The sequence below is a fragment of the Jaculus jaculus genome, chromosome 9, assembly GCF_020740685.1.
Source record: "Jaculus jaculus isolate mJacJac1 chromosome 9, mJacJac1.mat.Y.cur, whole genome shotgun sequence".
Lineage (NCBI taxonomy): Eukaryota > Metazoa > Chordata > Mammalia > Rodentia > Dipodidae > Jaculus > Jaculus jaculus.
The window spans coordinates 95,243,727-95,471,420 of record NC_059110.1 but is presented as its reverse complement, the minus strand read 5'-3'; the positions used below and the strand labels follow the sequence as shown (position 1 = coordinate 95,471,420).

The window sequence follows — 227,694 nt, the reverse complement described above, 5'->3', positions numbered from 1 at the left end:
AAGGGCACAAGAAGCGTACAAGGATACTGGCGGCCTAACCTGTGTCCGGCCGAATCAGGCGCCTAGGAACTAAACAAGGCTAGGGGATCCTTGAGCACGGTGGTAGTTTAAATAGACGCCCCCAATATATTTAGTGCTTTAGTAGTTTGATTTGTAGATTGGGTCTGTAGCCACCTGGCTGGAGGCAGTGTCACTGGGTGGATTTTGGGGTCCAGCCCTAAAGTGTGATGGTGGATTTAAAACTTCGATCTAAAAATATAGAAAGTGTCTAGTTCTACCTGGACTTCTTGAAGTGTGTTGCGTGGTTTTTGGGTTGGCTTATGGCTTCTCTCTCTCTGTTTGGGTCTGTGAAAGCAGGCCGGGTTTTTTATTTTTGTTTTGTCATTGTAAAACATCTTTGGATCTAGAAGCTTTAATAAATATCTCTTTCTCTATGACTGTCTGGTCTGAAAGTTCATCTCAGCAAACCTAAATCTGTCTGCTACAGACACATATAGTAAAACAGCTCAGGCTGACCTGGAATTCACTGTGTATTCTCAGGACGGCCTCAAACTCACGGTGATCCTCCTACCGCTGCGTCCTGAGTGCTGGGATTAAAGGCGTGCGCCACCACGCCCAGCAAGCCTCTCACTTCTTGATGGGGTCGGCCTATATGCAGCCCTGACCAGTGGGCAGAAAGCTCTGTTTATGAAATCCAAGGCATCCAGGCCTGTCAAAAAGGGCTACAAGGCCAAGGCCTGACCCTCACTGTCTGGCAAGACACAGATCTCATCTAAGCACACAGGTTGTGAGCACCTCGTCATCTTTAGCTACTCTCAAAATAGTTCTCAAAAAATGCCTGGTTCTTTTTCCTGCATTGTTATTGGCTATTTACTGAAGTTGTCCACTTAATAGAACTTGATTTAAATTCCTATTTTTTTTCTTTTTGTCACAATGTTTTAATTTGGGCTTCGCGTGCTCTAAAAATATCTTGTCAGGGTATCAAAATACCACTGAAGAATGACAACCTCAGAACTCCAGAGCACGTTTCTAAATAATCTGATAATATGCAAGTGTCTGTGATCATGTCACATTGCTGAGCCTAATAATTTTTTTTAATAAATTTTATTTTAATTTTGTTTTTATTTATTTATTTATTTATTTATTTGACAGCCACAGATGAGAGAGACAGAGGCAGATAGATAGATAGAGAATGTGCACACCAGAGCCTCTAGCCACAAAGGACCTCCAGACACGTGCGCCCCTTGTGCATCTGGCTAATGTGGGTCCTGGGGAATCGAGCCTCGAACTGGGGTCCTTAGGCTTCACAGGCAAGCGCTTAACCGCTAAGCCATCTCTCCAGCCCAGCCTAATAATTTTTAAGAAAGATTTATTTATATTTATTTATTAGAGATGACGGTGTGGGGGGAGACAGAGAGTGAGAATGGGCGCATCAGGGCCTGTCGCCACTGCAAACAAATTCCAGATGCATGTGCCACCATGTGCACCTGGCTTACGTGGGACCTGGAGAATTGTCCTTTTGCTCTGCAGGCAGGTAAGCATCTTAATTAACCATTAAGCCATCTCTCCAGCCTGAGCCTAATGATTTTTTGTTTTTTTGAGGTAGGGTCTCACTCTAGCCCAGGCTGACCTGGAATTCACTATGGTGTCTCAGGCTGGCCTTGAACTCATGGCGATCCTCCTACCTCTGCCTCCCGAGTGCTGGGATTAAAGGCATGTGCCACCATGTCCAGGAGCCTAATGATTTTTTAAAAATATTTTAGGGCTGGAGAGATGGCTTAGTGGTTAAGGTGCTTGCCTGCAAAGCCAAAGGACTCAGGTTCAATTTTCTAGGATCCACACAAGCCAGATGCACAGGGTAGCGCATATGTCTGGAGTTCATTTGCAATGGCTGGAGGCCCTGGCATGCCCATTCATTCTCTCGCCCTCTCTCTCAAGTAAATAAATGAAAATAAATATTTTATTTATGGAAGAGAGAGAAAGAATAGCTTACTAGGGTCTCCTGCAACTGCAAACAAACTCCAGATGCATGTGCTACAACACTGTGCATCTGGCTCCATGTGGGTTCTACAGAATCAAGCCTGGGCCGTAGGCTTTGGAAGCAAGCACCTTTACTGCTGAGCCATCTCTCCAGAGCCTAATATTTTGTTGTTGTTGTTTTTTGTTTTTGAGGTAAGGTTTCACTCTAGTCCCAACTGACCTGGAATTCACTATGTAGTCTTAGGGTGGCCTTGAACTCATGGCGATCCTCCTACCTCTGCCTCCCAAGTGCTGGGATTAAAGATGTGTGCCGCCATACCTGGCCAGAGCCTAATAAGTTTTACTTGGCTCTTTCTGGGAGGTTTTCTTTTCTGAGATAGGATTTAGGGAGATGAGTAGGAAGAGCTGCAGTGAATAAATACTTGAGTAAAAAAAAAAAAAAAGTTAAAAAAGTTTTAAAATTTTAATTAATTTATTTGACAGAAAGAGGGAGAGAGAGAAAATGGGCGTGCCAGGGCCTTCAGCCACTGCAGACGAACTCCAGACACATGCACCGTCTTGTGCACCTGGCTAACATGGGTCCTGGGGAATCAAACCAAGGTCCTTTGGCTTTGCAGGCAAATACCTTAAGCACACATCTTTAAATCCCAGCACTCTGGAGGCAGAGGTAGGAGGACTGCTATGAGTTCAAGCCATCCTAAGACTACATAGTGAATTCCAGGTCAGCCTGGGCTAGAGTGAGACCCTACCTTGAAAAACCAAAAAAAAATTAAGTAAATAAATAAATAGACAAATTTTTCCGGGTGTGGAGGCCAGACATACAAGCCTTTAATCCCAGCACTGGGGAGGCAGAGGTAGGAGGATCGCCATGAGTTCGAGGCCACCCTGAAACTACATACTGCATTCCAGGTCAACCTGAGCTAGAGTGAAACCCTACCTCAAAAAACCAAAACAAAACAAGGTGGTGTGCATGGTGGTTGCTCATCTGTAATCCAAGACATGAGACAGGAGAATCAAGAGTTCAAGGCCAAATAGGGCTACATGGCAAAACCCTATTTCTAACTAACTAAATGCAATAAATACTGAAAAGTCAGCAAGGTAGTATTTTTTTTTCTATATTTTACAATACCTTTTAGGCTTTGTCTGCTGTTTCTCTGTGGTAGAAATACTATTCAATGGTGTCCTGCCAGACTTTATTCCCAACCCTATGTTTAGTCACGTCACCTTGGTAACTAGATATGGGCTATGTAGAGTATTTGAACAACAGAAACCCAAAGCAGTACAGGGCAGGGTTGCCCCCTCCTCGCCAAACTTGTTGAGTATTTACCATCACACTACTGACCCATCCACAATTTCCTCAATCGCAAAACAATGCAATTACCTGCTTGGCAGAGTTTCTCTAGGGATTAAATAGAGACCCTTAACCACTAAGCCATCTCCTAGCCTCCTCACCTCCTTTTATTAGCAAAAAAAAAAAAAATTTTTTTTGCATGGAGAGAGAGAGAATGAACAGGTGTATTAGGACCTCTTGCCATTATAAACAAACTGCCAAAACATGCGCCACTTTGTGAAACTGGCTTTACATGGATATTAGAGAATTGAAGTCAGGCTGCCAGGCTTTGTAAGCCAGCACCTTTAACCACTGAGCAATCTCTCCAGTCCTGTTTTTGTTTTTTTTTTGTTTTTTTTTTTTGACATAGTCTATGTAGTCTCAGGGTAGCATGTGCCACTGCAGCCAGCTTGAACTTTGTTTTTATTTTTTATTAATTTTTATTCATTTATTTGAGAGAGAAAGAGAGAGAGGGAGAATGGGTGCACCAGGGCTTCCAGCCAACAGATGCATGAACCACCTTGTGCATCTGGCTTATGTGGGTCCTGGGGAGTTGAACTGAGGTCCTTTGGCTTTGCAGGCAAGTGCCTTAACTGCTAAGCCATCTCTCCAGCCCCAACTTTTTTTTTTTTTTAAGTATCCTCTTAGCTGCTAAATCACAAGATCAACTGGTACTTGCTTGAAGGCAGTAGGCTTTCAGGGATCCTGCCTATGCTCTGTAAAAAGATTTCATTATATAATGTTGGTCCTTGAGAATCTTACAAATTTGGAAGAGCAGTGAAAACCAGTACTTAGACTTTGAAAGAAGGCACCTTGCTTGGGTGGAAAACGAGTCTCAGAAGATGTAATGTTGTTGAATAAAATCCCAGGGCAAAGGGCCTGCTACCTCTCTGTGAATTGTTAGCCAGAGAAACCCAGAGATCCTCAAAACAACACAGTCACTGCCATTCCTTGCGTGCCACAACTAGATGATTAGATCCTGAAGATATCACACCATATAATTTTCATTACAAGAACTAGCAAAATCAAGCTGATCTCTACTCTTCTTACTGGCTAGCTTTCAGTGACTGAAGGTGCTAGGTGAGCCACTAGAGAATTGTCACCATCAATTCTGCTCAGTTATGGACTCGGCACACTATGCTACCAACATGCCAGACGAGATATGCTATGGGTTTATTAGTGGCACATGTATCATGAGCACCAACAACTCCTTTCCAATTGAATTTAGGGGCTACTTAAAATTTTTTTTGTTTATTTTATTTATTTATTTGAGAGCTACAGAGAGAGAGAGAGAGAATGGGCATGCCAGGGCTTCCAGCCACTGCAAATGAATTCCAGATACGTGCGCCCCCTTGTGCATTTGGCTAATGTGGGTCCTGGGGAATCAAGCCTCGAACCGGGGTCCTTAGGCTTCACAGGCAAGTGCTTAGCCACTAAGCCATCTCTCCAGTCCTAAGGGCTACTTTACTGGAAGAAATTCATGTTTGCTACTGTAAGCCAAGGCCAAAACTTTTGGGTGGGGAGGTCATAGGCCCCAGTGGGGAAGCAACTGTGTCTCCAGCCCTCACATTTCTTTTTCTTTCTTTCTTTTTTTTGTAATTTGTTTTATGAGAGAAAGTGAATTGGTGTGCCAGGGCCTCCAGCCACACAATAGAACTACAGACGTGTGTGCTACCTTGTATGCAGGTGTGACCTTGTGTACTGGTATCACCTTGTGCGTCTGGCTTATGTGGGACCTGGAGAGTCACACATGGGTCCTCAGGCTTCACAGGCAAGTGCTTTAACTGCTAAGCCATTTCTCCAGCCTTCACATTTCATTTTTTAAAAAATATTTTATTTATTTATTTTAGAGAGAGAGCAAGAGGAAGGCATATAGAGAAAGAACAAGTGTGCCAGGGCCTCTAACCACCTCAAACAAACCTCAGGCACGTGTCACCTTGTGCATTTGGCTTATGTGGGAACTGGGGAACTTACATTTCTTTTTTTTTGTTTTTGTTTTTGTTTTTCAAGGTAGGGTCTCATTCTAGCCCAGGCTGACCTGGAATTCACTCTGTATTCTCAGGGTGGCCTCAAACTCATGGTGATCCTCCTACCTCTGCCTCCTGAATGCTGGGATTAAAGGTGTACGCCGCCACGCCCGGCTCACATTTCATTTTTGAAGCGAGGAACCTAACCAACTCATGAAGATTCTGATCTTGAAGCTTCCAACGATCTGATGGGCTCAGGCGTCCCATTCTGGGTCAGAATGTCATGGCATACTTTCCACAGCCATTCTGCTATCAGGTGATGTCAGGTATAGAGTGAGACTTTTTTTTTAACAGACAAAGAGAGAGAGAGAGAGAATGGGTTACCAGTGCCTCTAGTCACTGCAAACAAACTCCAGACCCATGCTCCCCCTTGTACATCTGGCTAACGTGGGTCCTGGGGAATTGAACCTGGGTCCTTAGGCTTCACAGGCAAGCCATCTCTCCAGTCCTAGAGTGGGTCTTTTCATTAGAGAATTAAAACCATTTAGGATTACATTGAGAGAAGCTTGCTAATTCTTTTAATTTTTCATTAATATTTCTGATTAGTTGGATTATTTATTTCTGCTATTTGCACTAAGGGTTAGTTGCTTTTCTTTGTTGATTTACCATCTCCTTTGTCTATTTGTTTCATTCGCGAAATTTATGCTTATACATGCTCTCCTGACTGACATCCTTCTTCCACCTCTCCACTTAAAGGTTCTGTGGTGGGGTGAGTGTAAAGGGTCCCCCACAGACTCATGCGTTTGAATACCTCATCCCCACCAGAAGCTGTTTGAGGAGGTTGTGGAATCTTTAGGATGCAGAGCCTTGTTTGAGGAATGTGTGTCACTGGGGGCTGGGCCTTGAGGTATTACAGCCCAGTGCTGCTTGCTGTCTCCCTGTCTGTTCCCTCCCGGTGGATGAGAGGATGTGACCCTGGCTTCCTACTTCTGCTAGGCTCTCCTCATCATGATGGAATTCCCCTTGTAACGGTAAGCCAAGTAAACCCTTTTCTTCTGTAAGCTGCTCCTGGTCAGGTCGTTTGTTCCAGCAATAAAACAGTAACTGATACAACCTGAGCACGGTGGCGCACGCCTTTAATCCCAGCGCGCAGGAGGCAGGGGCAGGAGGATCGCCGTCAGTTCGAGGCCAGCCTGAGACTACATAGTGAATTCCAGGTCAGCCTGAGCTAGTGAAACCCTACCTCAAAAGACCAAAAAAGAAAAACAAAAAGCAAGCAAGAAAAAAAAGCCCCAAATACCCCCCACAAAAAAAAAAAAAACCAAACAAACAAACAAAAAAACTGATACAGGTTACAGGTGGCTGTAGGTATATTCTGTAATGCTGGCTTGTTTTACATGAATTATCTGGCTTACATGGGTACTGGGGAATTGAGCCTGAGTCCTTAGGCTTCATAGGCAAGAGCCTTAACCTCTAAGCCATCTATCTCTCCAGCCCATTGTAGTTTATTCTTGTCTTAAATTGTTTGATCCCTAGCACCCATTCAAAAAGTCAAGCATGGCAACATATGCCTATAACTCTAGTCTTGAGGGCATAGGAGACAGTAGAATTACTGGTTTGACAGAAAAATGGCAGCGCCAGTTTCAGTAAGAGACTCTATATCAAGAAATAAAGAGGATGAGGAATGGAGAGATGGCATAGTGATTAAAGCACTTGCCTGCAAAGCCTATTTCAAAAAACAACAAAAAGTGAATTCCAGGTCAGCCTGGGCTGGAGTGAGACCCTACCTTGAAAAACAAAACAAAACAACAACAACAAAAAAAGGAGCTGGAGATATGGCTTAGCAGTTAAGTGTTTGCCTGTGAAGCCTAAGGATCCTGGTACAAGGCTTGATTTCCCAGTGCCCACATAAGCCAGATGCACAAGGTGGCACATGCATCTGAAGTTCGTTGCAGTGGCTGGAGATCCTGGTGCACCCATTCTCTCTCTCTCTCTCAACCTCTCTGTCTGTCGCTCTCAAATAAATAAATAATAATAAACAAAAATTTAAAAAGATTTGTTTATGGGCTGGAGACATGGCTTAGTGGTTAAGGTGCTTGATGTGAAGACTAAGGACTCAGGTTCAATTCTCAGAACTCACATAAACCAGATGAACATAATGGCACACACATCTGGAGTTTGCAGGGGCTAGAGGCCCTGGTGTCCCTATTCTCTCTCTCTAATAAATAAATACCACTGCAAACGAACCCCAAACACATGTACCACTTTGTGCATCTGCCTTAGGTGGGGCCTGGGGAATCAAACCTGGGTCTTTTGGTTTTGCAGACACATGCCTTAACCACTAAGCAATTCCTCCAGCCCTGCTTTTTATTTTTTTAAATATATATTTTTAAAAATATATTTTGTTTATTTATTTATTTGATACAGAGGCAGAGAGAGAGAGAGAGAGAGAGAGAGAGAGAGGGAGAGAGAGAGAGAAAGGGGAGAATATGGGCACACCAGAGCCTTTAGCCACTGTAAACAAACTCCAGATGCATGTGCCTCTTTGTGGGTCCTGGAGAATTGAACCAGTATCCTTTGGCTTTACTGACAAATGCCTTAACTGCTAAGCCATTGTTCCAGGCCCCCTGCTTTTTATTATTTTTTTTGAGGTAGGGTCTTGATCTAGCCCAGGCTGACCTGAAATTCACTATGTGAACTCATGGTAATCCTCTTACCTCTGCCTCCCAAGTACCAGGATTAAAGGCATGCACCATCACGCCTGGCTAAAAATAAAATATTTTTAAAATGTTATCTGGGAGTTGGAGAGATGGCTTAGTGGCTAAGTGCTTGCCTGTGAAGCCTAAGGACCCCAGTTCAAGGCTTGATTCCTCAGTACCCATGTAAGCCAGATGCACAGGGTGGCACATGCATCTGGAGTTTGTTTGCAATGGCTGGAAGCCCTGGTGCGCCCATTCTCTCTCTCTGCCTCTTTCTCTCTCTGTCACTCTCAAATAAATAAATAAATTTTTAATGTTAACTTTTTCTTTTTCTGTTTTTATTTATTTGCAGGCAGAGAGAGATAGAAGAGAGACAGAGAAAATGGGCAGACTAGATCCTCCAGCTGTGGCAAAATGAACTCCTGATGTATGCACCACCTTGTGCATCTGGCTTATGTGGGTACTGGGGAGTCAAACCTGGGTCAGGAGGCTTCTCAGGCAAGCATTTTAGCCACTAAGCCATCTCTCCAGCACTGGGTAGGGGCTTTCTACAGTCCAGACTGGCCTTGCAATAACCATGTAGCTCAGAATCCAGCTGCTGGGATTAAAGATGTGTAATTCCACACGTGGCTTTAGGCTTGTTTTCTTTTTTTTTTGGTTTTTCAAGGTAGTGTCTCACTCTAGCCCAGGCTGACCTGGAATTCACTATGTAGTCTCAGGGTGGCCTTGAACTCACAACCATCTTCTTGCATCTGTCTCCCAAGTGCTGGGATTAAAGGCGTGTGCCACCATGTCTGGCCAGATTTTGTGTGTGTGTGTGTGTGTGTGTGTGTGTGTGTGTGTGTGTGTGTGTGTTGTATACATGTGCATGTGCCCTTTCAGTGCCCTATGTGCTGAGGACTTGCCTGTAGTGGTCAGAGCAGGATGTCAAGGTATGTGGCTCCATCACTCCTCCATCCCATTCTTATTTAGGCCAGAGTCTCTTACTTATCTTGCCTTTTTATATTTTTTGTTTAATTTAATTTATTTATTTGAGAGCGACACAGAAAGAGGCAGAGAGGGGGGCAGGGAGAGAGAAAGAGAGAATGGGTGCACCAGGGCTTTCAGCCACTGCAAATGAACTTCAGATGCATGCGCTACCTTGTGCATCTGGCTTACATGGGTACTGGGGAATTGAGCCTCGAAACAGGGTCCTTAGGCTTCTTAACCATTAAGCCATCTCTCCATCCCTATCTTGCCTTTAAATCTTTTTAATTTTTTTTAAATTTGAGAGGGGGGGTGGAGGAGGAGAGAGAGAGAGGCAGATAGAGAGAATGGGAATGCCAGGGCGTCCAGCCACTGCAAACTCCAGATGCATGTGCCACCTTGTGCATATGGTTTTATGTGGGTACTGGGGAGTCAAACCTGGGACTTTTGGCTATGCAGGCAAGTGCCTTAACTGCTAAGCCATCTCTCCAGATCCTTAAAAAAATTTGTTTTTATTTACTTATTTGCAAGAAATGACAGAGAGGAGACAGATAGAATGGATGCATCAGGGCTTCCAGCTGGTGCAAATGAACTCCAGACACATGCATCAGTTTGTGCATCTGGCTTTACATGGTTACTGGGGAAATTAACCCCAGTTCTTAGGCTTTGCATGCAAGCACCTTTGCCACAGAGCCATCTCTCCAGCTCTTTTTAATTTTTATTTATTTATTGTTGTTTTTCGAGGTAGGCTTTCGTGCTAGCTAGGAGTTCACTATGTAGTCTCAAGTTGGCCTTGAACTCACAGTGATCCTCCTTCCTCGACTCTGGAAGTACTGGGATTAAAGTTGTGAGCCACCACACCCAGCTTGTAAGGGAACTTTTATTTTACTTTGCTCAATTCTAGAAAATAGTAGGCACTTTGGATTTGTTGGCATAAATCAATGGCTAATTTCTTATTTGCCCTTTAACATAAATAACATAAATATCTCCCTCTCGCATCTCACTTCTTTGGTTTTGACTAATACCTATCCCAATGGTAGGTTCTCATACTATTCTATGTTTATCTTGGTTGTAGTACTACCAGAATTTTTTTTTAAATATACTCCTAACTTCTATACTAAATGTTAGGGCAGAGGAACGTGTGAAGTAGGCACCAGAGAAAGACTTGCAATTTTTGTTTTTCTTTTTATTTATTTATTTATTTGAGAGCGACAGAGAGAAGGAGGGAGAGAGAGAGAGGGAGAGAGAATGGGCGCGCCAGGACTTCCAGCCACTGCAAACGAACTCCAGACATGTGCGCCCCCTTTGTGCATCTGGCTAACTTGGGTCCTGGGGAATCCAACCTCGAACTGGGGTCCTTAGGCTTCACAGGCAAGTGCTTAACTGCTAAGTCATCTCTCCAGCCCTTTTTTTTTTTTTTTTTTTTTGAGGTAGGGTCTCACTCTAGCCCAGGCTGACCTGGGATTCACTCTGTAATATCAGGTTGGCCTCGAACTCACATAATCCTCCTACCTTTGCCTCCTGAGTGAGAACTTGAAAATTTTGATTCATACATAGCAGGGTTTCCTTTCCTATTCCTCTTCTTCCTCCCCTCCCACCTCCTCCTCTTTTTTGTTCTCCCTCCTTATTCCTCTCCTCCTTTTTTGAGGCAGTCTCACTCTAGCCCAGGGTGATCTGGAACTCTGTAGTCTAGGCTGGCTTGGAATTCACAGTAATCCTCCTACCTCAGCTTCTCACATGTTGAGATTAAGCATGAGCTACCCTACTGGGTTTACTCCTTTTTTAATATATATTTTTATATATATTTATGAATTTTCTTCCTCTTTCTAAGAAACCTGCATTTGAGTCTTTTCCCCAACTCCCAACAGGTATGAGTAACTGAGCAGAGTTGTAAAACTAAAATCAGGAGCCTAGCATGAGCTTTAATCCCAGCACTGGAGAGGTAAGAGGTTCTCTGTGAGTTCAAGGCCAGCCTGAGGCTACACAGTAAATTCCAGGCCAGTCTGGGCTGGAGTGAGACCCTATCTCGAAAAATCAAAATACAAAACAAAAAATAAAATAAAATAATGAAACCAGTTTGTAGCTGGGGGAGTGGCTGTCAGTAAAGTGCTTGTTGTACAAGTCTGCGAACCCACATTTGGATCCCAGCACTCATGTAAAAGCCAGGCATGGTGACATGTGCCTGTGATCCCAGGGCTGGGGACTTGGGGAACAGTGTTCCCCATAGCCTGTTGACTAACCTATTTACCCAATGAGTTGTGGGTTCAGTGACAGACCCTGCCTCAATAAATAAGGTGGAGCACAATAGAGGGAGACATGTCACACCAACCTTTGGCTTCCACATACACACACTTGTGCATGCACATGCACATGCACACACATGTGCCCCCCCACCAGAAACATATATGCACATGCCCGCATACTTGTGCCCATAGGAACACACATGCATATACATGTATGTGTATGTGTGCATGAACATATACAAATACCACAAATACATACACACAGGCAAAAACAAAACATACAAAATCTCCTTAATTTGGGGACTACCCAGTCAGCATCCCTCTTGATTTTGAGAGCAATTGTCCTTTGACAAAAAAAACAAAAACAAAAAAACCAAGCTGGGCGTGGTGGTGCATGCCTTTAATCCCAGCGCTTGGGAGGCAAAGGTAGGTGGATCATCGTGAGTTCGTGAGTTTGAGGACACCCTGAGACTACATAGTGAATTCCAGGTCAGTCTGAGCTAGACTGAGACCCTACCTTGAAAAACCAAAAAAAAAAAAAAAAAAAAAGCAACAACAAAAGAATCCAAACTTCACTTAAAATACTTTTTATTTACTTATTTGACAGAGAAAGAGAGGGAGAGAGAGAGAATGGGCAAAACAGGGCCTCCAGCCACTCACTGCAAATGAACTCCAGATACGTGCCCCCAACCCTTGTGCATCTAGCTAATGTGGGTCCTCGGGAATCAAACCTGTATCCTTTGGCTTTGTAGGCAAATGCCTTAACTGCTAAGCCATCCCTCCAGCCCAAGTACTCGATTTTTGTTATTGTTGTTTTTGCTTGATTACAGGGTCTTCTCACACAGCCAAGACTGCTCTTGAACTCCTGATTTTCCTGTCACCACTTCTCAAGTGATGTGATTGGAAGTATGGGACACCACTGCCTGGGCACTAGAATAGTTATTATTTCTTTTTTAAGATTTATTTTAAATTTATTTAATAGAGATAGAGGGAAAGAGAGAAATAGAGAGTGAGAATGAGTATGGCAGGGCAGGGCCTCTAGCCACTGCAAACAAACTCCAGGTGCATGTGTGATCATTTTTTTTGGAATGGCATTAGGCCCAGATAATTTTATGAGGAAGTAATTTTTACATATTTTACCTGTTTATTTGACAGAAAGAAAGAGGTAGAGAGAAAGGAAATGGGCCAGGGCCTCCAGCCACCGCAAACGAACTCCAGATACATATTCCACCTTGTGCATCTGGCTTATGTGGGTCCTGAGGAATCGAATCTGGGTCCTGGCTTTATAGGCAAGTGCCTTAACTACTAAGCCATTCCTCCAGCCTTTATTAATTTATTTGAGAAAGAAAGAGGCAAATAGAGAGACAGAGAGAAGGAGAGAATGGGTGTGCCAGGGCCTTTAGCAGCTGCAAACAAACTCCAGACACATGTCCCACCTTGTGTATCTGGCTTACATGGGTCCTGGAGAATTTTTTTGGGGGGTAGGGCTTAGGCTGACCTGGAATTCACTCTGTAGTCCTCAGTCTGGCCTCAAACTCACAGAGATCCTCCTACATCTGTCTGGGATTAAAGGTGTGTGTTGCCACGCCTGGCTAAAATCATAAAAACATCTTTGGTGTGCATGATGGTGCACACCTTTAATTACAGCACTTGGGAGACAGAGGTAGGAGAACAGCTGAGAGTTTGAGGCCATCCTGAGACTTCACAGTGAATTCCAGGTCAGCCTGGGCTAAGGTGAGACTCTATCTCAAAACAAAATAAAACACAAAAAAGAAGAAAATGAGGGCTAGGGAGATTGCTTAGTGGTTAAGGCACATTCCTACAAAGCCAAAGGATTCAGGTTTGATTTCCCAGTACCCATGTAAAGCCAGATACACAAGGTTGCACATATGCCTGGAGTTCGTCTGTAGTGGCTAAAGGTCCTGGGTCGCCCATTCCATCTACCTCTGTCTCAAATAAGTATTTTATTATTTATTTATTTATTTTGGTTTTCTGAGGTAGTGTCTTGCTCTAGCTGAGGGTGACCTGAAATTCATTATGTAGTCTCAGGATAGCCTCAAACTCACAAATATCCTCCTTTCTCTGCCTCCCTAGTGCTGTGATTAAAGGCGTGCGCCACCATGCCTGGCTTGAATAAATATTTAAAAAAAAGAAGAAAACAAGGCCAGGTATGGTGGCGCACACCTTTAATCCCAGCACCCAGGAGGCAGAAGTAGGAGGATTTGCTGAGTTTGAGGCCGGGAGCTAGAGAGATGGTTCAGCGGTTAAGGCACATAGCCTGCAAAGCCTAATGTTCCAGGTTTGTTCCCCAGTACCCAGGTTAAAGCCAGATGCACAAAGTGAGTTTGAGGCCAGCCTTGACTACACAGTGAGTGTCAGGTCAGCCTGTGCTAGACTGAGACCTACCTTGAAAAAAAAAAATAAAAAGAAAATATGTGCATGGTAAATATGGTATGTGTTGTAGATAGTGATTGGGTGAAAGTATCTTTTTTTTTATTCTTTTCCTCAGGCTGGCCTTGAACTTATGGCGATCCTCCTACCTCTGCCTCCCGAGTGCTGGGATTAAACCAGTGTGCCACCATGCCCAGCTCTTTTAAAAAATCTTTTAAATGTGCATACATATTTTGTTATGCATTTTACAACATTCATAGTATTTTTATTTCTTTATTTATGAGCGACAGACAGACAAAGAGGTGGGGTGTGGGGAGGGAGAGAATGGGTGCGCCAGAGCCTCCAGCCACTGCAAATGAACTCCAGATGCATGCACCCCCTTCTGTATCTGGCTTACGTGGGTCTTGGGGAATCGAGCCTCGAACCGGGGTCCTTAGGCTTCACAGGCAAGTGCTTAACCACTAAGCCATTTCTCCAGCCCTGGGTGAAAGCATCTTTAACTGTTGAACCATCTCCCTAGCTCTAGAAAATCAATTCTTACTGGATAATTACATGTCAAGAGTGCTGGTTGGCTTCTTTCAAGTTACACATGGGTCAGATGCTGTTCCACCCCCTTTTATTCTATGGACCTGTCTCTCGTTTAGCTAAGCTTCTTTGGCAAGTACTAAAATGACTGTCCTCATCTTGTGTCATTTCTTCTGGAATACAAACTAAGGAACACTGTCATTTAAGTTGCACAACTGGAAGTAGAAATTACATACCAATCTGTCATAGTTTAAGTCTCTGTATGGACAAACCTTTCACAGGCATGTTTATAGTTAGAGCAAGACTTTTCTAAGTATAGCCAGATACTTAAAGAGAAGTGGCTGGCCAACTCTTCAATGGACTAAGTGAAACTGAACAAAATGATTAATAGACTTGCCTTCAGCATGACAAGTAGACTTGAGATTTTCTACATCATCAAATTCAAGTATCAAATCAATTTTATGTTATAGAAAGATAGTTTAATATTTGACTGCCTGATGACTTGTAATATAAACCAGAAAGGAGGTTTTGATTCTAGCTTAGCATTTAAAATTCTCAGAAGACATAACTATCTTTCTCACTACCTTCAATAATATGCTTAATTTAACTCCGACAAGGGAGAAACAGTATTTCTTTGCTGCCTCAGCTCACAATTTTTAGAAGGGTTTAATACATGATAAACTCTGTGATGGAATGAAAATTTTTATGGTTTGAGGGAGAAGCAAGGCCTGAAAGTTAAGGAAATTTTTTATGAATTATTAAGTTTATATAAGGAGAAAACATGAATTATGAGGTTTATTGTAGGAGGGATTAAGTTCCAGGGAGGAGAGTAGCTGGAAGTCTCAAGACAGAGGAGAATTCTCCTTGGTGGGATGGAAAGGGAGAGGGGAGATGGAGAGAATCTCCATTACGGAGGCATTACAGAGTACACCTATGCAGAAGGCAAAGCATAAAAACCAACAGATCAGCCAGGCATGGTGGCACACGTCTTTAAACCCAGCACTTGGGAAGCAGAGGTACGTGGATCGCCATGAGTTCAAGGCCACCCTGAGACTACATAGTGAATTCCAGGTTAGCCTGAGCTAGCATGAAACTACCTCAAAAGACAAACAACAACAACAACAAAACAAAACAACAAAAAAACCAAAAGAGCCCCTTCACAGAAAGACCAGAGAGGATGCAGAAATAGTGAAGGACTCAGAGATCAAAGAAAGATGACACAGACAATCAAAGTGAGAAAGTACCCCAAAGCATGACAGAGGTGGAAGGCAAGCAGGAAAATGCCAGGCCAAAAGAAGTGCTCTTCCCTGGCTCCTCTGGCAAGAAAGGGAAAGACTTACATCCCTCTTCAGGTGAGGCTACAGGAAAAAGCTGTTTTGCTTTTTGAAACAGGGTCTCACTATGTAGACCAGACTGGCCTTGAATTTGTGGTGATCTTTTTGCCTCTACATACCTGGGATCACAGGTCTGTCTAATTGCACTGCTCAACTCTTATAATGTTTGTATGATTTTCTACCCTGATTATTTTGTGATAAGTGACTAGTTCATGAAGCAGGTTCCAACATTACTCCCATCTTTCTAGTGGGATAAGTGCCACAAAGGTAGAAAATAAGTTTTCTTCCAAATCCATTATAAATCAATTGGGTTGTCAAACATCTGGGGCTATTCTTTGCCTAGCAAGGTCATCTTTACGGAATGTTTGGGAAAGTAAGAATGCTGATTATCTTGTAACTAAACTCTTAAGGGTCTTTGCCCCTCACAGCTGAGCCCTTGCTTTAGGTTCATTTCTGATTATGATAATCGAATGCAGAGCTCATACTGTGCAGCATGAAGAAGATTGAATTGTTTTGTCTGAAGACAGCCAGCCGTCTACATGGAACTAATGATGTGGAAATTAATGGCTTTGAAATACATTCCCAACCCCCTGATTCATGGCCTTTTAGCAATGCAACTAATCTGAGGTCTTAAATTAACTGCCTCACAGTGAACTGGAAAGAGCAGCGCTGTGACTAATGCCACGCTGCTAATCTGGTCTGCCAGGAAAGGTAAGTTAAGAAACACCTTCTTTCTCCAGCAGGGCACACAAGAGTCAGGTGGCTTTAGTAACTGAAGTCCTTCTGTTGGCCTTAGATTACCTAACTGGCAGCTCGAGTCTAATCTAATCCAAATGGTTATTTTTTCAGTTTTGTTTCCTTATCCAGACACTTTATACTGTGACCTTCAGGGTAAAGACTAAAGAAAACAAACCAGAGTTGAAATGCACGGAAATAGAGAAAAAAAAAAGAAAAAGCTGGGCTTGGTGGCCCATGCCTTTAATCCCAGCACTTGGGAGGCAGAGGTAGGAAGATCACCATGAGTTCAAGGCCACCCTAATATTACATAGTGAATTCCAGATCAGCCAGGGATAGAGTGAAACCCTACCTGGAAAAACAAAAACCAGCCAACCAAAAGAAAAAAAGGTAATGGCTACATATCGATGTAAATGTATCTGGATGGTACTGAATTTACACTGAAATGTTGTTCTTTTGCTACAAGTACAATTTTAAAAAGTTCAACACGTGGGAGATTGAGACAGGAGGATGGCAAGATGGAAGCGAGCCTGGCCTACATGGTGAGACCTTGTATCAAAATCAAAACCAAAAAACCTCCACAAATGCCTAAAAGCAGCAAACCAACCCATAACACAACCAATGGGAGAAGGGAGAAAGGGCAGGCTATGAGCAGAGGAGAGCTAGAGGCGTGGCAGGGCCTGAAACTGTGAAAGGAAAGCTATAGGTGGCTGAGAGCTGGGGAGGGCAGAACCATCTGGGTACAGGTTTCAGTGTCCTAAAGGATTTGCCTACTAGGAAAAATAATACCACTGGCACCGGAAAGCCTTGGGGTTCTCATCTTTCCCAAGTTCTGTCAGTCACAAAGCCCCTGAGTGGGGCTGCAGCGGTTGAGGGGCTTGCCTGCAAAGTCAAAGGACCCAGGCTCGATTCCCAGGGCCCACGTAAGCCAGATACACAAGGTGGGCGCATGCATCTGGAGGTTGCAGCGGCTGGAAGTCCTGGCACGCCCATTTTCACTCTCTCTCTCTCCCCGACCATAATGAATAAATAAAAATAAAATCTTTAAAAAAACGGGTGGTGACAGAAAAAAAAAATTAGGGCTGGAGAGATGACTTAGCGGTTAAGGCACATGCCATATGCCTGCGAAGCCTAAGGACACAGGTTTGATTCTCCAGGTCCCACGTAAGCCAGATGCAGATGGTGGCATATGCATCTGAAGTTCGTCTGCAGTGGCTTAGAGGCCCTATCTAATAAATTTTAAAAAATCTTAAAAGCCTCCCTGAGTTACAGGAGTTCCCCGCCTGCCCGCTCTTTTCTCACGAACCGCTTCCCTAACATCCCCGAGCCGTCAACCGAGAGTGGGTGGGAAGGTCTTTGGCCACTACGCAGCGCTGACCACAACCCGCCGGCCCCGCCCGTCGCACGTCAGAACGCGGGGGCGGGAAGGACGGTCCTCGGGCGTCACGGAAGTCCCCGCCCTCTTCGCCCGCGGAGGCCACGCCCCCTGCCGTGTCTCGCCGCCTGGGATTGGCAGGAAGGTGAGCGTGACGCGCCACGCGGCCCCGCCCCTCCGTCCCTGCGCGCAGTTAGCGTGGGGCGGGGCGGAGTGTGTCCTCGGGCGGCCATTACCCGGAAGTCCGCCCCCCCTCCTCCACCTCTCGGTTCCCACCCAGGCCTCGGGTCAGGTGACCCTCGGCGGGGCCTGGCGGGAGGAGGGAGGCCGTGGGGGGGTGGGGCGGGGGTGGTAGGGAGGGAAGAAGGCGTGGGGAGAGAAGGGAAGGGAGGAGAGAGGAGGAGAAAAGGGCGGAGTAGGAGGGAGGGGAAGGGGACGGGGGCGGGGTGGGAGCGGGTCACGTGATCCGGCATGGAGGCGGTGGCGGCGGTCGGGAGGAGTCGCCGGGGCCGTCGCCGCACTTGTTAGTGTTGGGGGAGGCGGGGTGTTGGTGGTGGTGGAGGAGAGAGAGAGAGAGGCCAGGGAACGCCGACACCGTCAGCCGGGACGCCGCGGAGCAAGGCGTAAAGGGGGGGAGGGCGTGGGGGAGGGGGCGAGACGGAGGCTCCGACCCCCCGGCCGAGGGGATGAGGGGAGCATGGGCGCCAAGGAGTCACGGATCGGATTCCTCAGCTACGAGGAGGCGCTGAGGAGAGGTGAGGGGGGAGGGGCCGGGCGAGGGGGTGCCCGGGTGGGTGGGTGGGTGGGTGGGTGACCCGGCTGGGGGGGCGGGGGAGGGCGGTGGCGCGTCGCTGGCGGAGGCCGGCCGTGTGTGCATGGATGCTGTGTGGGAGAGGAGAGGGCTCGGGTGGGCAGGAGCCGTGTTTGGGAATTGGGGCGCCAGGGGAAAGGGAGATAAGGGGGTATCGGGCGCTGGCAGGGATGGCCCGTGCCCTCGGCTGGCGGTGTTATCGTGTCGTTGTCCAAGGAAGTCCTGTCCACCGTTTCTTGCTGGTTTCAGCCCTTCCAGCCCCTTCCCCCTTCATCCTCCACTGCCATTTTTCTCATAGCACTCCTTCATTAGAAAGAAAAACACTCAGAAAACCCACCGACCACATCCCAAGCTCGCTCCGAATCGCTTTGGCTGGAAAAGAGAGAGGAGGCCCTTGCTCCGAGAAATCCTTTCCTATTGGGGAGCCTAGGATTTCCCCCTCCCCAATCCACCACCTCCCCTGTCAGGGCCTTTGCCACTCTCTTGAGGGCAATGACCATCCATTTACTCCTGCCACCCCCTCACCCTTGGAGAAGCTGACTTTGATAAGAACGACTTGAAGTTGTGCTTAAGGTGACATGAGCCTGGACAGCTGGTGTGGCTACAAGACCTTAGCTTAGGTTTCATCACCAGAGGCTGTTACTGCACTCGATTCCCGGTTCTTACCACCCCCCCCCCCCCATAAGATGGCATTCGGAAATCCAGCATTGTGGTAGTGTGTTATAGCTGCTCCCCTTAGAGACTGGCCTTGCTGCCAGTCCTGGCCTGCTGCTGCCATGCCGAGTGTTGTTAACAGCTCCAACCCCCTACCACTTACTCTCTCGGTTCCGTTGTCCGCGATCACTGAAAACACACGCTAACTGGAAGTGTCTATTGCACAGTTTATGGCCGGGATGTGACTTAATTTTTCATGACTGGGATTTGAGTGTGTATGTGTGCGGTGCTTGTATTTCTTTTCGACATTTAATGGATTTTCTTGGTAAGAAGTGAAAAGCATTAAGCAGATTAGGGGTTAGGCATTATTTTTAACAGCTTTCTAAGTGAAAACACTAGCCATGCTCCAGGTGGTTTTAGCAGCCAAGGGGCAGAAAATGAAAATTAAAGGAAAGGGCATTCAAAATGAGGCTTTAGGAGTGAACGTTTTTATATATAGGATCCACTACCTAATATCTAGATGCATTGATTTGTGCACTTAACAGAATAACAAAAATATGCCTTTTATGTAGTGTCTTCCCCTCCCCCTCCCCCTCCCCTTCCAGAACAGTATAATGATTGTTTTTAAGCACAATTTCACTAGAACTTTTTCTTCCTGATTCAATAAGAGAAATATTCCAAATTCTTGATCTATTTCCAGCCCTAGTGGACCAGTCATTTCCGGGATGCTGTTGAGCCTGACAGGTCTGTCCTCAATTAGGCAATGGCTAACATTGGCATGAAAGAGGGCATCAGTCAAATTGACTTACAGCTTCAAGCTTCAGAAGTATTTCTCAAGTTTGAGAGTGTGAATGCCAGTGATAGACCTGGCATTTAGAAATTCTGAAATTAAACCTTTATTCAAACTCTTTAATTTTTTTGCCTGTTTAATCCAAAGCAAACTTAGATTGTATGTTTTGAAATATAAATTAATGATGCATTTAAGCTGATCTGATGAAGGACTTTTGTTTTTTTAATGAATTATGTGCCTCTTGAATTTTAAAATGTGTGTTTGAAGAGGTAGTAAAATATTTGTTAAAGTCTTAATAAAGGTTGTTTGAATACATTTGTTTTTATTAGTTTTGCTACAGAGGAAAATTAAAGCAAAAGAGGAGCAAGTTGATAAAGTGGCATTTCTAAATGTAAACCAGGAACCCTTTTTTTTTAAGGTGGGTAACTTTTAAACATTTACTCAAGTAAATGTCAGACTTCAATATAGAATTCAGTAAAGGCTACAGAAGAATTTTATAGAGCTTTTGCTGGAGCTTAGAAATAGTTTGAGAGGACTGGAGAGATGGCTTAGCGGTTAAGCGCTTGCCTGTGAAGCCTAAGGACTCCGGTTCGAGGCTCGATTCCCCAGGACCCAACACGCGTCTGGAGTTCGTTTGCAGTGGCTGGAGGCCCTGGCGCGCCCATTCTCTCTATCTCTGCCTCTTTTTCTCTGTTTGTCGCTCTAAAATAAATAAAATAACAACAAAAATTTTTTTTTTAATTAAAAAAAAAAAAAGAAATAGTTTGAGAACCTGGTTGGAGCACTTAAATAACCAAAGTACGTACTAATGTCTGTATCAGTTTTGTTTGCTTGTTTATATTGTATAAACTTAATAGGGGAATATAGGATTTTTAAACATTTTATTCCTATGTGTGTTCATGAATTGTTGTACAAGGAAAAAAAAAGCTTGATAAAACTACTGAACTATTTGACCCTTTGGCTTTCATTAAAATTCTTGAGCCCTATCTACTGCCTGTCCATATTACACAGCATTAAAAAGTCCAATATGTTACCACAAACAAGAAATTGCAGGCAGTTTATCTTGCAAAGTGGGGCCTTAGCAATGAAGTATTATGTTAATGACAGATAACACTGGACCTGAGTGAAAAAGGGCAGTCTAGTGACTCATTTACATTTCAGAAGCTTTACAAATTAGTATATTTGGCTAGACTGTATGTTAGTTATATAAACCTTAATGCTTTTCTTTTTTTATTTTTTAAATTTATTTATTTTTTATGATAGAAAAAACATAGCTACTATATTCCTTAATATCAAATATTTAACGCTTTTCTTTCTGAAAGTGAATAGCATTAGTGGTAGCTTTTATTTTTTGGCTTATGTCTTAAATATCTTGAGTAGAATGTAAGAGAAGGTTTGGCTTTTTTTTTTTTTTAACATTTTAAAGTTTTATTTATTTTTTTTCCAAGGTAGGGTCTCACTGTAGATCAGGTTGACCTGGAATTCACTATGTAGTCTCAGGGTGGCCTCGAACTCATGGTGATTCTCCTACCTCTGCCTCCTGAGTGCTGGGATTAAAGGCGTGCGCCACCATGCCCAGCAAATAATTTCCTCCCTCATCCCCATCCTCCCCTTCTCAAATGACCCTCCACTGACTCCCTTCTTTCCAGTTAGTCTCTTTTATACTAATGTCATCATCTTTTCCTCCTATTATGAAGGTCTTGTGGAGGTAGTGTTAGTGAGGTCATGAATATCAAGGCCATTTTTTGCATTTTTTGTCTGGAAGATTGCATTATAAGCAGTCCTACTCTTTGTTCATTCTTCCTGCCGTCTCTTCTGCAATGGACCCTGAGCCTTGGAGGGTGTGATAGAGATGTCTCAATGCTGAACATTTCACTGTCACTTCAGAGCACTATGGTGACTTTTGAGTCATCCTAGTGGACATCGTCATCTGAAAAGTGAAGCTTCTCTAACCAAAAGTGAGAGTTGCTGGGTGTGGTGGCACATGCCTTTAATCCCAGCAGAAGTAGGAGGATCACTTTGAGTTTGAGGACAGTTTGAGACTACATAATGAATTCCAGGTTAGGCTGGGCCAGAGTGAGACCCTAATTTGTAAAGCCAAGGGGTGGGGGAGAAAGAGAGTGCAGCACTAATATATGGTTATAAATATAAAAAAGTGTTTAGAGGGCAGTTTGGTGCACATAATATATACATTTAGCCAGTCAACAGCAGGTGTTACTCTCCCAGGGCTCATGACCTTCTCATCCATAGGCTTTTGACTAGATTTTCAGTATCAGACATGTATTTCCTTTAGTGGAGTGGGCCTCCAGTCCAGTTAGAGAGCTGTTGGTTTCCCTATAACAGTCATGTCATTATTACACCAGTTGGCACACTTGGCCTTGCTGGCCAGTCTTAAGGCTTGCAGGATACACTGCTGCTCAACACTGCTGCATGCAATGTAGCACTTTCCAGCATTTTAACAACTAGTCAACAGGGAGGAGGATTGCAGCTCAGCTCCAGCTTGATTTCTCAGTGACCTGCAGCCCAAGCATGTATAAAGCTGGGTGTAGCCATGGATATCTGTAACCTCTGAGGAGTACAGACCCAGAGAATGAATGGGGCTTACTGACCAAAAATGGCAAGTTCCGAGTTCAGGGAGAGAATCTGTCTTAAGGAAGTACCCTTGAAGAGTGATAGCAGAGGACCATTACACCACATGCACCTGTGCAGGATGCATGAATATATACACTCATGTGCATGTGCCACACACACCACATCACATACATTGTATGCACATGCAGTAGTATATGTGTATTTCATAGATTATGGTATATTAAGTACCACAGTTGCTATAGAAATTCAGAGTGTGTATGATGACTTGGAAGTCCTTTGGCATTATACTCATTTCATAGTATGTGCTCAATAATTGTCAGTTAAAGAATTTAATTTTCAGAAAAAAGTAAAAAGAGTTACAGAGATTTGTTTGTTTGTTTGTTTTTGTTTTATGAGGTAGGGTCTCACTCTAGTTCAGGCTGACCTGGAATTCACTATGGAGTCTCCGGGTGGTCTTGAACTCACAGCGATCCTCCTACCTCTGCCTCCCAAGTGCTGGGATTAAATGCGTGCGCCCACCATGCCCAGCTCTTAAAGATTTTTGTGTTTGCTGATAGAAAGATTTAGCATGTAATAGCTGAAGTTTCTAGTACTTTACATTTTGCTTATCAACCTATCTTAAGATGTCCTAAAACATTGACTACTCCAACCAAGATTTTGTTCATTTAAGTTCATCGGATGGCTCTTTTTAAGGCTCTTGCCTGCAAAACCTAACAACCCAAGTTCAGTTCCCCAGTACCCATGTAAAGCCAAATGCACAAAAGGGACTCCTGCATCTGGAGTTGGTTTGCAGTGGCTAGAGGCCCTGGCATGCCCATATTTTCTCTCTCTTTCTCTCTCTCTCTCTCTCTCTCTCTCTCTCTCTGTGTGTGTGTGTGCGTGTGTGTGTGTGTGTGTCTTGTCTCTCTGTTTTCAAATAAAAAATATTTTAAGAAATTTTAGTAGACTTGATACTCCCTATGTTATGTTAACTAGTTTAGTATAAGTTCTATAAGTGAAAACTGGATTTCACTATTGTTACCTTCTGTGGGGCCCTTTGTTTATTTGTCCCAGAATGAGTCTTGCTAAGTGGTCCAGGCTATGCTGGAGTTTGCTCTGTAGCTCAGACTGGCCTTGAACTTGAAGCAATCCTCCTGCTTCTGCGTCCTAGTGCTGAGATTATAATTATGTGCCACCTTGCCCTGCAGTGAAGTTCATTCTTTCTTATTAAAGCACTGATTTTTTTTTCTTGAGATATGGTCTCACTCTAGCCCAGGCTAACCCGAAATTCACTATGCAGTCTCAGGGTAGCCTCGATCTCATGGCAATTCTCTTATCTCTGCTTCCATGCCTGCCCTCAAACCACCGATTTATTTGTTTATTTAAATTTTTATTAGCATTTTCCATGATTATAAAAAAAAATCCCATGTTAATTCCCTCCCTCCCCCCAACTTTCTCCTTTGAAATTCCATTCTCTATCATATTACCTCCCCATAACAATCATTGTAATTACATATATACAATATCAACCTATTAAGTACCCTCCTCCCTTCCTTTCTCTTCCCTTTATGTCTCCTTTTTAACTTACTGGCCTCTGCTACTAAGTATTTTCATTGTCACGCAGAAGCCCAGTCATCTGTAGCTAGGATCCACATATGAGAGAGAACATGTGGCGCTTGGCTTTCTGGGCCTGGGTTACCTCACTTAGTATAATACTTTCCAGGTCCATCCATTTTTCTGCAAATTTCATAACTTCATTTTTCTTTACCGCTGAGTAGAACTCCATTGTATAAATTTGCCACATCTTCATTATCCACTCATCAGTTGAGGGACATCTAGGCTGGTTCCATTTCCCAGCTATTATAGATTGAGCAGCAATAAACATGGTTGAGCATGTACTTCTAAGGCAATGAGATGATTCCTTCAGATATATGCCTAGGAGTGCTATAGCTGGGTCATATCAAACCACTGATTTTTATTTACGTCAGTTTGTTAAATTCTTCAATTAAACTCTCTGAAATTAGCATGGTCTTACTACTTGTTAAGGGAAAAAATGGAGCAGTTTTAAATTAGTGTGCTCATATGCCATTATCTAAGTAGTTGGCAGATATTTCTTCACAATCTCTATACATTTGAAAGATGAGTGACAAAGAGGAGATAAATACCCTGATGGGCCCTTGGTTTTAGGGGGTGAGAATGGCATCACTTGCTGATCAGTAACCTTCCGTTTATCAAACTGGACAGCTGTTGCTTTTTGTTGTTGTTGTTCATTGTTTATGTGAGAGAGAAAGAGAAAGAATGGGCATAGCAGGGCCTCTAGCCACTGCAAACGAACTTTAGACACATATGCCACCTTGTGCATCTGGTTTATGTGGAACTGGAGAATAGAACCTGGGACCTTAGACCTCACAGGCAACTGCCTTAACTGCTAAACCATCTTTCCAGCCCATTTGCCTTACGTTTAGTATCACTTAAAGTTTTTAGTAATAGAACTCAGGGTTGCTTTCCAAAATGGTGGGCAATGTAGAGTTGGGATTGTGAAGACCATCCAATAGCTAGCTCTTTCTCACGAGGAGAAAACAAAGGTGTTAGGCACTTGATTATACCTAGAGCACAGGAAAAGTTAGGAATTATTACTCCTGTGACTGTAGAAAACCTGCAGTTATTTGAGCACTGAGATTAAGACTGACAGTTTGGATTAGAAGATTTAATTATTAAGTAACTGCAGTGGTGGAGAGATTTTTATTTATGAATTAAAAATTGGTGGCTCATGCCTTTAATCCTAGCACTTGTGAGGCCAAGGTAGGAGGATCACCGTGAGTTCAAGGCCTCTCTGAAACTACAGAGTTAATTCCAGGTCAGTCTGGGCTAGAATGAGACCCTACCTTGAAAAACAACAAACAAACAAACAAAAAGTAGGGGTTTGAAAGCCAGACGTGATGGCACATGCCTGTAATCCTGGTATTCTGAAGACTGAAGCAGGCAGTATCCAGTTTGAGGCCAACCAGGGCTACAAAAGCCAGACTGTCACAAAGAACAAACAATAACAGAAGTTGGAGGTTTGATGAGGTACTGAAAAGACATGGGACTCAGAGTTGACTTCTCTTTTCAGGACTTGTTTATGCTTCTGCTTTTGACATTTGGGCCTTATGGTATTGTGTTTAAATTGAGTTATTTCATCTCTTTTCTGCATGCCAATGAGGAGGTTTTATTTATTTATTTATTATTATTATTATTATTATTATTACTTTTTTTTTTTTTTTGGTTTTTCAAGGTAGGGTCTCACTCTAGCCCAGGCTGACCAGGAGTTCATCATGGAGTCTCAGGGTGGCCTCAAATTTACATCAATCTTCCTACCTCTGCCTCCCGAGTGCTGGTATTAGAGGCATGCACCACCATGCCCAGCAATGAGGAGGTTTTAGAAGTTAATGGTAGGTAGTTATTGATACAAAAAGCTGACAAAACTAGCTTTTATTTGTTTTTCTTTTTTAGTTTTATATTTATTTTGTTTGAAAGGGAGAGAAGAGAGAGAATGGACATGCCAGGGCCTCCAGCCACTGCAAATGAATGAACTCCAGATATATGTGCCACTATGTTCATCTGGCTTACAAGGAGAGTTCTGGGGAATCGAACCTAGGTCCTTAGGCTTCACAGGCAATGCCTTAACCACTAAGCCATCCCTATAGCCCCATCTTTGTTTCTTTCTTTCTTTCTCTGTGTCTCTATTTCTTCCTTCCTTTCCTTTTTTCTTTCCTCATTTCCTTCCAAGTCCTCCTCTTTCTCAAGTTCACTCCCTCATGAACGAGATTTAGGAACGTTGCTATTTTCAAACCTTGTTGTAATGTTTCTTGGGTACCTTGGTAGTGGACTGCTTTTACAGCAAAAATATGCTAAAATGAGGTTTTCCAGAGGAACTTTCAGTTCCATTTCTGTAAAGAAGTTAGGTTGACAAGTTACTTTACACACATGGAAAAGATCACTTATTTCATTTTTTTGCTGTACTAGGGATCAAAGTTGGCCTTGTGCATCTAGAGAAGCACTCTACTTGAGCTACATATCCAGACCTTGAATTTTGAGGCATGCTCTCACTAAGTTGCCCAGGCTGGTTTTGAACTTGTGATCCTCTTGCCTGAATCTTCAGTACTCTGGTATTACAGGTGTTCTTCATGATGTCTGGCCTGAAATCAATTGTTTGTATATGTATCTGCACTCAAGGGCAAGTACACATGTATGAGCATGCGTATGGGTCATAGGAGAACTTTGGTTGTCATCTTTAGGAATTCCATCCACCTCTCTCATTGCCCAGGAAGCTTGCCAGTTAGGATAGATTCACTGGCTAGTGAACCCTGTGGATTCTCCTGTCTCTCCAGTCCTGGGGGAGACAGCCGCACCACCATGCCTAATATTTTACATGGGGTTCTGGGGATCAAACTCAGCTCCTCATGCTTACATAGCAAGTACTTTACTGCTTGAGCTATCTCTTCAGCCCATGGAATAAGCCTTTTAATATTTACTATGGTTGTCTTTTGGTAATGATTCATAAAAGGTTCTGGAGAAATTCATTTGTGAAATAATTCTTCCCCCATCCCTCTTTGTCTCTCTCTAGCCTAGGCTGACCTTAAACTCACAGCTATCCTTCTATTTCTGCCTCCTCTGAGTGCCTGGATGATTTTTTTTTTTTTGAGGTAAGGTCTTGCTGTAGCCCAAGATGACCTGAAATTCACTATTTAGTCTCAGGCTAGCCTTGAACTTAAAGTGGTCCTCCTACATCTGCCTCCCCAGTGCTGGGATTAAAGGCCTGTGCCACCACACCCGGTGGGTTTAAAATTTTTTTTTTATTTGCTACCCTTCCCCATTCACCCCCCCCCCCGTGCTGATCCTCCAACTTCTCTTCCTTCCCGTTAGACTCCTCTTCTGCTTTTATAACACATAGATTCCATTATTCTATTTCCTACCTCCCTTAAGATCTCTCCCTTCTCTCTCATTATTCCCTTTCCAGCTTTATGACCTGCACATGCACATACACAAACATACACACACCACACAAATATACACATGTATATAATTTGAAATCTATGTTCTGCAAATAAGAGAAAACATGCCATTTTAATCTTTTTGAATTGCCTCTTGGTTCCAAATCAAAAGTGTCTGAATCTATGATGTTCTCAGTAAATCTGAAAGAAGAAGGAAACACAATGATAGGTAAGGACCAGTAAATCTTTTCTTGTTCTTAACTCTTGATGTTCTGGGGATTTGGCCAAAGTAAGCTGGGCACAGTGGCACATGCTATTAATCCCAGCACTCGAGAGTTTGAGGCCACCCTGAGACTACATAATGAATTCTAGGTCAGCCTGGGCTAGAGTGAGACCCTACCTAGAAAAACCAGAAACAATCAGTGGTTGCACATGCCATGAGTATGTGTTGTAACATTGAGCTACATCCCAGCCTCAAGATTAGTGGAGATATAATTAGAACCTATGATTAAAACTGTCTTAATTTTGTAGGTGGGCTTTGACTTGAGTGGTTCTTAGACATTTCTCTTAAGTTGTGAATATTTAATATGAATAGAGGACCCAGGAAAGCTATATTACAATTCTATACAATTTTTGTCAGCTTTTTTCTATGTTATCTAATTAAAAATTTTTTGTTTATTTTTATTTATTTATTTGAGAGCGACAGACAGAGAGAAAGAGGCAGATATATATATAGAGAGAGAGAATGGGCATGCTGGGGCCTACAGCCACTGCAAACGAACTCCAGATGCGTGTGCCCCCTTGTGCATTTGGCTAACGTGGATCCTGAGGAATCTAGCCTCGAACCGGGGTCCTTAGGCTCCACAGGCAAGTGCTTAACCACTAAGCCATCTCTCCAGCCTCATGTTATCTAATTTGATACATATTTATACTTAATTTTCTTTTTCTTTTTTGGCACTAGGTTTCTGTGTTGCTCAGACTGGCCTCAAACTCTCAGTCTTCTGCCTCAGCTTCTTAAGTAATTGGGACTGTGTGCATTTGCCACCACTCTGGTCCCTACTTAAAAATTTTAATCTCGCCAGGCATGGTGGCACACACTTTTAATCCCAGTGCTTGGGAGACAGAGGTAGGAGGATTGCTGTGAGTTTGAAGCCAGCCTGGCACTGCATAGTGAGTTTCAAGTCAGTATGGGCTATAGAAAGAGCCTGTCTCAAAAAGCTTTTCTTTTTTCTGTTCTCTACACTAAGAATCCTCTAGGTTAATTGGTTTGTTATTTCTTTCATATATGTATGTGCGTGTATGTATAATATATACATGTATATATGTTATAATAATTGTTATTATTATTATCTTGGTTTTTCATGGTAGGGTCTCACTCTAGAACAGGCTGACTTGAATTCACTATGTAGTCTCAGGGTGACCTTGAACTCATGGCAGTCCTCCTACCTCTGCCTCCCGAGTGCTGGGATTAAAGGCATGCGCCACCACACCTGGCTGCCTGATTTTTTTTCTGTCTGTCTGTTTTCATGATAGGGTCTCACTCTAGCCCAGGCTGACTAGGAACTCTCTCTGTAATACCAGCCTGGCCTCAAACAGCAATCCTGTTACCTCTGCCTCCCAAGTGCTAGGTGTTAAAAGCATGCACCACCATGTCTGGGTATGCCCAGTTTTAATTTTTATTTTGTTGTTGTTTTATTTTGTTTTGTTGAAGAGTGCTAGGGATTAGAATTAGGGCCTTGTACATACTAGGCAAGTGCTTTATCATTGAGTTACATTCCCAGCCTTAGCTTTCATTTTAGCTTCTGTCTACTTTCTGTTTCTGTATTTGTCTATTTTAGTGCCTCACTTAAGTTAATGTTTTTAAGGTCCATCCATGTAGATTGAATTCCTTTTATAAATTTCTCTATTTTGTTTACCTTTTTATCCATTGATACACTACATGGGTTGTTTCCACCTTTTGGCTATTGTGAACATTGATTGCTGTGAATGGTCATGTATCTCTTTGGGTTCCTGCTTTTAGTTTTTTTTTGGCACGATAGCTATATACCCATGAGTGGAATTACTGGGTTATCTATTAGTTCTTTTTTTTTTTTTTTGAGGTAGGGTCTCACTCTGGCTCAGGCTGACCTGGAATTCACTATGTAGTCTCAGGGTGGCCTCGAACTCACGGCGTTCCTCCTACCTCTGCCTCCCGTGTGCTGGGATTAAAGGCATGCGCCACCACGCCTGGCTTCTATTAGTTCTTTATGTGTGTGTTTGGGCATGCATGTGTAAGGTATGTGTGAGTGTGAAGGCCAGATGACAACCTTGGGTATTCTTCCTCAGTCAGTATCTGCCTTTTTTTGAAATGGGGTCTTACACTGGCTTGAAACTCATTCAGCAGGCTGGACTGGTTAGCCAGCAAGCCTCATGGGTCGACCAGTCTTCACCTCGCTAGTGCTTGCCACCACTCATGGCTCTTTTTATCTTTTGGTTTTTTTTTTCTTTTTTAAAATTTTATTTATTTATTTTTCAAGCAGAGAGAGAGAGAAAATGAGAGAGAGAAGTGAGACAGACAGAAAGAGAATGGTCATGCCAGGGCCTCTAGCCACTGCAGACAAACTCCAGATACATGTAATCCTTTTGCATCTGGCTTATGTGGGTCCTGGGGAATTGAACCTGGGTCCTTTGGCTTCGTAGGCACATGCCTTAACCGCTAAGCCATCTTTCTATATCTTTTGGTTTTTCAAAGTAGGGTGTTACTCTATCCCAGGCTGGCCTGGAATTTACGTTGTAGTCTCAAGCTGATTTCTAACTCAGAGCAGTCCTCCTACCTCTGCCTCCTGAGTCCTGGGATTAAAGGCATGTGCCATCATTCCCAGGAATGAAACTCAGATCTTTGTGCTTGCAAGTACTACTGACTGAACCATTTTCCCAACCTGTACGTATGGCAGTTAGTTAACTTTAAAAAAAAAATTATTTGTTTATTTTAGAGAGAGAGAAAGAGGCAGAGAGAAAATGTGCATCAGGGCCTGTAGCCACTGCAGACAAACTCCAGACACATGCACCACCTTGTGCATCTGGCTTTACTTGGGTACTAAGGAATTGATCCTGGGTCCTTTGGCTTTTCAGGCAAGTGCCTTAAACACTAAGCTATCTCTCCAGCCCTTTGCTTTTTTGAGGTAGGGTCTCAAGCTTAGGCTGACATGAAATTCACTATGTAGTATCAGCGTGGCTCAAACCCACAGCTTTCTTCCTACCTCTGCTTCCCCAGTACTGGGATTAAAGGTGTGCAACACCACACCTGGCTGGCTTGTATCTTTTAAGAACTCTGAAATTGGACTGGAGAGATGACTTAACATTTAAGTGCTTGCCTGCAAAGCCAAAGGACTCAGGATATATATATTTTTAAAGAACTCTGAAATTTTATCTTTATTAACTCATTGGCTTTGGGGCCTAGTGTTTATATGTATTACTGGTGTTGAAACCATTTGAAAGTTAAGAGGGGTACTTAGTGATGCAAATGACATTTCTCTCCTTTGAAGTTTTTTTTTTCCTTGCTTTTATAGGCACCCTTGTAATGAAAGGCCTGGTGTATTTGAGACAATATCAGTAGCTTGGGCTGTCCTGGAAAGTGCTGTATAGCTAAGGATGACCTGGAACTTCTGTTCCTCCTGCCTTCATCTTTCAAGGGCTAGAATTACAGGTTTGAGCCACCATGCCCTGTTAATACTCTTGTTGAGGTTTGAACCCAGGGCTTTTTGCGTGGTAGGCAAACATACTTTAACAACTGAGTAGATAACCTATTTATTTATTTATTTGCAAGCAGAGAGAGATAGAAGAAAGACAGAGGGAATGGGCATGCCAGGGCCTCTGACCACTGCAAACAAACTCTAGATGCATGTGCCCCCTGTGTATCTGGCTTATGTGGGTTCTGGGGAATTGAACCTGGGTCCTTTGGCTTCACAGGCAAATGCCTTAACCACTAAGCCATCTCTCCAGCCCAAGATAACCTATTTAAGTGGGTAAATCTATGGATTAATACATCACTTTATGGTAGATGATAAAATACTGGCTATTAGGGTTTTTTTTTTTTTTTTTTTGTTTAAGTAGTCTTTGCCCAGGTTGACCTTAGACTCATGTAGCTGAGACTAGCCTTCACCTCCCAAGTGTGAGGATTGTCTCACTACAGTAGGCTTAAATACCAGCTCTTTTCTTTTTGTGATACTGGGAATTGAAGTAGGCCTTTGTGCCTACTAGGCCAGAACTGACCTCTATGCCCATGTGAAGGAGATATTTTTAAGATATATAGTCTCTCAAATGTAGTCCTTTATATATTAAAATTTTGCTATACTCATGTTCCTTGTGCATGTTTTTTTGCATGTGTGTTTGTGGGGGGGGGGTGCATGTCAGGCCAGAGGCTAATGTTGGGTACCTTCTCATTAGCTTTCTACCTTATTTTTATTTATTTATTTATTTATTTGGTTTTTTAAGGTAGGGTTTCACTGTAGCCCAGGCTGACTTGGAATTTACTATGTAGTCTCAGGGTGGCCTCAAACTCACAGCAATCCTCCTACCTCTGACTCCCGAGTGCTGGGATTAAAGGCATGCGCCACCATGCTTGGCTCCACCTTATTTATTGAGACAGGGTTTTTCACTTGAACACAGAGTTCATGGGCTACTCTAGCTAACCAGCTTGCTCTGGGGGTCTGCTTATGTCAGCCTCTTAAATTCTGGGATGGCAGACATATACCACCATGCCCAGCATTTACATGGTGCTAGGGATCTGAATTCTAGTCTTCACCCTTGCATAGTAAGTGTTTTGTAAGACTGAGCTATCTCTTTAGACCTGCTTTTGTGCAGTTTCATCCAAGATTGTCAACTATTCATATAGTAACTCTTCCAGAAGTCTTATCTCTTAGTAGTGCTTTGCCACTTCATGTAGTAGAGGAAACTTTTTCTAGGTTGTACGCTGTTATGCCACTGGATTAGTATACATTTGAACATTGGCTTTACTTGATAATGCATTAATATTGTGTATTAAGCATTAATTTGTGTGTTTGTGGTTTGAGGTAGGATCTCACTTTAGTCCAGGCCTACCTGGAATTCACTATGTAGTCTCGGGAGTGGCCTTGAACTCATGGCAATCCTTCCACCTCTGCCTCCTGAATGTTGGGATTAAAGGTGTGTGTCATCATGCCTGGCTGGCATTAATTTTTTTAAAGCATTAATGTTAAGCTATTGTGGTATAGGACAAATGCAGAAAAATCTTCTAAGAAAGAAGTTAGGTTTTCTTCACCTTTTAGAATATCTTAGAGAAACTAGGTGTAACTGATGATTGATTTTTTTCATTTTATGTACTCAAATTAGTGGGGGCTGGAGAGATATCTCAGTGGTTACGGTGCTTGCCTGCAAAACCTAATGACCCAAGTTCAGTTCCCTAAGGGCCCACGTAAAGCCAGATCCATGAAAGGGGCATCTGTATCTAGAGTTCGTTTGTAGTGGCTAGAGGCCCTTACTCAACCATTCTTTCTCTCTTTCTGCTTGCAAATAAATAAATAAATAAAAATATTAAAGAAACTTTTTTTTTGGAGGGATGGTTTAGCAGTTAAGGCACTTGCCTAGGAAGCCTAAGGACCCTGGTTTGATTCCCTGGTACCCATGTAAGCCAGATGCACAAGGTGGCGCATGCATCTGGAGTTCGTTTGCAGTGGCTAGAGGTCCTGCCGTGCCCATTCTCTCTATATATCTGCCTCTTTTTATCTTGTCTCTCTCTCTCTCTCCGATAATTTTTTTTTTTCCTAGGTAGGGTTTCACTCTAGCTTAGGCTGACCTGGAATTCACTATGGAGTTTCAGGGTGGCCTTGAACTCATGGCGATCCTCCTACCTCTGCCTCCTGAGTGCTGGGATTAAAGGTGTGTGCCACCATGCTTGGCCGATAAATAAAGTATTTTAAAAAGCTGTAGACAGGGCTGGAGAGATGGCTTAGCGGTTAAGGTACTTGCTTGCAAACCCAAAGGACCCAGGTTCGACTCCCCAGGACTCACATAAGCCAGATGCACAAGGGGACACACTCATCTGGAGTACGTTTACAGTGGCTGGAGGCCCTGGCATGCCCATTCTCTCTCTCTCTCTCTCTCTCTCTCTCTCTCTCTCTCTCTCTCTACCTGCCTATTTTTGTATCTTTCTCTCACTCTCAAATAAATAGAAATAAAGTATTAAAAAAGTTTTAGACAATCATAATAGATCAAAAATAATACTTTTTTTTCTTTTCTCAAGTCTAGAAATTGAACCTCCCAGGGGTTTGTACATACTAGACAGCACTCTACCAGTGAATTACATCCCTGGCCCTTCGATTTTCTTTTTCTGCTTTTGTTTATATTTCATATGTCATTCTAATTGACATGTTAGATTTGTTCTGACATCTTTTTTGTTTGTTTGTTTGTTTTTTTGAGGTAGGATCTCATTCTAGCCCAGGCTGACCTGGAATTCATTCATTAGTCTCAGGGTAGCCTTGAACTCATGGCAATCCTCCTATTTCTGCCTCCCAAGTGCTGGGATTAAAGGTGTGTGCCACCACGCCCGGCTGTGATCTGACATCTTTCTGATTTGTTCTACAAAGTTAATGGGATAAAATTAATTATAAGTTTGACCTTATTCATAGAATTTACTTGGCTCTTTTACACTTAAAGTAGGAAAAGGGCCAAAGGAGATAGCTTAGCAGTTAAAGACACTTGCAAACCCTGGTGGTCTGGGTGCAGTTCCCCAGTACCTTTGTAAAGTCAGAATCACAAAGTGGCACATCTGCACTTGATTTACAGGGGCAACAGGCCCTGGTGTGTACATACTCTTTTTTTTTTTTTTCTCTTAAATAAATAAAAATACTTTGAAAATATGAAAAGAAAGAACAGTATTACCAGAGATAGTTGGTATGTATACTTCATGGGTATGCATGTATTTACTCCTATAATAAAATTCCAACACTGCCTGGCAGAGAAAGAGAATGGGTGTACCATGGCCTATAGCTACTGCAAATGAACTCCAGACACATGTGCCACCTTGTGCATCATCAGGCTTTAGTTGGGTACTAGGAAATCGAGCCTTGGTCCTTTGGCTTTGCAGGCAAGTGTCTTAGCCGCTGAGCCATCTCTCCAGCCCATCAAAGGTCTTTTAACTGAGGTATAATGCCAAAAACCACAATAATGACACAATAAAAATTCACACTGCAAAACATGGCCTTGGCATAAAGAAATAAAAGATTTAAGACTGGAGAGATGGCTTAACAGTTAAGGAGCTTGCTTGCAAAGCCTAATGACCTGGATATGATTTCCTGGTACCCACATATAGCCAGATGCACAAAGTGATGCATGCATTTGGAGTTTGTTCACAGTGGCTGGAGGCCCTGGCACACCCATTCTGTCTGTCTCCTCTCATTTCTCTCTATTTGCTAATAAGTTACAATATATATATACACACACACACATACACACACACACAAGATTTAAAACAAACAGGAAAAACATAAAAAACTGTAGCTCCAAGTCTGACAACTCCAACCAGTGACAAATCTCTAAGTCTGATAAATCTAACTAGTGACAAGTCTGTGGAGTTCCAATTCCACCCCTCCAGCTAGACTACTCAGAGTCCTAGAAAACTTCATCTAATACTGGCAGCTGTCCTTGGCACCCATCCCATAGTCCTGGCATCTCCATTAGGTCTGTGCTGTAGCCCATGGTTCATCCTTATGGCACCATTGGGTCTCCGTGCAGGTAGTCCAACAAGCCTACTTTATACTGCCCATGGCCATTTCCAAAACACAAAACTGTGTTGCAAAGTCAATGCCCCTCTCTTTCCTGCATTTGTTATGCTCCCTAGTACCAGGCGGGCTGCCAGTTGGTTAATCCAGGGGGGAATAAAGCAGACTATGAAGAACAGGACACTACTTTAACATTCAGACCCCCTTTACAAGAGTGCATTTTTTTCCTTTTGTCTCAGTGTGGATCAGCTGGCCCAGTCAGTGGTTGTAATCTCTCAGTTGCAACTGAATGGGCAGCAGTTTGAGCCCAAAGATTTCACTTCATTTCTTTTTTTAAAAAATACTTTATTTATTTATTTATTTATTTATTTATTTATTTATTTATTTATTTATGCATGTGTGGGTGCGTGTGAGAGAGAGAGGAAGAGGCACAGAGAATGGACACACTAGGGCCTCCAGCCACTGCAGAAGATCTCCAAATGCGTGCGCCTCCTTGTGCATCTGGCTTATGTGGGTCCTAGGGAATTGAACTGGGGTCCTTAGGCTTCACAGGCAAATGCCTTAACCGCTAAGCCATTTCCCCAGCTCCCAAATATTTCATTTCTTTCTGTGCCATTTCTCTGTGTTTATGAACAATAAGGGGGTTCCTGAAAGGATTTCTAGTTTCTTTTTCTCAGATTTGTCATGTTATGTTTTGCTGTTAGTTTGAAATTTTCATTATTTATTTATTTATTTATTGTGGGGTTAGAGAGAGAGTGTGTGCACACCAGGGCCTCCAGCCACTGCAAAACACCAGACACATGCGCCACCATGTACATCTCGCTCATGTGGCATCTGGGGAGTTGAACCTGGATCCTTAGGCTTTGCAGGCAAGTGCCTTGACTGCTAAGCCATCTCTTCAGCCTGTGGCTGATAGTTTTTTAGAACTTGTTTTTATTTGTATGTGTGTCTGTGTTTGCTTTACAAAGGAACATGAGACTTTTTGTGTCCAGCTTTACCTGGGTGGCTATGGTATTGAACCCAAGTTGGCAGGCTTTGTAAATAGTTAAAAACTTTTTTTTGAGGTAGGATCTCATTCTAGCCCAGGCTGACCTGGGGACTCACTCTGTAGTCCCAGGCTGGTCACGAACTCACAGTAATTCCCTACCTTCGCCTCCTGAGTGCTGGGATTAAAGGTGTGCGCCACTATGCCTGGCAAAAAATTAAAATTTAATTTATTTACTTACAAAGGGAGGGGAAATATGAGTGTTCTAGGACTTCCTGCCAGACACATGTGCCACTTGTGCATCTGGCTTTATGTGGGTACTGGGAAATCAAACTTGGACCATGAGGATTTCAAGTGCCTTAAACAAATGAGCCATCTTTCCAGCCCATTTTTTTTGTTTGTTTGTTTTTTGAGGTAGGGTCTCACTCTAACCCAGGCTGACCTGGAATTCACTATGGAGTCTCAGGGTGGCCTCGGCAATCCTCCTACCTCTGCCTCCCAAGTGCGGGGATTAAAGGCGTGTGCCACTGCACCCCGCTCCAGCCCAATTTTTAGATTTTTTGAGATAGGGTCACTTGTAGCACAGGCTGGCCTCAAACTTGGTTATATGTAGCACAAGCTGGCCTTGAACTTGATCGTTCTGCCTCTACCTTCCAGGTATCGGTGTGCAATACCATGTCTGGCTATGAATTCTTTTTATATATATAGATAGCCTTGTACTAGAAACTTACTCATTTTTCTCAGAAAAACGTGAATTGCATCATCTGAAGTCTGTACTTCCTTATTTTAATGCTTTGGTTTGTAAAGTGTTTGTACACTTTTGTTTTTATGTAATAAAACTTGAGAATGTTGTAATGTTGACATTATTTGTAGAACCATGTATGGTTAGGAGGAAATTGCAGTTAAGTATAAAGTACTTACTGTGTGTAGTAAGGAAAATAAACACCTAAACTTACTATTTTGTGGTGGCAAGATTAAATCTTGGAAAACTGGGTATGGTGGTGCACACCTTTAATCCTAGCACTTGGGAGGCAGAGGTAGGAGGATTGCCATGAGTTCGAGGTCACCCTGAGATTACATAATGAATTCCAGGTCAGCCTGGGCTAGAGTGAGACCCTACCTCAAACAACCAAAAATAAATAAATAAATAAAAAGCAAAACAACAAAACCCCCCATATTTTCTCTTGGGCTGTGGAGATGGCTCAGTGGTTAATGACACTTATTTGTAAAGCCTGCTGGCCTGGGTTTGATTTCCCATTACCCCTGTCTGCAATTCTGTTTTTTTTTTTTTTCCCCAAGGTAGGGTCTCACTCTAGCCCAAACTGCCCTGGAATTTACTATGTAGTCCTAGGCTGGCCTTGAACTCACAGCAATCCTCCTACCTCTGTTGCCTAAGTGCTGGGATTAAAGGCGTGAACTACCACACCTGGCTCATGTCTGTAGTTCTTTTGCAGGAGCAAGTGGCCCTGGCAGGCCCACACTGTCTTGTCTCAAATAGATAAATAAAAATATTTAAAAAACATCATTTCTCTCTAGATTTTTAAAAAAAGATTTATTATTATTATTTTAAATATTTTATTTATTTATTTGACAGGGAAAGAAGGAAAGACAGAGAGAGACAGAGAACAAGTGGGTGCACCAGGGTCTCAGCCACTGCAAACTAACTCCAGATACATGTGGCTCCTTGTGCATCTGTCTAATGTGGGTCCTGGGGAATCGAACCTGGGTTCTTTGGCTTTGCAGGCAAATACCTTAACCACTAAGCCATTCCTCCAGCTCTCCCCCTTTTTTTTTAAGGTAGCGTCTCACTCTAGCCCAGACTGACCTGGAATTTACTATGTAGTCTCAGAGTGGCCTTGAACTCACTGTGATTCTCCTACCTCTACCTCCCGAGTGCTGGGATTAAAGGTGTGTACCACCATTCCCAGTTTAAGATTTATTTATTAGAGCCAGGGGGAGAGAGAGAGAATGGGCATGCCAGGACCTCCAGCCACTGCAAATGAACTCTATATGCATGTGCCACCTTGTGCATCTGTCTTATGTGGGGTCCTAGAGAATCCAAGCTGGGTCCCTAGGCTTCCCAGGCATGCTCCTTAACCACTAAGCCATCTCTCCAGCCCTCTCTCTAGAATTTTTAAGTTTATTTATTTTTTATGTGTATATGTTTTTTTGATTTGTTTTGTTTTGGTTTTGGTTTTTCAAGGTAGGCTCTCACTCTAGTCCAGGCTGACCTGGAATTCACTATGGAGTCTCAGGGTGGCCTAGAACTCAGGGCAATCCTCCTATCTCTGCCTCGTGAGTACAGGGATTAAAGGCATGCACCACCATGCCTGGCTTATATGTTGTTTGTGTGGGTATGTGTATGGGGTGCATGTGTATGTGGAGGCCAAAGGTTGCATCAGGACTCAAAGCTCATTAATTTGGGTGGTCTAGCTAGCCATCTCACTCCAGGTATTTTCTGCCTATGGAGTGCTGGAATTACAGGCTGCCCGACCAGCCATCTCATATTTTCCCTGTGTGCTGGAGAGTGTTAACATCTGAGTTCAAATCCTCAGACCCCATGTAAAAAGCTTGGCATTTTTGTGGGCTTCTGTACCACTGACAGGGAGCCAGGAGGCAGAGATAGAAGAATTGGCCAGAAGCTGTCAGACCAGCTATCCAGCAATGAGCAAGTAGAAACCCTGCTTCAAAACAAAGTGGAAGGTGGGGACCTATACCCCAAAGTTGTCCTTTGACCTTCCCTGGCATGTTGTGGCATATGTCGTTTGTACTCCCACACATAAATGCACACACATGTAAACACCCTCCACTCTTTTTTTCTTTTTCTTTTTCTTTTGGTTTTTCAGGGTAGGGTTTCACTCTAGCCCAGGCCGACCTGGAATTCACTATGAAGTCTTAGGGTGGCCTCTAATTCATGGTGATCCTCCTGCCTCTGCCTTCCGAGTGCTGGGATTAAAGGTGTGTGCCACCACGCCCGGCTCACACTCCTATATGTATATAGCAAATGATACATTATTCATACTGGAGTATAGTGTAAAGAGCTTTATTATATTTTATCTACTGTTTTTCTTGGAACAGGAAGGATGAAATTGTGTTTTATAAACCAGGGTGAAAGACCTAAAGTATGTAACTCAGTGGTCGAATACATTACCTAGGTTTGATCCTTAGTCTACACATACAAAGATGGTTAGATATAATAGGTGAAATTTTTACTCACTGAGAATGTTTGAATTTTTCAAAATATTTTATTCACTTATTTTCAAGGAGAGAGGGAAGGAAGGAGGGAGGGAATGAGAATGGGTGAACTCCAGATGCATGCGCCACTCTGTGCATCTGGCTTTATGTGCATACTGGAAAACCAAACTTGGTTATTAGCCTTTCAGGCCTTGCTTTACCCACTGAGCCATCTTTCCAGCCCTAATTTTTTTGTTTGTTTTTTTGAGGTAGAGTCTCACCCTAGCCCAAGCTTACCTGGAATTCACTATGTAGTTTCAGGTTGGCCTTGAATTCATGGTGATCCTCCTACCTCTGCTTCTGGAGTGCTTCAATTAAAGGTACCATGCCTGGCACTAAATTCTTTAAAACATTTTTTTGTTGTTGTTGTTCATTTTTTATTTGAGACCGACAGACACAGAGAGAAAGGCAGAGAGAGAGAAAGAGAGAGAGAATGGGCATGCCAGGGCCTCCAGCCACTGCAAACAAACTCCAGACGTGTGTGCCTCCTTGTGTATCTGGCTAATGTGGGTCCTGGGGAATCGAGCCTTGAACCGGGGTCCTTAGGCTTCACAGGCAAGTACTTAACCACCAAAGCCATCTCTCCAGCCCGAAATTCTTTTTTTAATTAATTTATTTGCATGTGTGTGTGTTGTGCTCTCTTGTGCTGCAAATGAATGACCATCTGGTTTTATGTGGGTGGCTGGGGAATTGAACCCAGGCTGCTAAGCTTTGCATATAAGCTCCTTTAAATGCTCAGCTGTCTCCCCAGCTCCAATATATGAGATTCTTTTAAGACATGGGTTTACTTTATTTTTATTATTTTTTATTTATTTTGGGAATGAATCCCATTGGTCTCTGGCATGGTAGGTAAGCATTCTGCTACTGAGTTATATCCCAGTCCCTTTTTAATTAATTTTTTTTTTTTTTTTGGTGTTCAGTTGATAGAATGCTTGCATAGCATACATTAATCCCTGAGCTCAATCTCCAGCATTACATAAAACCAGCCATTGCAGTGCATGCCTGTAATAATCCCAGCATTTGGGAGGTGGTAGCCGATGGATGAGAAGCTCAAGGATATCCTTAGCTACATAGTGAGTTCAAGGCCAGCCTGGGTTACATGAGACCCTGTCTCAAAAACAAAACAAGCCTTGGCTACACAGTAAGATCCAACATACTAAGAATCCACATATACTGGGCTTGGTGTTGTACACCTTTAGTCCCAGCACACAGGAAGCATAGGAGGAGGCTCACTGTGAGTTCCAGGCCAGCCTGAGCCTACATAGTGAATTCCAGGTCAGCCTGGGCTAAAGTGAGACCCTACCTTAAAACCAAAACCAAAAGAACAACAAAAAATCTGTTTCTTTAGGACTTTATGACCATTACCATGAGGTCACAGTGTAATGAAAAAGCAATAGAAATTTTGTATTTAACTAGGACAAAACTTCCTTCAGGAAAAACAAAGTGAATGATGACATAGAAAGTAATTCCTTACAGATTACAGGTCCGTACAGTTACAGATTAATTACCTTGAAAATTAAACTCAATTCTAAAAGTCTTTTTAAAATTTTTGTTAGTAAACTATAATGTGACATTGATTACATAATCTTAAGATTAATTTATTAAGCACCAAATTCTGTACTTATAATGAAAAGATTACTGTCACAAATTATAAACCACTGTATCATTAATCCACATAACTAAAGACTCATAAGAAGAGTTCTTTTTGCTAAATTCTCCCAATTTCAGTTGAGCTAAAATTTGGACTTGAACTTTAAATTTTCAGTTAAAAAAATTCAACTTCCATTTAAACATTTCATTGACAGATTTCCAAAATGTGCTCATTATCTGTATGTTTAGAGTTCTTTTAAAGTACAGTTTATACAAATTGAAGACTGAAAGCTTCATGCTTTTAGAAAGCTGTTAATATAATCATCAATGTCTGAGAAAGCTTTTAAGATCAGCATCTCTACACTGTTCACACAGTTCTTCACCTACTTTTAGTTACAAATGAGGTCGTCACATTAATGACTGAGCCCTCTCTCCAGCTCTTACTTACAAATCAATCAGTTAACTAGATAATTTTTTATTATAAATTTATTTATTTATTAGAGACAGAGAGAGGGAAAGATATAGAAAGAATGAGAATAGGCACACCAGGGCCTTAGGCACTGCAAATGAACTCGAGACGTGTATGCCACCTTGTACATCTGGCTTGTGTAGGACTTAGAGAATTGAACCTGGGTCCTTAGGCATCACAGGCATATGCCTTAACCATTAAGCCATCTCTCCAGCTCTGTGATGCCTAAGGATCCAGGTTCAATTTTTTGAAAAGATTTAAAACCACAGTACTACACAGAGGGTAGTACTCAGTGATAGAGTGCTGGCCTCACACACGTGAGTTTTTGGATTTGATCCCCAGCCATACCTAAAGAAACAAAAGCACTAAATTGGCATGTAGTAAAAGCAAGGTACAGATGTCCAAACTTCAGATCTGACTCTGATAGCTAGAACGTAAGTTTCCCTTCCCAGATAACGTAAAATGTAAATAATAGCTCTAAGTCCCACTGAATAGAGAATGCACAGAATTCCTGGCACAAGAAAAGTTTAGGGTTAAACGTTTTATAGTCCTGTCATTGTACAGTGGAACAGAGACTGGATTTTGTTTGTTCTCTATAACTATTTCACAGTCTTCATTTCAAAGTTAAGATTCACAAAGGAGCTGGATACTACTGGTTCTGGTTGATTTGTCTGCACAATGGACTCAGCCTGCATTGTCTTTTGTCGGTACTGTCTTTCTGCTTCTTCAGACGTCATGTTTTCTTCTTCCTCTTCCTCCTCCAACCGGTAATACTCATCAGTGGCATATGGGTATTTTGGGGTATTGATGTCCAAAACAGATGCAGTCTTCCCTCCAAGAAAGTCTCAAACCGAGAGGGTTGATGTAGCCTGAAGCATGCAAAACCATAAGTGGGGGCCCAGGTAAGTTTTGTTGAATCAGTTGTAGGTAAAATATCTTTCTTCTCTAGGCTGTCAACTTCATCTTTATCTGTGCTGTACTCTTCCATTGTTTCACCAATAACGAAGTGGATGACCCTTCTTGAGGTTTTCTTCTTTTTTCCTATGACTCCCTGTTGTGCATTTTCAAATCTTTGTTCATTACTCATCCGGCTTCCCTGGCCTGCGCGCCACCCACCTGCTCGTGGTTCATCTTTGCTGCTGGCAAGACACAGGGTCATGGCCGAGAAATACCCATTCCCATCCTCTACCCAGCGGTGGCTGGCCCGCACCCACAGCACCCGCCCTGTGTGTGGCCAAGTCACCCTAAAAGTCTTTTTTAAAACACTTAAAGGGGGCTGTAGAGATGGCTCAGCAGTTAAGGCACTGGCCCACAAAGCCTAAGGACTCATGTTCAATTACCCAGTACCCACCTAAAGCCAGACACACAATGTGCCCATGTGTCTAGAGTTTGTTTCCAGTTTCTAGAAACTTTGGTGCATCCATTCTGTCTGTCTCACTTCTTTTTATTTTATTTTATTTTATTTTATTTTATTTTATTTTATTTTATTTGTTTTGTTTTGTTTTGTTTTGTTTTGTTTTGTTTTGTTTTGTTTTGTATTCAGCAAATACAGGCAGTTTGATACCATTATTAAGCTTATCGGTGACCTACCCCCTCCACATTGGCCCCTCTTTGTTGAGGTATATGGGTCGTGCATTGTGGAGTTAGCCCACAGTTATTGGTACGATAAATGTCTCTGCATATCATGACCCAACATGTGGCTCTGACATTCTTTCTGCCCCCTCTTCCACAAAATTTCCCTGAGCCAGGTTGGGTTCATTTTTCGTCTGCTTCAGTGATGAGGTGTTGGGGGCCTCTGAGGCTCTGGCTCTCTGATTCGGTAGGAGTTGGTTTTTCTCTGTGTTGGTCTCCTTCCCCCTTGTGCTGGTATCTGGTTCATCAGGAAAACAGCATCCTTGCTTGTTTCGCCAATTCTCCTTAGTTTCAGCCGGGGCCCTTTTGAGGTATGATGGGGTGGCTCTCTCCTTAGGATCTACATCTATCTGAAAAAGAGAAGCAGATTCTCCAACGGAGAGTAAGTTAGCACCAGGACAAATGAGATAGCCCTTACTTTTTTTAATAGAGAGTTTAATAGGTGTAGGCCCTCTTGTAGCCCATGATTGATGGTAGCTTGATATTGGAGAGTGGGCTTATGTTTGGATATGGTTCTGACTTGTTTCCCAGCTCCAGCTATGCGTCCCGTACCACTGAGGGGATCAGTTAGCCAAATCAAGAGCAGTTGGTTCCCCACTGTGGCTGTGTGCCACTATTGCACTTGTGTGGGCATCACAACAGGTTATTTGTTGCTAAGTAGGTTAGACCATGAGTTGGTTGGACAGATATTGGTCATTTCCCCCAGTCGCCCATGTAGCACCTTCTGGCACTAGACACGCTGACTGTCTGGGGACTGACTCTTTCCTAGCTCCCAGCCATGCTGTTCCATTTTACATGTCTGTCTCATTTCTTTCTCTGCTTACAAATAAATAAATTTTTAAAAAATTGGTTAAAAGGGCTGGAAGGATAGCTTAGCAGTTAAGGTGCTTGCCTGCAAAGCCAAAGGACCCAGGTTCCATTCTTTAGGACCCAGGTAAGCCAGATGCACAAGGGAACGCACGCATCTGGAGTTCATTCACAGTGGCTTGGAGGCCCTGGTGCACCATTCTCTCTTTTCTCTCTCTCTCCCTACCTATTTTTCTCCCTCTTTCTCTCAAATAAATAAAATAAATATAAAAAAATTAGTTAAAGGCTGGAGAGATGGCTCAGTGGTTAAAGGCACTTACTTGCAAAGCCTAGGGGATTGGGTTCAATTCCTTAGCACTTAGGTAAAGTTGGATGCACAAAATGGTGCATGGTTCTAGAGTTCATTTGCAATGTCAGGAGACCATGGTGTGCCCATTCTCACTCTCTCAAATAACTAAATAAATAAAATATATTTTATTTTTTAAAAAATATCTATTTATTTGACAAAGAGGGAGGAAGGGAGGAGGGAGGGGAATAGGCATTCCAGGGCCTCCAGCCACTGCAAACGAACTCCAGACTTGTGCGCCCCCTTGTGCATCTGGCTAACATGGGTCCTGGGGAATCAAATCTGGGTCCTTTGGCTTTGCAGGCAAATGCCTTAACCACTAAACCATCCTTCCAGCCCATAAAATATATTTTAAAAAGTAATCTACAGCTGGAGAGATGGCTTAGTGTTTAAAGCACTTGACTGCAAAGCCTAATGACCTAGGTTCAATTCTCCTGTACCTACATAAAGCCAGATGCACAAAGAGATACAGAAAGTGGCACATACATCTGGAGTTCATTTGCAGCCACTATAGCCCTTGGTCCACCCATTCTTTCTATCTCTTTCTGCTTGCAAATAAATAAAAATAAAATAGGAGAGCTCAGGATATTATTCTAGAAGTGATTCAAATTTTATGGAAGGGTGTATGTGATTTATGTAAATATTTGCATTTTTTTATTTTGAGGGAGGGTCTCACTCTAGCCCAGGCTGACCTGGAATTCACTATGTACTCTCAGGGTGGCCTCGAACTCACTGTGATCTTCCTACCTCTGCCTCCCGAATGCTGGGATTAAAGGCTTGTATGTCATTTTACATAAGGGACCTGAGAAAATTTTAAGGGACTTAAAGGTTTTGGTATCCTTAGACCTGTCCCATAGACCTAATAATTCACAGGTCCACGGAAATGACTGTATAGTCATTCTACCCTAAACTCTCAATCATAACTTTCAGAAAAATGACTATAAAACTACTGGTACCAATGGCAACATTTTAACAGTTTGATCACATGCAGGGGTTAAATGTCATTTCTGCACTATTAGAAGAAGTTCAAGTAGATAACAGCATTACCATTACTGATTTGTGGTTTGAAGAAAAATGAAAAGAAAGTTAACTCAACAAATACAAGTTTTTTTCTTAAGTAAAGAAAATGCTCCTGGATATCCATGACCTTGCAGTGCCTGGCACTACCTATACAAGACCATCATAATAGGAGGAAAAGATCATGATATCAAAATAAAAGAGAGACTGATTGAGAGGGGGAGGGGTATGATGGAGAGTGGAGTTTCAAAGGGGAAACTGGGGGGGAGGAAGGGAATTACCATGGGTTATTGTCTACAATTATGGAAGTTGTCAATTAAAAAAAATTACTGTTTTCCAGTCTTTTTTAATCAAAAACTAAGCTTAGGCTACACAAGGTGACTCACACCTATAATCCTGTCTCTTATCTCCCAAGTGTTGGGATTATAGGCATGGGCTACTAAGCCCAGCTTGAAAGTGCTTTTAAAGAATAAAATGCAGGGGGCTGGAGAGATGGCTTAGCGGTTAAGCGCTTGCCTGTGAAGCCTAAGGACCCCGGTTCGAGGCTCAGTTCCCCAGGTCCCACGTTAGCCAGATGCACAAGGGGGCGCACGCGTCTGGAGTTCGTTTGCAGAGGCTGGAGGCCCTGGCGCGCCCATTCTCTCTCTCTCCCTCTATCTGTCTTTCTCTCTGTGTCTGTTGCTCTCAAATAAATAAATTAAAAAAAGAAAAAAAAGAATAAAATGCAGGGCTGGAGAAATGGCTTAGCGGTTAAGCGCTTGCCTGTGAAGCCTAAGGACCCCGGTTCGAGGCTCGGTTCCCCAGGTCCCACGTTAGCCAGATGCACAAGGGGGCGCACGCATCTGGAGTTCGTTTGCAGAGGCTGGAAGCCCTGGCGCACCCATTCTCTCTCTCTCCCTCTATCTGTCTTTCTCTCTGTGTCTGTCGCTCTCAAATAAATAAATAAAAAAATTAAAAAAAAATAAAATGCAAAAAAGAAAAAGAAAAAAAAAAAAAACATTAACAAGTTGGGCATGGTGGTGTACTTGGGAGGCAGAGGTAGGAGGATCACCATGAGGTCGAGGCCACACTGAGACTATAGTGAATTCCAGGTCAGCCTGGACTAGAGTGAAACTCTACCTCGAAAAAAAAAAAGAAAAGAATAAAATGTTAGGTTGGATATAAACTTTATTATTAGTTCTGTTAATAGGTTAAAGATGCTGAAGACAACCCATTGCATTTTGCTTAGATTTAGAAAGGAATTTATGTTGCTAGATGTCTTTTGACTAGAGGTACCCCTGCCCCCAGGAGAGGAGGATGTTTGGAAATGTATTGTAGTTGAACTAATGAATGCCATGTTGCTGTTAGCATTAGAAATTTATGAACCAAGAAAATGATAAATTGTGTCTGATTTGAGAAACTGCTGGAAGCAAGTGAATAAACTAAAAAACTTGCCATCAACATATGTTAAGTAGTCATTTTGTTATATTGCAGAAAATAAGAAAAGGTAATGGACATTTAAGCACGTTCAGTCAATGACAGTTCTTTTAAGAATACTGTTACAGCCAAAGCTGTATTCTTTTCTTTTCTTATTTTATTTTATTTTTGTTTGTTTGCAAGCAGAGAGAGTTAGAAGAGAGGCAGATAGAGAATGGGCACACCAGGGCCTCCAGCTCCTGCAAATGAACTTCATATGCATGCACCAGTTTTTGTATCTGGCTTTACATGGGTACTAGGGAATCTAACCTTGGTCGTTAGGCTTTGCGGGCAAGCGCCTTAACTTACTCTCGCCCCTCAATGATAATTTTATAAAACTATGTTAGCACGTAAACATTCAACAGATTTCTATGACCATAAACTACACCATGTTTTATTTTATTTTTTTTACCATGTCTTTTTTGATTTATGTTTTGTTCACCTGCAGTTTTTTTTTTTTTTTTTTTAATCAAAGACTCATTCTTCCCTAGAAATTGTTTGAAGTTAACTTTTTGGTGGCATATTTGAAAATGTTTCAGAATGGGAGCTGATACTCTTTATAGAATACTTATACAACTTCCATTGCCCTAGAGCTTATTAGTTGGTTCTGGTTCACTCTTTTATTAAGTAGCCTCGCTGTTCAAAACAAAGATTCCATTCTAGATTCTTTATATTTTTATGCATTTGCAAGAACATTAAGATAGGAAGGAGGCAGAATTTCTTAGGTTAGTTCAGTTTTTTAATGTAATGCAGGAAGCTCAGGGGATGCTCACGAACTGACGTGGTAGCAGATGGGCAACCTGATGTTCTGTAAAGATGGTGTGGTTCGTTTTGATTACGGACACTGCAGTCTGTGAAATGAAGATAGGGAGTGACAATCCATCCTACAGACTCCACTAACCATGTGTGTTGTGGAAAGGCCAAGAACAACTTTGATGGACATTGTAGTAGAGATGACTGGAACCACTTTTAGTTTTCCACACAGACCCAGGCAGAGCAACAGTCTTTGAACAATGTCTTTGAACATTGAGGCCAAATGGTATAGATACTGTTATCATAGTTTTCTACTTTGAATTACAGTTGATCTCAGGAATGTAAACTGGAATGTAATAGTAGAGAGACAGACTTAATACTCTTCAAAAACCAGAGTGGAGATTTATTTTCTTCTGTCATTTAAATAACTACCCAGATGTACTCTACAGGATTGATTCTTAAGGTTTTGTTTTTTTTTTTTTTTGAGGTAGGGTGTTGCTGTAGCCCAGGCTGACCTGGAATTCACTATGTAATGTCAGGGTAGCCTCGAACTCATAGTGATCTTCCTACCTCTGCCTCTTGAGTGCTGGTATTAAAGGCATGTGCCACTATGCCTGGCTAAATTTTTATTTGAACTGTTTTTCTTCATGCATGTGTGTGTGTGTGTGTATGTGTGTGTGTGTGTGTGTGCACGCACACACACACATTGGAGTTCGAGACAGAGTCTTGCTGTGTATCTACCCTTGACTGCCTTCAAACTCATGGAGATCCTCCTTGTCTCATCCTCCTGACTATTGGGATTATAGGTGTGTGCTACCATTCCCCTGCTCTGATAGATTACTGCTTGGGTATCTATTTTTGTTTTGTTGTTGTTTGTGATAGAGTCTTGGTCTATTGTCTGACTAGCCTAGAACTTGCTGTGTATACCAGGCCTGCCGGGACTGACACTTCCTGGACTCTGTTTCTCAGCTGCTGGGATTATAGCTGTGTGCCACTATCTTTTAACTTTTTGTTTCCCTCTCTTTCTTTCTTTTCTTTCTGAGGCCCTTGCTCACACTAGCCTAGGAAATTCACTATGTAGTCCCAGGCTGGGCTCCAACTCAGAGCAATCCTCCTACCCTTGCCTCCCAAATGCTGGGATTAAAGGCGTGTGCCACCACATCTGCCTACAGAGAATGGGCGCACCAGGGCCTCTAGCTGCTGCAAACAACACTTCAGATGCATGTGCCACTTAGTGCATCTGGCTTTATATGGGTACTAGGGAATCATACTCGGGTCGTTAGGATTTACAGGCAAGCTCCTTAACTGCTGAGCCGTCTCTCCAGCTTGTTATCTTTTATTTTCTCTCCCACTGAGAATGTGTCTGTTTTCCTTAGTAAATTGTACTTCATTTCAGAAGTCAAGTTAACTATAGGAAAAGATGTCTTTTTCATTTAACCCCTTAGAATATACCTAGAACCTTAGATATAGGAGTCATTTAAGAATGGCATTATTATTGTTATCTTACTATTTTTGCTCAAGTTACATTTGCCTCCTCCTTTTCTTGCTTTGGATAAATCTTGCTTTTGGATAAATCCTAGATATAGAAGGTTGTTTTTTGTTTTGTGGCTTTAGATAAGAAACGTAAGATTAAATGCTTTGAAGATATTTATTGCTTAAAACAAAGTTAGCTGAATTCATTTTTTCCTAGGTTTTTTTCTTTTTCTTTTTTGGCTTGTGTGTATGTAATATGTGTGTGTGTGTGTGTGTGGTATGTGCACATGTGTGCCCTTGTAGTGCCCCAGGCACTTGACTGAGGTGGTTGGAGCAAAGCATTGAGTATCCCCATTCGTTTATTTATTTGAGCCAAAGCCTTGGAACTTGCTGCTTTTCATAACCTTGGGAGATTCCTTGCTCTCTGCTCCCCTTTGTGGGACTGAGATTATTGGTGTGTGTGGTCACACCCACCTGTTAATGTAGGTTCTGGAAATTTTCCCACCTCAGGCCCTCATGCTTGTGCAGGAAGCACGCTTGACCTCTGAGCCATCTCTCCAGCCCTAGAATGAGTTTTGATAGTTCTGCTTTGTAAATTAGTAATCGGTTTTTCAAGTTAGGGTTTCACTCTGGTATTGGGATTAAAGGTGTGTGCCTCCATGCCTGGCTGAATTTTTGTTTCTGATGTGCCTGCCTTTTCCCTTTCTATAAAAACCTATGGTAAGGAGCTGGGGAGATTGCTCAGTGGTTAAGGACAGTTTTTTATAAGGGTGGTGAACTGAGTTTGATCTTCTTCAATACCCAAATAAAGCCAGACACAACGTGGCACAAATGTCTGAAATCCCAATGCACTGTGGTAAGGCAAGGCAGAGATGAAGCTTACAGCATCATTAGTAAAAAAGATTATTCAAAGGAGTAGATGGAGGGTAGAAATGCCACAGGCTGTCTTCTGACCTCACATGTCACTGTAAAAGTGTACACCCAAACACATGCACACATCTACATATACAAATAATAAAAATAGCAAAAAAAAACCAAAAAAACCCTATGGTAAAAGTGGAGTGTTGGCCCACCACCTGCAATCCTTGTCCTGTGGGAAACTGAGAGTGGAGAATCAGTAGGGCTTGCCAGTGAGCCAGTCTGACTAAAAATGGCAGCCCCAAGCTCAGGAATACTTGTCTCTTGGTGCATGCCTTTAAGCCCAGTACTCAGGAGGCCAAGATAGGAGGATCACTGAGAGTTCAAGGCCAGCCTCAGACTACATAGTGAATTTCAAGTCAGCGTGGGCTAAAGCAAGACCCTACTTCAAAAAAAAAAAGGGGGGGTTGCTGGGGAGATGGCTTAGTGATTAAGGCTTGCAAAGCCAAAGAATCCTGGTTTGATTGTCCAGGATCTACGTTAGCCAGATGCACAGGAGGTGCATGCATCTGGAGTTTGTTTGCAGTGGCTAGAGGCCCGGAGGCGCCCATTCTCTGTCTCTGTCTCTGTCTCTCTCTCTCTCTCTCTCTCTCTCCTTCTTTCTCTCAAGTAAATAAATAAAACAAAAACAAAAAACAAAACTCTTATCTCAAGGAAATAATACAGAAGAATGGTGGAGAAAAGGACACTGAAACTCTCTTCTGGCCTTGGCAGGTGTACTCATGGATATATGCTATACATGCACACATCACACACACACCACATCACATATGTGCAAAATGAACAAATGAAAAATAAACAAGTGTGGTAAAATTATGAATTCTAAGCACTCGGGAAGCAGAGGTAGGAGGATTGCTGTGAGTTTGAGGCTACCCTGAGACTACAGAGTGAATACTAGGTCAGCCTGGGATACAGTGAGACCCTACCTCAAAAAACCTAGAATTTATAGTTTTTGTTTTCCAAGGTAGGGTCTCACTCTAGCCCACACTGACTGGGAACTCACAATGTACTCTCAGGGTGGCCTTGAACTCACGACAATCATCCTACTTCTGCCTCCTGAGTGCTGAGATTAAAGGTTTGCACAACCACGCCCATCTTTTTTTTTTTTTTTCCTGGTTTTTTGAGGTAGGGTTTCACACTAGCCCAGGTGGCCTCGAACTCAGCGATCCTCCTTCCTCTGCCTCCCAAGTGCTGGGATTAAAGGTGTGCACTACCATGCCTGGTTGGTTTTATCTTTTTTTAAAAAAATACTTTTATTTGAGAGCACCAAGGGTCTTTTGCCACTGCAAATGAAATGTACTACTTTGTGCATCTGGCTTTATGTGGGTACTGGGGAAATGAACCAAGGCCATCAAGTAAGCACCTTTAACAACTGAGTTATTTCCCCAGTCCATGTGTGTGTGCTCCTTCCTTTTCCTTTTCCTTCCCTTCCCTTCTCTCTCTTTATTTTTTAAAATATTTATTTATTTGACAGAGAAAGAGGGAGAGAGAGAAAGAATGGGCATACCAGGGCCTCCAGCCACTGCAAATGAACTCCATACATGTGCACCCTCTTGTGCATCTGGCTAACGTGAGTCCCAGGGAATTGAATCAAGGTCCTATGGCTTTGCAGGCAAACACCTTAACCACTAAGCCATCCCTCCACCCCTTTCCTATCTTCCCTCTTTCCTTCCTTCCTTTCATTTTTTTCTTTCTTTCCTCCTTTTCTTCCTTCCTTTCTTTTAGTTTTCTGAGGTAGGGTCTTGCTCTAGTTCAGGCTGACCTGGAATTCACTACATAGTTTCAGGGTAGCCTTGAACTCATGGTGACCTCTTACTTCTGCTTCCCAACTGCTGAGATCAAAGGCATGTGCCACCACACCTGTCTACAGAGAGAATGGTTGCATCAGGGCCTCTAGTCACTGCAAATAAGACTCCATTATGCATGTGCCACTTAGTGCATCTGGGTTTATGTGGATTTTGGGGAATCCAACTCAGGTCATTAGGTTTTATAGGCAAGCTCCTTAACTGCTGTTATATTTTATTTTATTTTCCACTGAGAACATTTCTGTTTTCCTTAGTAAGTTGTACTTCATTGCAGGAGTCAAGTTAAGTTTAGGAAAAGATAACTTTTTCATTTAAACCCTTAGAATATACCTAGAATTTAGATCAAGGAGTCCTTTTTTTTTTTTTTTTTTTTAATTTGGCTTTCGAGGTAGAGTTTCATTCTAGCCCAGGCTGACCTGGAATTCACTATGTAGTCTCAGGGTGGCCTTGAATTCACAGCAATCCTTCTACCTCTGCCTCCCAAGTGCTGGGATTAAAGGTGTGCACCACCACACTGGGCTTTAAGGAGTCATTGTAAGATGGCATTATTATTGTTATTATTATTATTACTAGTAGTATTTTGGCTTTTCAAGGTAGGGTCTTACTCAAGCTCTGGTTGACCTGGAATTCACTCTGTAGCCTCAGGGTGGCCTTGAACTCCCAGTGATCCTTCTATCTCAGCTTCCCAAGTGTTGGGATTAAAGGCATGTGCCACCATGCCTGACTATTTTATTATTTTTGCTCATTACATTTGCCCCTTCTCTTCTTGTTTTGGATAAATCTTAGATACAGAAGGGTTTTTGTTTTGTATTTTTCTTTTCTTTTCTTTTTTTTTTTTGGCTTGGTATGGTGGCATTCATCTTTATGAGTGAGAGAACAAGGTGTGGGGGTGGAGATAGATAGATATATAGAGAGATTGACATGCTAGAGCCTCCAGACACTGCAATCAAACTCTAGATGGATGCCCCCCCTTGTGTGTCTGGCTTACGTTTGATTTGGAGAGTCCAACATGAGTCCTTAGGCTTCGCACACAAGCTCCTTAACACTAAGCCATGCCTCCAGCCCTGCTTTGTTTTTGTGAAGAAATGCGTCACAATTCTGCTGGTTTTCTATTTTCTCTAAGGCTAGATTAGTGTCAACACCTGAGGTGGTGCTCTTAGGTATGGCATAGATAGGAATTCAAGGTTAATTTTTTTACAGTATTTATTTGTGTGTGTGTATGTGTTTATGTGACTGCCACAGCATGCACGTTGAAGTCATAGGACAATTTTGGGGTCAATTTCTGTAGTTCTGCCTCTGTTTTCACTCTCTTGTTCTTTGTTGCTCTACCTGAGCTACTAGGAAATTCTCCTGTCTCCACCTACCATCTCACCACATGACAGATGCTGGGATTACAGAAGCCCAATATGGCCTCTGGCTTTTTACCTGTGTTCTGGGGATGGAATTTGGGTATTCCATCTAAAGTGCCAGCACTTTATCCACTGAGAGGCATTTCCCCAGCCCCCAGGTGGGATTTTGATCTTTCCAGATAAGACAGCAGTCTTCATGGCTTTGTTCATTGTCTTCTCTCCATTGATACTGTACCTTTTCTAAATGTTAGATTGGAAATTTAAGTATTTAGTTAAATGCTACCTTTGCGTAGACATAATCCTGTGTAATAATTTAGCATTACTGAAAGGTGGTCACATGATTTAACTGTTACAAACTGACTTCTTCAGTAGCACTCCTGTTTTGCAGAAGTAGGATTGTCTTGAATATTTGTCTAAGCTGTTTTGCAAAGGTGTGTAAAAGGGAAGCATACAATGTGGTATTCTCCTAATGTAATATGTAGTATTCACATACATGGCAGGTTATATTTTGAGAAGATGGCTATGGCAACATCTCCTAGCCCACAGGCTTCTTAAAATAGGCTTTAACATTTTCTCATTGATAAGTGTAATGTATGGTCCCTCTCCTTGAATCTGAATAGTCTTGACTTAGTATAACTGACACTATGTTTTAATTTTTTAAAATTAGGGATAATCAACATGATATATGTTGATTTTTTTTTTTCAAGTCATAGTCTCTAGCCCAGACTGATGTGGAACTCATTCTGTAGTACCAAGTTGGCCTCGAACTCACAGTGATCCTCGTCTCCTGAGTGCTGGGATTAAAGGCGTGTGTCACTATGCTCGGCTATATGTTGATTCTTTTTTTTGAGGCAAGCCCAGTAGACTTTTTTTTTTTTTTTTTTTTTAATGAGAGGGGGTGGTGAGAGAGTTGGCATGCCAGGACCTTCAGCAACTGCACTTGAACTTCAGATGTGCGTGACCTTGCGCACTTGTGTCACTGTGTGTCTGTTTTATGTGGAGCCTTAGGCTTTGCAGGCAAGCGGCTTCACCACTAGCTCTAGCCCAGGCTGACATGGAATTCACTGTGTAGTCTCAGGGTGGCCTTGAACTCACAGCACTCCTCCTACCTCTGCCTCCCGACTGCTGGGATTAAAGCATGTGCCACCATGCCTGGTTGTCTCTATGTTGGTTCTTATTCTGACTATGTTGGATCTTACTATATAGCCCAAGCTGGCGTGGAACTCACAGTCCTCCTGCCTTAGTCTCCAGAGTGGTGGGATTATAGTTTTGTGTTTTTTTCTTCTGTGCTCAGCTTCTATCACTTTTGTTTAATATTTTCTGTGAATTTGAATATTTATTTATTTATTTTGATTTTTCAAGGTAGGGTTTCACTCTAGCCCAGGCTGACCTGAGAGTCACTATGTAGTCTTAGGGTGGCCTTGAACTCACGGTGCTCCCCCTACCTCTGCCTCCTGAGTGCTGGGATTAAAGGTGTGTGCCACCATGCCTGGCTTTGAATATTTATTTTAAAATTATTCATACTTTTTTTTTTGCTGGGAGTGCATGTATGATGTGTGTTGCAGTCATGCATGTGGCACACTCATGTATGGAAATCAGAGGACCAGTCCTTGCTTTCCTCCTCATTTTGAGGCAGGGCTGCCTTGTTCACCTGGCTAGGTGGTTTTTATGTGGGGTTTGCAGCTCTGAAGTCACACAGCTAGCACTTTATCTACCGAGTCATTTCTCTAGTCCCTGCTTATTTTTTCTTTTTAAAACTTGAACTTTCTGGGCTGGAGAGATGGCTTAGCGGTTAAGCGCTTGCCTGTGAAGCCTAAGGACCCCGGTTCAAGGCTCGATTCCCCAGGACCCACATTAGCCAGATGCACAAGGGGGCGCACGCATCTGGAGTTCGTTTGCAGTGGCTGGAGGCCCTGGTGCACCCATTCTCTCTCTCTCTCTCTCTCCCTCTCTCTACCTCTTTCTGTCTGTTGCTCTCAAATAAATAAGTAAAAATAAACAACAACAACAAAACGGTTAAAAAAAAGTGTGGGCCACCAAGCCCAACAGAGTGGCCCAGCCAATTAAAAAAAAACTTGAACTTTCTTACCATTGTCCTCATTTTTCTCAATCCTGCTCACTTTTGTTCCCTGAATCTTTTCTTTGGTCCTGTACCTTATTTTTGGTGAAAGAGTTCTTAAATCGAAACCCTGTTGAACTTTCTTCCTTGTCTTCTATTACCTGAAAATGAAATTAAGTGGGGTAGCACTGGATTGTGCATCTCTAGGTTTCTTTTTCAGAATGTCAGCATTTTCATTGTGGATATATTATGTCTCTGAACACTGGACAATTTAGGACTTTTAAATCAGATTTAGGGGCTGGAGAGTTGGCTTAGCAGTTAAAGTGTTTGCCTATGAAGCCAAAGGATCCAGGTTTGATTTCCTCAGGACCCACGTAAGCCAGATACTCAAAGGACACATGCATCTGGAGTTTCTTTGCACTGGTTACAGGCTCTGGCGTGCTCATTCTGTCTCTGTCTCTCTTCTTTCTCTCTCTCTACTTGCAAATAAATAAATAAAAATAAAAATTATTTTAGTTTTCAGTAGCTTCTAGATCTGAATCAGTGGGAAAAAATTTCTACCTTCCTTCATACTTCCTTTTTTTTTTCAATTTTTTAAATTAACAACTTCCATGATTGTAAACATATCCCATGGTAATGCCCTCCCTCCTCCCACTTACCCCTTTGAAACTCTACTCTCCATCATATCCCCTCCCCCTCTCAATCAGTCTTTCTTTTATTTTGATGTTGTGATCTTTTCCTCCTATTATGATGGTCTTGTGGAAGTAGTGTCAGGCACTGTGGATATCCTGGCTATTTGTGTCTGGAGGAGCACGTTGTAAGGAGTTCTACCCTTCCTTTGGCTCTTACATTCTTTCCACCACCTCTCCAACAATAGACCCTGAACCTTGGAAGGTGTGATAGTGATATTGCAGTGTTGAGCACTCCTGTCACTTCTTTCTAGCACCATGATGCCTTCTGAGTCATCCCAAGGTCACTACCATCTGAAAAGAGAAGATTCTCTACCAAAAGTAAGGGTAGTGCCAGGCGTGGTGGTGCATGCCTTTAATCCCAGCACTTGGGAGGCAGAGGTAGGAGGATCTCGATGAGTTCAAGGCCACCCTGAGACTACAGAGTGAATTCCAGGTCAGCCTGGGCTACACTGAGACCCTACCTCTAAAAAAAAAAAAAAAAAAAGTGAGAGTAGCATTAATATATGGGTATGAGCATTAAGAGAAGTGCTTACTGGGCAGTTTGATAAGCATAGTATATGCATTTAGCCAGACAGCAGCAGACATTACATCCCTAGGGCTCATGACTACCCCGTTTTAAGTTTTCAGTATCAGGGATATATTCCCTCCCATGGAGCGGGCCTTCAGTCCAATTAGAGGGCAGTTGGTTTCTACCATGACAGATGTGCCACTATTGTACCAGTTGGCTCATTTGGGCTGGCTGGCAAAGTTTAAGGCTTTCAGTGTCCACTGTTGATTATCTTCACTGGTGATTTCTCTTTCTCCCATTGAACTGCATGAAGAATGGCTTTTTTCAGTTTTCTGTCAGTTGGTCTACATGGAGGAAGTTATCAGCTCAGTTCCAGCAGGATTTCTCAGTGGCCTTGCAGCCCAAGCATGTTTCACACTTTCTTGAGAATAATTCTAAGAGTAACTCCTTGAAAATCCAAAACTGATTACTAACATATTTTTCACTCTCCTGTATGTTCCTTCTAACTTTTTTCCCCATACTTTTCTTTCTTCCAGTTCCCACATTTTACTTTACATCCTCTCAAACTGTAGTCCAACCATTTCTGATGTTTCCTTCCCTTCCTGCTTTTGGACATGTTCTTTCTGTTTTTTCTGGTTTTTTGTTTTGTTTTGTTTTGTTTTTGCTTTTAAAACTTAGTCTTACATAGTTCAGGTAACCTTGAACTCCTGATCCTCTTGCTTTTACCTCCCAAGTGCAAGGATTGCAAATCTATAAAACCAACCAACCAATCAAACAAACAAACAAAAAAAGCACTCAATTTTTTTTTATATCTAGTTTTGTGTGGTGGCTGCATCAAACTCTACCTCCCAAGTGCAAGGATTGCAAATCTATAAAACCAACCAACCAACCAAACAAACAAGAAAGCACTCAGGTTTTTTTTTTTTTTTTTTTTTTTAAATCTAGTTTTGTGTGGTGGCTGCATCAAACTCAGGGCTTTGTGCATGCTACTGACGTGCTTCCCCAGGACGAGAGTAGGCCTTTCTGTGTGGCCCTGGCTGTCCAGGAATTTTCTGTCTAGACCTGACTGGCCTTGTACTTTATTTAGCCAATCCTCTTCCCTCTCACTTCCAAGTACTGGGATTACAGGTATGTGCCACCATGCCAGGCTCTGTTGATTTTTTGATTTTGTAGTATAAGAACTGCTACTTTCCAAGATTCTTCCCTTATAATCCCTTCATGTGTGTTCTCCCTGAACTCATTTATACCCTGTAAACTCCTTATTACTTTCTTTTTTATAAGTTTATTTTTATTTATTTGAAAAAGGAAGTAGAGAGAGGGAGAGAATGGGCACACCAGGGCCTCCTGCTGCTGCAAACAAACTCCAGATGCATTTGCCATGTTGTACATCTGGTTTATGTGGGTCCTGGGGTATCAAACTGGGTCCTTTGGCTTCACAGGCAAGTGCCTTAAGTGCTGAGCCATCTCTCTAGCCCCAAATCCTTATTTTCTGGTTTTTTTTTTTTTTTTTTTTTTTTTTTTTTTTGAGGTAGAGTTTCACTCTAGCTCAGGCTGTCCTGGAATTAACTATGTAGCCTCAGGGTGGCCTCGAAATCACTGCAATTCTCCTACTTTTGCCTCCTGAGTGCTGGGATTAAAGGTATGCACCACCATGCCTGGGCTTCATTTTGGATTTTTGAGGTAGGGTTTTGCTCTAGGCCAGGCTGACCTGGAATGCACTATCTAGTCTCAGGGTGGCCTTGAATTTACAGAGATCCTGTGACCTCTGCCTCCCAAATACTGGGGTTAAAGGCATGTGCCACTGCCGGAGCCTGCCAGCTGAAAGGGCTTGAGCCTGATGGGGAGTGAGGATTAAGGAAAGACAGAAGAAAGACTGAAAGCATGGACCCTAGTCCAGGGCTGAAGCAAGGCCTCAAGCCAGGACTGAAGACATGGTTTATTTCACAGCATTCCTTTTTATATCTTTTTACGAACAGTTTTTCCATGGACAAAGATTTTATGAGCTTTACAAATTCCTTATCAAAAAACCTTCCAGAGTTTTTGCATTTCAATCATTTCTCAGTACAAAGGACCAGCCAAATGGCTGAAGATACCTAATCTTGCTTACAGGTAGGCTGCTATGGTTATGCTGCCAGACGGCTTCCTGGCTTCCCGACACTGAAGATACACAATCTTACTTACAGGAAGGCTGCTATAGTTTTGGTAATGTCTTGCGGCCAGAAGCCCAGGGCTATGGATACAAGTCCAGCCAAAATGGCTCTGGACATGCCATGATGCCTGGTTTCCTTATTACTTTCTGTAGACTTGCATCATTATATTAACATGCATTTTAAATCCCTGTGCCCCACTCCTCTAGTGCTTGTTGTATTGGTTGGGGCTAGGGGCACTGGGCATCAGTACTCTAAATGTTCTTCAGGTGATTCCAGTTGTGTGGCAGGGTTAAAAACTGAGTAGTGGGGCTGGAGAGATGGCTTAGCGGTTAAGCGCTTGCCTGTGAAGCCTAAGGACCCCGGTTCGAGGCTCGGTTCCCCAGGTCCCACGTTAGCCAGATGCACAAGGGGGCGCACGCGTCTGGAGTTCGTTTGCAGAGGCTGGAAGCCCTGGCGCGCCCATTCCCTCTCTCTCCCTCTACCTGTCTTTCTCTCTGTGTCTGTCTCTCTCAAATAAATAAATAAAATAAAAATAAAATATTTAAAAAAAACAAAAAAACAAAAAAAACAAAAACTGAGTAGTGGTATTTATTTCACAGTGTATGCATACTTTTTTTTATTTTTAATTTTTTTTTTTTTTAATTTGAGAGCGACAGACACAGAGAGAAAGACAGATAGAGGGAGAGAGAGGGAATGGGCGCGCCAGGGCTTCCAGCCTCTGCAAACGAACTCCAGACGCGTGCGCCGTGGGACCTGGGGAACCGAGCCTCGAACCAGGGTCCTTAGGCTTCACAGGCAAGCGCTTAACCGCTAAGCCATCTCTCCAGCCCGTATGCATACTTTAAAACAAAAGGAACTAGATTAAAGATACAACAGTGCTGGGCTTGGAATAAACACTCAGGTATTATTGTCATAGTTTAAAGTTTAAAAACAGATCATTGAGTTCTGGGTGACTTTAATCCAACTTTCATTAATACAGGATAATTTGTAGATAAGTATAGTAAATATAGGAAATAAATGTACTTACACTTTGAGTAAATACCAGGTCTAGATCATCCTGTAGCTAGTAAATGCAGCAAGATGACCAGATTGAACCTTTGATCTTTTTTTAATTCCTCGTGCTAGGCCTCGTGCATGCTAAGCACAAGGTTTACCCCTGAGCTATACTCCTAGCCAGAACCTTTGATCCTCTCTCAATTAATCTCTCCCTCTGTCTCTCTCTCTCTCTCTCTCTCTCTGTGTATGTTGAGACAGAGTATTGCTATATAGCCTACTATATAAACCCCTGGTTTGCTCCTTTTGCGTAGTATTAATGGCTTTTGGCAAAACTTTTTGTTGTTTCTTATTTTGTGGTACTTAGAATGAACCCAGGGCCTTGTGTATGCCAGGCACACACTGAAGTACATCCTACAACCTCCATTTTTTTTTTTGAGACAAGGGCTGATATAAACCAGGTTGATCTAGAATTTACTACATAGCTAGCAGGAACATTGAATTTTGAATCCTCCAGCGTCCGCTCCCAGGTCTCCCTCTTACAGGTGTGCATCACCATATCAGCTTTCTTGCAGTACTTTGTGCATGCTAGGAAAGTATTGTAACAAGCAACCTACCTCCTTAACTTTCAGAACTGTTTTTCTTTGTTTTAGATATTTTATTTTTATTTATTAGAGTCAGAGAGAGAGAGACAGACAGACAGACAGACAGCAAGAGAGAGAATGGGCACACCAGGGCTTCCAGCCACTGTAAATGAACTCCAGACGAATGTAACCCCTTGTGCATCTGGCTAATGTGGGTCCTGGGGAATTGAACCTGGGTCCTTTGGCTTTGCAGGCAAGTACCTTAACTGCTAAGCCATTCCTCTAGCCCTCTTTTCCCCGCCCCCCCATTCCTCATTTTCATAGCTTCTATTTCTCTTCCTAGGAGTAAAAAGGTACAGAGTAAATTCTTATTATTGTTGGACCTTCTCAAACACTGTCTAAATTATTTATTTTTCCTGGCTGTGACAAAATACCTGACAAGCTACCTAAGGGAGGAAGGGGTTTATTTTGGTTTTTGCTTTCAAGTGATTACCTACCATTATGGTTGGAGGTGACAGGAGCAGCTCTTTTCCTGGTGGTGGGAGTGTGAGGCTGCTTATTCTTATCTGGACAGGCAGGAAGCAGTGCATGAGACAGGAAACAACCAGGAATATTGCATCCCTATTGGCTCACCAGTGATTTCATTACTTACTTATTTATTTTTGAGAGAGAGAGAGAGAATGAGAATGGGTATGCTAGGTTCTCCAAGCACTGCAGACAGACTCCAGGTTCATGCACCACTTTGTGATCTTCTTGTATATGGGTTCTGGGGAATTGAACTCCAGTCGTTAGCCTTTGTAGGCAAGCGCTTTAACCACTGGGCTATCTCTCAAGCTCTAGATCCTACCTTCTGTAGTTTCTACAACCTCTCATAAATAGTGTAAAACATTTGGGAGCCAAATTTTCAACATGAGCCTGTGTGTGTGGAGGGGGTCGCATTTCACATTCAAACCACAATAGTATCATTTATTGGTCATTCATTTTTTTTAGTCTTTATTAAGTCTTTTATCATATATTATCTCATTAAGTCCTTATACTCAGACTGGGAAGCCAATTGCATTTTACCATATTACACAAGAGTAAGTCAAAGCATAGAGATACTCTAGTGATTTGCCCATGTCCTTAGAGGTAGTAAGTGGTACAGTAAGTGGTACTCATATTGTCCTAGCTAGTAAGTGGTAGTGGCTAGATTTAGAGGTATGTATATTGTGTGTACGTATGCATGTGTGTGTGTGTATGTATATATATATAAGTATGTATATATATACTTATATATGTATATATATGCATATATATACATATATATATGTTTTTATTTATTTATTTGTACGAAGAGAAAGAATGAATGGGCACACCAGGGCCTTTAGCCACTGCAAACGACCTCCAGATGCATGAACCACCATAAGCATCTGGCTTATATGGGTTCTGGGGAATCAAACCTGGGTCCTTAGGCTTCACAGACAAGCACCGTAACCACTAAGCCATCTCTCCAGCCCTTTATGTATATTTGTTGTCCCATTAACATTTGTCCAGAGTTTGCCATCTGCAACTGATATGCCACATTGAGACTACTTTTTTTGTTTTTTTGAGGTAAGGTCTCACTCTAGCTCAGGCTGACCTGGAATTCACTATGCAGTCTCAGGGTGGCCTTGAACTCAGTGATCCTCCTACCTCTGCCTCCCAAGTGCAAAAGGCATGCTTCACCATGACCGGCCCTACATGTTATTTTTAAAGTTAGTTTTTAACATTTTTAAAATACAGAGATTGTACCAAAAATTCATATTGGGCTGGAGAGATGACTTAGCGGTTAAGCGCTTGCCTGTGAAGCTTAAGGACCCTGGTTCGAGGCTCAATTCCCCAGGACCCATGTTAGCCAGATGCACAAGGGGCCGCACGCGTGTGGAGTTTGTTTGCAGTGGCTGGAGGCCCTGGAGCGCCCATTCTCTCTATCTGCCTCTTTCTCTCTGTCTGTCGCTCTCAAATAAATAAATAAAAATGAACAAAAAAATTAAAAAAAAATTCATATTCCTCATTCACACATTGCAGTAAATTACTGAAATGTAGTAGTAGCTTAAATGTATAAGGGACATTTTCCCTTCCCCCCCTTTCCCTTCTCTTTCTCTTTATGTTCCCTTCCTTTCCCTCCCTTCCTTCTTCCTCTTTCCTTCATTCTCTTCTCTCCTCCTTTTCTTCTTTTTTGCTTTGTTTTTTTCAAGGTAGAGTCTCGCTGTAGCCCAGGCTGACCTGGAATTCACTATGTAGTCTCAAGTTGGCTTGGAACTCACAACAGTTCTCCTGAGGGCTGAGATTAAAGGCATGTGCCACAATGCCTGGTTTTTCTAATCTTTTCTTTAAAAAATATATATATATTTTTCCCTCCCTGGGAAGGAGTTCCTCTTTCCTAGAATTAGGGTTTAAATCTGATCCTGGCATTTTGATTGGTTAAGCTCAGCCCTCAAACTTGACCTCTTCTGAGCCAGCCCCCTGAGTCCACACCAGTCAACTCTCTCTCACACTCATTGAGTCTGAGAGTGAAGCCCACTGGAATAGATTATAAAGAGATGCTTATAAGTAGATGTTAATCTCTTCTGACACCTGAAGCCCCAGGTCCATGCTCTATTAAGTTTCCTTTATCTCAGCCCAGCTGGGCTGAGATGGGTGGGGGAGGGGACCCTTATTCACATGAGTATGGGCTCCCTACTCCTTCTGCCTTCCACATGGTGGGAGTGCTCTGTATTTCTTTCTTTTATGAAATCTCTCTAAACCTTAAGAATATTTATTAGGGGGGCGGTGATGGAGAGATGGTTTGGCTGTTAAAGGCCCTTCCTTGCAATGCCTGGATGGCCCAGGTTCGATTTCCCCAGTACCTACTTAAAGCCAGACGCACAAAGTGATACATGCATCTGGAGTTTGTTTGCAGGGGCTAGAGATCCTTGTGCACCCATTCTCTCTCTCTTGTCTTTCTCTTTCTCTCTCTTTTTCTCTTTGTGTTTGGAAATAAATAAATGAATAAATAAATAATTTTATTTGCAAGTATATATAGGTGGCTGCATTGGGGGCTTCTTGCTGCTGTAAAGAAGCTCTAGATGGGGGGGGAGGGTATTACCATGGGATATTTTTTTATAACCATGGAAAATGTTAATAAAAATTAAATTAAAAAAAGAAGCTCTAGATGTATGTGCTACTTTGTGCATCTGGCTTTACATGTAGGGAATTGAATCCTGGGCCAACAAGCTTTGCAAGCAAGCACCTTTAACTGCTGAACCATCTTCCCACCCTCCCTCCCTTCTGCAGTGTTTCACTCTAGCCCAGGCTGCCCTGGAACTCACTTTATAATCCAGACTGGCCTCCAACTCATGGTGATCCTCCTACCTCAGATTCTCAGATGATGGGATTAAAGTGTGAGCCACCATGTCTGCCTCCCCTCCCCTCCCCTCCCCTCCCCTCCCCCCCCTTCCCCTCCCTCCTCTCCTAGTCAACCTGAACTAGAGTGAAACCCTGCTTCAGAAAACCAAGTAAATGAATAAAATAAAACAATAACATGAGCTGGAGAAATGGCTTAGCAGTTAAGTTTCTTGCCTGCAAAACCAAAGGACCCAGGTTTGATTCCCCAGGACCCATATAAGCCAGGTGCACAAGGTGGAGCATGCTTCTAGAGTTTGTTTATAGTGGCTAAAGGCCCTGGCATGTCCATTCTCTCTCTCTCTCTTTCTCTAATAAATAAAAAGAACAATAAATCAATGTAACACCCAATGTTATTGTATCCAATAGGTCTTTGTTAGAGTTATCTTTTATTTTGACTTGTGTGTGTATATGCGTGTGTCTGTCTGTATGTCTGTCTGCATCCCTCACCTCCATGATAATACCATCCTTCCCAGGGTAGGAACTTGGATATTCTTGGCTGCTACTCTCAGTCCATCTGCAAGGCCTCTTGACTTTTCTGACTGGATAGTACCCAGATTTAGCTCCTTTTCTTCATGCAGTAACATCTAATTTTTGCTTCCACATTTGTTTTCTCCTGGGCACTATTTTTTTCTTTTCTTTTTGATTTTTTGAGGTAGGGTCTCACTCTAGCCCAGGCTGACCTGGAAGTTACTCTGTAGCTGGCCTCAGTCCCACAGCAATTTCCCTACTTCCCTTCTAAGTGCTGGGATTAAAGCAGTGTACCACTATACCTGGCTTGTGCACTATTTTCTAGTGAGTTTTCTGAACTTTATTTACTTGTTTCAATTTTGCCCAAGTTTTTGTCTGAGTTGTAGCTCATTGTATCCCTTCCTTATTATGACAGAGCAGTCATTATAACTTGGTATTCTCCACTTCTAGGCTTATTATTTACTACCCCTACCTTGGTTATTTTGCTATAGTAGTACACAGTATATTGGTATATGTGCTATACTTTGAAACAATGCATTATCTCTGCCTGGCATGTGGTTATCCCTTTTACTTGATTTAAATGTCATGGGTCAGAGGAACCATTTCTGTGCCTCTGGTTGTGACTGTTGGATTGACACATACTATTTTTAAAAATATTTTTATTTACTTGCAAGGAGGGAGAGACAGGTTATGCTAGGGCTTCTTGTTGCTGCAAACTAACTCCAGACACATGTGTCACTTAGTGCGTATGGCTTTATGTGGGTACTAGGGAGTTGAACTCAAGCCAGCAGCCTTTGTGAGCAAGTGCCTTAACTATTGGGTCATCTCTCTAGCCCAAACACCTACTGTTGAAGGGAATTCACTGCTATCTTTGTAGATACAGATTGTGTATAAAGTAAAGAGAGTTGGAAATTCCTAAACTGAAGGAACAGGTCAGTAATTGTTTATACTGGCCATCTAAAATTTTTAGATTTTTGATACATATCTACCTTTCTGTGTATATATCTATGCATATATGTGTATATATATGCATGCATGTCTATGTGTGTGCACGGTATCATCCTCAGGAATGGTTTTGAGACAGAGCCTCTCATTGCCTTGGAACTCACTAATTTGGTTAATGTAGCTGGTTGGAAGTTCCAGGGATGCTCCTGTCTCTGCCTCCCCAGTACTGGGATTATAGGTCTATGTCACCAGCCTGACATTTTACATGGATATTATGGATTGAACTTAGGTCCTTATAGTTATAAGGCAAGTACTTTACCAACTGAGCTATCTTCTCAGCTACCTTAGATCTGCTTGTAAGTTGTTTTTTTTTTTTTTCCAAGGTAGGGTCTCACTCTAGCTCAGGCTGACCTGGAATTCACTATGTAGTCTCAGGGTGGCCTTAAACTTAGGGCGATCCTCCTACATCTGCCTCCCAAGTGCTAGGATTAAAAGAATCGCCACCACACCTTGTTTTCTTTGTAAAATAATTCTTGTCGGGCATGGTAGTACATGCCTTTAATCCCAGCACACGGGAGGCAGGGGTAGGAGGATCGCTGTGAGTTCAAGGCAACCCTGAGACTACCTAGTGAATTCCAGGTCAGCTTGGGCTAGAGCAAAACCCTACCTCAAAAAACCAAAATAATAATAATAGCTATTATTATTTCTCTTCCTCTCCCTTCCTCTCCTGTTAGTCAAGAGTCTTACTGGCCTAGAACTAGCTACTTAGTTTAGGATTATGTCAAAATCCATTCTCGTGGTTCAGCTTGCCACGTACTGTGCTGCCATGCCTGTCCTAAGACTTGGGTTTTGAAAGTGTTCATTTTCTTTCTGGTTTTTTACCCATCTTCTATCTCTTGATTGTAGTTACGGATGTAGAGCTGAAACGACTCAAAGATGCCTTCAAGAGGACCTGTGGACTTTCATATTACATGGGCCAGCACTGCTTCATCAGGGAGGTGCTTGGTGACGGAGTACCTCCTAAAGTTGCTGAGGTAATCTTTATGTTCTTGATTTTCCTTTCAGATAGTTGTTTACCAGTTTAAGCTCCCCGCCCCCCTTTTTGAGGTAGGGTCTCATTCATGCCCAGATTGATGTAGTCTCAGGCTAGCCTCAAACTCACAATGATCCTCCTACCTCTGCCTCCCAAGTGCTAGAATTAAAGGCATATGTCACCAATCTGGCCCCCTTTAAGAAAATATGTATGTATGTATGTGTATGTACACACACACATACACACACACACACGTTTTATTTATTCACATACTCATGTATGTAAGGGTGTGTGTGTGTATCATACAGATCATGCTTATGCAAGCCAGAGGACAACTTTTGGGGTCAGTTCTTGTCTTCTACTTTGTTTAAGGCAAAGTCTCCCATTGTTTCTACTCTAATAGTCTAGTTGGTCAAGGAGCTTTGGGGAAATTCTCCTGTCTTCCCCTTTCATCTCACCATCTGTGAGCTGGGATTACAGAAACCTACCACCGAGTCCAGCACTGATATAAAGTCTGGGGAAATGATCTTAGGTACTCATGCTTGCATGACAAGTGCCTTATCCATAAAAGCCATCTCCTCAGCCCTAATTCTTTTGTAATATCTTATTTTTATTTATTTATTTGACAGAGGTAGAGAGAGTGGCCTCCAGCCACTGCAAATGAACTCCAGACACATGCACCCCCTTGGACATCTGGCTTACATGGATCCTGGGGAATCAAACCTGGGTCCTTTGGCTTTGCAGGGAAACGCCTTAATTGCTAAGCCATCCCTTCAGCCCCTAATTCTTTTTTTTTTTTGGGGGGGGGTAGGGTTTCACTCTAGCCCAGGCTGACCTGGAATTCACTATGTAGTCTCAGGGTGGCCTCGAACTCACAGCGATACTCCTACCTCTGCCTCCCAAGTGCTGGGATTAAAGTCGTGCACCACCAGGCCCGGCCCCTAATTCTTTTTTAAAAAATGTTTTAATTCATTTATTTGAGAGAGAGAAAAAGAGGTAGATAAGAGAGAGAATGGATGCATCAGGGCCTCTAGCCATTGCAGGGAAACTCCAGATGCATGCACTACCTTATGCATCTAGCTTATGTGAGTACTGGGAATCGAACTTAGGTCCTTAGGCTTTGCAGGCAAGAGCCTTAACCACTAAGCCATCTCAACATCCATCAGCCCTAATTCTTTTCTATTTTCTTTTTTTGGTTTTTTGAGGTAGGGTCTCACTCTGGTCCAGGCTGACCTGGAATTAACTCTGTAGTCTCAGGGTGGCCTTGAACTCACGGCGATCCTCCTACCTCTGCCTTCCGAGTGCTGGGATTAAAGGCGTGCACCACCACGCCTGGCTCTATTTTCTTAATTTATTTTTTCTTGATAACTTCTATGATTGTAAATAATATCCCATGGTAGTTCCCTCCCTCCCCCGACTTTCCCCTTTGAAATTCCATTCTGCATCATATCCCCTCCCCCTCTCAGTCAGTCTCTCGTTTATTTTGATGTCATCATTTTTTCTTCCTATCTTTACTGTTACAGTTGGGATTGCATTGCTGGTAGAAATCACCCAAGCAAGAGCAGCTTGTGGGGAAAAAAAGGTTTATTTTGTCTTACAGGCTCGAGGGTAAGCTACATGGTGGCAGGGAAAATGATGGCATGAGCAGAGGGTGGACATCACCCCCTGGCCAACATAAGGTAGACAATAGCAACAGGAGAGCATTCCATACACTGGCAAGGGGACACTAGCTATAACACCCATAAGCCCACCCCAACAATGCACTCCCACCAGGAAGCGTTAAATTCCAAATATCTTCCAAATCTCCATCAGCTGGAAACCTAGCATTCAGAACATCTTAGTTTATGGGGGACATCTGAATCAAACCACCATAGTCAGGCACTGTGAGGTCATGGATATCCAGGCTATTTTGTGTCTGGAGGAGCATGTTGTAAGGAGTCCTACTCTTCCTTTGGCTCTTACATTCTTTCTGCCACCTCTTCCGCAATGGACCCTGAGCCTTGGAAGGTATGATAGAGATATTTTAGTGCTGAACACTCTGTTACTTCTTCTCAGCACCATGGTGCCTTCTGAGTCATCCCAAGGTCACTGCCATCTGAAAAGAGAAGTTTCTGTAACCAAAAGTGAGAGTGGCATTAATATAGGGGTATGAACATTAAGAGAAGTGCTTACTGCAGCCCTAATTCTTAATAAACTTTGTGTTTGTTTTCTTTAGACTGTCTTTCTTTTTTTTTTTTTTTGTTTTTTGTTTTTATTTTTGCTTTCTTGAGGTAGGGTTTCAATGCAGCTCAGGCTGACTTGGAATTCATTATGTAGTCTTAGGGTGGCCTTGAACTCATGGTGATTCTCCTACCTCTGTCTCCCAAGTGCTGGGATTAAAGGTATGCACTACCACGCATGGCTTCTTTTTTTATTTTTATTTTTTGTTTTTTTTTGAGGTAGGGTTTCACTCTACCCCAGGCTGACCTGGAATTCACTATGTAGTCTCGAACTCATGGTAATCCTCCTACCTCTGCCTCCCAAGTGCTGGGAATAGAAGTAGTAAGAAATGATGCTAAGACTATCACTTTATTTTTTTTTATTTTTATTTTTTTTGTGTTTTGAGGTAGGGTCTCACTCTAGCTCAGGCTCACTTTGTTGTCTCAGGTTGGTCTCGAACTCTCGGTGATCCTCCTACTTCTGCCTCCCGAGTGCTGGGATTAAAAGTGTGTGTTACCATGCCTGGCTTCATTTCTTACTACTTCTATTCTCCACAAAGAAATTTAATAACACAACATTTTCATGTAGTATTAATTTCTAATTTTTCTTGTTTTCACGTTCATTTATAAGTGGTTTTCACTATTTGAGAAAAATATGGTAGGCAAGTAAATTTATGGCAGCTATCCGTTAACAGTCTCTTTAACTAGAAACTTAAATCTGTCCAAGAATTGATTTCATTTCCCTCTGACAAGTATCATAACAATATTAATCTACTTTCTTTCATTTAGCTGCTTGGATAAGTTTTATTTATTTTATTTTTTGCATATGTTTGTTTGGTATGTATGTATGTTCATATATGTGTTGGGTCATGTGTGTGGGAAGGAGTACATGTTGGGAGGCCAGAAGTCAGTGTTTTATGATTTCTTCAATCTCTGTCCACTTTATTTTTTTTAAATTAAATTAAATTTTATATATATTGTAACTGGTTATGCTCTTTTATTCCTTCACCCCTGTTCACGTTTTCCTTAGATCCCTTTTCAGTGGGGTTATGGTATTCACTGTGGGATCATCAAGGCCTCAGTCAGTCCCTGTGAGGTAGAGGTAGGATCATCATGCCTCAGGGTATTTCTGCCCATTCTGTGACTCTTAGTCTTTCTGCTCCATTTTCTGTACTGTTCCTTGAGCCATGGAAAGCCTGTTGGGAAGTCTGATATAGTCTTGAGATATCTGTGGCCTCTGGATTTCTGCTTAAAAATTTTTAAATTATTATTTGTGTGTGTGTGTGTGTGTGTGTGTGTGAGAGAGAGAGAGAGAGAGAGAGAGAGAGAGAGAATGGGTGCACCAGGGCCTCTAGCTACTGCAAACAACTCCAGATGCATGTGCCAGCTTGTGCATCTGGCTTATGTGGGTACTGGGGAATCGAACCTAGGTTCTTTGGCTTTGCAGGCAAGTACCTTAACCACTAAGCCATCTCGCCAGCCCTGGATCGCTGCTTTGATTGATCATTGTGTCTTTATCACCTTGGAACTGGTTGTCAGGCTAGCAGTAAGAGCAATGTTCATGTTGCTACTTCCCCTGCAATTTCTTCTGGGCCCTGGCAGATGTGGTAGAGTTGGCATGTCTTGTGGTGGGCACTGGCTATCTTTTTGTCTTGTCAATGGATCTTGGTTCTCCTGTTTTCTCTGTCTTCTATAAAACAAAACAGATTCTCCAACCAAGAGTGAGAGCAGCTTGAGTTAAAGGGGTCATGCAAAGTTATTTTGAGAGACCTTTTGGTGTACAAGCCCACTCTTCTCCAGAGAGCAGTAGGGTTTCTCTCTGAAGTCTGTGAGTTTCCTGACCATGGGATTTGGTCTTGGCTTCCAGTACCAGATAATGAGTTCTTTCTCACTGAGTGGCCCTCATGTCCAGTCAGAGAGCAGTTGGTTACTTGTAGAGGCTGTGGGCCACTATTGCATAAGTATATACTTGTCCAGCTGGTTGACTTCATGGTCTGCGGGGTCCCCTGCTTGCTCATGCTATTGGTGATCAGTGTCTTCCAGCAGCTCCCATTGGGCTTTCCAGCACTGTGAAGGCTAGCCAGGAGGGAGCTAGTTTTTCCTTTTGATTCCAGCATGGTATTCCTATGTACTGTGCCCGCAGCTTGCCTGTCCAACTTACTTTATTTTCAGTTTTATTTATTGGAGAGAGAGGGAAAGAATGGGCATGCCAGGCCCTCTAGCCATTGCAAACAACCCCAGATGCATGTGCCACCTTGTGCATCTGGCTTACGTGGATACTGGGGAATCGAACCTGGGTCCTTGGGCTTTGCAGGCAAGTGCCTTAACTGCTAAGCCATCTTTCTAGCCACCACCTTATTTTTTGAGTCAGTGTCTCCTACTAAACCTGGAGTTCACATATGTGGCTAGAGTAGCTAGCCAGCAATCCCCAGCAATCTTTTGTTTCCACTGTGCTGGAATTAAAGGTACATGCCACTGTGCCTGGCTTTTATGTGGATGCTGGGCATCTGAACTCAGGTTTCTTTTGATTATCTGGAAAACACTACCTACTCAGTCATCTCCATGGCTTCCTGCCACATTGTTTCATTTTTAAAAAATATTATTTATTGGGCTGGAGAGAAGGCTTAGTGGTTAAGTGCTTGCCTGTGAAGCCTAAGGACCACAGTTTGAGGCTCAATTCCCCGGGTCCCACGTTAGCCAGATGAACAAGGGGTTGCATGTGTCTGGGGTTCACATGCAGTGGCTGGAGGCCCTGGTGCACCCATCCTCTCTCTCTCTCTATCTGCCTCTTTCTTTGTCTTTCGCTCTCAAATAAATAAATGAATATTATTTATTTACCTGTTTGTGCATGCTCTCTTCATGCTACAAATGAATACCAGACATGTTTTTTTTTCTTTTTCCAAGGTGGGGTCTCACTGTAGTTCAGGCTGACCTGGAATTCACTATGTAGTCTCAGTGTGGCCTCAAACTGTTGGCAATCCTCCTACCTCTGCCTCCCGAGTGCTAGGACTAAAGGCGTGTGCCACCATGCCTGGCCCAGACGTGTATTTTTTTTAAAAGGTATTTTATTTATTTATTTGTGAGAGGGATATATTTATATATATACATACATACATATATATATATATATGTCTGTCTGTCTGTCTGTCGTGGGGGGAGGAGAATGAATATGGGTACACCAGGGCCTCTAGTTACTGCAAACAACTCCAGATGCATGCACCACCTTGTGTATCTGGCTTATGTGGGTACTGGGGAATTGAACCTGCATTCTTAGGCTTTGCAAGCAAGCCATCTCTCTAGTCCCCCCATGTGCCATTTTTATGACTGGCTTTACATAGTTGTTGGGGAATTGAACTTGGGCTGGAAGGCTTGCAAACAAAAGCCTTTAACATTAAGTTATCTTCAGAGTCCCTACATTGTTTCTTTTTCCTAAGTTCTCACAAGCATTAAGGTCTATTTTTGTAGCATGTAGCCCTGCATTTTATTTTATTTAAAAAAATTTTTTTAAATTTTTATTTGTTTATTTGAGAGCAACGGACAGAGAGAGAAAGTGACAGAGTGAGAGAGCAAGAATGGGCGCATCAGGGCCTCCAGCCACTGCCAAGGAACTCCAGATGCATGCACCCCCTTGTGTATCTGGCTTACTTGGGTCCTGGGGACTCGAGCCTCAAACCGGGGTCCTTAGACTTCTCAGGCAAGCTCTTAACCGCTAAGCCATCTCTCCAGCCCTAGCCGTGCATTTTAGATAGTAGTGTCACTAATTGTTAGGTAATTCTTGCTAAACTATGACCTTTCTCTTCATCTCTTTCTCTTTCTTGTTCTTCTTGACCTCATGTAGGCCTGGTTGGCCTTAAGCTCTATAGCCACAGTTGTCTTTGAACTCCTGATCCTCCTCTCTTCACCTTCCAAGTGCTAGGGTTACAAATGTGTACGACCATACCTGAAAATTATGAATCTTGATGGACAAACTATGATTTACAAAAAAAAAAAATGTCCCTAAGCTGGGTGTGGTGGCACACATCTTTAATCACAGTACTCAGGAGGCAGAGGTAGGAAGATCGTTATGAGTTCAAGGCCACCCTGAGACTACCTAGTGAATTCCAGGTCAGCCTGGGCTAGAGTGAGACCTTATCTCAAAAAAAAAAAAAAAAAAAAAAAATCCCAGGGCTGGAGAGATGGCTTAGCAGTTAAGCGCTTGCCTGTGAAGCCTTAGGACCCCGGTTCGAGGCTCGGTTCCCCAGGTCCCACGTTAGCCAGATGCACAAGGGGGCGCACGCATCTGGGGTTCGTTTGCAGTGGCTGGAGGCCCTGGAGCACCCATTCTCTTTCTCTCTCTGTGTCACTCTCAAATAAATAAATAAAAATGAACAAAGAAAATTAAAAAAAAAAATCCCAGAGGCTGCCTATATTACAATTTTATGGTATCTTTGTCTTGTTAGTGCTTTCATTTTAGTGCTGTGTTACTCTGCAAAGCCCTGTTGAAAGGATGACTAGTATTACTGCTGAGCTCCCGTAACGCCAGCACTTAGCATGGAGGGGGGGGTAGGAGGAGTGAGAGTGGCAGGGTATGACGAGTGAGTGCACATTGTTTCACACACAGCCAGGTTGAGTTGCATGTTGTGATCCTATCTGAAAAAAACAAGGGCAGGGGCTGGAGAGATGGCTTAGCGGTTAAGCGCTTGCCTGTGAAGCCTAAGGACCCCGGTTCGAGGCTCGGTTCCCCAGGTCCCACGTTAGCCAGATGCACAAGGGGGCGCACGCGTCTGGAGTTTGTTTGCAGAGGCTGGAAGCCCTGGCGCGCCCATTCTCTCTCTCTCCCTCTGTCTTTCTCCCTGTGTCTGTCGCTCTCAAATAAATAAATAAAAAATGAACAAAAATTATACTAAAAAAAAAAAAACAAGGGCAGGAGATTGTGGCCTATTGGTAGAGAGCATGCCTTTAGCTTGCTCCAGGCCTTGGTAAGTTTTATCTCCAGCAGCAACATCTGAACAACCAGGACAATGACTAGGAAAGTAGAGTCCTGAAGTCAGTTACCTTTTCTGATCTTGGCAATATTTCAACATTTAACCTTTTTCCAAGTTAGAGGAAATATGCATGAGCAAAGATAGTCTTAGACTTGGAGTATTTTCAGGTGTAGTGCTTAACATGTGAAAACAAACAGCTGGTTAGTAGGATATTTTTCCATTAATGTGAGGTTATGTAGATGCCCCTTGAGATTGAGTGTCTACTTTAGAAGGTATTGTAGGCTTAGGTTAACTCCCATAGACTGGTAGTTTTTCTTTGTTTTTTTCTTCTCTCCCCTTTTTAGTTGATCTGTATTATTTAAAGCCCTTTTTGCTGGACTTATATGCTTTATTAACTAATAGTTTTGTCAACTCTAGTCCTTAATGATTAGATTATCTTTTAAAATTTTTATTAATTGCGTGTGTGTGTGTGTGTGTGTGTGTGTGTATCAGGGTCTCTTGACCTTGTATACAAATGCCCATCTGGCTTTATGTGGGTGGCTGTGGAATTGAACCTGGCTTGGCAGGCTTTGTAAGCAAACGTTTTTAAACACTGAACCACCTTTCTAGCCCCCCAGTTGTTAGATCTTGATGGCATTGATCATTAGCTGTTATAGTTTACAAAAATAACAGGAATATTTATATCAACCAGAGAAAAGCAGCTAATGTTTTCATCTGTTATAAAAAATCTTGATCTTGACATTGGTGCTGACAGGATAGTCAACCACTTGCTGATTTGAAATCTTTTTTTTTTTTTTGTAATTACAATCTGTAAATCTTATCTTAGTATTTATGTTGACTGTTCCTGTTTTAGTTCCTAGTATAACATGAATGTTACAAGATTTCATTATTTTTCAATTATTTGTAAGAATATTGAGGTTTTCTGTATTTCAGCAATAAATAATTTAAGAAAATTTGAAGTGGTAGTCATCAATCAAATTTAATTTTGGCATGTACATATGTTTTAGTTTATATTTTTAGTAACCCAGTGTTGTAGTCAGGTTCACATTGCTGGTAGAAATCACCCAGTCAAGAGCAGCTTGTGGGAAAAAGAGGTTTATTTTGGCTTATAGGCTCGGGGAGAAGCTCCATGATGGCAGGGGAAAACGATGGCATGAGCAGAGGGTGAACAGCACCCCCTGGCCAACATAAGGTGGACAATAGCAACAGGAGTGTGTGCCAAGCACCGGCAGGGGAAACTGGCTATAACACCTATAAGCCCGCCCCCAACAATACACTCCCTCCAGGAGGTATTAATTCCCAAATCTCCATCAGCTGGGAACCTAGCATTTTTTTTTTTTTTTTTTTGAGGTAGGATCTCACTCTAGCCAAGGATAACCTGGAATTCACTATGTAATTCCAGGGTGGCCTCGAACTCATGGTGATCCTCCTACCTCTGCCTCCCGAGTGCTGGAACTAAAGGCATGCGCCACCACACTGAGCTGAACCTAGCATCTACAACACCTAAGTTTATGGGAGACATCTGAATCAAAGCACCACACCTAGTATGCATTTTCTTGGCTTTAAGTATAAGTCCTTTTTTTTTTTTGGTTTTTCAAGGTAGGGTCTCACTGTAGCCCAGGCTGACCTGGAATTCACTACGGAGTCTCAGGGTGGCCTCGAACTCACGGCGATCCTCCTACCTCTGCCTCCCGAGTGCTGGGATTAAAGGCGTGCGCCACCACGCCCGGCTAAGTATAAGTCTTAATAAATCCATCCAAGAACTGTACTTCCTCTCCCCCACCTCCATTCTGTTCCTTTATCCTTCTCTCCTTCCTTATTCCTACTTCCCAACCCTCCCTTTTCCTCCATTTCCTTCCCCTTTCTTGTCTTCTCCTTCCCCTCCCTCCTTAGCTGTGGTTGCAACTGTCTGGAACTTGATGTGTAGCTATGCTGTCCTTGAATTCACAACCCCGTTTCAGCTTCCCAAGTGCTGGACTTACAGGTGTGAGCCTGTATAAAAACATTATTTTAGGTTGGACGTGGTGGTGCACACCTTTAATCCCAAGACTTCTGAGGCAGAGGTAGGTGGATTGCCATGAGTTCAAGGCCACTCTCAGACTATATAGTGAATTCCAGGTCAGCCTGAGCTAGAGTGAGACCCTACCTTGGAAAAAAAACAAAAAAAACCCACATTATTTTAAACACTTAAATATTATTTAGGCTTGATGACATTTAGGCCTTGACACTTTAAAGAAGCAGGATGTTGCCAGGTGTGGTGGCACACACCTTTAATCCCAACATTTGGGATGCAAATGTAGGAGGAGTGCTGTGAGTTTGAGGCCAGCCTGAGCCTACCTAGTAAATTCCCATTCCAGGTCAGCCTGGGCTAGAGTAAGACCTACCTGAAAAACAAATGAACAAAAGAGAGAGAGAGAGAGAGAGAGAGAGAAGGAGGAGGAGGAAGACCTACCTATTAGTCACATTTTACATTTTTGTCTCAAAATGCTTTCACTACTAACCACTCTTTTCTATTCATTAGCTTTATTCCACAGTCACAGAGTGCCAGCTATAGGCAATTTGTCTTTAAATTTTTTAAAATTATGTTTGTTTATTTATTTGAGAGTGACAGAGAGAGAGAAAGAGGCAGAGAGAGAGAGGAGAGTGGTCACGCCAGGGCTTCTAGCCACTGCAAAGGAACTCCAGACGTGTGCTCCCCCTTGTGCATCTGGCTAACGTGGGTCCTGGGGTCCTTAGTCTTCACAGGCAAGCGCTTAACCACTAAGCCATCTCTTCAGTCTGGCAATTTGTCTTTAAAAAATTGACTAAAGTTACAGCCAAGTTGAAACAGAATTTTTTTCCAGCTAATATAATTGGGGCTGTGTCGGAAGTCATCTGATAAAGTAATTAACACTGATGTATTAATGATTAATGGAGTTGGTTATCACAAGGATTAGCCACTGTTAAAAGAGGAGCTTGTGGGACTGGGGAAATGTCTCAGTGCACAAAGTGCTTTCTATGTAAGCCTGACTATGTGAGTTCAGATCCTCGGGACTACATAAAAGCCAACTTGAAGCAGGTAGCAGGGCTGTACTCAGACGTCAGGGAGACAGGATAGGCTCCTGGAAGCGCACAAGCCAGCTGAGCTCAGAGTTCAGTAGGTGAACAACCACCAGAGACCCCGCCTCAAACATGGTGGGAGTGAGGGCCAGCACCTGAAGTCCTCTGATGGCCACATGTGGACCATGATATGCATACACTGTACTTAGGCACAGAGGAGCTTGTTTGCTCAGGTTTCCAATTAGTTGACTTCTGAAATCTAAGTTAGTAGATTTAAATTTTGGAAAGAGTATTGTATTTACATCATAAAATTCCCGCTTTTTCCTTTTATATCTTCTGTTTCTATCTTTCCTTTTATTTTAAGAGTATCTGGGGCTGGAGAGATGGCTTAGCAGTTAAGACGATTGCCTGCGAAACCTAAGGACTAAGGTTTCATTCTCCAGAACCCACGTAAGCCAGATGCACAAGGTGACACATGTGTCTAGAGTTTGCACTGGCTAGAGGCCTTGGTTCACCCATTCTCATTCTCTGTCTTTCTCTGTCTCTCTAGTGGAAAATAAATAAAAAAATTTAAAAATATTTTAAAATGTAGCCAGCACATGGGAAGCAGGGATAGGAGGGTTGCCACAATTTGAAGCCACTCTGAGACTGCATAGTGAATTTCAGCTTAGCCTGAGCTAGAGTGAGAAACCAAAAAAAGTATCTGCCTTCATTTCTTTGGACATTTCATAATATATTCTCTAATGTTCTTATCTAATAGCTGTATCATCTGTTTTATCAATTTGTTGATACCTGCTGATTTTTTTTTTTCTAGACTAGAAATTTTCCTAGTTCTTTATTTGCTGAGGAGTTTTGGATTGTATTTTAGACATTTGGAATACTATTAAATTCTGATTCTTGGTCTAGGCCTGTGAAGATATTAATATATTTTGTCACATTGTGATAACTATGGGCTCAGGATATAAGTTCCTCCTACTAGTCATCTGTTGGTTGTGTTCTTGTCAGTTAAATTTGCAAAGCCTGTACAGTACTGTTTTGATTATTCTCACATGCGCACCACCTAGTGGGCAGTCTTGGACTGAATTTTAGTTCAGATTGGTTTGTTCAGGGTTTACAGATAGAAAACAAACCCAAGAGTTAAAAGATAACTTTCCTACCGGTGTGGCGGTGCACGCCTTTAATCCCAACACTTGAGAGGCAGAAGTAGGAGGATCGCTGTGAGTTTGAGGCCACCCTGAGACTACATAGTGAATTCCAGGTCAGCCTGGGCTAGAGTGAGATCCTATATCAAAAACAAAACAAACACATAACTTTCCCAAACTCTTTTCTCACCTCAGTGTTCACATTACTCTCCTTTTCCCTGGAGCTTCTATTTCAGTCTTGTCAGAGAAGTGTAACCTTACCTAGCCTGCTGTGCCACTCCCTTCCTAACTTCTTTGCATCCAAAGACAAGATACAGGAGGAAGGACAGAGATGGGGTCTGGAAGCAGTGGTAGTTCCTCTTGGGAACAGCTTCTCCAATTAGTGAATGTGGTAGATTAAATAATGTCCCTCAGAGATTTCCAGGTCCTAACGTCAGGAAACTGCATGTGTCATGTTTCTAAAATTGCCAAGTTTATCACTTAGTATTGGAACCAATGTTAAGTCCTTACTCGCCAGTTTATTTGAAAGATAATAAAATACTCATTTAATATCTTTGAACTGTATGTCAGTGTATTTCTCACTATGTCTTAGCTACCCATAATTCTCACTATATTACCCATAATTCTCATCAAGTCCAAAATGGACAGTGACATAGTTAGCAAATGTTGCAGAAGGTCGAAGTAAAAGCACTTTGCTTATTTGAAAATGAACTTTGAGCCAGGTGTGGCTTGTAGTCTCAGCAGAGATAGTAGAGGTTTGAGGATCTGAAGTTGGATTCCCATCTGTGCCTGGTGTACACTATCTCTGCCTGGATTTCTTGTGTGTTACCTGACTTGTGTTCTTTTTTTTTTTTAATTTCCTTTTTACTTAAAAAGCACCCATGTTTGGGAGCTGGAGAGATCACTCGGTGGTTAAGGCACTTGCCTGCAAAGCCTAAGGATCTGAGTTTGACTTCCCAGGACCTATATAACACCAGATGTGCAAGGTGGCACATGCATCTGGAGCTCATTTGGAGTGGCTAGAGGCACTGGCGTGCCCATCATTTCTCTTTCTTTCTGTGCCTCTCCTCCTCCTCTATCTCAAATTAAAAAAAAAAAAAAAACTTTAAATTTATTTATTTATTTATTTATTTGAGAGTGATAGAGGGAGGGAGGGAGGGAGGGAGAGAATGGGTGTGCCAGAGCTTCCAGCCTCTGTAAACGAACTCAGATGCATGCGCCCCTTGTGCATCTGGCTAACGTGGGTCCTGGGGAATTGAGCCTCGAGCTGGGGTCCTTAGGCTTCACAGGCAAGCGCTTAACGGCCAAGCCATCTCTCCAGCCCATTACTTAATTTGTCCCTGTCCAGCATGGGTCTTAGAGATACCTTCTTCCCAGCCAAACATTTCTTTAAATGAATATTGGTCATTTGTATTTCCTCCTTTGAAAAATAATCTGTTCAATTTTCTGCCCCATTTTTTGAGTGGATTGTTTGATCATTTATTGCTTAGTCTTTTGAGTTCTTTGTAGATTCTAGATATTAGGTCTTCTGTCAGAGGTATAGTTGGCGAAGATTTTCTCCCATTCTGTGGATTGTCTGTTATCTCTGTTTATGGTGTGCTTGTCTGTACCAAAGCTTCTTTTTTTTTTTGGTTTTTTGAGGTAGGGTCTCACTCTGGTCCAGGCTGACCTGGAATTAACTCCAAAGCTTCTTAAAAGGCTGGAGAGATGGCCTTGTGGTTAAGGTGCTTGTCTTCAAAGCCCTAACGATCCAGTTTTGATTCCCTTTTACCCTTGTAAAGCTAGGTGCACAAGGTATTGCATGCATTTGGAGTTTGTTTGCAGTGGCTGGAGGCCCTGGTGCACCTATTCTCTCTATCTTTCCTTCTCAATATAAATGAATAAGTAAATAAATGAAATATTTTTGTTTTAGGAAAAAGCTTTTTAGCTTCACGAGATCCCACTGGTTGTTTAAAAGCTACTGGGGTACTTATTCAGGAAGTCTTTCCCCACTCCTATATCTTGGAGAGTTCTCCCTATTTTTTCTCCCAGTTGTTTGAGTTTGAAGTCTTTTTAAAAAATTTTTATTTATTTATTTGAGAGAGGGGAACACATAGAGAGACTGGACACAAAGATGAACTCCAGATGCATGTGCTACCTTGTGCAGCTGGCTTATGTGGATCCTGGAGAATCAAACCTGGGTCCTTAGGCTTTGCAGCCAAAGGCCCTTAACCACTAAGCTGTTTCTCCAGGTCTTTTTTTTTTCTTTTTTTTTGATTCGAGGTAGGGTCTCGCTTTAGCCCAGGGTGATGTGAAATTCACTATGTAATCTCAGGGTAGCCTCAAACTTGAGGCAATCCTCCTACCTCTGCCTCCTGAGTACTGATATTAAAGGTGTATGCCACCATGCCTGGCAGAGTTTCAGGTCTTCTATCGAGGTCTTTAATCCATTTGGATTGATTTTTGTGCGTGGTGAGTGTAGTGGGTCTAGTTTCATTTTTCTATATGTGGATATCCAATTTCTCCAGCACCATTTGATGAAAATTCTGTCTTTTCTCTAGTGTGCACTGGTGGCTCCTTTGTCAACGATCAGGAGGCTATAGGTGTTTGAACTAAGGCCTGGATGTTCTCTTCTGTTCCATTGATCTCTATGTCTGTTCTCGTACCAGCACTATGCTATTGTTATTAACCATCGCTTTGTAGTACCATTTGAGTCAGGTATGGTGATGCCTCCCGAAGAGTTTCATTTGCTGGGAATAGTTTTGGGTTTCTGAGGCCTTCTGTTCTTCCATATGAATTTTGAGATTATTTTTTCGATCTTTGTGAAGAAAGTTGCTGGATTTTTTTTTTTTTTTTTTTTTTCCGAGGTAGGCTCTCACTCTAGCTCAGGCTGACCTGGAATTCACTATATAGGCTCAGGGTGGCCTCAAACTCTCGATGATCCTCCTACCTCTGCCTCCCGAGTGCTGGGATTAAAGGCATGTGTCACCATGCCTAGCTGAGTTGCTGGAATTTTAGTAGGGATTGCACTGAATCTATAAATTACTTTTGGTAAAATGACCATTTTTACTATGTTCAGTCTTGCAGTCCATGAGCATGGGAGGTCTTACCATCTCCTCATATCCTCCTCAGTGTTTTTCCTTGGTGTTTTTATATATTTATTAGAAAGCAGAAGTAAAGATAGAAGAGAGGCAAACAAAGAAAATGGGTGCACCAGTGCCTCCAGCCACTGCAAGTGGACTCCAGATGCAGGTGCCGTTTTGTGCATCTGGTTTTATTTGGGTACGAGGGAAATCGAACTCAAATCCTTGGGCTTTACAGGCAAGTGCTTTAATTGCTGATCCATCTTTCCAGTCCTTTCTTCAGTGTTTTCATCTGTTGAAATGAAATGTGTGGTCCTTGTGTTTGAATTAATTTATGATTTATTGATTTCTGTATATTGAGCCACCCCTGTATCCCTGGAATGAAGTTTGCTTGATCAAGGTGAATAATGCTTTTGATGTGCTCTCAAAATTTGGTTAACAAGGATTTTATTGAGAATTTTTACGTCTAGGCTCACTAGGGATATTGGTCTATAATTTTTCTTTCTTACTGTGTTTCTGTTTAGTTATGGTATCAGAATAATGCTGGCTTTGTAGAAGGAGTTTGAGAGTACCAATTGTGTGAAATAACTTGAGAAAAAATGGTTTTAGTTCTTTGGTGGTTTAGTAGAATTCAGTTAAGAATCCATCAGGTTCTTTTTTTTGATTGGGAAGTTTTTAATTACTTATTCAATCTCATTGGTGTCAATTGTGACCTCTCCATTTTTATTAATTATCTTGTTAGTTTGAGAGTTTTCCTTTTATTCTTTTGAGCAAATTGGCCATGAGTTTATTCATCTTGTTCATTTTTTTTTTCAAAGAACCAGCTCTTCATTTCATCATTCTTTTAAATTCTTTTCTTAATTTCCAATTCATTGATTTCTGCTCCAATCTTGATTATTTACTTCTGTCTGGAGCTCTTGGGATTGGAATGTTTTTATTTTTCCCATGCCTTTAGATGGGTGGTTAAGTTATTAATTTGGGCTGGAGAGATGGCTCAGCAGTTAAGGCACTTGCCAACAAACCCTAATGACTTGAGTTCAATTCTCCAGTACCCAAGTAAAGCCAGATGCACAAAGTGATGCATGTGTCTGGGTGCGTTTGCAGTGGCTAGAGGCCCTGGTGCACCCATTCTCTTTCTCTCTGTCTCTCTTAATCTCTGTCTCTGCTTGCAAATAAAATGAAAAAAAAAACAAGTTATAAATTTGTCTTTAATATGAAGGCACTTTAGGGTTATGAATTTTCCCCTTAGGACTGCCTTCATTATGTCTTACAAATTCTGGTGATGAAAAGACATGGAAGCTGATCCTTCCTGACAGCATGTGGGATGAGGCAGACCTGCAGACACCCTGACCTTAGCCACTGATACAAATGACCTTCAGAATGTTAACATAATACATTTATGTAGCATTAAGCCACATATTTCTTTTAAAAATTTGTATTTTATTTTTGTTTATTTTATTTTGAGATACAGGGAGGGGCAGACAGAGAGAGAGAGAGAGAGAGACAGACAGACAGAATGAGAATGGGTGGGCCAGGGCTTCCAGCTGCTGCAAATGAACTCCACACACATGCGCTACCTTGTACAATCTGGCTTATATGTGAGTTCTGGGGAATGATCTTGGGGAATTGAACCATGGTTCTTTGGCTTTGCAGGCAAGCACTTTAACTGCTAAGCCCTCTCTGCAGCCCCTGAACCCAGTTATATTTGTTAATTTAGTTACAGCATAGGACCAAATGCCATATAACTCTGTACTGGCTTTCTGCTTTGGTCCACTCTTGCCACAAGAAATCCCTTGGTGTTCTCACATGGTCTTTCAAGTTCCACTCTGGTATTTTCTGAACTTTTTTCTCTCTCTCTTTTTAAAATTTATTTTATTTTATTTATTTGAGAAAGAGGGGGGGAGAGAATGGGCACACCAGGGCCTCTAACCACTGCAAAGAACTCAAGATGCATGTGTCCCCTTGTACATCTGGCTTACGTGGGTCCTGGAGAATCGAACTGGAATCCTTTGGCTTTGCAAACAAATGCCTTAACCACTAAGCCATCTCTCCAACCCTTATGTCTTTCTTTTTAAAAAATAAAAGTAGTGTGTTGGAGAGATGGCTTAACAGTTAAGGCACATAAAGTTAGATGTACAAGGTGGCACATGTGTCTGGAGTTAGTTTGCAGAGGATTGAGGCCCTGGTGCACCCATTCTCTATCTGCCTGTTCCCCCCATATCTCAAATTAATTAATTAATTAAACAATAGGGGCTGGAGAGATTGCTTAGCAGTTAAGATGCTTGCCTGTGAAGCCTAAGGACTCACGTTTGACTCTCCAGGTCCTGTGTAAGCCAGATGCACAAAGTGATACAAACATACACAGTCACATGTGCACAAAGGGGCACATGTGTCTGGAGTTTGATTGCAGTGGCTGAAGGCCCTGGAGCTCCACTTCTCTCTTTCTTGCATTAAAGAAGAAAATAAATATCTTTAAATAACAAAATAATGGCACTTTTTAGTTATAATAAATCTAAATTCATATCTGAAAGTGATTAATGTTATGCAGTTAACAAGAATTCAGACTATGAGATAATGTTTTCTCTTAGTTTAACTCACTTTGTGTTTAGGCCTCATGCTTGCTAGGTAAGCACTCTGCAGCTGAGAGCTAAATCCCCAGTCTGCAAAGCTTCATTACTACTTGTTACACACTGTCTACTCTACATGTTTTAAAACCCACAGCCTAGCACTTGGGATTTAGAAGCATGGGGAACAAAAACTTCAAGGTTGGGCTTAGCAGTCAAGGTGCTTGCGAAGCCTAAGGACCCAGGTTCAGTTCCCCAGTACCCATGAAAGCCAGATGCACAAGGTGGCACATGCATCTGGAGTTCATTCGTAGTGGTTGGAGGCCCTGGTGCACCCATTCTTTCCCTTCTCCCTCTCTCTAATAAGTAAAAATAAAAGTTTAAAAAAATCAAGGATGATTTTGAGAGGACTTCCAGGTAAGATGGCACTGTACTGGACATGCCAAAGCAGGCTATGGAGGAAATAAGCACAAAAACAGCAAAATACATTCTTCTATTGAAAAGTGAAGGTGTATAAGAAATTACTAATCTCAGCAGAGAAGTAGACCCAGAGCTTGTAGCGATCTCAGAATCAGGCAGAAGTGGCTCCAACAGTGGCGTGGGTCTGCATGGCTGCCCGGCTCAGTATGAGTCACAGGAGAAGCCAGGTAAAGGGATTTTTTCCTCACACCAGCCTCCTCACAAAGTCAAGAAACCTGAAGGAGAAGATAGGAGGGAGAAGCTTGTGAGGAAGAGGATCGTGGGGACCAGCCACAGCTCTGGTACAGCTTCAGGCACTCCACAGCCTCCCCTCCCCCAACCACCAGCACTGGCAACCACTGAAGACCTAGATAGGGAAGGGATATCAGCTATATGGCACCCAGCGCAGGCACTCAGAGTAGCAGATGCATGGATGCAGCCAGCCTAGCTGAACCCATAGCACAGTAAAGAGGGACCCAAGCAGACACACAGCATAGCTGAGACCAAAGCCATCCTAAAAGGTAACAGGGCCCACTTACACCAGGTCAGTACCTGCCAAAAAAGCCTCGTATGTAGGTCTGCATTGGAAGTGTCAATCACACCTCCCATGTCAGGGGAGGTTATGTGTTAGATCTGATTGATGGTTGGCTTTGCCATTCTTAAATACACTATTTTGGGGTTGCCATTTGTTGCTTCCTGATTTATAGTGCCTTTGTCTTTTTCTTCTGTTATTCTTGGGGGGCAGGGTCTCACTTGTCCCCAAGCTGAACTGGAACCCTTTATAGACCAGAAATCTCAGCTCCCTAGTTCATAGGATTAAGGGTGTGGGAAAACACTCCCTTAGGGACTTTGACTTTGTTAGATTATGTTTGTTTTAATACCTACTTTTAACATAAATGCTGGTTTTAATTGAAAGTGTATATTGTTCAGTTGAATTTTAGAATTTGCCAAGTTTTTGCTCCACCCAGCCTACTAGAACACTTGCATAGCAGGCAAATCCAACACCTAGGGTCACTTCACTATTACTCTGGGAGTCACTTAAGAGCCACACCTGGCAACTTAAGCTTCTACTCTGAAGATATATAACATCAGATTTATACATCTAAGAATATAGCAGATAATTAGAAAACCCAAGCATCAAATTAACCCAAGATGCAAAAATCTACATTGTAATACAAGAAACAAAAAAAATCAAGACAGTGTAATTCTATGAAAAATGATAAATCCATTGGAAATGAACTCCATTAAGACTGAAATGCCTTGAGAAAGATTTTCAAAAGAATGATTATAACTATGTTCAGTGAAATCAAAGAAAAAAACAAACTCCTGAAAGAATCCCAAGAGAACACAGGAAACCAGCTTCATGAAATAAAGAGGTCAATATAAGACATGAGTAAGGAAATAGAAATACTGAAGAAAAACCAATCAGAAATACTAGCAATTGAAAAAAACAGTAAGTCAAATAAAAAACTTTGTAGAAAATCTCACCTATAGAGTGGATGAAGGCAAGAACAGAATATCTAAACTAGAAGACCAGGTGGCAGATCTAATACAGTCCAGCAAAGAGAAAGACAATCTAATAGGAAGATAAGAATGGGAATTTCAAGATATTTGGGACAATATGAAAAGATCAAACTTAAGAATTCAAGGTATAGTAGAAGAATTTCACTCCAAAGGCATAGCAGGTGATTTCAACAAAATCATAGGAGAAAATTTCCCTCAAATTGGGAAAGAGATGCCAATGCAGGTACAGGAAACACCAAACAAACAAAACCTAAAGAACCTCTCCTTGCCATATTATAATTAAACTACTAAACACTCAAACCAAAGAAAATGCATTGAAAGCAGTTAGAAAAAGCAAGTCACTTATAAAGGCAAGCCCATCAGGATAATAGCAGATTACTCAACACAAACCTTAAAAGCCAGAGAAGATCTTGGAATGAAATATTTCAAGTTATGAAAGCTAACAACTTCCAACCAAGAATACTTTATCCACCAAAGGTATCTATCCAAATTGATGGGGAAATAAGGACATTCCACAACAAAAACAGACTAAAGGAGTATATGACCACTAAGCCAGCTCAACAGAAAATACTTGAAGGGATCCTCTACACTGGAGGGAAAGGAAAACACACACCTGAGGAAGCAGGAAACATAAGCTATATTCAAATAATACTTAATATAAGAGAGTAAAGGGAAAGCAGGAAGCTCTACAAAATAAAAAGAAAAAGAATGGCGAGGATAAATACATACTTAATTAAAATTGACCTCAATGCCCCAACCAAAAGATACGGGCTTGCAGAGTGGATTAAAAGGCAGGAACCACTGTGCATGGTGGCACACACCTTTAATCCCAGCATTTGGAAGGCAGAGGTAGGAGGATCACTGTGAGTTTGAGGCCAGCCTGAGACTACATAGTGAATTCCAGGTCAGCCTGAGCTACAGTGAAACCTTACCTCCAAAAAAAAAAAAAAAAAAAAAAAGGGCAGGATCCTTCTGTTTGTTGTCTCTAAGAAACTCACTTTCCATAAATGACAGTATCTTAGGGTGAAAGGATGGAAAATGGTATTTCAAGCAAATTGGCCTAAGAAACAAGCAGGTGTTGCTATCCTAATATCTGACAGGATAGACTTCAAACCAACATTAGTGAGGAAAGATAAAGAAGGTCACCTTATATATTTTAAAAAAAATTTTTTTTTGGTACTTTTATTTATTTGAGAGCGACAGAGCAAGAAAGAGGCAGATAGAAAGAGAGAATGGGCTCGCCAGGGCCTCCAGCCACTGCAAACGAACTCCAGAAGCGTGTGCCCCCTTGTGCATCTGATTAACGTGGGTCCTGGGGAATTGAGCCTTGAACCGGGGTCCTTAGGCTTCACAGGCAAGCAATTAACCGCTAAGCCATCTCTCCAGCCCGACCTTATATTTTAAAGGAACAATTCCAAGAGGAAGACATTACAATTCTAGACATTTATGCACCTAACCATCCTATAAGCACTTAACGTTCATACCCATAGATTAATGCTTTTCATTAGAGAAGCTTCTCTTTTCAAATGGCAGTAATCACTGGGATGACCCAAAAGGCTCCATAGTGCTAAGAAGAAGTGACAGAGGAGTAGTCTGCACTGCAGAATCTCTATGATATCTTCCAGGGCTCAGGGTCCATTGCAGAAGAGGTGGCAGAAAGAATGTAAGAGCCAAAGGAAGGGTAGGACTGCTTATAATGCAATTGCTCGGACAGAAGTTGGCTTCAGTATCCGTGACCTCTCATTGCCTAGCCCTACCATTACAAGACCCTCATAATAGGAGGTAAAGACGATGACATCAAAATAAAAAATAGACTAATGGAAAGAGGGAGGGAATATGATAGAGTGGATTTCTGAAGGGGAAAGTGGGGGAGGGAATTATCAAGGTTTATTGTCTGTAATTATGGAATTTGTCAATTAAAAAAAAAGTTAAAAAGAGCCTGGTGGGGTGATGTACACCTTTAATCCCAGCATTTGGGAGGAGAGGTAGGAGGACTGTTGTGAGTTCAAGGCCATCCTGAGAATACAGTGAATTCCAGGTCAGCCTGAGCTAGAGTGAGACCCTGCCTCGAAAAACCAAAAACTTGATAAATAAAAATAACATTAAAAAATATCCTAAAAGCTGAGATGGTGGTGCACACCTTTAATCCCAGCACTCAGGAGGCAGAAGTAGGAGGAGTGTTATGAGTTCAAGGCCACCCTAAGGCTACATAGTGAATTCCAGGGCAGCCTGGCCTAGAATGAAACCCTACCTTGGAAAACAACAGCAACAAAAAAACCCCAAAATTAAAAACATACCTGTGGTGGTTTGATTCAGGTGTCCCCCATAAATTTAGGTGTTCTGGATGCTAGATTACCCAGCTGATGTCAGTTGGAAATTAAAGCCTTCTGAAGGCAGTGTATTGTTGGGGGCGGGCTTATGGGTATTACAGCCAGTTTCCCCATGCCAGTGTTTGGCACACTCTGCTGTTGCTATTGTCCACCTTAGGTTGGCTAGGGGGTGATGTCCACCCTCTGCTCATGCCATGGTTTCCCCTGCCATCATGGAGCTTCCTCTTCAAGCCTGTTGGCCAAAATAAACCTCTTTTTTCCCCACAAGCTACTCTTGGTTGGGTGATTTCTACTAGCAATGCAAACCAGACTGCAACAACAAAGTGGTACCAAGGAGTGGGATTGCTGCTAGACACCTGACTGTGTGGCTTTGGCCTTTTGGAGCTGATTTTCAAGAGGAATGTGGAAGGATTTGAAACCTTGGCCTAAGAGATGCCTTGCAGTGCTATAAGTACAGCTTGATGGACTATTCTGGTCAGAGTTGAAAGACCTGAATACAGTAAGAACTATGGACTGTGAGGTTTGGCTTATGAGGGTGAGGAAGAGCTTTGCTTGGACTGGGCTAGCAGTTTGTGTGAGAGGCTTGTTGAAATGCCTGTGTCCTGAGAAGTTGTGCAGGGTTGCTTTGCATAGAAATGAACTGATGTGAGCAAAGGGATATGGCACAGGAAAAAAAAAATCTTTGGGTGAATTGCTGCCCATTCAGTTGCAACTGAGAGATTACAACTTTGAGACTGGGACCTGCACTGGGGCAACAGGAAGAATGCAGACTCTTTTGAAGGGACCTGAGTGCTCAAGGAGTGTCCTGTTCTTCAAAGTCTGCTTTATAATCCCCGGATTAACAAATTGGCACCCTACCTGGTATCGTGGAGTATAAGAAATGCAGGAAAGAGAGGGTCATTGAGTTTGCAACAGGGTCTTGTGTTTTGGAAATGGCCATGGGCAGTGTGAAGCAGGTTTGCTGGATGCCTGCATGGAGACCTCATGGGGCCATGAGGATGAACCGTGGATTGCAGTGGAGACCCAGTGGAGATGTCGGGATCACGAGATGGCTGCTAAAGAAAGCTGCCAGCCCCGATGAAGTTTTCCAGGACTTGGAGTATCCTAGCTGGAGGGGTGGAATTGGAATGAAAGAGACTTGTTGCTGGTTAGAATTATCGGACTTGAAGATTTGTCACTGGCTAGAGTTGCTGGACTTGAAGCTACAGAGTTTGATGTTTGCCCTGGTTGTTTTAAATCTTGTATTGGTTGAATGTTTCTTTGCTATGCCCAATGCCATTTTTTGTAGTGTGAATCTTTATTCTGTGCCATTATGGATTTTGGGGGGATGTTTTTTGTTATTATGGCTCAGTTAAAAGATCTTGGACTATGGGGATGTATGGACATCATTGGGATTGACTAAAAAATATGGAGACTTTTAAAGTTGAACTGAATGTATTACATTTTACATCATGGATGGTGCTGACTTTATGGGGGTCCAGGGGTAGAATGTGGTGGTTTGACTCAGGTGTCCCCCATAAACTTAGGTGTTCTGGATACTAGGTTCCCTAGCTGATGGAGATTTGGGGATTAACGATTCCTGGAGGAAGTATATTGTTGGGGGCAGGTTTATGGGTGTTATAGCCAGTTTTCTCATGCCAGTGTTTGGCACAGTCTCCTGTTGCTATTGTCCACCTGATGTTGGCCAGGGGGTGATGTCCACACCTCTGCTCATGCCATCATTTTCCCTGCCATCATGGAGCTTCCTCTTCAAGCCTGTTGGCCAAAATAAACCTCTTTTTCCCCACAAGCTGCTCTTGGTTGGGTGATTTCTACCAGCAATGTTGAACTGGACTGAAACAATACCCAAAAGAAAAGAAATCATGGTCATCCTTGGCCACATAGTGAGTTCCAAGCTAGTCAGAGCTACATGAGACCCTGTCTCAAAAATAAAAATAAAAGTAAAGGCAGGTCAGGCATGGTAGCTCATGCCTTTAATCCCAACACTCAGGAGGGTGAGGTAGGAAGATCACTGTGAGTTCAAGGCCAGACTGAGACTACATAGTGAATTTCAGGTCAGCCTGGACTAGAGCGAGACCCTACCTTGAAAACTAAAATAAATAAAGACGTGCACAATGTTGACCTCATCAGCATTGTTTTTTTTTTTTTGTTTTTTCTGAGGTAGGGTCTTGCACTAGGCTGACCTGGAATTCATTATGTAGTCTCATGCTGACCTCAAACTCATGACAATTGACCTACCTCTGCCTCCCAAGTACTGGGATTAAAGGCATGTGACACTGCCTGTGTCTTCATGGACATTTGATATACATGATGGCATAGGGCACACATAAAAGTGAATGAGGTATCAAAATAAAAGGGCACCTTGGATGGAGAGATGGCTTAGTGGTTAAGGCATTTGCTTGTGAATCCTGAGGACCCATGTTCTACTCCCCAGGTCCCATGTCAGCCATACGCAAAAGGTGATGCAAGTGCAAGGTTGTGTGCGCGTGCATACTAGGTGGCACACACATCTGAAGTTCAGTCTCAGTGGCTCAAAGTCCTGGTGTGCCAATTCTCTCTCTCTCTCTCTCTCTCTCTCTCTCTCTTATGTATCTGTTCTCTATTGCTCATAAAAAAATAAAAATAGGGCTGGAGAGATGGCTTAGCGGTTAAGCGCTTGCCTGTGAAGCCTAAGGACCCCGGTTTGGGGCTCAGTTCCCCAGGTCCCACGTTAGCCAGATGCACAAGGGGGCGCACGCGTCTGGAGTTCGTTTGCAGAGGCTGGAAGCCCTGGCGCGCCCATTCTCTCTCTCCCTCTATCTGTCTTTCTTTCTGTGTCTGTCGCTCTCAAATAAAATAAAAAAATTAAAAATTAAAAAAAATAATAAAAGAACTATTTGGAAAGAGGAGAGGCTTCAGTGGAATGGAGGTAGGAGAGGGTGACATAGATATTAGGGGATTATGATCAAATTATAGTATATTAATGTATTTAAATTTTTCAAAGAAAATTAAAAAATAAAAAGAATAATTGGGGCTGGAGGGATGGCTTAGCAGTTAAGGCACTTGCCTGCAAAGCCAAAGGACCCAAGTTCAATTCCCCAGGACCCATGTAAGCCAGATGCACAAGGTGGTGCATGTATCTGGAGTTTATTTGCACCAGCTGGAGGCCCCAGCACACCCATTATGTCTCTGTATCTGCCTCTCTCTCTCAAATATATAAATAAAAAAATTAAAGAATAATTGTATAAACTAATTCCATATTACAGTTGAGGAAATTAGCCTAGAAAAGTCACTTGGGGGACTAGGGAAATAGTTCAGCAGTAAAATTTGCTTACTTGTAGAAATTGTCAGCCTGGGTTTGATTTCCTTAGTACTCACATAAACCCAGATGCACATGAAGTAGTGCATGCATATTAGCGTTCATTTGCAGTGGCAAGAGGACCTGACACACCCATACTCTTCTCTCTCTCTCTCTCTCTCTCTTGCTCTACACACACACACACACACACACCACTTGGGGAATTGAACCTGGGCCAGCATTCTTTATAAACAAACACTTGAGGCATCTCCCCACCCCAGTAAGTATCTTTAACTGTTGAGCCATCTGCCTAGACTCAGAAAATATTGTATTTGATTTTGGTTAATTTTTTTCTATGTGGCACTGCCACTAGGCATTGAACCCAAAGCTCTACACATGCCAGGGAAGCACTCTTACTAGCTATAGTCCCTGGCCCAATTATGTTGCTTATTAATCAAACAGTTCAAAAGGGGTAATAAAGTTTATTCAAGAAAAATATTTTTTGAGCAAAAGTCATGAATCTAGGCCGCCCAAGTAGTTGAGATCATAGGCTTGTGCCACCAAGCTGAGTTCTGTTCTAACTTGAATCACTTATATTCTGTTGTAATTTGTTCCTCATTACTTGCTAGCATAATGTTGGAAGTAGGGAATACTGGGGAGGGCCACTTTAAGTTCTATTTCTGTCTCAGACTTAAACAGGCATTGTGTGAGAGCTAGGGAGGTGCTTCAGTGATTAAAAGCCACTTCTCTTCAAAACCTGCTGGCCCAGTTCACTTTCCCAATACCCATGTAAAGCCAGATGCATAAAATGATGCATGCATCTGGAGTTGGTTTGTAGCTGCAAGAGACCTTGACGTGCCCATTCTTTCTCTGTGGCTCTCTCTCTCTAAGAAATAAATAAATAAAACTTGGTTTTTCAAAAAATATTTTATTCATTTATTTGCAATAAAGAAGAGGCAGATATATAGAGAGAATGGGCACAGCAGGGCCTCCAGCCACTGCAAATGAACTCTAGACACATGTGCCACCTTGTGCATCTGGCTTTACATGGGTACTGGGGAATCAAACCTGGGTCCTTAGGCTTCACAGGCAAGTGCATTAATGGCTAACCATCTCTCCAGTCCCTATTGTTTTAATGTAGTTATTTATTTGAGAGAGAGAGAAAGGCAGATAGAGAGTGAGGGAATGGGCATGCCAGGGCCTCTTGCCACTGCAAACAAACTCCAGATGCATGTGTCACCTTGTGCATTTGTGGCTTACATGAGTACTGGGGAATCAAACCTGGGTCCTTAGGCTTCACAGGCAAATGCCTTAACGGCTTAGCCATCATCTTTCCAGCCCAATTTAAAAATATTTTAAAATTAGCTGGGCATTGTGGTGCATGCCTTTAACTCCAGCACTTGGGAGGCTGAGATAGAAGGAGCTCTGTGAGTTTGAGGCCAGTGTGCAGCTACAGAGTGAGTTCCAGGTCAGTCTGTGCTAGAGTGCAAATCTACCTTAACCAAACCCCCTAATTTTTGGGGGGTTGTGTGTGCGTTGTTGTTTTTCGAAGTAGGGTCTCGCTGTAGCCTAGGCTGACCTGGAATTCACTATGTAGTCTCAGGGTGGTCTTGAACTTATGGCAGTCCTTCTACCTCTGCCTCCCGAGTGCTGGAATTAAAGGCATGTGCCACCATGCCCTGCTTTTTCTCATTTTTTTAAACTAAAAAAACAGGCATTGTGACCCTGGATCTCACTTATGGGGACTTCCATATGTCTGGAGATACTATGTTCTCACATTTCAGTCCTAGGAATAAAGGTTTTCTGTTACCTTCTGTTTCGGGCTGTGGAATAAAAGTTATTCTGTAAAATGTGCTTTTATTCTGTTCTTTTTGTAATTTTTTTTTTTTTTTTTTTTTTTTTGGTTTTTCGAGGTAGGGTCTCACTCTGGCTCAGGCTGACCTGGAATTCACTATGTAGTCTCAGGGTGGCCTCGAACTCATGGCGATCCTCCTACCTCTGCCTCCCGAGTGCTGGGACTAAAGGCGTGCGCCGCCACGCAAGGCTCTTTTTGTAATTTTTATATCCTGATCTGTAATCATCTCCCTTAGCTAATTTTTTTTTAAATTTTTATTAACATTTTTCATGATTATAAAATATATCCCATGGTAATTCCCTCCCTCCCCACCCCCACACTTTCCCGTTTGAAATTCCATTCTCCATCATATTACCTCCCCATTACAATCATTGTAATTACATATATACAATATCAACCTATTAAGTACCCTCCTCCCTTCCTGTCTTTTCCCTTTATGTCTCCTTTTCAACTTACTGGCCTCTGCTACTAAGTATTTTCATTCTCACGCAGAAGCCCAGTCATCTGTAGCTAGGATCCACATATGAGAGAGAACATGTGGCGCTTGGCTTTCTGGGCCTGGGTTACCTGACTTAGTATAATACTTTCCAGGTCCATCCATTTTTCTGCAAATTTCATAACTTCATTTTTCTTTACCGCTGAGTAGAACTCCATTGTATAAATGTACCACATCTTCATTATCCACTCATCTGTTGAGGGACATCTAGAATGGTTCCATTTCCCAGCTATTATAAATTGAGCAGCAATAAACATGGTTGAGCATGTACTTCTAAGGAAATGAGATGAGTCCTTTGGATATATGCCTAGGAGCGCTATAGCTGGGTCATATGGTAAATCAATCTCTAGCTGTTTTAGGAACCTCCACACTGTTTTCCACAATGGCTGGACCAGATTGCATTCCCACCAGCAGTGCAGAAGGGTTCCTTTTTTTCCACATCCCCGCCAACATTTATGATCATTTGTTTTCATGATGGTGGCCAATCTGACAGGAGTGAGATGGAACCTCAGTGTCGTTTTAATCTGCATTTCCCTGATGACTAGTGACGTAGAACATTTTTTTAGATGCTTATATGCCATTCGTATTTCTTCCTTTGAGAACTCTCTATTTAGCTCCATAGCCCATTTTTTGATTGGCTTGTTTGATTCCTTATTATTTAACTTTTTGAGTTCTTTGTATATCCTAGATATTAATTCTCTATCAGATATATAGCTGGCGAAGATTTTTTTCCCATTCTGTAGGTTGCCTCTTTGCTTTTTTCACTGTGTCCTTTGCGGTGCAAAATCTTTGTAATTTCATTAGGTCCCAGTGGTTAATCTGTGGTTTTATTGCCTGAGCAATTGGGGTTGTATTCAGAAAGTCTTTGCCAAGACCAATATGTTGAAGGGTTTCCCCTACTTTTTCCTCTAGCAGTTTCAAAGTTTCCGGTCTGATGTTAAGGTCTTTAATCCATTTGGACTTAATTCTTGTGCATGGCGAGAGAGAAGAATCTATTTTCATCCTTCTGCAGATATTTATCCAGTTTTCAAAACACCATTTGCTGAAGAGGCTGTCTCTTCTCCAATGAGTATTTTTGGCATTTTTATCGAATATCAGGTGGCTATAGCTACTTGGGCTTACATCTGGGTCCTCTATTCTGTTCCACTGATCTACATGTCTGTTTTTGTGCCAGTACCATACTGTTTTTGTTACTATGACTCTGTAGTATAGGTTAAAATCAGGTATGGTGATACCACCAGCCTCTTTTTTGTTGCTCAGTATTATTTTAGATATTCGAGGTTTTTTGTGATTCCAAATGAATTTTTAGATTTTTTTCTCTATTTCCATGAAGAAAGCCTTTGGAATTTTGATAGGGATTGCATTAAATGTGTAGATTGCTTTAGGTAAGATTGCCATTTTCACGATATTGATTCTTCCAATCCAGGAACAAGGGATGTTTCTCCACTTTCTAGTGTCTTCCGCAATTTCTCGCTTGAGTGTTTTAAAGTTCTCATTGTATAGATTCTTTACTTCCTTGGTTAGGTTTATTCCAAGGTATTTTATTTTTTTTGATGCAATTGTGAATGGGAGTGATTCTCTGATTTCATCCTCTGTGTGTGTGTTGTTAGCATATATGAAGGCTACTGATTTCTGTGTATTTATTTTGTATCCTGCTACATTGCTGTAGGTTTTGATCAGCTCTAACAGCTTGCTAGTAGAGTCTTTAGGGTCCTTTATGTATAGAATCATGTCATCTGCAAATAATGATAACTTGATTTCTTCCTTTCCAATTTGTATCCCTTTTATGTGTGTCTCTTGCCTTATTGCTATGGCTAAGACTTCCAAAACTATATTAAATAGAAGTGGGGACAGTGGACACCCTTGTCTTGTTCCTGATTTTAGTGGAAAAGCTTCCAGTTTTTCCCCATTTAGTAATATGTTGGCTGTAGGCTTGTCATAAATAGCCTTTATTATATTGAGATATGTTCCTTCTATTCCCAGTCTCTGTAGGACTTTTATCATGAAGGGATGTTGGATTTTGTCAAATGCTTTCTCTGCATCTAATGAGATGATCATGTGATTTTTGTCCTTCAACCCGTTTATGTAATGTATTACATTTATAGATTTGCGTATGTTGAACCATGCCTGCATCTCTGGGATAAAGCCTACTTGGTCAGGGTGAATGATCTTTTTGATATACTCTTGTATTCTGTTTGCCAATATTTTGTTGAGAATTTTTGCATCTATGTTCATGAGGGAGATTGGTCTGTAATTTTCTTTTTTTGTTCTATCTTTGCCTGGTTTTGGTATCAGGGTGATGCTGGCCTCATAGAAGGAGTTTGGTAGAATTCCTTCTTTTTCTATTTCCTGGAAAAGCTTAAGAAGCAATGGTGTTAGCTCTTCCTTAAAAGTCTGGTAAAATTCAGCAGTGAATCCATCCGGGCCTGGGCTTTTTTTAGTTGGGAGATTATTGATAACTGTTTGGATCTCCATGTTTGTTATCGGTCTATTTAAGTGATTAATCTCATTTTGATTTAATTTAGGTAGGTCATATAGATCAAGGAAATCATCCATTTCTTTCAGATTTTCATACTTTGTGGAGTATATGCTTTTATAGTATGTCCCTATGTTTTTTTGAATTTCTCTGGAATCTGTTGTGATGTTACCTTGTTCATCTCTGATTTTATTAATTTGTGTCTCTTCTCTCTTTCTTTTGGTCAGATTTGCTAAGGGTTTATCAATCTTGTTTATCCTTTCAAAGAACCAACTCTTTGTTTCATTAATTCTTTGGATTGTTCTTTTTGTTCCTATTTCATTAATTTCTGCCCTAATCTTTATTATTTCTTCCCGTCTACTGATTTTTGGTTTGCCTTGTTCTTCTTTTTCCAAGGCTTTAAGGCGAAGCATTAGGTCGTTTACTTGCGACCTTTCTAATTTCTTAATATAGGCACTTAAGGCTATAAATTTACCTCTTAGAACTGCCTTCATTGTGTCCCAGAGATTTTGGTATGTTGTGTTCTCATTATCATTTGACTCTATAAATTTTTTGATTTCCTTTTTGATTTCTTCATTGACCCACTCATCATTTAGTAGTGTATTGTTTAGTTTCCATGATTTTGTGTATGCTCTATAGCCTTTCTTGCTACTGATTTGTAGTTTAATTCCATTGTGGTCAGATAGAATGCAAGGAATTATTTCAATTTTCCTGAATTTGTTAAGATTTGCTTTGTGTCCTAATATATGGTCTATTTTAGAGAATGTTCCATGTGCTGCTGAAAAGAATGTATATTCTGCAGCCTTTGGATGAAATGTCCTGTATATATCTGTTAGGTCCATTCCTTCTATGACCTCATTTAGTCCAGATGCCTCTCTGTTTATTCTTTCCCTGGATGACCTGTCAATTGATGAGAGTGGGGTGTTAAAGTCACCCACCACCACTGTGTTAGGTGTTATCTGTGACCTTAGTTCTAATAGTGTTTGTTTGACGAATTTGGGAGCCCCCATGTTAGGTGCATATATGTTTAGGATTGTAATGTCCTCCTGTTGCAGTGTGCCCTTAATCAATGTAAAGTGACCTTCCTTATCTTTCTTGACTAACGTCGGACTAAAGTCTACTCTGTCTGATATTAGGATAGCAACCCCTGCTTGTTTTCTAGGCCCATTTGCTTGAAACACTGTCTTCCAACCTTTCACCCTAAGATAATGTCTATCCTTTGTAGAAAGGTGAGTTTCTTGGAGACAACAAATTGTAGGATCCTGCTTTTTAACCCAGTCTGCAAATCTATGTCTTTTCGTTGGGGCATTGAGACCATTTATATTAAGAGATATTATTGAAAGGTGTGTATTTATGTTTGCCATTTTTGTGTGTGTGTGTGTTTCTGGTTCTACCTGTGCTCTCTTCTGTTAACTGGTATTTGAGTATAGCTTGTTTTTTCTAGGTTCCTTATATGTGTGCTTTTCCTTTTGTTCAGCATGGAGGATTCTATCAAGTATTTTCTGTAGAGCTGGTTTTGTCTTCAAATACTCCTTTAACCTGCTTTTGTCATGGAATGTCTTTATTTCTCCATCTATTTGAATGGATAACTTTGCAGGATAAAGTAACCTTGGTTGACAGTTGTTATCTTTCAGAACTTGGAATATATCACTCCAAGCCCTTCTGGCTTTAAAAGTTTGTGTTGAATAATCTGCTGTAATCCTGATGGGCTTGCTTTTGTAGGTAACTTGATTTTTCTCTCTAACTGCTTTCAATATTTTTTCTTTGGTGTGTGTGTTTGGAAGTTTGATTATAATATGGCGAGGAGAGTTTCTTTCTGGGTTTTGTCTGGCTGGGGTTCTAAAGGCTTCCTGTATCTGTATTGGCACCTCTTTCCCAATTTGGGGGAAATTTTCCTCTATGATTTTGTTGAAGATGCCTACTATGCCTCTGGAGTGGAGTTCTTCTCCTTCTACTATGCCCTGAATTCTTATATTGGATCTTTTCATAGTGTCCCGAATATCTTGAAATTCCCACTCATACTTTTCTATAAGTTTGTCTTTCTCTTTGTTGGACTGCATTAGGTCTGCCACCTGGTCTTCTAGCTTAGATATTCTGTCCTCTCCCTCATCCATCCTACTGGTGAGATTTTCTACAGAGTTTTTTATTTCATTAACTGTGTTCTTCATTGCTAGTAATTCTGACTGGTTTTTATTATTTCTATTTCCCTATTTATGTCTTGTATTGCCTTCTTTATTTCATTAAATTGGTGTCCTGCCTCTTCTTTGATTCCTTTGATTTCCTCTTTGATTGTTTTCATGTGTTCTTTGACCTCTTTGAACATATTTATAATTATTCTTTTGAACTCTTTCTCAGGCATTTCCTCTAACTCTTTCTCACTGGAGGACATTTCTGATGCATTAATACTTTTAGGTGGATTTATATCGTCTTGCTTTTTAGTGTTTCTTGTGTTATAATGTATATATTTTTGCATCTTGGATTAAGTTAATTCTTGGATTTTCTAGCTAGCTGGGTATTCTTAGCTGTGTCAATTGATTTGATGTAATATATTTTTTGGGTAGGACGTTAAGGTGTTAGGTGTGGCTCTTAAGACTCTCAGAGTATCTACAAAGATGTTCTTAGGGGTTGAGTTTCCCTGCTATAGGAGTATTCAAGCAGGCTGAGTGGAATAAAATACAGGTAGATTCTAAAATTTAACTAAACACTGTACATATTCAATCAAAAACAGCCCCGAGTATGTATGCAAGAGTAGTTATTATAATGACCAGATCTTCTATCAACAAAGAGGTTAAGATTTCTGGTCTGTTGAGGGATCCAAGTCAGCTTGTGACCAAGTGAGACCCTTCCCTGGTGCAATCCCAGTTACCTTGGGTGATTTTGGTCTCAGTCAAGTTGCTGTTCTGATTTCTGGAGCTGGGCATTTGCTTTTCCTACGGGGCAAACTGAGCCGCTGCTGCTGCCTCTCCTGCTGCTGTAGCTGCCACTGCTGGAGCCACCACTGCTGCTGAAGCTGCTGCTGCTGTGTCCACTGCCGCTGCTCCCCCTGAAGCTGCTGCTGCGGGATCTGCTGCTGCTGCCGCTCCTGGGTCTGCTGCTGCTGGGGCCGCTGTTACCGGTGCTGGAGCCGCTGATGTTGCTCCCGAACTCTGCTCCTGCTTGGGTCCCGTTGTCAGCCCAAGTTGGCGTGGCCGGGTCCCGGGCCGCTGCTCTGTTCGCTGGAGCTGGGTTCAGGCAGTGGGGGAGGGGAGGGAGCCGCGGCTGCTCTGGTTGTCTCGCTGCTCCACATGTTCTTCTACCTCGCGGTCTGCTCCTCCGTTGCCTGCTGCCGCTCTCCCCTCAGGTTTCCGAGTTGCGGAGAGCGCGGTGTGAGGGGAAAATCCCGCACCTGGCTTTTCCTGCGGCTCGAGCTGAGTCTGGTGGTTTTCTGCTGCGCTGCGGCCGCGGCGGTTGGCTGAGCTGCCGGAGCCGCTTTTCCCGCCTGTGCAGGCTCTGGATGCTCTATAACTCTTCTACTTCTCCGCTGCCGCTTTAATTTCCTATACACCTCACTTTTTAGTAAAAGTGTGTATTTTGCTGAGTTTTTTTGGTCTTTTTCCCCCTTAGGCTGCTTTGGCGTGGTACCTACGCCGCCATCTTAACCGGAAGTCTCCCCTTAGCTAATTTTTGCTAGGCTGGACTCTTGAGTGCCACTATGTACGTACGTATGTACGTACGTGTGTACGTGTGTGTGTGTGTGTGTGTGTGTGTGTGTGTGTGTGTGTGTGTGTGTTATCCAAACAAGGACTTACTACATGTTTAGTTCCGGTTGGCCTCAAAATTGCTAACTCCCTATAATTGTAAACCAAGTGTGGTGGCTCAATGCCTGTAATCCTAGTACATGCCTATAATCTCAGCACTAAGGAGGCTAAATAAGTAGAATCATGACTTTGTATCCTGTTTGGGATACAAAGCAACTTCACTTCCAGTCTAAACTACATAGTGAGACTGTCTTGAATGACAGGTCTGTATGGCTGATACTTACAACTAATCACATACATTTTGAATAAGTAAATTAACTTATAGTCATTGTTGATACTGTTCCTTTTTGAACTCTAGATTTTCTTTAATTTTAAGTGTCATAGTACTCATTCCTGAGATTCTAAATGTCTTTTTCAGTTTCTTTATTATTGTGAACATTTCACTAGAGAATGTTATTTCGTTCTACTCAGAATAACATGTTTAAGGGTAACGAATGTTCTATAACTGCATGTAAGTATTGTCACCTTATTGCAGCTATTGAAGGGAGACCTTTCCCCTTTGGATTTTGATAAGGACTCCCAAAGAGAAAGAACATTGAGTTACATAAACCTGTAGCAGATTTATGTTAGAGTAGATGGGTTATTGACTGACTGCAGTGTAAAGAAGGAGAGACTAAAATTTATGAGAACCTTGTCTAGAGATGGAAACAAGATTTGTTAAGGGTGACAACTACCTCGGATTCTTTAACTAAAATATCTAAGATTGGCTTCATCATTTTATTGTAGGTGATTTACTGTTCTTTTGGTGGAACAGCCAAAGGGTTGCACTTCAATAACTTAATAGTTGGACTTGTCCTCCTTACAAGAGGGAAAGATGAAGAGAAAACAAAATGTAAGTATTTTCATTATCTCAAAATGATAATAGCATCACGTGTGTGCACAATAATTTACCTCCAAATCTGATAGGCAAAAGATTTGGGTTGATATGTCTCCAAAGGTGTACAAGTGACCAATAAATATTTGAAATATACTCAATGTAATTAGTCATTAGAGAAAGTAAATAAAAATCACTATGAGATACAATATATTCACTAGAATGATTAAAATAAAACAGATAGGATCTCTGTGAGTTTGAGGCAAGCCTGGGACTACAGAGTGAATTTCAGGTCAGCCTGGGCAACAGTAAGACCCTACCTTGAAAAAAAATAGATGACAACTGCTGACAGGCACCTATAAAAATTGCAACATTTTTTTTTTTTTCCCCCCTGAGGTAGGGTCTCTAGCTCAGGCTGACCTGAAATTCACTCTGTAGTCTCAGGGTGGCCTTGACCTCATGGCAATCCTCCTGCATCTGCCTCCTGAGGACTGGGATTAACGTGTGCCACCATGCCCATCAGAAAATTGCAACATTTTTACATTGCTGTTGGGAGTGTAAGATGGTACAGTAGCCACTTTACTTATTTATTTATGTATTGTGCTAAAGATACAATCCTAGGTAATGTTTCTGTAAACAGAGTATTACTTTATAAGGAAAGGAAGTATTGATTTATGCTACAACATGGTTATACCTTAAAATCATCTTGCTGAGTGATGGATCCTAGTCACGACAGTCATATATTATGATCATAGTTACATGGAGTTTCTAAAATAAGCAAAGTCATAGAGTCAGAATATAGTAGATATGTGATTGTCAGGGCAATTGTTAGTAGGGAAGTAGATGGGCTACTAATAGGTATGAGAAAAAAAAATTTTTTTAACCTGTGTTATGGTACTGGGGAGCAATCCCAGGGTTTTATGCATGCTAGGCGAGCACACACCACTTAGCTGTATCAACAGAAGGTGTAAGGTTTCATTTGGGTTAATGAAAATGTCAATGTACTAACTAATCATAAAATTGTACTTTGGTTTTTAAAAAATATTTATTTATTTGATGGGGGAAGGGGAGAGAGAATGGGCATGCCACACATGGCCTTTTGCTGCTACCAATGAATTCCATATGCCTGTGCTGCTTTGTGTGTCTGGCTTTATGTGAGTACTAGGGAATCAAACTTTGGCTGTCAGGTTTTGTAAGCAAGCATCTTTAATGTCTGAACCATCTTTCTAGCTCTGCACTTTTTTTTTTTCTTTTGAGGCAGTGTCTCATGTAGCTCAGGTTGGCCTCAAACTCCTTATATAGCCAAGACTTCTGATCTTCCTACTTACACCTTTCTAGTACTAGGGTTACAGGCAGCCATCACTATGAGTGTTAAGTACTGCTCTCAACTGAGCCCAGGGCTTTGTGCATGCTAGACAAGCGCTCTACCAACTTAGTTAATATCCCCAGCCCTAAACTGCACCTTTTTTTTTCTTCATTTTTTGAGGTAGGGTCTTACTCTGGTCCAGGCTAACCTGGAATTAACCATGTAGTCTCAGGGTGGCCTCGAATTCATGGTGATCCTTCTACCTCTGCCTCCTGAGTGCTGGGATTAAAGGTGTGCGCCACCACGCACGGCCAAACTGCACATTTTTAAAAGATTAAAAAAAAATTTTTTTTTGAGGTAAGATCTCACTGTAGCCCAGGCTGTCCTGGAATTCACTATGTAGTTTCAGGGTGGCCTTGTATTTACAGCGATCCTCCTACCTCTGCCACCTGAGTGCTGGGGTTAGAGACATGTGCCATCATGCCTGGTTCTCTGATTTTTGCTATTTCAAACAATGTTTAACACGAGCATTGCGTTTTGTGCATAAGTGTTAGAAATTCCTCAAGGTTTGAAGTAGAATTGAATGGAAATGCACTTTTGGAAATACAGCTTTCCTCTTCTAGATTTTGTCAAATTATGCCGGAATTTTAGATTTATTTATACTCTCATTAATACTGTATAAGAGTTTTTTTTCCCCGTCTTTGCTAGCACTTAGTATTGTCACATGTGAACATTTTTACAAATTTGGTAAGTTTGAGAAGTTTGGGCTGGAGAGATGGCTCTGAGGTTAAAGGTTCTTGCTTACAAGGCCTGATGGCCTGGATTCAGTTCTCCAGAACCCTCATAAAACTAGATGCACAAAGTGGTACATATATCTGGAGTTTGTTTACAGTGCAAGAGGCCCTGGCACACCCATTTTTTCTCTCTCATTCTCCCCCCTTACAAATAAATAAATACAAATAAAATAAAAAAGAGAAAATTTCACATTGCTATTTTAAATTATTTCTGGGCTATTTTAAAGAATAAATTAAACAGTGAGGCATGGTGACACTTGACTATAATCTCAGCATTCAGGGGGCTGAGACAAGAAAATTGTCATGAGCTCAGAGTCAGCCTTGGCTCCATAGGGAATACCAGGCCAGTCAGGACTACATAACAACCCCCTGTCTCGATGAAGATGAAGATGATGATCATGCTATATGTATAAAGTACTTGACTAGTTATTACTGCTATTAATCTTTCTCTTCCCTTTTCTACCATAGTATACTTGATCTATGTCAAGATTAATTCAACCTGTTATAACTAATATAAAATAAAAATTAATATTTAAAAAGTTTAATTCATTTTTCTTTCTCCTAGACATCTTCAGTCTTTTTGCAAGTGAATCTGGGAGCTATGTTGTACGGGAAGAGATGGAAAGAATGCTCCATATGGTAGATGGAAAAGTCCCAGATACACTCAGGAAGTGTTTCTCAGAGGTATAGTTAAAGACTCCCTTCCTGTTGATGTACTAAATCCTAGTTGGGTAATATGTTTAGCTATGATGTGTAGATGTTTATACTTAGAGGGTTCTTGGCATTTTTATATTTAATGTTTTAGGTCTTTTTAAAATGTTTATTTACTACTCATTTGTTTTTAAGCAGAGAGAGTGTGTGTGTGAGTATGGGTGCACCAGGGTCTCTTGCCACTTTGTGTATCTGGCTTTACTTGGGTACTGGGGATTTGAACCCAGGCTGCCATGCTGTAAGCAAATGCCTTTAACCACTGTGCCATCTCTCCAGCCTATTTTGTTTCAAGTCTTTATCTGCTACACTCAAAAAGAGCACTTGCATTATCCAATAATTAATGTAGAGAAAAATAAAATAGAATAAGGGAAGTAGGTGGTGATGGGGAGGAGAAAGCTGAACATTGCTATTTTATTTAGGATGGTTGGGAAAATCTGTCAGATAAAGTGAAATTTAAGAGTCTGTCTCATTGCTGCTGTACTTGTGAACTTGAACATTCTAAGTTCTACTGTAAGGGTGATTGTGCATATTTTCATTACAATGAGACACACCCCCACACGTGCATACTGACACTGTTGCACATAGGATCCTGCAGGAATTACAGGCATGAACCACACCACACTAGCTTCATATGCATTTTATCTTGTTTCTGCTGTACTTACTGGAAGTTGCTGTGGACTATACTTTGCACGTTTGATCAATTTTATTTTTCCTAAAGATATCAAATGCATTAGTCATCTGCTCCTTTTGTTCAGGGAGAATGTATAATTTTTAATAGCCTTTATGCATACACTCCTGTTTTGTTTATGGGAACTAAATGTTGTTGGCCACTCCATTTCCTAAAATTACTGACAATAGAAGGCATTGTATTAGGTGCTAATTAGTGGTGTAAGGAAAAGTAAAATAGAATAAGAGAGATGAATGAAGATGGGGGAGGCTGTTGACTGTATTTTATATATGATGATTAGGAAAGTCTGTTAGAGAAAGTGAAATTCAAGCAAACAGTTTACTGAAAGAGATACTATCATGGTAGTATCTACCTCCCATAAAGAGATATAGCACAGTCCTGGAGGTGTGCTTTCTGTGCCCAAAAAGCATAACAAAGTTCATTTAGTTGAAATGGAATGAGCAACAGAATAGTAGGAAACAAAGTGAAATAATTGGGGTATGGAGGGTAGGTTATGATGTGTATCTTTTTATCTTTGACCCTGAGTAAGACAGAAACCCTTGAAAGGTTTGGAGTAGAGGAAGAATATATAAGATACCTTTAAAATATTTTTTTGATTTATTTACTTGAAAGAGAAAGAGAGAGGGAGGGAGGTAGATAGAGAGAACGGGCATGCCAGGGCCTCCAACCACTGGAAACAAACTCCAAACACATGCGCCACCTTGTGCATATGGCTTATGTGAGTGCTGGGGAATGGAACCTGGGTCCTTAGGCTTTGTAGGCATAAGCCTCAATCGCTAAGCCATCTCTCCAGCCCAAGATGCCCTTTTTAAAAATTTTTTTATTTTTTATTTATTTATTTTTATTTTTAAATTTTTATTAACATTTTCCATGATTATAAAATATATCCCATGGTAATTCCCTCCCTCCCCACCCCCACACTTTCCCATTTGAAATTCCATTCTCCATCATATTACCTCCCCATTACAATCATTGTAATTACATATATACAATATCAACCTATTAAGTATCCTCCTCCCTTCCTTTCTCTACCCTTTATGTCTCCTTTTTACCTTACTGGCCTCTGCTACTAAGTATTTTCATTCTCACACAGAAGCCCAATCATCTGTAGCTAGGATCCACATAGAGAACATGTGGCGCTTGGCTTTCTGGGCCTGGGTTACCTCACTTAGTATAATCCTTTCCAGGTCCATCCATTTTTCTGCAAATTTCATAACTTCATTTTTCTTTACCACTGAGTAGAACTCCATTGTATAAATGTGCCACATCTTCATTATCCACTCATCTGTTGAGGGACACCAAGGTGCCCTTTTAAAAACTTTATTTTCCTGCATGCACGTGTGTAGTAGATGTGGTGTGTGTGTGTGTGTGTGTGTGTTTATACACATATGGTGCCCTGTGCATGCATAGAAGCCAGTGAGAATGTTAGCTGTCCACTCTATTGCTCATTTCCTTGGACAGAGTCTTTTTTTACTGATTTTGGAGCTTACTGATTTCATGAGCCCCAGTTACAGTCATGCTTGGCCATGCCTAGCTATTTGTGTGGGTTCTGGGGACTTGAACTCAAGGGTCACAGACCCCCCCTAGGCCCTCATGCTTGTGCAAGCAGTATTCTTTTTTAAAAAAAAATTATTTATTTATTTATTTGAGAGCGACAGACAGAGAGAGAAAGAGGGAGACAGAGAGAAAAAATGGGCGAGTCAGGGCCTCCAGCCACTGCAAACAAACTCCAGACGCATGCACCCGCCCCCCCATGCATCTGGCTAACATGGGGCCTGGGAAATAGACCTTGAACCGGGGTCCTCAGGCTTCACAGGCAGGTGCCTAACCGCTGAGCCATCTCTCCAGCCCGCAAGCAGTATTCTTAACCACTAAGTCATCTCTCCAGCCCTTCTTTGCTGATTTTCTTTTCTTCTCTCTCTCTCTCTCCACCATCCTCTCTTTGTGATACTGGGACTTGTAGCCAGAACATTGTATATGCTAGGCAAATATTCTCCACTGAGCTACATCCTCAGTCCTTTTTATTTTGAAATGGCTTAGAACTTTTGTGTAGTTCAAGCAGGCCTTGAACTTATGATTCTCCTTCCTCCTGCCTTAGCTTCCTGAATAGCTGGGATTATAGGGAGGCCCCACACATCCATGAGATGTCTTTTTTTGTTTGTTTTAAGACAAGGTCTCATGTAGCTCAGGTTGTAGTCCTGTTAAGATGGCATTTAGAAGCCAGGTATGGTGGCACATACATTTTATCCCAGCACTTGGGAGGCAGAGGTAGGAGGATCGCCTTGAGTTTGAGGCTACCCTGAGATTACATAGTGAATTCTAGGTCAGCTTGATCTAGAGTGAGGACCCCCACCTCAAAATAACAAACAAAAAGATGATCATTTAGTAGCAGCGAGCTAGGGAACTTAACAGAATGTTTTCTTGTTTTTTTATGTGAATACAAAGAATAGAAGCAGCCTGATTTTAGTAAATGATTGGAGTTCATGTTGATTGAGATAGCTAAGACTATTGCAGAAGAGGTTTGGGGAGCTGGTTATCAAGAGAGGTTTAATTTGCCAGGTGTCATGGCTCACACATGTAATCCTAGCATTAGGGTTGCTGAGGCTAGGAGGATCACTTGGAGTTTGTGGCCAGCTTGGGCAATGTAGTGATTTCCAGGATAGCCTAGTATACAGAGTGAGACCCTGCCTTAAAAGGATGGAGACAGAGACAGAAATAGAGAGAGAGAAAGGAGAGAAAGTTAATTAAATTTGAAGATCCTAGCAGAGCTACTTTTTAAAATTTCATTTATTTATTTATTTGAGAGAGAATGGGTATGCTAGGGCCTCTAGCCACTGCAAATGAATTCCAGATCCATGTGCCACCTTATGCATTTGAGTATATTAGTTCATACTCTTCTGATGCATAATTATCATTCTTACTTATTTTTATTTATTTGAGGGAGAGAGAAAGAGAAAGAGGGAGTCAGACAGAGAAAGAATGGGTACACCAGGGCCTCTAGCCACTGAAACAGACAGACACATGCACCGCCTTTTGCATCTGGCTTACGTGGCTCCTGGGGAATCGTACCTGGGTCCTTTGGCTTTTCAGGCAAGCGCCTTAACCACTAAGCCATCTCTCCAGCCCGCAGAGCTGTTTTAAGTTTACTTTTTTTTTTTTTTTTAAAGTTTTTTGAGGTAGGGTCTCACTCTGCCCCAGGCTGACCTGGAATTCACTATGTAGTCTCAGGGTGGCCTTGAACTCATGGTGATCCTCCTGCCTCTGCCTCCTGAGTGCCAGGGTTAAAGGCGTGTGCCAACCACACCTAGCTTAAGTTTACTTTTTATGAATGTGTGTGGGTGCACATACATCTATATATGTGGAGGCCTCAGGTGTCATCTTTCTTTCTTTCTTTCTTTTTTTTTTTTGAGACAGAATCTTACTGTCTTGGAGATTACTGACTTAATTAGACTGGCCGGCCAGTGAGCTTTAGGAATTCACCTGTCTCTACCTCCCCAACACTAGGATTACAGGTATTCCACCACTCTGACATTTTTATTGGTACTGGGGATCAGACTCTGGTCCTCATGCTGGTAAGGCAAGCACTTTACTGACTTAAGCTATCTCTCTAGCCCCTCAGCTATGTTTTTAGATATTATGCATAAATCTATTGTTCACTGCAAAGGATTTATTAGCTTGTAGGTGAGGATGAGATGATCTAGAACATCTTTTTAGATCATCCAAAATAGATTAGAAATTACACCAGTACCGCAGTGTTTAGAAATTAGCGAGATAAAGAAGATTCAAAATAAACTAAGTACATGTGTTGTAAGGTAGGAGGATTGTCTGAAGAGAATGGTGTTCTGGAAGGCACATTAATGAAGGTTCAAGAAGGATGATGAACTCAGCTATATCATGTATACTGAAAGTCAAATGAGTTGACTTTTCATTACTGAGAAGTGATCATTAGATTTGGAAAATCTTTGGTATAGGCCCTGTAGAGTTCAAAAGTCACTGGGTTTAGATGCTAGAAGAAATGTGTTTCTAAAAGGAAATAGTGATGGAGAGAACAAAATGCTTAAATTTTGGCTGGGGAGATGGCTTAGCAGTTAAGGCATTTACCTGCAAAGCCTAAGGACTGTGGTTTAATTCCCCAGGACCCACACAAGCCAGATGCACAAGGGGGCACATGCATCTGGAGTTCATTTGCAGTGGCTGGAGGTCCTGGTGTGCCTATCTTCTTTCTATCTGCCTCCCTATCACTCTTAAAATAAATTAAAAATTTTTTTAAATGCTTAAACTTGGAGTTATGGGAGCAGGGCCAGTTATTGTCAGAATAAGACAGGCTGAGAGTGTAGCTCAGTGGTAGGGTACTTGTTTAGCATGCTCAAGGTTCTGGGTTAGAACCCCACCACTACATAAACAATAGAATAAAAATAAATAATAAGCCAGGCATGGTGGTGCACACCTCTAATCCCAGCTCTTGGAAGGCAGAGGAAGGAGGATCGTTGTGAGTACAGGCCCTCTGAGACTACATAGTGACTTCTAGGTCAGCCTGGGCTAGAGTGAGACCCTACCTTGGAAAAACCAAACAACAACAACAAAAAAGACTGTGATAACACATGCAGGGTATGTGAGAAGGGGCTCAGCTTCCATGCTTTCTCTCTTCTCTGCCGCTCTTCAATATTTCCATGTCTACAACTCTCAGAAAGCTCCTAGCACCCAGTTCTGCTTTGTTTTGTGAAAGGCTCTCCTTTTAAAAATTTAATTAATTTATTTATTTGAGAGAGAAATAGGCAGAGGGAGTGGGGGAAGAAAGGGCATGCCAGGGCTTTCAACCACTGCAAAAGAACTCCAGATGCATGCACCACCTTGTGCATCTGGCTTACATGAGACCTGAGGAATTGAACTGGGCTCATTTGGCTTTTCAAGCACCTTAACTGCCTAGCCATCTTTCCAGCCCTAGGGTCTCCTTCTATTGCCTAGGTTGGTGTCACAACTCATATGCCTCAACCCCTGAGTTATGTAGGACTGTGTGTTCCATTCCTTTGGGTTTATATATTGAAGTTTCATTATATAGCCAAGATTGATTGAATGATTGGTCATTGGTGATTGTAGCAATTATCATCTTACTGCTGGGATAAACACCCAACCAGAAGCTGCTTATGGAAGAAAAGGGTTTGTTTCCCCTATAGTTTTGAGGGAAAGTTTTGTCCCTTTGAGGAAAGCATGACAGAGCAGACAGCTGGGCATCATATCTTGTCATCCGTTAGCTTAAAGGAAACAGCAAGAATGAGATAGTCCTGACTTCCCTGTGGAGCTGGACTAATAAACCTCAAGGTCCATCCCACAGTGATATGCCTCCTCCAGCAAGGTTCTACCTCCCAAGGCTCCGCCAGCTAGGGATCCTGTATGAGACTTAGTCACAAATACATGAGGCCTTGGGGGACATTTTACGTTCAAACCCCCACAGTGATCAGCTCAACATTCAGTCTCTCCTATGCCCTAGTGGCTGTAGGATGGAGTTGAAAGTCCCAAACTGTGATCGCTACTTGTTCTTTTTAGCTAGTCACCTTAATTCATGCAGCTACCTGAAGACTGCCAGTCATCACTCAACTCAGTAGCATACAAAGAGACACTTATTTTGCAGATTTCAAGGGTTTTAAGAGTTGTATGCCAGGGAAAAGGAGGAAGACAAATGCAGATTTCACAAAACCATAACTATTAAGAAGAAAGGCTAATTATAATTGAAGCATCATAGGCACTAACTGTGTGAAGTATGCATGAAATTGTGGAACTTATATACTGCTACCCTTTTTACAAACATGAGCTTGAATAAGAAGGTGGATAGATAGTATCCTTCATTTCTAAGCATGTGGCAGAGTCTTATATCCTGCCACAAGCCTGAGACAAGTCTGTCGTTGTTATCATGAATGTTTGTGTTGCTCTGATATTAAGTGTTCACTAACTACCAGGCTGAGCTGGTTTTCATAACTTTATAGGATGCTACTTGTGGTGGTTGGATTCAGGTGTCCCCCATAGACTTAGGTGTTCTGAATGCTAAGTTCCCAGCTGATGAAGATTTGGGAATTAACACCTCCTGGAGGCAGTGTATTGTTGGGTGCATTATATTGTTGGGGGCATTATTGCCAGTTTCCCCTTGCCAGTGTTTGGCATACTCTCCTGCTATTATTGTCTATCTGATGTTGGCCAGGAGGTGATGTACACCCTTTGCTTATGCCATCATTTTCCTCAGCCATCACGGAGCTTCTCCCCTCAAGTCTATAAGCCAAAATCACCCCCCCCCCACAAGCTGCTCTTGGTTGGTGTTTTCTGCCAGCAATGTAAACCTGACTGCAACACTATTTTTTTTTAAAGTTTTATTTATTTATTTATTTGAGAGCGACAGACACAGAGAGAAAGACATATAGAAGAAAGACAGATAGAGGGAGAGAGAGAGAATGGGCGCGCCAGGGCTTCCAGCCTCTGCAAACGAACTCCAGACGCGTGCGCCCCCTTGTGCATCTGGCTAACGTGGGACCTGGGGAACCGAGCCTTGAACCGGGGTCCTTAGGCTTCACAGGCAAGCGCTTAACCGCTAAGCCATCTCTCCAGCCCAACACTATTGAACAATATAGAAGTTGTTTCAACCATATCTTATTTTAGCCTACTAGTTATTTGTGCTAATACCTCTGTTAGGATTAGAGTTGTTGTCCTCCTGGATGTCATTCATTGTTGTCTCTCCAATGTGAGTTTTTTCTTTTTCTCGTGGAATTTTTAGTCCTCACTAAGAGGAGGAAAGGGTTGACTTGGACAGCTAAGTAAGGCTTTTTTTTTTTTTTTCAACCTGAATAGTTTTCTCTAGAGATTTAGCAAGACAAATACTTGAAAAGAAAACAAAGAAATGGAAATGAACTTGTTTCTTTTTATATGTAGTTAGTTTCTGGGACCATGATTATCTACTCTAGAAAGGACTCCCAGATTGTTGCTTTTAATCTTCAAGTGAAATATCAGAGTTTTACCTCAGCAGATTTAGTTTAAATATGCAAGTTTAAGGTGGGCAAATTTAAGCCCGGCATGGTGGCGCATGCCTTTAATCCCAGCACTCTGGAGGCAGAGGTAGAAGGATTGCTGTGAAGTTGAGGCCACCCTGAGACTACATAGTGAATTCCAGATCAGCGAGAGCCTACCTCAACAAACAAACAAACGAAAAAAAATGGAAATTTGCAAACTTAGATTATGAAGTGCTAAAGATAAATGAGAAATTGGATTTGTTAAATATTGAATGAAATATGGTTTACTGATTGCAAAATATATCCTAAATAAATAAAATGCAACTTATTATTGGCATTGGCTGCCTGAATAAATTGATGAAATCATTAGCAATTAGCATGTAGATTTTAAAAATATTTTATTTATTTATTTATTTATTTGAGAGAGAGAGAATGAGAAAGAGGCAGATAGAGATAGAGAATGGGTATACCAGGGCCTCTAGCCATTGTAAGTGAACTTCAGTCATATGTGCCACCTTATGCAACTGGCATTACGTGGGTGCTGGGGAATCGAACCTGGGTCCTTTGGCTTTGGCTTTGCCAGTGAGCGCCTTAACTATTAAACCATCTCTATCCCTTAGCACATAGATTTCATACTTAGATTTTAACTGAAATACAGTATCTTTGAAAAGTTTGTTTTCTAACTTTATGTATTGTATGTTATTATTAATCTTTCCTTTTTAGGTAATAGAAATGTAAGGGTCAACTAATTGTACATTTGCAGGCTATTCAGGTTTTATGATCTATGCCCTAAAATTTGACTAAACTTATATTTTTTGTGTTTTGATTTTAGGGTGAAAAGGTAAACTATGAAAAATTTAGAAATTGGCTTCTCCTGAACAAAGATGCTTTTACCTTTTCTCGCTGGCTGCTATCGGGAGGTGTGTATGTTACCCTCACTGATGACAGTGATACTCCTACTTTCTACCAAACTCTGGCTGGAGTCACACATTGTAAGTAATAACATTCCATTGCTTCCTGTTCAATTTTAACATGACTGTCTGATAATATCATAATGTTCTTATACTGATGCTTTTTTTTTTTTTTTTTTTTTTTTTTTTTTTGAGGTAGGGTCTTGCTCTAGTCCATGCTGACCTGGAATTCACTATGTAGTCTCAGGCTGGCCTCCAACTCACTGCTGTCCTCCTACCTCTGCCTTTCAAGTGCTGGGATTAAAAGCATATGCTACCACATCTGGCTATGAACCATTTTTTTCAGTGTTTTTTGTTTGTTTTGTTTTGTTTCGTTTTATTTTGTTTGAGGTAAGGTCTTATTTCTAGCGCTTATTATTTTTTAAATATATTTATTTATCAGAGAGAGAGAAAAAATGGGCACACCAGGACCTCTAGCCACTGCAAACGAACTGCAGATGCATGTGCCACCATGTGGATATGGCTTATGTGGGTTCCGGGGAAGCAGACCTGGGTCCTTGGGCTTCACAGGCAAGCTTCTTAACTGTTAAACCATCTCTCTAGCCCCTTATTTTTTATTTTATTTTTTTGAGGTAGGGTTACACTAGTCTAGGTTGACCTAGAACTCACTCTGTAGTCCCAGGTAGCTTTAGACTCACAGTGATCCCCCCACCTCTGCCTCCCAAGTGCTGGGATTAAAGGTGTGTGCTACCATGCCCAGTTATCTTACCACTTTTTAATGATAGGAGAGAATAAAAAACAATGTCTTTAATATTTTTATTTTTAATAATTTTATATATGTATACAACTTATACATTATGAAATCCATATATGATCATATTCTCTCCCATTGCCCTCTCTTACCCCCTCTTACTTTTATGACTTTTGTGTGCATGTGCACAGGGAGAGAGACAGAGAGACAGAGAGAGAAAGGATAAGAAAGAGAGGTCCATTGAGTTTAATTAGGGTTATTTGCATGAATGTAGGTGTGAGAGGGGTTATTTCCTAGTACATGTGTAATTTACCAGTGGCTATATTAATTGAAGAAAGGTATTTCTCATAACCCCACACAGCCATTAACTACTAATAGCTCCTTGGGAGTACAATTTTAGGAATCTCTTCCCCATGCATGATAGAATGCTGACAGGACTAATCTTCAGGTCTTCTACAGGTAACTACAGCTGCTGTGAGTTTATGAGTGCAATGACTATTGTCATGTTGAGAAGCCCACAGCACTCCTCCATTCACTGACTCCTACATTCTTCCTTCTCTCTCCCATGATGTTTCCTGAGCTTTGGAGAAGTGATGATATAGATGAATATATAGATAGCAATATACAGGTCTTACTTTGTACCCAAGGCTGGCCTGGAACTCTGGATCCTCCTGCCTGTGCTTCCTGAGAGCTAGAATTGTAGGTTTTTGTCACCATGTCCCACTTTACATTTTAAATATATTTATTTATTTGAGAAAGAGAGAGATATAGAGTGAGAGTATGGGTACACTTGGGTCTCCTGCCACTAAAAAGGAACTCCAGACACATACTCCTCTGTGTGCATCTGGCTTTACGTGGGTACTGGGGAATCGAACTCAGGCTGTCAGTCTTTGCAAGCAAGTGTGTTTAACCACTGAACCATTTCTCTAGCTACTATACATTTTAACTAAGGTAATTCACTTGCTTTTTAAATTTTTTAAGAATATTTATTTTATTTATTTGAGAAAGAGAATGGGTGTGCCAGGCCCTTCAGCCGCTGTAAACGAACTCCAGACGCATGCACCATCTTGTGCATCTCATTTATAAATGTGAGCCATGAGTAGTCACTTGGGTCCTTTGCCTTTTCAGGCAAGTGCCTTAAGTGCTAAGCCATCTCTCCAGCCCAATTTATTTGCTTTTGCTTTACCTTAGGGTCAGTTGGAAATGACTCCCCCTCCCCATAAGTTACAAGCCCTAAAGATAAGGCTCCCATCCTATTTAGTCTGTGAGTTGCTCTTGGTATACTAGACTAAATATGAAACTGAGGAGTTGTTTGTATTCACTACAGAGTTAGAATCATTAACTTAGTGTGTTTACACACAAGTTGTTATTTTACTCTTTGTGGTGCAACAGATAGAACCCTGCATTATGTATTTCCTAGGCAAGTGCTCTGCCACTGAGCTATATATACACACAGCCCTATGGCAAGTACATTTAAATTTTTTTAAATTAATTTATTTGAGAGAGAGAGAGAATGGGCACACCAGAGCATCCAGCCACTGCAAACGAACTCCATAGTAATGCGTTACCTTGTGCATCTGGCTTATGTTGATCCTGGGGCATTGAACCTGGTCCTTTGGCTTTCCAGGCAAGTACCTTAACAACTAAGCCATCTCTTCAGCCCACAAGTACATTTTTCAGAACTGTAAATTTCAAGCTGTTATTATATTGACTTTGTTTAAATTAAGAAACTGAGTTAAGCTGGCTAATTTTTGTTTATTTCACATTTGGAAGTTTTTTTTTTAATCTTTTTGTCAGAGAGAGAGAAAGCAAGACAGAGGGAGAGAAAGAGAGAGATTTAGCATGCCAGGGCCTCCAGCCACTGCAGTCAAACTCCAGATGTGTGCACCTTCTTGTGCACATGTATGACCTTATGCCCTTGTGTCATGTTGTGCATTTGGCTTACGTGGGACCTGGAGAGTTGAACATGAGTCCTTAGGCTTTGCAGGCAAGTGCCTTAACTGCTAAGCCATCTCTTCAGCTCTGGAGATCATTTTTATTTTTATTTTTTGTGGGCAAACCCAACAGGCTGGCCTTTTATTTTTAATGAGAGAGAGAGAATTGGCTCACCAGGGCCTCTAGTCACTGTATTGAAACTCCAGATACATGTACCTCCTTATGTGTGTGTGCAACATTGTGCACTTGCATCACTGTGTGTCTGGCTTACATGGGACCTAGAGAGTTGAACATGAATCCATAGGCTTCACAGGCAAGCACCTTAACCATTTAGCCCTCTCTCCAGCCCAGAAGTTTTTTTTAAGTACTTTTATTTATTTATTTATTAGAGAGAGAGAGAGAATGAATATGGGTGTGCCAGGGCTTACAACCACTGCAAACAAACTCCAGACATAAGTGCCACCTTGTGCATCTGGCTTATGTGGTTACTGAGTAATCAAACCTGGGTCCTCCATATCTCTAGCCTCTAAATATTTTTATTTATTTATTAGAGAGAGAGAAAAAGAGAGAATGAGAATGGGCACAACAAGGCTTCTAACCACTGTAAACGAACTGCAAATGCATGCACCACCATGTGCATCTGGCTTTACAAGGGTTCTGGGGAGTCGAACCTAGGTCCTTAGGCTTCCCAGGCAAGTACCTTAACTGCTAAGTCACCTCTCCAGCTGCCCCCCCCTTTTTTTTTTTTTTTTTTTGAGGTAGGCTCACTCTAGCCCAGGCTGACCTGGAATTCACTATGGAGTCTCAGGGAAACCTCAAATTTAAGGTGATCCTCCTCCTGCTTCTGCTTCCTGAGTGCTGGCATTATAAGTGTGTGATACCACACCCAGCTTAACTCAATTTCTCTTAAAATTTTTTTGTATATGTGTGTTTTTAAAAATTTATTTAAGAGAAAGAGAAGGTAGCTGGGTGTGGTGGCATACACCTTTAATCCCAGCACTTGGGGGGCAGAGGTAGGATGATTGCCGTGAGTTTGAGGCTACCCTGAGACTCCATAGTAAATTCCAGGTCAGCCTGGACCAGAGTGAGACCCTACCTCAAAAAAAAAAAAAAAGCGGGGAGGAAGAATGGGTATGCCAGAACCTCTACCACTGCAGATGAATTCCAGATGCATGTACCAGCTTGTGCATCTGGCTTATATGGGTAGGAAATTGAACCTGGGTTGTTATGTTTTGTAGGCATGTGTCTTAACCACTGAGCAATCTCTACAGCCTTTAACTCAGTTCTTTTTCTTTCTTTCTTTCCTTTTTTTTTTTTTTTTTTGTGGTAAGCCCAACAGACTGGCCTATTGTTATTATTATTATTATTATTATTATTGTTTTTGTTTTTTTGAGGTAGGGTCTCACTGTAGCCCAGGCTGACCTGGAATTCACTAAGGAGTCTCAGGGTAGCCTCGAACTCACAGTGATCCTGCTACCTCTGCCTCCCGAGTGCTAGGATTAAAGGCGTGCGCCACCACACCTGGCTTTATTATTTTTTTTTAAAGAGAGAGAATTGATATGCCAGGGCCTCCAGCCACTATATTTGAACTCCAGATGTGCATGCTACCTTGTATGCATGTGTGACCTCACACATTTGCATCAACTTGTGCATCTGGCTTACATGGGTCCTGGAGAATCAAACATGGGTCCTTAGGCTTTGTAAGCAAGTGCCTTAACTGCTAAGCCATCTCTCTAGTATTGAACTCAGTTTCTTAATTTAAACAAAGTCAATATAATAATAGCTTGAAATTCCAGATCATCCTGGGCTTCAGTGAGACCCTACTTGGTGGTAGGGGGGACACGAAATAAAGCTGGTCATATATGGACAGAATTCTTAGTGATAAGTTGATCTTTGAAACCAGAGTCAGTCTACTGAAGATAAAGTTTGAAATAGAGTAGAAGTATTATTAAATTCTTTCCTTTCCTTCCCTTTAAAAAGTATTCAGCCAGGCACAACAGCGCATGCCTTTAATCTCAGCACTCAGGACGTAGAGGGAGGAGGGTCACTGTGAGTTTCAAGACCAACCTGGGACTACAGAGTGAGTTCCAGGTCAGCCTGGGCTAGAGTGAGACCCAACCTCAAAAACAAAACAACAACATATATGTTTGAAAGTGTCAGGTATGGGAGCACACACCTATAATCACACTCTCAGGAAACTGAGACAGGAGAATTAGTATGATTCAAGATTAGTCTGGACTGCATAGCAATTACCAGTCCATTGGGTTCCATAGTAATTGTAATAGTTTTGGTAAATTTTAGGACAATGTAATTTATTATGAATATTTCCTTTTTATCTCTAACCTAAGAAATTTATTTGTCCCTGTCTGTTTTAGCATTTATTTCAACTGAACTTGGGTGTATTATTATGTTCTTGTAGCACTTTTTACTTTTCCCTACTCAAGTCTTCTTCAGGAAAAAGGCATTTCTGTGATTCTTAGCCCATGAGCTGCCTAGTAAATCTGTGTTTCTTCTTCCTTATCCTCTTATCTCTTAGTAATCGTGTAAGGCTTACAGCCACTTTAAGTAGATCTCAGAAGGTCATTGCTTCTTAGAGCAGGTTGTTTGCTCAAAAATATTAAAGGACTGTGTTGCCATATGAAAATACTTGGGTATTGTGCCTGGTTTGTTTTGATGAGAATCTGTTTCTGTTGTTTTTGCTGGGGCTTTCTGTGAGGTGATACTTGTTTAAGATGGCTCAAAGTCTGGCTGAGAATGGTATAGAAAGTTGGGAATATGGTACGCTGTTGTGATGACCCAGAAAGAATTATACCTATAGGTGGGTGATAAATTTATTCTTATTTAGCCAGTAAGTGTAACTTTTGATACTCATTTACCAATGACAAATAGAGTACTGAAATTGCTACATCTAACTTTAATAGGTGAAATTAAGATTAGTTGAATCCTTTCAGCAGTTCAGTTGCCAGTTGTTATAAATGTTTGAAAATGATAAGGTAGTATATATAATTTACTTTAGCTTGCTTCCACAAATGTTTAAGGAATTTGTAATTTATATCCAGAAAATTAACAGTATGTAATTGTCAGCACTGAAGTGTGGTTTTTCATTGGTGAGCATTGCCAATCTGATAGTTTTTTTTATATTTTTAAAGGAAACTGATAGTTTTGAAACTAAAAAATTGGTTAATGTATCTTTGTAATTTTATTATATAAGTACTGCTTAATCATGTATCATTTATATACACCTGTTGCGGCAATTAGAAACATAGAAATTAGATTGTGGTTTCTGTTGTCAAGGCTGATATCTTCCATCTTTTGTTTTAGGGTCAAATATTTTATGTCAATTTATTACACGGAAGAAAATCTAGAATTTGCGTTAATGTTTCTCTGGATAAAAGGAAGGGCTTCCTTTTCTACCTCTACCCCCTACTGTTATAAGTGAAGTGAACAGATGTCTTACTTAGGATTAGAGGACAGAAATGCTACTCAATTTAAATATCAGATTTGAGTGATAGACGTTCTGTTGCTAAAATTTGAAAGTATTTTTCCTTTTGGTCATTTTACTTGTCATTTTCTTCTTGCCTATCTATATTTGCAGTGTGTTTTATGAAGCAAAATGTATTAGAAGTGTAATAAAAAGAACAAATCAAACAAATGAAAAATTAAACTAGTGTTATTAGTAACGAGTTTCATCAGAGTGGCAAAAGTCAAAATAATAATTGTTTTTTAGGATTGATTGTGATACAGATTTTTTTTGTACATTTACAAGAAAGAATTTCAAAAACTTTGGAAATGACTTAATGATTTGAGGTATTCATATCTTGTATATGAATAACATACACATACAAATATACTTTCATGTGTGAAGTGTGTAATGTATGTTGTATGCCCATGTGTGTGCAGATTCACATGCCCCATGTCCCTGCAAGCAGAGGCCTGAGGAGAGAATGTCAGGTGTCCTCCATTATTCATCAGATGTTTCTTCCCTTGAAACAGGGTCTCTTCCTCAACTCAGAGCTGCTGTCCCCTCAGTAAGCCCAAGCAGTTCTCTTGGCTCTGCCTACTGTGGGTTTGGGTTGTAGATGTGTGTAGCCTTACTCAACTTATGTGTGCTCTAGAGAGTCATACTTGGTGGTCTCTGGAAGGGAGACCCTCATGCTTAAGTGACAAACAGTCTAATTGCTGATCTACCTCTAAACTTCTTAATTGGACAGAGGAACAATATAAAATTGCATGTTAATAAAACTCAAGACCAATTCTAACAGCTAATTTTTAAGATGTCTTGTATATTTATATTGGCGTGTGAGTATAAAATTCCCTCCCCCCAAACTGTACATGGTCTCATTCTGTAGCCCAGGCTGGCCTTGAACTTGTGGTTATCCACTTGTTTCAGTCTCTTTTTATGAGTGACAGACAGACACAGAGAGAATGGGCACACCACGGCCTCTAGCCACTGCAAATGAACTCTAGATGCATGTGTTTCCTTGTGCATCTGGCTTACGTGGGTACTGGAGAATTGAACCTGGGTCCTTCGGCTTCGCATGCAAGTGCCTTAGCCACTAAGAGATCTCTCCAGCCCTGTTGCAGCCTCTCTATGCTGGTATTACAGGCATGAGACACCGTGCTTGGTGTGCCTAAAAGTCTTAGTTGTCATTTAAGTCTTGGGATTTAAAATTTTTTATTTTTATTTTTTGAAAGAGGGAGGGGAGGAGAGAGATTGAATATGGGCATGCCAGGGCCTCTAGCCACTACAAACGAACTCCAGATGCATACACCACCATGTGCATCTGGCTTGCATGGGTACTGGGGCATTGAACCTGGGACCTTAGGCTTCATATGCAAGTGCCTTAACTGCCAAGCCATCTTTCCAGCTCAAGTCTTAGGATTTTACCTAACTAAACATTTCTTTTTTTTTTTTTTTTTTTTGGTTTTTCAAGGTAGGATCTCACTTTAGCCCAGGCTAACCTGGAATTCACTATGTAGTCTCAAGTTGGCCTCAAACTCACAGAAGTCTACCTACCTCTGCCTCCCAAGTGCTGGGATTAAATGTGTGCGTCACCACACCTGGTTTTAAATGTTTATTTTTATTAAATTTCCAAAGTAAATTATTTCCAATACCATTTTACTGAAAAATTTTGTTTTATCTGATTACAAGTTCAATCATAAGTAATGGTTTCAAAATTATACCTAAATTGTTTTCAATATTGATTTTGCTTAAAATGAGTGAAGCTGATAAAGAATTCAACATAGTACTTCATAGTACTTGAGCTTTTGATGTCTTGAAAGTCTTATTTTTCTAATGTTGAATTTACTTAACATTTTGTCCAACACAAATGAGTATATTTGTCTCCTATGGGATATTCTGGATACATTATTTAAATACTACCACTGGGAACTGCTGCTGGTATCTAGTGGATAGAGTTTAGGATACAGCTAAGCATCCTGCAATGAATGTACTAGACAGCTTCTGGCAAAGAAGGATTTGATCTCAAATGTCAGTAATGTCAAGGCAGAGAAACTGGTCTGTTCAATGATTTCATTAAGTGCAAATAAAATAACAGGTACTGGTTTTCTTGCTTCTTTTCAAAGTTAGTGATACAAATTATTAATGTGTGTACTGAGGTTTCTCATCTGTTGTGACAGTTTGGAGGATGTGGGCATAGTCAGAAAGCAAGCAATAGGATTACCTATTACCAGTTTTATTAATCTCTGGGGTCACAGCCCTGCACTTCCTATCTCTAATTTTTAGAAATACTTCCATTTGTATGTGGGTTTTTTTTTTTTTTTGGTAGTATTTGAGTCATTTATGGCCTTTTGTTATTTTTATTTAATTTTTTACAATTTTTAAACACCATAAATTTAGCTTTCAGTATTTTGTTTTGAACATAATTATTTTTTGGTAATTGCATTGAGAAAATATTCCCCTGGAAAATATGTTATCAGGTTGAGTTACCTGCTTAGAAGAGCATTCTGAGGCTCTATAATCATGTTTGATTTGACTTTCAGTGGAGGAATCAGACATCATTGATCTGGAGAAACGCTACTGGTTATTGAAGGCTCAATCCCGGACTGGACGATTTGATTTAGAGACATTTGGCCCATTGGTTTCACCTCCTATTCGTCCTTCTCTAAGTGAAGGTAGGAAGCATTCCATTTTCTACAAATGTTCATTGACAAATAAATGTATCTGAGACCACCTCATTTCTAACTAAAACATTTTAACTATTGTTAAAGTACACCATAGGGGAGAAAAACTAAGGTAGACCCTAAATTTGTGGATTTGAGCTTCTCATTCCACCCGTGTAACCTTGCATTAATCAGTTTTGCTCTTTGGACTAAAATATCTTCATATATACAATCAGTTTAGCCAAGTTAGTGATTATGAGATTGTGCTCCAGTAAGGTGTGTTAAAGGTAATACCGATTGTGATGGTGACCACTAAATGTATAGAGCTCGTGTCTTAACTTGTCCCCTCACTCAGCTCAGGGACCTTTGCATTTGTTCATTCACATAAGAGTTCACTGGGGTGGGGAGGAGGAATCACACCCATGTTAAAGACTGTATAAGGCTGATTGATAGGTTAAACTTTGTGGTTGTGACGAGTTAGAATGCTGCTGACCCAGAGCCAAGTTTTCTTTGACTGTCTTTAGTCGCCTTATAATAGCCATTCATTGCCCATCTCCGTGTATCACCTAACATCCTTATGACTTTCAGAATGCATTAACTTATCAGAGCACTCACTTCCACCAACTCAGAAGCTATATGGATGTCATCAGATAGCCTCTCAAGCCTATAGCGAGACTTGGCTTTCCTGTAACCTTGTTACCTGACAGTTCCACTAATGTATTTATTTGGAAAATACCCTGATTTCTTTTTGTAACTATTAAAACTATATGAAAGTACTTACATGTTTGCTTATTTACAAGGAAAGAAAGACGGGAGAGAAAAAGACAGGCACTGTGGCTACACCAGGGCCTCTTGCTGCAAATGAACTCTAGGGTCATGTGTCATTTTGTGTACCTGCCTTTATGTGCATACCTAGGAAATTGAACCCAGGCCAGCAGGCTTTGTAAGCAAGCACCTTTAACTGCTGAGCCATCTCCCCAGCCCTTGAATTTTTCTTTTTTTTAAGATTTCACAGCTGCTGTTCCCACCAAAAAAATAAATTGGAACATACTGGATTAGAATATCTCTGAGCTCTACTCTAACTCTGATAAGACTTTGTTTTTAGGTTAGAGAATATAAAGAAACATTGTGGCCAGGTTTTGTGCATACCTCTAATCCCAGCACTTGGGAAGCAGAGAGAGGTAGGAGGATGGCTGTGAGTTTGAGATCACCCTGGGACTATAGAGTGAATTCCATGTCAGCCTTGGCTACAGTGAGACCCTACTCCAATAAAACCTTTAATAAAAGAAACATTGTGAATGACACCATAAATATCATATTTGGAATCTGAATACTCGTGTTCTGCTTCTGTTGTGCATTTCGAAGGGTTTTGGGCTTTTTGCAGGGCTGAGGATTAAAGATGTTAGGCAAGTGTTCTACCCTAAATTGCACCTCCAGTCTGGTTCTAAAGTTTTTAAACTTGCTCTTGGGAGCTCACTTAACTGTGCCTCCTCCTAGTTTTAGTTTTCTAACATTTATCTATTTTCTTTCTTTCTTTTTTTTTTTCTTTTTCTCTTTTTTTTTTTTTTGAGATAGGGTCAGGTAGTGACATCTTGCCTTGAACTCAATATCTAGCCAAGGATGACCTTGAAACTCCTAATTCTTATTCCTATGGCTCCTAAGTGCTGAGATTACAGGCATGTGCCTCCATGCCTGGTTTAGTGTTTTAATTTTATATTTTATTTTATTTTTTGTTTTTTGAGGTAAGGTCTCACTCTAGCTCAGGCTGACCTGGAATTCACTATGTAGTCCCAGGCTGGCCTCAAACTCATGGTGATCCTCCTCCCTCTGCCTCCTGAGTACTGGGATTTAAGGCATGCATCACCATGCCTGGCTGTTTTAATTTTTAATCTGGGACACTGAATTAGATTCTTTGAACATAAGATCTGCAATTTTTAGCTACCTAAGATATTTAAAAATTGTTCATGAGTGGAGCCAGAACAGTTTGAGTTTCTACCTATTAAGTAGTGCAGTTATGCTTTTTACCTTGTAAGAGTTGAACAACTGGTAGATAATTTTCATTTGAGAATAAAAATGTTGTGTTTTTTACAAAACAGTTTGAAAAGCATAAAATTCAATTTTAAATCTTTTCATTTCTGAAATTTTCACATGTGTGGAAAGCTAAGAGGATGTTACAGTAGAGAAGTTTTTGTCATCTTGTGCATTTTACTTTACTTCATATAAAAGCTTTATGGTTTTTTTTTTTGTTTGTTTGTTTTTTTTGAGGCAGGGTCTCACTCTGGTCCACGCTGACCTGGAATTCACTGTGTAGTCTCAGGGTGACCTCGAACTTACGACAATCCTCCTACCTCTGCCTCCCAAGGGCTGGGATTAAAGGCGTGTGCTGGGCTGGAGAGATGGCTTAGCGGTTAAGCGCTTGCCTGTGAAGCCTAAGGACCCTAGTTCAAGGCTCTATTCCCCAGGACCCACATTAGCCAGATGCACAAGGGGGCGCATGCATCTGGAGTTCGTTTGCAGTGGCTGGAGGCCCTGGCACGCCCATTCCCTCTCTCTCTCTCCCTCCCTCCTTCTCTCTCTCTCTCTCTCTCTCTCTCTCAAATAGATAAATAAAAATAAACAAAAAAATTTTTAAAAAAGGCGTGTGCTACCACGCCTTGCGGGAGCCAGGTGTTGGCACACGCCTTTAATCCCAGCACTTGGAAGGCAAAGGTAGGAGACTCCCTGTGAGTTCGAGGCCAGTCTGAGACTACAGAGTGAATTCTAGGTCAGCCTGGGCTACAGCAAGACCCTACCTCAAAGAAAACAAATAAAGCTTTATGAAAGCTTTAAATATTACCACATTATATATCTAAATATTCATTTAATTAGCAGTTCATTTTTTCCCTCTCCTTTAGTGCCTTGTCAGTATGTCTAAGAAGGACTGTAATTTATGACCTTGACTTTTGTTGTTGTTGAGGTAGGGCTTCACTCTAGTCCAGGCTGAACTGGATGTATGATAGGCATCTTTAAGCTATTACAATATATATAAGGGTGGTACAGACATAATAGAACACTAAAAGAATATATTTTCTGCTGTGATATAAGTTTTGGTTATGGTACTAAGAAAAGACAGAGCTGGGCGTGGTGGTGCATGCCTTTAATCCCAGCACTCTGGAGGCAAAGGTAGGTGGATTACTCTGAGTTCAAAGCTCCCCTGAGACTACATAGTGAATTCCAGGTCAGCCTGTGCTAGAGTGAACGTGTACCTCGAAAAACAAAACAAAACAAAACAAAAAACCCTAAAAGAATATTTCCTGAGATAATGGGGAGCTACTGGTAAATTTACTTTAAAATTCACCCAGTTTATGGGAAAGAGACATTCCCAATTTCAAAACAGGTCGGTACTAAAATTAAGAAGCTTGTTAACTGTGATTTTTGGTGTCCTTTTCTATTTTATAGGTTTATTTAATGCTTTTGATGAAAATCGTGACAATCACATAGACTTCAAGGAGATCTCCTGTGGGTTATCAGCCTGTTGCAGGGGTCCCCTGGCTGAAAGACAAAAATGTAAGTGTGACACACAGTATTTAAAACATTGCAAACTGAGCTGGGCATGGTGGCATACACCTTTAATCCTGGCATTGAAGGCAGAGGTAGGAGGATCACTGTGAGTTCCAGGCAACCCTAGAACTGCAGAGAGTGAGAGCTCCAGGACAGACTGGGCTTGAGTGAGACCCTACCTCAGGAAAAAAAAAAAAAAAATGGCAAACTGTATACATAGAAAACCAGCCTTCATTTAAGTAAGATTTTCTGTGGATAAAGACTTGGGGTTTGCAATTATCAGGTAGGTTGACAAATAATTTCCTATTTGCATTTTACTGAGGTCAGTTTAAGGAAGCAATTACCTGCATTTTTGTTGGTATCTTTTACTAGGAAATAATTTGTAATATTTTCTGTTAATAATGGGATTGATTTTCCTGAAACATTTGTACTTCATGACAAATGAGTTTTTTTTTGTTTTTTATTTGCTTATTTTTGAGACAGGATCTTACTGTGTAGCCCGTTCCACCCTTGAAACTCTTGATCCTCCTGTCTCAGCTTCCTGAGTATTGGAACTTCAGATATGAGTCACCAAGCCTGGTGGAAATTTTTAAGTATTAGAAAATATTTTCTGTTAGTGTATAGATAATTCTGTGCCTTGTATAATTTGAAATATAACTCATTTTCTATCTCTTGCACATATTAGTATTTTATTGGCAAGGTAAAGCTCATAATAGAACATAATTTTATTAAATACTAAAATAGTCTTTTTAACCTAAAATGCTATTAAAATGAATAAATATATCATTATTAAATCTTAACCACATTTGAAGAGATACAGTAGTTTACATTTAATTGTAATCTAACTCAAATATATTTACTAGTGTCATTATTGCTGACTTCTCAAAAGAGTGTCAAAAAAGTTGCCTGTCTTAGTGTTGTGTTTGATATTTATATATTATTTAGTAATGTGGACTGAAATGATTTAATACCATGGTTATTTTATAATAGAGCATATGTCTGAACATATATATTTAATCTTAAGAATTTAGTTTTTTTATTAACGGTTGATGTATTATTGTTTCAACTGGCTGCATGATAACTTTTTTTTAAATTTAATTTAATTTTTTTGGTGTTTTGAGGTAGGCTTATGCTTTAGCTCAGGCTGACCTGCAATTCACTATGTAGCCTCAGGGTGGCTTTGAATTCATGGCATTCCTCCTACCTCTGCCCCCTGAGTGCTGGGATTAAAGGTGTCTGCCACCATGCCCAGCTGCATGAGAATTTTTAAATTAAAATTTAATGTTAAATAAAGAGGCTGAAAATTCTGCTTCTCATTTGAGGCTAATTATTGCCTTTAAAATTTTGAAATTTGGGCCTGGACAGATGGCTTTAATGGTCAAAACACTGGCAAAGGCAAAGGACCCAAGTTTGAATTCCCAGTACCCACATAAAGACAAGTGCACAAGGTGGCACATGCATCTGGAGTTTGTTTCCAGTGGCTGGAGGCCCTGGTGCAACCATTCTCTCTCCCCTGCCATCAAATAAATAAATAAAATATTAAAAAGTATATAAGTTAAAAAAAACAAATAAATAAATAGAAATTTCTGCTGGGTGTGGTGCTCATGCCTTTAATCCCAGCACTCGGGTGGCTGAGGTAGGAAGATTACCATGAGTTTGAGACCAGCCTGGGCTACAGAGTGAGTTCCAGCTCATCCTGGGCTAGAGTGACACTGCTTCAAAAAACAGTTTTAGAATACTTTGCTGATGAGCTACTGGATGTTAACAAACTAAACTGATTCATTTAGAATTAATCAGCAAGGTCCCGATTTTCCAATTCTTAGCATGTTTTTAATTTTTTTTTTTGCTTATCTTTATTTATTAATTTGATAGTGACAGAGAGAGAAAGAGGCAGATAGAGAGAGAGAGAGAATGGGCACACCAGGGCCTCCAGCCACTGCAAACGAACTCCAGATGCGTGCGCCCCCTTGTGCATCTGGCTAACGTGGGTCCTGGGGAACTGAGCCTTGAACCGGGGTCCTTAGGCTTCACAGGCAAGCGCCTAACCACTAAGCCATCTCTCCAGCCCTCTTAGCATGTTGATGATGAAGTACACTGAAGAGTTGAAATTGTTTTTGACAAAAAAATTGAATGTACGCTAATTATACTGGAGAGGTAAAATGGAAGCAGACAATCTTTACATCAGTTTTTTACTAATTTTGATATAGATGGGATATTTTAAGCATTAAGAAACAGCTCTGTAATGATCAATTTCATGTATTATAAATTAATTTAAGAGCATAGGAAATGTAGCTGAGTAGGCACTTGCCTAGCTTGCCCAAGGCTCTAGGTTTGATCTAAAAGCACCACCAGAAAAACAGGGGAGACAAAGGAGGGAGGAAAAGAGAGAAGGAGAGATTGAAATTTAAGAATTTGCCTTACCTCCTCAAAACCCATAAGGTAATACTTACTGTCTGATGACCTACCCCTTCCTTTCTGCATATAAAGAAGTTAGCTCTGTATTTGGCTGATCCATAGTTCTCTCCATCCTGGATAACAGGTAGTCATGATGTCTATGCACAGGTTCTGTATATTCTAAAAAATGCAGTCATACGTAGTAAGACTAGAGATGGTGATGAGCTGATGTGGTGTACCCTTGCTTGGAAAAGTAATCATACAGATCAGCTTATCATGAAATGTATTATTTTTTAGAATCTAAAAAGAGTTCACTTTAGGGGCTGGAGAGATGGCTCTGCAGTTAAGGCACTTGCCTGCAAAGGCTACCAACCCAGGTTCACTTATTCCCCAGTACCCATATAAAGCCAGATGCATAAAGTGGCACATGTATCTACAGTTTGTTTGCAGTGGCTAGAGGCCCTGGCACTCCCGTCCTCCCTCCATCCCTCTCTGTGTGCAAATAAATAAATAAAAAGGAGTTCCCTCCATAAGAGTTTCTTTTCATTAGTTTGCTTCAAGGTGTTTGATGTTGACCGTGATGGAGTTCTCTCCAGGACTGAACTAAAAGACATGGTCGTTGCACTTTTGGAGGTCTGGAAGGATAACCGCACTGATGATATCCCTGTAAGTTCTGATTTCTTGTTCTTTTCGGGTTTTTTGTTTGTTTGTTTTGTAACCAGTAGCTTAAGTAACCCAGACTGGCTTTGAATTCACAATGTAAGGGTGGCTTTGAATTCCTGATTCTTCTGCCTCAGCCTCCCAAGTACTGGGATTACAAGGGTTTGGTAGGCCACTGTGTCCTGCTCAGTATAAATTTCCAATTGGAAGATGGAGTGAATGATTCAAAGAGTGAAAGAAAAAAAGGACTTGTTACTGCTTTTAGTTGCTATGTTTCTGCTACTCAATATATTCATACCTAGTGGTAAAAATTTGCACAAAAAAATTAATAAACAACTGATAAAAGACCAGAATGGCAAAATAGGAAATTATCTTAATTTTCAAAATGACAATCTTTTTGTAATAATTTTTTGGTTTTTTTTTTTTTTTTTTTTTTTTTTGGTTTTTCGAGGTAGGGTCTCACTGTAGCCCAGGCTGACCTGGAATTCACTATGGAGTCTCAGGGTGGCCTTGAATTCACAACAGTCCTCCTACCTCTGCCTCCCGAGTGCTGGGATTAAAGGTATGCACCACCACGCCTGACATGTACTAATTTTTAAAAAATGTTTAATCCCAGCACTTGGGAGGCAGAGGTAGGAGGATTGCTGTGAGTCCGAGGCCACCCTGAGACTACATGGTGAATTCCAGGAGAGCCTGAGCTAGAGTGAAACCCTACCTCTGGAAAAAAAAAATAATGTTGGGCTGGAGAGATGGCTTAATGGTTAAGGTGCTTGCCTGCAAAGCCAAAGACCCAGGTTTGATTCCCTAGGACCCATGTAAGCCAGATGCACAAGGTTGCACATGTACCTGGAGTTGATTGGCAGCAGCTAGAAGCCCTAGTACATCCATTCTCTCTACATATCTGCCTCTTTCTCTTTTTCTCTCTCAAATAAATAAAATAAAAATGTTTTGACCAATATAGAGTATATTGTAGCTTAGTGTAGAGGGGAAGAATTTTTACCTGGTATGTGTAAAGCCTTCGTTTAATTCTTTAGTACCACCAAGGAGAAAAAAATAAATGAAAAAATTATGGGCTGGAGATAAGGTTTAGCAGTTAAAGACACTTTTTTACAAATCCTGCTGGCCCAGGTTCAGTTCCTCAGTACTCACGTGAAGCCAGGTGCACAATATGGCACATGTGTCTGGAGTTCACTTATAGTTGCAAGAGGCCCTAATACTTCATATCTGTCTGTCTATTATCTCTCTCTCTCTCTCTCATAAATATATATAAATAAAAATTTTATAGTTTGTATCCACTTACTTTTTTTTTTTTTTTTTTTTTGATTTTTCAAGTTAGGGTCTCTCTGTAGCCCAGGCCAACCTGGGATTCATTGTGTATTCTCAGGGTGACCTCAAAATCACAGCGATCCTCCTACCTCTGCCTACTGAGTACTGGTATTAAAAGTGTGTGGCTCCATGCCCAGCTCTTTAATTTTTTTAATTAATTAATTTATTTATTTGAGAGAAAGAGATGGAGGAAGAATGAGCATGCAGGGCCTCTAGCCACTTCAAGCTCCAAACACATGCGCCATCTTGTGCATTTGGCTTATGTGGGTGCTAGCAAATCCAACCTATAATCCCTCCTTCCTTCCTTCCTTCCTTTCTTTTTTACGAGAGAGAGAGAGAGAAAGAGACAGACAGACAGACAGACACTTGGTGCCAGGGCCTCCAACCACTTGCAGGCAAACTTCAGATGTGTGTGTGAACTTGTGAGCTTGCATCACCTTGTGCATCTGGCTTACATGGGATCCAGAGTGTTGACCATGGGTCCTTTGGCTTTTTAGGCAAGAGCCATCTGTCCAGCTCCCCTTACTTTATGTCTAATTATTCTTTTTTGGGAGGGAAGGCTTAGCAGTTAAAAGTGTTTGCTTGCAAAGTCTAAAGGCCCAGGTTTGATACCTTAGTACCCACATAAAGCCAGATGCACAATGTAGTTGTACTGTATGCATCTGGAATTTACTTGCAATGGTAAGAGGCTGTGTGTACCCATTCTCTTTCTGTCTCTTCCTCCTCCCCCGTTCTCCCTTCTCAAATAAATAAATACTCTTTTGGGGTTTCTTTTTAAAGGAATTACATATGGATCTCTCTGACATTGTAGAAGGCATATTGAATGCACATGATACTACAAAGGTGAGTCTATGACTAGTTTATTTCAAATAACCCTTCTGCACTATCCTCACGTATCTGGACCTGTGCTTAAAATATGTCTACATTATTTGTCAGATAGCCCATCCGATCTTTCCACAACTCTATGAAGTAATATGATTAAAAACTCATGGCCTTATTTAAATGAATGACATCCCAGATGCTGGATTTTCAGGCATGAACCACCATATTTAGCTTATTTCCTAGGACTCACTGAAGAAAAAATTGTCAATAAGTGTTTGTATTGCATGGAGAAAATTACAAAGGGGACTTTTATGATTTGACTTATAAATTCATACTAAGTGACCTACCTTTTTTTTTGGTTTTTCAATTAGGGTCTTAACTCTAGCCCAGGATGACTTGTAGTTAGTCTCAGGCTGACCTCAAACTCACAGCAATCCTTCTACCTTGGCCTCCCAAGTGCTGGGATTAAAGGTGTGAGCTTCCATGCCCAGTTGACCTACTTTGCAAATATGAACCTAGTATCTTCTAAAAATTACTGGTTTACTTTCAGAAAACATGGCCATGTTTATTCCATGCTATAAAAATGAGGGTATATATCGAGGGTAGTGGCTTATGCCTTTAACCCAGCAGATGGAAGGCTTTATTTGAGACCAAGAGAGAGACAAACAAACAAGGACATTCTTAACCTGAGATCAATTTGAATGTTCTCTTTCAGATAGGCCATCTTACTTTGGAAGACTATCAGATCTGGAGTGTGAAAAATGTTCTTGCCAATGAATTTTTGAATCTCCTCTTCCAGGTATGTCTAAGGTAAATGACAGGAACAGAAAAATATAGTACCAATAGTTACAATAGTTAATATCTTTTCCATCATATAATAGGTGAGTTATCAGTATATAAGATACAAAACCATGTCATTTTTTTTCTTTTTATATGAGAGCCCAAACTATGTCTTATAGAAAGACACAGCTATGGACTGGAGAGATGGCTTAGCAGTTAAGCACTTGCCTGTGAAGCCTAAGGACCCCGGTTCAAGGCTTGATTTCCCAGGACCCATGTTAGCCAGGTGCACAAGCATCTGGAGTTTATTTGCAGTGGCTGTAGGCCCTGGTATACCCATTCTTTCTCTTTCTGTCTGCCTCTTTCTCTCTCTCTCTGTTGCTCTCAAATAAATAAAGATAATCAATATTTTTTAAAAAAAGAAAGACAGTTACATTATCCTGTGATCACTTTAGTTTCTTTATTTTTCTTTCCCCATAAAAGCATCCCTGTAAGATCATGATGGCATGGTATGTTCATGATTTTCCATTTAAAATAAGGTATAGGGGCTGGAGAGATGGCTTAGCTGTCAAGGTACTTGTCTGGAAAGCCAAAGGACCCAGGTCCAATTGCTCAGGACCCATGTAAGCCACATGCACAAGGTGGTGCATGTGACTGGACTTCTTTTGCAGTGGCTAGAGGCCCTGGCGCACCAATTCTCTCTCTCTCTCTCTCTCTCTCTCTCTCTCTCTCTCTCTCTCTCTCTCTCTCTGTGTCTCTCTCAAATAAATAAATAAATAATTTTAAAATAAAAGATAACTTGCATACAACATAGCTATATTTAAATAAGTAGAAATTGGTTTCTTCTTGGAAGCTTGCCTAATTGTTTTATATTTAAAGCTTATACTATCCATCTATAGCGTAATTTACAGCTAAGATTTAAGTTGATGGCTTTATCAAATATATATGAAAATAATATAGATTATCATCATAAAAAGAACTGACTTGGGCTGGAAAGATGGCTTAGTGGTTAAGGCACTTGCCTGCAAAGTCTAAGGACCCAGGTTTGATTCCTCAGTACCCACATAAGCCACCATGCACAAGGTGGTGCATGCATCTGGAGTTTGTTTGCAGTAGGTAAAGGCCCTGGTACGCCCATAGTCTCTCTCTCTCCCTGACCCCCTCTCTTAAATAAATAAATTAATGAATTTTAAAAAAAAAAGAACTAACGTGCTTCTTAACTCAAAAAATGTCAAGAGTCTTTTCTCACTTAAAACAATATCCTCAGTAGTAGGTTCTGTGGGTTCTTTTTTTTCTTCAAGATAGGGTTTCACTCTAGCCCAGGGTGTCCTGGAACTCTCTGTATACTCCCAGGCTGGCTTCGAACTCACAGTGCTCCTCCTACCTCTGCCTCCCAAGTGCTGGGATTAAAGGCATGTACCATCATGCCTGGCATTGATAAAATATGTATGTGTGTGTGTGTATATATATTTTTGTTGTTGTTATTAAAATAAGAATTGTGGGCTGGAGAGATGGCTTAGCAGTTAAGACACATGCTTGCGAAGCCTAAGGACCCAGGTCAATTCTCCAGGTCCCATGTAAGCCAGATGCACAAGGTAGCACATGTATCTGGAGTTTGTTTGCAGTGGCTGGAGACCCTGGCGTGCCCATTCTCACTCCCTGTGTGTCTCTAATAAATAAATAAACAAAATCTTTTAAAAGGGGGGAGAGGCTGGAGGGATGGCTTAGCAGTTAAGGCATTTGTCTGCAAAGCCAAAGGACCCAGGTTCTATTCCGCAGGACCCACGCTAGCCAGATGCACAAAGGGGTGCATGTGTCTGGAGTTCATTTGCAGTGGCTGGAAGCCCTGGCACACCCATATTCATTCTTGCTCTCTCTCCCCCCTCTTTCTCTGTCAAATAAACAAATAAAAATAAAATATTTTAAAAATACATTTGTGAGGAAGTCTTCTGTTTCCACCTCCCATCTAGCAGTAAGCCAGTCAGCCTGACAGCCTTCCTTCCTTCCTTCCTTCCTTCCTTCCTTCCTTCCTTCCTTCCTTCCTTCCATCCATCCATCCATCCATCCATCCATCCATCCATCCATTCATCTTTCTTCCTTCTTTCTCCCAAGGGCTTTTTGAGGCAGCTTCTTACTATAGCCCAGACTGACCTGACCTGGAGCTCACTCTGTAGCCCAAGCTTGCCTCCACCTCATAACAACCCTCCAGCCTTAGCATCTCAAATGCTAGAATTAAAAGCATGAGCCACCATGCCTATCCTAAGTTCTTCATGTATTGTAGATGTGAAGTCTTCTCTCAGATGTCTAGCTAGCGAAGATTTTTCTCTCAGTTTGCAGGATACCTCTTCACTTCATTGTTTCCTTCACTCTGCAGTTCATGCAGTTTCACTTGTCAGTTTTTGCTTTCAATTCCAGAACAACTGGAGTCCTTTCTAACAATTTTGGACTTTGGGGTTTTATATTAAGGTCTTTAGTCCATTTTGAATCATCTTTGTACAGGGTTAGAGATGTGGATAGAATTTCACTGTTCTACATGTAGATATCCAATTTTGCTAGCACAACCTATTGAAAATGCAGTGTCTTTGCATCCTCATCAGAAACTAGATTCTTCTCATCAAGGTTTATTTCTGTGTCCTCTATTCTATTCTATTCTGCTAATCTACAAGTTCACTTTTCTGCCTCTATCATACTGTTTTTGTTACTATGACCGTAGTATGGCTTGAAATCAGCTATAATGATCCTTCCACATTGTTCTTTTTGCTTAGGATTAGATTCATTGGGGTCTTTTGTGTTCCATATGAGTTTTAGAGCTTTTTTTTTTTTCCCCTTGGGGGAAGGTATAGCATCTATATATTGCTTTCAGTCATACGGCCATTTTCACAAATAGTAATTCTGGTGACTCATAATTGTGGAAGATCTTTCCATTTTCAGATAGACGTCTTCTTCAGTTTTTCTCCTTGATGTTTAAAAATTTTAATTGTAAAGGTCTGCCACTTCTTTGGTTATGTTTATTTCAATTTATTTTGTTTGTTTTCGAGGTAGCCCAGACTGACCTGGAGCTAACTATGAAGCCAAGTCTGGCCTTGAACTCACAGCAATCATCCTACCTCTGCCTCCTGAGCCATGGCATTAAGGGCATGTGCCACCATACCTGGCTTCAATTTATTTTTATTTATTTATTTATTTTTGTTCACTGACTTTACATGGGTACTGGGGAATTGAACCCAGACCATCAAGGCTTTGCAAACACCATACCCTTAACTGCTGAGCCATGTTTATAGCTCTCAATTTATTTTAAATAAATAAATTGGTGAATAGGTTTTTTTTTTAATTTCTTTCTCAGAGTGTTCAGTATTGCTACATAGGAAAACTACTAATTTTTGGGTTTAAAAATTTTTTTTTAATTTTTATTAACATTTTCCATGATTATAAAAAAAATCTCATGGTAATTCCCTCCCCCCCCCTTTCCCCTTTGAAATTCCGCTCTCCATCATATATTTTTGGATTTTTTTAAGAAATGGGTTTTTTTTCATTTTTATTTTTATTTACTTATTTGAGAACAATAGACAAGAGAGAAAGGGAAAGGGAGAGAATGGGTGCACCAGGGCCCCCAGTTACTGCAAACGAACTCCAGATTGCACGCACCACCTTGTGCATCTGGCTAATGTGGGTCCTGGGGAGTCGAGCTTTGAACTGGGATTAAAGGCGTGCACCACCACAGCTGGCTATTTAATTTTTTTTTTTTTTTTTTGAGGTAGGGTCTCACTGTGGTTCAGGCTGACCTGGAATTCACTATGTAGTCTCAGGGTGGCCTCAAACTCATGGTGATTCTCCGACCTCTGCCTCCCAAGTGCTGGGATTAAAGGTGTACGCTACCACACCTGGCTATTTAATTTTTTTTAATGAGAGAGAATTGGTATGCCTCCAGCCGTCACAATCGAACTTCAGATGCATGTTTTACTTAGTGGGCATATGTGACCTTGTGCTTAGGCCACTTTGTACGTATAGCTTACATAGGATCTGGAGAGTCAGACCTGGGTCCTTAGGCTTTACAGGCAAGTGCCTTAACCACTAAGCCATCTCTCCAGCCCCTAAACAATGTTTTAAATGAGTTTGTTTTTATATTGGGCTGCCATAGTTATCCTCAGCTATATAGGGCCCATGGTATACAAATTGGTTGTGCCTGATACTATACTTGCTTTAGATTCTCATACAAAAAGTGAATTTAATGCAGACATTGTGAACTATCATGTGATCTAGTCATTGGCACTAACCATAAAGTTTGATTTATCTTTCTGTTTTTCCTTAGGTGTGCCACATAGTTCTGGGGTTAAGACCAGCTACTCCAGAAGAAGAAGGACAAATTATTAGGTAAATTTGTAGCATGATTCTTTGTGTGTTTTCCTTGTTGAGTTTCTAACACCTGAAATTATTGACTTCTGAAGTAAAATTATCTCCCACTTTAATCATACAGTAAAGCTGTTTTTTAAAAAATAGCTACATGTAAAAATGTTTTTGTTCAAGTGTCTTCTTACTTAGCCATAGCAGTAAATATATTTAGAATTCAGCTTAGCATTAAAATTATACCTCAGTGTAGCCAGGCATGGTGGCACATGCCTTTAATCCCAGCACTCGGGAGGCAGAGGTAGGAGGATCACCATGAGTTTGAGGCTACCCTAAGACTTCGTAGTGCAGCCTGGACCAGAGCAAGACCCTACCTCAAAAAAACAAACAAAAATAATAATAATAATTATACCTCAGTGGGGCTGGAGATGTTGCTCAGTTTTAGAGTACTTACCTGGCATGCAGAAGACTCTGTTCAACTCCCAGCATCATGAGAAAGAGAACAAACAAAAAAGATATTTGGGGACTGGAGAGGTGGTTCAGTGGTTAAGATACTTGTCTGAAAAGCCTAAGGACCTTGGTTAAATTCCCCAGTACCCCCCATAAAGCCAGATGCACAAAGTGGCACATGCATCTGGAGTTTGTTTGCAGTGGCTAGAGGCCCTGATGCACCTCATTTTCTCTCTCTCTTCTTGGAAATAAATAAATAAATAAATATATTTTAAAATATATAAGTAAAGAAAGATATTTTTAACAAGGTAACCTAGCAAACACCCTTATCTGTTGAGCTATCTTTCCGGCCCTACCATTTTTCTGTATTTTATTTATTTACTTATTTATTTCTGGTTTTTCGAGGTAGGGTCTCACTATATACCAGGCTGGCCTGGGATTCACTATGTAGTCTCAGGATGGTCTCAAACTCACAGTGATCCTCTTACAAGTGCTGGGATTAAAGATGTGCACCACCGGGCTGGAGAGCTGGCTTAGCGGTTAAGCGCTTGCCTGTGAAGCCTAAGGACCCCAGTTCAAGGCTCGGTTCCCCAGTTCCCATGTTAGCCAGATGCACAAGGGGGCGCACGTGTCTGGAGTTCGTTTGCAGTGGCTGGAAGCTCTGGCACGCCCATTCTCTCCCTCTCCCTCTATCTGTCTTTCTCTCTGTGTCTGTCGCTCTCAAATAAATAAATAAAAAATGAACAAAAAATAAAAAAAAAAAGATGTGCACCACCACACCAGCTTTTTTTTTTTTTTTTCCCTGAGGTAGGGTCTCACTCTAGCCTAGCTAACCTGGAATTCACTATGCAGTCTCAGCGTGGCCTCAAACTCATGGTGGTCCTCCTACTTCTGCCTCCTAAGTGCTGGGATTAAAGGCATGTATCGCCTCTCCTGGCCCATTTTTTTTTTAAATAAATGATTCATGTTTCCTGTGCAGTAATGAGAATAATCAAGCAAGGACCTGTGGTAAGAGAAACTGGCATGTGTGCGCATATGCACACACACACATACACAATCTATAAAATGGTCAAAATACATTGAACTGCTGAGCATGGTAGCACATGCCTTTAATCCCAGCACTTGAGAGGCAGAGGTGGGAGGATCGCTGATTTGGAAGCCAGCCTGGGACTACAGAGTCAGTGCCAGGTCAGCTTGGGCTAGAGTGAGATCTGGCCTTGAAAACAGGTTATTTATATTTCACAAGACCTCAGCTAATGTATTGAATGTCTTTTGCATCTACAGAGGATGGTTAGAACGAGAAAGCAGGTATGGTCTGCAGCCAGGACACAATTGGTTTATCATCTCCATGCAGTGGTGGCAACAGTGGAAAGAATATGTCAAATATGTGAGTTGAACCTATTTTTCTACATTTTTCATAAGATTTTGAACTCTGTCAGACATTCTGTGACTAGTGGTAGTAATAAAATGTGCTGGTTTAGGTAAAGGTTTGAAGTGGGGGCTAGAGAGATGGCTCTTGCTTGCAAAGCCTGGTGGTCCAGGTTCCCCAGTACCATGTAACTAGACGCCAAAGTGGTGCATGCATCTGGAGAGCACTAGCACGTCCATGCTCACTCTTCCTTCCTCCTCGTTCTCACCCCGCCTCTCTGCTTACAAGCAAATAAAAACATTCCTTAAAGATTTTCAGTATTCTTTTATTTTATTTATTTGAGAGAGAGACTGGGCACACCAGGGCCTCCGGCCACTGCAAACGAACTCCAGATGCATGTGCCACGTTGTGCATCTGGCTTACGTGGGTCCTGGGGAATCAAACCTGGGTCTTGTTTCAAAAAAACAAGAAATGAGTGGGGCATGGTGGCGTGCACCTTTAATCCCAGCACTTGGAAGGCAGTGGTAGGCGGATTGCCATGAGTTCGAGGCCATCCTGAGACTGCCTAGTGAATTCCAGGTCAGCTTGAAACAGAGTGAGAACCTATCTTGAAAAATGAAAGCAAACAAAAAAATCACAAAAAAAAGAAAAAGAAAATATGTTGGCAGGTGACACCAGTAATCTCAACTTGGAGGCTAAGACAGGAGAATCTTGAGGTCAGGTGACATAGTGAGATTCTATCTTGAAAGATAGAAAGGAGCCCCCAGGATTGTTGGTGAATGCCTTTAATCCAGCATTCAGGAAGCAGAGATAGGAGGATTGCTGTGAGTTCAAGGCCAGCTTGGAGCTACTGAGTAAGTACCAGGTCAGCCTATAAATAAAATAAAAATAAATAAAAAAATTTTAAAAAGGAAGGAAGGAAGGGAAGGAAAGGAATTAAAATACATCAACTGTAGTTACTGCTAAATAATGGAATCTAAATACAGAGGATATTTAATTTCTTCATGATTTTTTTTCTTGCATGCATGCGTGCATGGTGTATGCACATATATATGCCTTTGTAGTGCCCCATGCGCTGGCCATGGTGGCTGGAACAGAGTATCAGGTGTCCTGCTTCATCACTGGTCCTGCCATTCTCATTTTGAATCTCTTACTGACATGGGAGCTTGCTGTTTTTTCATGAGCCCAGGCCATTCCTAGTATCTGTTCTCCTTTGCAGATCTGGGTTATAAGCACACATAGCCAAGCCATATCCAGCTTATTTACTGGGATCCAGAGATTTAAACTTGGGTAATTTCAGGCCGCCCTCAGACTCTGACGTTTACATAGAATGCTCATTTAACCACTGACCCATCTCTCCAGTCCTCTTCATACATGTATGTATGTATGTATGTATGTATGTATGTATTTATAGTTGGCCTTGAATTTAGAGTGACTCTTTCTCTCTGCCTCCTGAGTGCTGAGATTAAAGATGTCCCCATGCCTGCCTAGTTATATTTTAAAATGGCTATAACCAAGTTTGAGGCCAATCTGGGTTACATAGCAAGTGCCAGGTCAATACGTACATACATGCATGAAAAGGTGAAGTCTGTATCATAATGAAATTTGGAGGGCTGGAGAGATGGCTTAGTGGAGGAGGCGCTGCCTGTGAAGCCTAAGGACCCATGTTCATTCAGTTCCCTAGTACTCATGTAAGCCAGATGCCCAAGGTAGCAATTTGTCTGGAATTTGTTTGCAATGGCCAAAGGCCCTGGTGTGCTCATTCTCTTGCTCTGTGTCTCTCTCTCAAATAAATATTTTAAAAAAATAAAATAAAATAAAATGGCTATAACCAATCCAGGATGATAAATAATAATTGTGCCATTCACTTTCTGAATGCTACATATTTTTCATAGCATTAAATGTTTTTTTTCTTTTCTGGCTGATTTCAGGATGCCAACCCTGTTGTAATTGAGCCATCATCTGTTCTGAATGGAGGAAAATTTTCATTTGGAACAACAATACAACCTATAGAACATGGTGAAGATAGAATTGGTAGCAACTTCAGTTATATGAATAACACAGAAGAGAAATTTTCAGACAACATTTCTTCTGCATCTGAAGCCTCAGAATCTGCTGGCAGTGGTAAAAATGACTTGACTCTCAGGCTTCGTCCTGGTTATGTTTTCTTTGTTTTGCTTTGGGGACTTTTCTTTTTGTTTTAATTTACTGACAATATTTATATATGTATGTAATATATTTTGCTCATATTAACTATTATCTTCCCATGTCTACCTCCCCTTCCTGGAGAGATGGGTCAGTGGTTAAATGAGCATTCTATGTAAGCGTCAGAGTCTGAGGGTGGAACCCTTTCTTTAGGGTTTTTTGTTTGCTTGTTTTTGAGGTATGGTCTCACTGTAGCCCAGGCTGACCTGAATGCAATTCACTGTGTAGTCTCAGGCTGACCTTGAATTGAACTCACAAGGATTCTACTACCTCTACCTCCCCAGAACTGGGATTAAAAACATGCACCACCACACTCAGGGTTTTGTCTTTGTTTGTTTGTTTGTTTTTGTTTTTATTGTTATTTATTTCTTAGAGACAGAGAGAGGGAGAGAAAGAGAATGGGCGTGTCAGGTTCTCTAGCCACTGCAAACAAACTCCAGATGTATACATGAGACTTAGAGAATCAAACCTGGGTCCTTAGTCTTTGTAGGCAAGTGCCTTAACTGCTAAGCCATCTCTCCAGCCCTGTTTTTTTTTTTTTTTTTTTTTTTTTTTAAGTAGGTCTCACTCTAGCCCAGGCTAACCTGGAACTCACTCTGTAGTTCCAGGCTGACCTCAAACTCACAGTGATCCTCCTACCTCTGCCTCCCAAATGCTGGGATCAAAGCTAGGCACCAGCATGCCTAGCTGGTTTTGGCTTTTGGATGGATGGATGGATGGATGGATGGATGGATGGATGGATGGATAGATAGATAGATAAATAGATAGATATTTGCAAACAGAGAGAGAGAATGGGCATACAAGGGCCTCTAGCCACTATAAATAAACTTCAGACTCATGTGCCACTTTGTGCATCTGGCTTTACGTAGGTATTGGGAAATGGACCCAGGTAGTTAGGTTTTGCAAGCAAGTGCCTTAACTGCTGACCCATCTCTCTCCAGTCCATGGGTTTTGGGTTGTGTTTTTTTTTTTTTTTTTTTCTGAACTAGTGTTTCACTCTAGCTCAGGCTGATCTAGAGAGTTCACTATGTAGTCTCAGGGTGGCCTTGAACTCACAGCAATCCTCCTACCATTGCCTCCCAAGTACTGGGATTAAAGGTGTGCACTACCATGCCTGGCAGTTTTGGTTTTTAAGGAACAGTCTCATGCAGCTCAAGCTGTCCTTGCACTTGCTATATAGCTGAAGATGACCTTAAACTTCTGATAATCATGCCTTTACCTCAAGTACAGAATTACAAACATGTTTAATTCTTAACTTTGATTGGTTGGATAGTTGGCATCAGATTCCCATTGGGAGGAATTTTTTGTTTTGTTTTTGAGGTAGGGTCTCACTGTAGCCCAGGCTGTTCTGGAATTTACTATGTAGTCTTGGGGTGGCCTTGAACTCATGGCAATCCTTCTACCACTGGTTCCCAAATGCTGGAATTAAAGGCGTGCACCACCATACCCACCCAGAAATAACTTTTGAATGAAGTAGTTAATTATATGGCTCCTTAAATTCTGAGGAGATGGCTCAGTGCATAAAGTGCTTGCTGTGCAAGTGTGAGTATCTGACTTCAGATCCCCCCCCAAGTAAAAGCTGGATTCTGTAGTAGGCTTTGCCAATCCCGGTGTGCCTATGGCAAGGTGGGAAGCAGAGAGAGGAGAATCTACCAGAAGCTCCCAGAACATCTAGCCTTGCAAACACATTAGTGAACAATGAGAAACCCTGCCTCAAAAGAGGTGGAAAGCCAGGCATGGTGGTGCACACCTTCCATCCCAGCACTCGGGAAGCAGAGGTAGGAGGATCTCCATGAGTTCAACGACACCCTGAGACTACATATTGAATTTTAGGTCAGCCTGAGTGACAGTGAAGACCCTACCTCGAAAAACCAAAAAAGAAAAAAAAAAAAGAGGTGAAAGGCCACAATTGATACCTAATGCTGTCCTCTGGTCTTCATATTCATGTTGTGGCACATGATAACCACCACACACGCACATATTCATACATTATGCACACACGCACGCACCAAATAGATTCTTGGAGATATTAATAGCTTTTTAAATAAAAACTTAGCTAGGTGTAGTGGACACACCTTTAATCCCAGCACTTGGGAGTCAGAGATAAAGAGGGTTGCTATGAGTTCAAGGCCAGCCTAGGACTATATAGTGAAATCCAGGTCAGTATGGGCTAGAGTAGGACCCTACACCAAAAATAAAGTAAAATAATTTTTTAAAATATGAAAATAACTTCAAAATTAGACTTCATTAATCTCTCAATATGAAAATTTCACTTTACATTAGTCAAATCTTATCTCTTGATTATTATTCATTCTGTTTTACCAATATTTCAGACTTCTGAAAACAGAAAATAAAATTTTCCATTCCATAACATGCAAAAATGATGAGTAATGTCTTAAGAGTTTGAACCCGAGGGCATTTTAAGATTCTTTTTTTTAAAAGAACTTTTTTGTTTATTTTTATTTATTTATTTGAGAACAACAGACAGAGGAAGAAGCAGAAAGAAAGAGAGAGAGAATGGGTGCACCAGGGCCTCCAGCCACTGCAAATTCAAACTCCAGATGAGTGCGCCCCCTTTTGCATCTGGCTAACATGGGCCTTAGGGAATCGAGCCTCGAACCGGGGTCCTTAGGTTTCACAGGCAAGCACTTAACTGCTAAGCCATCTCTCCAGCCCTTAAGATTCTTTTTGTTTGCTTGTTTTTGTTTTTTTGAGGTCAGGTGTCTGACCTTGAACTCAGAGAGATCCTCCTGCCTCCCAAATTAAGATATTTTTAACTCTTGACTACATGTTAATCTTGGGTAAACACTCCAGTTACCAATTGCTTTGTGGACTTCTATTTGTAATACTGCTTAGCCTGTGGGCTGCACATACAACAGAACCTTAGATAAGGCTAAGAAAAAAATCTTGTTTCTTGTTTGTGCCTTACAGTATTGTTCATAGTATTCAATTCCCAGCATCAAAAGTGAGAGGAGAGAAAAAAGAAGGAGGAGGGAGAAATGGAGATGGGGGAGAGAGCAAGAAAGAAGGAGAGGGAATGAGGGTGAGAGAATGAATGGACCTGAATCCTGGTGTTAGAGCTGATTATAGCACTTCTGACTGCTAAGTGTTTTGTAGTGTCAGGCAGGAAAAATGCTAGCTCTGCCAGTTTGCCTACTCTCCTCCATGTAAAGGGAAAGAAAATGTCAAAGAGGAGATAATGACACGGTGAGATTGAGAATCTTGCATTTTATCAGCAAAGTAACAGGGATCACCTCAATGAGTTGGGTTATAGAAGTATTAAAGCATCTTTGTCATACAGAACCATTAAGTTTCAGCTGAGTAAAAAGGACTAAAGGGAACGATTGGAAGCATCATGTACAGACAATATTTTAACAAATTGATCTTCAAGCTGGGCATACTGTCACACATCTTTAGTCCCAGCACTCCATGAGCTGAGGTAGGAGGATCACCATGAGTTAAGAGGCCAGCCTGAGATTACAGAGCGATTTCCAGGTCAGTCTGGGCTAGAGAGACCTCACCTTGATCCCCCCCCCAAAAAAAGGATAAATAAATAAATTATTACAATAGTCTAGAAAGGTGGTCAGATACTCAATTGGTAACATTTTTTGAAAGCTTTTATTCTATTTAATGCTATACTATCTTTTATCCAGAAGACTACATCTATACTCTCTGTTTTCTGTATATTTATGCAAATCTAAAACTGTCCTGACATAACAACAAGATATTGGATGTACTCAGTATGTGCACATTTGAGTTCATATCTTCAAACCTATTCATGTATAATAACTAAAAATAAGAGAGTCTATCTTCTTTTTTTTCTGGTAGGCTTTCTGTATTCTGCCACACCGGGGACAGATATGTGCTTTTCTCGACAACATAATATTTCTGACAATAACAACCAGTGTTTACTAGGAACCAATGGAAATATTCTTTTACACCTTAATCCTCAGAAACCAGGAGCTATTGATAACCAACCACTGGTAACTCAAGAGCCAGTAAAGGTAGGTAGTTTGACATTGTATCTTAAAATTGGTGTCTTTCAAGTAGCTAAAAAATTCAGAGGTTTTGAGCACATAGCAAAACATTGTGATTCATCTAAATTAACCTGTTTTAGATAGAAATGTCTTTTCATAGTATATTTCCATGAGATTATGCGGTGGCTTTTATTATACTACTTGCTTTGAAATTATACAGTGATCTTTGGAAATACTATTCTTATAACATCTATTGTGAAAATGTTATGTCATATATACATAGACTTTTTTATTCCAAAATGATAATTATTGTGGGGTATAGCTCAGTGGTAGAGCATTTGACTGCAAAATGAAAATTATTGTTTAAAAGAAATCTGTAAGAACCAGTCTTATTCCCAAATGCTTCAATGATTGCTTCAAATGATTTGTTGTGAGTTCCTTTTCTTAAGTAGTTTATTGCAAAGTCAAAAAAAAGTTTCTCATAAAAAATTCCATTTTCTTGCCTGGGGATATAGCTCAGTGGTAGTAATTTGCCTGTTGAGTGCAAGACACTAGGTTTGATCCTGAGCACCACTAGAAAAAATGGAGAAAGAAAAGTTTTCAGCAGTATGAAACTGGGAAATGGCATGGATTTGTTCTGTATCTAGATTTTCTTGATGTATGAGAGGCTTTATAATACTAAAAATCAATACTGATTCTTTCTAAGGCTACATCATTAACACTAGAAGGAGGGCGCTTAAAGCGAACTCCACAGCTGATCCATGGAAGAGATTATGAAATGGTCCCAGAACCTGTATGGAGAGCACTTTATCACTGGTATGGAGCAAACCTGGCCCTCCCTAGACCAGTAAGTATAGCTAATAGTGCCTTATACAATGAGAAGTATTGAAAAGAGTCTTTTTTTTTTTTTTTTTTGAGGCAAGCCCAACAGACTGGCACACGTGTGTGTGTGTGTGTGTGTGTGTATGTGTGTGTGTGTGTGTGTATACAAGAGAGCAAGAGTAAGAGAAAGAATTGGTGTGCCAGAGCCACTGTAATCGAACTCCAAACATGTATGCTACCTTGTGTGCATGTGCATGCTTGTGTTACCTGGTGTACCTGGCTTACGTGGGACCTGGAGAGTTAAACATGGGTCCCTAGGCTACACAGGCAAGCACCTTAACTGCTAAGCCATCTCTCCAGCCCAAGAATCTTTTTTTTTGTGGGGGGGGGGGGATGGAGTTTTGAGGTAGAGTCTCACTCTAGCTCAAGCTGACCTGGAATTCACTATGTAGTCTCAGGGTGGCCTCAAACTCCCAGTGATCCTCCTACCTCTGCCCAGGAGTGCTGGGATTAAAGGTGTATGCCACCATGCCTGGCTCGCAAGAATCTTTTTTGAAAAAATAGCTTTATTCAAAAAATTTTATTTATTGGAAAGAGAGAAAGGAAGTGACAGGCAGAAAGATTAAGTGTGGATGCACTAGGACCTTCTACCACCACAGATAAGCTTCAGACACATGTGCTACTTTGTGCATCTGGCTTTACATGGGGCTAGGAAGTCAAACCTGGGCCATCAGGCTTTACAAGCAAATGCCTTTAACTACTGAGCCACCTCTCCAGCCTGAAGAGAATCTTGTATTACTTTTCTATGTGAATTTTTAAATATATTTTTAGTTATTTGCAAGGAGAGAGCAAATATGAACAGGCAGATATGCCAGAGCCTCTTGCCATTGCAAATGAACTTCAGACACATACCCTACTTGGATCATCTGTCTTTATGTGGGTACTAGGGAACCAAACCTGAGCCAACCCAAGTAGACAGGCTTTACAAGCAAGCATCTTTAATCACTTGATCATTTAAACCACTTTCTAGCCTTCCATATTTTCATGTTCATAAGTTCCTTTTTTTCTTTTTTTTTTGATTTTTCAAGGTAGGGTCTCACTCTAGCTCAGGCTGACCTAGAATTCACTATGTAGTCTCAGGGTGGCCTCGAACTCTTGGCGATCCTCCTACCTCTGCCTCCCAAGTACTGGGATTAAAGGCATGTGTCACCATGCCCATCTATAAGTTTGTTCTTTATTGTAGCAGAATTCTCAGAACCTATTCAAATCACAGAACCTGAACAAATAATTATAGGATATGGCCCCCCCACCTCCCTTTTTTGGCGTTTTAAGGTCATGTCTTGCTTGCTGTAGTCCAGGCTGACCTGGAATTCACTATGCAGTCTCAGGATGGCCTTGAACTAATGACATTTCTCCTACCTCTGCCTTCCAAGTGCTGGGATTAAAGGCATGCACCACCATGGCCAGGGCAATATGTCCCATTTTATTCTTTCTCATATAACAACCATATGTTGATATGTATATATGATATGTTGACATTAGATTGAATAGCCAACATAGAGTAAGAAAGAATAGTCACTAGACTAATATAAAGTCAAGGAATTAGGCTGGAGAGAAGGCTCAGCTATTGAAAGCTCTTGCTTGCGAGGTCTGATGGCTTGGGTTTGATTCCCCAGTACCCACGTAAAACCAGATGCACAAAGCCACACATGGTGGTGCACGCCTTTAATCCCAGCACTTGGGAGGCAGAGGTAGGAGGATCACCCTGAGTTTGAGGCTACCCTGAGACTATATAGTGAATTCCAGGTCACCCTGAGCTAGAGTGAGACCTTACCTCAAAAAACAAAAACAAAAAAAAAACATTTTAAGAAAAGAAAAGAAAACCATATGCACAGAGTGGCTGGCCTTTAACTCACTGCAGTTCTACTTCTGCCTCCCGAGTGCTGGGATTAAAGGCGTGCGCCACCACACCTGGTTAAATAAAATACTTTTTAAAAAATAGTTCTTGCCAGGCGTGGTGGCGCACGCCTTTAATCCCAGTACTTAGGAGGCAGAGGTAGGAGGATCCCAATGAGTTCAAGGGTACCCTGAGACTACAGAATGAATTCCAAGTCAGCCTGAGCTAGAGTGAGACCCTACCTCAAAACAAAACAAAACAAAACAAAAAGTTCTAAAAAGGATTGCTAGTTGAGGGCTAGAGAGATGGCTTAGCGGTTAAGCGCTTGCCTGTGAAGCCTAAGGACCCCGGTTCGAGGCTTGGTTCCCCAGGTCCCACATTAGCCAGATGCACAAGGGGGCGCACGCGTCTGGAGTTCATTTGCAGAGGCTGGAATGGGCCTGGCGCGCCCATTCTCTCTCTCTCCCTCTATCTGTCTTTCTCTCTGTGTCTGTCGCTCTCAAATAAATTAAAAAAAAAAAAAAAAAAAAAAGGATTGCTAGTTCAATGCCAAGTGATTCTACCCCCCCAAACAAAGTCCTAAAGATTTGGTTTATACTATTGTTTTTATGTTTTATTGCCCCATTTTATGAAAGAGGGGTGGGGTTTCTGTTGCTCCTTCCACTTCAGCCTTCAAAATGCTCCCAAATACTAAAATTATAAGCATGCAGCCGGGCGTGGTGGCGCACGCCTTTAATCCCAGCACTCGGGAGGCAGAGGTAGGAGGATCGCCGTGAGTTCAAGGCCACCCTGAGACTACAGAGTTAATTCCAGGTCAGCCTGGACCAGAGTGAGACCCTACCTCGAAAAACCAAAAAAAAAAAAAAAAAAAAAAAAAAGATAAAATTATAAGCATGCCCCACCTGGCCTTGTCAGGTTTTCTGTTTTAGATTTGAATATTAGCTATATTGGCCTATTAGAACATGAGGCTGGTAATAAGCTAATCTTAAAACATAGGGCAGGGTGACAGGCACTTTATGTGGAAGAGGCTGCTTGTAACCTGTACCAATAGTGTAAAACTGAGTTCACACACCCAAATTTCTTGTTTTAACCATGTACAAAAAATAAATAAAGATGGGCATGGTAACACAAGCTTGTAGTCTTAGCACTCGGGAGGTAGAAGCAAGAGGATCATGAGTTTCAGGCCAGCTTGGGCTGCATAGCAAATTCTAGCCGACCTGTACTATATGAAAAGACCCTGTCTCAAAGAGCAAACCAAGCAAGTAAGCAATAGCGCCATGTATGAATGAAAAGATCAGTTATATAAGTAGAGTACAAGTAGAGTGGTTTTTTTTTGTTGTTTTTTTTTTTTTTTTTGGTTTTTCGAGGTAGGGTCTCACTCTAGCCATGACTGACCTGGAATTCACTGTGGAGTCTCAGGGTGGCCTTGAACTCACGGCAATCCTCCTACCTCTGCCTCCCAAGTGTTGGGATTAAAGGCATGCACCACCACGTCTGGCTTAGAGTGTTTTTAATATAACAAACAGTTCTGTCATCAATACTGACACTAGAAAGAAAACTTTGGGCAAATTTACAATTTTTTCTATGTATTAACAAAATGGGGGCCTTATCTACTGATAAGGTTTTGTGACATTAGTATACTGATAATTATGGGGTGTAGCATAATATGGATAAATGTGAGTAGTTTCAAGTTGTTGACTTGTATTTTCAGTTCTATGAGTTTACCTTTAATAGTTGGTCATTTATATGCAGTATATATATAAAGTATATAAATATAATGAGGATTATTATACAAAAGAAGTAGGGCCGTAATTAATAGTTAAGGGTTTTTATTTATTTGTGTGTGTGTGTAGATGCACATGTATGCATATGCATGTGGAGGCCAGAGGACAGCCTTGGGTGTCAGTCCTCAGGAATGCCCACATTATTAGGGATAGAGTCTCATTAGGCTGGAACTCACTAAGTTAAACTAGGCTGGCTGGCTAGAGAGTCCCAGGGATCCACTAGTCTCTGCCTGGTATTTTTATGTGAATTCTGGGGATCGAAGTTATGCTTGCATAACTCATTACCCAATGAGTTATCACCAGCCCATATTTAAGGTTATTTTTTTAACCCTTAATTTTGATTTTAAATGAAAGAAGCAGAAATAACCACAATGAAGTCTAATGTTGAAAGATTATTTTAAGGTGCCTGAATATGTTCAGATCTATGTAACTTAAATATATGTGAGTCAGTAAATTACCAAATAAAAATAGAGAACTGTTGAACATTGTTGTCAGATGGAGTTAGTGGCAAATGACTATAATCCTCAACAGGAAGGTCATGAGTTCAAGGCCAGTTTAGGCAAAATAGTGAAACGCTCTAAGAACAAAATTCGGGGCTGGAGAGATGGCTTAGCAGGTAAGTTGCTGGCCTGCAAAGCTAAGGACCCAGGTTCGATTTCCCAGAACCCACATAAGCCAGATGCACATGGTAGCACACGTGCCTGGAGTTCATCTGCAGTGTCTAGAGGCCCTGGTGTTCCAATCCTCTCCCTACCTCCATCTCTCTCTCTCTAATTAATAAATAAAAATAAAATATATTAAAAAGTAAAATAAAAATAAAAACAGAACTCGAAGTTAGGTTAAAATGGTTTTGTTTCTTTTAGAGTCATCACCACTTTTTACTTTTCATAAATATAGGTGATCAAGAATAGCAAGACAGACATCCCAGAGCTGGAATTATTTCCTCGTTATCTCCTCTTTTTGCGACAGCAGCCTGCCACTCGAACACAGCAGTCTAACATCTGGGTGAATATGGGTATGATGAGCCTAAGAATGTTTCCTCAACATTTACCGAGAGGTAACTTAAGAATGCAGCAAGAATGCCATACATTTCCTTAAAAATAAAGAAAAACTGAAAATCAGGTTGCTCAAAGGCTGGTGCCATGATACTAATTCATGTGCCTATCTGCTTTCATACAGGATCAGCAGAATCAGTAAGTCATTTGTCAGGTTTAGATCTATGGTTGTGTGCAAGTCTGGATGGGAATAGAGGCAAAAATCCCTCAATTTCAGCAAACTGAAAAGGGTTATATTTCTTTTCTAGTTTTAAACTTAAAAAATAAACAGAAATAGATTTTACTTTTTTTTCTTTTGAGGTAAGCCATTATAAATCGTTGCTGTATGTAACCTACCAATTATTGATTGGTGTTTTCTACCTCACTCAAATTATTAGAGTAATACTTGTTACGCTGCAGTTTTTTTGTTTTTATTTTGGCAAAACATGATATATTTTTCATGTTATACCTAAGAATGTTTTGCAAAAGACCAGTAATACAGAGTAAATAGAAATTTCAAAATGAAAATGATATAGTTGCTTTGATTGTAGGAGCGGTGTTTCTTTCTTGATGGTGGTGGAGATTGGGCTCGGGGCCTTGTGTATAGTGTATGCAAGTGCTTTGTCACCTAATCACATGCTAACCCTGATATATTCACTTTGAGAACTGCCAAGCTCCACCCCCCAAAAAAGAAAAACTCCATGCCTATCAATATAGTATGTGAATAAGTTCCCACTTTAATATATGCAAAAGGTTTCCCTTTGATTTCTCTCTGACTTTAAATTTATTGATGGATAGTGCTTGCTGTGAACTTTCCCCTTAAAATATTTGGATTTTTTTTTTTTAGCAGAAAAAGAAGTATTAAATACATCTGTTCACGCAGTCTCCGATTTTATGTTTACTATTGTCAGGATATTACAATAAAAAATATGCCTCAGTATGCAGTTGCTATCTCTACCCTTAAACCACCAATCCTATGTAACCATTAGCTCTCCTTTAAGTTTGAGCATAGTTATTTTTATGTCATCCTTAAAGGTTATATATATTCACACAATATGTGAGGACTATTTCATATAGTGTTTGGTAAGAATTATAGCAAGACAGTGGCTCTACCTAACCACTATTGTATTTAGAGAAACCATCAAAATCAAGGAACAATGAATAGAATTTCTATTAAACTATTTTTTTAAGGTAGGGTCCTACTCTAGCCCATGCTCACCTGAAATTCACTATATAGTATCAGGTTGTTCTCAAACTCACAGCAATCCTCCTATCTCTGCTTCCTGCATGATGGGATCAAAGGCTTGTACCACAACTCCTGGTTCTATTAAACATTCCTGATTTAACTTGCCAATAAATAGAAATATTAGCCTACTGTTCATTGTACCTGTAGCATGTCTGTTTTGTTTCTCTTTGAAAGATAACAATGACGGGCAATATGCGTTGTTGGGTTTTTAGTATCTGTAACTCTTGTGCTTATCCTAGATTTTTGCTGCTTCTGCAAGTTCCTGATTTGCAGGTGCTATTCAAAAGCACAGCATTATGTATAAGTGGCTGCCTGCTTAATGAGCTCAACTGTCTAGAACTCAAATTTTTGTATTATGGCTTACAAAAACAATGATTAACTTGAACACTATACTTGCAAATACTTCTGAATCCTAGAACTGGATTGTTCTGATGCTCCAAATTTGTTCTTCATTTGAAGCTTTATTCCTAATTGATTAGTTGTGACATCAATCATTAATCATTTTAAATTTGATAAAACTGCTTTCTTGCTGTAATCTTAAAACTAATACTGTGGTGTGTAATTGGAAAAAATTGTCCTTTTAATTTTTTAAAGCATTATCCTTTGCTTGCTGATAGTAAAAGATTTGCTTTGCTGTTTGTTTAAAAATTGATCATAGTTTTGTTTTATCATGCATCTTTCTCAAATACTCAATTTATTACAACTGTTTACTAGACTTTTTTGTTGTTGTTTTGTTTTGTTTTGTTTTTTTCAAGGTAGGGTCTCACTTTGGCCCAGGCTGACCTGGAATTCACTCTGTATTCTCAGAGTGGCCTCAAACTCACGGTGATCCTCCTACCTCAGCCTCCCGAGTACTGGGATTAAAGGTGTGCGCCACTATGCCAGGTGACTTTATTTGTTTTAAAGTAACAGGTATTCAAACCTTGCCATCATTATAATAACTATAGCATTTTCTGTAGTCAAGGTTACAGAAGTCATTATTCCTTAGATGATGTCTCAGCCTAACTTAGGTAAGTGAATTCTTAGAAGCTCTGAAAAAACAAATAATGCTAAAATTGTTCTTAGGTTTAATTAATAGATAAAGACACTGAAAACACATTTAATGGCATTTAAAAAGCCAAGCTATAGTGGTTAAGCGCTTGCCTGTGAAGCCTAAGGACCCCAGTTCAAGGCTTGATTCCCCAGGACCCACGTTAGCCAGATGCACAAGGGGGCGCACGCATCTGGAGTTCGTTTGCAGTGGCTGGAGACCCTGGCGCACCCCTTCTCTCTTTTCTCTCTATCTGCCTCTTTCTCTCTCTATCACTCTCAAATAAATGAAATAAACAACAACAACAAAAAAGCCAAGCCACTACTAAATAGGTAGAAAATGCTAGACTTACTACATTGATGTTAAGTTTGTGCTTTTGTTTAGTGTGCTTAACAAAATCTAAGCTGTCATAGGCAGAGATAACCACTTACATTATAGCTTTGATTATATAGTTAACCAGGATTTAGTAAGTTTTAAAATATTTTATTTATTTATTTATTTGAGAGAGAGAATGGGTATGCCAGGGTCTCTAGCCATTGCATATGAATCCCAGGTGCATGCGCCCCCTTGTATATCTGGCTTATGTGGATCCTAGGGAGTTGAACCGGGGTCCTTAGCAAGTTTTTTTAAACAACCTGTCTTTGGTTTTCATAATTTGTCATTTGAACCCTCCTGCTTTGAAGTATGTACTCTCCTTTCTTCTTCACTTTCTCTCTATGCAATCATTCTTCCGTATTCCATGGATTACTCAGCCACAGATTCAGCTAACCTCAAATCTGAAATAATTCAGAAAAAAAAGTTGCATATGTACTGAACATATGCAGACATTTATCTTGGTATTTTTCCTTATATTCTAATAGCCTTCTACATTATTAATTATAAGTGATCTAAAGATGATTTAAAGTATATGGGTAGTAACCGGGCATGGTGGTGCACCCCTTTAATCCCAGCACTTGGGAGACAGAGGTAGGTGGATCACTGTGAGTTGGAGGCCACCTTGAGACTACATAGTGAATTCCAGGTCAGCCTGGGCTAGAACGAGACCCTATCTTGAAAAACAAAAGCCAAATAATAATAAGATAAGGTATATGGGCATCCTCCTTGCCCGAGCCTGCCTGCTTTTCTCACTTTTTCTTTCTTTTCCCTTCTCTTCTTTGTATTTCAGCGGGAATCCTAACCATGCTTGCTCTGACACTCTGGGGCTTTTATTCCTGTAGCTCCTAATCCAGCAACTTCCTCTCTTGGTCTTAGGGGAAATACTCCCACTCTTGGGAGTCTTTCTCTTTACTTTTACCCTCAAATGAATGAATAAATAAGGCTGGAGAAATGGCTCAATGGTTAAAGGCACTTGCCTAGAGAGCTTGATGACCTTAGGTTCAGTTCCCTAGGACCCACATAAAGCCAAATGCACACAGGGGCTCAGCATCTAGAGAAGCCCTGGTGCACCCATGTATTCTCTCTGTCTCTCTCACTAATAAAGGAAAAGGGGGGTGAAGGAAGGAAGGAAGAGAAGGAGAGAGAAAGAGTGGGAATATGGCTCAGCAGTTAAGAGCACTTTCCATTGCAGGCATTAAAGCCTGAGCAATCTGAGTTCCACACCCTGGTGCCCATATAAAAAGCTGTGCATAAAGATGCACAAAGTGGCACATTTGTCTGTTGTTTGTTTGCAGTGGCAGGAGCTTCTGGTGTGCTCATTTGCATTCATATGCTCTCTATCTCTCATAAGTAAACAAAGCTGGGCATGGCCATGCACATTAGTCACCCCAGTCCTGTAGGAAGGGGACCAGAGAATTACTAATGCTCACAAAAGTTGCTTCTCTGGGTTCAGAGTCTCAAGAAAACACATGAATAAGCAATAGAGGAAGAGATCTGACCTTCTGCTATGGCCTCTATACACATGCATGAGTGCATCTGCACACAGCATACATGCACCACATACATACTTCACATACACATGTAAATATTAAGTAATTAGCTGGGCGTGGTGGCGTACACCTTTAATCCCAGCACTTGGGAGGCAGAGGTAGGAGGATCGCCATGAGTTCAAGGCCACCCTGAGACTACAGAGTTAATTCCAGGTCAGCGTGGACCAGAGTGAGACCCTACCTCAACCCCCCCCCCCAAAAATTAAGTAATTAAAAGTAGAGTAAATGAGCAAGCATACATAAATACTATGTTATTTTTTCAAATTTACTTATTTATTGAGAGAGAGAGAGACTCCAGAGAGAATGGACATGCCAGGGGCTCCAGCCTCTGCAAACAAACTCCAGATACATGTGCCACCATATGCATTTGGCTTACATGGGTTCTAGAGAGTTGAACCTGGGTCCTTAGTCTTTACAGGCAGACATCTTAACCACTAAAACATCTCACCAGCCCCATAGATTATATATGAATACTGTGCTATTCTGTATACAAGATGAGGATCCATGGATTTGGTGTTCTGAAGATGAGAGTCCTCAAACCAGTTCATTGGAGTCTGAGGGAAAACTGTATGGCCAATTTTTTTGTTTTCACTTTGAACCCTTCAGCAATTCAAGATCATGTCTGCTGTCTTCTTACTGGGCAAACAATCTATATGATTTGCACCCTCCTTTTCAACCAGACAGCTATTTAGTCATGGGAAGCCTCTTGGCTTCACTTAAAAATTCTGTTTGGCCATGTATAATCCACCAACTTGACTTTCAGGCAAAATTTTCTTTCTGTCAACTGCTACCAGGTAATTGGGTCCCTTAGTGACTGAAAATGAGGGAGTAATGATTCAGAGTTTATTGTTAGATTAAGTGAATCTGTTAGATAAGTGAATCTATCTGTGGGTGTCAAATTCAGTACTGTTTCATCACTGTCACGTTTTGTTTGTTTAAGGTAGGGTCTTACTCTAGCCTAGGCTGACCTGGAATTCACTCTGTAGTCTCAAGGTAGCCTCGAACTCAAGGTGATTCTCCTACCTCTGCCGCCCAAGTGCTGGGATTAAAGGCATGTGCCACCACACCTGGCTTTTTTTTTGTTATTTTTGTTTTTGTTTTTTCAAGGTAGGGTCTCACTATAGCCCAAGATGACCTATAACTTACTATGAAGTTCCAAATTGACCTCAAACTCATGGCAATCCTCCTACCTCTGTCTCCTTAATGGTGGAATTAAAGGTGTGTGCCACCACACCTGACTTCACTTTTTTAAAAATACTTTTAAAATTTTTATTTATTTATTTGAGAGAGAGATAGAGAATGGGCACTCCAGGGCCTCCCGCCCCTGCAAACAAACTCCAGATGCATGTGCTACCAGTATTGTGCATCTGGCTTACTTGGGTCCTGGGGAATCGAACCTGGGTCCTTTGGTTTTGCAGGCAAGCACCTTAACTGCTAACCAATCTCTTCAGCCTCCACCTTTTTTGTTTGGTTCTTTTTTTTTTTTTTTTTTTTTTTTTTGAGGTAGGGTCTTGCTCTAGCCCAGGCTGACCTGGAATTCACAATGTAGTTGCAGGATGGCCTCAAACTCTTGGTGATCCTCCTACCTCTGCCTCCCAAGTGCTGGAATTAAAGGAGCGTGTCACCACACCTGGCTCCCACTTTTTAAAATGTGCATGTGTACACACATGTCCATGAGCATGCGTGTGGAGGCTAGAGGACAACCTAGTGTCATTTTTCAGGAATACTGTTCCCTCCCCACTTTTTTTTGTTGAGACAAGGTCTTTTCTTGGCCTGGAGTTCACCAGTTAGAATAGACTGGCTGGCCTTCAAGCCCCCGGGGATCCTCTCCTTTCTGCCTCTCCCGTGCAGGGCTTAAAAGTGTGAACTGCGAAATCTAGCACTGTTACATTGGTTCTGGGGATTGAACTCAGATCCTCATGCTTGTGAGGCAAGCTCGACTGCCTGAGCTATCTCCCCACCTCCCACATTCCTTATTTTGTTGGTTTTTGTTTTGTTTCTCCAAGATCTGGGCATTAAACTCAGGGGCTCCTATAGGATGGGGAAGCACTTTGCTACTGTGTTACCTCCCAGCACATTTTATTTCATCTTGCTACTGAGTCTTACCAAACTGAGGATAATTGTATATTAATGTCAGTTTTTAGCCAGCATGTTAAAATACTTAGGACCCAAAATATGCCAGTTATCTAGAATTATATGCTTTTATTTTTGTTGTTTCCAAGATTGAGGCTTTGAGACATGTGGGTTTTCTCTTTATTCTCAACCTTCCCTCCCACCTTGGCTTTTTGAGATGGTCCATTGTAGCCCATCAAACCTTAAATTATTTTTTAAAATATTTTATTTATTTATTTTATTTGAGAGAAATAGGTGGGTGGGGGATGAGAGAAGGAGAGAATGGGTGTGCCAGGGCCTCCAGCCACTGCAAACGAATTCCAGATACTTGCGCCCTCTTGTGCATCTGGCTTATGTGGGTCCTGGAGAATCGAACCTGGGTCCTTTGGCTTTGTAGGCAAGTGCCTTAACCACTAAGCCATCTTCCCAGCCCCTCACACCTTAAATTCTTGATCCTGCTGCCTCCACTTGCTAAGTGTTGGGATTACAAGCATGTGTCACTATACCTGGCCATTTTCAAGCTTCAATAGTGCTGTTCATTTATAAAATTATTAAACCTGTAATTAATTCTTATTTATCATCATTATTTCCTAAATTAATAAGTAACCATTATTGAGACAAGTGTTTTTATATCTTCCTTTTCCTTATCATGTTTACTGTAACTGTAGGAAATGTACCTTCTCCGAATGCACCTCTAAAGCGGGTGTTAGCCTATACAGGCTGTTTTAGTAGAATGCAGACTATCAAGGAAATTCACGAATACTTGTCTCAAAGGCTTCGCATCAAAGAGGAAGATATGCGCCTATGGCTATATAATAGTGAGGTAAGAGGCATCTTCAGAGTCAAGAAAACTCTGACTAAATGTTAAATTATGCTGGCGATATGGTTCAGTGGTAGAATACTTACCTAATATATGTAAGACTCTGGGTTTAATCCCCAGCACCACAAACTCACTCACAAACATCGTATTTCATGAGGATAAGAGCTTGGACTATAGCAATCATGTTGATGGTCATCACAATTGATTGTCATGGACAGTTCTGTCTTGTAAAACTTACTGTTACATTGTAAAATAATATAAAATATCTTTTTTGGGGGGAGGGAACTTTCGAGGTAGGTCTCACTCTAGCTCAGGCTGACCTGGAATTCACTATGGAGTCTCAGGGTGGCCTTGAACTCACAGCGATCCTTCTACCTCTGCCTCCCAAGTGCTGGGATTAAAGGTGTATGCCACCACACCAGGCTTAAATATCTTCTTTTATAACTGTATAGATTTTGTTGGGTTTATTTTAAAGTAACATTAAAATTCAAACCATGCACATAGTGGAAGTCCTTCCTTCCTGACCAGCTCTTAACTTCCACTCTCCTCAGAGCTTGCAGTGCTTTTATTAAATGTCTACATGTTCTTCCTGTGATAGTCAGTATTAAATTTACTCTGAAATTAGATCATAAGTGCAATTTTAACTAGTTTTTTGTTTCCTAGTGCTTTCTTATAGCCTCCTTTGGTTACCATTGAAAGGCAGAATCACATTGTCATTAAGAAAATAGCTAGTGCAGCCACATTGCGGGATTAGATACCGATTCTGCTACTTTTTAGTCATGAATCTAAGGCAAGTCACTTAACTGTGTCTCAGTTTTTACAGCAGTGAAAATGGGAAAGAAAATTTCTTTTCTGCACACTCTATAGAACACATTTAATCCCAGCACTCAGGAGGCAGAGGTAGGAGGATCACCATGGGTTTGAGACCACCCCAAGACTACATAGTGAATTCCAGATCAGCATGGGCTAGAGTGAAGCCCTACCTCAAAATAAAAATAAAAAGTAACTCCTTGCAAAGGGGAAAATAGGGGGAAAGTGAGGAAATTACCATGGCTTATTGTCTATAATTATGGAAGTGTTCAAAAAAATAAATTTTTTAAAAAAGAAAATGTAACTCTTGTCTAGGCATGGTGATACACACCAGGCCTGGGCTAGACTGAGACCCTACCTCAAAAAACTTAAAAAAAAAAAAAAAGAGAGAGAGAGAGAAAGAAAAGAAAATGTAATTCTTGGTAAACTTTGGTTTGATCTGTGAAGAATCTTCTAGTCTATACACAAATTATATTCAACTTTGCTTTAGGAACATAGAGAATATTTGTAAAATTATAGAGAATCACATTTCTTTCCTTCATTTGTCACCTAAATTATAAATATGCATGAACAACTAAATATGATATAAGTTATAGAAATGCAATAATAATTTAATTGGCATTCATGTTTCTCTGTTTCAAATTGACTAGCCAAATTAACAAAAGCATTCCATCCTCATTATGTAGAATTATCTTACTCTTCTGGATGATGAGGATCATAGGCTGGAATATTTGAAGATTCAGGATGAACAGCACCTGGTAATTGAAGGTACAGAATAGATGTGTGCATATATACTGGGATTTTGTGGAGGAATGTTGGCTTGGGCTTTTTGTTGGTTTGGTTGACTTTGCTTGGTATTTTTTAAAATATTTTTAATTATTTGAAAGAGAGACAGAGGCAGGCAGAAAGAGTGAGTATAAGCACACCAGGGTCTCCTGCCACTGCAATTGAATCCCAGATGTATGTGTCACTTTATGCATCTGGCTGTATGTGGTTACTAGAGAACTGAACCTTGGCCATCAGACTGCAAACATAGAGAGCCTTCTGTCTAGCCCTTGCTTGTTTTTTGTTTGTTTGTTTGTTTGTTTGTTTGTTTGTTTAAGAGAGAGAGAGAGCAAGAACACTGCAGTCAAACTCCAGACACTTGCACCACCTAGTGCATATGTGCAACCTTGCGCTTATATCACCTTTGTGCATCTGGCTTATGTGGGATCTGAAGAGAGATCAAACATGGGTCCTTAGGCTTCGCAGGCAAGTGCCTTAACCACTAAGCTGTTTCTCCAGCCCTTGCCCAGTATTTTTGAGATAGGGTCTCAGTGTAGCCTAGGCTGACCTTGAATTTGTTATGTAGATGGGAATATTCTTTAACTCTTGATCTTTTTGCCTCCCAATTGCTGGACTACATCATGCTTTTAGGGAAAGATTTTAAAGAATTACTGCTCATCTTATTTTATAATTTTTCCCCAGAGCTATTATTTTTTGGGTTCTATAAATAAGGAAAATCCATTAAACTCTATGTATTTTTTGAATATTTTATTTATTTATTTGCTTGTTTATTTATTTGAGAGAGAAAAGCAGGCAGATAAGAGAATGAACGTGCCAGGGTCTCCAGCCACTGCAAGTGAACTCCAGATACACATGCTACCTTGTGCATCTGGCTTGTGCCGGGGAATCTCTCTCTAGTCCAACTCTTACGCACTTTTACTTTGCTATCTAAATTGCTTTAAAAGAAAAATAGAGCTGGGGCTGGAGAGATGACATAGTAATTAAGGTGCTCACCTGCAAAACCCAGATTTGACTCCCCTTCTCTCCCTCTCTGCCTTTTTTGCTCTTAAATAAATAAATCAAATTTTTTTAAAAGAAAAAGAAAGAGCAAGACCCTACTTCAAAAGAACAACAACAACAAAAAAAAAAAGGTCAGAGAAGATCCTAAGAAAAAAATAAATAAATAAATAAATAAATAAAGAAAGAAAGAAAGAAAGAAAGAAAGAAAGAAAGAAAGAAAGAAAGAAAAAGAAAAACGGGCTGGAGAGATGTGTTAGCAGTTAAGGCACTTGTCTGTGAAGCCTAAGAACCCATATTCAACTTTTCAAACCCATATAAGCCAGATACGTAAGGTGGTGCAAGCTTCTCGAGCTTGATTGCAGTGGCTGGAGGCCCTGGTATGCCAATCCTCTCTCTCTCTCATTTAAAAAAATGCGTATAATAAATAAATAAAAATCTAGTCCGTTGGGCTTGCCTCAAAAAAGAAAAGAAAAATAGGGGTGGAGAGATGACTCAGCAGTTAAGTACTTGCCAGCAAAGCCTGAAGACCAGGTTCAATTCACCAGTACCCAAAGTGGTGCATGTATCTGGAATTTGTTTGTAGCAGCTAAAAGAATAATTTCAGAGCTAGTTACTAAACTGTGTGTGTGTGTGTGTGTGTGTGTGTGTGTGTGTGTGTGTGTGTGTGTGTGTTTTTGAGACAGGATCTCTTTATAGCCCAGGTTGGCCTTGAAATCACAGCAGTCCTCCTACCTCAGCCTCCCAAGTACCAGGAATTAAGACATAAGCCACCATGTCTGGCTCTAGAATTATTTTTTTTAAGTTCCTGGTTTAGGAATAACTTAAAAAAACATAGCAATTGATTGAAGATGAGTAGTATGGATAAGAAATTAACACATTTCTACCTATCTTTCTAGTTCGCAACAAAGATATGAGCTGGCCTGAGGAAATGTCCTTTATAGCAAACAGTAGTAAAATAGATAGACACAAAGGTAAGTCCGAATGTTATTTTTAGAGGCTTTTGCTGCTGTTGCTTTTTGAGGTGGTCTCACTATGTCTTCTGGGCCGTCCTTGAACACTTGAGCCTTCTGATTGTGTCTGGGGTATGCAGGGATTACAGGTATGTTGTTCTTATTAGGAAAGCCCAACATTAAGTTGCTTTCTCTGTAGCCCAGGGTGGATTTGAACTCAGGCAATCCTCCTAACTCAGTCTCCCAAATAATGAGCTTAAAGGCATGAACCACCATACCTCCCTCAAAATTGGTTTCTGAAGCTCTTTCTAACCTTGTAGTTAAATAATTTATATACTGGACACGGTGGTAACACTTCAGTAATCCTAGAATTTGGGATGTAGAGACAGGAAGATAGCCAGTTCCAGGCCTACTTGGTCTCATATTTAGATTGTGCCTCTAAAAGCAATCATTTTAGCTGGGCATAGTGGCACACGCCTTTAATCCCAGCACTCAGAGGCAGAGGGCTGCATTGGTGGGAGAATCTATGAATTCGAGGCCACCCTGAGGCTATGTGGTGAATTCCAGGTCAGTCTGAGGTACAGTGAGACCCGACCTTGAAAAACAAAAAACAAGCAAACAAACAAAAGAACCCATGTGGAAAGTAGGGTTAGCAGTTCTCCCCTCGATTTGGCCCAGACTGTCTGAGACTAGGGGCATCTCACCAGAAGCTGGACGTACAAGAGTGGTTAGGCAGCCAAGAGCTTTTTTTTTTTTCTAATTTTTTTTTTAATTTTTATTTATTTATTTATTTGAGAGCGACAGACACAGAGAGAAAGACTGATAGAGGGAGAGAGAGAATGGGCGTGCCAGGGCTTCCAGCCTCTGCAAACGAACTCCAGACGCATGTGCCCCCTTGTGCATCTGGCTAACATGGGACCTGGGGAACAGAGCCTCGAACCGGGGTCCTTAGGCTTCACAGGCAGGCGCTTAACCGCTAAGCCATCTCTCCAGCCCAGCCAAGAGCTTTTTAAAAAATATACATATATATATTTGAGACAGAGAAAGAGGCAGAGAGAGAGAATGGGCGCACCAGAGCCTTCAGCCACTGTAAATGAACTCCAGATGCATTTGTGCATCTGGCTAATGTGGTACTGGAGAATCGAATCTGGGTCCTTTGGCGTTGCAGGCAAATGCCTGAACCGCTAAGCCATCTCTGCAGCCCAAGAGCTTGCTTTTTGAGGTAGGGTCTCACTCTAGCTCAGGCTGACCTGGAATTTACTATGTGGTCTCATGCTGGCCTCGAGCTCACATCAATCCTCCTACCTCTGCCTCCCAAGTGCTGGGACTAAAGGCATGGATGCCCAGCTGTGGTATTTTTTTTAAGACCTACTTGGAGCACTGAATTATGTTTTGTTGTTTGTTTGTTTGAGACAAGGTCCTCCTTCCCCCACTTCCCAAGTGCTGGGATTAGAGGCATGTGCCACCACTGCCAGTATGAGAGATACCAACAAGCATAACATTTAAAAACAGTACCTTCCACTTCATGGTGCTGGGAAGAAGTAACAGAGCACTGCAACATCTCTATCATACCTTCTAAGGCTCAGGGTCCATTGCAGAAGAGGTGGCAGAAAGAATGTGCTCCTCCAGACACAAAATGGCCTGGATATCCATGACCTCACAGTGCCTGACACTACCTACACAAAATCATCATCATAGGAGGAAAAGATCATGACATCAAAATAAAAGAGACTTATTGAGAGGGGGAAGGGATATGATGGAGAATGGAGTTTCAAAAGGGAAAGTGGGGGAGGGAGGGCATTATCATGGGATATTGTTTATAATCATGGAAGTTGTTAATAAAAAAATAATTTAAAAAATTTGAGAAAAAAAGGGATAGAAAGAAGCAGATAGAGAGAGAGAGAGAATGGGCATGCCAGGGCCTCCTGCCACTGCAAATGAACTCCAGATGCATGTACCACTTTGTGCATCTGGAGAATTGAACCTGGGTCCTTAAGCTTCTCAGGCAAGTGCCTTAACTGCTAAGCCATCTCTCCAGCCCTTGGACTGCTTCTTAATCCTTCTGTGACCACTTTACCCACCCCTTAAAATGCAGATCATACTACCTGCTTTGGCAACCCCCTCAGAGCCTTTAAACATGAAGCAATGATTAAAAGCATTTGGCAAATGAAAAAAAAAAAGTACATTCCACTTCTAGATTACAGGTGAATAAAGATCATCATGCTTGCTGGGAATGGTGACTCACACCTTTAATCCTAGCACTTGGGAGGCAGAGGTAGAAGGATTGCCATGAATTCAAGGCCACCCTGAGACTACATAGTGAATTCCAGGTCAGCCTGAGCTAGAATGAGACTCTACCTCAAAAAAAAAAAAAAAAAAAAAAAAAATCATGCTGCCAAATACACTCCATGAAAAGCTTACAAAGTCATTGTGTTGAGAAGCCAGTGTATGGTGATACATGCCTATAGTGCCTGCACACTGAAGACTGAGGCATCTAGGTTCCTATTTTGAGACCACTCTGGGCTATCTGATAAGGCACTGCCACAAAGAAAAGGAAAAGAATCACTGTATTGAATACAGGTTCTATAGCATATTACCATAGTAGTTCATGTCTCATGTTGTTTATTCTAGTTCCCACCGAAAAAGGAGCCACAGGTCTGAGTAACCTGGGAAACACATGCTTCATGAATTCAAGCATCCAATGTGTTAGTAACACACAGCCACTGACACAGTATTTCATCTCAGGGAGGCATCTTTATGAGCTCAACAGGTAATCTTTTTGAGCCACTAGTAACTTAACCTTCTATGGCTTTGATCTGAATCCAGTGTCACTTCAATCTTTTTCCTTGACAAAGGGGAGAAAAATCTTACCTTATTGCTTTATTTAGTACGAAATAAGAGCCAAGGGATCCTTCCTTCTCTCCTTCTCTTTCTTTCCTTCCCTTCCTTCCCTTCCCTTCCTCCTTCTCTCTCTCTCACTCCCTCTTTCCCTTTCTCCCTCACTCCCTCCTTCCCTTCTTCCCTCCTACCTTCCCCCCTCCCTCTCTTCCTTCCTTTTTTTCTCCTTCCTCCCTTCCTCCCTCCTTCCTTTCCTTTCTCTATTTATTTGTTTACTTGCAAGCAGAGAGAGAATGAGAAAGAGGAGGAATGGGTGCTCCAGGGCCCCCTGCCACTGCAAACAAACTTCCAATGCATGGTGCCACTTTGTGTGTCTGGCTTTACATGGGTACTAGGGAATCCTTCCTGAGCCATCAGGCTTTGCAAACAAGTGTCCTAACTACTGAGCTATCTCTCCAGCCTAGGATACTATTTTGATTTGTTGCTGCTGCTACTTCTCCTAGTAGTGCTAGTAGTACTACTACTGGTAACAATAACTGATAGGTTTACTACACTGTGATAGGCATTTCTATGTCTACCTGATTATAAATTAGACTCTTTGCCAACAGATTTTTCTCTCAAACTTCTAGGACAAATCCCATTGGTATGAAAGGGCATATGGCTAAATGTTATGGTGATTTAGTACAGGAACTTTGGAGTGGAACTCAGAAGAATGTTGCCCCATTAAAGCTTCGGGTAAGCAGGCTAAGAATATATGAAAAATCTTTAGTTTTCATTTTACTGTATGTTTTCTATATTCAGATCATCAGTGTTTTTGAATCCTTCACTAGTTGTAAACTTGAGAGCTGGTATTTTTATTTGTTCAAGTCAGTGTAAAAGACTACTTACTAATATGTCATGAACAGGAAGAACAAAAGACATAGTCCCTATTTGGAATGTTGTTATTTTATGAATTTGTCAGATATCCTACTGACATGAAGAATAAACCTTTCTGGTACTCTTTTACTGCTAGCAGTATTCTAACTGCAAGGTAGTTGTATCTCTTAATATATTTTCATCATTACCAAGATAATTTGTTCTATCTGTACAATAAAACAGTAGCTAGATAAAAGAATGTAATTGAAGCCGGGCGTGGTGGCACATGCTTTTAATACCAGCACTGGGAAGGCAGAAGTAGGAGGATCGCCGTGTGTTCGAGGCCACCCTGAGACTACATAGTGAATTCCAGGTCAGCCTGAGCTAGAGTGAGACCCTACCTTGGAAAACCAAAAAAAATAAAATAAAATAAAGAATGTAATGGACTTATATAAGTCTTAGATTTATATCATGTAGTGAATGTAAGTAGTATTAGAATTATTATCCTTAAAGATAAGATAGGTTTTTAAATTAAAAATAATAAATAACAATAGGTTAAAATTTGATTGCTTAATACTTGCAAGGAACTGTTCTTTTTATTGTATCACTCATTTAATTCTGTAAATAAATTTTGTTGTTATTTTATGGCAAGGTTTTACTCTAGCCCAGGCTTGTCTCAAACTCATAGCAATCCTCCTACTTTAGCCTCCTGAGTACTGGGATTAAAAGTGTGAGCCACCACGTCCAGCATAAACAATTCTATAATAAGATACAATGTTTTAAATCCCATTTTATGGTTTAGAGTGGTTAATTTGCCCAAATTTACAAGTTTGTAAGTCTTATAGTTAAATACTATGCTATTTTGCCTCTAATAATACATTATAATACAGCAAGACAGAACAGGTAACTGGAAGAAAATACTTATCTAGACTAGAAAGTCTTTGAGTTAAAGCAAATGCCATGTTACCATTTCTATCTGAAATATCTATGTAGCTAAAGAACTGTTTGATTATATGATAGTAATCTAAATTTTTACCATTTGAGATTAAGATTAGGAAAATTAAATGGGTATCCAAAATACACTTGCTGAAATAGAGGCAGGCTGAATATTGTGCTGTTGGTTTTCTTACGGTGTCTCTGATTGGCTCGGGGAGCATAGCCATTCCAAATTTATGAAGTAGGAAATAACAGCTTTTATTCCTATTTGTAGTGGACCATAGCAAAATATGCTCCCAGGTTTAATGGTTTCCAGCAGCAAGACTCACAAGAACTTCTGGCTTTTCTCCTGGATGGTCTTCACGAAGATCTCAACCGGGTCCACGAGAAGCCGTATGTGGAGCTGAAGGACAGTGACGGCCGGCCCGACCGGGAAGTAGCTGCGGAGGTGCGTCACCTGTGCGTTTCCTGCGCGGCCTGGGCGCCGCAGTGCCCCTAAACGCAAGCCACTTTCCGCGGCTAGATGCTGCTGCACAAACAAAAGCACTTCGGTAGAAATAACTATTGCTTTTTCACACTACAAGCTTTATTGGACAAGATGTAGGAATAATTACCCAACAGAATTAAAGTCCTTAGCTGGGTGTAGTGGCACATGCCTTTAATCCCATCACTCAGGAGGCAGAGGTAGGAGGATCACCATGAGTTTGAGGCTACCCTGAGAATACAGAGTGAATTCCAGGGCAGCCTGGGCTAGAGTGAGACCCTACCTCAAACAACTAAAAAAAAAAAAAAAAAAAAGTCCTTTATAGTGGCCAGTATGAGTGCTTTATCTGCTTTTTAGTGAACAACGCATGCTTACTACTCACAACTGTTAGCACAGCAAAACCAGATGAAAACTAGGAAATTTCATCTGAATTTCTTTATTAATTTTTCAGGGGTGGTATGGAGAGAACCCAGGGCATTTTGTATGCTAAGCAAGCACTCTACCTCTCAGCTATACATCTAGACCCTAAACTTAGTATTTTGTAAAATACTCCAAAAAGGTACATTCTATTCAGTAATTGGTTACATGTGGTATTAACATTTTTTTAAACTTTTTGTTGTTTATTTATTTATTTGAGAGTAACAGGCAGAGAAAGAGAGAATGGGCGCACCAGGGCCTCCAGCCACTGCAAACGAACTCCAGATGCATTCACCCCCTTGTCCATCTGGCTAACATGGGTCCTGGGGGAACCAAGCCTCAAACTGAAGGTCCTTAGGCTTCACAGGCAAGCATTTAACCAACCACTAAGCCATCTCTCCAGTCCTACATTTTAAAATTATTATATTTATTGAGGGAAGTATAGAGACAGGGAAAGGTACCCATGTGGCTCCCACATGGAGGGCCTGGGAAGAGAGGAACATGGAAAGAAAAGAGAAAAGAAAGCTCAAGGAGCTCCTGCCATGTGGGGAGCTGCAAGGGATACAGAACTCATGCGGAGAGTAAGGGCTAGGGGTCCTTCTGGCTGGGGCTTGGCCTGGGCCTGGGCCTGGGCCTGGGCTAAGCCAGTCCAAGCCCAGCCAAGGGAGAAACTCATCCATAGCTGGAAGTTCCCAAATAGTCAGAAAACCTGCCCTTCCCTTGCAAAGGTATTTTATAACTTTATAGAGGTGGTCTGTCTTCTGGCTCAGGTGAGCCAGAGGGACAGCTGGTTGGTTAGGGCTAGGGCCTGCCTCAGGAATAGGCTAGCCCTCATACCAAATTCCAGGGGCTGAACTTGATCAACCATAATGTTTACATCTGATGAAAGACCTCTCTCCCAGGAGGGTTCTAGGTTGTTTGTGGGAAAACAGGTTTAGGAAATTAGGCAAGAGATGAGAAGTCAGATCATCTTTGATTTCTAGCAAGTGCAGACTTTCCTCCCTTTTTTACTTATAGTGGTCCAGCCATCCTAACTGTACCCACCTCTCATGAGAAGACACTTTTTAACTTCTATTAGGGGTCAGATCTCGAACTATTTCCAGCTAAACAGGGGTATAGAAATATGGCAGTTAAAGAGCCTTTCCCAAAGAGGAGAACTATTCTAAAGGACCCCAAAAATGTATTGCTATAGTGCAGGAAGATAAAATGTTGGGGAGAAAAAATAAAAGTAAGGAGTAAGCACACAGCTAACGGGTCATCTTCAGGGTTGTTCTTCCTGTGGACTTCCAGGCCTTGGGGAGCATTTGAGGGAACCCAGGCAGAAGGAGCTGGATTGTCTCAAGACCATCTGAGCATGAGCTGACTGAGGTTTTCTTCCAAAACTGCTCATTGAATGGCACAAGAGTGTCTAACATGGCCTGAATCTGTTTATGTGTGGCTTGTAAAACAGATGAGATATTTGCAGAGTTATCAGGAGCATATACACAACATTTAACCTTGATAATGGTGCATATACATGATTTTGTATAATAGCCTTCCAGAGTATACCTTTTTAATTTGTCCTGGGGGTAGCCAGGGCCAATGGTTGGTACCATAGAGCCATTGGTGCTATAAAGGGTTGTACAAATGTATTTTTGGCCTCAGGACTTATTTAATGATGTCCTGGTACAAGTTAGAAAAGATTTACCATTGTTCCCAGTATGAGGAAGTCTTCTCAATTAAACAACCCTTGGTCAGAGTCATCCATATTTATATTTTAGGTTTGAAAATAACCATTTTGAATCTATGGCTGCTTTTCCTTATTATAGAATTAGAACTACTAGAGATGGGGACAACATGTCTTAAGCCTTGTTTGTTTTCCCTCTTGGATATCCAGGCCATTTTGTGTCTGGAGGGAGCACGTTCTAAGGAGTCCTACCTGTCCTTTGGCTCTTAACATTCTTTCCACCACCTCTTCCACAATGGACCCTGAGTCTTGGAAGGTGTGATAGAGGTGTTTCAGTGCTGAGCACTCCTGTCACTTCTCACCACTATGGTACCTTCTGAGTGATCCTAGAGGTCACTGCCACTTGAAAAGAGAAGCTTCTCCAACCAAAAGTGAGAGTAGCATTAATATATGGGTATGAACATTAAGAAAAGTATTTACTGGGCAGTTTGGTGAGCATAATAATATGCATTTAGCCAGGTACCAGCAGGTGTTACACCCCTAGGGCTCATGACTTTCCCCTCTTGGAAAGTTCTTGTGTTACATAATAAGCTGTTCATATATTTGAGGTATCCCTTTATCTTTGCTTATAAATTTCTCTCTGGGTGTTTAAGACCAAGCATATAACCAAAATTTAATCAAGAATTGATTTTAGAGCCAGGTGTGGTGGTGCACGCCTTTAATCCCAGCACTCGGGAGGCAGAGGTAGGAGGATCACTGTGAGTTTGAGGCCACCCTAAGACTACAGCATGAATTCCAGGTCAGCCTGGGCTAGAGCGAGACACTACCTCAAAAAAAAAAAAAAAGAAGTGATTTTGGAGGTCACTAATGGCTCTCCAAAGGAGACTTTAGAGACCCAGGAATAACCCTACCACTTCTCCAGTACTGGTGCTGTTTGTTAGGATGAGTCAGGGCCATGCTGGCCAAGTAGTTCTCCCTTCTTTGGGAAGCCAGGAGGACTGATTTGTCTTTAGTTGTGACTCTCCTGTTGCAGATTATACACTGATTGTTGTTGTTGTTTCTGCATCTCCGTATCCTCCCTGATCAGGAAAACAGGTGACTTACCAGAGAACCAGTGTAAAAGTGTCGCATCATCTCCAGTGGTCCCATGACCTGGGAGCAGGGCCTTTTTAACTCCAGTGAATCCATTTGGCTTTGGCTTCTACATAGGTGATTAACACACTTAGACAAGTTACATCAACCTAGATGTATGTACATATAGAGCATATGTGATTACTGAAGCAGATCTAGTTAAAGAATGGCGCAACAGTTTAAAGTCATTTGGTCCAACCTTTTTAAGTTTAGTTGTCCTGTGACAGCAAAGGCCTTATCTGAAACACAGAAAGTAGGCACATCTAGCTGGGCTTGGTGGTGTATGCCTTAATCCCGGCACTTGGGAGGCAGGAGTAGGAGAATCACTGTGAATTCGAGGCCACCCTGAGACTACATAGTGAATACCAGGTCAGCCTGGGCCTAGAGTGAGACTCTACCTCCAAAAACAACAACAAAAATTTTTAAAAAGAAAGTAGGCACATCTTATCCTTTAAATATCTAGTAGCTATAAATATAGGCAGAAACTATTACCAGTCTTGAACATAATAAACATCTAAATTAATTAATGTAACCTAGAAGTTGTCAGCAAAAAGACAAGACAGTATAAAGTCTTGGTACCTGTGTTTGAAAACATCTTTGATTAGTCCAGATTCCTGTATGGGTACCAATTACCCAGGGAAGGTTGAAAACAGAACCACAGAGCTTGAAATTATTTCTCTCAGATGAGGACCATTGTTTGAACATGAGGCCAAACCCTAAAGTAGGGAATATGTCTTAAGAGTTAATTTTGTTATAAGTACTGGACTTAGAAATGAGACAGTTACTTTACATATAATAGAGCAGAATCTGGTCATTGTTGAGCCAAAACAATTAAGCTCTAATACAACCCTTGACAAATCTATTTTGAAAGAGAAAACATTTGACAACCAGTGTTTTTAGCTTAATCTTGGATAGTAATTAATCTTACCTATAATAGGTATTTTTATTAATGTAAAACAATTTTGTCTTACCCATCACTTAAAATTGATAAAGCTTAAGCAAGCTATCCCAACATATTTTACCTACAGGAGGATAAAGGTTATAGTGACTAAAATTAGATCACTTAAGCCTAAGTGATTAAACCTGGTGACGACTTGCTAGAATTAGCATCAGTAAAACAGGAACTATCTTTAAAGTCATAATGTCTTTAGGTATGAGTTCCTCATCTCTGCAAATTAAATACTTACATGTGAACCTTTATCTTAAGACTCACTTTCTTCAATAGTTAAAACTTGGGCAAATGGAGAAACCTAATTTATTTTATTGAGAGCCTTAAAGCCAGTTTTTCTAACCCTTAAACCATAACAAATTAGCCTCGGTGAGCTGTTAATGAGTAAATCCTTAACCATAAGACTTATTTTCTACACTAGTTAAAACCTTGACAAGTAGAGGAAGCTAATTTACCAAGATTCTTAAAGCCAGTTTTTTTTTTTTTAATTTATTTATTTATTTATTTGAGAGCGTCAGACTCAGAGAGAAAGACAGATAGAGGGAGAGAGAGAGAATGGGTGCGCCAGGGCTTCCAGCCACTGCAAACGAACTCCAGACACGTGCACCCCTTGTGTATCTGGCTAACGTGGGACCTGGGGAACCGAGCCTTGAACCGGGGTCCTTAGGCTTCACAGGCAAGCGCTTAACCGCTAAGCCATCTCTCCAGCCCAAAGCCAGTTTTTATATCCCTTAAACCATCAACAAATTGATGTTGTGAACTGCTGGACTCAGTTTCTTTACTGTTAAAACCTTGGACTTAAGTAAACATTTTAGATTTTATCCAGTTAAATGTTTCAGTGAGAAGCCCTTCCCTGAATAACCTTTATTACTGTTAAGATCTGGTGACATCTATCCTTTTTCTTTTATCTCCCTTTCTGGCCCCCCTTTTTTTCTTGGCTTCCTGATTATAATAGATGGAATTTGCCACCTGGAGTAACATTTGTAAGCTCTTATCTGGTTCAGCTACCAATTTTTGTAATTTTTTACAAATATCAGGTGCTGACTGAGGAAAAAATTTATCTTTAAGAAGAATTTCCTCCTCACAGGTATCTGAAGTTACATTAGCATGTCTTCTAATTGTCCCATTAAGTCTAGGTGCCTCTGGGAGGAAGGAAGGTCCAGGACAGGATTCCCGTGCCCATCCTACCCGGTCAGCCCACAAGCCCGAGTGCCCCCGGCGCTCCCCCAGCCCTGCGTGTGTCTTACACCGCGGCATATGAGCAGTGCCACTGGCAAGATGGGCCCAAGTGGGAAGACCTCACGCATTTACTCCTGTCTTAGCAGCCTAAATGCCCTTTTGGGGTTAGGCTTTTCTGGGGCTGCTTTCCCTGCTCTGTGGGAGCCTGGGATATGGGTCCCCCCATTTTTGAATATTTCAGAATTGTTTAGGGACTAAAGTATATCATTTTAAAGGTAATCTCTGGTTTGTTACCTTAAATGTAAGGATCTTAATCTGTGTTGGTAATAAAGAGAGTTAGGTGAGAGAGACCACTTACTTGGTGCCTTTTGATGCCTTTTTATCATATCTGTTTCTACCCTATTATACATTTTAGGTAAGTCTGATGCTTCTAACCTGATCAAATACCTTGACTTGGTTTATCCATATGACCTTTTTGTCTAGTGAGAAATTTCATCTGACAGGTCTTCAAAAGAAAGGAACTATAGGGCTGGAGAGATGGCTTAGCAGTTAAGGCACTTGCCTGTAAAGCCTAAGGACTTATGTTCAACTCTCCAGGTCCCACATAAGCCAGACACAAGGTAGCATATGCCCACTAGGTGGCACACGCATCTGGAGTTCTATTACACTGGCTGGAGGCCCTGGAATGCCAATCTCCTCCCTCTGTCCCCCCCCCCCACATGCACCAAAAAAGAACATGAGGGAACTATAAAGAGAACCAAAGTTACATGCTGTTTGTCGTTCTTGTTACCTTGCCAGAGACAGTTGGCCATTTTGTCTCTGGACAGGGTCTGCAGGACACATGGCTTACCTGCTCGGGGTCTGAGATAAAGGGGTGCCGTGCCTTTTCCCAGAGTCCAGACTGCCATGACTTTGAATGGCCTATAACAGTGAGCAAGAGCAAAAGGACAAAAAAACTAAGCATCCTGGCATTTCTTGTCTTATTTTGAAATTGCTTATTTGTTTTTACCTAGGGAATTTATTTTACCCAATTTAATACACAAGGTGATAGGTGTCTAACCTGGTTAGACCTCCAAAGAATGTGAATTACATTTTGACGCACCCAGGACAGGACATCACCTGTGTCTAATATAAGCTGAATTTAGATTAAGTCTGTGTCCCTATATAAAAAGTTTAGAACATCCTTAAGAGTCTGTAAACTGTTGAAAAATCATTAATTTTAGGCTTGGTGTCTGTGTTTAGCCTGAAAAAGAGCCTTTTGTTCTTTATAAAAGGAAATGAATTTTAAGACAAAATTTGGTCTTTTTAGATCTGCTATATCCTTTCTACATATACCTTCATCTACATATTTTAACATTCTGATTTAAAATCCACTCAAGAAAAGGCGTTTATTTATTTTTTGTTTTGTTTTTTCAAAGTGGGGTCTTGCTCCAGCCCAGGCTGACCTGGAACTCACTGTGTAGTCTCAGGCTAGCCTCAGACTCAATGACAATCCTCCTACCTCTGCCTCCTGAGTGCTGGGATTAAAGGTGTGCACCACCATACCCAGCTTTTTTAAAAAAAGTATTTTTAACAAGCATTCTATGTCCAGCATTGAAAGGTTACTTCCCAGTTCCTTTAGTCATCTCATCTCAGCCAATAATTAGCCATCCTTGTTATAAGACTTAAGAGAAACTGCACCAAATTGATTAATCTTATACCCACTGACAAGAGGAGAAAGCAACTCCGTTTCCCCACAAGTGGAAAGAAGCAGTAGAAATATCCCAAGTCATACAGGAAATGTAATTGTTATATTATGGGAGAAAATCTTCCCCATTTTCTTCCATAATATAATAATCATAAGTTTTCTTCTCAAGATTGTCCCATTGGAGTTGCCAACTGTAACGTGGTGCTAAGGGTCCAGAAAAGTCCTTGAATCCCAAACCCTAGGTTCGTTTGTAATAAGAAGACAGAGAAGGATAATTATTAAAATATTATATTTACTTAGGGAAGTACAGAGCCAACGAAAGGCACCTGCATGGGTAGAGATCCCACATGGAGGACCTGGAAAAATGCTCCTGCCTGGGGAGCTGGAGGGGATAAAGAACCCATGTGGAAAGTAAGGGCTGGGGGCCCTTCTGGCTGGACCTGGGTGGAGCCAGCCCAGGCCCAGTAGAGGGGAAACTCACCTACAGCTGGAAGTTCCCAAGTGGTCAGAGTAGCATTACGTCTTAAATTACATATCTGGATTACAAGTTTATAGATGAAGCTTTTATATTTTAAATGAAGATTGAGGTCACATTTGAATCGAGTATAATTAACCAACATGTTTAGATCTGTGAAAAAAATATTTTTGGAAAATAAAATTTTCTGATCTTTTTTTTTCTTGCTAGGCCTGGGATAATCATCTGAGAAGAAATAGATCAATTGTTGTGGACTTGTTCCATGGGCAGCTGCGATCCCAAGTCAAATGCAAGACATGTGGGCATATAAGTGTCCGATTTGACCCCTTCAATTTTTTATCTTTACCACTACCAATGGACAGTTACATGCATTTAGAAATAACAGGTGGGTCACAGTTCTGGAAAACTGATTCAGTTTTCTTTTACCTTACTCAGGCAGCCTCAATGTATAATTAAAGTTTATTTTTATTTTTTAATTTTTTTTAGAGACAGAGAATTGGCACACCAGGGCCTTAGCTACTAAAATCAAACCCCAGACAATTGTACCACCTACTGGGCATGTGCAACTGCTAAGCCATCTCTCTAGCCCTAAAGTTGTTTTCTGGTTTTGGCTGCTTCTTCTTCTTCTTTTTTTTTTTTTTTTTTTTTTTTTTTTTTTTTTGCCACTAACTGTAGTCTAAGACTGGCCTCAAGCTCACAGTGATTCTCCTCTACCTTTGCCTAGGATGATTAAAGGTGGGTGACACCATCTTGAAGTTATTTATTTACAGTGACTTCTAAAAGATTAGTGGTTGGACTTAGAAAGAAAGATGGTGTAGTAGTTAAAAAGCACTTGCTGTGCAAACCTGATGAGCAGAGCTTGGATCCTCAGAATCCATGTCAAGTCAGACAGTAGTAGCATACCCATCTATAATCCTAGCACAACTACCAGAGTCAGGAGAACCCCAAATCTTATGGCCAGCTGGTCCTGCATTTGCTGCAGCAAAGCAACAATAGAAACATTGTCTCAAACAAGGTAGAAAGCGAGGACTGACAAACCAGTTTTTAAAAACATAAGGATATGAAGTTAATGTGTTATTATAACCTAGCTATGCATTCAGGCATGGTTTCAGGTCTGAAAGATTTGTAACATGGGCCCATTTTTGTGCTCATTAATGCTTTTTTTTTAAAATTCCAAACATGCCAGAAACTCTTGGAAAACCTTTTAAAGATATTCACACTTCTGTACCAGATGAACATCAAAAAATCCATTTTAAGCCTGGTGTGATGGCACACGCTTTTAATCCCAGCACTCAGGGGGATCACTGTGAGTTCAAGGCCATACTGACAATATACGGTGAATTCCAGGTTATCAGCCTGAGCTAGAGGGAGACCCTGCCTTGAAGGAAAAAAAAATAGTTTTAACATTTATATATAAAATAAAATTCTAGGTTGAAATATTTACTTTTTTTTTTTTTTTTTTTTTTTGGTTTTTTGAGGTAAGGTCTTACTCTAGCTCATGCTGACCTGGAATTCACTCAGTATCAGGATGGTCTCGAACTCATGGAGATCTTCCTATCTCTGCCTCCCAAGTGCTGAGATTAAAGGCATGTGCCATCATGCCCAGCCTGAAATGTTTATGTTTTGCAAGTCAGCTACATCTGTTTTCAGTGTCTTAAGACTTTTACTTTATCCTTCTTTTTACTAATAAAATATCTTTTCTCTTCACTAGTAATTAAATTAGATGGCACTACCCCTATACGATATGGACTGAGACTGAACATGGATGAAAAATACACAGGTTTAAAACAGCAGCTAAGTGACCTCTGTGGACTTAAATCAGAACAGATCCTCCTTGCAGAAGTACATGGTTCCAACATAAAGGTAATTTTAACAGCTCTTTCTAGGAAACTGATTCAGTTCCTCAAAGATCACAGGATTTTTTTGTTTGTTCTGCTTTATTGTTTTTATTATTTTTCTTATTTGCAAGCAGCAAAAGATGGAGAGAAGCGAGGCAGACAGAGAAAATCGGTACGTCAGGGCCTCCAGCCACTGCAAATGAATTCCAGATGCATGTGCCACTATGTGCATCTGGCTATACATGGGTACTGGAGAGCCAAACCCAGGTCCTTAGGCTTTGCAGGTGAGCACTTTAACACTGAGCCATCTCGCCAGCTCCCCAAAGATCACAGCTTCCTGTTTGTTTGTTTGCTTATTTGGTTCTTTTGAGGTAGGGTCTCATTCTAGCCCAGGCTGACCTGGAGTCACTGTGTAGTCTCAAACTCACAGTGATCCTACCACCTCTGCCTCCCTAGTCCTGGGATTAAAGGCCTGTGCCACCACACCCAGCTAAAGGTCACAGTTTTTTCAGTGATTATTCATTATGTTAAATGACCAAGGGAGAAACATAACAAAGAGAGAAACACTCTTCCTCTCCCCAGTTTTTTTGCTAAGAAACTTAGAGTAGCAACAATGATGGTGGCATTTTTAAGGAAGAAAGAACAAATAATCTAACTGTGTCACAATAGTCTAAGTTTGTTCTAGCAGCTGTCATTAGAATTCTTTCTAGGTAATTTTCTATACATGTGACTAGCACACCTTCCCTATGGGAGGCTTTTGCATGAGTCTGTCTTAATCAACCACAGATTGAAAGCATTCAGAAACTAAAATATTGTATCTAGGACTGAAGAGATGAGTCAAAGGTTAAAGGTGTTTACTTGCAAAGCCTGAAAGCCTGATGGCCCAGGTTCAGTTACATCGTACTCATGTAAAGTCAGATATACAAAGTGGCACATGTATTTGGAGTTTGTTTGCAATGCAGGGAGCCCTGGAGTATTCATACTCACTGTCTTTCTGCCTGCCTTTCTCTCTCTCTCTCTCTAAAACAAATTAAACATTTTTTTCAAAACGCAGGGGCTAGAGAGAGGGCTCAGTGGTTAAGTGCTTGCCTGCAAAGCCTAACAACCCAGGTTTGATTCTCTAGTACTCCCATAAAACCATATGCACAAAGCAACATGGGTATCTGGTGTTGATTTGCAGTGGCTAGAGGCCCTGGTACACCCATTCATTCTTTCTCTTTCTCTCTTTCTTTCCTTGCAAATAAATACGCACGCACGTGTGGCCAGCATCTAAACTGAATATGTACAGACATTTTCCTTGTAATTATTCTCTAAACAGTATCTAGCAATGGTTTATATGACATTTTCATTGTATTGTGTATTATAAGTAGAGATAATATAAAGTATGATGGAAGATTGGCATAGATTATATACAAAACATAATATTCTATAAAGGACTGGCATCCACAGATGTTGCTGTCTGCAGAGAGTCCCAGAACCAGTGCTCTAAAGATACTGAAAGACGGAGCTGGGTGCTTTAATCCCAGCACTTGGTAGGCTGAGATAGGAGGATTGCTGCAAGTTCAAGGCCAGCCTGGGACTGGTCAGCCTAGGCTAGCTAGAGTAAGACATTGCCTTGAAAAAATTTAAAAAAAAAATAATGAAGGATGACTATGTTTTACCTTTCAAAAGTGCTGGGAGGGGCTGGAGAGATGGCTTAGCAGTTAAGGCACTTGCCTGTAAAGCAACTCCCCATGCCCCATGTAAGCTGGATGCACAAGGTAGCACAGGCATGTGGAATTTGTTTGCAATGGCTAGAGGCCTTGGCATGCCAATTCTATTTCTTTCCCTCCCTCTGTCTTTCTCTCTCCCTCCCTCCCTCCCTCTTTCTGTCTTACACAAATAAATAAAAATAATTTTTTAAAGTGCTGAGAAATTAGGGAATAAAATTGAACTCACCTCCCTCCTACCTCAGTCTCTCAAGTAGCTATGATGATAGGTTCCTACCATCTTTAGGCTTCTAAACAAAGCCCTACCTCATTAGCATTTTTTCATATTAAATGTAAAGAGATCTCTCTGAGGGTTTGTGGTTCAGAAGGTAGTTGGGGAAAAAAAAGACAGAACTTAAATCAGTCATCCACAGCATACTTCCTTCCTGTGCAAAGGGTTTTTTTTTTCCTCTGGGAAGGAGGTGAATTTTCAGTTATTTTATCTAGCATTCATCTTTTAGTTAGTCAAAAAAAGATTATTTGGGGCTGGCAAAATGGCTCAGAGGTTAAGGTGCTTGCTTACAAAGCCTAAAGACCCAAGTTTGATTCCCTTCCTCAGTACCCATGTAAAGCCAGATATACAAAGTGGCACCTGCATCTGGAGTTTGTAATAGCTAGAGGCCCTGTAATGCCTATTTTCTCTCTCTCTCTCTCTCTCTCTCTCTTTCTCCTTGTAAGTAAACTTACAAAAAAATTCATAAGCCTATTTTACTGATAGAAACTTCTAAAACATGTTCCTTAAATATAATGTCAAACAGATAATTTTTCCATTTTATATAAAACCAGCTTTTCCTTCTCATCTTGCTTTCTTTTTTTTTTCTGTAGAATTTCCCTCAGGACAACCAGAAAGTTCGACTCTCAGTGAGTGGATTTTTATGTGCATTTGAAGTTCCCATTCCTGCATCTCCAGATTCAGCTTCTAGTCCTACTCAGACAGGTAAGATAAAGTTGGAGCTCCTTGTCATGATCTTAGCTTGAAGGATCAGTGCAAGGGTTGTTACCTTTTTATATGTGTTGTGCTGGAAATATCAGAACACAAGAATTTTTTGGTTTTTTTCAATGTAGGGTCTTATTCTTGCCCATGCTGACCTGGAACTCACTATGTAGTCTCAGGATGGCCTGAAACTCATGGCGATCCTCCTGTGTCTGCCTCCCAAGCAAGTGCTGGGATTAAAGGTATGCGCCATTATGCCGGCCAGAACACAAGAATGTTTGAGGGCTGGGAAATCAGCTGGGTAGATAAAGCACTTGCTGCTCAAGCCTGAGTACCCAAGTTTCTACCTCTGTGTAAAAAAAGCCGGAAGCCATGTTGAGTGAGGTGGAAGGCAGAGACAGAATTTCCTGGAGACGTGCAGAGCAGCTCTCCTGGCAAGCACAGCCGTGACCAGCAGTGAGAGATCTGCCTCTAACAGATGGGGGTCCTCTGACCTCCACACACACACGGTGGCCCTTGTATGACCACCCTCACACACATAGGAATTTTTGAGCCCAGAAGAAATTGTTCTTTTAACTTGAGATTTTTGGAAGAATTCTAATAATCATTTGACTCAAAGTCTCCCTCTTGCAGGTAAAAAAGCTAGCATTCAGGGGGACAAGGTAGGAGGATCGCCATAAGTTTGAGGCCAGTCTGGGCTACACAGTGCTCAGCCTGGGCTAGAGTAGAACCCTGCCTCAGAGTGGGGGGGAGCTAAGTTGGTAGTTATTAGGTAGTATAATGCCATTGGCATTTACATCTCCTGTTTTTGTTCCTTTATTTTTTCCAAAGTAGGCTCTCACTCATAGGGATCCTCCTCCCTCTGCCTCCCAAGTGCTGGGATTAAAGGTATGCACCACTATGTTCACATACGGTCAGCTCACTTTTTTTTTCTTTCTTTCTTTTTTTGGATTTTGGTTTTTCAAGGTAGGATCTCGCTCTAGCCCAGGCTGACCTGGAATTCACTATGTAGTCCCTTAGGGTGACCTTGAACTCATGGCATTCTCCCATCTCTGCTTTCTGAGTGCTGGGATCAAAGGCATGTGCCACCACACGGGGCCTTGTTTCTTTTTTTGAGGTTGGGTCTCCTCTAGCCCAGGCTGACCTGGAATTTACTATGTAGTCTCAGGGTGGCCTCAAACTCACAGCAATCCTCCTACCTCTACCTCCCCAGTGCTAGGATTAAAGGTGTGCACCACCTTCTCTCTCTCTCTCTCTTTTTTAATGGCCACATAGCAACAAATGATACAAAAGAAACATACTACCAAACATGTAAACAATGAATATAGCTGAATAGGAATTTGTTTACCCTACTGCTTGATTCTGCATGTGGTTTAAAGTGGTCACTCAGTAAGTCCTTCTGGCTGCTTACACTGGGCTTTGTCTTTTGTTGTGCTCTACCGTTATGTCCTCAGCCCTTGGTTTTTGTTTTGTGCGTGGTGTGCATGCATGTGTATGGGTTCATGTGTTTGGGCACATGTACACTAGTTTGCACATGCATGTACAGACAAGAGTATAATCTTGGGTGTCATTTCTCAGGTACAATGTCCACCTTTTTTGAGACAGTCTGTCATTGTCATGAAGCTCATCAATTAGGCTAGACTGGCTAGCCAGAGAGTTCCAGGGATTTGCCTGTGTCTGCCTCCCCAGCCCTGGGATTACATTACAGGTGTATGCCACCCCTGCCTTCCCTTCTGCCCTCCCCACCCCAGGATCTTACACAGATACTGGGGATCCTCATGCTTATGAGGCGAGCACTTCACCAGTCGTGCTCTCTCTCTAGTGCCAGCCCTTGTTTTTTGATGTTTTTGTTTGTTTGTTTGGTTTTTGGTTTTTTGAGGTAAGGTCTCACTCTAGCCCAGGCTGACCTGGAATTCACTACGTAGTCTCAGGGTGGCCTTGAACTCATGGTGATGCTCCTGCCTCCCAAGTGCTGGGATTAACCATGTGAGCTACCACACCCAGCTACGGCCCTTGGTTTTTTGAGATAGCACCATGCAGTGTAGCTCAGGTTGGCTATGATTACTACTATGTAATACAGGCCATCCTTGAACTCATTATCCTTCTGCCTCTGCTGGCATTACAGAAGTAACACTACCATGCTCAAGGTATTTTTCCTCATACAGCTTATAATTAGGTTTAATTCTCCTGACATAAACAACTTCTTAGAAAATGAAGTTTCTCTTGGCATAATAACACCATAGTACTGTTAGGTAATTGGTAGATGATTTAATGTTGCTCTCTATTTGGAATATTTCTGTCTTGTAGAACCCTACAGTGATGAAAACTATCATGTTTGTCCTTCACTACAGGATACCTCAGTTACATAGGCTAATGAGTATTTGAAATGTGTCAAAATTTCCTTGGTTCCTTTTTATTTTCCCTTGAGGCAGTCTCATTCTAGCCCAGAATGAGTTGAAATTCATTCTGTAGCATCAGGCTGGCCTGGAACTCATGGTAATCCTCTTCCTAGCCTCTCAAGTGCTAGGATTAAAGGTGTATGCCACCACATCCACCCAGCCTTCTTTTTTTTTTTTTTTTTTTTTTTTATGTTGTTGTTTCGTTGTTTGTTGTTGTTTTTCAAGGTAGGGTCTTGCTCTAGCCAACCTAGATCTCACTCTAGTCTCAGGCTATCCTTGAACTCACAGTGATCCTCCTACCTCTGTCTAGGATTAAAGGCATGTTCCACCATGCCCAGCCTTAATTTCTTTTTTAATATTTAAGATCCTAATTTTTTTTCCAAGGTAGGGTCTTGCTCTATCCCAGGCTTTTTTGGAAATTTTTTTGGAATTTACTATGTACTCTCAGGGTATCCTTGAACTTACAGCGATCCTCCTACCTCTGCCTCCTGAGTGCAAGGATTAACGGTGTGTACCACCATACCTGGCTTTAAAATCTTTTTTGAGAGGGCAGGGAGAGGAGGAGGGAGAATATGGGCGGACTCCAGATGCATGCACCACTTTGTGCATCTGGCCTGTGGGAACTGGAATCAAACCCAGACTGGCAAGCTTTGTAAGTAAGTGCCTTTAATTGTTGTGCCATTTCCTTAGCTCTGTGTCTTGATCTTTATTTAAAAGCAACATCAGACATGGTGACACGTGCCTTTGATCACAGCATTCAGGAGGCAGAGGTAGGAGGATCACTGTGAGTTCAAGGCCAGCCAGAGAGTACATAGTAAATTCCAGGTCAGCCTGGGCTAGAGTGAGACCCTACCTTGAAAAACAACAACAAAAGCAACATATGGTTAGAGACCAAATTTGATAGAGCATTTGAGAGGAATGGGAAATTTAGAGGACAGAAAAGAGAACACAAGTGGTAGAGCTGTTTGTGTGTCACATGATGGCCATATAAATTTCTGCAAAAATCCTACTTAACAAACTCCACATTCCCTTTTTTTGCCATTGAATCACTAGTGTTAGTTATGCAAGTCAATTCTAAATTTAAAATCTTTCAGTAAATCTAAAATTGTTACTTGGTCTATGATTTTTCTCCTGCCTCGTGTTAAGAGGGAGTGTGCTATCAGTGGTCCAGATCCTCAGAATACTTGAGAAAAGCACACAGGTGAAGATAGTACAGTTTATGATATTATACATGCCTTTGGATTTGTAGATTGCTCCTCTTCTCCATCTTCAAATGGAATATTCACCCTGACTACCAATGGGGACCTGCATCGACCAATATTCATTCCCAATGGAATGCCAAACACTGTTGTACCATGTGGAACTGAGAAGAACTTCACAAATGGAATGGTGAATGGTCATACACCATCTGTTTCTGAAAAGTCCTTTATAGGCTACATCATTGCTGTCCACCGAAAAATGGTTAGTTAAATGTCAGGCAACTTCCTGTTGGTCTTGTCCCTGTTTGTGAAATGCAGTCATTTCTTGTCATTACAGTACCTTCATTATATTGTGTATGCTAATACAAATGTTTGGAGCCAAAATTTAATATCATATGTGATGGCCAGTGTATGAAATGGCATTCCTCACTTGAGTGTCAAGAGACAGCACAGCACTTGGTGGGTGAAACATGCCTGTAATCGTAGCACAGGAGGATCATGAGCGGGAAGCCAGCCTGAAACGCATAGCAAGTTCCAGCACCTGGGCTATCTAGCAAGATCCTTTTTCAAACAAAAAAGAACCAGTTGAATAGCCAGTGGTTGCAAGTACTACTTTTGAAATTTGTCTTACATGTATTAAAGGGATGTAAATCTTTGCCATAATAATGGAGGTTTGTTGGAGGTTTTGTTGATGTCCTTGGCTGTGTGTGTGTGTGTGTGTGTGTGTGTGTGTGTGTGTGTGTGTGTGTTTTGGAGGACACAAAACTGTCCTTGACAAGCTTTTTATACTTCTTCCCCTGATAGATAAATACCTTTCATTGCAGGATAACATCTTGATTTAAAAAAAAAAAAAAAAGATTTGAAAGCTAGTCTGTACGTGTTAAAGAAATACTAGTTGCGGAGCCAGGTGGGGTGTCGCACACCTGTATTCCCAGCACTCAGGAGGCTGAGGTACAAGTATCACTGTGAGTTCAAGGCTACAGAGTGACTTACAGGTCAGCGCGGACTAGAGTGAGACCCTACCTCAAAAAAAAGCTTTCCAAATAGTCAATAATCATATGAAAAAATGATTAACCACAGAAGTAGTCCAGAAAATCTGAATTAAAACCACATTATGGGGCCAGGGGTGGTAGCATAGTCCTGTAATCTCAGAACTCAGAAGGCTGAGGCAGGAGGATTGCAAGTTTGAGACCCTGTTTCAAATTCAAAATCAGGCTGGGCATGGTGGTGCATGCCTTTAATCCCAGTACTTGGGAGGCAGAGGTAGGAGGAACACCATGAGTTTGAGGCCACCCTGGAACTAGAGTGAATTCCAGGTCAGCCTGGTCTAACGCGAGACTCCATCTTGAAACCCCCCCCCAAAAAAAAAGAGAGAGAGAGAAAAACATTATGATGCTAGACATGATGGTGTATATCTGTCATCCTAACATTTGAGAGACTCTTGTAGAAAGATCATGCTTTCCATGCTGTGATAGCACTTCTGCCAACATGGTGAACGTCCCTAAAACTTGCCAGACTTTCTGCGAGAAGCACGGCAAGCACCAGCCCCGCAAAGTGACCCGGTACAAGAAGGGAAAGGACTCTCTGTATGCCCAGGGAAAGTGGAGTTAGGACAGGAAGCAGAGTGGCTACGGTGGGCAGACTGAGCCCATATTCCAGAAAAAGCTGAGAGTACGAAGAAGTCTGTGCTGAGGCTTGAGTGTGTTGAGCCTAACTGCAGATGTTAGGGAATGCTGGCTAGTCAGAGAGCAAGCACTTTGAACTGGGAAGAGATGAGAAGGGCCAGCTTGTCTAGTTCTAAGCCAGTGTTGCTACAAAGACAACAGAGTAAGATTATATTCACTTAGAAAGAAAAGGAGAGGGGAGGGGAGGGGAGGGGAGGGGAGGGGAGGGGAGGGGAGGGGAGGGGAGGAGAGGAGAGGAGAGGAGAGGAGAGGAGAGGAGAGGAGAGGAGAGGAGAGGAGAGGAGAGGAGAGGAGAGGAGAGGGAGAGAGAAAGGGAGAGGAAAGGAAGGAAAGGAAGAAAGAGGCAAGCTAGTTAAGTAAGAATAATGGGAACCAAGAACACTGAGAAGAAAGTAACACTGCTGCTTTGGAAAGTCATTTTCTAGTTCAAGCTAACTAGCTTTTGCCCCCTCCCCCCATACACACCGCTTAGTATCCACCTAGCAGATATATGTGCTAGGAAATATATATAAGACTTTTTGATAGCAACATTGCTAATTGTAGCTCAACCTGTAAACAAAGCATTAAGTGTCCATTAGTGGTAGGAAGCAACAAGACGTTAACAGTTAACATATATTCATAAAATATGATATAGGAATGAAAATTAATAGATTTTTTAAAAGTTTAATCAGCATGAATGAATCTTATAAACATTGGTGGAGAGACTAAGAGTTATTAATTCTTTTTACAAATAACCTTAAAAACAAAGTGATATTTACTGTCAATGCATAGGATATAAAACTGAAAAGAAAGGCAAGCAGTTATAAATATTCAGAATAACCACCTTTGAAGGAATGGGAGAGTTTGTGGTTTGGAAGAAGCAAAAGCCTTTGGGAGTGCAAGCAGTATTTTTCCTGAATTCAGTGGCAGGAAGACAACTGCTTATTTTGTCGTCGTTCTCTAAGATGTACTATGTTTCTTCTCAGAATTAGAAGTCTTTGACTTAAAAGTAAGTTTCTAGTCACATGGATGATGTTTTGTGGTCCTTTCTAGATAGGGTAATGTGTGGGGGCATGAAAGAATTAGGGGCGCATCTGTGACTTAGAGTTGTTAAGCATAGCTCCAACAAGTCCTGTCACCCAAGTGATTAGGTGGTTCTGCATTTCCCATCTCTTTCTCTTTTTACTAAACACCATCACATCCTATGCATATTAAGCACTGTGATCTACTTTGGTTTTTCAAGGTAGGGTCTCACTATAGCCCAGGCTGACCTGGAATTCACTCTGTAGTCTCAGGGTTGCCTCAAACTCACAGCAATCCTCCTACCTCTTTCTGCCTTCCAAATGCTGGGATTGATAGATATATATTTAGAAAGCAACTTCTTATCCTAGTATGGTGGTGTATGCCTATAATCCCAGCACTTTGGAGGTGAAAGCAGGTGACTACAGAACAAGTTGGAGGCCAGGCTAGACTCCATGACACTCTGTCTCAAGAATACCAAAGGAGGAAAAGAAAAATCTGTCTTTAGTTATTGTGCATATGTAATACCGTAAGCAGTGCTTCACAAGTGCTGAAGCACTATGTATAGGATTTTGTAACTACATTGAACCATAAACTCATTGTTTTGGCTAGTCTCATTTTCAGTTTTCTTTCATTGCCATCATTCAGACTCTTTTGATGTCATGGTACTTTGAAAGTAATTAATTTTTCTTCCATACTTTTCTGCAAAGTAGTTACAGAAGAGGAATAGACAAGGCAACATAGGTGAGGATATTGAGAGCGGTGAATGCAAAAATAGGAAGGCATATGATGAATTTAGTTTTTTCTTTTTTTCATTTGTTTGTTTGCAAGCAGAGAGAGATAGAAGAGAGACAGAGAGAATGGATGCACCAGAGTCTCCAGTCACTGTACATGAACTCCACTTTGTGCATCTAGCTTTACGTGGGTACTAGGGAATTGAACCCGGCTTGTTAGGCTTTGCAGCCAACTGCCTTAACTGTTGAGCCATCTCTCCAGCCCCAAATTTAGGTGGGGTTTTTTGTTTGTTTGTTTCGTTTTGTTTTTGCAAGCAGAGAGAGGTAGAAGAGAGACAGAGAGAATGGGTGCACCAGGACCTCCAGCACTGCAAACAAACTCCAGATACATGTGCCACTTTGTGCTTAAACGTGGGTACTGGGGAATCAAATCCTGGTCCTTAGGCTTTGCAACTAGACACCTTAAACTGCTAAACCATTTCTCCATTTCTGAATTAAGGTTTTTTTGTTGTTAATTTTATGGGGTTTGGTTGTTGGTATTTTTGTTTGTTTGTTTTTGTCTTTTCAAGAATCTCACTGGGATTCACTATGTAGTCTCAGGCTGGCCTCAAATTTACAGTGATCCTCCTACTTCTGCCTCCCAAGTGCTGGGATTAAAAGCATGTGCCACCACTCCCAACAAATTTAGTCTTTTTTTTTTTTTTTTTTGAGGTAGGGTCTCACTCTGGTCCAGGCTGACCTGGAATTAACTCTGTAGTCTCAGGGTGGCCTTGAACTCACGGCGATCCTCCTACCTCTGCCTCCCGAGTGCTGGGATTAAAGGCGTGCGCCACCACGCCCGGCTGGAAAATTTAGTCTTTTAAAAGAAGAAGGAGGAGGTCCGAGAAGTCAGAAAGACTGAAACCTGAAGAAAGGTTGGTGATGTAATCAACATGGATGTTTCTTTCTAGAACTTGAGCAAATAGTCTTTTCAGTTGAAAAAATTGTGGGCTGGAGAGAAGACTCAGCAATTAAAGGCACTTGCTTGCAAAGTCTGGTGACCTGGGTTTGATTTCCCAGTACCCATACAAAGCCAGATGTACAAAGTGGCACATGTGCCTGTAGTGGGTTTGCAGTGGCAACAGACTCTGGCCTGCCTAATCTCATTCATTCATATTCTTTTTTATATAAATTTTAAAAATTATTTATTTATTTGAGAGAATAGGCATGCCAAGGTGTCTAGCCACTGTAGACGAACTCCAGATGCATGCTCCACTCTGTGCATCTGGCTTATGTGGGTACTAGGGAATCAAACCTGGGTCCTTTAGGCTTCACAGGCAAATGCCTTAAGCACTAAGCCATCTCTACAGCCCTCATTCATGTTCTTTTCCTCCCTCCCTTCTCCCCTCATCCCCTCATATAAATAAAAGTATTTTAAGAAAACATTGTTAGGTGAGGACAAAAGAAAATCTCTGGCACTGTTTATGGGAGAAACTGAACAGGTATGAGCCCTAAAACATTGGGAAAATTTGCCTGTAAGATGAAAATTGTGTGGGCTTCACTAAGGTTTTGTTGTTGTTTGGTTTAAGTTGTTTGTCTGTTTTAGATAGTGGGTCATGTAGTCCAGTTCAGCCTCAAACTTAATAGATAGCTGAGGATGATCACAAACTCCTGATCCTCCTGTCTTCACTGTATAAGCACATGCCACCACACCTAACCTTAACTAAGTTTCTTAATTTAAGGAAAATTTGTTAGCTGGGCATGGTGGTTTACTCCTTTAATCCCAGCACCCTGAAGGCTAAGGTAGTAGGATTACCATGAGTTCCAGGCCACCCTGAGACTACGTAGTGAATTCCAGGTCAGCCTGGGCTAGCATGAAACCCTACCTCAAAAAAAAAAAAAAAAAAAGTACTGTTTTTTGGAGACAAGGCCTCCTGTATACCAGTCTGGCCTCAAACTTGCAGTGATAACCAGTGCTGGACTTGAATTCCTGATCCTCCTGTCTCCACCTCTCACCTGAAGGGATTGAAGGCATGTGCACCCTGCTACAACAGCTTTTTTATAATCTTTAACTTCTACTAATCATTCTCTTATTCTAACTTTTATTAAGCAGGCTTTTCTGGTCTAATTCTTTGTGATAGTCTTTATATTACTTTGAGGATCTGCAATCTGAAAATTTCTGCAGTAGGGAGATTATCCTGTAACATTAATGGAAATATTTCCAACTATGGGGGGAAAGTCCAAACTCTGAAATATTTTTGTCCCTTACCCTGAGCTTTTTGGAGAAATCTCATATATATAAGCATACTGTACAAATCTCTTTAGCCTACTGAAAACAGATGTTCTTAAATTTAACCTTACTTTAAAAAAATTTTAATATTTATTCATTGATTCATTTGAAGGAAGGGGAGAGAGAGAGAATTGGGCATGCCAGGGCCTCTAGTCACTTCAGATGAACTCCAGACACATGCACCACCTTATGCATCTGGCTTATTTGGATACTGAAAAATCAAACTTAGGTCCTTGGGCTTCACAGGCAAGTGCCTTAACCACTGAGCCATCTCGATAGCCCCCAACCTTACTTTTTTTTGTATTTTTAAAATTTGTTTGAGAGAATATGTGTGCACCAGGGCCTCCAGCTGCTGCAAACAAACTCCAGGCACCACCTTGTGCATCTGACTTACGTGGGTCCTGGGGGATTAAATCTGAGCTTTGGCTTTGCAGGCAAATGCCTTAACCACTAACAAACTCTAACCTTAACCTTACTTTAAAAAAATTTATTTTATCCGGGTGCACGCCTTTAATCCCAGCACTCGGGAGGCAGAGGTAGGCGGATCACCATGAGTTTGAGGCCACCCTGAGACTCCATAGTGAATTCTAGGTCAGCCTGGGCTACAGTGAGACCCTACCTTGAAAAAAAATTATTTATTTATAAGGAGAGAAGGAAAATGAGAATGTGTATGCCAAGGCCTCTGCCACTTTGTGCATCTGGCTTCTTATGTGGGTATTAAGGAATTGAACTGGGGCCCTGGGGCCAGTAGGCTTTGCAAGCAGGTGCCTTTAACCTTGGAGCTATCTCTTCAGCACCTACCCCCAACTTTTTTTTTTTTTTTTTTTTTTTGAGGTAGGGTCTCATTTTAGCCCAGGCTGATCTGAATTCACATTGTAGTTCCAGACTGGCTCTGAACTCAATGATCCTTCTACCTCAGCCTCTCAAGTGCTAGGATTAAAGGTGTGCACCACCATTCCGGGCCCCTTGCTTTTATTCTATCATGTATTTAGAAAATTAAAAGACCTACCAGTCATGGTGGTACATGCCTTTAAGCCATTTACTAAGGAGTTGAAGACAGATGGATCAGGAGATCAGGGTGATCACTGGTAACCTATTGTGTTGGAAGCCAGATGGGGCTACAAGAGATTCAGTCTCTAAAAAAGAAAATAATGCTGGGCATGGTGGCTCATGTCTTTAATCCCAGCACTTGGGAGGCAGAGGTAGGAGAATTACGGTGAGTTTGAGGCCACCTGAGACTACATAGTGAATTCCTTGTCAGCTTGAGCTAGGATACCCTAACAAAGAGAGAGCAAGAATAATAAATAAGCAAATAGACCAAGTCACTCACTTGTTTTTAGGAAGGCTGATGTATTGTTATGAAACTGAATGACTAAGTTTTACAAGTTTCTAAAATTTTGAGAAATGCTTCTGTCAATGGCTAATTCTTAGAAATTTGCATTTTGAGGATGTTTGTTTTGTTTCAAAAAAAATAACAGGATGTGAGGGCGGATCTGGTTGCGACATCTGTCACCCCATTGATTGCCAGGGTTGATTTGGCTGATCTGGCTGGCTAGGCGGGTTTCCCCTTCCTCCCTCACTGCTCCATGTGCTTCCCTCCCAAAGTTGCATGCTTGGTCGAAGAGGATGACCTTCCCCAAATAGAGGAGGACTGGTCTTTAATCAGGGGTATACGAGTAGCTGCGCTCCCCTGCTAGAGCCTCCAAACAAGCTCTCAAAAAAAAAAATTAACAGAGCTGGTCATGGTGACTTACACCTATAACTTCAGAGTTTGGAAGGCTGGGACCATAGGAGCATCATGAGTTCAAAGCCTGCCTGGCCTACAAAATGAGACTGTTTCTCAGAAAACAAAAAAGAAAGCTGAGCCTTTGACTCACACTTGCAATTCCAGCACATGGAAAGCTAAAGCAGGTGGATCACTTTGAATCCATCAGCATTATGGGCTATAGAGTATGACATTATCTTAAAAACAAAAAATTTAAAAAAAAAACTTTTACATATAAGGAAGCATTTATTTGAGGTTTAACATGTGTTGCAGTCCGGTTCGCATTGCTGGTAGAAATCACCCAACCAAGAGCAGCTTTTAGGAAAAAGAGGTTTATTTTGGCTTACAGGCTTGAGGGGAAGCTCCACAATGGCAGGGGAAAACAATGGCATGAGCAGAGGGTGGACATCACCCCCTGGCCAACAGAAAGTGGACCACAGCAACAGGAGGGTGTGCCAAACACTGGCAAAGGGAAACTGGCTATAACACCCATAAGCCCACCCCCAACAATACACTCCCTCCAGGAGGTGTTAATTCCCAAATCTCCATCAGCTATGAACCTAGCATTCAGATCACCTAAGTTTATGGGGGACACCTGAATCAAACCACCACATTCGCCTCTGTCCCCATAAACTGATAACCATACATGATGTAAAATGCAATGCATTCATCCAACGTTAAAAGTCCCATCGTTTTTTTTTTTTTTATCAATTCCAATGATGTTCATACATCCCCATAGTCCAAGATCTAACTGAGCCATAATACCAAAACATAACCTCAAAAAAACCCATAATATCACAGAATAAATATTCACACTGCAAAAGATGGCATTGGGCATAGCAAAGAAATATTCAACTAATACAAGATTTAAAACAGCCAGGGCAAACATCAAACACTGTAATTTTAAGTCCAACAACTCTAGCCAGTGACACATCTCCAAGTCCAATAATTCTAACCAGCAACAAATCTCTGGCATTCCAATTCTGCCCCTCCAGCTAGGCTACTCGCAGTCCTGGAAATCGGGGCCAGCAGCTCCTGAGCAGCCATCTCATGGTCCTGGTATCTCCATTGGGTCTCCACTGCAAGCCACGGTTCATCCTCATGGCCCCATGGGGTCTCCATGCAGGCATCCAACAAGCCTGCTTCACATTGCCAATGGCCATTTCCAAAACATAAGACCGTGTTGCAAACTCAGTGACCCTCTTTCCAGCATTTCTTATGCTCCACAATACCAGGTAGGGTGCCAGTTTGTTAATCCAGGGGGGAATAAAGCAGACTTTGAAGAACAGGACACTCCTTGAGCACTCAGTCCCCTTCAAAAGAGTCGACATTCTTCCTGTTGCCCCAGCGCAGGTCAACTAGACCAGTCTCAAAGGTTGTAATCTCTCAGTTGCAGCTGAACGGGCAACAGTTCACCCAAAGACTGCCATATCCCTCTGCACATACCAGTTCATTTCTACGCAAAGCAACCCTGCACAGCTTCTTAGGACACGGGCATAACAGCAAGCGTCCCACACAAACTGCCAGCCCAGTCCAAGCAAAGCTCTTTCTCACCCTCATAAGCCAAACTTCACAGTCCATAATAGTTCTTGCTGCATTCAGGCCTTTCAACTCTGACCAGAATAGTCCATCAAGCTGTACTTACAGCACTGCAAGGCATCTCTTAGGCCAAGGTTTCAAATCCTCCCACATTCCTCGTGAAAATCAGCTCCAAAAGGTCAAAGCCACACAGTCAGTTGTCTAGCAGCAATCCCACTCCTTGGTACTCCTTGTTGTTGCAGTCCAGTTTGCATTGCTGGTAGAAATCACCCAACCGACAGCAGCTTCTGGGAAAAAGAGATTTATTTTGGCTCACAGGCTCAAGGGGAAGCTCCATTATGGCAGGGGGAAACGATAGCATGAGCAGAGGGTGGACATCACCCCCTGGCCAACATAAGGTGGACAATAGCAACAGGAGAGTGTGCCAAACACTGGCATGGGGAAACTGGCTATAACACCCATAAGCCTGCCCCCAACAATACACTCCCTCCAGGAAGCATTAATTCCCAAATCTCCATCAGCTGGGAACCTAGCATTCAGAACACCTAATTTTATGGGGGACACCTGAACCAAACCACCACAACATGAAATCATACAAACAAAATTTGTAGGACTGAGAGTGATGTCACACTCCTATAATCCCAGCACTTGGGACATGGAGACAGGAGGATCAGAAGTTTGAGGAAAACCTAGGTTGCATAATGGACCCTGCCTTTAAAAAAAATTAAAATAAAAAGCAACCAAAATAAAATTTGTGTGAATACAGATCTACATTGAATCATCATGAAATGCCAAAGGACAAAGTCCAAACAAAACTGACTGGTAACTATGTACAGTTTGAATTATTTATGTCTTATACTCTTCATACCCTTGGGGTTTTATTTGGTTGGTTGGTTTATGGTTTGGGGATTCTTGTTTTGCTTTTTGTTTTTGAGGTAGGGTCTCACTCTAGCCCAGGCTGATCTGGAACTTACTCTGTAGTCCCAGGCTTCCCTTGAACTCAGTGATCCTCCCACCTCTGCCACCCAAGTGCTGGGATTAAAGGCATGTGTCACCACACCTTTCCAGGACCCAGATAAGCCAGATGCACAAGGGGGTGCATGCATCTGGAGTTTGTTTGCAGTGGCTAGAGACCCTGGTGGGCCCATTCTCTATCTCCCCCAAATAATCTGTATATGTATATAGTGTGTGTGTGTGTGTGTGTGTAACACACACACATATATATGAAACAAACTTGAATTTGGAAACTGAAATCTTACTTGGATAGATAATTCTGACATTGGCAATATCTTCAAACCTTTCAATGGTTCCACTTCAAACAACCATTCTCTTCCTAGTAAAAGATGGTTCCAAGCTGAAGAGATGGCTCAGCAGTTAGGAGCACTTCCTGAGCAAACATGAGGGCCTGAGGAGACCTGAAACACCACTGAGTTCAGTCACGAGTACCCACATAAACAGTTAGGTGTGGCCAGGCACATCTGTAACCCCATTCCTATAGGGAAGCAGAGATCTGAGAATTGCTGGAGCTCACTAAAAAGTTGCAAGCTTCAGGATCAGAAAGACTCCCAGTTCAAGTAAGGACCAGGTATGAAGTGATGGAGCAAAGTACCCACTCTAGCCACTGTAGATGAGAGCACCTTGCCACAAGCAAGTGCATGTGGTGCTGCATGGGCACATACATGAGCATAACACACACACACACACACACACACACACACACACACACACACAAGCAAAAGATTCCATGGATAAAGAATGGAATAAAAGCCGGGCGTGGTAGCGCATGCCTTTAATCCTAGCACTCGGGAGGCAGAGGTAGGAGGATTGCCGTGAGTTCAAGGCCACCCTGAAACTCCATAGTGAATTCCAGGTCAGCCTGGGCTAGAGTGAAACCCTACCTCGAAAAACCAAAAAAAAAAAAAGAATGGAATAAAAGCTAGGCATGGTGACTCACAAATTTAATCTTGGCACTAAGGCTGCTGAGGTTGGACTACAGAGTGGGTTTCAGGTCAGCCTGGGCTAGAGTGAAACTCTGTCTCAAAAACAAACAAACAAAAAAATGTGGTAGTAACTAATTTTAATACTTTATTTTTATTTATTTTGAAAGAGAGGGAGATGGAGAATGGGCACACCATGGCATCCAGCCACTGTAAACAAACTCCAGACTCATGCACTACCGGGTGCATCTGGCTTATGTGAGTCCTAGGGAATGGAACCTAGGTTCTTTGGCTTTGTAGGCAAACACCTTAACCACTAAGCCATCTCTCTCCAGCCCCAGTATTAACTAATTTTTTTATTTTATTTTATATTTTATTTTTTGGTGTTTCAAGGTAGGATCTCACTCTAGCCCAGACTGATCTGGAATTCACTAAGTAGTCCAGGGTGGCCTTGAACTCATGGTGATCCTACCTCTGCCTCCTAAGTGCTGGGATCAAAGGTGTGAGCCACCAATGCATGTTTGTTGGTAGTCATGGAAGCAACAGGGGCCTGACTGCTCAGCTCTCTTCTCTTGTTTGTACATATAGATGCGGACAGAACTGTATTTCCTGTCATCTCAGAAGAATCGCCCCAGCCTCTTTGGGATGCCACTGATTGTTCCATGTACTGAGCAGACCCGTAAGAAAGATCTGTATGATGCAGTATGGATCCAAGTGTCTCGATTAGCCAGCCCCCTCCCACCACAAGAAGCTAGTAACCATGCTCAGGACTGGTAAGTGCAGGGGACTAGCCAAGACTTTGTGTCTTCCATACAGGAAGTAGCTGTATGAATTATGTGTGGCCTAGAAGACCCACTCTATATGTAAGCTGCTTTTTCTCACCTAGACATCCTAGTGTCCAGTCAGTTTTTCATTCTTTGATCTCTTTCCTAAAATGCTTCAGGTAATAATATTCTATCTTCTGTTATTACAAAAGTAGAAAGTGAGACAGGTGTGGTGACACTTGCCTTTAATCCCAGCACTCAGGAGGCAGAGATAGGAGGATCACTTTGAGTTCAAGATCAGCCTGGGGCTACAGATTAGTTCCAGGTCAGTCTGGGCTCTAGTGAGACCCTACCTGGGGGCCAGGGGGAGGGGGTGGAAATACCTGTTATTCATGTGAGAAATTCGTTTTTATGTCCTTTGCTGGAGATACAGGTATCACCACCAAGAAGATATTTGAAGCCTTGAATTGAGCTGATACCAGTTTAGAGAGTAAGAATACTTAAGAGCTAATTCCTAGTGCCAGCAAACATTTAGAGGGCAATAGGAGCAAGGGGCAGGAGCAGCCAATAGTGTCTTATCAGTCAAAAATGGGCAAAGTTTCCAAGCATTATGATACACACCTTTAATCACAGCTCTTGAGAGGTAGAGGTAGGAGGATCGCCGAGAGTTTGAGGCCACCCTCAGACTGACTACATAGTGAATTCCAGGTCAGCCTAGGCTAGAGCAAGGCCCTACCTCAAAAACCATAAAAAAAGGTGGGGGGCAAATTTAACTGAAGAGGATGCTTCAAGAAAGAAGTGAGCAGTTGTTTCAACTCAAAGATCATGAGCAGGGGTTATAGCTCAGTAGTTAAAGGCACTTGCTTACAAAGCCTGCTAGCCCAGGATTGACTCCCCAGTACCCACGTAAAGCTAGATGCACAAAGTGGTGCATGCATCTGAAGTTCTTTTGTAGTAGCAGGAGGTCCTAGCATGGCCACCTCTTCCCTGACTTTCCCCTTTGCAACTCCACACTCAATGAATCTCTCTCTCTTTTTTTTTCAATTTATTTGAGAGAAAAAGAGACAGAGATACAAAAATAGCAGAGAGAGAATGGTACACCAGGGCCTCCAGTCACTGCAAACAAACTCCAGATGCATACGCCCCCTTGTGCATCTAGCTTACATGGGTACTGGGGAGTCGAACCTGGGTCCTTTGCTTTGCAGGCAAGCGCCTTCACTGCTAAGCCATCTCTCCAGCCCCTCTCTCTTACTTTGATGTCATCATCTTTTCCTATTATAATGGTCTTGTATAGTGTTGCAGTCAGGTTCACATTGCTGGTAGAAATCACCTAACCAAGAGCAGCTTGTGGGGGGTGGGGAGAGGTTTATTTAGGCTTACAGGCTGGATGGGGAAGCTCCATGATGGTAGGGGAAACAATGGCATGAGTAGAGAGTGGACATCATACCTTGGCCAACGTCAAGTGGACAATAGCAACAGGAGAGTGTGCCAAACACTGGCAAGGGGACACTGGCTATGATACCCATAATAAGCCCACCCCCAACAATATACTTCCTCCAGGAGACATTAATTTCCAAATCTTCATCAGCTGGGAACCTAGCATTCAGAACACCTAAGTTTATGGGGGACACCTGAATCAAACCACATTCCACCCTTGGCCCATAAACTGATAACCATATGTGATGTAAAATGAAATACATTCATCCAACTTTAAAAGTCCCCATAGTTTTTATCAATTGCAATTATGTTCATACATCCCATAATCTAAGGTCTTTTTGAAACATAATACAAAAAGAAAAAATTGAAAAAACCCGTAATGGCACAGAATAAACATTCACACTGCAAAAGATGGCATTGGTCATAGCAAACGAATACTCCACCAATACAAGATTTAAAAGAACCAGGGCAAACATCAAACCCTGTAGCTTCAAGTCCAACAACTCTAGCCAGTGACAAATATCCAAGTCTGATAATTCTAACCAGCAACAAGTCTCTGGCATTCCAATTTCACCCCTCCAGCTAGTCTACTCACAGTCCTGGAAAACTTCATCGGAGCCAGCAGCTTTCCTTAGCAGCCATCTTGTGGTCCCAGCATCTCCACTGGGTCTCCACTGCAATCCACGGTTCATCCTCATGGCCCCATTGGGTCTCTGTGCAGGCATCCAGAAAACCTGCTTCACACTGCCCATGGCCATTTCCAAAACACAAGACCGTGTTGCAAACTCAATGAATTTCTTATACTCCACAATACCAGGTAGGGTGCCAATTTATTAATCCAGGAGGGGAATAAAGCAGACGTTGAAGAACAGAACACTCCTTGAGCACTCAGGCCCCTTCAAAAGACTCTACATTCTTCCTATTGCCCCAGTGCAGGTCAGCTGGCCAATGGTTGTAATCTCTCAAACAATTTGCAGGTGAATAGACAGCAGTTTAGGCCCAAAGATTTCATTTTTTTCTGTGCCATATCCCTCTGCTCATACCAGTCCATTTCTATGCAATGCAACCCTGCATAACTTCTCAGGACATGGGCAGAACAGCAAGCTTCTCACACAAACTGCTAGCCCAGTCTAAACAAAACACTTTCTCACCCTCATAAGCCAAATCTCAGAGACCATAGTTCTTACTGCATTCAAGTCTTTCAACTCTGATCAGAATAAGTACAGATAAGCTATACTTACAGCACTGCAAAGTATCTCTTTAGGCCAAGGTTTCAAATCCTTCTACATTCCTCTTGAAAATCAGCTCCAAAAGGCCAAAGCCACACAGTCAGGTGTCTAGCAGCAACCCCACTCCTCAGCAACCCCACTCCTGGTACCACTTTACTGTTGCAGTCAGGTTCGCATTGTTGATAGAAATCACCCAACTAAGAGCAGCTTGTGGGGGGGGTGGTATTTTGGCTTACAGGCTTGAGGGGGAAACTCCATGATGGCAGGGAAAATGATGGCATGAGCAGAGGGTGAACATCATATCCTGGCCAATGTCAGGTGGACAATAGCAACAGGAGAGTGTGCCAAACACTGGCATGGGGAAACTGGTTATAACACCCATAAGCCTTCTCTCAACAATACACTTCTTCTAGGAGGCATTAATTCCCAAATCTCCATCAGCTGGGGAACCTAGTATCCAGAGCACCTAAGTTTATGGGGGACACCTGAATCAAACCACCACATGTAGGTAGTGCCAGGCACTGCAAGGTCATGGATATCCAGGCCATTTTGTTTCTGGAAGAGTACATTGTGAGCTGCTCACCTAGTCCATGCTATCTTCCCCTTCAGATTTCTTGACTTTGCAAGGAGGCTGATGTGAGTGGAAAATTCCTCCACCTGGTTTCTCCTCCTGCAGCTCTGCACTGGCCAGCCGGGCAGGCAGGCACGCAGACTGGAGCCGCTAGTGCCTCGGCAGGATTCTGGTTGGTTTCCTCCTCCTGGAAGATCTTAGTATCATCCTTCTTCTCTGCTGTAGTTGATAATAACCTATACATCTTCCCTTTTCAGTAGAAGAGTGTATTTTGTCGTTTTTTCTACTTATTTCCCTCCTTAGGCTGCTTTGGCATGGGTACTACCCTGCCATCTTACCCAGAAGTCTTAAATATTTATTTGTTTGCAAGCAGAGGGAGATAGAAAAGAGACACAGACAGAGAGGATGGGCATGCCAGAACCTCCAACTGCTACAAACAGACTCCAGATGCATGTGCCTCTTTGTGCATCTGGCTTTACTTAGATGCTGGGGAATCCAACCAGGGTTATCAACTTTTACAGGCAAGGGCCTTAATTGCTGAGCCTTTCCTCCACCTTATAGTGAGCCTTTATAATGGTTTAATTGCCTTTAACAACCATGTGATAGCCACTCCAAGTTACCCAAGGAGCTGTAAAATGTATTGCTTTCATGTTCTGTCCTTTGTATTGCTTCTTTTTCTCACTCTAGCTTTAATGAACTATAATTCACACGCATCAAGAATTTGAAGGGTGGAGAATGGAATGTCAAAGGGGAAACTGTTGGGGGGAGGGAGGGTATTACCATGGGATTTTTTTTTGTATAATCATGGAAAATGCTAATAAAAATTGAATTAAAAAAAAAGAAAAAAACTAAATCTGGAAGAAAAAAAAAGAATTTGAAGGGCTGGAAAGATGGCTTAGTGGGTAAGAGCACTTGCCATATAAACATGGAGACATGAGTTCAATCCCCAGCTGGTGCACACCTTTAATCCCAGCACTCGGAAGGCAGAGGTAGGAGGATCACTGGGAGTTCAAGGCCAGCCTGAGACTACATAGTGAATTCCAGGTCAGCCTGGACTAGAGTGAAACCCTACCTTGAAAAAACAAAACAAAACAAAACAAAAGTTAAAAAAGAGGCAGAAGTGGCCACACACACCTGTGACCCCAGTCCCGAGACAGATGGAGGCAGGAGAATTGTTGGCACTCACTGGTAAGCCAATCCTACCCAAAACAGCAGTCCCAGACTCAGTGAGAGACTCTTTTTTCTTTGTTGTCTTTTTGTTTTTGTTTTTCAACGTAAGATCTTGCTCCAGCCGAGGCTGACCTGGAATTCACTATGTAGTCTCAGGGTGACTTGAAACTCACAGCGATCCTCCTACCTCTGCCTCCCAAGTGCTGGGATTAAAGGCATGTGCCACCACGCCCAGCTTGAGAGAGACTATCTGAAGGAAAGAAAGCAGAAGAGTAGGTGTGTGCACATGTGCTCACACCTGCGCACACGTGCATACACTATACACACAGTTAAAAAATGGAGGAAATTCTTTCTTTTAGGGGGTGCTGGGGATTGAACCCAGGGTCTTGTACTTGCTAAACACCTGCTCTGCCTCTGAGCTCTAGACCAGGAATTGTATGTGTTTAAGATATACAAATTGACATTATGATGTGTGTATGAATTGTCATATTGTTTCTTGTTTAGGCAAAGACTAATAAATTTGAGCTGGGCGTAGTGGCACATGCCTTTAATCCCAGTACTTGGAAGACAGAATTAGGAGGACCACTGTTAGATCAAGGCCAACCTGAGACTACAGAGTGAGTTCCAGGTCAGCCTGGACTAAAGTGTGACCCTACCTTGAAGAAGCAAAACAAAACAGAAAAAAAAAAAAAGTGAAGGATAGCAACCAGCTTTGAGTTGTTAGGGTATGGAAGAGGATACCTACCACATACAACTGGGAATCTATTTACATGCTTCTGTGTGGCGCCTATGTTATTGTCATACAAAGGCCTAGTTACTGTAATTTTTTTTAATTTTTATTTGGTTACCTATTTATTTATTTGCAAGCAGAAAAAGAGAGACAGAGAAATTGGGTGAGTATAGGGATGCCAGAGCCTCTAGCCATTGCAAACAAACCTCTAGATATAGGTGCTGCTTTTGTGCATCTGGCTTACATGGATACTGGGGAATCGAACCCAGGTTGTTAGGCTTTACACACAAATGCCTTAACCACTGAGCAATCTCTTCAGCCCTGGTTATTATAATTTAATGTGAATTTAATTCTCTGTTGAAATTAAGGATAATTAATAATTGTTTGATTTTACAGCTAGCTTGTCTTGTAAAGTTTTTCACTGACACATAGACTGAAAGACATCCAGCAATGTGCTGCATGCTCCCTTCTGCTGGCAGGGTAATAGCCTAGCATGGCTGGCTCAGGGCTGCATTTCATGGGTGGGGGGAGAAGCATTGAGCTGTCAGCATGAACACACTGCTGTAGAAAGTCATCCTTCCCTAATAATTCTTAGTCCACGTCACTGCATTTGTCAGTCTGAAGTTAAAATCCCATGACCAATTATGAAGCCAAAAGGAAAGTGAAAAAGTAGGAAGAAGAATATTTCCATTTAACAGTAGATGAAAGAGTTGGATGTTGACCAGAAATGGTTCTTAGACTCTTTGGTGTGTATTTTCTTCTGTTACAGTGATGACAGCATGGGCTATCAATATCCGTTCACTCTGCGAGTTGTGCATAAAGATGGGAATTCCTGTGCTTGGTGCCCGTGGTATAGGTAAATGGACCTTCTATAAAAGAAAGCTTTAGTAGAATTGTAGCTTCAAACCTTAGGCCTAAAAGGGTTCCTGTTTGCAGCTGAGGAGATGGCTCTCTGGGTAAAGCACTTGCCATACAAACTTGAATACCTGAGTTCCGATCCCCAGAACCCACATAAAGCCAGATGCTGTAGTGGGCATCTATAATCCCAATGTGCCTGTAGCTAGAAGGGAAGCAAAACAGGAGAATCAACCAAAAGCTCACAGGTCAACTAATCCTTCCTCAGATGAGGTCGAAATGAGGACCAGTACCTGCAACTTGTCCTCTGATCTCCACATGTGTGCGCACACACACACACTCTTACTTCCTACTTTGAGATGGAATAGTGAATAATGAGAATCTTGAAATAAATTTAGGAATTGTTCACTCCTTTCTTCGTCATGAGATCAACGACCAAAATTTACTTTCCACATATCTGTGGTTTTATAGACTACACTAGAACCTAAACCCATAATTTATGACTAAAATTTACTATTCTAATATCTCACTGTGTCATCCAGGCTGGCCTCAGACTCCTGGACACAAGTGATTTTCCCCTGAGCCTCATGAGTACTGTGTCTACAGTCATGTATCCTGAGCAGGAGAACATAGTCTCCCTACAAGACCTTGCTGGTTGTCTTATTCTGCTTTTCAGAGGAGTTATGGAGATAAGTGTGTGTTAGTTACTTCTGTCACCACAGGGAAAGTATCTGACAATCGTGAAGTCAACTTTTAGAGAATTGCTGTGGACTTAACAAACTGAGTCTAAAATAAGCATGGAGGCCAGGGAAGATGGCTCAGCAGTTTAAAGGTGCTTGCTTGCAAAGCCTACTGGCTTTGTTCATTTCCCCAGCCACTCACATAAAGCTAGTGACAAGAGAGCATGGTGTGTGTGCGTGTACACACACATACAAGTAAACTGTAAAAAATAAATAAAATAGGCATTGGCACCATGACTATGTCATGTCTTCTCCTCTGCCCTCTGTACATTTTTATAATACCATTAAACAAACAAGGAGATAAGCATTGTTATACTAGATCTGTTATCTTATCTCAGATCATTATATAACTGAATTTAGAGGTATATTCAAGCCAGTTTATATCAAATAATCTAATTCAATATACTTCCTTGCCAAAAACTCATATCTTCCTATATGTTAACAAATTTTTATCAACTACTTTATAAAGCCAAAGACTTGAAGTTATAAACATGATTCCCTGAATTCTTAGTTCATACTACTCTGTTTATAAGAGTCTGAAATTAGAATTTCATGACAAATTATGAGCCAAGAAGAAAGTAGAAAAGTAGAAATGAACAATATTTCTAATTAAGAAAATGTAGATTCCTTCATTTGTTATTACTTTCTCTGTGAATCTTTCCCCCCTCTTAGATTTTGCAGAGGCTGTAAAATTGATTGTGCAGAAGACAGAGCTTTCATTGGGAATGCCTATGTTGCTGTGGATTGGGATCCCACAGCCCTTCACCTCCGCTACCAAACATCACAGGAACGAGTAAGTGTTCAGGGGTGCCATAAGGTAGTGGATTTTATGTGGGAATTTTTCCCAGTTCAAGTGTATCATAGCAGTTTAATAAAACCAGGAAAACAATCATGGACATTCTCTTTAATACTTAAGTATTGACATGGCTGCTTAGCTTTTTTTTTGTTTTGTTTTTCAACTTCTAAACTCAGTTGTATTGTGGCAGTAAATCAAAATAGGAATAACAAGCAAACTTGGAGCAAAACTTACTGTAATTAAGAAATTATAATCTCTGGCTGTGATATGCTGATAAACATCTCTATACATTTGTTAAATATCACTGAAGTTGTATGGCCTTTTGTTTTGTGTTACTTGGTTTGTCATTGTTTTGTATGGGTTTATTTGATTGATTGTAGGGTCTCACTCTAGCTCAGGCTGTCCTAGAATTCACTATGGAGTCTCAGGGTGGCCTTGAACTCACAGCGATCCTCCTACTTCTGCCTCCTGAGTGCTGGAATTAAAGGCATGTGCCGCCACGCCTGGCTTTGATTTTTGTTTTATTTTAGACAAGGACTTAGACATCCCAGGCTGGCCTCAAACTCACTGTGTAACTAAGGATAACCTTGAACTCCTGATCCTCCTGCCTTCACCTCCCAAGGGTTGGAATTATAGGCCTTAAACTCACTAAGGATCCAACTCAGAACTTCATGCATGCTAGATGAGCACTCTGCCAGTCCCAAGCCCTTTTAAGTATTTTTTATTTTAATTTTTAAATATTTTTATTTATTTACTTGAGAGAGAGAAAGACTGAGTGTACACATGCGCATGCTAGGGCCTCTTGCCACTGCATACAAACTCCAGATGCATGTGCCGCTTCGTGCATTTTACTTTACCTGAGTACTGAATAATCAAACCCAGGCTGGCAGGCTTTGTAAGCAAGCACCTTTAGCCACTGAGCCATCTCTCCATTCTACTATGCAGTTTGATGGTTTGGTTTTTCAAGGTAGGGTCTCACTTTAGCCCTGGCTGATCTGGGATTCACTGTGTAGTCTCAGGCTAGCCTCAAACTCACAGTGATCATCATACCTCTGCATTTCAAGTACTGGGATTAAAGGCTTGCACTACCACAATGGGCTCAAGCAATTTTTAATCAACCAGGTTTTATGTATGTGTTTGTTGTTGGCTTTTTTTTTTCTGGGGGGTTAGTTTTGTTTTGTTTTGTTTTGTGTTTTTTGAGGTAGGGTCTCACTCTAGCCCTGGCTGACCTGGAACTCACTTTGTAGTCCCAGGCTGGTCTCAAACTCACATCAGTCCTCCTACTTCTGCCTCCCGAGTGCTGGAATTAAAGATATATGCCATGCTAGCTGGGCGTGGTGGCACACGCCTTTAATCCCAGCACTCGGGAGGCAGAGGTAGGAGGATCGCCGTGAGTTCGAGGCCACCCTGAGACTACATAGTGAATTCCAGGTCAGCCTGAGCCAGAGTGAGACCCTACCTTGAAAAACCAAAAAAAAAATAATAATAATAATAAATATATATATATATATGCCATGCACAGTTTTTTGTTTGTTTGTTTTTTGATGTTCGGTGTGAATGTGTGGGTGTATATGTGTTCATGTAAGTTTAATGAGGACAGACATACACATACCACAGCACACATGGAGGTCAACAGACGACATCAAAACATCAGGCATTGATCCTCCACTTTGTTTCAGAGTCTTTTGTTCACCACTGCATTTGCAAGGCTATCTGGCTCACAAGCTTCTGAGAGAGTCTCCTGTCTTGTCTTCTCTTCTCACTCTATGCACACTGTTATTGCAAAGACTCACACTACAGCATCCAGCTTTTTATGTGGGTTCTGGGCATCCAAATTCAGTTGTCTATGCCTATATCACAAGCACTTTATCCACTGAACCATCTTCTGAACCTATTTTTTTAATCTTTTTTTTTTTTTTGTGTGTGTGTGTGTGTGTGTGTGTGTGTGTGTGTACATGTAGAGATGAGAGGACAGCTTTGGGTGTTCACCTTTCACCTTGTTTGAGGCAGGTCAGCTGGTCCATGAGCTTCTGGGGATTCTCCTGTTTCTGCCTCCCATCTCGCTGTAGGTACACTAGGATTACAGGCATGCACTACTACATGTTGCTTTACTGAGTTCTGGGGATCCAAAGTCAGGTCTTCATGCTTGCACAGCAAGCACTGTATACACAGCCATCTTCCAGCCCATCAACCAAATACACTTGAAAGTGGAGATATTAGAACTCTGGGGCAGGATGGCTGAGCAATTAAGGCACTTGCCTGTGAAGCCTAAGGACCCATGTTCAACTCTCCAGGTCCCATGTAAGCCAAACACACAGGTGGCTCACACATCTGGAGTTGGATTACATTGGATGGAAGCCCTGGCATTCCAGTCCTCTCTTCCTCTCTCATTAAAAACAAAAAACAAAAAACCTCTGATAGTGAGCTGAGCATGATGACACACATAGAATTCTAGCACTCCAGAGTTTAAAGGAGGATCACTGTGAATCCAAGGCCAGCCTGGGCTCCAGAGTTGTTTCTAGTCAGGGTGGGATAGAGTGAGACCCTGCCTTCAAGAAGGAAGAAAGGAGGAAGGGAAGGGGGGAAATAAGGAAATATGATGAACAACAGCCAGCATAGTAGTATACATACATCCAATCCCATCATTCATGGAAGGAGGATCACTATGATGAAACTACTAATAAAAAAAAAAAAAAATTTAAGATCTGGATGTGGTGGTGCACACCTTTAACCCCAGCATTTGGGAGATAGAGGCAGGAGGATTGCCTTGAGTTCAAGGCCAGCGTAGGACTACAGAATGTGTTCCAGGTCAACCTGGGCTACGGTGAGATCCTGCCTCAAAAAGCAACAACAACAAAAGCTTTTTTAAAAAGAATCTGGTATGCGACTGGAGAGATGGCTTAGTGGTTAAGGTGCTTGCCTGCAAAGTTTAAGGACCCAGGTTTGATTCCCCAGGACCCACTTAAGCCAGATGCACAAGGTAGTTCATGTGTCTGGAGTTTGTTTGCAGTGGCTAGACGCCCTGGTACATACACTGTCTCTCACTCTTTCTCCTCTCTTTTTGTCTCTCCCCCTCTCTCAAATGAATAAAATATTTTTTTAAAGAAATAATCTAGGGCTGGAGGGATGGCTTAGTGGTTAATGTGCTTATCTGAAAAGCCAAAGGACCTAGGTTCAATTCCCCAAGACCCACAGCCAGATGCACAAGATGGTGCATACATCTGGAGTGGCAGAAGGCCCAAGCATGCCCATTCTCTCCTCCCCTCTTTCTTCCCTCCCTCTCCTTCTTTTTCCCTCTCTCCCTCTTTCTCTCTGTCAAATAAGTAAATAAATAAAAATAACATATTTTTTAAAAATCTAATAGGTTAATAGTGCTTAACTCTTGAGTTCCTAGCATGTGGGAGGCCCTGAGTTAAATTCCCAGAATAAAAAAATTTTTAAAGTAAAAAACAAAAATTTCTATGGAGAAGTAAAAGAAACTGAATCAAAGGTGTCTCAAGCTTCTAAGGAATTATAGTGAGTTTTGTTCATTAGAAATTTTCTTTAGGCCAGACGTAATGGTGCACGCCTTTAATCCCAGCACTCAGAAGGCAGAGGTAGGAGAATCGCTGTGAGTTTGAGGCCAGCCTGAGACTACATAATAAATTTCAGGTCAGCCTGGGCCTAGAGTGAAATTCTACCTCCAAAAACAAAAACAAGATCCTACCTCGAAAAATACCCCCCCTCCAAAAATTCCTTTAGATAAGTTAATAATAGTAATTTTCTGGCTTTTTATGCTATTAAGAAATGGGGGAGCTATCAATTCCAGACCTCCTTTCCTATTTATATGCCTAAGTGTGCTAACACATAACCTGAGCAGCTCTTTGTAGTCACAAATGAGTATACTAGATCACTAGACTCATCTAGGTATGGTTATACATGCCTGTAATTCCAGCCAGGAGATCAGAAGTTCAAGATCAGTCTGTGCTACATGAGTCAGAAAGGGAGGTTGAGGGAAACAGAGATGGCTGTATGGTTACAGGTTCTTTCTTGCAAAGCCTGCTGGCCCAGGTTCAATTCCCTTCCCACCCACCCATGCAAAACTGAATGTGTGCCTGTACATTCGTGCAAACAAGTGAACAAACAGTAAGGTCACTAGGCTAAAAGCTAAGGAAAAAGCTGAAGAGAAGTTTTAGATCATGCTCAATGTATTGTAACAAGGCATTTTGGAAAGCTCAGTCATGCTACCTTTCCTTTTTACAAAAAAATATTTTTATTTATTAGTGTCGGGGGAGCCCACCAGTTCTCTTAGCCCACAAATGAATGACAGATTTTTGTATCATTTTTTTGTATATGGCTTTTCATGTGTGGAGAATTGAACCTGGGCTTAGTAGGCTTTGCAAGCAAGTGTCTTTAACTACTGAGCCATTTCCCCAACCCCAAACATCCTTTGAAGCAGGAAAATTTGGGCTGGAGAGAGATGGCTTAATGGTTAAGGTATTTGCCTGCAAAGCCTAATGACTTTGATTCCTCAGTACATCGAGCCAGATGCACAAAGTGGGACATGCATCTGGAGTTTGTTTGCAGCAGCTTGAGGTCCTGGCACACCCATTCTTTCTCATGCTTTTCTCTCTCTCTCCCTCTCTCTTTCTCTTTTTCTCTTTCTCTTGGTCTTTATGCAGGCCAATAAATAGATTAAAATATTTTTAAATGAATTTTTAAACAATTAATAGGCTTCTAAATCTTTGTCAGCGTAGAATCTGACAGAACATTATTCTGACAACACATTCCTATGAAAGATAGGAGCTGGGAAGATGGCTCAGTGGTTAAAGGTACTTGTTTGCAAATCATGCCAGCATGTGTTCAGTTCTCCAGTCACCCACATAAGCCAGATGTAAAAAGTGGTACAAGGTGTTTGACATTTGTTTGCAGTGGCAAGAAACCTTGGTGCCAGGTGTGGTGGCATAGGTCTTTAATCCCAGCACTTGGGAGGCAGAGGTAGGAGGATCGCCATGAGTTCAAGGCCCCTGAGACAACATAGTGAATTCCAGATCAGCCTGGGCTAAAGTGAGACCTTACCTTGAAGTGGGGGGGGGGGCAGCTGACAGCGTGTGCATGTGTACACACACACACACACACACACACACACACACAAAAATGATTTTTTTTAAAGGCATTTGACTCTCTAAGTCTTCCCCTTTTTACAAAATCCACTGTGTAATCTAAAACACAATGGAGTACATCCCACTTAAAGGAAGCAGGGTCTATGTGACCTGTTAATTTTTATTTCCATTGTCACTTTCAGTGGTATACTTAACGATACATGGAAACAGAGAGCTATCTTGCCTTCCTGGTTTCTGCATGTGCTTAGAGAGTCACATCCACACAAACGGAAGACTTTGGTACAAAGTTGAGATTATTACTCATAGGTTTTATAGTTTTTATTTCAGTGCTTTCTCTTCTGGGAATTTTCCTTGGGAAAGAGTATATTCTGCCCATCATAAAGTTTATTTATTTATTTGAGAGCGACAGACAGAGAGGAAGAGGCAGATAGAGCTAGAGTGAATGGGCGCACCAGGGCCTCCAGCCACTGCAAACGAACTCCAGACGCGTGCGCCCCCTTGTGCATCTGGCTAATGTGGGTCCTGGGAAATAGAGCCTCAAACCAGGGTCCTTAGGCTTCACAGGCAAGCGCTTAACCACTAAGCCATCTCTTCAGCCCATAAAGTATTTTTTTAATTTTTTTTTTTTTTTTTTTTTTTTTGAGGTAGGGTCTCACTCTAGCCCAGGCTGACCTGGAATTCACTATGTAGTCTCAGGGTGGCCTCAAACTCATGATGATCCTCCTACCTCTGCCTCCCAAGTGTTAGGATTAAAGGCATGCACCACCACACCTGGCTATTTTCTTGTTTTTTTCCAAGGTAGGGTCTTTCTCTAGCCCAGGCTGACCTCAAACTCACAGTGGTCCTCCTATCTCTGCCTCCCAACTGCTGGGATTAAAGGTGTGTACCACCACATGTGTCTTTATTTTGTTTGTTAGTTTGGTATGCTTTTGTTGTTATTTTTGAGGTATGCTCTCACTTTAGCCCAGGCTGAACTGGAATTCACTATGTTGTCCCAGATTGGCCTCAAACTCAAAGCAAGCCCTAACTTGGCTTCCTGAGTGCTGGGGTTAAAGGCATGTACCACCATGCCCAGCCCCTTTATCTTGAATTTTTTTTTTAATAGTAAATAACTGGGCTGGAGAGATGGCTTAGCAGTTAAGCGCTTGCCTGTGTAGCCTAAGGACATTGGTTTGAGGCTGGGTTCCCCAGGACCCACGTTAACCAGATGCACAAGGGGGCGCATGCATCTGGAGTTCATTTGTAGTGGCTGGAGGCCCTGGCACGCCCATTCTCTCTCTCTCTGCCTCTTTCTCTGTCTGTCGCTCTCAAATAAGTAAATAAAAATGAACAAAATAAAATTAAAAATAATGAATAATTATAAACAATTTTTGTTTGTTCCACATAAAGGTATAGTTAAGTACAGTGTAATATATATTTATTACAAAAAGTATTCTGTAGTCATTAAAAATGATGATAACCAATTTTTACTGACAGCAGAACACCAAGTTCTTTGAAAAGCAAAAAGGGGATGGGGATGAAGCTCAGCTGGTAGAGTGCTTTCCAGTACTCTACTTGAATTCCAGTCTCCAGCACCAGATTTTCTAGGTATAGGGACATATGCCTATAATTTCATCACTCAGGAAGTAGAGGCAAGAAGGATCGGAAGGTCAAGCTCATCCTCAGTTACATAGCAAGTTTGAGGCCAGCCTGAGATAAACAAGATGTAAAATCATATATTCTATGGAAAAAATACTGTTTAGGAAAAGGAAGCTGGACATGGTGGTGTGCATACCTATAATTCCAGAGGCTAGGCAAGGAAAGTTATGAGTTTAAGGTCAACATAAGCAAAAAAAAAAAAAAAGATAAAATCTGTCAGTACTTTAATAGTTTGCCTTTATATTAAGAATATAGGGGCTGGAGAGAAGGGTTACTGGTTAAGGTGCTTGCCTGAAAAGCCGAAGGACCCAGTTTGACTCTCCAGATCCCACATAAGCCAGACACACAAAGGTGAGGCAAGTGCAAGGTTTCACATGTCCACTAGGTGGCACAGGCATCTGAAGCTCCTTTGCAGTGGCTGAGGCCCTGGTGTGCTCATTTCTCTCTCTCTCTGTCTCTCTGCCTCTTTCTCTCTCAAATAAATGAATGAAATATATTTTTTAAAAAATGAAAAATTTTATTTATGAATTATTGTTAGTACACAAATGTTTTGTCATTGTTTCTACTAGTCCGCACCGACCTCTATATAGCCTGCGTTTCACAGAGGATAGTCAATAAAAACCAGCATTCTTAGAAGATGGGAATATTGTTCAGTTATAGAGCACTTGCCTTGCATGTGTGAGGCCATGGGTTCAAATTTCAGCCACACTAAAAAAAGAAAGAAACAAAATCCACATTTTATTTATTTATTTATTTATTTATTTATTTATTTATTTATTTATTTATTTATCACTATAGCCCAGGCCGACCTGGCACTCTGCAGTTCCAGGCTAGCCTCAAACTCAGGGATGCTCCTACCCTCTGCTGGAATTAAAGGTGTGTACCACCATGCCCTACTAAAATCTGTATTCTTTAGCATCCTATGAAATATCCAATAAAATTCCCCTGATAAAGAGAATAGAGGGGCTGGAGAGATGGTGTAGCAGTTAAGTGCTTGCCTGTGAAGCCTAAGGACCCTGGTTCGAGGCTCTATTTCCCAGGACCCATGTTAGCCAGATGCACAAGGGGGTGCATGCATCTGGAGTTTGTTTGCAGTGGCTGGAGGTTCTGGCGTGTCCATTCTCTCTCGGCTCTCTATCTGCCTCTTTCTCTGTTACTCTCAAATAAACAAATAAAATAAATAAATAAAAATCTTTAAAAAAAAAAAGAGAGAGAATAGAGGTTTTTCTCTGGCTGTAAGATAGAGGATATTTTATTGTTGTGTTTGCTTTGTTTTTCTTTTCATTTTTCAAGGTAAGGTCTTACTGTAGGCCAGACTACCTGGAACTCACTCTGTAGGCCCAGGCTGGCATCAGACTCATGGTGATCCTCCTACCTCAACCTCCTGAGTGCTGGAATTAAAGGCATAAGCCACCACACCTGGTTCTATTATAGTTTTGTTGATTCTTTGAGATTTGGTCTCACTATGTAGCAGGTTGGTCTCAAACTGACAATCTTCCTGCCTCATCTCCAAAGTGCTTGAAATATAGGCATACACTACTACATCCATCCACCTGACATGCTTGCTTTGGAACACATCCATTTTTCTCTTTAAAGTGACAGTATAAAAAATATTCAGAGCCGGGCATGGTGGTGTGGAGGCAGAGGTGTAGGAGGATTGCTGTGAATTTAAGGCCACCCTGAGACTATATAGTGAGTTCCAGGTCAGCCAGGCTATAGTGAAACCCTACCTCGAAAAACCAAAAAAATTTTTTAAAAATCCAGAGGGCTAGAGAGATGCCTTAATGGTTAAGGTGCATGCCTACACAGCCTAAGAACCCAGGTTTGATTCCCCAGGCCCTGGTGCATCCATTCTCTCTCCTCTCCCTCCCTCTCCACCCCCCAAATAAATACATAAAAATTTTGAAATATTCAGAGAGAGATATAGTGGCACACACCTATAATATAAATACTCAGAAAGTTGAGGCTGAAAGATTGAGAGTCTGAGACCAGTCTGAGATACATAGAAAGAGCTTGTCTCAGGGAACCTTATTTTATCTTATTTGTTTATTTAATTTATTAATTAATTCATTTATTTATTTTGTTTTTTCAAGGTAGGTTCTTGCTCTAGCCCAGGCTGTCCTGGAATTCACTCTTTACTCTCAGGCTGGCCTCGAACTCACAGCAATCCTCCTACCTCAGCCTCCCAAGGGCTGGGATTAAAGGTGTGTACCACCACACCTGGCTTCAGAGAATCTTATTAAGATTATTATTATTATTAATCTTATTAAACTTTGTTAAGTTTAATATTTTAAAAAATTAGTAACCTAAACCACCAAATCAAATTTCCTTTTTTGTTGTTTCTGTTTTTGTTTTTGGAGGTAGGGTTTCACTGCCACTCATGCTGACCAGATGATGATGCAGTGCTGAAACCTTAATTGCCTGATGAACTCCAACCTTGATAGTTTATTGTAGCATGTAACAGCCTTTATTCAGCTATCCTCTCCTGTAGGGAAAAAGTCTCTATTTAAAAACCTGTTGTACATGTCTAAACAGGTCCAAGGATGGTAAAATCTGGGCCACAGCCAACCAGTGGTGTACAAATGTAACTGCTGCTTGCTTAGCCAATCACATTAGATGATTACCTAACCTGCCTAAAATTCCCCTACTTGTGCTTAAAAGGGGCCTGGGTGCTCCTTTCTGGGTTGCCATTTTGTATGTTCTTTGCTTTAAAAAAAAAAAAAAAGAAAAGAAAAGAAAAGAAACCTATTGTAAACCTGGCGTGGTGGCACACACCTTTAATCCCAGCACTCGGGAGGCAGCAGTAGGAGGATCACTATGAATTCAAGGCCACCCTGAGACTCCATAGTGGATTCCAGGTCAGCCTGGACTAGTGTGAGACCCTACCTCGAAAAGCAAAAAAAAATTCTTTGAAAATAAAATAAAATAAAATAAATAAATTAAATAAAATAAAATAAAATATAAAATAAAATAAAAACCTCTTGTAGCCAGAATGGCCTGAACTGTGACATTTGTAATCCCAGCACCTCAGTGTTCCCAGGAATTTAAGAGAAACTGACAGGAAATTGCCTCAAGCAAAGCTTAGTTCACCTCTCTGGGAGGGACTCTGAAGTGGGATGTGAGGAGCAAAAGTAGGACGTGTGCCAGAAAGAGGGCAGGTTATTGTCGGGTTTGTAGTCCAGGCTCTGCCTCGAAGGAGTAATACCAGTATCCCTTTTGTGAGTCTCAGCAGCCTTCATGTTCTGGTACCTTCTCATACATAGTAGACACAGACCTGTCTGTGGGGGGGGGCGGGGGACAATAGGTAAGAGTGAATAAGAGGATAAATATCTAGGTAGCCATTTTATTCATCCATTCATTTATTATTTAACTATTTATTGGTGGATTATTGTTGTTTTCCAAGGCAGGGTCTCACTTCAGCCTGGGTTGGCCTGGAATTCACAGTGATTCTTCTATCTCAGCCTTCCAGGTGCTGGGACTCAAGGCATGTGCCACCATGCCTTGCTGTGTGACCTTTTCATTATTACTATCATTTTTTTTAAATCAGAGAAAGAGAGAGAATCAGTGTGCTAGGGCCTCCAGCCACTGTAACCAAACTCCAGGTGCATGTGTCATCTTGTGTGCATGTGTGACCTGGCGCACGTGCGTCACATTGTGCATCTGGCTTACATGGGACCTAGAGATTCAAACATGAGTCCTTAGGCGTCACAGGCAAGCGCCTTAACCACTTAACCATCTCTCCAACCCTAGGTGACCATGTTAATCGTACTCTGTACGACCCCTGTTCCCCCTGCTTCCTCTCGTGTAGGTTGTAGAGGAGCACGAGAGCGTGGAGCAGAGTCGGCGAGCACAGGCGGAGCCCATCAACCTGGACAGCTGTCTCCGTGCCTTCACCAGCGAGGAGGAGTTAGGGGAAAATGAGATGTACTACTGTTCCAAGTGTAAGACTCATTGCTTGGCAACCAAGAAGCTGGATCTCTGGAGGCTTCCCCCCATTCTGGTATGTTACAGCCCTGCCTCAGAGAGGGAGTAGGAATCTAATATAAATGAAAAAAGTCAAAAAGTCATTAACAGAAAATTTAGTTATTTTTGAGAACAAGATCCTTCCTGTAGTTGTGTTGAAATTACTTTTTCTAGCTGGACATGGTGGTACACACCTTTAATCCCAGCACTCTGGAGGCAGAGATAGGAGGGTCACTGTGAGTTCAAGGCCACTCAGAGACTACATAGTAAATTCCAGGTCAGCCTGGGCTAGAGTGAAACCCTACCTTTAAAAATAAAATTTTTCCATGTTTACTAGCCAGGGGTGGTGGCACACACCTGTAATCTGAGCACTTGGGAGGCCAAGGCAGCAATATCACCAGGAGTTCAAGGCCAGTTTGAGCTATAAGTGACAGCCTATCTCAAAAAGTAAACAGACTAGCCGGGCATAGTGGCGCATGCCTTGAATCCCAGCACTCAGGAGGCAGAGGTAGGAGGATCGCGATGAGTTCAAGGTCAGTCTGGACCACAGTGAGACCCTACCTCAAAAAAACAAAAAAAAAAAAACCCAGAAAACAAAAAGTAAACAGACTTTTTGTTTACAAGGCTTTTATGTCAAACAGATCCTTTTTTTTTTTTTTTAAGATTTTACTTATTTAGTTAGTTAGTTATTTGAGACAGAGAGAGGAAGAGAGAGAGAATGGGCACACCAGGACCTCTAGCCACTGCAAACTCTAGATGCATGCCCCACCATGTGCATCTAGCTTACATGGGACCTGTAGAATCACACCTGGGTCCTTAGGCTTCACAGGCAAGTGCCTTAACTGCTAAGCTGTCTCTCTAGCCCAAGAGAGATCAGTTCTAAAAATACCTGATAGCTCCTATAACTGAAGATTGTAGAACCTGCCGGGTGTGGTGGCACATGCCTTTAATCCCAGCACTCCAGAGGCTGAGGTAGGATCTATGTGAGTTCAAGGCCACCTTAGACTATATAGTGAATTAAGAGTGTAAAACCTAAGAGAGAGTTGTATAGACCAGTAACGAATTCAGTGCAACATAAGAAAACCCACATGGGTTATATAACCTAGTGAATTTGAACTTTAATAGGAGGTTTTTGAAAGCTCTATGGAGAGAGGGAATTTTAGGCTAGCCCATAGTTAGAATATATGAGAACAGGAGCTTTCAGTGCCCAGTGAACACAGTTACATGGGTGGGCACAAGGCTGTGTCCACTGCTTACTGAAAGCAATAGTACATAGGATAGAAGCAACAAGTTCATTGTTTAAGTAAATTTTTTCTCACCAGGCATAGTGGCCCATGCTTATGACCTTCTTTTTTTTTTTTAATTATTTTATTTTTGAGAGAGAGAGAGAATGGGCGTGCCAGGGCCTTTCAGCCACTGTGAACGAACTCTAGTCGCATGCAGCCCCTTGAGCACATGTGCCACATAGCGCACTTGCCTCACTGTGTGTCTGCCTACGTGGGGCCTGGAGACTCAAACATGCGTTCTTAGGCTTCCCAGGCAGGCTCCTTCACTGCTAAGCCATCTCTCCAGCCCCATGCTTACAATCGTAACACTTGGAATGTTGATGCAGGAGTATTGCTGTGGGTTTCAGGCTAGCCTGAGCTATAGAGTGAGAGTCTCTGTCTCAAGAAAGGGAAGCTGGGCGTGGTGGCGCATGCCTTTAATCCCAGCACTTGGGAGGCAGAGGTAGGAGGATTGCTGTGAGTTCGAGGCCACCCTGAGACTCCATAGTGAATTCCAGGTCAGCTTGGGTTAGAGTGAGACCCTACCTCAAAAAACCAAAAAAAAAGAAAGGGAAGGGGGAGGAGAAGAAAGGAGAAATGAAAAAGAGAAAAAACAAGAAAACAATTAAAGCCTTGTGTGGTGGCATACTTCTTTAATCCTAGCACTCAGGTGGCAGAGGTAGGAGGATCGCCAGGAGTTCAAGCAGCCTGGGACTACAGAGTGAGTGCCAGGTCAACCTGGGCTGGAGTGAAACCCGACCTTGAAGAAAACAAAACACAAACAGAAAAAGAATGGGCAAAAGAAAGCAGTTAAGAAAGCTGTTTCCAGGCTGGGGAGGGTTAGGGTTCTTGCCTGCACAGCCAAAGGACCCAGGTTCAGTTCCTCAGATGCACAAGGTGGCCTGTGTATCTGGAGTTCATTTGCACTGGTCAGAGGCCCTGGGTCATCCATTCTATTTCTCTATTTGCCTCTCTCTCAAGGAAAAAAAAAAAAAAGTTAAAAGACAATTTTTTAAAGAAAACCGTTTCCCTGTGCAGTTAAATGGAGGACCTTGTGAGTGCTAGACAAGCACTGCTCTGTCCCAGCAGTGCTAGAACATTGTAACAAGACATAGCTTAGCTGTATGTTCTTATTTATGTCTTCGTTTTACTATGTGAAACTCTGTATGGATTTTTCTTTCATTAGACTAGAAAAAGGAAGAATGCATAAGAAATTGATAACGTCAAAATATATGTACATGTATGAAAATTGTTGATAAAATTTTTTAGAAAGATGCCAGGCCAGCCGTAATGGTGCATGCCTATGATTCCAGCACTTGAGAGGCAGAAGTAGGAGGATCACTGAGTTTCAAGCCACTCAGAGATTACATAGTGAATTCCACTAGAGCAAGACCCTACCTCAAAAAAAAAAAAAAAAAAAAGGCTGGAGAGATGGCTTAGCAGTTAAGCACTTGCCTGTGAAGCCTAAGGACCCCGGTTCGAGGCTTGATTCCCCAAGACCCACGTTAGCCAGTTGCACAAGGGTGCACGCGTCTGGAGTTTGTTTGCAGTGGCTGGAGGCTCTAGCGCACCCATTCTCTCTCTCTTTCTCTCTCTCTCTCTCTGCCTCTTTCTCTCTCTGTCTGTCACTCTCAAATAAATAAACAAAAAAATTTAAAAAAGAAAAACGATAGCCAGTGTGGTGGCGCACGCTTTTATTCCCAGCACTCGGGAGGCAGAGGTAGGAGGATCGCCATGAGTTCGAGGCCACCCTGAGGCTACATAGTTAATTCCAGGTCAGCCTGAGCCAGAGTGAGACTCTACCTCGAAAAATCAAAAAAAAAAAAAAAAAGATGCCAGGTGTGATGGTGCACACCTTTAATCCCAACCCTTTAATTCCAGCACTTGGGCAGCAGAGGTAGGAGGATCACTGTGAGTTTGAGGTCAGACTGGCTTCTTCTTCTTGTTTTTTAATTGAGATATAATTAGAGCCAGACATGGTGGTGCATGCCTTTAATCCCAGCACTCGGGAGGCAAAGGTAGGTGGATCACCATGAGTTTGAGGCCACCCTGACACTACATAGTGAATTCCAGGTCAGCCTGGGCCAGAGTGAGACCCTACCTTGGGGAAAAAAAAAAAGATATAATTAATTTGCAGCTAGAAACTTAATTTTTTTTAAGATTTTATTTATTTTTTAAATTTATTATTAGAGAGAGAAAAAGTGAGAATGAGAGTGCCAGGGTCTCTAGCCACTGCAAACGAACTCCAGACATCATGATATGTGCATCTGGCTTACATGGGATCTGGAAAATCAAACTGGGGTCCTTAGGCTTTACAGGCATGCCTTAACCGCTAAATTCATTTCTCCAGCTGAAGCTTACATTTTTAAATGTACAGCTTGATGAATTTTGACTATTAGGTGTATTTACATACCTTAACGTAAATCATCATGGAACTTACTTTGTTCTTCAGAAGCCTTTAATGCAGGTGTTTCTCACCTTTTCTTCTCCAGATTATTCACCTTAAACGATTTCAATTTGTAAATGGGCGGTGGATAAAATCACAGAAAATTGTTAAATTTCCTCGTGAAAGCTTTGACCCTAGTGCTTTTTTGGTACCAAGAGACCCAGCTCTCTGCCAGCATAAACCATTCACACCCCAGGGGGATGACATCTCTGAGCCAAGGATTCCAACTGGAGAAGTGAAGAAACTGGATGGCCAGAGCTCAGCAGGGGAAGAGGATGTGCTGCTGAGCAAGAGCCCGTCTTCACTCAGCGCAAACATCAGCAGCAGCCCAAAAGGTCAGGTGGTCTGGGGAACCTGATAGGAGGGCTTTCAGTTTCTTTTTCTTCCATCCTTTTCTTTCTTTCCTCCCTTCCTCTTTTCTTTTCTTTTTCTTTTTTTTTTTTTTTTTTTTGTTTTGTTTTGTTTTGTTTTCATAGAGGGTGGAGAGACAGGGTCTCACTGTGCAGCCCAGGCTGATCTTTTTTTTCTGTTTCACATTTATTAAGCATTATATAACATACCGTAGGCTACTGTATATTAGGGATAGATGCCCCTTTTTTTCACCAATCAGGAAATGCCTCCTTAATCAATGTGATCCAAGTCCTTGGACACATAGTAAAAATTGACTTTATGCACCCCTGTCTCATTCCATCAAAAGCCCACTAATTTAGAAGACAGGCAGCTATATTTTCCTTGCCTCTACTAGAGAACGTGTGATGTGTACAATGGCCACCCTACAGATAGCCAAAAATATGCTCAGGATGCTGAGTCCAAGGAGAATCCCAAACCACCAAAACCCTACCCTAAGTTCCTCAAAGGCCTCCAGGTTGGTCTTGAACTTGGGATCCTCCTGCCTCAGCCTCCTGAGTACTGTTGAGAACAGGCATGTGCCACATGCCCAGCTTCAGAGGGACATTCCTGGGCTCTCTATAGTCTGTCTTCTGTTCTGGAACAGTAGTTTAGTGACATAGAAGGAATCTCTTGGGAATCAAAGTTTTTTGTTGTTTTTTTTTTGTTTTTTTTTTTAATGAGAGAGAGACTGGGCACACCAGAGCCTACAGCCACTGCCAATGAACTCCAGATGCATGCTCCACCCTGTGCATCTGGCTTATGTGGGTCCTGGGGAATTGAACCTGGGTCCTTTGGCTTTGCAGGCAAGTGCCTTAACCACTAAGTCATCTCTCCAGCCCAGTTATTTTATTTTTAAAAAAATCAGGATGTTAGCTGGGGATGACCCAGCTTCCATTCCCTAGGACACATGTAAGCCAGATTCACAAGGTGGCATTTATAGTGGCTGGAAGTCCTGGCAGTGTCTATTCTTTCTATCTGCCTTTCTCTGTCTCTCTGTCTGTCTCTCAAATAAATAAAAATATTAAAAAAAAAAAAAAAAGAAAAGATGTGAGCTGGACGAGAGGGAAATGGTGTGTGCTTGTAATCCCAGCACTCAGAAGGTGGAGTTGAGAGGATCTCAAGTAGGAAGCCAGCTTTGGGCTATATAGCAAGGTCTTTTTTGGGGCAGGGGAGCCATGGGTTGGGAGTGGTTAAAACTGTTTAATTGTAACGCATACTGGCCTGGGTTCTGTTACCCAGTACTCACATGAAGCCAGATGCACAAAGCAGCACTTGGATCTGGGGTTTGTATGCCATGGCAAGAAGATTTGGCCTCCTCTCCTCTCTTCTTCTCTCCTCTTCTGTCTGTAAATAAATTGAAAAAGTAAAATAGACCAAGGGCTAGCCAGGCATGTTGGCTCACACCTTTAATCCTACCACTGAGAAGACTGAGGTGGAAGTATTCCCATGAGTTCAAGCCCAGCCTGGGCTACAAAATGAGTTCCAGTTCAACCTGGGCTAGAATAAGCCATTACTTCTTCAAAGAAAAAGGAGGTGGAGAGGAAGGGGCAACTTGAGAAATGGTTCAATAATTAGAGGCACTTACTTTTTTTTCCTTTTAGTTTTTCAAGGTAGGGTTTTACTCTAGTCCAGGCTGACCTGGAATTCGCTGTGTAGTCCTCATGGTGGCCTTGAACTCTCAGTGATCATCCTACCTCTGCCTCCTGAGTGCTGGGATTAAATGCATGCTCCACCATGCCCAGCTAGATAAAAATAAAATCTTTTCACATAAAGAAAAGTACTAAGCCGGGCGTGGTGGCGCACGCCTTTAATCCCAGCACTCGGGAGGCAGAGGTAGGAGGATTGCCATGAGTTCAAGGCCACCCTGAGATGACAGAGTTAATTCCAGGTCAGCCTGGACCAGAGTGAGACCCTACCTCGAAAAACCAAAAAAAAAAAAAAAAGAAAAGTACTAGAGATTCTCAGTAATCTTTAAGGGTATAAAAGGGAGCATCGGGCCTAGAGAGATGGCTTAGCTGTTAAGGCACTTGCCTGTAAAACCAGCAGACCCAGGTTCAATTCCCTAAAACCCACATAAGCCAGATGCACAAGGTAGCACATGCATCTGGAGTTCCATTTGCGGCGGTTGAAGACCCTGGCGCATGCCCACTCTGTCTCTCTTTCATTCTCACAAATAAAAATAAAATATTTTTTAAAGGGAGCACGGATGGGATAGAAGACCCACTGCCACATGGTATTTCTCTCTCTCTTTTTTTTTTTTTTTTTTTTTTTGGTTTTTCAAGGTTCACTATAACCTAGGTTGAACTGTAATTCACTATGTAGTCTCAGGGTGGCCTTGAACTCACAGCGATCCTCCTACCTCTGCCTCCCCAGTGCTGGGATTAAAGGCATGTGCAACCACGCCTGGCAATTTTTTGGGGTGGGGTAATATTTTATTTATTTGAGAAAAAGCGAGAATATGGGCACACCAAGGCCTCCAGCGACTGCAAATCCACTCCAGATGCATGTGCCACCTTTGCATCTGCCTTAGGTGGGTACTAGGGGATCAAACCTAGGTCCTTAGCTTAGCAGGCAAGCACCTTAACCACGAAGCCCCATCTCTCCAGCCCTGAGTGGGGTTTCTTGTGAAGTAAAAGTGGAGATAATAGAGTTTACTCTTAGTACCATGCTATAGCAGTAAGGGCTTGATAGTGTCATTTTTATGATTTTTCCAAAGGAGAAGAGTATATACTTTTTTGTTTTTATCTTGAGTGGTTTTATTTGTTTTCTTTTGGTGTTTTGAGACAAGGTCTTGTTATGGTAGTACAACTTGGCCTGGAACTCACTGTATTTAAGGCTGACCTTGAACTCAGAATCTTCCTGCTTCAGCCTCTTGAATATTAGGATTACAGGAGTGTGCCACCTAAGAATATATTTTTAAAACTCTTTAGTCTTACTGGATCTAGGGAGATGACCCAGTATTCAACGGTGTGTGTTTGCCTGACAGCTTGAATGTAAATCCCCAGTACACATGTGTCCCCAGATGTAAAAAGTGGTACATGTGCCTGGCATTCCTTTACACATTTGCAGTGACAAAGAGTCCCTGGCATACATGCACATGCGCAGAAATAATTGTTTTGTTGTTTTTGCTTTTGTATCTTGTTTTGTTTTGGTTTTGGTTTTTCAAGGTAGTGTCTCACTCTAGCTCAGGCTGACCTGTAATTCACTATGTAGTCTCAGGCTGGCCTCGAACTCACAGTAATCCTCCTACCTCTACTTCCTGAGTGCTGGGAATAAAGACGTGTGCCATCATGCCATCTTTTTTTTTTTTTGAGGCTGCCCCCCCTTTTTATGAGAGAGTGAGAGCAAGAGAAAGAGAATAAGGAGAGAATTGACATGTCAGAGTCTCCAGCCACTAGACTTGAACTCCTGATGCATGTGCTACCTTGTGCACATGTACAATGTTGTGCATTTATGTCACCTTGTATATCTGGCTTACATAGGATCTGGAGAGTCATACATGAGTCCTCAGGCTTAGCAGGCAAGCACCTTAACCACTAAGCCATTTCTCCAGCCCAAGAAATAAATTTTTAAAAATATATATTTAAAAAAAAAACTTTAAGGGCTAAGGGTAGTGGTGCACACCTTTAATCCCAGCACTTGGGAGACAGAGGTAGGAAGATCATTGCAAGTTCGAGGCCAGCTTGAGACTACATAATGAATTCCAGGTCAGTCTGGGCTAGAGTGAGACCCTGCCTTGAAAACAACAACAACAAAAAACACACTCTTGGGAGCCAGGTGTGGTGGCGCACACCTTTAATTCCAGCACTTGGGAGGCAGGCATAGGAGTCCAGGTCATCCTGGGCTAGAATGAGACCCTACCTCAAAAAATCAAAAGAAGCCAGGCGTGATGGCACATGCCTTTAATCCCAGCACTCGGGAGGCAGAGGTAGGAGGATCGCCGTGAGTTCGAGGCCACCCTGAGACTATGTAGTGAATTCCAGGTCAGCCTGGGCCAGAGTGAGACCCTACCTCAAAAAAAAAAAAAAAAACACTCTCAGGCTCAGGCTGGAGAGATGGTACAGTGGGGCACTTGCTTGCAAAGCCTTACAGCCTGGGTTTAATTCCCTAGTACCCATGTAAAGCCAGATGCACAAAGTGGTGCATGCATTTGGAGTTTGTTTACAGTGGCAAAAGGCCCTGGTGCATTCATTCATTCTCTTTCTCTCTCTCTCCCTCTTTTTGCAAATAAATAAAAAATATATATTTTAAAAAACTCTTTTATCTTATGATTATATTGTATTGAACTGAATGTCACAAGTCATTTTTGCTATTTGGTAGTGTACTCTACATTTCAGGACATTGCTGCCTTCCTTACTGGCCACCTAACAGGAGTGAAAGAGGAGCCAGTCATCACGTCTCTATCTTTACCTCTATGGGCACATTTGTGAAGTTAGCTTTAATGTTAGTATTTGATGTCTGACTTAACTTGTGGCATCTGGCCTTAAGAATCTTCCCCTTCCTCCCTGTCACAGGTTCGCCTTCTTCATCAAGAAAAAGTGGAGCCAGCTGTCCCTCCAGCAAAAATAGCAGTCCGAACAGCAGCCCGCGGACTTTGGGGAGGAGCAAAGGCAGGCTCCGGCTGCCTCAGATTGGCAGCAAAAATAAATTGTCGAGTAGTAAAGAGAATTTGGATGCTGGAAAAGAGAATGGTGCTGGGCAGATTGGTGAGCTGTCTGATACCTTGAGCCGAGGGCACATCCTGGGAGGCAGCCAACCTGAGCTGGTCACCCCACTGGACCATGAAGTCACTTTGGCCAATGGATTTCTTTATGAGCAAGAGACATGTGGCAATGGCTATAGCAACGGTCAGCTTGGAAACCATAGTGAAGAAGACAGTACTGATGACCAAAGAGAAGATGTTCATATTAACCCTATTTATAATCTGTATGCAATTTCGGTAAGTGGTTTGTGACATGATTTTCAAAGAGTAGTCTAACTTCTCAGGCTTTGTTCACTTGTCTTCATTCATCAGCACATTTTTCCAGAGGCTGCTTACCTATAGGCACCAAGTTCGGTGATAGAGCTAACAAAGAAATCTTGGCCTTCTGGATATAATCCAAGGAGCTCATGGTAGGATGTAGGAGATGGACATATAGTTAGTCTGGTGGACTCAGGGGTTCAGATTATTCTTTATGGGGTTTCTAAGGGATTTTTGCCTCTAAACAGTTGTGACAGGCCAGATTTGGTAGCACATACCTAGAATCCCAGTATTTGGGAGACTGAGGCAGGAGTATCTACATAATAAAACCCTACGTCCAGACATGGTGGTACACTCCTTTATCTCAGGAGGCAGAGATAGGAGGATTGCGGTTTGTTAAAGACCAGTCTAGAGTGAGTTCTGGATCAGCCTGGACTAGAGTGAAACCCTACCTCAAGCAAAAATAATAATAGCCAGGCGTAGTGGCACATACCTTTAATCCCAGCACTTGGGAGGCAGAGGTAAAAGGATCGCTATGAGTTCAAGGCCACCCTAAAACTACATAGTGAATTTCAGGTCAGCCTGGCCTAGAGTGAGACCCTACCTTAAAAAAAACCAAAATAATAATAATAAAAAGAAAATAGTTTAAAAAGATAGTTGTTGGGGTTGGAGAGATGCCTTACCAGTTAAGGTTCTTGCCTGCAAAGCCAAAGGACTCAGGTTCAATTCCCCAGGACCTACATGAGCCAGATATAAGGTGGCACATGTGTCTCAAGTTCTGGAGGCCCAGGCATGCCCAGTCTTTCAATCTCTCTCTGCCCCCTGCCCCTCCTCGCCTCTTTCTCTCTCTCTCAAATAAATAAAAATAAAGATTTAAAAAATAAAATAAAAGGATAGTTGTCTATCAACACAAGATTCAGACTTAAACATTTGGGTTTTGTTTTTTGTTTATTTTGTTTTTGGGAAAAATTAGGTGATTCTAAAACACCTAAGTCATTGTTCTCTTGCTGAGATCTTAGCATTGCTCCCTGGGCATAGTGCTGTTAACTACTAACATACCACCGTTCTCTTCTCTTTTTCTTTTTAGTGCCATTCAGGAATTCTGGGTGGGGGCCATTACGTCACTTATGCCAAAAACCCCAACTGCAAGTGGTACTGTTACAATGACAGCAGCTGTAAGGTAAATATTCTCAAACTTTGATTGAAAGAAACAATGTCAACAAATTTGGGGAATAATGTCAAATAATTATCTTTTTCCTAAATAGGAAATAGGTGTTTCTGTCAGGGCCACTATGTGGATGCCATCACTGGTAAAGAAACAGAGGTGATAGGAAGAGTAGGAAATGCAACTGTGAGTGATAAAGAGGAAGCTCCAATCTTTGGGCTTGAGTGGTCATGTCCTTGTCCCCCTTGTGGGTGCTTCCATCTTCCCCAGGCCATTCACATGCTGAATATTGGGTCTAGGACCTTCCAAATACTAACTAGGCAAGCACTCCACCAAAGAGCTGGTCTCTCCATTCTCAGTTTTCACTTGAACTACTAGAATCTGATGGGCAGAGTGGCATGCCACTGTAATACTAGCATTTTGGATGTGGAAACAGGAGGATCAGATGTTCCAGATTATCCTCCACTGAATAGTGACTTCCAAGCCAACCTGAACTAATGGTACGCTGTCTTAAAAAAGAAAAAGAAAAAGAAAAAAGGATGGTGGCACACACCTTTAATCCCAGCACTTGGGAGGCAGAGGTAGGAGGATCACCATGAGTTTGAGGCCACCCTGAGACTACACAGTGAATTTCAGGTCAGCCTGAGCTAGAATAAAACCTTACCTCAGAAACACTCCCCCCCACAAAAAAAATAGCATTATGATGGCTTTGTTATTAAAGGTTTTTCTTGTCCCTTTAGGAACTTCACCCAGATGAAATTGATACCGACTCTGCCTACATTCTCTTCTATGAGCAGCAGGGGATAGACTATGCACAATTTCTGCCAAAGATCGATGGCAAAAAAATGGCAGACACAAGCAGCATGGATGAAGACTTCGAGTCAGATTACAAAAAGTACTGCGTGTTACAGTAAAGCTACTGCTCTGGCTGCTAGGCTGCTGGTGAGGGACAGGACTCCTTGTAGCAGACATTTGGCAAAAGTGTCTCTGAAAGGCAGGCTAAATATAGTTACTTTATCCTGTGACCTGAAGCACAAAATAAAAATCCTAATTAAAGTATCAGGCAACTTGAAGAGTAGTAATAATTTTGTTTTGAAGTCTCTCACAAGCTCTCCTGTAGAGAACTTTCAGACAGATCCTACCATTAGCCTGTAAACAAAAGGGTTTGGCACCAACTGTCTGGGACCAAATAAGAATTAAATTGTGCTTGTTTAGATATGAACAAACCTATAGTGAGTATAGAGTTTACCAGTAATTATAACAAAATACTAAGGCCTTCCTTGGAGTCAAAGTAAAAAAAAAAAAAAAAAAATGTAGTGTTGTCTGGGGACGACATGATATGCTACCTCCTTTTTCCTGAAGTTTTAATCCATTCTGTTAACAAGATGGAGAAAGCAAGATCACGAAGGTGTACAAATGAGTCTTATGGTGTGGACATGGATTTTTTTTTAACTATTTCCCCACTCTTTCTATGTCATTTTTGCTTTTTGTTCTTGTTGTGTTTGGTTTGAGACCCAACTGGTCATTGGTGACAGTAGACAGTGGTGAATCTAAAAGGAAGGTCTCTGAAAAACTCTGTGCCTTCTACCCAGGGTCTTGGTTGGAAGACCCAGGAGAAAAAAAGCATCCTGTGAAGTCCAGTTCGAAAGGCCTTCCTGATGAGAGAGTATCTGCCTTTTAGGACACGTCATGTGTCCTCAGAAACACACACCGCCAGGTGTGGCCTGGTGGGTGCCGGTATCTGCACCATCTTTCCATGCAGGTAGTGCGCAGAGCTCCTAGGACGGTAAGAGGCATCGAAGCAAATGGGGTCCCGTTAGTGGTTCTTTCTGTTTTGCTTCTCGTTTTGCACTTTTATAAAAGAGAGAACACATGCAAAGAAACTTGCTTGTATTTTAATGGCTCTAAGGGCTATAACTTGATTGGGGGTATTTTCCTCCAAAATATCAAATTTAAAAACAGAAACACATCCCAAGCATTAATAGTTGATAAGTATTTTAATGACATGGACAGGTTTAGGAAGTGAGCCTCTGTTTTGTTTGCCTGCCACATTGTTCCACTAGTCACCAGAAGCTATGTTTCTTTGCTTACTTTTCCTGATTATCCAAGACTGGAACAAAAGTATAAATGTTATTTATTTTAGGCAGCATTGTTCCTGTGTTGTATTTTAATATATATTCAAAGGAAATGTTTCACCTATTTTTGGTCTTCTAAAAAATTCATTTAGGCTGGGCATGGTAGCACACGCGTTTAATCCCAGCACTCAGGAGGTAGAGGTGGTAGAATTGGCTATGAGTTCGAGGCCAATTTGGGATTACTAGGTGAGTTCCAGGTCAGCCTGGGCTCCATGAGACCCTACCTTAAAATACAAAACAACAACAACAAAAAAAATCATTTAGACCCTGGAAGTTGATTGTCATTTGTTGTCAGATTCTCTTATCCTTCCTTCCTCATGGGTAGATACCAACATAATTGAGCATTTAAATTAAGCATTTGTGTTCTGATATCTGAGGCCAGTAACTACCTAGTTCTTAGTGTATTTGGAAAGTTGTCTTAAACAGCAGCCTAAGCTGAGGCCCTTTTCAGAAGTATGAAGGAGTGGCCTAACTGGTTTAATGAAATGAAATCAGACAAAATGCATTCTCTGTGGACTTGAAGCACTGTCAGTATATAAAGTACACCCATTCCTATCTGGACAAGTCCCATGAGAAAGTGGAAGATTTAAGTAATTTCCTTACAGATGTTTTATTTAAGCAGGTAGCACAATCTACTAATGTTGTTTGATCTGTGTTTGTTATATTGGTTGTAATTAATTTTTTAAATTCAAAAACTAGCAGAAAATTTATTAAATTAACTATTAACTATGTTCACCTTGTAAATTTCTGTATAAAACTTGTTGACAATGCACTGACTTTAGAGAAGATGTTAATGTACATAGAGTGTAAATATGATAGTGTTGATGTACTGAACTATGAACTGTATAAAAAAGTCTTGGTAATTGTATATGGTGTGTACCTGTTTATCTGTAACTATTATCCAAACAAATTAAATACTGCGGGTGTCCATGTGTTGTTTTTCCCATACAAGTAAATGCAAAATGCCCATTTCTTCAGCCTTTCTCCCTGTGAGCCTGTTGTCATTCTCCTGCATGAATACGAAGGGTGTGGAAACTGCTGAGGTAGAATAAGACGCCTGCAGTGACCTGGTGGATGTCATTTAATTGCAGCTCTCATTTCTTTTAGAAAATGATTCAGAAATTGAACTGGGGAAGAATAAGGATAGAGAGGCAGGAGTGAACTGATAATTCCTCAGCAGCTTTCATGCTGATGAGGAGAGAAAGTGAATCACAAGACTTCTGTGTGGGGTGATATCCTGAAGTAGTCCTAGGTGTCTAGGGAGGGCATTGAGAAAATAGGGGTGGCCCTGCTTGTCTTTCAGAGACATCTTGAAGGGGGCCGTTGCCACTGTATGTAACGAATCAAGGTTTAGACCTATCCTCTACCCTGTAGTAATTTTTTTCCTATAGTAATTGTTGCAGTCAGGTTCACATTGCTGGCAGAAATCACCCAACCAAGAGCAGCTTGGGGCGGGGGTATTTTGGCTTACAGACTCCAGGGGAAGCTCCCTGATGGCAGGGGAAAACGATGGCATGAGCAGAGGGTAGACATCACCCCCTGGCCAACATAAGGTGGACAACAGCAACAGGAGAAGGTGCCAAACCCTGGCAGGGGGAAACTAGCTATAGGACCCATAAGCCTGCCCCCAACAATACACTACCTCGAGGAGGCTTTACTTTCCAATTGCCATCAGCTGAGGAGACTGTCATTCAGAACACCTAAGTTTATGGGGGACACTTGAATCAAACCACCACAGTAATTTTATGTATTTAGAATATCTAATGCTCCCGCTTAAATGAACTACATAAATGCTTGACATAGTTTCTTGTTATGTGCTCAGAGAGTGTGAAATTCTACCCCCATGAGATTCAGTTCTACTTTGCAGAGTTTTATTTCATTTATAACCCCCAACTCTATGAATACTAAGAGAATTTAATAGCTCTCTGCTCACATTCTCCAAAACATTAAAAATATATCAGATGGGCTGGAGAGATGGCTTAGCGGTTAAGCACTTGCCTGTGAAGCCTAATGACTTGGTTCAAGGCTCGATTCCCCAGGATCCACATTAGCCAGATGCACAAGGGGGCGCACATGTCTGAAGATCGCTTGCAGTGGCTGGAGGCCCTGGCATGCCCATTCTCAATCGTCCCCCCCGCCCTCTGTCCCCCTCTTTCTCTGTCAGTCGCTCTTAAATAAATAAGTACAAGCAAAAAATAAAAATGTGTCAAATGAAATGTGTTGAATCAGCAGCAGTGGAAGCTTGTTTAAGGAAAGGAATAAACAAAATGGATTGCTGTGAGTCCCAGGCCACCCTGAGACTACATAGTAAATTCCAGTTCTTGGGAGGCAGAGGTAGGAGGACTGCCATGAGTTCGAGGCCAGCCTGAGACTACATAGTGAATTCCAGGTCAGCCTGAGCTAGAGCAAGACCCTACCTTAAAAAAAAAGAAAAAAAAAAAAAAGGTGAGCTGAAGAGATGGCTTAGCAGTTAAGGCATTTGCCTACAAAGCCAAAAGACCTTTCTTTGATTCCCCAAAAGACACCCTTAGAAGAACCAGTGTTCTGATTCTGCTTATTGAGTATTTTTGTTTGTTTGTTTGTTTGTTTTCTGGTTTTTCAACATAGGGCCTCACTCTAGCCCAGGCTGACCTGCAATTCACTGTGGAGTCTCAGGGTGGCCTCAAACAGTGATCCTCCTACCACTGCCTCCCAAGAGCTGGGATTAAAGGTGTGTGCTACCACATCCAGTTTCTTGGGTTTTTTTTTTTTTTTAATTATCATGCTAAACCTTTGATTAGTGTGTGTGTCCATGGCACGAGCAAGCACAAGCACGACCATTGTGTGTGTATGGAGATCAGACGATAACCTGAGGTATTGGTCCTCGACTTCTGTCTTGTTTGATACAGGATCTCTTGGGTTGTATTTGCCCATGAGCTTTAGGGATTCTCCTGCCTCCTCATCTCATTTCCCTGCATCCTGACATTACAGACATGTATTACCATGTCCAGCTTGACATGGGCTCTGGGGATCAGAGCACAGAGGACTTTCACCCACCAAGACCCCACTGATCTGTCTCTCTAGCCCATTTCTAGCTTCTGAGTGGTCCTAGTTGAGATCTGGCTCAGAGTGCAATTTACATGGAGTCTTTCTACCACTTGGTGGCATTACTCACTGTGGGTTTTTTCCTACTTGCAGATGCTTTGAAGTCAAACAAGTTGATTTGTCACATTTTTCCCCAGGTAGCTACTTGAAACATTGAGTATAGATTTTTCCTGGGGTGAGCCAGAATGTAGAAGGTAAGAAGTATGGAGTGGTCTACCACAGACACTGATGGCAAGGGTCCAACAACACGTAAGGGACGTCTTAGGTGTCCACCATTCCTCCACCTGCTTGTAACATCCTACACTGGGACAAAAATCTCATAGTCACAACTTTACAGAAGTCAAGTCTAAATCTTACACTTTATAAATGAAACTTTGGGCTGGAGGGATGGCTTAGTGGTTAAGGTGCTTGCCTGCAAAGCCAAAGGACCCTGGTTCGATTCCCCTGGACCCATGTATGCCAGATACACAAGGGGGTACATGCGTCTGGAGTTCGTTTGCAGTGGCTAGAACCATGGCATGCCCATTCTCTTTCCCTCTCTCTCTCCCTCTTCTGTCAAATATTTTTTAATTAAAAAATGAAACTTGGGGGCTGGAGAGATGGCTTCGTGGTTAAAGGCTTTCCTGTGAAACCTAAGGACTCAGGTTCGAAGCTTGATTCCCCAGGACCCATGTAAGCCAGATGCACAAGGTGGCACATGCATCTGCAATTTGTTTGCAGTGGCTGGAGGCCCTGGCGCATCCATTCTCTCTCTCTCTCTCTCCCTCTCTCTCTAAATTTTAAATAAAAAGTTTTTTAATGATTTTGGGGAAGATTGCCTTTCCCAGAAATGCTGATCCCAGACACATGGCATCAGGACTGGACTGACTAGTTCAGTCCCCACTCTCATAAAAGAACCCAAACCAGGTCTCAGGTGGGTTTTTCCATTTTCTGGAACCCCTCCTGCTGTACAAGAGCTCTGGGTAAATTTAACAATCCCAAAATCTTTCCAAATCGTTTTAAGTAGGAATGACAGGTTTTTTGATGTAAGATACTCATCAATATATACACCTTAAGATCGTAGATCTTTGAAAGCCATAGCAGCGCAAAAAGAGACTGTCTTTTTCTCCCCCCCACATCCCCACCACCTCAGGTTGGATCTGTAGCACAGGCTGATGTGGAATTTCCTATGTAGTCCCAGGCCTCGAACTCACAGTGATCCTCCTACCTCTGCCTTTCAAGTGCTGGGATTAGAGGTGTGTGCCACCACACCCAGGCAAATAATATTTTTTAATATTGTTCCACCACTTAAGGAAACAGAACACAGGTACAATGTGACGATAATGTTGTGGTCTAGAGGCACGTAGCTGAAAATGTAAGCGCCTGTTTACAAATCTGTGTGCTGGGTTCAGGGAGGACTGTGGTTCCCAACCTGGCATCCTGAGAATCAAGCAGGAGCTTGTTAACCGCACTGATGCACGCCTCACCCATCCGTGTCATACTCCACCCAAATTCCCTGCTGCCTTACACCCTGATTTACAAGGTCAGGTTGCCTTCTGACAGTCTGAGTATCTGCACTTGAAAAAGCTCCTGCAGGGAGATTCCTTTGTAACCCGTTTACACTGACCTGCAGATTGATCATTTATGGAAACTCCTGCTCCAGGGAATGAATCATTACTTCCAGGGGAAATTTATATATAAAGAGGAGTGGCAGTAATTAACCAGATGCTCCCAAAACATAATTATAATAAAGTTCCATCCTTAGGAGTGTTGACTAACCATCGGACAGTAGGCTGTTGATACAGTACTTAGGGAAAACTTAGAGGAAGAGAAGTGAGCTGACCATGCTGTAAAATCAGGATGTATTATTGTGAGAAGCATACAGAGCTCTGGTCATTCATCTGGAACAGAGACAACATTTAGGAGGTGCATTCCACAGGCAATGTGGGCCTGTTTGGCTGAGATGGAGATATATAAGCATTGAGAGTGCCTCCAGTTGCCAAGTGTTTTGGTATGGCTAATGATACATTTTTATTTTATTTTATTTATTTATTTATTTGAGAGTGACAGACACAGAGAGAAAGACAGAGGGAGAGAGAGAGAATGGGCACGCCAGGGCTTCCAGCCTCTGCAAACGAACTCCAGACGCGTGCGCCCCCTTGTGCATCTGGCTAACATGGGTCCTGGGGAACCGAGCCTCGAACCGGGGTCCTTAGGCTTCACAGGCAAGCACTTAACCGCTAAGCCATCTCTCCAGCCCTAATGATACATTTTTAATTTTTTTTTAAATTTTTATTTATTTGAGAGAGAGAGAGAGAATGTACACCAGAGCCATTAAACACTGCAAACAAACTCCAGATGCATGCAATACCTTGGGCAGCTGGGCTTCATGGGTACTGGGGAATCGAACCTGGGTCCTTTGGCTTTGCAGGCAAGTGCCTTAACCGCTAAGCCAGCTCTCCAGCCCTAATGATACATTTTTACATTTCATACGATTTGCATAAGTACAAATCTATCTACCTCAGGCTGTTTTATTATAAATAAATAAATTTTGTTTGCTGTAACCTCAATTTAATTTTAATGTAACCACATACACAATCCACTTCTGATGGGGGGGTTTCTTTTCTTGCATACATGTATGTGTGTGGTGTGCGCATGTGTGTGGTGTGCGCATGTGTGTTCATATCTGTGTGGATGCTGTGTTTGTGTGTGGGGGGGTGCAAATGTATGTGTAGCCAGAGGTTGACATCGGGTGACCTCCCCGATCACTCTCCACCTTATTTTTTGAGATAGTCTCACTAAACCTAGATGTGATCGTTTCTATTGATTATAATCTTCTTTTAATTTATTTATTTAAGAGAGAGAAAGAGGCAGAGAGAGAAAATGAGAGTGCCAAAGCTTCCAGCTACTATAAACAAACCCCAGACACATGCACCACCTTGTGCATCTGGTTTACATGGGTTCTGGGGAACGGAACTTGGGTCCTTTGGTTTTGAGGGCAAGTGCCTTAAACAGTTAAGCCGTCTCTCCAGCCCTTGATTATATTCTTGACAGGACCTAGAATCATCTAGGAAACTAGCTGCTGAAACTTGCCAGTGGATTAGGTTAGCCTCTGGGCGTGCATGTTGGGGATTATCTTGATCAGGTTCATTGAGGCCCACCCTAGCCTGTTGGCCACCCCAAGCCTTGGGCTAAGACTCTGGTTGTATAAAAAGAAGAGAACTGGCTGAGCACCAGCTTTCATTGCTCTCTGCTTCCTGACTGTGGATACAATATGACCAGCTGCTTCACGCTCCTGCCAGCATGCCTTCCCCACCGTGATGAAGTGTGACCTTGAACTGTGAGCTGAGATAGAGCCTTCCTCCCTTAAACTGACTGTGGTTAAGTACGTTGTCCCAGCAGTGAGAAAGTGAACTCATACACCACAATTCAGTGATGTCACTAGCCAAGCCCCAGGGATCCTTCTGTCTGCTTCTCTAACAATGGGATTACAGGTTCACATTGCTACACCCAATTTTTTTTATTAATTTATTTATTTGGCAGAGAAAGAGGGAGAGAGAGTGAAAGAATGG

At 41.6% G+C, this 227,694-nt stretch overlaps 1 protein-coding gene and 2 pseudogenes across 2 annotated transcripts; 2 read left to right on the top strand and 1 right to left on the bottom strand.

Annotated features, from left to right (window-relative positions):
- Positions 1 to 18,204: 18,204 nt before the first annotated feature.
- Positions 18,205 to 221,989, top strand: Usp32 (ubiquitin specific peptidase 32). 2 transcript variants are annotated; one of them, XM_045158505.1, is made up of 34 exons: positions 18,205 to 18,300; positions 65,624 to 65,751; positions 99,660 to 99,765; positions 102,413 to 102,531; positions 111,071 to 111,230; positions 119,839 to 119,970; positions 123,397 to 123,504; positions 126,443 to 126,558; positions 128,659 to 128,721; positions 129,416 to 129,499; positions 133,790 to 133,851; positions 135,559 to 135,661; positions 137,575 to 137,767; positions 141,677 to 141,852; positions 142,532 to 142,672; positions 147,226 to 147,343; positions 154,344 to 154,498; positions 155,992 to 156,073; positions 157,987 to 158,061; positions 160,672 to 160,810; positions 161,508 to 161,613; positions 162,944 to 163,117; positions 170,868 to 171,042; positions 172,369 to 172,520; positions 175,069 to 175,180; positions 178,826 to 179,037; positions 190,292 to 190,476; positions 196,374 to 196,460; positions 197,872 to 197,992; positions 208,544 to 208,735; positions 212,456 to 212,744; positions 217,314 to 217,738; positions 218,847 to 218,939; positions 219,665 to 221,989. In XM_045158505.1, exons 1-34 carry the CDS (start codon positions 18,243 to 18,245, stop codon positions 219,836 to 219,838), a joined length of 4,815 nt encoding a protein of 1,604 aa, XP_045014440.1. In that variant the 5' UTR covers positions 18,205 to 18,242; the 3' UTR covers positions 219,839 to 221,989. The 2 variants fall into 2 exon arrangements, with proteins under 2 accessions (XP_045014440.1, XP_045014439.1); XM_045158504.1 differs by having other exon boundaries at positions 147,226 to 147,385.
- On the bottom strand, positions 41,836 to 42,517 carry LOC101617337 (annotated as a pseudogene).
- Positions 180,264 to 180,570, top strand: LOC105944492 (annotated as a pseudogene).
- Positions 221,990 to 227,694: the final 5,705 nt, after the last annotated feature.

What these genes read in the sequence shown, in the direction of transcription:
- Usp32 (XM_045158504.1), top strand. Translation starts at nt 18,243, where the DNA reads ATGGGCGCCAAGGAGTCACGGATCGGATTCCTCAGCTACGAGGAGGCG. An exon ending in ATGCACATGATACTACAAAG is followed by an intron (nt 128,722 to 129,415) that starts GTGAGTCTATGA and finishes GTTCTCTTTCAG; the next exon opens with ATAGGCCATCTTACTTTGGA. An exon ending in ATAATCTGTATGCAATTTCG is followed by an intron (nt 217,739 to 218,846) that starts GTAAGTGGTTTG and finishes TTTTCTTTTTAG; the next exon opens with TGCCATTCAGGAATTCTGGG.